The sequence below is a fragment of the Lepidochelys olivacea genome (assembly GCF_965140295.1).
Source record: "Lepidochelys olivacea isolate rLepOli2 genome assembly, chromosome: 6".
Lineage (NCBI taxonomy): Eukaryota > Metazoa > Chordata > Testudines > Cheloniidae > Lepidochelys > Lepidochelys olivacea.
The window spans coordinates 87,355,558-87,643,915 of record NC_140416.1 but is presented as its reverse complement, the minus strand read 5'-3'; the positions used below and the strand labels follow the sequence as shown (position 1 = coordinate 87,643,915).

Below are 288,358 nucleotides of genomic sequence, written 5' to 3'. Positions count from 1 at the left end.
CTGTGTCCAGATTCAGTACTTGGATTGTGCTGTGGCTCTGTGGCCTCTTTAGTGAAAACAAGGGTTTGCCGGCCATTGCAGCTGCCTGGCTCCAGCATTAGGCTTTGACTGTAGTCACTTATGACTATAGGATAGTCTAAAAGGCAAGGCACAAGCATGCCAAAAAAGGTGCACTCAATCAATTGCCATAATCAGAACAATCTGGTTCCATGGAGCTTCTAGGAGAGATTGTGGAAGGCCTCTGACAAAGGCTTCCCCTTTAAGGAAATGGACTAGACAGGTTCCTATCTTGTCCTAAATGCATTGGCACTTTCTCTGATTTGGCCAGCCGTGCGGTAAGGGGAAGAGTTCTCTCTGTTTATGACTAGGAGTACTGACTTGAATAATAGAGAATGGATGGATGTTGTGGGGCACAAGAGTTATTATTCCCCCCACCAGGATGGGATAAAGTCCTGACAGTTATCTGAAGCACAACCTGGCATTTCACACATGAAATATTTGGCTCAGAGCTGTGTATAGTGGCCAAACATGGATGATTACCGGGAAGAAGTAGTAAAGGGATGTCATCAATGTTAAATACACAAGCAGACCTCTGTGCTGGCATGCCTTCATCTCTGGGAGTGGCCAGGACCCACATGGTTCTGTCCATGTATAGACTTTGCAGGACCTAACATGGGAAAAATGGTTCTAATCATAGTGGATGCACATCTGAAATGGTTAGAAGTCCATATGATGACCTCGGTGACCTCCACTGCTACCTGTGAAAAGCTCAGACAGACCGATGTCATACTTGGGCTACCAGGAGTACTTGTCACAGACAATGGACCACATTTTACATGCATGGGATTTAAAGACTTTCCGATCAAGAATGGGATTAAACATATTAAAACATCCCCATATCATCCAGTGGCCTTGCAGAGACAGCTGTAAGGACTTTTAAAGTGGGGTTGGAGAAGAAGATTTATGGGAGCTTGGGGACAAAGCTGTCTCTATTTCTTCTGAAATACAGAACCACTCCTCCACCTACAGGGAGCGTGAACCTGGCCCAGCTGTTGATGGAATGGAAGATAATTGGGACTTCATCCATCCTACCATGGAAGGGGGTGTGTTAAGGAAGCTAGTTTTTCAAAAAGCCATGACAGTCATGCTAAAGACAGGGAGTTGGACACAAAGAATCTGCTCTATACCAAAAGTTTCAATGCTCACCAGCCAACATGGATTCTGGGTACTATCCCAGAGCAAGTTGAACCTTGGTTATTTAAAATCTGTTTAAGTGATGGGCAAGTCGTAAGATGATATCAGGATCATGTCTGCTTGCAGAGTGATGTGCAAGCACCAGAGCCTTTGCCCTTGGGTGATGACCACCTGGAGGAACTGAGGCCAGGAGAGGATGCAGTTTTATCAGGAAATAGCTGAGACGGGGTATTGACAGACTTGCTGGACCAGGGCACTGAGGAAAGGGGGTCTCTGCTCCTGGAGGAGGCTCAGGCTGCTGCATGCAGGTGGTACCCTCTAAGAGAGAGAGAAAAGCCCCTGGTTATTTAAAAGATTTACATTCAGGATATAACATTGAGAGGAGAGGAATGCAGTAAAGTGGTCATCAAGGGGTTAACTGGGTTACTAGATTATTATGGGTTGGAGCTATGCTCCACCCCTCTCTTACTTTTGATAATTAGTGTGCGTTCCCCCACTCTGTTAGGTAGCTCAATAAAGCAGCATGTTCCCCACCTGCAGTATTGTAAGTAAGCGTGTTTCTTGTGCACTTTAAAAATGGTGGTTTGTTTACAGCATGCTTTTAGATGCTCAAAAAATAATTATAGGCAGATCTGGTAGAGCCACCTCTCTTTAAGAATGCCAGACTCTTCCAGCTTAAGACCTTGTTTTCAGTTGCTTATAACTTTGCCAAACTTAAACTGTTCAGGTTGAAATTTTCCATGCCAGGTGTCTGCCTCTGGCTGAAATTTTCTACAAAGGTTTCAGCTAAATAGTTAAGCTGTTTCTGAGAATAAGATCATGGAAAAACACATTGTTTTGCTAGTGTTAAAAAAAAATTCTTATAATGTTTTTGTTGAGAAGCTCTAGTACCTCTATTCATTCCAGCTGGGGTTTGAAATTGGGAGTCCAGGACATCCCTTTGGCCAAATTTGGGTGAATTTTCAAGTTTTAAGGCTCTGAAAAAACCTATTTGCATGTGCTCAATAGCAACTGGTTAGAGTTTGAATAGCTAAGTTCTCTGAAGAGCCTGTGTGCATTGAGAATGCTTCAGCCTCCTACAGCACCTGCCTGCTGACTACACTGCAGGTGTCTTCCTCACAGTGACTTGAGTATGCTCCACCATAGGCCTGCAGATGCTAAGTAGGACTTTCTGCCACCTAATCTCACAGGGATATTGTGAAGATCAATTCATTAATATTTGTGATGTGTTCAGACATTATGGTAGAAACACCCAAGAGGAAATTAATACTTTTTATATTCAGTGTGGGCTTTGGATTGTGTGCCTTTTAAATGAGACCTGGGCTGCACATTAAATGAGGGCAAAAAGAAGTGTTGAATAACTACCCATTCACTAAGTGAAACAGGGGTCCCAGGGAGAAATAGTTTGTGATTATGCAATTTAAAGACTGGTTGCATGGGTAACCTTAATTCTGGCATTTCCTAACTCTTATGAGTTTGCCATCTTAATGCTCTTTTAATGTTGGTTTGGGGTTGTTGTTGTTTTTGTTTTTTAAAGAAATTCAGTGGTGTTTAGTTACAATTAAATGTTGCCCAATGGTCTTAAACAAGTGAGGTTTTTTTCTCTGTTTTTTTTATTCCTGAGCTAAGTTATAAGGAAAGAAACAACAGGGTTTTATATAAACACAGGTTCAGACAGAAAAAGCCAAGATTGGGCTATGATCCAGTAGCTATATGACTGGGTGTGGGCCTCTGCCTCTTGAGGGATTCCTACATTCCAGTAGCTGTTCTAGAATGTCTTTGAGTGCCCTTCAGTCCCCAGCCTGGCTTCATTAGGGTACACTTGTGGGAGATCTGCACAAAGAGTTAACCCTTTGCTTATTGGGGTGTAGTTAAGGATCTGCATCCTATTGCATCTGTTTATCTCCGCCAAGTTGTTCTCTCTGAGACCATCAACATTTCCCATGTAGTCTGCCTCTTTCTAGCATGCACTTAGAATTCGATAGTCCCTCAAAATGTCTTTGACAATCTAGTTACTGTAATTTTCAAGGTACTTGCCTTTTCAGCCTCATTTTCAGTCTGTTTTAGCCTGCCTCGTCCTCCTTGATCCCACAGTAATGATAAGCTTGGCAACAGTCTGTGCACATAATAAACTTGATAGAATTCTATTCATGTTTGTTATACTGTGCCCATCACTGTGGAATCTGAGGACAATCTCAATGGCAGATCAAGGAGGAAAAGAGACGGTCTGGGAAACAGGTGGCACATGCAGTTTTAACAGTGTGTTAATTCCTTTTGTCTTGGGGCACCTGAAAACTACTGCTTCTTGGTCAAAAGTGAAATGAGTTGGGATATCTTAGCCTGATCCCTTGGGGATGTTTTTACACCACACAAGCATTGCATAACTTGACATGACTGCATCTGTGATCAGAAGAGGATCCGGACTGGAACAGTACCAGGTGCTGTAGACATGGTACCAGTGGTAAAGTTCTGTGTGGGAATCTTGCATAACACACATCCATGCTATGCCTGCATTAACCAAACACTATCAGCACCTCACTTTCATCAGCACCAAAATCACTGTGTTTTTTTCAAATGAATGAAGCAGGGATGCTTTTATTCCAACACAGATATTTGACTGAATAGCTGGGAATACGCAAAACTACTGACAAGGTCATTTGCATTTTGTGTAAGTGATGAGCCCCTCTATCAATTCATTCATCCCTCAGTTCAGTGGCAGACATCGCTCGTTGCTTCTATTTCTCAGGGTATCCATCTGAGAAGAGCTTTGGTTAGATGGCACCAGTAGGTGAATTTAATGATCTCGTATAGATTCAGAGTCCTTGGGTAATATTATTTGTCATTATACAGTTACCCTTTTGCTAAAAGCTAGCAGGATTTGGAGCCTTGTGATTCAGTTTCCTATATGGAGAAAAGTTGGTAACATGGAGTCAGGTATTTCTGTAGTGTAATTTGTTTATTTACCAGATGTGCACATTCCCGATTCTTTGAATTGGCGTGATAACAAATGACAACGGAGGCCTCTCCCTCTAGCCCAGAGGTTCTGAACCAGGGGTATGTGTATGTCTGGGGGTACACAGAGGTCTTCCAGGGGGTAAGTCAATTCATGTAGATATTTGTCTAGTTTTACAACAGGCTACATAAAAAGCACTAGATAAGTCATTAGAAACTAAAATTTCATACAATGACTTGTTTATACTGCTGTATATACTCTATTATATGATAATGTGATGTGCATATATGCACTGTATTAGACATGCCTGTTTTATGTCATTTACTGATGCATGCAAGCATGTTAATGAAGCTGAAGTTGTGGTTTAAGTGAGGTGAAACTTGGAGTACGCAAGACAAATCAGACTCCTGAAAGGGGTACAGTAATCTGGTAATGTTCAGAACCACTGCTCTAGCGGAAAGCTCAGTTAAGGCACCTTCAGAAGCAGCTTGTACTCTGTGTCAGTCTGAGAAGGCCTCACACAGGTCTCTCTCTGGTTAACATGCTCTCTGCTCCTCTTCCTACTGCCTGGTCTGCACCTAAAATGTAGGTCGACCTAACAGTGTTGGTTAGGGATTTGAAAAATTCACATCCTTGAGAGACGGAGTTTAGTTGACCTAAGCCCTGCTATACCCACGGCTAGGTTGATGGAAGCATTCCTTCGTCAATCTAACGACCACTGCTCAAGGAGATGGATTAACTACAACGATTGAAAGCCCCCGTCCATCACAGTGGGAGGTGTCTGTGCTACTGCAGCATAGCTGCGTCTGTTCCACTTGTAGTGTAGACGTACCCTGACTCAGCTCCTGCCTTTCAACCTGTGAAAGCCCTAGTAAAAGGCTGCTCAGTGAGACTATGGCTTACGAAGGTGAGCCTGGGCATCTGTCCTCCTTTTGTGCAGATGTTTTGTGACACAAAGGCATCTCAGAGTTTCAACTGGCAGACAAAAAAGAGTGCTTTAATTTGTACAATACCCTTAATGACTATCTGGGGACAGTTACTGCATGGCATCTTTAACTTGTCCTGTAGAATTTCATCCTAGTTACTTGTACATCAATGACTCTGAACATGCAGCCATTGACACCGTTCTATATAATAATATTATTAAGAGGAGAAATACCTGCTACTCCAATTGTATGCAGGCACCGCCACCTTGGGCTATGATCTTGTCACCTTGCTAAGCAGAATCTGGCATGGTCAATACTTGGATAGGGAGACCTTCAAGAAATAGGTTGAGATGGGAAGTCCTATTGGTGGTTTACTGTGGCATTTTCCCAGCCCTAGGAGACACTGAGCTGCTAGAGATGCTGCTTTTGGGTGATGCACAAAACTGAGACCCTGAATGCTTGCATATTTTTATAACTGGCTGTCTCCTAGGTGTATTTTAAAGAGCTCATGTGTTTTGTTTGGGCAATACTGAGTACCATGATGAAGTGCAAGTAACTCAATGGGATTTATATGAGCTTATGAAGCGGAGAATAAACCCCATAGTTTGCAGAGTAAATCAATTTGTAAAGCGCTTTGGGATCTTTCTGGATGAAAGGCTCTATATAAATGTAAGTCGTGACCATTCATCATTATTGAATATGAAATAGAGATATACACTCTATCAAGCAGCAGCAATAGGCTGAGGCTCATGATTGCTCACAAGGCCCAATCAATCATCAGATCACGGAATAAAGCAGCTAGAATAAAAAAGAAAGAGAACCCACAGCAAATCATTCCAAGCAATGCAATTAATGGGTGTCCAATAAAAATAGTGAGCTCAGAACTGGGGAGCATGGGCTTTTCCTGAACAGCAAAGTCCAACAGGGCTGCACAGTGCAGGAGACAGGAGTTAAGACAGACCCCTCCCAGATGGTATACCAGCCATATACACATCTAGTAGGGGCTTGCTAAGAAAACTATGTATATTCTTTTCAGAATTACCTTTTATTCCATCTGGTTCGGTTTTCTGTTGAACTTTTCAGGCTATAAATCTGGGGATTGAGCTGTACCTTCTGCAAGTAATTAAGACACCATTCCAGTTATCACATCACAATGCAGCCACAGGCCAAATGTGCCCTGCCAGTCCCCGCCTTGGTCACTCTTATCTTAGCATGCAGGTGTGGCCTATATAAAACTACAGGTCCCAAAATGCTGTTCTCCATCTTGATCTAACCAGGAGGAGGCTTGGCTCAAATAGAGAACAGGATGCTGAGATCTGTAGTCTCTTTTGGCTGTTAACCCTTATAGAAGATGAGGACTGCTGCAATCTGTTCCATTTTATGCCAGTTGGAAAGGGTAAAGCATGGGAAACTCCTGTACTCGGTGCTATGAGATCCAGTATCAGCTGAAGGCTAACTGTGGACTAGAACAAAAGGTCCTCTGTCTTGTGAGGGAAGGCAGTGTCTAGTATGATTTTTGACTGTGCTGAGAATGCTTTTGTCGTTCAAGCTCTTGAGGTGTTATGAAATATAATATTCTGCTCTCTTTTGTTTGTTCACTATTATAGAAGAGAGATTGAAAATTAATAAAATATAAGGGGGGAATGGCATAAGACAGTAGGCAAGTAAAAGTACATAATGCACGGAGCCACAGCTCAGGAAAGGAATGGCAGGTAACTTCCTGTCTGCTCATAACACGGACCATTCAGTTTCTTAGTGGAGGACTGCTGGCCAGGTATGGTCTGTACTTTCTATGTCTCAGCCTGCAGCCACCTTCATCTTTAATACAGAAGTGCAGCCCACAGATGCTACAGGTCCTGGTGTGTCCCAGTAAGCTAAGTGAGCTGGGACTGAGCTATCTCAGACACTGCTTCTATGATCAAGACTTTGCAAGGCTTTTGCAATCCAGTTTTGAATGAAGGCTAAGGACTTGTAAGACTGGGAGATGGAGAGTTAGCAGCAGCCAGTCCATGGCTGTGGAAATCTTGTGCACATGAGTTCAGGATGAAGTGTGGTTGCCTTCAGGACAGAATGTAAAACCCACCTTTTACCAACACTTCCGCATAACATTGACAATCATTATTGGGGGGGTGGGAGGCGTGTGTGTGGAAATCGACCACTCTGCCTGTTGTCCGAATGGAGAAATGAATAAAATTAGAAGGATTAGATCATTAAAGACCTCCTGAGTCCTAGGCACCATGCCCAATCCTGGGGCGGGGGAGAGAAGAGAAAACTCAGGGTTAGTTGTAAATGTCTTGTATTTTATAATTTAGTAAGATGCTCCATCACTAACTGGTGGGCCTGGTATAAATGCCTGGGTGGATAGCATACCATTCTTCAAGTGATCGGCCTTCAGATCAAGCCGGAGCATAGCCTATGTTGGCCTGCCGATTCCATAATCTACTTCTCAGTGTTAAAGATTGAGTTAAAGTGCCTGCAGTTTATTCCATTTTATGCCAGATGGAATGCAGCCCTTCATCTCCCCTTCTTTTGAGGGGTCTGCTGCAGGCCAGCAAGCAGACGCTGACAAATGCTTCTCAGGTTTAGCTTAGGCACTGCCACAGGGTGAGTAGCATACACCGAACAGGGTATTAACCTCTGTGGGGATGCTGTTAAATGTAGTTGCAAAAATCATCAGTTTTACTTCTCATTCCAGCAGGTCCCAGAGACCCTACAGTAAAGACAGCAGCTGATACTAGGGATGGAGGACTAGATAGATCCTTCGCTCATCTTCACTTCTTTTCTTCTCAGGGTTTGATTACTATATTATCAGAGCACCTAGGAATCCTAGTAATGGATGAGGACCCCATTGTGCTAGGTACTGTACAAGCACAGAACAAAGAGGCAGTCCTGGCCCCAAGGGGCTTTGATGCACTCTGCTTCCTTCACGTCAGGGATTCCTTGCAGTCTCATAGTCATTCACGTTTGATAGTCATCCAGCTTGTTCTGGAGTTGGGGTTGGGGTCTGTTGTGGGGCTTCACAAGTTCAAATAAACATTCACACTTATAGCAGCTAATCCAAACTTCGAATCCTTTCAGATTCCTCATCACGGATTTCTCTGGCACATCTCTAATCCATCCACATTTAACACATGGATAGCTTCAATTTTATTTCCTAGATCCAGAATTCTTTTCTTTCTGCAGCAACATTGTAATTACATTGTTATTTCCAGCTACAATCGATAGCCTCTCAGTCGGGATTTAATAGCTTCGTGATTAATTAATTAGTTAATGTAGCTAATTTTATAACTTCTTGATTAATAGATTAATTAGTGAATGTTTGTACAGCACTTTGAAAATGTAAAGTGCTATGTAAGTGCTAAGTATTATTATTAATTATTAATATTATTATTTATTATTCTGTCTCCGTTGGCCAAATCCTAGTGAATAATTAGTTCAGGCTGAGTGTTTTAATGCCGGACTTGGTTTAGAATTCAGCTGATAGCAAAGCATTTGGTGTTCAGGGCTTTGTTTGCACTAATGGACACTAGTTCAGATCTTTCTTTGCTTTCTTTTACCTACATGCAGGTGTAATATCTTTGGGGAAAAATAAATGGGACAATATTAGCCATTTAAATGATCAACTAAGTAAAATATCTGTCCTGTTCCCTAAGGCCTGTGTGTACTGAATGTGCTTGTGTTGTATTTTTGTCTCTCTTCAGATTGCAAGTTCCTAAAGACAGGGACTGTATCTTTCTAGATTAGAAGGTTGTACAGTTGCAAGCCTGTTTTGGTACTTAACATTAATGTTGTGTTTGTGTAACTATCGGAAATGTCACCTGATGAACCTCCAGTCTCTATGGAAGTTAATACCACTCTTCAGCCAGCTCTACACTTGGAAGGCTTTGCCGGTATAGCTATACCAGTATGCTACACCCGCAAAACAATCCTAGTGTGGTCACATCTTATGCAGCAAAACTCAGCACATTTGCCAGTGTAGCCTACTTCAGCCCCCCCCATCCCCACTGCCCCCATCTCCCTCCTCGCACCCGCCACAAATGAAACAAGTTATACTAGTAAAAGTGCAGTTTTACCCGTATAACTGTATCTACATTTGGAGCTTTTTTTGGTAGAGCTCTGGCGATCAGGGATCACGTCACGGATCACACCTGTTCATGCCTCTGACCAGTATAGCTATGCCAGCAAATGTGTAGTGTAGACCTGGCCATACCGGACTGTACATTGTAAACTGTGCTGGGACAGAGAGGAAGATGGGACAGAAGGGATGGGAACGAGCTATGTGCTTGCAAAGGGATGGCTCAACTTTTCAGGTATGAGCAGTTAAAATTGAGCCAGTTAAAGCTGGTACATTGGGCAGAGTCTTAACAACTGCAAAATCCCCTAGACCAACCACAAAGAAAAGGAAATCCACTGTGAGTTTGGGGTGACGGGAAGGGGAAGAAAAAAGCCAAAGAAAAGAGGGGGAAACTTCAGGTATAAGTCCTGGTGAGTGACAGAGATATTTGTATTTGTTTGTAACCAAATACAGAACTAACTTCAGGATAAACTATAAAGCTGTTGCTTAAGATGTAACACTGGTTTAGGGAGGCCTTCTGGCATAGTGGTCTGAGCATAGGACTGAGAACCAGGAACACTCACATTCCAGGCCCCGCTCTGCTACTGCTGCCTTGTGTGACCTTGGGTAAGTAACGACTCTCTTTTTTGTGCCTCTGTTTCCCCCTTTTTAAAATAGGGATGATACTGACTGACCTCATAGAGGGGTAATGAGGCTTTCATCACTGGGTGTAATACACAGCAGAAGTGCTGAGGCCTTGTCTTTATGAGACAATTGCATTGGCTTAATTCAGTGTTTCCCAAACTTGGGATGCCACTTGTTCAGGGAAAGCCCCTGGCGGGCTGGGCCGGTTTGTTTACCTGCCATGTCCGCAGGTTCAGCCCGCCGCGGTTCGCTGCTGCAGGCCAATGCGGGCTGCAGGAAGCAGCACGGGCTGAGGGACATACTGGCCACCACTTCCCAGACACGGCAGGTAAACAAACCGGCCCAGCCCTCCAGGGGCTTTCCCTGAACAAGCAGCTTCCCAAGTTTGGGAAACACTGGCTTAATTGATGGTGTGATTTTTAAACCAGTTTAGTCAAACTGGTGGTAATCCTTCTGCAGACATTCTTAATTCATATTAAGAGTGGCTTATTTCAGTTTAGCTTAAGTGGTTTAAGCTAAAGCAAAATAAGAGTGCCTTACACTGAAATAAGAGTACCTGTCAAGGGGTTTGCACAGGTTTAATTTAAATCAGTTTCAAAACCTATGTAGAATTTTCTCATGTAGACAATGCCTGTGTATTATTGCTAAGCTTTTCTTGATCAAGACACAATGTGGATGCAGCTGTTTCACCAGCAACTACATGGTTTATCAGGAAGTTATTAATAGAGTGGTCTTCAATGCAGTGTTGTATTCCTGAGTCTGCAGACTATCAGTTTCATTTCTTGTGTTGCTGCACTGAGATTTGGCCAGCAGTAGCCACAGAGTAAAATTAAGAAGACTGATCAGTTTTGCACTACAGTTCAGAATCTGAGGTCAGTTATTACATTGCATTAGTTTTATGGCATTTATTTGCTCTTCAGCTTTGGTGAATTGTTAACCCTAATGACTCTGGAGAAGGTGAGAAAAGAAGAAGAGTGCAGTGGCAGTGTAGAGTTAGCCGGGCCTATCATACTTGCATGGTCAGATTCTTTAGCAAGGAACTGACCTGCTCTTTTGGGTTCAGTCAGAGTAAGTGGAGTTCATTTTCTTGCCAATAAAGAAGAAAGGTGTATTTGCTTGAGGGCTCTTACATAGAGTGGGGTGAGCCCAGAAATGAGGGGTTCAGAGTACAGGAGGAGGCTCCGGGCTGGGGCAGGGTGTTGGGGTGCAGGAGGGCATGAGGGCTCTGGCGGGGGGTGCAGGCTCTGGGGTGGGGCTGGGGATGAGGGGTTTGGGGTGCAGGAGGGGGGGCTCAGGGCCGGGGCAGGGGGTTGGGGTGCGGGAGGGAGCTTGGGTGCGGCTGGGGAAGGGGGGTTGGGGTGTTGGCTCCAGGAGGGAGTTAGGGTGCAGGAGGGGGTTCTGACCTGTGGCAGGAGTTTGGGGTGTGGAAGGGCATTCAGGGTGTGGGCTCTGGCTGGGCGGCGCTTACCTCAGGCGGCTCCTGGTTGGCGGCACACCAGGGCTAAGGCTGGCTCCCTGCCTACCATGGCTCTGTACAGGTTCCGGAAGTTGCGGCATGTCCCTATGGGCCTCTAGTCGGAGGCACGGCCAGGTGGCTCTGCGCACTGCCTGCCTCCGCAGCTCCCCTTGGCTGCGGTTCCCGGTCAAGGGGAGCGGCAGAGCTGGTGCTTGGGGCAGGGGCAGCGCCGGGAGCTCCAGTGGCCGCCTGTGCCACATGCCAGCTGCTTCTGAGAGCCACGCAGAGCCAGGGCAGGCAGGAGCCAGCCTTAGTCCCGCGGTGCCGTTGACCGGACTTTTAGTGGCCTGCTAAGCCACCAGGGTCCTCTTTGTGACTAGGCAACCCTAGTGCAACCCTCTAGTTTGGACACTTCTATTTCAGTTTACAAAAGTGCCTTACATTAATTTAGCTTACATTGATTCCTTACCAGTTTCGGCTAAATTGATATTCCAAGATTTAAAAAAAAAGACATTAAGATGGTGATAAGGTTGAGGGTATACATCAGAAGCTTAAGGTTTAAAAAAAAGGGGGGGGGGCTTTTGCAGTTATCCCTAAATCAAGCAGTATAAGCACAGGATATTCAGATTTAAGGTTACATTTAAAAGAAATCCAAACATTTTATGGTATGGAAGTGCACGCTTAAGGCACCCAAGCAACCATAACTCTGCCTTGTAGTGATTATACAACAACTATATGATTATAACAACAGCATTTTAGTTTCTGTGGGCCCAGATTAGATTAAAGTATTTTTAAAAAACATTCCCCCCCTCCCCCAATGTTTTTTCTTCTCATGGTGTTGCTACAGGGCAGAGTTAATGTTGTGTCTGCAGTTCCTTGTTGTGCTGTTGTTTTTTAATTAAAAAAAATTTCATTTGTGACCACTAAGCAAAAGAAATGGTGAATGCTACCATTTCTAATGATATGAAGATACATAGTATCAACTTTAAATTATGTTTAAAAATTTAACTATTAAGGGCAGACTCACTGTTATGCCAGAGCAGCACAAAGCAGCCAGAATGCACCAACCAGTTAAAATGAGATTACAATTTCTTTACATTGCTAGAGCAGTGCAAAGCCGTCAAAATGAACTGGTGAATCTGGCCCATAATTTTTAGTTGACTTATTGGGTAAGAGCAGGGGTAGTCAATCCTTTTTTTTTTTTTTTTTTTTTTTTTGTCAAGGTCCACATTTCTTGGTCAAGGGGGGAGGGATAGCTCAGTAGTTTGAGCATTGGCCTGCTAAACCCAGGGTTGTGAGTTCAATCCTTGAGGGGGCCATTTGGGATCTGGGGCAAAAATTGGGGATTGGCCCTGCTTTGAGCAGGGGGTTGGACTAGATGACCTCCTGAGGTCCCTTCGAACCCTGATAATTTATGATTCTATGATATGGTCAAGGTCCAGATTCCAAAGAACATAATAAAAAACAACGATGATGATGATTAGCAAATAAACAGATTCCGGGGTCCATTCAAAAGTGTCTGCTGGTCTGCCTATTGACTACCCTTGGGTTAGAGAGTAGGGCTATGTGAGAGGAACCCAGTCTTGAATTCCAATGTGTCTGCACTTTCAGGGTTCCCTGGCACTTATGCCTCAGTGTACAGAGAATAGCTGAGTTACCTCTGATGGCACAGTGACCCTAGTTTAAAACTGACCTGTCTGTAACCTATATAGTAACAATTGGATATAGAATTTGTTAATAACTTGATGTAATTGCAATTTATTTTATTCAAATATGGATTGTGCACAAGATTTCAATGAAATGTAGTGAAAGGGAAAGTTTGAGGAGTCTGTTCTGTTACTGAAATAATTCTGGACAAAAAACCAAAAAAACCACAGTACCAATGTGAAATTTCCTAAAGAACTCATTTTAAGGTAACTTGAACTCATTAAGTAATAACTGTACTTTTTGGTTTTTCATATGTAACAATAGTTGAATCCCTGTTTAAGGGCAAAATGAAACTCCACCTTATTTATGGAGGCACTGGTGGTTTGGCTCCATAATTAATAAAGCACTTAAACCAAAAAGAGTCCCCTCCCCCAAGGGTTTGCATTAATTTAACTAAACCAGTTTCTAAACCACTTTAATTAGGCACACTTTTTTGTGTGTGTAGACAAGGCCTTAGAGACGGGAGAGTTAATACTAGAGCTAGTTGGGATAAAGTTTTCAAGAAATTTTGTTCCTGTGTTTTAACCAACTCTAGTGAAATGTCATTGACTTGTAGTACCCACAACTGCCTTTCCTATTTTCATCAGGCACTTCCCACCTGCAGCTTGACAAGTGAGGTTGCAGGCCCATTGTTGTATGCTACTTTATTTTTGTTTGCTTGCTAAGTTCATATCCTATAGGCCAACTTTCCCTCAAGTGTGGGGTACACCCCCACCCAGGGGATGAGAAGCGATGGGTGCATGGGGTACGGCCTTTAACAACAAATGCTGTGGTTGTAGGGGGGCTGTAGCAGTTTAATTTTCCTGCAGGAAGCTCAGCTCTCAAAAGTTTATGAAATATGATTGCAGGCAGCAGCTGCATACAAGAATATCAGTCAGAGAGAGGCTAAGGCAGCAAACAGACTTCACTGGTGAGATGCACAATTTCTTAAATGAACTGCGCCACAACTGACACAAAGCATTTGTTCAGCATTAACCCTGTCTGTACGGTGAGCTAAGCAGCACTTATAAGGCTATCTGTAATACTGCCATCTGGCTATTCCCAAACCCTACAATGCAGCCCACAACTACCATCATTTTTTTACAGGAGGCATGGCCTATCGAGAGTAGAGGTCTTAGCATGCAGTGAAGACGGTCATTTGGATTGAGGTGAATTGCCAGCTGGAATTTGTAGTCTCTAGGAGTTGCACCACTGTATTGAAAAGGAGGGTGCCTGGGATCTGCTCCATTAATGCAAATTAGGTCCTGTGTGCAGGCTTTTGTCAAGTTGCTGGTTAGGCTCCCAGTTAGGCAAAGTTTGGGTGACCCTGATCTGTTGAGTCACTGAAGCTGCCATTGCCTCTGTTGCTTTTCCTTTTTCCCAGCCCGTGCTTAACACTTGAGATGGTGCTTGCCCCTTATCTTCTTCCCTTTGTCGGGATGGAGGAACCTGTGCTGTGCGTTAGCGTCTCTGTGTGTGCGTGTGTGTCTGGCTGCCTGTCATTACAGCACTAATGGAAATACTGCACGGATCACAACTCTCAATTAGCTCCTTGGGAGATTGCTGTGACAGCCAGTTACTGAACAGCAAGGCCTGAAGGAATGAATTAATTTGTAGTACACGGCAGTTAGACTCACAGTGTTAGTGATGGAATGAGACGGCAATAGACCCTGATTAGGCTCAGGTTGTGTGTTGCAAAGGAGTGTTACCTGCAGGATGGCCTTTCCTTCTCCCTACTGCCCCCCCTCCCCCCCCAGGACTGGGAATAGTCTCAGGCCATAGATGAGATGAATGTGGTGATCTCAGTTTAACTCTTGGAGGCATAGCCTGCCTGAGGCTATCTGGCAGCCAGCAATGGACCTTCATTCTGCACAGACCAGGGCATGATGCAATCCAGCTGGCTTGGAGCCAGGCCAAAGCCACTAAGTGAGTAGTGTTCAGGGAGCGTAACACTATCTTTCTTTCTGTCTTCAAACAAGATCTCTCTTCCTTATTAGTTTAGATAAGTGTAGATCAGAGAGTGTACCCTGGGGTTGCTGCTCCCAGAGATGCTAATGTCTTGGCTTCCTTGTGCAGCACAGGATCTCACTATGATATGGGGAGAGGCAGGAGTGAAAAATCTGCTCAGCATGCACTAGCAGGCAGGGAAGCTTGGAAGCGCATTCCCAGAACATGTAGGAATTGTCACACCTGAATAAACAGACTGAAGTTTCCAGAGCCGCTGCCTGGAGCCAGTTGTGCATCCTTTATTACCCTGAAGTTCCCTAGTACCCAGCCCACTACTACATTATTGCCCATAAGCCTCTGGAGCTGCTGCTGCCCAAAGGCAGCATGACATTCTCTCTGACCTTGAAATCTCCAGATCTGCTGCCCAGAAGTCTTACCCTGAAATCGTCTTATCCTGAAATCCCTGGGATTGCTGCCCAGACCTAGCCTTTCATTTTCTGTTGTATATGATTTTGTTTTTAGCGCTATATAGGGGTGCAGTTATAAACTGGTTTTTAGGTATACGGAATTAGATTTGTTAGGACGGTTTTGTTAGGGAGCTTTTCACCCCCTCGAGGGAGCATCAGTCAACTGGAGAAAAGAACTGTGAAATTGATGAGGTGCTGGGAATTGTCATGATTTGAAAGGAGACAGGCCCTGGGCTCCAGAAGTGCGTGATCTGCAAGCTGGGTACAGGAGCAAGGTTGAAGCATCAGGGGAAGATTAGGTGATTTGCACCTATGTGATTTGCACTGGAACAGTCCTTGCTAAAGACAGGAAGCTGGAAGGGATTTTTTCCTTTGGAGAGTTTTGTTTTTTAATGAATGTTGTGCTGGTGAACAGTACAGCGAGGCAGTCCTGTTGTTTATAGTGATGTGTATTCTAGTAGCACCAAGAATGTGCTGGGTGCCGTACAGAAATGTATGAAAAGACAGTCCCTGTCCCAAATTGCTTACATTTTAAAAAGACAAACACATGAAGGGTGAGGAAAAGAGAAATAACTTGCCAGCAATACAAGCCCTACAGGCTTTTGCCCACTGTTTTTCCACAGCACAGGGCTAGCCCAAGCGGCAGCAGTGGAAGCTTCCTCCTCTTACTTGGAGTGTGAGCTCTTTGGGGACAGGAACGATCTTTTCGTGCTGTGTTTGTTCAGTGCCTAGCACAAGGTTTGGCAGCCTTTCAGAAGTGGTGTGCCCAGTCTTCGTTTATTCACTCCAATTTAAGGTTTTCTGTGCCAGTAATACATTTTCACATTTTTCGAAGGTCTCTTTCTATAAGTCTATAATATATAACTAAACTATTGTTGTATGTAAAATAAATAGGGTTTTTAAAATTTTTAAGAAGCTTCATTTAAAATTAAATTAAAATGCAGATCTTATCGGTTTAGTATGATCCTTCCTCTTGCTTTTCCTTGCTGAGTTTTCCAATGTCTGGCATGTATTTGGATACTTTAAGCTGCACACAGGCTTCTGAGTGATCAGTTGTTAACCAGCTCCGAGAGGGACAGGTTTCATGTGTGAAAATACCTCTCACACAGGTATGTGGATCCAAATGCTGAAAGCATTGCAAACGCAATTTTCTTCAAACAGTTAAATTTCACTGGCAGGGACGTCCAGCAGGTCAGAATAGAGGCCCCATGATCTCTCTCGGTAGCTTCAAGTGCACGCCGCAGATCTCGAAACTTTGATGCCCACAATTCTGAGCTTTTTAACTGAATGAGCTGCATTTTGAAATCTTCAGCACCCATCCACTGAAATACAGACAAATCCAAGTCGCTTTCGTTGAACTTTTCAGGTTTAATTAGAAAAGAAAGCACTGGGCCAAATGGCTGGAAATCTTGAAATCTATCAGAAAATTCTGATTCCAGTTCTTGCATTTACATTCTAATCTCAGCGTCAAACGCAGGGCGCTGTTCCACGTGGTGCCATAGTGATGTAAGCAGCAAATCCGGACTTAAAAATATCCCAGCACAGTGGCGCTGGAACAATTTTTAAGGTGGGGGTGCTGAGCTGTGGCCCCTCTTGCTCCTGTCTGCACCCCTCACTGCCCCAGGCTGGGCGGCAGCAGAGCCCTGGGCCAGCAGCCGGGACCCCAGGCCGGCACTAGAGCCCCCCTGGACCAGTGGCCGGAACCTGGGGCCGGCAGCAGGCTGAGTGGGGCCAGTGGATGGAACCCTGGCTGGCAGGGGGCCAGCGGCCAGAACCCTGGCTGACGGGGCCAGTGGCCAGTACCCCAGGCCAGCAGTGGAGCCTTTGGGACTGGTGTCCAGGACCTGGGCAGTGTGAGTGCCACTGAAAATCAGCTGCAGAATCAAACCAGATTCCATTCAGCTCCTGTGGCTTAATTATTTGGGGGCTACTGGGGATAATGGAACCAACATTTAGGATTATGGCCCTTGCAGCATGGCCTGGCAAATAGTAGTGTAGGTCCCACAGGCAGCATTGTACTAGGTGCCTGTTTATTTTCTTGTAGTTGTGTGTGTAAACAAGGTGAGCAGGCCCATCAGCCAGATTCTTCCTGTACACATCCTGCCTTGCGTAGCCTCCCGTTCTTCATGGGTCTTTGGGTCTGTTGCTTATGTTCATTCTCATGTGGAGCAGGTGCCAATAGTCTCACCCTGGACACTGTAACCGGTGCTCCTGGGCTGCCCAGCCTCCTAGTCATTGTGCAGAACTCAGAAGCACCATTTTGCTTCAGTATCACTGTAACGTTATCTGATTAAAATATGACCACATAGATCATTGTTGCAACCACTATTACATATTTGCAACAAATCTTGTGCAAAATGTGGCATGTAAGATGTCTATGAAAAAGTTATGATTTGCTGAATATAATTATGCTATTTGTATGCATGTATCATTTTTGTATTTGAAGTTATGAGTATTGGCTCTATACCTGTATTTCAAATGTTTGCTCCTGGGGTAACGCCACAAGGTAGTTAGCCAGCACAGCTTGAAGGGACTATTCAAATTAAGTGGCTCATCAAGGAACACTTAACTCACAATGAACCATGGGAGATGCCCATCTACACTGAGTGGACGTTCCATCTGAAATATAGGTAATGGCTTCCTGCAATGACTAAGTGAAATCAGGCATGCACAGGTGACTTGCCCATGTGACTCCGAATGCTCATCTTGTCATTTGTAATTTTCCACTAGCTATGCTGAGGGCTTTGTTTGGAACAATGGGTTTCCCTCCACATGGCAGAAGATGTAAAAGGCCCTGGAGACCCCCTCCATTTTGTCTCTTTTCTGCTCCAGCCTCTGTACTATGAACTTATATTAATGGAAGCATTCTAACCAAGGAACTGAGGACCTTCCAATGATTTGAAAGCAGCCAGACTTGACTTAAGCCAACAGTTTATTCTATCTCTGCTACAAGCCAGAACCAAGAACTTTGCAATTACTCTATGTATTTGATTCCTTTCACCAATTTTAACTCACCTTTTTCTTTCTTTTTATGAATAAACCTTTTAGATACTAAAAGATTCGCATCAGCATGACTTTTGGGTAAGATCTAAGTTATATATTGGCCTGCTTGTGTGGCTTGTCCTTTGGGATCAGAAGAACCTTTTTATTTGAAGAGATTGGTTTAAAGAACCACTCATCTCTATGTCTAATGTTCTCGGGGATAATACGAGGACTGGAATGCCTAAGCAGACTGCTTTTATGACTTCTTGTTAGCCAGTGTGGTGAAACAGAAGTTTACTTTTGTTGCTGGTTTGGTATATCCTATGGGGGCTTACACCCCAAGACTGGTGGCTATCTGCCCTATTTTCCAGCAGTTTGTCCTGAATTTGGCATCCTCAGTTGTGACCCACTGAGGCACAGTTACAATCACTTTCAGATATTTCTGGCCCAGGGTGTTTGGTGTGGATTCTGATGTGATTTAGTGATGTGACTTACCAGCATTTCTGGCGTGGGATGTACTGGTGTCTTCACTGTGATGTTGGCATTGCACGATTGTCCTTTATTATTATTATTGTAGAAGTGTAGCAGTCCGAGGCATGGTCCAGGACCCTATTATGCTAGGCACTGTACATACAAAGAACTAAAAGAGGGTCCCTGCTCCAAGGAGCTTACAATTGAAGTATAAGACAAGAGACAACAAATGGGTACACACAGATTGGGGAATATAAGGAAGCAATGAGACTATTGGTCAGCATGATTGGCTGTGATCTCAGCACACCAGCAGCATAATAGGGATTTTACATCTGCTGGTAAAGCTCCTCATACTGTCCACTGGCAGTGATGGGACACCAGTGCAGCAATTTCTCTGTATTATTCAAAACCCCTTTTTTCATAGTTGTATCTTGGCCAGTTAAGAAATCTCTTTTACTACTGGCACCACTTGCTTTGGGCCTTGGGACTCACTTTCGCCCACTTAGCTAGTTAGGCCAGCACCTTATTTAAATTCCTCTGTGAATTTCTGTGGCTTGCAGCCTGAAGGCTAATCACCTTGTTGGCAGTGATGCCCATTTTCCCCAGGTGTAAAATGCAACTCTTCTGTTTTGGGATCTGCTGGGCACTTGCTTTGTCCAGATCTAAATGAGGACACAAGGAGTGGAGCTGATGAGAATGGGGCCTACTGTGGGGAAGTTCTTGGACCTAAAGTGGCAGACAGCTATCTGAACGTTGAGACAGGGAGCAAAACACAAACGAAGGAATAGGGGAAAACAGCCTCAAAAAGAGGCAGAGAAGAGAATGAGAGGAGAGGAAAATTGATAAATAAAAAAAGGTGACTTAAGTGAGAAGAGAGAGGGTGATTCTCTCCTGATTAGAATTCATGAACTCTGTTCTTACATTAAGTCTATATATGACACCTGGCCTTTAATGTGAAGCTGCCTACAAGCATTAAAAATTAAAAGCAGAAGGTAGGATCCATCCATCTCGGGCAGTGCTGCTCCCCTCCTATCTGAGCTCTGCACAAAGCTATTACACATTGATAAATTATTTTGGGTAATAGCTGAGATATTACATTGTTTCTGAGTGAAGGTAAAATCTCTCCATGACATGGGCATTTATCAGGAGCGCATTTCATCCTATTTATTATGGCCGAGACGAGATCGCGGGCTGCGGGCAGAGCTGGCACGGCGTACTGATCACCTCCCCCATCGCCTCCCTTCCCTCTGTCACTTGGGTGATGGGATATTGATGGAGCTCATGACAAGTTAATTATTAACTAAAGATATGCAGTTCACCCTTGCCAGGGGAGGAGGCATGGAGAGAAGCAATGATAGCTCTTTAAAAAAATATATCCATTGTGTTCCTGGAATTATTTCCCCTCTATCCAGTACATGGTCCCCTCATTCTGCAGCCCCTAAAATTAATGTACAAGTTGTTTGGAGCTCACCTAGGTCCAGGCATTGAGTAGGGATGGATGGAGCTCTGAAGATGTGGTGATTGGGTTCAGTTAAGCTTCCAAAAGCTCAGATACTTATCCTGCTTCCTTGGGTCTGAAATAAGTGCTGTAGAAACCCTATTGGAACAACTACTTCTATGGTACTTGGCATCTCCGGTTCTTGTGCTGGCCAGAAAACTGACTTAGCCAATGGTGTTAGAGCGACGAAGGTTTGTTTGAGTTCTGAAAATGATTTTTTTTCTCTTTGTGGGGAAGGATTGTTCTCATTTGCTCAGAAGCCTTTCAGCCATCCCTGGCAGTGTGGAGTGCTGTGTGAAGGCTGGAGGACAAGGGCAAGAAGGGTATTACCACAGCTAGTGTGGTTATGTGCTTGCTTGGGGACTCTCTCTCAATACTTCCTTGGGTGCTGGAGTAAGTGGGGCAGAGTTGTCCCCCATTACACTAGCATGCCAACTACCATCTTGGCTGCCACCAGGGATAGAACCCGGGACTTGAAGAGCTAAAAGTTTGAGTCTCTACAGCTTGAGCTAAAGTGCCTGGCTATGTAGCTGGGGGGCTGTAACAGATTCACATCCTCTGTGGATCGGGCACGGAGAGGTATACACAGCACACACTGACCAGTGGGTAACATTAGCACATGCATTATCACATTAAAATATTCGAGTGACTGAAGGGATTGGGACCTGCATCTTTTTACCTTTAGTTTGGCAGTTCCTGTAGTAGTAGGTCACTCCCATCTGATGGCAGTTTGGCCTGTGTAAAATGAGTTAAAGTTCCAGTTGAGTTCTTATTGGACCCGGTGCCACATCTGTGGAAAACCACCATGTTGGGGAGAAGTGAATAGAAGTTTGCCTTGCTATTGGCTAGGCTATGCCTGTTCTGGGGAAATACAAGCTTCAGTCTCCTCAGAGGCCAGTTTTGCGCACTGTATTAGTGCTCTAGTCACAACAAAGGAAAATTGTCTATCAAAGAGCATGTTGATTATGTGGTTTTACTAGTATATGAGCAAATGGTATCTCTATATGTTGTAGGCTGCCACAGCAATGATCCCATTTAAAATGCAGTCACAGGTAAAAGGATCATTACTTAGTAACCGAGGACCCCTCTCTCTGTCCCTGTCTGGAGACCTTCTAGAACAGCATTGGCTCTGCAGAGGCTCTCTTGTAAGGTTCATTCCTTAAGTGAACATTGGCAAAATTGGGGGGTTGTTTTGTTTTGCAAAACTAAAGGTGGTTTGGATTCAATTCCCAGTATTTACATCCTCAAAAAGTTAATGATGGTTTGGATAAATCAGCATTTTTCCATCTCTGTTAGGCCTCATCTTCTGGGGGTCAGGCCAGGGTTTTTCCTTATACCCTATACTCCAAGGTTGTGTCCTGTCATACTTGAAATGTCCCAAGAAATGAGGCTTCTGGTTTTGGCCTATGTCTGCCTTCAAGTGTCATATCTTGGATACTAAGTCTGCCAGCTGGTGGTCAGAAACAAAAAACTATTTAGCCAAGCAATGTGGTATTTTCTTGGGACTGAAAATGGGGGCCCTATTCCATCCCTCACCATTTGGGTTTGTTCAGATTTGAACATGGGAAACTGGGTCCTGTTTGATGCCTATGTACAAGAGACCAATCTTTCTCCCCCAGGGATGTCATCATACATTTCATTAGTGCCTCTCACATTGAAGTACCCCAAGGCATGTTATAGACTATGGATAGGCATCTCCCCTACAGTGCAGCCACTTCCTGGGTGGATGGCAGTAGCCAATATGCAGCTGCACTGAACAATGGAAGGGAAAAGAGAGAATTATCTGCTTGATCCCTTTTCGCTTTCTGATACCAGGGTCCCATGTTGGATTATTTGGAACTGAAGTGTCATCTAATTGATTTCCAACCTTTCTGCTCCCTGACCCCATGGTTCCAATGATTCTGAGCGAAAGCCACAGCTCCAAGAGATTGTGTTGAAAATCCTGTTAGCCTGCTGTGTCACTGCCTGAAAGACGCCCAGTTTAGCCTGAGTAGGTTAAAAAAAATAGCCCATTGGACATAAATGTTCAAGCTGGATTCATCAGTGGCCTCCTCAGATTTAGCTCTTCCTTGCTGATACCACCCCATTTGCTCCTGCATTAAAATTGCAGTTTATAAAAGCAAAACTTGCAGAGATTTCACCTGCTTCATCCATCTGGCTTTTATAAATCTTGGTCAAAAAGTTTTTAGTCCCTTGATGATATCAAAGGTTTTGAGAAAGAGAAAAGGGCCTGGCTCCTACCTGCAGATAAGGTGAGCACTATTTGGAGTTTGATGGGTAGATAAGCTGTCTGGAGTCCAGGTAAAAAACTGCCCCACACTGCAGTAAGGCTAATCTCAACTGTCCTTGTCTGGTCATAGTGATTGGTCTGCCCTCTACTTAATATAATAAAATATATAATAAAAATATATTAGCAACCCTAAACCTTCCTCCTCCCTCCACTTTCCTTCAGGATCTTTCAAGGTTACAGGAGTTATGTAACACATACTCACCTAAAAGAAACTGCATGAACTTATTGTCTTCACCCTTATTTCCCGCACCTTATCCTCCCAAAATGCCTTTCTTGTTGTTGTCCTCTCTTGCTGATGTCGTTTTTTTTTTTTAATAGCGGCCAACTCTGTAATCACTTACTACAGAGTATAGTGCTTACTGCTATAATATGTGCGTTGAAGTGAGTAGGGCAATACTCATGGTAGTAAAACACTTGGCCTGATTCATCTCCCATCATCAGTAGGAGTCTTTCCCTGGATTTTAGTGGGAATTAGATCAGACCACATGCCCAGAAATAAGTGTTTGCAGGATGCAGCCCTTAGATTTGTGTAAGATCTCCAGGGAAGAGACTCCATTTCCCTTTGTTTCATAAAACAGCCTGCACAACGACCGGCACCGTCTAGAGGCAAGTCGGACATGATGAGTTGGTCACCCTCCCTGGCTTAGCACCACTCCTGATCTCCTCAGTTGCAGCACCATTCACTGGCACTGGGTTCCAGGCGAGGTTTTCCGACACCATTGGGGCGATGATCACTGGACCAGCATCGGTCCACGGCACTGGTCTTTGGCACCAGACCCTAGGCACCAATCCCTGGCTCAGCACCAGTCCCTGGCGCAATATCCATTGGCGCCGCCATGGTCCTCACAGTTGAGATTGGCCTTGTTGGACTCTGATGCGGACTCCTTCTACTCCAGAAGCAGCCGTCACAGGTCAGGTAGGCACTGACGTGATGCACCAGTGGTCCCCTGACACCTCCAGTGGCAGCTGCCTGCACAGTGGCCCTTTTGGACCCCCTGGGCTTATCACCAGGCCCAGGGCGCTCCTTCCAGGGGCTTCAGGTAGGTGGCCTCCAAAAATTGAGCTCCACCACTGCCTGCAGACCAACCTATGCCTCGGGGCTCTGAGACAATGCCGGCACAAGGACCGTCTCCCACTCAGGCCACTGCCAATGTCTCCAGCACTAGTCAGGAGGATGCAAGAGAGCTGGAGGGTCAGGAAGACCCTGCACCGCCTTTGGCCTCATCATCCTTGTTCCCGGATGAGGTGGTGGCAGGGGCTTCGGCCTTAGGACCACCCCTGATTGGCCACAGAGCCCACCAAGACCTACTCCGCAGGATTGCCCGCAACATGGGGTTGCAGGCAGAGGAGGAGGTCGAACCTGTGGTCCCCATGGTGGATATTTTGGCACCAGAGGGGCTATCTAGAGTTGCTCTGCCATTGATAAAAACTATCTAGAGCAATATCAAGACCCTGTGGCAGACCCCTGCATCCATTCCACCTACTGCAAAAGGGGTTGAGCGGAAATACTTTATACCTTGTAAAGAGCATGAGTGCCTCTTCTCGCACCCACAGCCTGCTCTTTGTTGGTGGTGTCTGCGGTAAACAAGAAAGAGAGTCAGGGTCCGACTCCAGAGCTGAGTTTGTGGCAATAGTCGAGGAAGGGAAGGCAGTGGCATGAACCTCTTTGCGGGCCAGGATGGATGCTGTGGATTCTGCCGCCTGCACCCTTTCCTCCGGGATAGCCATGAGAAAGTCCTCATGGCTGCAGGCATCCGGGTTGCACCTGGAACTGCAGCAGACCTTACAAGACTTGCCCTTTGATGGGGCAGGCCTGTTCTCAGAGCAGATGGACTCCAGGCTGCACAGCCTAAAAGAAGGAGGGGTAGAAATGGCAGGCTCAAGCCTTCCCATCTGCCCAGCCTCCTGCTCCCGGGCAGGGCCTGACCAAGCCATTGTCGAGCTCAAAACAGGCCTTTTGAAGGTGTGCCCAAGGATGGCACACCAGCCATGTCACTGGATCCTTCCCCTTGTTTCTTGAATCATCTGTCCCACTTCTACCATACTGGGTCCCAAATAACATCGGACTGCTGGGTTCTTCACATGGTAGAAGTTGGATATTCTCTCCAATTCTGCTCCTCCCCTCCCTCCCACCCCCATTCCCTGTCCCTTCAAGCAACTCCTTATCCAGGTGGCAACAGAAAGCCCTCAACTAGGGCCACATACCTAGCAAAGTGGAAAAGATTCATTTTCTGCTCAGCATCGCACACCTCCACTCCAGGAGCCCATACCACTCATCCTGGAGTACCTGCTGCAGCTGAAACATCACGGTCTTGCAGCGTCGTCCATCAAGGTGCACCTTGCAGCTATTTCGGCCTTCCACCCAGGAACGGCCAGGCGTTCAATCTTCGCCAACTGTATGGTTGCCGATTTCTTCTTTTTCTGAGCGATTATACCCATAGATTAGACAACTGCTCCCTGCATGGGACCTTAACCTGGTCCTCTCCAGGCTAATGTGGCCCCTCTTCGAACCACTGGTGACTTGCTCCCTTCTCTACTTCTCATGGAAGGTTGCTTTTCTGGTCACTGTTACCTTAACAAGGAGGGTGTCGGAGTTAAATGCCCTCACTTCCGACCCCCACTACACAGTTTTCCATAAGGACAAGGTACAAGTTAAGTTAGACCTCACCTGGCCTTCCTTCCAAAGGTGGTGTCATATTTTCACACCAACCAGGACATTTTTCTGCCTGTCATCTTCCCTAAACCCTCACGCTAATGTCTGAGAACAGAGGCTCCACTCACTGGACATTTGGCGGGTGCTGGCCTTTTACATCAAGCGCACAAAACCTTTCCAGAAGTTGAACTAGCTGTTCGTGGTGATTTGTGAACTGGATGAAAAGCCTCCTGATCTCATCTCAGAGGATCTCATTGTGGATCACGTCCTGCATCTGGATGTGCTACAAGCTGGCCCTTACGGCACACACTATAAAGGGGCAGGTGTCTTCAGCAGCATTCCTGGTCCAGGTCCCAATAGAAGAGATCTTCAAGGCAGCAACATGGTCCTCGGTATATGTGTTCACCTGTCATTACGCCATCGTCCAGCATGCCAGAGAGGATGATGCAGCATTCGGCAGAGTGGTGCTCCTATCAGTATTTCCATAACTCTGACCCCACCGCCTAGGTAGGGCTTGGGAGTCACCTAATTGGAATTGATACAACAATCACTCGAAGAAGGAAAAATGGTTACTCACCTTCTCGTAACTGTTGCTCTTTGAGGTGTGTTGCTCATTTCCATTCCAATACCCACCCTCCTTCCCCTCTGTCGGAATAGCCAGCAAGAAGGAACTGAGGAGGGGCTGGGTCGGCTGTGGTATATATTCAGCACCATAATGGCACCACCGGGAGCTGCTCAGGGAAAAACTTTCTGACGATTGTGCATGCAGCGCACACATACTTAATTGGAATGGATTTGAGCAACACCTCTCGAAGAGCAACGGTTCCGAGAAGGTGAGTGTGACAAAGTTCCTCCTCTACCTCGGTGGGTCTTGCGCTTATTGGCGGATTCGCTCACCTTGGAGCTTCACAACAGCCCTCAGTTTGGACGTTTTTATGAACCCACAATCCAGGTCGACTCCTCCTGTGTCTGACCAGGAGTTGGGAGGGTTTTGGCCCGCCCTCTACTCTGGGTTCCAGCCCAGGGCCCTGTGGAATGCAGCTGTCTAGAGCACCTCCTGGAACAGCTGTGTGACGGCTACAACTCCCTGGGCTACTTCCCCATGGCCTCCTCCCAACACCTTCTTTATCCTCACCACAGGACCTTCCTCCTGGTGTCTGATAATGCTTGTACTCCTCAGTCCTCCAACAGTCCGCGTTCTCACTCTCAGCTCGTAGCGCCTCTTGCTCCTAGCTCCTTACACACGCACCAGAAACTGAAGTGGGCTCCTTTTTAAAACCCAGGTGCCCTGATTAGCCTGCCTTACTTGATTCTAGCAGCTTCTTGATTGGCTGCAGGTGTTCTAATCAGCCTGTCTTAATTGTCTCCAGAAGGTTCCTGATTGTTCTGGAGCTGCCCCTGTTACCTTACCCAGGGAAAAGGGACCTACTTAACCTGGGACTAATATATCTACCTTCTGTTACTCTTCTGTTGCCATCCGGCCCGACCCTGTTACCGTTTTTTTATGTGCATTTTATGTGGATATGCTGACCTATCAGCTATGGATACATTAATTTAGCTCTGACTCGTGGTTGGTGAATCTTTTTCTAGTGGTTAGTGGAAATTCACACAACCACCACAAGATTCAGCATGATTTGACAGAGCTGTGTGTAGGAGTATACCAGGACTGGAATAGCAGAGGATGCTTCAGGGCAGAGCTGAGAGGCACTGACAGAGTGGAATAGGAGGGTTACTACTGGTGAGAAATGAGGTGCATTGGCGTAGCTGTATGTGGGTTGCAGGCACATTCTGCACTGAAATCTTGCTCCTATGATTTGTTCGTCATTCTTATGAGTTCAAAATTCACTCTAATTTTAAATACGATTTTGAAAGTGCTCCCAATAGAAGAGCACCCCAGCAAGGAAAGCTACCTTATTGAGGTCAGAACATGTAGGGACAAAGTGAGAGAGGCTAAAAGTCAAGTAGAGTTGGACCTTGCAAAGGGAATTAAAATCAATAGTAAAAGGTTCTATAGCCATATAAATAAGAAGAAAACAAAGAAAGAAGAAGTGGGACTGCTAAACACTGAGGATGGAGTGGAGGTTAAGGATAATCTAGGCATGGCCCAATATCTAAACAAATACTTTGCCTCCGTCTTTAATAAGGCTAATGAGGATCTTAGGGATAATGGTAGCATGACAAATGGGAATAAGGATATGGAGGCAGATATTACCATATCTGAGGTAGAAGCGAAACTTGAAGAGCTTAAGGGGACTAAATCGAGCGGCCCAGACAATCTTCATCCAAGAATATTAAAGGAATTGGCACATGAAATTGCAAGCCCATTAGCAAGAATTTTTAATGAATCTGTAAACTCAGGGGTTGTGCCGTATGACTGGAGAATTGCTAACATAGTTCCTATTTTTAAGAAAGGGGAAAAGAAGTGATCTGGTAACTACAGGCCTGTTAGTTTTGACATCTGTAGTATGCAACGTCTTGGAAAAAATTTTGAAGGAAGAAGTAGTTAAGGACATTGAGGTCAATGGTAAATGGGACAAAATACAACATGGTTTTACAAAAGGTAGATCGTGCCAAACCAACCAGATCTCCTTCTTTGGGAAAGTAACAGATTTTTTAGACAAAGGAAATGCAGCGGATCTAATTTACCTAGATTTCACTAAGGCTTTTGATACGGTGCCACATGGGGAATTATTAATTAAATTGGAAAATATGGGGATAAATATGAAAATTGAAGGGTAGATAAGGAATTGGTTAAAAGGGAGACTACAGCGGGTCATACTGAAAGGTGAACTGTCAGACTGGAGGGAGGTTACCAGAGGAGTTCCTCAGGGATCGGTTTTGGGACCAATCTTATTTAATCTTTTTTTACTGACCTTGGCACAAAAAGTGGGAGTGTGCTAATAAAGTTTGCGGATGATACAAAGCTGGGAGGTATTGCCAATTTAGAGAAAGACCGGGATATCGTACAGGAGGATCTGGATGTCCTTGTAAACTGGAGTAATAGTAATAGGATGAAATTTAATAGCGAGAAGTGTAAGGTCATGCATTTAGGGATTAAGAACAAGAATTTTAGTTATAAGCTGGGGACGCATCAATTAGAAGTAACGGAGGAGGAGAAGGACCTTGAGTGTATTGGTTGATCGCAGGATGACTATGAGCCACCAATGTGATATGGCCGTGAAAAAAGTTAATACGGTCTTGGGATGCATCAGGCGAGGTACTTCCAGTAGAGATAAGGAGGTGTTAGTACCATTATACAAGGCACTGGTGAGACCTCACCTGGAATACTGTGTGCAGTTCTGGTCTCCCGTGTTTAAGAAGGATGAATTCAAACTGGAACAGGTACAGAGAAGGGCTACTAGGATGATTCGAGGAATGGAAAACCTGTCTTATGAAAGGAGACTCAAGGAGCTTGGCTTGTTTAGCCTAACTAAAAGAACGTTGAGGGGAGATATGATTGCTCTCTATAAATATATCAGAGGGAGATACCGGAGAGGGAGAGGAATTATTTAAGTTCAGTACCAATGTGGACACAAGAACAAATTGATATAAACTGGCCATCGGGAAGTTTAGACTTGAAATTAGATGACCCTCAGAGGAGTGAAGTTCTGGAACAGCCTTCCAAGGGAAGCAGTGGGGACAAAAGACCTATCTGGCTTCAAAATTAAACTCGATAAGTTTATGGAGGAGATGGTATGATGGGATAACATGATTTTGGCAATTAATTGTTCTTTAACTATTCATGGTAAATAGGCCCAATGTCCTGTGATTCGGATGTTAGATGGGGTGGGATCTGAGTTACTACAGAGAATTCTTTCCTGGGTATCTGGCTGGTGAATCTTGCCCACATGCTCAGGGTTCAGCTGATCGCCATATTTGGGGTCGGGAAGGAATTTTCCTCCAGGGCCGATTGGAAGAGGCCCTGGGGGGGGGTTTCGCCTTCCTCCGTAGCATGGGGCATGGGTCACTTGCTGGAGGATTCTCTGCATCTTGACGTCTTTAAACCATGATTTGAGGACTTCAGTAGCTCAGTCATAGGTGAGAGGTTTATTGCAGGAGTGGGTGGGTGAGATTCTGTGGCCTGCACTGCACAGGAGGTCAGACTAGATCATAATGGTCCCTTCTGACCTTGATGTCTATGAGTACCTGCTCCTGGCTTGAATATTCCCAGATGCATGTGGTGTAGGTGAGGACAGACTGTTTAAAATCCCTTAGTCCCTAAAGCTTTTTTCTGTGAAATTTCCATTGAAGAAATGCTTTGTCTGTAAAGGTAAGTCACAGGGTTTTGCCTAGCTCCTGAAAGACTGTGAAGATTTTGCATAAAACAGCCTTGCATTTTCAGTAGTAACTTTCAATTTTGTGCCCACATTTATCTGAGTCAAGACCCTTCTGAAAATAAGGGGCAAGGTTTGCAAACTGCTTAGAAGATGTAAAGGGCTCAATAAATGCTAAGTCCAATAGTAGAGTATCTTTAATTTTTGTGTGTGTAACTGAACATATTGAGACATTGGTAGCAAGTTGTATGAAGAATAGTGTGTGGTTCATAGCTGTTGAATAGAATTTGTGCTTCTGAAGTCATCCTGTGCATTTTTAGGGCTTTAAACTGAGCCCAGTGCTCCTGAGATGAAGAGATGTAACATACATCTTCCCAACCAGTGAGTCCACTAATTCCCATAGTCAGGCAGGCTCACCAGCCCATCAACATTTACCAGACTGCAACTCTTCCACAAGAACACAGTCACTGACGGAGCCACATATGCAGTCTAATAGGCACATGTGACTGACATAATAATGTCTATACGATGCAAGCCCTGCGGGGCAGAGAACCTGTTTGTTTGACACTGTTTTGTAACTACACAGTATCATGTAGGAATATAAGAGCTGCCATACTGGATCAGACTAATGGTCCATCTAGTCTTGTATCCTATCACTGACTGTGACTAGTACCAGATACTTCAGAGGAAGATGCAAGGATTCCTGCAGGAGACAGTTATGAGATAATCTGCTCAGGGGGATAGTTTCCTCCTAACTCCCAATAGTTAGAGGTTGGCCTGTGCCCTATTGCTGCACAGTGGCTATCCTTTCCAAAACTCTTGGTTTTTTTTACTAGTAGTATCTCTAGAGGTACTTGTTATCTATATGTAAAGGTCTGATCCTTTTTAGAATTATGCTAAACTCTTGACTTCAATTAACTTTGTAGCGATGAGTTCCACTGGCTAATTACATGCATTGTGTAGCAAAGGTATTTAATTTAATCAGTTTTGAATTTTTGCTACCTTTCAAAATCATTGAGTACCCCCATGGTCTTGTATGTTACAGAGCTAGACAAATAATAAATCCACCTCCCACTGGCCCATTCTTACATCTTCTCATATTTCCTGCTGTCTTCTCTACTCTGCTAATGATGTCAGCCTTGATTGTGGGAGAAGCTGACAGACAAACACTGTGACGCTGTCTCCCACACTGCCCCTCATTCATGGAACATCCTCCACAAACTTACCTATAGAGCCATTTCCCTCAACTTCTTCAAATGCTTCCTCAAGACAGACCTATACTGTGATGCCTTTGGGACGCTAACTGGCTCTGTGAATGCCAATAAGGAGATTCATTTAGTATTTATTTCTGCCTTATAACTTATTATAAGCCTACTGTTAAATGTCTTTGGCTCTAATCCATCTAGTTGTGCTCACGGGGAGTCTATGTTACTATATGTGCCTATCTCTGTTAACCCCGTCCGCTCTCTTCTTTTTCCTCCAGTTGTTTGTTACTCTTTGTATCTTGTCCAAAACTGCACTGTAAGCTCTTTGGTAAAGGACTTAGGGCTCCTCTACACTACTGCTTAAGTTGATGTAAGTTTTATGTTGCTTAGGGGTGTGAAAAAACCACCCACTTGAGCATCACAACTTACATTGACTTAAAGCGGCATCTACACCACACTATGTCGGTGAGAGAGCATCTCCCGCCATCTTAGCTTCCACCTCTTGTTTAGGTGGATTAATTATGTCAGTGGGAGAGCTTGCTCCTGTCATCATAGCTCGTCTTCACCAGACGCGCTAAATTGACACCGCAAAAGCGCGGTAGTGAAGATAAGCCCTGAGTCTTTGTATGTGTCTATATGGTGCACTGCACAATGAGACCCAGAGCCTGACTGTAGCCTCCGAGTTGTGCCATAAAACAGATCCATAGTAACTGATATGCACTGAAGTGTACACCTTGTTACATTTCAGCACAGCAAATGTAACATTGCATACCATCCCATACCAATAGGCGTTCTACATGTTAACGCAGGCACACATCATCCTACGCACGCTACAAATGGATAGGGAGAAACAACATCACATATGCTCTCAGGTCCACCTTGAGGAAGAGTTTAAGTCGTTCTGTTTCACAGAGATGTTTAAAGAGAGAACCTTATAATAATTGTATGGGGGTGGGGGCGTGTGGTGGCAGGGTGAAGAATTTCCATAAACCCATTGCTTCAGCTCAGAGAACCCGCTAAGGGGCAGTGGTCAGAGAGAAACAGAGGGAGAGAGAGAGAGATATCAAGTGTAGTAATCAGAATGAAAAATGGAGCTCCAGTTACTTTAAACAAGAGCTAATTTATCAAGAGAACGAGTGGATAAGTAGCTGAGTTTCAGGCGTTCAGTAAGTTCCCCGTTCTGCTCCAAAAATTATTCCACCCCTGTCTCCATGCTCCCATAAATCATCCCCTTCTTCACTTCTGCTCCGATTGCCAATTACTCCTTCCTACGACACGCTTTCCCCTGCCCAACACAATCTGATGGGGCCCTGCCTTTTAATTTTACAAGTGCTTTTTTCTTCCTCTCCCACTATCCCCCTTCCCCCCCGCCCCAGGTTCTTTTGTTCTGATTTTTTTATTTTATATTTTTATTTATTTATTTTTAAATAAGAAGGGTAGGGTAGAGATCTCTTTTTGGCACTTCCCAACTGGGAAGCTAGCTGGATTGCAGGAGGCGCATGGGAATTAGTTATTTCTGCCAATGTGGAGTGTCTTTGAATTTTTTGTGTCCTTTTTCTAGGTGCATGGCAGATTCTAGATCCATCAAATCTATACCAGACCTAAATGGCTTATTGGTGAAAGGTTGTTTTTCACCTTATAGAAAACCCTGTATTCTCTATCAGTTTGTGTTTTTCTTTGAACTAGATACTGCATATTGCATGTATAGCTTCAGTTCTCTGTAAAACATGGTTGCTTGAAAGAGTTTCTGTGCTGCACTGATTGCAACTGTGGGAATTGTAAGCTCCGTGGCAATGCATTGCTTCTTCTGCAGGGTCCCAGTACTAGATGCTGTACAAACATATAGGAAGAGCGCATCTGGGCCCTAATACAGGTAACTTAGGATAGGTCTGTACTAGCAACTTTTGCCAGTGGAGCAATGCTCGTTAGGGGTTTGGGTTTTTGAATGACATTTCTATAGTAGCAGAAACCCTAGCATAAACACTGTTATATTGGCAGAAAAGGGGTTTTGCCGGTATAGCTTATTTCATTTGTGGTATAAGCTGTAGTTGCCCTGTTTTGACAGCATAAGCTGCGTCTACTCTAGGAGGGTTTGCTGGTATATCTATACCACAACATTTTTCTAGTGTACAGAAGGACTTAATATAGTGAGAATCCTCATACTATGTAGGCACTGGATGGGTATGATTTCAAATCTGAGAAAAAAATCTCAGCAAATATATTTTAAACACTAGAAGAATAAATGTGTCTTGAAACGTTGTCTTGCCTGTATATTTTGTTTCATAGCATAGACTACTCCATATTTAGTTGAGTCCTATTTGTCTATGTTATAGTCTATATGTTTCACATAACTGCATTTTTTTTGTTCACTAGTTCAGCATGCAAGTAATGTGGTTTTTCGGTAAGGATACCAATAAGGTAAAATCTATGGGAATCCAACAGCTGCTGAGATTCCACTGGGGAAGAGGTTGGGTGGATGCTGTGCTCCAGGAGAGTGGTGCCTAGAAACCACAGCAGTGGGTCCGTTACAAATGCTTGATAGGTAAGACACCATGAAAATTATCTGTCTCTCCATCAACAAGATATGGACAATAACATGGTCTTTGAAGGGTTAATTAGATGATATTGATACAGTGTGTAGAAAACAAGAAGAGTTTACTAAGGGCTCATGTGTACACCCTTATTTACGTTGGTGAGCGCTTACATGAGTTGTCCCGTTGAAATGATTGGGGCTGCTCCGGTGGGTAAGTGCTCACTAATCTGAATAAGGAGTATACAGCCTAGCAGTACGTACCAAGAGTTAGTAATTCCTGTAAGACATTAAATCAAAGTGGATGAAACTTATTGAATCTGAAAAAGGAGATTCCCCTGCCCTACAGAAGAGAGGATAGGCAAAGTGACAGCTCCGACTGCCTTACTGCTGAGAAGGCTGCTGCCCAGAGCTGATTTTCGAGCTGGATAATGGATGGAGGAGATGGATTACCTAGTGATAAATCACATGGAGGAATCGCTGATGCTAGAACTCATGAGCGAGGGGCGCTCCAGCACACACTGCAATGGGTATTGCCATCTCTGTCCTAGGAGCGCTCTTCTCTATGTGCCACTGTGAGATATAATATAATGTGCCACTGTGAGATATAAACAGGAGTTAATTAGAGTCTGCTCGTTGAATAAGGACTTTACATGGGAGCAGATGTGAAAAAGGGAGCATTTTCTTTGTGCTTCTATCTGGGCACATGTTTCCTGTGACCCCTTTAGGTGAGGCAGGCCTCTGGGCTCTTGTTTTCACCCTTTATTCCTATCCTTCAAAGACCCTGTGTCATCACTGCATCCCCTTGTCTGACCAAGGAGGGTGGGAGGCATCTCTCACTGGGTCCTGTCAATGCCAGATTGGCCAGAGGAGCTAGTCACAAGTCCTTCCCTTCCCACGGGGGCTGTGTGCACTTCCTCTACAGTGTCCCCTCCAGCCCAGGGACCTGAGCTTGGGCCTCCTGAATGACAGCATGTTGCAGTAGTAGTAGCCCTCCTTGCTTTTCTGAAGTCACTGATGCTTTAAATAAGAGTTCCATGCATTCTGCTTCACAGGATGCAGACATTCTATAAATTTTACAGGGAAGATTCTTGTGGCTACTGGAAATTAGCCTGTATCCTCCAATTCCTTCCCTCAGCCCTATGGATGATGTTGCACTGAGGAAGTCCGCATGCACCCAAACACCACACAAATGCTTTACATTTTCCAGCTTATCTAAAGGATACAGATAATACCCATGTAGACTTGGGCACGTCCTAAACCTGATACAACTCCAAATGGGGGTGAAATGGACTTGGGACATGGGGGTAGACTGGGAGAAATAGAGCTGGGAAAGACGGTCTGCTAGCTGGTTTTCCTTACTTCATATAAGCTCTTTTCGATCTCTAACTTCTAGGTCTTTTGGCTCATTTCCAGGATAGTGTTGTTCCTTATAGTCTATTCTCCAGGTCAGCATCTAGTTTAATTTTAAATGTTCTAAGAGATGGAGCTTCCCCCCACTTCCCAGGGGAGGGACTATGCTACTGTCTACTAGATCCTTCATTTCATTCTCCCCCTTGGCTCTGCAGCCACAATGTACTAACTGCTCCACGCCACACTGCTGACAGGCTGCAAATGCTGTTGGCTCACAGATCAGGGTGAAGATGAGGCACTCAGTATGTTTGACAACATTTCAGCTTCATTCAAAACACAAGGGAGATTCTTTTTTTAAATCCATATTTGCCAAACAGAATAGGACTAAATGTGGAAGGAAGGATGCCGTGTTTTCAAATGTCCATCCGGGTGTTGATGTGAGAGCAAAAACACACCTCTCTTCCCTTCCCTTTCCTCTCCTCCCCCTCCCCCCGGTTGCCAATTCTGATTGGACTTATTCCTGGAGGCTTCATCACATGACATAATATTTAATTGAATATTAATCTTTAATTCCTGGAGACTCCAGGACAATCCTGGAGGGTTGGCAACACTGCCTCCCCCAGGAAAAACATGTAGGAAGCACAATTTGGCAGTGTCCCCTGTTCAGGTTCATAACAAGAGCTGGAGAACACACATATATTCCCCTCTGGTGGGGCAAAGCTAATCTGCTGCACAAGAACTGGAAAGGTAACCCTATGAATTGCACGGAAGGAGTTTGAAACCCAACATACTTCCCATAGAGTGGAACAGAAATCAGTGCCGAGCAACATTCTTGAAAGCCCACAAGGAGGCAGTCAACAAACATGTCTCGCTGCTTACCTCTCAAACAGGAGGATAATCAATTGCATGGACACCCAAACCTTGCCCACCCTAGAGGCTGCGTTGGCAAATTGATTGGTTTAACGTGTAAAGTCCTGAGTGGCTTGGGACCGCTTCAGTAATTATTAACTTGGCAGTGTTGGTTTACGTAAAGAATCTGACTGGTCTTCACCAAAGTTGGGCAATGCCCAGTCAAAGGTGGGGACGTAGTTCTTACTCTCTGTCTTGAGCATAGGTAATTGAGATCCCTCTGCAGCTATTAGGAATTGGGTTAGTGTGGCCCACATGTTGTTTTCAGAAGTAGGGGAGCCCTGCACATCTCTTTAAGGCAAGGATTTTTGAGGCTTTATTTATTTTTAAACATTTTTCTTCCCCCTCCTCCCAAAAGGGGATTAGGGAATAGGGAATCTTCTGGCTGAGTTCTCCTGAGAACCTGGTACACCTGGAACATTGAAATGACAGGCTCCACTATCCTGCTCTGTTTCATATTTGGAAAATCCTAAATATGTAGTTTAATACTAGAAACTTTCCCCACAATTTCCTGTTATTTCACAGCAACCCTGGGGAGTGCTCAGTGCTCAACCCCCTGCTCTGCCCCAGGCCCTGCCCCCACTCCACCCCTTCCCCTGAGTCTGCCATGCCCTCGTTTTCCCCCCCTCTCTCCCCCAAGCCTCCTGCGCACTGCGTAACAGCTGATCACGGCGGGCAGGAGGTGTGGGGAGGGAGCGGGAGGCACGGATTGGTGGGGCTGCTGGTGGGCAGGAGCACTGCAGGTTGGAGTGGGGGGAGCTGATGGGGTGGGGGGGGGCTGCTGACATATTAGTTTGGCTCTTTGGCAAAGTACATTGGTAAATTCTGGCTCCTTCTCAGGCTGGCTGCCCCTGCTCTAGAGCAGAGCAACATGAAGGCTTGAAGACTTAGGCATCCTAAGTCAGGTGCCTAAAGAGTTTAAGGTTCTTGAACTATTGTTAGCTCAGCCACATCTTAAGGTGTAAGACTTGGCATGTTTGTTGTTAGAGGTGTCAGAACCACAGATTCTGCTGCTTCTTGCAAAGTGACACTGCTCCCCTCAGATGTGCCTCCAGCAGTTATCACTCCACACGCTGGACTGTAGGGGCTCCTTAGTACGCATTACAGGATTCTCTGATGGGGCTGGACTGGCTTATCCTTCAAGTGGCTCATAATTGACCCAGTGTGCCTTCCTTTCACCTCTTTCCTAGCCATTGTGCCTCTGTGCTGGTAGCGTGATACAAATGCAAAAATTCCTCAGGAAACTTCTGATGGGAAGCAGTCCTTGTCCATGCTGACCTGGCAGCCATCCAGAGGAGTGTAGCAGACAATCCTGAGGTGGGACAGGAAGAGAGAGAGTATGGTCAGGTCAGAGTGGTCAGATTAGACTTAAGCACATTGCTCATAGATGTAACTCACCTACTCCTGTTGAATACTGGATGAAATAACTTGCTAAAAATCCACTCAATTTTTTGTGTCTGCGCATAGGTTTGATGCTGGATTTGACTGCTGTGAAGAGGCTGTGCCTGGGGCTTTATCCTCACAGCAGGTACAGCAAGGGCAGTGCCAGCTTTTCCCACTCATGCACACCCATTGCCCCAACAGTGTATGTTGACTCTTTAGGGGAGGGGCTTCCTCTGGAAAGTCAAAAGAGAGTTCTGTTTCCCATGAGTCCCTGGCCTCCCTGCTGAGCCAGTTGAGCCTAATGGGTCAATTGCTGCCAACTGCAATGTGTGACTTAGAGACAAGTGGCTCAGGGGCCAATTCCCAATTTCCTAAGCCAGTCAGTCCCCTAACAAAATACATCCTGATGCTGTTTCTGTCCCAGCCCGACAGCCATTCAGAGGGTGATTTCTCAGGAGACGCTTCTCCCTTTCTCACCCAAACGTTAGTCTGTGTTACTGTGTCTTCCCCTCCTGGCTTTATTGTGAGCCACTAAGCATTGGAATAAAACTAAATTAAAAAAGAAAAATAAAGGATAAGAGGAATAGGCTGGGCCCTGCTGAGGTGACCCAGTGCCAGTGATACCATCATTGCAAGAGAAGAGCCTTCTCCTATCAAGAGATCTCCAGGCAGCACTAATGTTTCCTGCCACATTCATTCTGTCTCTAAAACAAATCTCAGTGGGGAAGGTTATCTCAGAGGCTCTTTAGCCTATGTCCGTCACAGCAGGAAACCAATTAGGCTGCACTGGTTGCTTTCCTAAGCCTTGCTTGGTTGGGGAAAGAGCCAGCAATGTTTGGGATTAACTGGGAAAGGAGGGAGTTGAACTCAATTCAGAATCCCTGCCTGACAATGTTAGGTTGGTTTGTTTTTAAGTGAATTTAGCACTGGTGAAAGGGGCCAGGCTTGGAACTTAAGTTGTTCAAATTATTCTGTTTGTAGGTGAACTCACATTGAATTTTCCAAGTGTCATTTGTTGCATGTTACTTTCTGACAAATAGTTTAGTTCATATGAATGAATTTGACCCACACTGGGAGCAGAGTTAAAGTTGTGTTTGTGTGCTGTAAGGATGTGAGTACTCTTTCTTTAAATTTGTAGCAAGATGGGGAATTGTGGAAGGTTCTGGGCAGAAGCTGTGTAGTGAGGCAGAGAGAGAGAGAGAGAGAGGCTTTACAGATAACCTGGTTTCTTATTTCAATAAAGTTCCTTGTTCAGCATTAGAAGAAAGTAACTTTCTGTGATTCTTTACTGTTGTGACATGACACATGCAGCCTTAATGCTGGCATTTCTTGACTCATGAGAGCTTTGCTTTGTGTTATCAAAGTCAGTTCTGCTCCAAAAAATGACTTTGAATAAGGAAGGCATCTTCTTACTGGGCAGATCTGCCCTTTGTGTGGATCTGCTGTTTTTAGTGACAATGTTTTACTCTTGTTAGTCTGTGTCACAGATCACGGAGCATGCTATGCCTTGTACTCTTCTACAGTCTTTCATGAGTCTTTTCCTGTGATAGGCCTTGAGCCTCCACGTCCCTCAAGGTGGCTTTCCAGGACTTTGCTACTCGTGGGACTGTAGGTCCCTAAGCTTCAGCATCGCTGTTTCATGCTTCAGCAGGGCCAATTTGGCTGGGCTGCCCCTAGGAGTCTTTTCTCTAGGCAGTTGGTAACTGGAAGTAATATGCAATGACATGGGTCAGCCTTTTAAAAAAACAGGTATTTGTCAACGGGAACACACTGTGCAGAGATGTGGATTCAAAAAACAAAGAATGAATGTATCTTGCCTTACATGTTAGCTTCTCCTTGGTTACTTAAGCAGGCCTGCTTAGCCTAGGGAGCCTTCAGCCTTGGGTTGGGGGAGGGAGCCTGCAACTCCCACCTCTGACTTCCTGCCAGCATCTCTCCAAGGCATGTCTACTCTGCAATGTAAGCTCAGAGTTAGTGGGACTCAAGTCAGCAGCCACTGGGTTTGAGAACCCAGGGCTTGAGCATCTACACGGGTTGCCAACCCTAGGCACAGGCACCAACTTTGTCATTTCCCAGGGGGTGCTCGACCCTTACTTCACCCCTTTCCCCAAGGCCCCACCCCACCTCTTCCTACCCCATTTTGCCCCTGAAACCAAGTGCACCCTGCCCTTGCTCCACCCCCTTCTCCCCAGCACCTTCTGCATGCTGCTGAACAGCTGATCATGGCAGGCAGGAGGCAATGGGGGGGAAGGGAGAGGAGCTGATCAGTGGGTCCATCGGTGAGTGCTGAGCACCCACTATTTTTTTCCCATGGGTGCTCTAGTCCCAGAGCACCCATGGAGTCGTCGCCTATGATCCTAGATAAGATTTTTTTTATCCTGGGCCCAAATCCGGGACTGTGGCATCCACACTGCAATATGCAGACCTGAATGTGATTGGGGGAGGGGAGAGGGTCAGTGTTTGGGATGGATGGTGGGGTTGATTGCCATGCAATGTACTTATGAATGACCTGACCGGTTATCAAGTGGGAGGGAGGTAAGGGGGTTGATTCACAGTATGGATTGCTGTACGGAAGTGATTGGTGTATGGATTGATGTAGCTAATTGCATTGATTGAGAAATAGTGTTTGCATACAAATTCCCAGTTGTCCCTGGTCATGTGTTTACCTTTATTAATTGCAATACAGGTTGTATGATGTGATACAGTGATAGCAATAAACTGGCTTAATATGAGCAAGAGCAAACAGTGAAACCATGTACAAGACAGTGCCCTGGCTGCCTGTTCTTTCCTTTCCTTTCCTTCCACATTTTCTGCACACTTGGTGCTAGGGGAAGGGGGTGGAGGCCTCCACAGGGAAAGAGATCAATATGGAGGACGGCATGGGGCAGTTTCCCTGCCCAGTCACTCATAGGGCCTGATTGTACAGGTTCACCCAGCCATGGAGTTGTCCAAGCTGTTCCTGGACTGTATCACGGTACTGTGGAGGGGATGCAGGCCAGGGTGTGAACGCAACAGGAGCTGGCAATCTTGTAGCCATTAGTGATAGCAGCCACTCAAATGGTTCTTTCTGCTGAGCTCTGTCCTCCTTTCTTAGCTGTCATTCCTGTTCCAGGAACTGCAAAGCAAGTACCTGCTTCTGTGCTGCAACTGTGTCCTCAAGCTATGCAGCCAGCCTGAGCCTTTCCTCTGGCTATTAAGTCTCTCTATCTTTGGCCTCTCTGCTTATTGGCCCCGTCCAGAACTTCAACCATAAGTTCATCATGAAATGCTTCCCTGTGAAACAGTGCGTGATGGCACGCTGGGCCAGGCTTCCTGCACTGTGAGCCAAGCTGTGGAGGTACTGCAGCCTGTAGAGATCAAGGGGCCTGGAACAGGACAAGACACAGAGGCCGATGGTCTCAAATAGCTCTGTGCGGAAGCACAGCAAAAATCCAGGTGGAATTTCAAGGACATGAAATGTTACTTTTCCAATCTGAATTTCAATATTTTGTGAGAGGGATGCCTCAGACACGCCCTGGACATAGCCTGGTTAATTGCACTGAAAGAAGTGCAGAGACAATGGTAAGTTAAAAATCAAAGCCTTTCCCACCCTAAAAATTGCAGAATAATTTGGATTTGGGGTAGATAGTTGACAGTTGGTGGCCATACTACGAAAATTTCTCTATTGTTTCAGACCTTCCACATTTTGGAGGACATAACCGTCCTTGTGGTGCTTGACTGACAAAGAGAGGTATTAATAAGCTACCGGTGGGAAACCAGCAGTGTATACCCTTGAAGTATTCAAAATACAGTGACTGAACAGCTCATCTATGAGTGGAGTGTGCTGGTCAGCTACTGAGGGGGCCCTGGAAAATAGTCTCTTTCCTGAAATATGACTGGCCCCAGAATCCAGCATGGGAACTGATGGGAGGCAGCAGCTGGTGCCGAATGAGATCAGCTAGTGACGCTGCTGCTGCTACCAGTCCTAGAGGAGATTTTTCCACAGGAGCCAGTAGGTCACCATCCCGACGGACCAGGTCATCCTGAATTGCTGTAGGCTCTGAGCTTGACACAGTACTCAGTAGCTGGTTAAACTCATAAAACAGGCATGAGGTCAGCGAGTTGCCCAAGATGCAGTTTTGGTTCCTGGTTTTCCAGTATTCAGATTTGAGCTGCCTAATCCACTCCCTGCACTGGTTATTGGTCCAGTAAATTTCCAGTGCTGCCTGTTTCTTTGCTGTTTGAAGATAATTGTGGTCATTCATGGTACTCTTACTAAAATCCACTGTTTTGCGCGCCTCGCACCCGTGATTAATCTGTTCGGCTGTGCTCCTGTCACCATGAAGCAGCACGCCTTTGCAAAGGATGACTTCTGGATGGTGTCCATTGCAAACACAGAAGCTTCTCTGAAGGCATGTTAGCAGCTTGGTGGTCAGAATAAAATGGAAGGGTTAAACGCTGACTTGTTGAGCTGCTGTACTACAACAAAGGAGGTTATTTCTGTTTCCCTGGAGTCAATTGGTGATTATTCGGGGAGAGGACAAAGGAAGTTGGCCCATGGGATTGTGGGAGACTTTTGACAGACTCCCAGGACCTGGGTCTGGGCAGGGTTGCATCTACACTGCAAAGTGATAGGGTTTGGACCCTGGGTCCCAGCTTGACTCGGGCTTGTCCCCGTACGAGATCTTAGATGGAATAGGGGATTGGGCTCAAGCCTGAGTCTGAACCTGGGCTTACGTTGCTGTGTAGACATTCCTCAGAGTCCTCTTCGTCCAGTTTGTCAGGGCTTCTTTTTAACAGAATCAAATCCCTTACTTTCAGCTTTCCTACCTCAATAATTCCCCCTCCTTTATCCCAAGCCAGGGCATCTGCCCACCTGTGTAGAGACAGTACTTTGCAGCCCTGATCACCTGTGTGGTTGATGAAGTATTGAGTGACAGAGTTAGTTCAGATCATTGTCTCTCTCCTGGGAGGACAGCTCCAGGCAGGAATCAGCCTTTGTGTCCCTTTGTAGCCCACAATACAAAAGTAGGTAGGTAAACTGAGTCACACATAATATTACAAAAATAGTGCACAAATCTCCCACAGTGCTGTAGAGTCAACACGGCTATAAAAGAGGATTGTAGGTTCTGTTCTTTCTCAAGCCCTACCAACTGAATGAGTCCAGTCAGGTACTTCTGTGAAAATCCATTGATGGCAGCTGTGAGTGTCATTGGGAGCAAAATTTGGTCTGCAGAATCTTTATGATTAATGATGCGTGAGACGTAAAGAACCCAGTTTGACTCTCAGAGCCCAGAAGAAGTTTGTGTTAGGGGCAGTTAGTAAAAATCTAATTGTATGTATAAACTGAGGACATTTGACCTGGAATCACTGAGATACCCTAAACATAAAACCTCCTGCTGTGCTGGCATTTTATATGTGGTTGTGGGTGTGGTTTTTTGTGTGCATATATAAATAGACAAATGTAAATGCCTTGGAGGACAAGTGTTGTTAGCAGAAACTCTAGAATATGCTTGGCCCAATAGAGCCCAATTTTGTTGACCTTAAGGGAATTCCCCTGGGCTCCTCTCTTCCATCAGACTTTTCCCTGACTAAGGAGTCTTTGGGGGTTGGTATTTCGATTTGATCAAAAGGCATGTTGAGCATCTATAACTCCCATAGAAATAGCTGCTAGTTGCAGGGCTTAGTTTGTTTTTGAGGCAGGCCTGTTCTTTTTATTTATGTGCTTATTATTGTAGACATTCTGGGAGGATTTTCTTTTCTTTTCAGTCTTGTACACATGCCCTGAGTTTTTATAATAAGATGCATTGTATAAATTAAAACATAAATCTTTATTGTAGTCACTTCAAAATCCTCTATACAATACACAGTACAAAGAATTTGTTAGCTTGGTTTAACACCAAGTGTATCTAATTCAGTTTACTTCCTAGACTTTCATTGGCTACTTAGTGGGTTTCGAAGGATGCTTATTGAGCTGTATGTTTATTATTGTTGTCAAGTGCCCCCAATCTCTTTAGGCCCCAAAATGCACCTTCCTTAATTCCATGCTGTATTGTTCCTGGGGATATGCCTTTATAGTTAGTCTTTATAGAAAAAGAGAGGAAGTAAAAAGACCATTGGGCATTTAGGAGAATATACATATTCTAATGACTGGCTAGAGTATAAATGTCACTCTGCTCTCTACTTCATGGAATCAGAATTGTTTAACACTATGTCAGAGGCCATATACAGCTAATGGTGAATTGAGATTCTCCCTTACTCAAGTGGTAGGAGTCTGTGCTTTTGAAGTAGAAGGATCTGAGTTCTTTCCCTGCTGTGACTGTGAAATTCCAAGTGGCCATGGTATGTTGCATAATGATAACTAATTGGAAAGAGTCCAGCGGAGGGAACAAAAATGATTAAGGGACTGGAATGATGAGTTATGAGGAGAGGCTAAGGGAACTGGGGATGTTTAGTCTACGGAAGAGAAGAATGAGAGGGGGATTTGATCGCAGCTTTCAACTACCTGAAAGGGGGTTCCAAAGAGGATGGAGCTAGACTGTTCTCAGTGGTAGCAGATGACAGAACAAGGAGTAATGGTCTCAAGTTACAGTGGGGGAGATTTAGGTTGGATATTAGGAAAAACTTTTTCACTAGGAGCGTGGTGAAACAGTGGAATGCGTTACCTAGGGAGGTGGTGGAATCTCCTTCCTTAGAAGTTTTTAAGGTCAGGCTTGACAAAGCCCTGGCTGGGATGATTTAATTGGGGATCAGTCCCGCTTTTAGCAGGGGGTTGGACTAGATGACCTCCTGAGGTCCCTTCCAACCCTGATATTCTATGATTCTGGGTTGGGTTTCTTCCCACCACTCCAAAGACTGGTAGTGCTCTCTCGGCTGCTGTGGGGATAAAGATATTGACCCATAATGCAGGGTGGTTGTGAGGCTTAATTCACTAGTGTTTCAAAGCACTTTGAGAAGACCCACGAAGATCAAAATATTATTAATTGCGACAGTGGAGAGGGGAGCACAAAGAGGGTACATGGGGAGGCAGAGAATAAAGGAGAGGCAGGGTATTGGGGGGAGAAGGAGGCAGCAGTAGGTTAGACAAGGAGAGAGGACAGGAGTGGAGTACAGTTGTCTCTGCCCATGTCCCTCTCTCTTTCCCTTGCACTCTGAACTCCACCTGCTCCCATTCTGAAAGCAGCTCGGACCCCTTATCAGAATTCAGGATTGCAATAGGTTGTTTTTAATCCTCTCCATATCTCCCTTATTTTTTTTCCCCTTGCCAAGCTTGCTGGGCTGTAATGTTTCCCTCTGTGTAATCCATCACAGACACAATGTCGCTTGTGCAAATTAAAATGCACCTCAGAATAATAAAAAAGGGGGTTTTTTTTTCTTTCTTCCCAGCAGCAGTTCCTCAACACAAACCATTTGTCTCTGGGCAGGAATTCAAGAAAGTTAACCCTGTATGTGCTCCTCTGGGGTGCACATGCACCTACTGTTGAGAGAGCCCAGGAAACTTGGACAGTGGGATAGCAGGTGACAAGGGTGTCTGTGTTGTGCATTAGGCTGCCCTATGTTGTTGAGCTCCCAGATAGTTGGAGCAGTGAGTCAATTGTCTGGCCATTCATGGAGCAGATTGCAGTACTCTTCACTTTCAGGATGGAGGTACAGCCCATGAAGACTACATGTCCCAGCATACAGTGCTCCATGGAGAACCCAGCTGCCAGGATCTATATGAGTATTGCATCTTGGTACCTATAGTTTCCTTGGGTTTCTTCTATATCGAAAGATAAAGGGGGCATCATACAGCTCTGTGGGCTGTGTTTGGCCAGTGGGTCACATGCTGGGCACTTACGAATTGACTACTGTATAATGAGCCCATACTGAGAGAGGAGTATTCCATCCTAGCTGAGACTTTATCTCTAAAAGGTTTCAGAGTAACAGCCGTGTTAGTCTGTATTCGCAAAAAGAAAAGGAGTACTTGTGGCACCTTAGAGACTAACCAATTTATTTGAGCATAAGCTTTCGTGAGCTACAGCTCACTTCATCGGATGCATACTGTGGAAACTGCAGAAGACATTATGTACACAGAGACCATGAAACAATACCTCCTCCCACCCCACTCTCCTGCTGGTAATAGCTTATCCAAAGTGACCACTCTCTTTACAATGTGTATGAAAATCAAGGTGGGCCATTTCCAGCACAAATCCAGGTTTTCTCACCCCCCCCCCCCAAACACACACACACAAACTCACTCTCCTGCTGGTAATAGCTCATCCAAACTGACCACTCTCCTTACAATGTGTATGATAATCAAGGTGGGCCATTTCCAGCATAAATCCAAGTTTAACCAGAACGTCGGGGGGGAGGGGGGGAGGAAAAAACAAGGGGAAATAGGCTACCTTGCATAATGACTTAGCCACTCCCAGTCTCTATTTAAGCCTAAATTAATAGTATCCAATTTGCAAATGAATTCCAATTCAGCAGTTTCTCGCTGGAGTCTGGATTTGAAGGTTTTTTTGTTGTAAGATAGCGACCTTCATGTCTGTAATTGCGTGACCAGAGAGATTGAAGTGTTCTCCGACTGGTTTATGAATGTTATAATTCTTGACATCTGATTTGTGTCCATTTATTCTTTTACATAGAGACTGTCCAGTTTGACCAATGTACATGGCAGAGGGGCATTGCTGGCACATGATGGCATATATCACATTGGTGGATGTGCAGGTGAACGAGCCTCTGATAGTGTGGCTGATGTTATTAGGCCCTGTGATGGTGTCCCCTGAATAGATATGTGGGCACAGTTGGCAACGGGCTTTGTTGCAAGGATAGGTTCCTGGGTTAGTGGTTCTGTTGTGTGGTATGTGGTTGTTGGTGAGTATTTGCTTCAGGTTGGGGGGCTGTCTGTAGGCAAGGACTGGCCTGTCTCCCAAGATTTGTGAGAGTGTTGGGTCATCCTTCAGGATAGGTTGTAGATCCTTAATAATGCGTTGGAGGGGTTTTAGTTGGGGGCTGAAGGTGACGGCTAGTGGCATTCTGTTATTTTCGTTGTTAGGCCTGTCCTGTAGTAGGTGACTTCTGGGAACTCTTCTGGCTCTGTCAATCTGTTTCTTCATTTCCGCAGGTGGGTTTGTGTGTGTGTGTTTCGGGGAGGGGTGGGGGGGAGAAAACCTGGATTTGTGCTGGAAATGGCCCAACTTGATTATCATACACATTGTAAGGAGAGTGATCACTTTAGAAAAGCTATTACCAGCAGGAGAGTGGGGTGGGAGGAGGTATTGTTTCATGGTCTCTGTGTATATAATGTCTTCTGCAGTTTCCACAGTATGCATCCGATGAAGTGAGCTGTAGCTCACGAAAGCTTATGCTCAAATAAATTGGTTAGTCTCTAAGGTGCCACAAGTACTCCTTTTCTTTTTATCTCTAAAAGCTTAGCTCAAGGACAGTATTTTATTTCTTTTTTTAATACAAATTTCTCCTTAGTGACTTGTAAATTCTAGGAAGTTGTATATAAATTCTTAAAATATCTTTTGTAGGGCAAGGAAAGCCCAGAAAACTGATGAAAGGTAGATAGGTGTTGGAAGAGCTGGGTGGGTGGATGTAGGATAGTGGAGTGGAATGAGAAGGGGTGCTGTAGGGCAGGACTGAGGTGCACTAACAGAGTTTTCTGAGGAGACCAGGATTGGAATAGAAGGGGCATCTGTGGTTCAGGATTGAGGGACATAGGCAGAGCAGTATGGTGGAAGTTTACACAACACTTACGTGCCCCATTCCCCTTGCTCAGAACCAGCTATGAGAGCTCTTGCTTTCATGGACTGCTTCACCCCCAGACTTCTCACAAAAACGATGCTTTTGTGCATCAACCTGCTCCTAGAGCTCTCAGTCGAACACCTTTGTCTCCATAGGCGCTGATGTCTAGTTTTCCCCAGGTGTGCTCCACCCGAGGCTCTGCCCCCACTCCGCCCCTTCCCCGAGGCCCTGCCCTCACTCCACCTCTTCCTTTCCCTGCTCCATCCCCTCCCTAAGGTCCCCGCCTGCCCACTGCTCTCTGCCCTCCCTCAAGCCCCTACCCGACCTGCTGATCAGCTTTTTAGCTCATCGGGGGCACCGCCAAACAGCTGTGGCTGTTTTTTTTTTTTTTTTTTTTCCCCCATGGGTGCTCCAGCCCCTGAGCACCGACAAGAGTCGGCACCTATGTTTGTCTCCCTCGTGACTCCCTTCCTAATTAATTCTCCTGGCAAATTTGGGGATTTATTAGGTTAGGGACGGACGTCCTTTTAACTTCCAAGCTGAGGAGACTTTTCCCTAGCCTTTGACATCTGCATGTGCAGGATTCTGTGCTACAGGTTCAAGCTTGTCTGGGATGTGTGGGACATGGGATGACATCTGAAGCTCCTACTTCTCTGCTCTGGGTTAGTAATATCTGGGAGCTATTGTCAGGAGTAAGGTGGAAAGGCCAGGGCCTGAGGGATGCAGGGGAGCTTAGCTGCCATGTGTTGTAAAAGCAGTGAGTGGAGCAAGTAAAGGACCAGGCTCAGAGTGGGCAAAATGAACCCAAAGCTGTAGGTCTGTGGCTAAGGAGACTTCCCCAATGTTCTTAATCATTGCTGAGAATATTGGAATAATATGGTCACTCTGAAAAGTTCTAATCAGGACTAATGATGAGTAATGGGGCTGTGAGTGGGCTTTGTTGTGTCTGGAGAGATGGGTATATATCTGGCTGAGGGGAAATGCACAGCTGGATATATGCCCTAAACATCTAATGGCACTCTGGGAAATCTTTCCTCTGTGTGTGGGCCTGATTTTGCTGTAACTTACAGTAATTCCAATGTCACAATTACAGCAGTGTAAAAGTGGTGTGGGTGGTCAACATTTGCTACCCTCCAGTTCTCCTGTATAATAGCGAATTTTATTTAGATAGTGTGTTTTGTGTTAGCTGCTCAGCTGCTTCATTCTGGATGTCCTTCAGGACTCTTGGGTGAATGACATCCAGTCCTGTGGACGTCTTGCTATTTAATTTATTGATTTGTTCCAGCACCTTCTGCTGTGACACCTACCTTTCTGGCAGTGTCTTGTCTATATTACCTGGAAAGAGTAATTCTGGGGTATGTATCTGCCCAGCTGCTGTTCAGCATCTCTGCAATGTCCTTATCCTCCTTAATTGTTCCCCTTTCCTCTGGTAATCCAGCAGATCCACCAAATCTCTCACAGGTTTCCTGCTTCCAATATACTTGTCTTATATTTTTATGAATGTGGTTAATTGTTTCAGAATCCCCCTGACATTCTATGTCCATCTTACATTTTACTATTTATGGTCCTTTTTACTGGCGCTGCTTAAATTGGATTTCCATTTTCTGGGCCTGAATAATCTCTTTGAGATTTGTTAAATGGCAAAATATATTTATGCCTGAATCCAAAGGCTGTATTCATTTAATATTCATGAGCTCTCCTGTGTCACAGGCATTCCTGCCAGAGCCATGTGAGAAGTGCGTGCTTTCAGTCATGATATTCTGTCCACTTCAGCCTCCCTATGCTCCTGCCCCCGAAGTGCGAGAAGACAGCCAGCAGTGCCAATAGCCTTGGGCCCAGCCCCATTGCTGGTATCTCTGAGCCCTACCACACTTTGGGGCCTGTGGGGAGAGGCTGGGTGTGTGCCTGTCACCAGGAGAGGTAGAGACCTAGCCTGTGGAAAAGCTGGCAGCACATACTATGGGGTATGAGAGGTTATAAACCATTTTGAGAGAGAAAATTGTGAGCAAAATGGAGGACTGGGAACTAGGAAAACCCAGACTCTAACCCCTGCTGTCTATGACCCATGGCAGGTCACTTCCCCACTCTGCCTCAGTTTTCCCATATGCAAAAGGAGGATAATGATAGTCACCCATGTCTCTCCCATGGTGGGTGAAGATGAACTGTTTGTAAGATGAAAAATGCAAAGTTTTATCTTGGTAAGGGAGGTTGGAATTTGAGCCTAAACAACTTCTTTGTGTCCCTCAATTTGAAAAATAGGCAGCCAGCACCAATAACATGTACTAACAGCCCTGCTCACCCTCTCACACCCGCTGAGTTGTGATGGGAATCAGGGGAGGCCCTGGGTTTTATGTTTGTTTGATGTGATCTGTTCAGTTGTGGGGAGAACACATTCTGGTGGGCCAGGTTCCCCTGGGTCTGCCTCTTCCCGGGGGGCTGAACCTATTCTGTGACATTTCTCTCGTGATGGTGTTTCCTCATTGCCCTTGCTGACTGCTGCGAGGGATATAGGGGGTACAAGAGAGGCAGCACACTTAAGTCTCTCATAGAAGCTCCGTGTCTGGAACCTTCAGCACCAGCTCCCAGGACTGACCTGACTCTGCAAAGAGATGATGCGTCCAATATACTGTGGAGAGGCTGTAGCGCTGAACTAACCAAAGAGAAGCATCTCCCCCCACCCTGCCCCTGTTCCATGGGAACCCAGGAAGATGAATTGGTCTGTTGATTCTGAGCAGAAGTAACTTGATAGTTGTGTGCCTCTCTGGAAAGCACTGTGCTGCCCTGTGCCCATGTCTTGTTATGTGCTGGCTTCATTGCTCTGACAGCATGAAGGATGTTTGGTTTTGTTCCTAGTGCTGTTATCATTTATCATCCTCTTGTAAAGCTGGAACTGTCAGCTCACATCCCCCCACCACCCAATCCTGGCTTTCTGCTCCCCCGCCTCCCCAGCATTGAGATGTCTTGTATCCAAGAAGCAAACACTCTCTCCATCAGTAGGGATGAAGAAGTCAGGCCTGGAAGTGCAATGACGCCCTTTCTGCTCTGTCCGTCTCTCAGCTCCCCAGGGCCAAGAGTCATGGTTTGTACAGGTCAGGACTCTGGCTTGGGAGGAATGAGATGGACCTGATTCAAGGAGAAAGACTGCTGGTAAGAGCCAAGTCATGAGGATTTACTCAGGGAATCTCCTACTGAGGCTGATGCCTGAGTAAGGACATCAGTATTCAATTTAAAATGACAGATTGTGAGTAGGGCCTTTCCCAGTCTTCCACCTCCTGGTATATTCGTTGTTTGGTCTATGGTGTAGCACTGGGTTGAATCAAGTATATGCATGGATGGGGGATATGCTGGGGAGGGACATAACTATAAGAAGAGTTTCCTGTCCAACCCCCCTTCTATACCCACCCAAGAAATAATCTACAATCACCCCTTTAATTGCAGACCAACAGCCCATCAATTCCCCAGCATCACTTTAGATAACCTAGAGGGAAACAGGGATATTTCTAGGGCATATGGAGTGGTAGGGAAGGATAACTTAGGGGCTGAATACTATCCCTTGCCCTCATCTGCTCTGGCAATGTTTTAAGTTAAAAATCAGAAGATAGTGCAGGTACATTTTGGAGCTGCAGAATGTGACAGCTCCATAAACTACTGTGGAAACATGGTGCTGGAAGGGTCTACTTTTCCTATCATTCGCCATCCTGCCTGCTCTTGCCATAGTAACATAAGGATCATTGCATTGTGTTACTGGGAGTATTGTGTTCACTCTAGAGGATGGTAGGTATCCCATGCTGTCCTGCTGGTATGCACCCACAATGCCCTGGATACACTGCTTATAGCAGTGAGAAAGATGTTCAGGTTCCATGACCCACTCATTCCTTGATTGGTTCCTGTCAGTTGTGCTGATGGTTCTCTCTAGGAACTGGGTTCAGACCAACAACTCATTTCAGGTAGGACACAGCCACTAGGGGCAGATGGGTCCATATCCCATTCGCAATCCCCAGAACCAGTCTATCCCTGCAAATATGATGTTTTTCAGGAGTTCAGAAGTTGTTCTCCATGTGTCAGGAATCCAGTACAATTCAATATTTTCATTAATGATTTGGATAATGGAGTGGTGAATATGCTTATAAAATTTGCAGACAACACCAAGCTGGGAGGGGTTGCAAGCACTTAGGAGAACAGGATTAGAATTAATTTCAAAATGACCTTGATAATTTGGAGAATTGGTCTGAATTTAACAATGTGAAATTCAATAAAGATAAGTGTAGAGTAATTTACTTAGGGAGGAAAAATCAAATGTACAACTACAAAATGAGGAAATAGCTAGCTAGATGGTAGTACTGCTGAAAAGGATCTGGGGTTTCTGATGGATCACAAATTGAATATGAGTCAACAATGTGATGCAGTTGTGAGAGGCTAATAATATTCTGGGGTGTATTAGCAGGAGTGTTGTATGTAAGACACAAGAGGCAATTGTGCTGCTATACTGGGCACGGATGAGACCTCAGCTGGAGTGTTGTGTCCAGTTCTAGGCACCACACTTTAGTAAAGATATGGACAAACTAGAGAGTATCCAGAGGGGAGAGCAATATAAAAGGTTTAGAAAATGTGACCTATGAGAAAAGGCTAAAAAAGACTCCGGGCATATTTAGTCTTAAGAAAAGAAGTCTAAGGAGGGGGACACACCTGATAACAGTCTTCAGATATGTTAAGGGCTGTTATAAAGAGGTCTGTGATAGATTATTCTCCATGTGGAGAGTTGGACTGGAATGGACTTAATCTGCAGGAAGTGAAATGTAGGTTAGATATTAGGAGAAACTGTCTAACTATAAGGGTACTTAAACTCTGGAACAGGCTTCCAAAGGATGTTGTGGAATCCCCATCACTGGAGGTTTTTCAGAACAGGTTGGACGGACACACCTGTCAGGGATAGTCTAGGTTTATTTGGTCCTGCTCTGAGGCAGGGGCTGGACTTGATGCCTTCTTAAGGTCTCTTCCAGCCCTACATTTCTATGATTCTGTGTGTGATTGGAAGTTACTAGACATTGTTACCTGAGCTCTGTTTCTTTCAATGCACTGCGCAAATGAGAAGTGCAGCAGTACAAATCATTCCATCTGAATCAGCTGCTAATGCTTCCCTAACACAGACTTTGCTTTTATGTCCCAGATGTCAATGGAGTTTTGATGCTCACTGGACTCCGTATAAAGGGCAGCCTTTTGGGCATAAAAAATAAAAAAAATCTTCACAGTAAGCAGAATGATCTCACTGCTCAGTTTTCTCTTCTTCTGGGCCAGGCACCATAATTTCCTTATGCATCTGTTGGAGCTGCCGGCAGCAGACTTCTTATTATCCTTATTTATAGAGTATCATAAATGTTTAGAGCTCTTTATAGACACATAAAAGACAAGATTCCTGCTCTCTGAGGAGCTGACAGGCTGCCAGTGCAACTCAGACATACAGGAGACATGGGACAGTAATTCAGACTTTGAGGAGGGCAGACGAGGCAGAAGAGATAAAGAAGGGAGCCTTTGCAAAAGACGTATGTTTGAAGGAGGGACTCAGTGGAGGAGAGGGAAGACCCTCATGGCACGGAAGCTTGGAGCTGACCCAAGAGTAGGGGCTGGCATGGAAGAAGGTGTGACGCTGAAAGGGGAACAAATTAGTTAGTGAGGGGGTGATAAGGGGGGAGGCCTGAGAGGTGCATGTCGAGTGAAGGTGAACAGAGGAAATGGGAACAAAAGTGTAGGCAACAGTGGAGTTACGAAGGGGAGGATGCAACGATCTTTAGAGCAACCTGGCCAGTCCCGTTACCTTCATCTTTATCCTTCTGCTGCTGCAGAAGGAGCTGAGAACATCTGCACTCCTCCTGCTTTCCCGCTCTTCCCTTTTGTTCTGCCTGATGTGAGCAGGGGGGATGTGATGTTAATGGACATCATTAGCAACGCTTCTGTTCATATCTGCTCGGGAAGTGCAAAGCACCACTGCACTTAACAGAGGAAACCACTTGTAGCTGGAACACTCATGCCGAGTTTATCTGTGTTGGTTAGACAGACTGCCTGCGGCTGACACCAAATTCCAACACCAGGTTCTCTGTCAGTTGAAACCATGCTGAAAATTTGTGTCAGCACCTGGCTGGGCCTTTACTCTAGTGCTTCAAATGTTGCTCATGCCAGTTCAGCTGAGCCAGCGTTAGCAATGGTGGGAATCTTTTCAAAAATATCCCCAGTGTTGGCAGAGCCCATGTGGAATGCAAACCCTTTGCAATGTGCTGGAACAACTGAGGATCTCATTCTCCAGTACTATAAATAGTTCATTATATTCAAGCTCACCTGACATGAACTTCGCTGGCATTCTGTGAGTGTGTCGTGGGCTGGAGGAGTGGCTTGCAAGCTTTGCTTTCCTTCTGCAGGATGAAGCGGTGTAGTTGTGGGTTGTGAGTGCTAGAGTGGAAGAGGCTTCTGTCTCCCTTCAGCTGTGTCCCCAAGCTGGGCCTGATTGCTTCCTGCAGCCTCTTATTAATCTTCTCCTGGGACAGTGCTATCAGCAGCCGATCAGCATTCAGACTGCCCTCAGCCACTAGCATTAACTCGATTAGGGCAGTGAGGAGTGACTTACAGGGGAAGCTCTTCTCCATGGTTGGCATTTACATACAGTGATTGATGTTGATATGTCCTCTAAACACATCCACATTTTGCATTTTAAACAAAGCAATTGCTGTAGAACTGCTCCCTGTCACTCAGGGGAATTTCCAGTGCCAGCAAAGGGCTTGTCTTCCTTTCTTAAAGGTTCTTTTCTCCTCTCCAAGGAGGAATTGGTAGTGGGGTGGGGAGCCTTTCACCTTGAGGTCATTTGTTCCAGTCCAGCCTCAGGCTAATAGAAAGAAACAAACATTGCTGTCTGGTGGCCTATGAAATGAGTTGGTGCGCACAGTCCTGGTTTTGGTGGGTAGTTATCCACACAACCACCACAGTTGGTACCAATTGGTTTCCAAGTCTCAGCAGAGAGGCCAAGGATTGAATTGTTCTTGGGGATTAAACTCCTCTCACGTTCTTTCAGGGGGTCCTTTCAGCTCAGGTTTCCGACTTTTTTTTTTTTCTTCAAAATTTCCTAAATGTTTCCTTCCTTGCACAGCAAAAGCAGTTTTGACTGGAGAGAAACTGCGCGAGAGTAGCAACAAAAAGCCACAAAGGATTAGTCTACAATTTAGATTGCAGCATTCTTGGGGGCAGAAACCAGGGCATCCACTATGTCTGCATAGTGTGGAGATCAATGCCCAGGGTAAATAAATACTAATAATCTGTATTGCACTGTCCACAAACCAACAAAATGACACTGCTCCAATACAGAATGTGTCATGGCAACAGACATTTCATCCTTTGTCCCTGACAGGTGTTCTTCCCTCCTTGATTTGCAGTGATGCAAGAGTTTAATTTTCTCCAAATGAAATTCACAAAGGCCCATTAGGCACCAGTCCCTGGGGAGACCTGAAAAGCTCTGCTAAGGCTCATGGCGAAAGCACCTCTATTTCCACCCTTTTCGCTCACTAATTCTAAGTGTTTGAGGCTGGTATTCTCATGGGATCTCAGAGGCTCTGCCTGTTGTCCATTTTGATTCTAAAAGCTTCATGCCTGTGAAGATCCACGCACCTCATTCCAACTACATTTTATTAATTTTGCAACTGTGACAGGTACAGTTTTGCTAATCACATATTGCCTGTGTTGAGTTATATTTGATGTTGCATTCAAATAGGCATTTGGTAGCCTTCTTAGCAGCTTGGGAGAAGAGGTGGAAAACGGCTCTGCAGACTTTTTTTGGCATTGATCATTTGATTGACAGTTGGCTTCCAAGACCAAGACACTTGCAGGACTATCTCTTGCCTTGGGTCCTGCCCAGGAAACAGATCAGCTAGCTTTACTCTCTATCCTGCCTGGATCAGGCAGTTTATGGGCTCTCTGGGAAGCTTCTTCCTTGAAAATGTTCCTATAATCTCCTCCGTGGCTCTTTTCAGAACTCCTGGCAAAATCCTATTTGGGTCAGTTTCTCCAAGTAACCGCCTACAATTTCCATTTCCCTTCCATTGAGATCGAGCCAGGGGAAGGGTCTGATGCTGGAGTTTTGGTAGCTGTAGGGCACTGAGCATAGTTTGATTTTTCAACTATTGACTTTTTTGGGCAGGGCCCAGGATCCTTTGAGTGACCGTAATTAATATATTATTTGAATAAATAAAGATACACTTTCCATCTACATCTTTTGTTAGTTCAGTGTTAGATTAGTGTAGGATGGAAGTTAAGGAGGACTCAGAGGGAGTTTCATGAGCATGTAGCCAAAGGCATAAAAAGAAACAACAAATTATTAAAATATCACAGAAGCAAGAAGCCTGCAAAAGAATTGGGGGGCGGTCCCCTGGACTAGCGGGGAGTGGAGGAAGGAGGAGAAGGACATTGCAGAAAAGCTAAATGATTTCTTTGCATCAGTCCATTCCTAGGGTCCTAACTTTATTCAACCAATGTACCTTAGTATTGAAGTAAGGCTAAGTGAATGGTAAATATCTCTTTAAAAGTATTGGCATGATCCAGGACGATACAACATTTGCTAATAGTAGCTGACTTTAATAAGAGAGTGTATAGTTTTGTTAGCTCAATTACTTCATTCTCAAGTTCATGCAGATCTCTTGGATTTATACATCTGTGGTGTTGGTGATGTGTTACTATTTATCAATTAGTTCCAGCACCACCTCTTCTGATACCTTGATCTCTGATGATGCCTCATCTTCCCTACCCGAAAAGAGTAATTCTGGAGGCAGTACCTCCCTGACATCCTCTGTGGTGAAGTCTTGTGCAAAGAAACCCTCTGCCTGTTGATTTCGGTGTTGGTTATGGCCTATAAAGCCCTAGGTGGCATGGGAGCTGCCTGCCTGAGAGCCCTTCTCCCTATGTGATACCTGCACAGGGTCAGCCAGCCCTTTGGTACTAGAGAGCTGCTGGGAGAGCATTCTCTGTGAGTGCCTTGATTCTGGAACTTGTTGTCCACCCTGATCAGCATTGATCATTTCAGTTGACCTTCCAGGCATGGCACAAGGCGATGTCCTAATCTGTACCTGACATGTTTCTCTGTAACCCAGGGTGGCAGCAGAAATCATCCAAGTCTTGCTCCAGAAATGGAAGGGGAGAGCAGCTGTGTAGAGGCAAAAGTCAGAGATGGAATCCGTGTAGATGGGAGGTAGCAGTATATTCCCCCAGTGCCAGTGGTTCCTCTTTCTCCCTCCTCTGAGGAGATGGCAGTCTCCCATTTTCTTGCCATATCCTTACTTGTGGCAGCCTTTTTGATGGGGATAGGATAAAAGGCTATAAAAAATCCATGCCATTTACTCTTCTGATTAACTAAGCATGTAGCAAGTGGCAAAACTTGTTGCATCAGCCAACTAACAAGGGAGGGAAGCTGTGTTGTCTTCTCACTGTTGTCATTCTTCTTTCCACTGTTGTGATACTTGGGTCTACAAATTTATCCTAATTGTGAGTTTTTACCTGTGAAAAGTGAATGTAAATTCATAAGATGTCACAATAACCCATAACAAACGTATGGAAAAGGCGCAAAAGTGAGACAAACAGAATTAGTCCAGACAAAAAGACCTACTGATATAACTCAAGGACTGTTTGATCACGCTTAGTAAACAAGAAAATCACTGAACCAGAATTGGTGCTGGAAATTAGGCTTAATTGGTGGACAAAATAATGAGGGGATGGGCTATTCTATCCACCATTCTCTTTTGGGCTCCTGAAAGACAGCAACTTTGGGGAGAAAAATTGACTGCTGGAGCAATCTTCTCCGTCATAGTTACCACCGCTACCATCTTCTGGGACCCTGGACCTTCTTTGTCCTAATCCAGAGAGAGGTTCTGGCCAGGCCAGGCCAGAGAGAGGGACCAAGATAACACCACCACTGGCTCCAGCTAAATCCCAAATACCACCTGGGATGTGAGACTCCCCTCCACTCTCAGGGGGCAGCTGAGCACTTGGATGGTGTTCTGATATTTTTTTGTGCAGGACCTGGCAGCCATTAGCTGGGAACCTAGCTTCCCACACAGGCTGTAGAAGGCACCATGCAAAACGGGGCTGGTGTACATTAATGCAGTAAGGATTCTCCACAGGAAGTGGCTCTGCTGGTGCAGGAAAAAGGTCATCTCTTTCTGGGCAAGCTGGTTGGGTCCATGTTGAACCTGGCTTGATAGGAAATTGCATTATGCCCAGTGTCTACCCACATCTCCTTAAGACGTGGAATTAGTGTGACAATCAGGGTCCAGACACCCCAAAGGGAGAACAGGGGGGCTGGACCCTGAAGAATAAGCCATTGAATCAACTGGTTATATACAATATTATTAAGTATAAAAATGTATCCAGTAAGGTCTTTTATGAAATCTTGTAATGTGAACTTGATGGTCATTAGAAAATAGGTATGTAGGTTATGGGTGTGTGTGTGTGTGTAACATTGTAACAGTAATGGTGGTGCAACTACAGCATCACCTCACAACAGTGTGAGGAAGCAATCAAGCAGGGAGGGGCACCTCCCAGTCTAGTTGTTTACATGAAACCAACTTCAAGTACCCCACCATTGCCCAACCAGAGGAGACAATGGTGGGGCCATTAAAGCCAATGGGAAAACATTGAAACAACTTGAAATTGAAAAGAAAATCCCAGTCTTGAAAAACTAAGGGCAGGTCTACACTACAAATTTACATCAGCACAGCTGCACCTATTCAGCTGAGCTGCTGCGGCACATCTGATGAAGACGCTCTAAGCCAACGGGAGAGAGCTCTCCCATCAGCTTAATGGCTACTGCCTCTTGTGAAGGTGGAGTTATGTTGGCAAGAGAAGCTCTTCCACTGTCCTAACACTGTCTATGGGGGGTGGGGTGTTAAGGTCAGTATAACTACATCATTCAGGGGTGTGGATTTTTCACACCCCTGAGCAACGTAGTTATACCAAAGTAAGTATGTAGTGTAGATCAAGCCTAAGAGAGGAGGGAATTTGCCCCACCATGAACCACCGTAGTCTGAGAGAAAAAAGAAATACTTCAAACCCCCTCTCTTTTTAGTGAGGGATATCCAGAAACTGAGGGCTGACATCTAAGCAGGGTGCTGTCTGTGAAACACTGGCTCCCCTAGCATAGAGGGAATGCTGGGAAACTTTTCAGAGGCAATAGGTTGCCTGTACTAGAAAAGGGAATTTAGCTGATATAGAAGTGTAAAACTTGAGGTTGAATCTTTGTTTTCCTGTGTAACTTGTATGTGTTTGCATTATTACTTCATCTTGGAATCTGTGATTTTTTTTTCTGTTCAACTTTTTGTTTATTTTTACCCCAAATAGGTGTCTGTTGTGCAAACAGTGTGGCATGTGTCCCCCCCCCCCCAAAGTTAACTGACAATTGGGGGCCTATTTCACAATTTTGGGGGTGATGTCCCACACGGGAAAAGTCTAAGTGTCTGGTAGTTAAGAATTCGGTGTAGACAGATTTGGGGAGATTCGGGACTGGAAGGGCTGTTGAGGTCACTCTCCAAAGAGTAACTTGGCTGGTGGAAGCCAGGGTGAGACTTTTATGCTTGTGAATTGGCTCTTGGTGTCAAGGCTTTGAGCGACATCAGCATAGCATTAAGGCACCCGAAGTTACAAGGCAGGTGGTGATAGAACCCGTGACAGGAAACAAAACAGGAAGGTGGGTGAAGGAAGCAGAGCTAGAGAGGTCAATATTCTTTAATCCGCTGTGCATTAATCATTGAGAAATGAAGAGCTAACCTCAAAAAGGGGTTGAATCCTCAGCCAAGTTGAGATGCTGAGATTCTGAGGAACTGCTGAAACCTTCTTTTTTCCCTCATGTGCTATCATTCTATCGTTCTGTCCCCTCTGTCTTTTTTGTTTCTGAGGCACTGTGTGTTCCAGATTTGCTGGGTAGCCAGTTACCTGATGTATATGAGAGAGACTATCTCATTTCTCAATCGCAGCTGGGAGGTCACCAGAACACCTTCCTGAAGGACATTCAGCCAGCACTGCTCATCTCCTACCACAGCACCTTAAACTGGGTCAGCCCCCTCCTCAAGGATATCACATCAGAATCTCATTGAGTCATATAAATGACCAAGACAGATGCTGTTGCAATTCCTTTCCTTTGGTGGTTTGGATTTTTGAAAAGAATACTGCACCATTGCTAGATAAACCATTCATGCCACCAAGACACAGTGGCCAGTCAGTGAAAAAGGCACCTGCCTTAATGACTTATGGGTGGGTGGGTACATGAAGCCAGCCATGTATACATGTGGTACCAAGGAGGCGACAGTGTTCGTACTTGCTGTAGTATTTCATTGGTGACTGAAGCAGGTTGTAGGATAACTTATATTTAACTTAACAACAAGGGATAAGTTAGAAACACAGCATCCCTGTTGCTGTTGTCTAGCCTGGCTGTATTCTCTGTCTCTGTGAGTGTGTCAGAACTGCATAGTGTCTTGTCTGATGTGTGGCATCTTTAAACTCCCTACTAAAGCTTAGACTTCTTATGTTGGACACCTTCCCTTTTAACAAACTGGTTTCTGAACAGTTGGCTTCTAAATCCCAGCGATTTAACATCTTTTATTTTGTATTTGAGAGGTCTTAGTCAGTGTGTTGCAATATTTCAACAGGATTCCAGATCTGCTGTAAAGCAAAAATATATTTAGGCATGTCCATTATTTTATTTTATTCATTCACTTATATTGCAGTAGTGCCTAGGAGCCGCAGTTGTGGACCAGGGCCCCACTGTGCTAGGTGCTGTCCAAACACAAAAAAGGCTGTTCCGGCCTCAAAGAGCTGACAATAGACAACAGAGGGGTACAGGCAGCAGAGCACAAAACAATGAGATGATACTGGGCAGCATGATGGCCAGTGGTATTATCAGACAACTTGGTCTCTTTCACCTAATCCAGAATAGGATCAATCCACGAAGCATTCCTCCAGCGTATCTGTTCTTCCTTCATTCTTCTCTGTTAACTGCTTGTTTTCTTTCATGTTTCCATTTCTGGGCACCTTTAGCAGATGTTTGATTCATTTATAAAATGGTCCTACTTTCTTTGATCAGTGAATGTGAACATGGTGTCACTTCTTCAATCGCTGTAACTTGTTCAGGTCAACAACCATCTTGCCAAATTCTAAACTTTGTTTTTAATCTGTATGAAGGATTTATGCCTCTGTTATATCTTGTTTTGACTTGACTAATGTCTTGGACAAGATAATAGAGTTATTTGTCATGCTTTGGTTTTTAGTCTCATTTCTGGTAATTGAGTGTGTTTTATAAGTCAGTTATATAGCAATTCTACCAGTGATTTTCCACATTGCAGCGGTGTTGCTCTGAACCTGAGTGGTACTAAATATGGATCTCCTCTTGCATCGCTTACTTATTTGACCAAGTGTCTGACTAGATGGACTCTACATTCTGCTAGTCCATTTGCTTATATATAACTTGGGCTAGATATCTCAGGTTGAAATCCATACTTTTTTAGAAAAATCCAGAAATTTGCTGTTCTTGGACCATGGTCCAATGTTTGTTTTTTTCTGGGTGTCTGTTATGTGAAAAGATGGATTTAACGTCTTTGATCACAGCTGTGGTATCTGCAAGTGTCACCGTTCTGGAAGGCTGCTAGAACAGTTCATTATAAGCAGCTGGTCCTGTTTTCCTTGGTAGTTCTAATATGTCCCCTGGAAATGTTGGTTGATCATTGGGTATCATAGGGCATAGGTGCCAACACCCTGGGTGCTCCGGGGCTGGAGCACCCATGGGGAAAAAATGGAGGGTGCTGAGCACCCACTAGCAGCCCCACCCCCCGTGCCTCCCACCCACCAGCGGGCCCTGTGGATCAGCATCTCCCCTTCCCTCCCCACACCTCCTGCCCGTCAAAATCAGCTGTTTTGTGGCATGCAGGAGGCTGGGAGTGGGGGGAGGAGCGAGGACGCAGTGCGCTCAGGGGCGGAATTGGGTGGGAAGAGGCACGGTGGGGGTGGGGTGGGAAGAGACAGGGTGTGGGTGGGGCCTTGGGGAAGAAGTGAAGTGGAGGCGGGACCTGGAGCAGAGCCGGGGATTGAGGGCAACCCCCCTTCCCCCCGGCACTTTGGGAAATCGGCGCTTGTGTCATAGGGTCTCTGTTGGTGTTATGTATCCGTGTACTTCGGGCAGGTCCCACACTAGCTCACCATTTCAGCAATATCACTGTTCCATTGTGGCCAGAATGGGACTTTCCCAGCTCTTCTTTAGGACTTCATCATCCCAAAGTGCTCTTTGTGAATTCTTCCCAATGGTTTCCATCTCCTCACTGTAGGAATTAAGATATTTGTACTTTGATGGGAACTTCTTTAATCAGTGAAAGCTCACTTTTTTATATTGGGAATATACAGGTGGAAAGTAGAGTAGAGCAGAACAATTACCTCCCATGTCTTACATATGACATTTCTGGTAATTCACCCAGAATGACATTTGCCTATTTTGAAACTGCATCAAATTGTTGACTCATTCAATTTGTGATCCACTCCCGGATCTTTTTCAGCAGTACTACTGCCCACCCAGTTATTTCCTGTTTTGGATTTGTGCATTTAATTTTTTCCTTGGTAAGCACTTGTCTTTATTGAATTGCATCATGCTGACTTCAGACCAGTTTTCCAATTTATCAATGTCATTTTGAATTTTAATATTATCCTCCAAAATGCTTGCAATCCCCTCCTAGGTTGGTGTCATCCTCAAATTTTATAAGCATGCTCTCCACTCCATTATCCAAATTTTTAATTAAACTACTGAATTAGTACCAGACCCAGGACAGACCCCTGTGGGACCCTACTAGATATGGCCTCCCAGTTTGATAGTGAATCATTGATAACTGCTCTCTGAGTTTGTTTTTTTCAATCAATTTGCACTCCCGTTATAGTACTTTCATCTAGATGACCTGATTAATTTCAGCTGTGAAGTGAGGATTAAAGAGAAAATTATGACACTCTAAACAGCCAGTGATGATGCCTAGCATCTCTCTTTTAATTTGTACATATGTATTCTCTGCTGCTGTCATGGTTCTCAAACCAAACGTTATAGCCAGCCATTCACTGTCGCATCTCGGTAACACTACAGCTCTCCACCCTCCTTTTGAAGAATCTTGTGGAGGTCTTGAGCCCTTTCAGTAGGGCAAAAAGTAGCAGCACTGTGCTGAGTTCAGTACATCCTTCAGATATTTTTAGGACATGTCTATACTTACAGCTAGATCAGCACTGCTGCAGTTGATGCAATGGTGTCGATTTAGCGCAGGGGGTCTCACAAGAAATTTTTTGGTGGCCTCAGAGTGTGGCCACTAACTCTTGCTGGTGGCCACTTTAAGGAAAAACAAATAGATATGCACATATACAGGTCCAGATCATTGTAATTTATTTATGTAAGTTTTTATTGCGGACTCAATAATAAAAAATAATGTAAGTTGTCTCTGTTCTTTACTGGATCTAAACGGAATAGAAACAAGTAATGTGCTTTGCATGTTCTTGTCTGTTGTTTGTTTGTTTGTTTCTTTTGCTTGTTTGGTTGTTTTTTTTTTTTTAGACTCGTTAGCTAGTAAGTCTGTTTCTGTGAAAAGTGTTGTTTGTATGTTTGTTAACACTGCTTTGCGCTCCCCCGCCTCCCCAGTCACCACCCAGAAGTCTGTGGCCACACAAAAAGCCCCTGGTGGCCACATGTAGCCACAGTGGCCATATTTGAGAAACACTTCTTAGCAGATCTGGTGAAGACCTGCTAAATCAATGGCAGAACGCTCTCCTGTCGACTTCTGTACTGCAGCTCCCCAAGAAGCGTAAGGTAAGTCGGCCGGCGAGTGTCTCCTGTTGACACAGCATGGTGTAAACACCACTGTAAGTCAACCTAAGTTACATCGACTTCAGTTATGTAACTTACCTAACTGAAGTAGTGTAACCGAGGTGGACTTACAGCTGTAGTTTAGACCAGCCCTTAGTATTTCATGCTTTGGCTTCCATGCCCATTCTGAATCTTTATAAACGAATTTTCTTAAGTGACTTGCCCAAGCTGCATAATTGGATGTGAATTCACTAATTCAACATACCATGCTGTCTCTACTTTTTTATCTTTGGGCCGCTGCATATTTTTGTCACTGGAGTCTTAAACTCGTCGAGCATTATACCCTTTTGGTCAGTTTCTCTCCTAAGTAATTTTCAGTTGTGTGAAATTCACTCATAGCCTTGTTCCATTTAAGATAGTTTTTTGCAGTTCCCAGGAATTTTCACACTCGTTCCTAATGTTGAGTAGAAGTGCTATAGTGCTGCACGAGGCTGCTGGGTTATCTACACCCACACTCGCTCCCGGGAGTCCCTAATTCTGGGACGTTGTGTGGTAAAAGGCTTCTGGTGCTGAATGTATTCCAAAAGGCAATCTAAAAAAGCAGTGTCTGCCAAAGAGTGTTTTGAAAGTGCCAATCTTGGAGCATTCTGTGTCCAAGGAAATATGTCAAAACCCTGCCAGTGCAGCTAATCTTCTGAAGAATGTGGCTCCTGCCACCTCAGCAAACATTTTGTTCCTTGTAGGCATGTGGAAATGTTCCTTTTTAGTGTTTGCATTCAGCTCCGGGGGAGGGGGGTGTCAATGCACTACCTCATTCTGCATCCTTTTTTCCCCTCTACAATTTCTAAGGAATTTCTAAGCCATCTGTTGGCTCTTCTAGTCTACAAATGACTCTGCATCTTGTTTGTTGCTGGGAGACATCACTTTCCTGTGGACACATCTTCATGGGACACAGGCACATCTTGGTTCTGGCTCGTTACCAGCATTGCTGTTCTGACTCCTCTCTGTGGCATTCTCTCTCTTGACTAAGCCAAGCACATCACATGTGTGCAAGCCCAACCGATGGCTGTCCTTGGTGTATTATGACAAACTCTTGTCTTGTTTAGCTCTTGTACCTTAATGACAGTTCACTCACTCTCTGGGAGCTGGCATTTGTTCCTCTCGTTGTTTGACTTTGACTTTTAAGTTAAATATTTGCTTTGTGTTGCTCTGCTTCCGTTTATTACATTTGTTGCCGGCACCCAGTGCCGAGAGGCTGAACAACAGCTTGAGTGGTTCGTTACCCGGTGTGCTACACCCAATAATCACAACGGGGTGGAGAAGCAGAAAAGTTTATTTGCAGCTGCAAAAAGGTACAGGGAGAATAAAATCTCAAATCCTGCACAACAGAGCAGGAAGTTACACAGGCTTTTATACATCCTTTTTCCCAGCATACTTATCCAATAGCAAGCTGCTCCAAGTATCCATATAGCCAGCCAATCCAGTTCCCAGCTAGTTTCCTGATTCTCTGTATCATTTGTTAAACTATACATAAAGCTGCTTTATTCAGCATTGTTCTTCCATATCTCCCCTGTTTGGCCTTGCTTAGTTTCAGGCAGTCTGACTCTGCAACATACTGTTGCAGATTCTCAGCATAACTGCTGTGTGTGCCTCCAGGCGGGGGGGCCAAGGACACTTGGGCCTAGCACGCAGAGCTGCTGCGAGTGCCTCCAGGTGGGAGGGGGGGGCCAAGGACACCGGGGCCTAGTGCGAGGGGGCTTCATCGACACTCGTGGTCTTCCATCCCCTCGAGTTACCTAGTGGCCATGCCCCAGTGTTCCCAACAACTCCCCCCTTTGAGAACACTCAACAGCCTTGGCTCTGAGTTTTCTCACTTGGGCTTGCTACATTGGAGATATTAACTGGACGGCAAGTTACATTTCCAAACTCCTCTTTTGTGGTAAGAGTATTTGTAAGAGTTTCCCTAAAAGGGGAGGAACCATTACACCCACATTGTTGGCCTCCCCTGTTGGTTTTTATTTAATACCCATCAGCCCACTGTGTAATAACACAGGAGCTCTTTCCCACAGGATGCCCATAGTGATCAGATTGGTTTCGGGTAAAACATAACACTCCCTTAGTGAGTACTGCAACTGAATACTCCTGGTCCTGATAGGTGGCTTGCTGTAAAGAGGTCTTGTTCCAGAACGGTAAGTCCGTTCTTTTCTGCTCTTTGGTGGTGGCTAATTCTGCTAGGGTCAAGGGCAGCATGTCAAGGGGCATTCCCGTTTTGGGGGACAGTGGAGTTGGAGCACATACCCAGCAATCAGTCTGGTTCGTTAAAGTAGCAACATGGTGCGCAAGCAAAACAAAGGAGTTATGCTCCCGATATGCACAGTTTGGAAATACCAATACAAAGAATAACAATGTTACCCAATTAATTATTACCAGAGTCTTCCCAACCCAGGGTCTCCAGTACCTGGGTGGGCCCATTTTAGCATTAAGGTGCCCGCTATTTGTGTCTTTTAAACAGTAGCTTTAGCCCGAGATCGTCACTAGATGAGGAGTCAGCAGGTTGGATGGTCCACTGTTCTGCTGACGAGGGGGCAGGTACTGCCTTCAGACGAGAGTGATGGATCCAGTTCTTGTGTCCCTTGATTTTTGCCGCTGTATGGGAGATCAGCAGGACGGTATAGGGTCCTTTCCACTTTTCCTGGAGAGGCTCGTCTTTCCAGGTGCGAACAAGCACAGAGTCACCGGGCTGTAAGGAGTGAACGGGAGAGTCCAAGGGGAGAGGCTGGGAATCCTTGGTATACCTGTGAAGAGACAAGAGAACAGCAGACAGGGAACACATATACTGTGACAAAAAAACATTACCCAACTCCCATTCCCCTGACAGAACCGGGGTGCCATTCATGGGTCATGCGCTTCCAAACATAATTTCAAAGGGACTGAGCCCTAATCTACCCTTTGGGAGAACGCGGATACGGAGTAGGACGAGGGGCAAAGCATCAGGCCATCGCAGTGAGGCTTCTTGGCACACTTTTGAGAGATGCCGTTTAAGGGTCTGATTGGTACGCTCCACTACACCACTGGCTTGCGGTCTCCAGGGCGTATGGAGTTTCCAGGGGATCTGTAAGGCATGTGAGATGCTTTGAATGATTTTTGACGTGAAGTGTGTCCCATTGTCAGATTCCATCCACAGGGGGAGTCCAAAGCGAGGAATGAGCTCCTTAACAAACTTGAGGGCCACTGTCCTGGCAGTGCAGTTACGGCATGGGAAGGCTTCTGGCCATCCGCTGAACCGATCCACTATAACAAGGAGATATTTGAACCCTTGGGTCCGGGGAAACTCAGTAAAGTCTATTTGCCACACTTGTCCAGGGCCCGGAGTGGGTTCTAGGGCAGTTGGTGGCACAGGATGTCCCGGTCGGGGGTTATTCTTTTGGCAGACTAAGCAGTCCGCTTGTACCTGGGCAGCCAGGGGTCGGAGTCCGGAAGTGATAAAGTATTTTCCCATTAGTTGGATAAGTGCTTCCCTGCCAGCATGAGTATGCAGCACACCAAAAGCATACTTTGAATCAGTAAAAATGTTGACCCGCTTTCCTTTTGACAGTTCAAGTGCACGGGTCAGGGCTATTAGTTCGGCAAGCTGGGCAGAGGTCCCAGCAGGCAAACCTTCAGCTTCCACAGTGTCATGGAGGGTCACAACAGCATAACCCGCCCTCCTTTGCCCATCTATTACAGTACTGCTACCATCAGTGTACCACTCATAATCTGCATTTGGGAGAGGTACATCCTTTAAATCTGGACGGCTGGAGTACTGGACATCTATGATCTTTAAACAGTTATGTTTCTGTTCCTCTGTTTCTGGCAAGAGAGTGGCTGGGTTAAGGGAGGGGCAAGGCTGTAGGGTGACTTCAGAGTTCTCTAACAGCTTAGCCTGGTACTGAGCAATCCGAGCCTGGGTGAGCCAAAGCCCTCCCTTTGCATCCAGTAAGGCTCGGACCATATGGGGAGTATAGATTTGCATAACCCCTCCCAATGTTAGCTTCTCGGCTTCCTCAAGCAATAGGGCAGTAGCTGCGACCGCCCGTAAACATGCCGGCCAACCCTTTGCAACCTGATCCAATTGCTTAGAAAAATAAGCCACGGGACGTCTCCATGCTCATAACAGCTGTGTAAGCACTCCTAGGGCCACCCCCCTTCGTTCATGTGCATACAACTGAAACGGCTTAGAGAGATCCGGCAGGTCCAGAGCTGGGGCTTCCATCAATTTTCTTTTCAGGATTTTAAATGCCCTGTCAGCCTCTGGGGTCCAATAGAAAGGGTCATGATCTGCTCCTTTTACACAGTCGTACAGGGGTTTAGCCCACAGTCCAAACTCTGGGATCCATATCCTGCAAAAGCCTGCCATACCCAGAAATGCCCTGAGCTGCTTACAATTATTTGGAGAGGAACTTGACAGATTCCTTTCTTTTTTTTCGCTTGAACGCTGACGCTCCCCTTGCCTTAGCTGTAACCTGATCCCTCTCCACCTCAGACAACAAGGTTCTCAGGAGGATATTACAGTCGTCTCAATCGGCTTGTGACTACTGAGGCACCCCTCAAAGACTGAAATAAACCTGCTTGGGTGGAAAACTCTCCTGCCTGTGCTTTGAAAGCAGCCAAATCCACAGGATTAAAGGGCACATGAGTATAAACCTGCATAGTTGTGGCAGGACGCCTGTCTGATCCAGACCGGGCGACTTTAGTTTCAGTGATTAAGGGGTATAGGCCAACCATTGGGGACTTACAAGGTGTGGGTGTAGGGGCCGAAGGGGACACCGGCTCTGCCATTACAGTGGGGGTGGGGGTCTGGGGACTAACATTAGCTGCTACCGAACCAGTCGGAGTCAGATTACAGTGCTGTAAAATATCTGGTCAAGTACATAAAGTCAGAAACAAATGCGCATACATATGTTCATTCCATTTCCTTGTTCTCTGACAGAACAGGAGTAACTGAAGGATCGTGTTGTAATTAATTGACCCTCCTGGTGGCCACCACTCCTGGTCCTCTAGTTGATATTGAGGCCAGTCAACTGTACAGAATCGTTTTAATTGGCTCTTAGTCATCGGATTCGCACCAAATACCTTCCAGTTTGCTAGAATGCACTCTAGGGGCGTACACCGTGCCCTAACCTCTGAGCTCTGTCCCTGTCCCATACCTACAGGGTAACTCTGGGCGTCCCCAGGTTCCAACAGAGCATATAATCCGGATTTTAAAAGGTTCCTACCTTATCCAAGGGACCGGTTCTTCACCGCCGTCCTGCAGCTGCTGCTCCCCCATGTCTAAGGGACCGGTTCTTCACCGCCGTCCACAACAGCTTCTCCACTATATGAGTACGTTGCACCGTTGTGCCCTCTGGGGTCGATCAAATCGCGTCTCCTCCGAGGCCCCCGATGAACTCACCGGTGCGCGCTGGGCGTCGGTTCTCGCCGCAATCCTCGACCTCCAGGAGGGGTCCGGGCAAGGCTAAATTGCAGCCTCGTCGCCCACCCAGGGACGCCAAAAGCTGTTGCCGGCACCCAGTGCCAAGAGGCTGAACAACAGCTTGAGTGGTTCGTTACCCGGTGTGCTACACCCAATAATCACAACGGGGTGGAGAAGCAGAAAAGTTTATTTGCAGCTGCAAAAAGGTACAGGGAGAATAAAATCTCAAATCCTGCACAACAGAGCAGGAAGTTACACAGGCTTTTATACATCCTTTTTCCCAGCATACTTATCCAATAGCAAGCTGCTCCAAGTATCCATATAGCCAGCCAATCCAGTTCCCAGCTAGTTTCCTGATTCTCTGTATCATTTGTTAAACTATACATAAAGCTGCTTTATTCAGCATTGTTCTTCCATATCTCCCCTGTTTGGCCTTGCTTAGTTTCAGGCAGTCTGACTCTGCAACATACTGTTGCAGATTCTCAGCATAACTGCTGTGTGTGCCTCCAGGCGGGGGGGCCAAGGACACTTGGGCCTAGCACGCAGAGCTGCTGCGAGTGCCTCCAGGTGGGAGGGGGGGGCCAAGGACACCGGGGCCTAGTGCGAGGGGGCTTCATCGACACTCGTGGTCTTCCATCCCCTCGAGTTACCTAGTGGCCATGCCCCAGTGTTCCCAACACATTCACTTGCACTTCTGTATATATTTTGTATGTAGACCATTTGTGCATGTCTTTAGTAGCTATTATTTTGATTTGGCAGAATCAGTCTTTTATATTTATGAAGAGCTCATCTTTAGTTGAGGGATTCTCACATTCTTCCTTTAGCCCATCATCCACTTTTCTGCTTTGTCTTCACATTTCTGCAGAAAGGTTGGACTTATTATTATTTCTGCGTTTGCCCAAATGCTTGACATTTGCTGTCCTCCTGACAGTTGCCACATTGCTAATATTGTTCCTTTTTTTGAGTCCTTATCTGGAATATATCTTTCATAAGGAACACTTTTTTTCTAGGGGTACAATTATTCTTAAACCGATCACTGCTTCTTCACAACTTCCTCTCCCTTAAAATGCATTGTGGATATGCCACACTTCAGCATAGCCATTATCAAAAAATGTGCAATACTTATGGCTTATCTTCCATTTTATTAACTCTTCTGGCTTTCAGCTACAATTGAAATTGCTATTTGAATTTTTCGAGATCTCCTCAGCATCCCCTACAAGAGCTGCTATGAGATTTATATGTTGCATTTGCAAAGGGTTTACTGCAGCCATTCTTAGTTCACCGTTCTCATTGTTGAAATTTGTGTCACTTACTTCCATTAAACATTTGCAGTCTAGTTGCAATTTACCAGCATTCCATTCTTTTCACATCTGGTTACATGTGGTATTTCATTGATAACTGAGGCAGATTTTAGGACACCTGATTTATCTAATGATCAACAAGAAATAACTGTTAACTGCATCTGAGCAGCATGTACTTTGTGAGCTAGCCTGGCTGTAGTTTTTGTCTCAGTCCTGCAGCTGGTTCCAGTCTGCATGTGTGTCTGTAAGACTCAACAGCAGTGTAGCCCCATAAAGCGTCCTGCAGGATGAGTGGCAACTTGAAATTTCTTTTCAAGCTTAACCCTTTTGTGCCTGATTAGTATACATCTGCATGTCTCTGTCTCAGTCTGCAAACTCCACTTTGTTTTGTGAACACCATTTTGATTGTAAAACTGTATCGTGCCTTCTCTGTTGTTTTTTACCTTCCATTTTGGACTGGGATTCTAGGAGGTGTTAGCAGTGCTTCCTAGGAGAGGATTAACAATGGAGCACAATCAAGAGTTGTTAACCTGGATGGTCAAATGAAAGAGCTAGCTGCTGCCCAGGGAAGCCAGAAGGGACAGGAGGAGGAAGATGATGATAGGAGGGTCCCGGAACCCTGAAAGGACACTGATCCAATCCTCATCTTCCCTATATGACAAAATCCTTATCACTCCTCACGTGTAGCTGCGAGGAAGCTGAGGCAGGGATTTCCGTGTGGGTTTTGTTGTTTTTCCATAGATCTCTATATCTCTTATGCTTGTCTGTGAGTGAAGTATGATGGGTTTAGAGATTCCTGTGCAAAGTCTGTGTTGCTTTACTTACTTGCTTTAATTGTCAAGTAGCCCTCACGGGTGAAATAGTATTCCAGAGGGTCCACAGCTTCAGGGAAACTCTGATAGAGTGAAGTAGCCACTAGGGAAACATGGGAGAGTTGGTACTAGTTTCAGGCCCTAGACATTTGGACTGCAGAGTCCAATACCTCAGAAGGGGAGCTGGAGAAAGGATATGCACCCTGAGATTGTGTCTGGAGGCCCAGAGCCAGTTCTTAGTCTCTGTCCACCCCCAGCAAGTCTGAGGGCACAGGGGATCCACCCTGGTGAGTATCTGCCTGGGGAAACTCATCCAGGATTCTAACACCTTTATTGCATAATATTATCTCCAGCTGGAAAAACTGAGGCACATAGAGGTAGTGAGAGGGCTGGGGATAGAATTATTCTCACAGTACAATCATGTGAGGTTTTGGTGTGCTTTCCTGGGAGAATGTTTTAAAGCTCTGAAAAAACTAATGGGAGATAAATAATTGCTTGTTAGCCCGGATTACATTTGCTCGGCTTGGTTGGTCATTGGGTTGTGGTGAGATTACATTGTCTTCTAAATCAGATCCAGGGGATCATTGGTTAGCAGTGGCATTAACTGCTGGTAAAATGGTTGTTTATGTTTTGGTTAATGAGTTTGGGTTTGATAATGTAAATGGTATGAGAAAATTATGTGCAAAGTTGACTGATTTCAGTGTTGCAATAGAAATTAATTTTACAACTCTGAAAATGTAATGATCAGAGGTGATCATAATTTTGGCTTCAGATGGATCATTTTCCTTCCAAATATAGTATTTCTCACCCCAATAAATGTATTAATAACCTATGCATTGCACTCAATTTAATTGACAGGTGGTGTAAATTAACCCTCCTCAAAAAGGTGATTTACGTGGTTTGATTCTAACTGATCTATTAAATACAGGGTTGGTTTTTGTGTTGATTTCCGGGCAATTTAGGTAAAGTGGTTTCAGTTTGCTCTATTTTAGCTTCTGCTTATCTGATCGTTGCTCTACCTTTATTATTCTACAATTGCAGCCATGTTGGGAGTGTACGATAAAGCTTACTGAAAATGTGCCAATTCATCAGAGCAGTAAATACATCCCAGGTGTAACTCCATTCATTCCAGTAATGCATTTGGCTCAGACTATTTTGTAAAAGGGTAAATGTTTTCATTGTAAATGTTTTGGAAAAGAGAATTTTGATTATGGAATTTACAAAAAGTGGGATTTCTAATCAGAAAATCAGTTTTAGTAGAGAGACAGCAGCCTCAAGAAATACTTTAAAAACTTGGCTTTTCCTAAACATTTCATTTGTACTGTAATAAAGAGAGATTACCGGGTAAAGGGCAAGGTGAGTTTATAATTCTTTCCGTTTCAGGTGGGAAAGGAATCTATTAGGGCAAGGATTAAATGAATAAAAAAAGGAAGGAGGGTATATTGTTTCTTAAATCAGAAAAAATCACCAGTCTAAGTATGGTATTAATTAGTTCTTGTCTGTAAACTGCTTTGAAGATACACACTAACTGCATACAATACTGTGCATGAAAGAATGACTAAAGATATCTATCTTCTATACTGTTTAAACTGTAATCTCTTCTTAGGCAGGACCTTGCTTTCATACATGTCCATAAAGTATCTAGCTCAGGCAGAGCAAATCATCGGGACAGCTGCCTTAAAGGGCAAATTAGCTTTGCACCACTCATTTTCCTAACACATACTCAGCGTAGAGGGGCCATGAAGGGAGAAAAGTCCTGCATTCTGGCAATCATCAACATCAAAATGGTCTCTAGGGGCCACTATGGGCCAGGTATTCATATGTGCTCATTTCTCAGCACCCTCTGTTGGGGTCAGATTTTCAAGAGCTCAGCTCCCGTTTAGGCACAAACTGAGTGACGAGATTTTCAAAGGAGCTCAGTACATTGGATGCTGAACTCTTCTGGAAATCTGACCAGAAGGGTCACCGCGGGAGCTGCTGAGTGCCCTCGTGCCAAGCTGGTGTTGTAATCTTTTCTCACATCGGTCCTTACTGTCTGTTGCTCATTCTTGATGCTCGTCTTTGAATTTCCTCCGACTTAGCAACATCTGTCTGATACAGAGCCCTGTGGAGAGCGAATATCCCCTCCCTGCTCTATGAGCTGAACTCTGCATATAAAGGCCAAAATCATACTGAGCCTGATTTCAATCTGGTTACAGGTGATGGAAGTCTCTCCACTGGCTGAAAAGGCCTCAGGAGCAGGCCCATTGTGTTTCATTACAGCTACCATACAGGTAAGGTTGTGTTACCTAGTCTTTCTTAGCCACCCCTAGTTTACTTTTTTTAGGTTTCTCCCGCCCATCCTGGCAATTGGGTTTCAGTTTATTCCCCATAGTTAGTTTTCCAGTTTTTTGGCTGGTGTCAGTTACAGGTCAGTGGCAATGAGAGAAAATTTCCTTGGATGATGAAGCATTTGGATGCGGTATGTGGAATGAGTCATAGCTCTGTCATTTACTGGTACAGGAGAACAAAGTTTAACACTTTCGGTGGTGGTGAGGGGATGCAGAGATCACCAGTGTGTTTGGGGGTGGGAGGACAGAGTTTGGAAGAAGGATAGATTTTGGGGGGGTGCAAAGATAGTTATGGGTGGGGGAGCATCTTGGGGCTATGTGTGAGGGGTTTGGGTTTACTCACACTACTCTTCTGATCAACCCTCTTTCAGCCCCTGCTTTCCATACTAATCTTGTTCAGATCCTGCCCCCTTCCTCCTCTAGCCACCACTGGTGTCTTCTCCTCTTCTCTATGGATTACAGGCCAGAGAGGCCTCCTGGAGTATGTCTACACTGCAGCGCAGAGGTAGACAGACTCGCACAAGTGAGGCTTGAGCTAGGACGCTGAGAATAGCAGTGTGGACGTTGCAGCCCCAGCAGAGACTGGAGCTAGCTGCCAGAGCTCAGACATGGGGTTGGGTAGGCTTGAGAGCCTGAGCTGCTGTCCAAGCTGCAAGGTCCACACTGCTATTTCCAGTGCTAGCTCAGGCCTGTCTACCCATGCTGAGGCTTGCTTCCAGCTGCAGTGTCCAACATACCCTTAGTTACCTGACACCAGGTACCACCGTGGTCATGGGTGGCTTGGAGGGGGAACTACAGCTCTGCCCCACAGTGCTGCTGAGTTCATACCATGCACGATGTAAGATGCACTCAGCCTGGAGTGAATAACACAGAGAGGGGAACTGACTGGCCCTGGGTCCCAGTATTGGTGGTAGAAATAGGCTCAGAACCCAGGTTTGATGACTCCCAATTCTCTGCCTCAGCCAGTGAATCACTCTTCCTCCATCTGCTCAATGTGTGAGATTTTCACATCCTGTGAATGCCAAATGAGGGCAAGTTACACCACTTTACTGCTCCCCTTGATTTTCTGAGCAACTTAGAGCTTGCATCATTCTTCATGTCACTGCTGCATTTAGGCCTACTGTGTATTTTATGATTAGCGAGTCACTGTTTCACTGGAACAGCTTCAAGCTTTTTCATCACTTGCTTATTTTTATGCCCTATGAAAGTGCAGCTCAGGCTGCAGGGACAAAAGTGCAATAATAGAGATGGACCTTTCCCAAGCCAGTGCCAAGTACAATGCATACATCACCATAGATTAAAAGTAGAATTGCTGGCCAAACTTTAAACAGCCAGGTTTATTTACCTGCTCACAAGAGAATTTTGACAGAATTACAGAAATGCAGGCCTGGCAGAAACCTCAAGAGGTCATCAAGTTCAGTCCCCTGCACTCAAGGCAGGACTAAGAATTATCTAGACCATTCCTGACAGGTGTTTGTCCTACCTACTCTTAAAAATCCCCAATGATGGAGATTCCACAACCTCCCTAGGCAATATATTCCAGTGCTTAACCACTTGACAGTTAGGAAGTTTTTCCTAATGTCCAACCTAACCTGCCCTTCCTGCAATTTAAGCCCATTGCTTCTTGTCCTATCCTCCGCGGTTAAGAAGAACCATTTTCCCCCTCCTCCTTGTAACAACCTTTCATGTAGTTGAAAACTGTTATCATGTCCCCTCTCAGTCTTCTCTTGTCCAGACTAAACAAACCCAATTTTTTCAATCTTCCGTCATAGGTCATGTTTTCTAGACCTGTAATTATTTTTGTTGCTCTTCTCTGGGCTTTTTCCAATTTGTCCACATCTTTCCTGAAATGTGGCACCCAGAACTGGACACAATAATCCAGTTGAGGCCTACTCAGCGCAGAGTACAGCAGAAAAATTACTTCTCGTGTGTTGCTTAGAACACTCCTGCTAATACATCCCAGAATGATGTTTGGTTTTTTGTTTTTTTTTTTGCAACAGTGTTACACTGTTGACTCTTATTTAGCTTGTGATCCACTATGACCCCCAGATCCCTTTCCACAGTACTCCTTCCTAGGCAGTCATTTCCCATTTTGTATGTGTGCAACTGATCGTTCCTTCCTAAATGGAGTACTTTGCATTTGTCTTATTGAATTTCATCCTATTTACTTCAGACCATTTCTCCAGTTTGTCCAGATTATTTTGAATTTTAATCCTATCCTCCAAAGCACTTGCAACCCCTCCCAGATTTGTATTGTCCACAAACTTTATAAGTGTAGTCTCTATGCCATTATCTAAAACATTGATGAAAATATTGAACAGAACTGGACCCAGAACTGATCACTGCGGGACCCCACTCGTTATGCCCTTCTAGCATGACTGTGAACCACTGATAACTGCTCTCTGGGAATGATTTTTCAGCCAGTTATGCACCCACCTTCTAGTAGCTCCATCTAGGTTGTATTTCCCTATTTTGTTTATGAGAAGGTCATGTGAGACAGTATCAAAAGCCTTACTAAAGTCAAGATATACCACATATACCGCTTCCCCCCATCCACAAGGCTTGTTACCTGTGAAAAAAAGCTATCAGGTTGGTTTGACGCAGATTTGTTCTTGACAAATCCATGCTGACTGTTATTTATCACTTTACTTTCTTCTAGGTGTTTGCAAATTGATTGCTTAATTATTTGCTCCATTATCTTTCTGGGTACAGAAGTTAAGATGACTGGTCTGTAATTCCCCGCGTGGTCCTTATTTCCCTTTTTATGGATGGACACTATATTTGCCTTTTTCCAGTCTTCTGGAATGTCTCCTGGCTTCCATGACTTTTCAAAGATAATGGCTCAGATATCTCCTTAGTCAGCTCCTTGAGTATTCTAGGATGCATTTCATCAGGCCCTGGTGATTTGAAGACATCTAACTTGTCTAAGTATGGTAATTTTTGACTTTCCCTATTTTAGACTCTGATCCTACCTCATTTTCACTGGCATTCACTATGTTAGATGTTCAATGGCCACCAATCTTCTTGGTGAAAACCAAAACGAAGAAGTCACCTCTACCATTTCCACATTTTCTGTTGTTGTCTTTCCCCCCCTCCTTGAGTAATGGGCCTACTCTGTCCTTGGTCTTCCTCTTGCTTCTAACGTATTTGTAGAATGTTTTCATGTTTCTTTTTATGTCCCTAGCTAGTCTGATCTCATTTTGTGCCTTGGCTTTTCTAATTTTGTCCCTATATACTTGTGTTATTTGTTTATATTCATCCTTTGTAATTTGACTGAGTTTCCACTTTTTGTAGGACTCTTATTTTAAGTTTTAGATCATTGAAGATCTCCTGGGTAAGCCAGGGTGGTCTCTTGCCATACTTCCTATCTTTCCTACGCAGTGGGATAGTTTGCTCTTATGCCCTTAATAATGTCTCTTTGAAAAACTGCCAACTGTCTTCAACTGTTTTTCCCCTCAGACTTGCTTCCCAGGGGATCTTGCCTACCAACTTCCTGAGTTTGCTAAAGTCTGTCTTCTTGAAATCCATTGTCTTTATTGTGCTGTTCTCCGTCCTACCATTCCTTATAATCATGAATTCTACCATTTCATGATCACTTTCACCCAAGTTGTCTTCCACTTTCAAATTCTCAACCAGTTCCTCCCTATTTGTCAAAATCAAATCCAGAACAGCCTCCCCCCAGTAGCTTTCTCCACTTTCTGAAATAAAAAATTGTCTCCAATACATTCCAAAAACTTGTTGCATAATCTGTGCCCTGCTGTGTTATAGTTAGAAAGCTTTTCCTAATATCTATCCTAAATCTCCCTTGTTGCAGATTAAGCCCATTACTTCTTGACGTACCTTCAGTGGACATGGATAACAATTGACCACAGTCCATGTATAACCCCCTTTAAACATAGTTAAAGACTTGTTATCAGATCCTCCTTCAGGCATCTTTTCTCAAGATTAAACATGCCCAGTTTTATTTTAATCTTTTCTCATAGTTCAGTCTGTTCTAAACCTTTTATCATAGTGCTCTATACAAAGTGAAATGGGTATAGTTTCCCTATAGTGCACTGCAAAATGCCACCTCCCCTCAGCAAAGGGGGAAGGAGCATTTCAGAAACCCAATAAACATCACCTTGGCTGGCTTAGTTTGTACATGTCTGTGTTTTATTTCTTGTTTTGTTTGAAATGCCCTGTACCACAAGAATACAATTTATTTATTTAACAGTTTTTCAGGAGCAGATAATAGTTGAGTAAAATAGATACTGTTTATTGCACTGTCTGACTACAACTCCCTGCATCATTCGTACAGCCTCACTCTCCCTCCGGCTTCCCCATATAGTGCAGCCACAGAAACAGGGTGGACTTTGACCAGGTGTCTGGTTGCAGCTTGTGGATACACAGTGGAAGCTCTTTCTCAGCTCAACCAGTTACATTTTAGGGTCTTTCTCAGTGACTTTTCCTTTAATCGTTTCCTACATATTTTCTGGTGCAGCATGATTTTATAATATGTTTGTAATAGTTCAAAAATTGATGCAGTCAGGTTAATGAGAGAGAATAATGCCCCCTGTTTGGCATGAACTATACTGCCAGGCTGTGATTCAGTGTTTCTTCCGTAGCGTCATAGTTTCACTGTAAGGTAATGCCCGTGTTTGCCCAGAAACATAGTTCCATGCAGCGTTTCACCATTTATCTGAATTGATCCCTGTGCAATTTGTTTTGCTCTAGAGGCCAGAGACCTCTGTTTCCCAAGAGGAATGTGACTGTCTAAGAGGCGCTGTCCCCTCTTGAGTAGGACTACCTTTTGTAGCAGCTGCCTGCTATTTAGTTTATCTGCCTATGCAAAGCTTTGCTGTGTGTGGTACATAGTGAGTGGGAGCTGTGTGATGCAGCTCCCATTAGTGTGAATGAATGGTGGACTCGGCTTCATGCTTATGCACACTTGTTGAGGCACTTACCTCTGTGTCTTGTTTTAAACTAATCTCAGGTGTTTAGTAACCACATGCATCCCAAGTTTGCATTCCAGCATCTCCTACACCATGTGAAGTTACAGTAGTACAGGACTGGATCAATGACTCTTACACAAGGCATGAATTCCCTACAGGGTTTCTAGGGAATCTGTCCTAGAACCTCTTTCCTATTTAAAGGCTAGATTGTTACATCGCTGACCATGTGTGGGAGATGTTGCTGAGCATACACTAGCCTAAGCAGTAACTGCAGCCCCCCAGGCTCTCTAAGTGTGAGAGGCCTGGAGTGTGACACACCCATAAACCCAAATGCCATTGTCTTGCTCGCCTGGGCATCCATCCCCATAGTTTTAAGTACTGCTATCATATTGGCTGGTTAGAGTAAGCCTGGATGTAGGTTTCCTATGACTACCTCACGTGCTAAAGAGCTGTGGCCTTGTTTCCTAGTTAAAGAAGGTGGGGCGGCTGTTGGGGTTTGTTCCCAGCATGTGTTCCCTTTGCATTTCCAGGGGAGAGATCACAGCCCTTGCTTAGAGGCAAAGCGATTCATTAACACACTGATTGGTTTTTCCAGCCCACTGAGATACTTATATGGCTTGGTCCAGGGTCTGTCATCTTAGAGTGTGAGGGGACGTGATGGGCACAAGGATTATGCAGATAAAATGGAGAAAGAGTCCTGCAGCTCTTCTGAGGGCAGCATGTATCCATCCAGCCTGCTTTAGGCTCTGCTTATCTCCAATGGTAGCACATTAGGGGTGAAGGGTGAGGCGATAACCGCAGAAAGCACTTCAGAAGTTTTACACTCCCCTCTCACTACACAAATTACACCACTAAACTATTCAGGCTGAACTAGCCAGCAGCCTTGGGGAGATGGGACCTCGATTCAGCAGCTCCCTCCTTCCTCTCTTCTCCCTCCTTTGGGGCTCAACTTTCCCTTAGTGACTCAAAAATGGTCCCACCAGTAGCACTGTAGGACAAGCCCTTTTGCAACAAAGAGAAGGCTTTCTTCCAGGGACCTGTGGCTGAGGCCACTGATGTTAACCGCTTCTGAGGGCTTCTACAGCCAGGTCTGTACCAGGGTGCTGTGCACAGAAAAGAGGCATGGCCAGGCTCGCTCAGAACACAGATCAGTGCAGCTGCCTGCAGAGCTCCAGGTGGAAGTGACATTAACAGGACGTGAATCCAGGGTGTTGGCCACAGTGCTGGGTAGAGCCCATCCCAGCTTGTGAGTAAAATTACCTGATGCTACACAGCCAGAACCAGCTGCCAAAATGCAGCATGTACTCAGAGCTGGCTACACGCCAACCATACGTGTTTCCCAGCTCAGGTCACGGAGCATTACATGGATGTTTTATACAACCGAAGTCTGTTTCGAGAGCAGCTGGTGATCAGCACCGGAGTCTGTTCCGAGCACAAGGCTGCTGTCCATTCTTGGCCTTGAGGAAGTGGATGCACATCTCCCAAGTGGCTGCTGGCTCTGCCACCTAAGCCTTGTATTGGGTGGTTCTGTCTGTTCTCTAACGTGGTTGATCCAGAAAGGGAGTGAGTGTAGCAGTGGCAAATGTAGTTTGAATGACAGTCCTGGACAATGATGCCTGCTGCTCTCATGGAGATCAAGCTCCACGATACTGTGTGCTAATGTGCCTCAGCCTTGCCTCAGAGGTGCTACGTCTAGGGGATGACCTGCTCAGTCAGTTCATGGCCTTTCTCCTCAGACTGCCAGCAAGGGCTCACTGAGTGCCAGTCGTGCTGGTAGGTTTAGGATGCATAAATTAAGCAAGACTCTTCGCCCTCCCTCCCCAAATCTGGTGCCAGAAGATAATTTTGAGCCATCACTGTGTCAGGCTGGCTTTGAACAAGTGCCCTAGAAAAGGTAGTCACTGAAACTCCTTCCCCAATTTCTTCAGCCACTGAAGTTCCCCTCTGACGGCTGGAGTTGTGGTAGTTCCCACCTCAAAAGGCATTCTAGAAACCTGGTTAAAGGTGGGGAGTAGGACAGGCACAAACCCTTCCCCATGAAAGTTTCCTGAAAAGAAATATTTTCTTTTGGAGCCAGCCCCATGAGGCTTCACGAGGCCACAGAACATTCTGAGATGGGCTGTTGATTATTTTTGGGGTGGAAGGGAGGCAAGGGACATGGCCAATTGTATGTGGGAGTCAGGGATTAAATGACTCCATTTAAATGTGTTTTCAGTTGGCATCAACTAGCAGCTTCCTAGGCCTGCGGTACATAGTTTTCTCCAAAGGACAGTTCCCTTTGTTCCCAACTAGTGGGTGGAGTAAAGTCCCAGCATCTCTGGGGGCAAACATCCATTCTCTCAAAAATGGATGGGTAATCCTTGGGTAGGAGAGGGGGGTATTTACATTTGGGCCCCATTATTGCAGACAGGTATTTGTGTCACATGAGTGGGGGAAGGACTATTTACTGAGTTGACGCACTGCATGGTGGAAATGGGGGGATTTTAATTAGCACCATGGGTGAGGTTGCAGAGACTATCATGTGAATCCAGCACCGGAGCAAAATGTCAGGCTCCTCCCCGTGAGGGGGGGGGGGATCTCGCATTCTCAGAAACATGTAGCCTCCCACTTGCCAAGCCTGGGGGAATGTGGGATTGCCCCAGGCGTGGAATAGCCAGGCGTGATGACACACTGTACAAGATCGCCAAATATCTTCCATGGGCAGGAACATCTTTCCCCATTGGAAGTGGGGCCTCTATGTACATGTGTTCTATGTGGCTAGAGGCGTGCAGGAGGCAACCGTTTTCGAGTGAAGAGGTCCCATGAGGCTCTTCTCTAAACAAGCACCTGCCCCATGGGCCTGCAAGCTGGCACGAGATGACAAACAGCAGGAGCTGCCCTCTCTGCCTCCTCCCTCACAACACCAGGAGATGAAGTCTATTGCCTCTTTTCTTCCTCATGTCCTGCTTCAACCCACCACATCACCCCTCCAGAGTTGGTGGAGGGAGCTGGGGAACAGGCTGGCCCGGATAGGGCAGAGAGCGTAACTGCTCAGGGGCCCACATTCCCTTCAGCCCCTTCTGCAAGTGCAAGAGCGCGTGCACGCTCTGGTACTTCCTACAGAGAAAATAAACACAGAGAAACAGGTGACTGATTAAAAGAGTTTCCCCCTCTGTACATGAGATTCTGCAGACAGGCAGGCAGGCAGGCAAGCAGGCCGACAACTGGACATTAAATAATTCTTCCATAATAAATGATTGGAGATAAAAGCCGGCCCCTGCTGCTGTTTGGATTGCTTTGTGTCTGCGTCTTTGTTTCTAGTTTGTTCCCCGGCCTCAGCGGGCTGGCACCAGGGCTGTCAGACCTTGGCCTCTAGCATTTCTAGGAAGAGTTTGTGCATGGGGACCTTGCCCTGCAGTTTGATGCTGTAGAAGTGCTGCACGGCTTTGGCGGCCGTCTGCCGCAGGAGGGGCAAGGTCAGCAGCAGCTTGCCCGCCCGCCGCGGCTCCTCGTGGCGCTGACTCAGCTCGTAGTCCTGCAGGGCTTCATGGAGAAGGTCCTGGAGTTTCTGCACCGCCTCCATGTCCTCTATGTGCATGGAATCTGTGAGGGGGCAGACAGATAGCAAAGAGCAACGGTCAAAAAACAGAACTGCATTTTTAATTTGAATCTAAGGCTTTGTCAATGCTGCGGCTTCTGGAAAGTAGCTCCTGGGTAGGAAGCATCAGGGCCCCTGTGAGAAGAGCTAGCAGGGCTGCTGCTGGAAGTGGTGGGTGCGCCCCCCAGTGTGGCTCCCTGTGCCAGGCTTTGCAGCACTCTAGCAGTGGCTGCTCAGGGGCCAGTAGGGCTGCAAAGGGTGGCTGGTGAATTGCATTATAACCAAACCACTTCTACAGGTGGGCTAGAGAGCTGTGCAAGAACGAAACTAGCTTGAAGTTAGGATGGGTACTTGGCTACTCCTGTGCCTACCAGCCCTCTATGTTCCCGAGGGGGAGTGGCATGAACAGTGAGGGGCTGCTGCTGTGCCATCAATCAGGAGTGATCGCAGTAGGTATAATTAACACTTCCATAGAGCTTCATCAGTATGAACTAATTGCTGTGCAGCTGCTCGGGATGGCAGAGAGACGGAAACACTTCCTGGAGTACTGGCAGGGCCATACCCAGCTCAGGACATGGTGGAGCAGAGGGTCACAGAGCGGCATCAGTGTGGCTTTTAACCAGCAAAACTATCCTTTCTCCACAGCTGCTTTGTGGCTCCCCCCTTTTGCTGAGCAGTGTGACTGGAGTGGCTGCACAGTCTATCTGAGGCACATGGGCAGCTGCTAACAACAAGCTTTTGCCCTTGAGGTGAGTGCTTACAATCGTATTTTGCCAGTCTGTGTGCTTTACAGATAAGCCTCAAACCCCAGCTGAGAGGGAGGTGTGTTACAGATGGGGAAACTGAGGCACGGAGCTGCTAAGTGACTTGTCCAAAGATACAACGAGTCAGCTTCAAATGAGAACACCAGATCTGATCCTTATCACTAGCTCTATGCCCCAGCTCACGCTCCCTGTGTTCATTCCCTTAGGGGCAGTGGGATCGGGTGGAAGCATGTACCTTACTGCGCTTTATATACCAGGTACTCTTGGAGTGGGGTTGCTGTTGTGTGATAGGTGAATCAGAGTAACAGCGCTGCTTCTCCTTACCAGCTGATTTCTATAGGCCGAAGAATCCTGCAGCAATGTATTTCCCATTTCCTCCCCTCTGTTTCTTTTATAAAGACCCAGCTGCACCCCAAACCCGCTCTGCCTATTGCCCTTCTCTATGCTGAGAAGAGCTCCAAATCTGCAGCGGCCTGCAAAAACTAAAATAACAGTGCAGGATTAATTTCCCAGCAATCCATCAGCGAGTGAGCGTTGATTGCATTGATAAACTGTTAATTACAAAATCAATGGCTATGAATTTTTACAGCTGCCAGAGCACCAAGGAGGAGGGAGGCTGCCAGGCTGTGGCCCACAGGGGCATACGGCATGGTAATCTAAGGACTCCCTCCTAACGTGTGCATTCAGCAAGAGCCATGCCTGCACTTCTGCAGAGCTCCGTGAATGGGGGGACAGAGTGAACGTGTGATAATGGACAGCCAGTCTGTTGAAGTTGCTGCAGACAGGGCCTATTGCCTCCCCCAACAACAAAAGTTTAGTTTAAGCTGGCACCCTGGCGCCCCATAGGAGCAGGGGTCTCCATGTTCTACCCTCACAGAATTTGTGGCACAGTTCACCCCTTGCTGCAGAACTGTGCTCAAATCACCTCAGCACTATGTCTTCAGGCAGGGCAGCTGCAGGGAATAAAGGGATAAGGTTACGGACAGGATGAGATCCCCCAAACTAACTAGGGCTCAACTGCGGGGAGCCCCTCAGCACTAGAATTCCTCTGAATGCTTAGGCTCTGGGTGGTAATGGCTGACACTGTGGCACACACAGCACAGAATAACAGGGCAACAGGCGATTCAGAACCTGCTCCCTGCCGGGATGTTTCGAATGAAGTATTTGGGAAATGGTGGTCTTCACTGCTCTTTATTTGTTGTTGTTCTCCAAATAAAACCACACTCCTTCTTCTCTCCAGTAGTCCCACACAGCAGCTCCTTGAAGCTTTACACACAAAAAGGGTCAGTGATCTGCCAGGGCTCCAGCAATGGAAGCTGTCTCCCAGCAATCTCCTGTCTGTGCTCAGCTGAATCGCTCAGCTTCTTCACATAGACTTTCAGGCCAGAAGGGACCATTGTGGTCATCTAGTCTGACCTCCTGCACATTGAGGGCCCCAGAACTTCACACACATAGGGGTGTCAACCCTCCAGGATTCTCCTTGAGTATCCAGGAATTAAAGATTAATGTGCTGAAACCTCCAGGACTATGTACAACCAAAACTGGCACTCCTATACACACACACACCCCTCTTTTAATAGACCCATAACCTCTGGCTGAATTATTGAAGTCCTCAAATCATAATTTAAAGAGACTCCACGATTTACTTGAGTTTAAACCAGCAACTGACCCATGCCCATGCTGCAGAGGAAGGTGAAAAAACCCCAGGATCTCTTCCAATCTGACCTGGGGATAATGAGTATGTGGGCAAGACCCACCAAGCAGACACCTGGAAAAGAATTTCTCTGTAGTAACTCAGAGCCCTCCCCAGCTAGTGCCCCATCTCTGGCCACTGTGGATTCTTGCTAGTAGCAGTTGCAGATGGGCCACATGCCATTGTAGGCAATTTCATCATACCAGCCCTTCCGCATTGATCAGGTTCAGTCTTGAAGCTAGTTATGTTTTTGCTCCCACTGCTCCACTTGGAAGGCTATTCCAGAACTTCACTCCTTTGATCATTAGAAACCTTCGTCTAATTTCAAGCCTAAACTTGTTGAGGACCAGTTTATATCCATTTGTTCTTGCGTCAACAATGGTGCTTAACATAAATAACTCCTCTCCATTATTTATAGAGAGCAATCATATTTCCCCTCAGCCTTTGTTTTGTTAGGCTAAACAAGCCAAGCTCCTTGAGTTGCCTCTTGTAGAGTAGGTTTTCCATTACTCTGATCATCCTAGTAGCCCTTCTCTGCACCTGTTCCAGTTTGAATTCATCTTTATTAAACATGGGAGACTAGCACTGCACATAGTATTCCAGATGAGGTCTCACCAGTGCCTTATGTAATGGCAATAACACTTCCCTCTCTCTGCTGGAAATACCTCACCTGATGCATTCTAGGATTGCATTAGCCTTTTTCACGGCTGCATCACATTGGTGGCTCACAGTCATCCTGTGGTCAGCCAATGCACCTAGGATTTCTCCTGCTCTGTTGCTTCCAACTGATGTGTCTCCAGCTTACAGCAAAAATTCTTATTAGTCCCTACATGCATGACATTGCATTTTGCACTATTACATTTTATCCCATTGCTATTACTCCAGTTTTCAACATCCTCTAGATCTTCTTGTATGCTATTCTGATCCTCCTCCGTATTAGCAATACCTCCCAACTTTGTGATAGCCACAGATTTGATTAGCACACTCCCACTTTTTGTGCCAAGATCATTAATGAAAATGTTAAATAAGATTGATCCCAACACCGATCCCTGAGGAACTCCACTAGTAACCTCCCTCCAGGCTGACAGTTCACTTTTCAGTATCACCCATTGTAGTCTCCCTTTTAACCAGTTCTTTAGCCACCTTTCAATTCGCTCATTAATCCCCATCTTTTCCAATTTAACTAATAATTTCCCATGTGGAACTATATCAAATGCCTTACTGGAATCCAGGTAGATTAAATCTACTGCATTTCCTTTTACTAAAAATTCAGTTATCTGCTCAGAGGAGGAGATCAGGTTAATCTGGCATGACCTAACTTTTGTAAAACCATGTTGTATTTTAGCCTAATTACTGTTTATCTCTATATCCTTAATTATTTTCTCTTTCAAAATTTGTTCCAAGACCTTGCCTATAATTGAGGTCAAACTAACAGGCCTGTAGTTTCCCAGATCACTTTTTTCCTCTTTCTTAAAAATAGGTACTGTATTAGCAATTCTCCAGGTAAAGGGTATGACCATCCCCCCAGTTTACAGATTCATTAAAAATCCTTGCTAGTGGGCTTGTAATTTCATGTGGCAGTTCCTTTAGTATTCTTCTTCTGTGGAGATTATCTGGGTCCCCTCATTTGGTCCCATTAAGCTGTTTGAGTTTGACTTCCACCTCGGATGTGGTAATTTCTACTTCCATATCCTCACTCCCATTAGCCACTATTCCCAAAGCTCTTTATTAGCCTTATTAAAAACAGAGGGCCATGCCTAGATTATCTTTCATCTCCTCCCTATCCTCAGTGCTCAGCAACCCCACTTCTTCTTTCCTTATTTTCTTTTTGTTTATATAGCTATATAACCTTTTACTATTGGCTTTAGTTTCCTTTGCGATCATAGAGTCTTAGAAAATCAGGGTTGGAAGGGACCTCAGGAGGTCATCTAGTCCAACCCCCTGCTCAAAGCAGGACCAACACCAACTAAATCATCCTAGCCAGGGCTTTCTTTGTCAAGCCTGACCTTAAAAACCTCAAAGGAAGGAGATTCCACCACCTCCCTAGGTAACGCATTCAGTGCTTTACCACCCTCCTGTGAAAAAGTTTTTCCTAATATCCGACCTAAACCTCCCCCACTACAACTTGAGACCCTTACTCCTTGTTCTGTCATCTGCTACCACTGAGAACAGTCTAGATCCATCCTCTTTGGAAGCCCCTTTCAGGTAGTTGAAAGCAGCAATCAAATTCCCCCTTAGTCTACTCTTCTGCAGACTAAACAATCCCAGTTCCCTCAGCCTCTCCTCATAAATCATGTGTTCCAGTCCCCTAATCATTTTTGTTGCCCTCTGCTGGACGCTTTCCAATATTTCCACTTCCTTCTTGTAGTGTGGGGCCCAAAACTGGACACAGTACTCCAGATGAGGCCTCATCAATGTTGAATAGAGGGGGATGATCATGTCCCTTGATCTGCTGGCAATGCCCCTTCTTATACAGCCCAAAATGCCGTTAGCCTTCTTGGCAACAAGGGCACACTGTTGACTCATATCCAGCTTCTTTGTCCACTGTAACCCCTAGGTCCTTTTCTGCAGAACTGCTACCTAGCCATTCGGTCCCTAGTCTGTAGCGATGCATGGGATTCTTCCGTCCTAAGTGCAGGACTCTGCACTTGTCCTTGTTGAACCTCATCAGATTTCTTTTGGCCCAATCCTCTAATTTGTCTAGGTCCCTCTGTATCCTATCCCTACCCTCCAGCATATCTACCACTCCTCCCAGTTTAGTGTCATCTGCAAACTTGCTGAGGGTGCAGTTCACGCCATCCTCCAGAACGTTAATGAAGATATTGAACAAGACCAGCCCCAGGACTGACCCTTGGGGCACTTCGCTTGATACCGGCTGCCAACTAGACATGGAGCCATTGATCACTACCTGTTGAGTCTGGCTATCTAGCCAGCTTTCTATCCACCTTATAGTCCATTCATCCAGCCCATACTTCTTTAACTTCCCTCAAGAATACTGTGGGAGACCGTATCAAAAGCTTTGCTAAAGTCAAGGAACAACACATCCACTACTTTCCCCTCATCTACAGGTGTCCAACTCTATTTGGCTTTTGGCAGTTGTCACTTTTTCCCTAAACTTTCTGTCCTCAAGGAGGTAGCTTTCCTTGCTGATCTGTCCCATCTTCCATTCCTTGTAGGCTTTCGGCTTTCTCTTAATAACCTCTTGGAGGTGCTTGCTCATCCAGTTTGGTTGAATTTCCTCCCACCCTGTGCTTGGGATGCAGGTTTCAGATAGCTTCTGCAACTTGGCAAAGTAATTCCAAGCCCCCTGTACATTCATATCCTTGAGTTCTTCAGTCCAGTCCACTTCCCTAACTAATTCCCTTAAGTTTGCCCTTTTGAAATCAAAGTCCCTAGTTGCAGACTTATTTTTGTTTATCCTTCCACTTAGTTTAAACTGAATTAGCTCATGATTAGTAGAGTTGGGGACTGGCTCAGAGGTACATCTGTAGGTGCAGGTGTTGGCCATTTGCATGAAGGCATTTATGTGTGTCCCTGCATTTGTGCAAGTGTGCCCCTCGAGATGGAAATTGAGTCCATAGTGACATTACAAGGACATTAAGGTTAAGTCAAGTTCTAAAAAGTTAGAAAATGCCAGCCTAAGGTCAACTGTGCAACCTTAATTCATACTCCTGTGTGTATAGATTGTGATGCAGTTTTTAGTTACATGATCACATCCTATTTTTTCCACAGGAAAAAAACAGAGGCATGCAGGGAGATCTCACACACTGTAACTCACCCCACAGACTGTCTGCTCCAGCATCCTGAGCTGGGCATTGCCCTGCTTATGCCCCAGGCATGAGCATGGTCAAGAGAGAGAGAGCAACACTGAGTACTGAAGCGCCTATTGCAAAAAACCCTGATGGCAGCATCGAGCTCATATGTCCCCACTTAGAGTATAGCCCACAAAACAACCTCCTGTGGTACTCCTTAGCACTTCAGCCCAACTGGGTGGGTGTTAGGGCCTGTAGCTTCCTTCACATCACTGCTCTGGTTTCTGCTCCCAGTGTAATGCAGGGACCTTCCTTTTAGGTTAGAGGCTATTTCTTCATAAAGAGTTTAGTAGATTGCCAAAAAGCCACAATCAAGAAAGAGGTCCACTGTGGCTAAAAGCCCATCCTGGTACAGTGCAAAGTGAAGGCAGCAATTAGAAATATAAAAGCAACTCATAACAAATGGAAAAAGAGGGAAATAGATGGCAATCGATATAAATTAGAAGTGATGAAGTGCAGAAAATTGATAAGGGAAACTAAGGACATCAGGGAAAAATCTATGGCTGTCAGGCTAAGGACAATAATGAAGGTTTATTTAAAAAGTATATTAGGGAACAAAAAATCTAGCAACAGTACTCCATTACTATGTGGAAATTGTGCACTTGTTAATAATGATGCAGAAAAGGCAGAAGTATTCAATAAATATTTCTGTTCTGTATTTGGAAAGAAGCAGAATGATGTAATCTCATTATCTGAGGATGAAGAACTACTTTTCAGTCCCTGAGTAACTGAGGACAACGTTAGACAACATCTAGGCATGAACATTTTTAAAATTTAAAATTTAAATAAGAAGGCCCAGATAACTTGTACCCAACAATCCTAAAATATTTGGCTCAGGAGCTTTCTGGCTCACTGATAATTTTTTAATAAATCTTGTAATACCAGGGAAAGTCCAGAAGACTGGAAGAATGCTAATATGCCAATATTCAAAAAGACCAAGTGTGATGACTCGGAATTACAGGCGAGTTATCCTGCGTTCAATCCCAAGAAAAATAATGGAAAAGCTGATTCAGGATTCCATTAATAAAGAATAGGAATATAACATTTGACAGTCAGCATTATTTTATGGAAAATAAGGCATGTCAGACAAACCTGATTTTGTTCTTTGGTGAAATTGCAAGTTTGGCTGATAAAGGTAACTGCATAGAAAAAATAGACGTAGACTTTTGTAAGGTGTTTGACTTAGTAGTACACAACACTGATTAAAAAATTAGCACTGTAGGATAGCAATAAAGCATGTTAACTGGCTAACTGACAGATCTCAAAAAGTAGTTGTCAATGGGGAATCATCTTCAAATGGGGTTCTGCAGGGATTGGAACTAGGCCTGATGCTGTTCAACATTTTCATCAATGATCTGGCAGTAAATATAAAAACACTGCTGATACAACTTGTGGGTGATACAGATTGTCAGAGTGGTAACTAATGATGAGGACCGTGTGGTCATACAGAGCAACCATTGAAACAAAATGCCTTTTAATACAGCCAAATGTCAAGTTATCCATGTAGGGACAAAGAATGCAGGCAATACTGCTAGAATGGGGGATTGTATCCTGGAGAGCAGTGATTCTGAAAATAATTTAGAGGGTCATAAGCAGTTCAACGTGAGCTGCCACTCCAAAGCTATGGCAAAAAGGGCCAATGTGGTCTTATAAACAGGAGTAGTGAGTAGGGGGAGGACTTTACCTCTGTTACAGCACTGGGGAAACCAACTGGAATAATGCATACAGTTCTGGTGTCCACATTTTAAAAAGAAGGTTGAGAAATTGAAGAGGATGTAGAAAAGAGCCACAAAATTATTCAAGGACTGAAAAAAATGCCTTACAGTGAGAGATTAAACAGCTTGATTGGTTTAGCTTACCAAAATAAGTTTGAGAGATGACTTGATTAAGCTGTATGAGTACCTTCCCGGGGAGAAAATACCAGGCACTAAAGGGCTCTTTAATCTAGTTGAGAAAGGCATAACATGAACCAATAGCTGGAAGCTGAAGCCAGACAAATTCATGTGAGAAAGTAAGGCCAAACTGTTAACAGTGAGGGTGATTAACCATGGAACCAGCTACACAGTGAAGTGGTGGATTCTCCAGTTCTTGATATCTTCAAGACTGGATGCCTTTCTGGAAGCTATGTTTTAGACTATTACAAACACAGCTCATTGAGCTCAAGGCAGAATAACTGGGTAAAGTTAAATGGCCTGTGTTATAGACCAGGGGTTCTCAACCTTTTTCCTTTCTGAGGCTCCTCCCAACAGGCTACAAAAACCCCACAACCCAGCTGTGCCACAACATATTTTTTCTGCATATAAAAGCCAGGGCCGGCATTAGGGGGTAACAAGCAGGGCAACTGCCTGGATCCCCACACTCCAGGGGTCCCCGCAAAGCCCTGCAAAGCTAAGTTGCTCAGGCTTAGGCTTTGGCTTGAGCCCCAGGTGGCAGGCCTCGGGGCATCAGCCCCATGCAGTGGGGCTTTGGGTTTCTGCCCTAGGCCCCAGAAAATCTAATGCTGGCCCTGCTTGATGGGCCCCCTGAAACCTGCTCGTGGCCCCACAGGGGACCTCAGAGCTCTGGTTGAGAACCACTGGACTAGATGATCCAATGGCTCCATCTGGCCTTAAGCTCTATGAATCTCTGAAAGCTTAGGCATGCAGGTCTCATCATGCAGTAGCTTTAGCTCTGATGACTTTCACTGTTCCCTGGTGGACAGATGTGCGAGTAGCAACCTTTTCAGCTGCATGGGCAGTATTAACATAGCACACACTATCTGTTGTGATTTGGGGCAAGCTTTCTCTGCCCTAATCCCAACCAGTGCACCTCACTCTGCTCTGGAGGGCCTCTCCCCATTTTCTGGCTAAAGTGGAGTTTACTCTCTGTGGCCTGTTCAGACCTTGGCTTCTCTGGTGAGGCTGCCAATGAAGGGGGACAGTCAGTGCCGACTGTAGTGGTGGTTTTGGTGTTGTAGCCACTTGTCAACTGGGATTGGAACTCTCAACTAATTTCACACTGGCCAGCATACACCCATACATTTGAGTAGGGTATAAAATCTGATTTTACAGTCTGACTTCTCTCTAGTCACCACTGAGTTGGACCAGATTCAGACAGGGCCTTTGAAACAAAAAGTGCTGAATCCCATTTTCCAAGAGCCATCTGGCTCCCTCTGACCTGGGCTTGAATGGGAACTGGTGACTTCAAGGTAAAGGGTTCCATATCCCATTCCCTTATCCAGCCTGTCCCCCTGACCTAGGTCTGATTGGATCCAGTACACTAGTGGGAAAAAGCTCCATATTCAGTAGTTCTGTCTCCCAAAGCCAGCCAGTCCCTTCTCTCAACAAACTTGAGGTCAGATTGGAGCTGGGGACTCGCAAGTGAAAGGGCTCATATTTCATACCTCAACTCCTGTCCCAGCCAGTCATTCCTCTCCAACCAGGGCCCATATTGGGAGCAGCATTCTAAGAGGGAAAAGGGTCTATACCCTATTTCCAGACCCCCTGGAGATAAGGCCTACATTTCCACCAGGTACTCAATTCTCTTCTAAACTGAAGGAAAAACAGTGTGGGAGAGTGGGTGCTGTGTTAGACCCACTGGAGAGACTCATTGTTACCAGGAGGCAGAGCATTGCCAGGCACTAGTCCTCTGACTCCTCAGGAGCATCTTAGAATGCTAGATCCATGTTGGCCTTGGCTCCCTGAGCCTCACACCAGACCGGGTCATGGCTTTACCTGAGTTGGCAAGGGCCAGGGCCTTGAGTGTGACAAACTCCTCCTTCTCCACCTTCAGCTTCTTGTACCGGCGCACCAGCTGCAGGATGGCCATGTAGAGCTCCAGCAGCCCCGTCAGGCGCGAGTGCTCCTCATCCATTATGTAGTCCTCGGCATAGACCAGCTTGTCCTCGTAGGGCAGTGAGCGGTACACAATGCCCAGGATGAGGATCTCCATCCAGGCGCTCTGCAGGAGGCTCATCTGGTCCCCCAGAGAGAGATTAGAGAAACCTGGCAGGGCAAACGACAAGCAGGGTCAAACTGGGATGGGCTCCAAAGGCTGTATCCCCCACAGCTCCCCAGTTTTTCTGGGAGTCACTCCATCTTCCCAATCCCCTGCTCATTACATGGAATCTCTGAGCACCTCTCCAAAGCCTGTGGTGAGCCTGCCAGCTCTGGTCAACGTCCTTGGGTTTGTGGGGCTCCTGCTAGCACTCAAAAACTGCTGTGGAGACAGTGCTCTGAAGTTGTGGCCTGGGCTGGAGCTCTAATGCCACCTCCTTCCCCCCAGGCTTCAGAGTCTGAGCTGCTATGTCTACAGAGCTATTTTTAGTGTGGTACTGGGAACCCACGTCTCTTGACCTGGGCTGGAAGGCTTGCTGCTGTGGGCCGTGTAGACATGCCCTGTCTAGGTACTTACGTGGCCCTATCATGTAGTGTCTGGCACCTCTGGAATTCACCCATCTCTCTATTTCCCAGTCCACCTGAAGCCCTGCCTGGAATCCATCCTTTGTGTTCCCCATTTTTCCTTGCAGCGCTGTCCTGAATACAGCCAAGTCCTCAGGCCACACCATGGTGGGATGTACCCTGACCCTGTTCCTCCTGCAGTACTGCCTGGTAGGTACTTTTCTTCCCTGTTCCTCATGCTGTATTTTATGTAATGCAACCCATTGTCTCCATACCCCAGCCAGGAACTCTGCTGACTTGACAGGGAAGCACTCCAAAGGGAGAGAGTGGACTCCTGATGGGGTAGGAAGAGAAGACGCTTGCCTGAGTTTCAAGCTCATCATGATCAAAATGCCATCTCAGCCAAGTGGCAAATTCTCTTCCACTGTAGCACACTGGAGGATCAAAAGTTAAATCCATATGAAAACATTATCCACTTCTGACCATCACGACTCCCCGCACTCAGCGACTCCAGCTTTCTAGTGAAAGAGCCCCACCCAATATTGAAAAATGCTCAGGCTGCCAGACCAAACCCTAAAATACCAACAGATGCGTCAGTATGAACAAACCAAGCAGCAAGATGGTACAGATCCCTCCACAGACATAGATCCTGGCCCACATGAATAGAGCTCACTACAGAGACAGGCAGACCTGAGGCAGACCCTCCCCAAATACAGACAAAATAACCATAAACTGGGAGGCACAAAGCACTGCTCACACCAAAAGAAGAGTGAGTTCACAACCCACGTGACAGAGGAGAGTGAGACGAGAGGCTTTCTCTGCTCCAGTGTCTGACATAAAAGGGAGTTTGAGAAAGATTTCTCCAGAAATGATCAGACCTCATCAGAAAAGCAATGAGGAAAAACTCTGCTGGAGCCTCAGATAAAGGAGCGATATGGCAGAGATGACCTCAGGCTCTGTAGCAGCCTGACATTGGATCCTGAATGGACACAGTTGCCCTGCGTCTATTTGTCAGAAATCACGGTATGTAGTGTCCCTGTCCACCCTGACAGAGACCTGAGCGGGGTGTCTGTCTCTGTTTACACTTGGGCAGCACTGGGGCAGCCTGTCCTGGCAATAGAGTTTCACAGCACTGAGTTGAAATGGGAAGGCCTGGGTATTTCTAAGCAGCAGGAACACCTAAGACTTGGTGTAGCATTCTCTCCCCTCTCTCACCTTCAGGCTGCTGCCTCTCTCCCCAACACTGGCTTTTTTTTTTCCCTCCAGTTTTCTCTCATAACTCAGCATCCTCTGCCCCTGGATCACTCTCCTCCTGCAGCCCTGTCTGAGCTCATTAGCCTCTGCCTCTGAGACTCCCTAGCCCGGCAGGCTGCAAACTGTGTGCAGTGAGATGCCCTTTATTCCCACAGCCTTCACCGCTCACGTCGCTGTGTCTGGGCCCAGGTCACCAGCCACTGCAGTGATCATTTGATTTCTCTTGTTATCAAGTCAGCAATTAACAAAAGAGCTGGTGATTGCTGTATTGACCGATTGTGGGTTCTGTTTTTCTATCTGTGCTATCTCAGCCCAAGGAAGTGAGGGCAGAGGGATGGGTTAGTCTTATTTATTTATCACTACGCCATGTTTTGTGTTTGTGTTGCCAGGGGAAGAAAAGGGTGATAATGGCATGGCAGCCCTTGGACATCCAATTTCCCTTATCAGGCCCCTGAATAGAAAAGAGGCCCCAGGCTACATTAATTAACAGATACCAATCAGCTGTCACGTGTTGTGTGAGTGTGTGTGAGAGAGGTCTGGGGGTAGCAGTGCGTGGGAGGGAGGAATCGATAATCCATTGGGGAGGAGTGCCAGAGGGAATAAGGGAACAGCTAAAGACCACCAGGGAGACAAGCTGGAATAGAGAGTGAAATGAGTTAGATTGAATCCCTAGCTGAGAGCTATCTGCCCAACAGCGTCTGGTCTATCATCATTATGCGAGGGATGCTCGCGCAGAATCCCCATTGCCACAGGCTTCTCTCCAGATAACAATCCAGGCCTGTTCCAGGCCTTGGATATATTTGTATAGGAAGGACCTGCTGCGTTCTTGAGTTAGCTGTGCTCCGCCAGAAGTGCGTGGAGGTCCTGGAGGGTTCAGTTTTCACATTAGTAAAGTTTGGTGCCCCCTACTGCAGGCTGTCACAGCCAAGAGAACAGTAACATATGGGTTCCTTCTTTTAAAAAATCTGTTTCTCTTAGATCTGCCTCTTCATTGTCCTCAGCCCCTCCTCGGCAGTTAGTATACAGTCCCCTTTACCCCAGCCCTTGAAGGCAGTATTCTGAGTAAATGGGAGAATGGGCTGAGGTGAAGTGCGTATCAGGCTCCTGATCTCCTGACACCTTGCTGACACTGCCCTCTACTGCATGTGGAGCTGATGCTATCCCCTCTGGGAGAGAGGACGTCTGCTGTGCAGAGTAGTTATAGCTTCGGTTCCCAAAGTTTATAGCCTCTCTCTCTCTCCTATCTGCACTCCCCATTCCTACCCTCAGTCCAACTACTGTGGCATTATCCATTCATTCAGCTACGGAAAGGAAGGCTGGTCCAGTGGTTTGGGCTCTAGCCTTGAGGGCCCTAGATTCAACTCTCACAGCTGTCCTGGGTCAGTTGCTTAGTCTTACTCTGCCTCAGTTCCCAATCTGTAAAATGGGGATGATAGCACTTCTCTCCCTAAAAGAGGTGTTGTGACAATAAATATGGTGAAGATTTTGAGGTGTTCAGCCATCTGGTAATGGGGCCCAGACACACAGAATTTCCTCCTGCTTTTCTTTTTGGATAGCGTCAATCAGTTCTTCCAAGTTATTTCCTTTCTTTGCAGCTGCTGGTGTGCACAGTATGTGGCTTTGCAGGTGCGTGTACAAAGTCCATCCTGCTCTCTATGGATCTTGTGCATTGCTTTGATTCCTTTGGCCTCCCAGAGCAATGCTCAGACGCATCCACCTCTGTAAGTACACCTTATTAATCACCAGTCTTCCCACGATGTCATCCATGACATCTCCAGCTTGACCTACTTGTCCCCAGTCCCAGCAGGCAGTACATCCTTTCCCCACTATGCCAGCACCATCAGAAACAGCCCCCTTTGCTCCTGCACAGAACTGTGTCCTAAACTTTCTCTTCAAAACACACCGTGGAACCCCATCTCCTGCTGGGTTCTGATTCCCCCTGGGCTCAGTCATTCTCGCCAAAGTGTCGCCTCTGCACCCTAACTCCCATTCCACCTGCAGCTGCTGGTCTAAATCCCCCTTTCACACAGGCATGCTCTCCATTGACTGCAACAGGCACCCACGTAAGAGCGAAATGTGGCCTGCTTCCTATACTGCCATTGTATTGTTACATACAGTGCCTCCTTCATGGCCTGTACAAATGGCAAGCACTTGTGGAAAACTGCTAGAAAGTATGCTCGCTGGAAATGAATTGTGTATATTAGATGGACCTATGCAAGTAATTTTCAACCATTCCAGACTACTGTACCCCTTTCAGGAGGCTGATTTATCTTGTGTACCCCAAGTTTCACCTTGCAAAGTCAGACATAAAAATACAAAAGTGTCACCGCACACAATTACTGAAAACCTGCCGACTTTCTCATTTTTACCATATACTTATAAAATAAATTATGATCCTCCCCCCCAGTTGAAAAACTCTGATATAGTACACAGAGCAGTATAAACTGTCAGTGTGAAATTTTGGTTTGTATTGATTGTGCTAGTGCTTTTCATGTAGCCTGTTCTAAACTAGGCAAATATCTAGATGAGTTGACATACCCGCTGGAAGACCTCTGTGTACCCCCGAGGTACATGGACCCTTGGTTAAGAACCACTGACCTATGGCACCTGTGCCTGTCTCTCTTACCCCCCTCAGAGATCAGTCATTACCAGAGAACTGTGATTTAAAGAGCCAGATTCTGATCTCACACTGGTATAAATTAAGTAACTCCATGGACCCCAGGCGAAGTGAACTCTGGATTTACGCTGGTGTCACTGAGATCAGAACGTGGCCCGAGGAGTTTAGGTCGAGATTTGTGGTAAGAACTAGAAGCAGTGAGCAAGCCTGTCCCCAGGAAGAAGGAAGCTTCCTGTTCAATTGGAGCTAGTTAGTAGCAGTGTGAGGTTACAAGTCAGTTTGCATCAGCATGGACTCTACACCCAGCTTCAGCCATCTCCTCTGTTCTTGTCCATTCTCCAGAATCTCTGTTAGTTGGACTAAAATTGGGAGAGTTACTGGCCATAAAGACCTAATCTATATGCACAGCAAACTCACCAGTTGCCTCCTATACCAATGAAGAAACAAGACTAGGGAGGCAGGAATGATAAGAAACAGTACATAGACAAAACCCCACTGAATGCAAAAATAGAGATACAGGGTTAGCTGCTCAGGTCTGCCTGAGCTTTGCTCAACACAGAGCAAAGAAACTGTTTTATGTCACCTTTGTAACCCATGCAGCTGGCTAACGGCTGTTTGGTGCAAGTTAGAGCACTATTTAGGGTTGCTCTAACTTCCACCCAGCCACAATGGCCCCCAACCCAAGGGATAGTTATGGCAGTTGGGGATTGTTGGTCATGCATCCTTTGCCATAGCAATGCTCCCTAGGCCAGGCAAACAAGATTGGTGGTGTAGAGCCAACTACACTAGGCCTATACTGCCTGGAGATCCCCCTCTGACAGGGGAATTCTCAGGAAGCCAACTAAGCAGCTTTGCACCAGCAGACTGGCATAGAAGCACAACAGTGGGGGGCCAGCAACTGGCTTGCAAGCTAGGGCCCCCAGTTCCCCAATTTTATTTATTTGTTTTATAGTAGAAGGATCATGGCTCTGTTGTCCTGGGCACTGCTTGACAATCAGAAAGATAGAGCCCCGAAGATTATACAGCCTAGGGCCCTGATGCTGCAATTGCTGTGTGGAGAGGTATATATTGGTTTCACCTTGACCAGCTCTCTAATATACAGAGCCCAACTGCATTAATGATACAGCATCTAAGAACTTCCAGCAATATGACTGCATTACCTGTGCTGTTTGCCAGCACAGCCTTCAGAAAGACCCAGCAATGAAAGGTAAATCGCCTCCACTAGATTACGACACTGGGGAACCTTCAGCAATGAGACATGATTGTCTCTGTGCTACTATATTAGGGCCTGGTCCTGAAGGGTGCTGAGCACTCAACTTCCTGACACCACTCCTACTGCTTATGCCCTTGTACTGAAGCATTCAGGAATCTACCGTGATGTGCTGCAGCTGCGTTCGCTCTGCTATACCCTAGCACTGTACCTGGTCACCTCTAGCACAGAGCCACACATGCATTTCCTTCCCATGTATTCCAGCTGCAGGTTGCCATATCCCCTGTGGAAAGTTATTTGATTTGCCCTAGCTGATGTAGTGACATTTGGGTTTTTTTATTTCAGTGATTTGGCAGGGTGAGGTCCCAGAATTTTTTTTTAAACCCACACACATAATTTGTGGCAAGTGGAGTTCATAATCTGTTAATTTATTATCATTTCTGTCATCCTGGAGGGCCATTAGCAGAGGTAATAAAGGGAGCTGTAATTATAGGATCTAAGGCCACTCCAGACACAGCTGCTGTCACTCCACTTGCCATATTTCATTCTGTGCTGGTGCTATCAGCTTCCTAGTGAAAACAGCACAACGGCTACCTTGGGACAGCCTCTGTTCTTGTCCCTCAAGAGAAGTCTCCTCGTCCCGCAGAAAAGCACATGTAAAAGGTAGATGAAATACAAATGTGATTGACAGAGGGGCTGGGTGGAAGGAGAAAAAAAAAAGGGAGAGCCTCATCCAAAGGGCAAGGACTCCAAGCTGGCTGGGGAGGACACTGAGCTAATAATGTTTGCTGAACACTTTTAAATCGTGTTTTCATGTTCCTGATTGCAGGAGAGTGGCTTTAAGCTTAATCAGTTTCATTTTGCTGACATTAAAGAATAAGAGTTTGCTCTGGGACCTGGTATCTGAAGTGCAGGCAATCCTGTGCCTTGATTTTAAAAACAGCATTCTAATTTAACACAGGACTGACAGATGTGATCTTTAGTCCTTTCGCCTTGTTCTTAGTGTCTGAGATCCAGGGGCTAGGTTCACGAGGGGGGGCTTAGGCGCTAAACTGCCACTTTAGGTTCCAAAGGCTTTGTCTACACTGGCAAGTGAAAGACAAAACTTTTGTTGTTCAGAGGTGTTTAAAAAAACACACACACACCCAAAAGACAAAAGTTTTGTCAATGACAAGTGCTGGTGTGAACAGCGCTTTGTCAGCAGGAGCGCTCTTGTTGCAGGTGGAAGTTTTTTGTCAGCAGCCGTGTCGCTAAAAGCTGCATAGTGTAGACATAGCCTTTAAGTCCAACATTTAGAGCTGCAAAAATTCCTATTCCCAGCAGCTCCTTAACCCTGCAGGCACCTAAGTTTCCACTGATAAGGTCCCCATGGCATCTAAATTTCTGCCAGGGCCGTGCGCATGTCCCCAGCTGCTCAAGTGTGGGGGGGCAATGACAACTTAAGTAGTCACTGGAGCAGGGATTTGAACTCTCCCACAAGTGCCCACCCACTGAGTCAGTCTCAAACTCTAACCCTCTATGGAATAAAACCCCAAAACAAAAAGCACAGTCACAAATGGGACAGATCACAGCTATGAAAAGAAACCAGCCAACTCCTCCCCATCCCAGTTTTGGTCTGAGAACTAAGAGGTCAATTTGATGTCATAGGCCATCCTGAGGCTGCCATTTTGCCAAATTCATCTGTTTTTTTCCTTAGCCATTGTGAGCAACTGAATGACTGCAAAAATAGTGTGAACTAGAGTTTCAGGTAAGGCATTCTGTGCCTGAAAGCGGGCTGACCTGCAGCTCTGCCAGAGGTAGTATAAAATTACTGCAGTAACAACTGCCATAGGCTCAAAGAAAATACACAGCAAATGGCTGTCCTACCTTATCAAGGTAGATACCAAATCCTTTGGTGTCTGAAAAGGTTCAAAAGCCAACTGGCCATAAGTCTGGCCATGCAACAGTGGAACTCTCCTTTTCAGACCAAAAGATCCCAAGTGTGGCCATTAAAGGAGCAGAATAGTAGGAAGTGTGCCATGGGGTGTATCCACACTGCAGAAAAAGCCATGTGGCAGCCAGTCTCATAAGGCTTGCACTACGAGGCTAAAAATAGCAGTGTAGGTGTTCCCACTCAGGCTGGAGCTTGGGGGGAAGGGTCTCAGAGCCTGGGCTCCAGCCCAAGCAGGAACGTCTGCAGTGCACGGGAACCCACAGTCTCCTCTGTCCTAGGGGAAGCCTTTATCTACTATGTACTTCCCTTGTGAGCTATCTCTGACATACAATTTCTGGTGACATACCTGCCGATGTCTATCCCTGTACTTGAAGAGAACTCTATTATTTCGAATGAACCATGGTGCCCCACTAAGACAGCCTTGCAGACAATTCAAATTTATGGAATGATGTTACGAAAAATATTCCTTCAGGACGCTCTGGTATAGTGCACTCCTAATGTGTGAGCCACGTGCCAGAATGCTGTTGCCTGGATTTGCCAATGGGAGATCAGTTTAACATCATAAACAAGCTGTTTGTAAGAAGGAGTCTGCTGGGCTGTTGCAGGAAAAATACCTGTAGGGGCCTCTTCCCCTTAGCCCCAGGGCGATTTAAGTATTTTTATACAAAGTGGGAAAGCTTCAACAAGAGAATCCCAAGTGGCGGAAGGCATCTCTGGCCAGCCTTGACTTGAGTTAACTACCTCTGAGGGCCTAGCTTAGGCAGCTCCCCCCTTAGCATACTGGCTTCTGTTAATCCCCTTTTTTGCTCCGAACTCTCCCCAGGCCTGGGTGCCTAACTTGAGGCTCTGAATTCTACTGGGTGGCAGGGTGCCTAACGGCTATGCACTGCAAATGCTCAGCCTAAGTGCCCCTTGGGAATCAAGCCTCACATGTCTATGAGCGCAGTTGTGTGGGAACCTGAGCATGCGATCACCCTGATGTGTGAGCTCCTTGGTGTCTGGGGTTCGGGGAGTGCAGACTCAAGGGAACAGACTGCATTGACATGCCCATTTGAGTCAGTCCCCTTCCCCGTGCTCCTGATGTGCTCAGTTTGTTTTAGTCATTTTCTATTTCTGATGGGGGATTAAAATAAAAAGGCTGTATCCTATTTTATATATATTAAAATCTCTTGTATAAAGCTGGACTGAGCCCTCTGACCGACCCAGGAGCTGTGTTGATTGGGTTGCCACACTGGGTTTTTTTGTTTTTTTTTTTTTGCCGGAAAGGGAAATACAGAGAAAACAGAGGAGGTTGCAAGAGTACCCTGTCCTTCTGGAAGAAAAAAACCGCCCCTTTTACAGAGCAGTCGTCACCTTGTGCTTACATCCCCGTTCTAGGAGAGCAGCAGGAGCAGCAGCAAGATGGAAAGTGCATTGGTTCCAAAATGAAATTCAGGGAGGAGTAGCTATTCATCACAGGTGTAAGCAAGAGATCCCTGAGCTACTGTAGGGCATCCCCAGTGCGTAGCAGTGATAATGGCCTGCAACACCTAGGTGTTTGGGAACTAATAGCCACAGTGACAGTAATCTGTGAGTAACTGTGTTTGGGTATGTCTATCTAGCAAAAACAAAAAGACCATGGCAAGGACTCTCAGGAGCTAAATATAGCAGTGTAGACATTTGTGCTGGGGCTGGAGCCCGGGCCCACCTGAGCAGGAACATCTACACTGTTATTTTTAGCCCTGTGGCGTGAGCCTGAATCAGTTCACCTGAGCTCTGAGACTCACTGTTGTAGGGTTTTTAGGCTGTGGAGCCATACCCCTAGCTGCATTGTGATAATGCCCTTTCTGTTAATGGAGTTAACCCTGCTGCTGGGTTAATGGAGCAATCCAGGCTGAGATTCCTCAATCAGCAACATAGCCTTGTTTGTGCTGAATCAGCCTCAGGTGGATTCCACAGCTAGCAAGTGGTGTAATCCCTGATACTGAAGATCTCCTTTAAGAAGGGCACCCATGGCATTAACCTCCGCTCAGAAACACTGCCTGCAGAAAGACCTATTTCTTCAAACTCTATAATCAGGGGTGTGGCTCTATGAAACACCTAACTCGTAGGCATCTAGCAAATCACTGGAAGAACAGTGGGAGCCACAAAGCCTGAGTTAGGCCCCTAAGCTCCCTATACAATGAATGGGGGAGAGGTAGGTGCCTAAGAATGGGATCCATAAAAGCCTGCATGCTAGGCAGAGAGCCATGTAAAGTAGTCAGTGGGTGATGCCAGCAAGAGGGGTGTGTCCTAATCCCCACCACCCACCCACCCACATCATGGAGATAGGCATCTAAATCCAGGCTGCAGGCACCTATTTCTGCTTGCAATCCATAGCCAGGACCCGCTGTCTAGAGTCAGATGGTGTCGCCATCTCAGCCATTTCTTGTGAGGAGGAGGTGACAGTGGTGACCTTCCTTACAACCTTTAGCGCAGTGGTTTGGGTACTCACACGGGACATGGGAGATCCATGTTTAATTCCCCCCTCTCTGCCTGATGGGTAGAAGGGATTAGAACAGCAGTTGCACATCTCTCAGGCGAGTACCCTAACCACTGAACTGGAGAGTGTTCCTCACACTCTAGGGCCAATTAATATATTTTTTTAATGAAAGTAGAATGACTTCAACAAGAGAGACCCACATCAGAATATCCTATATCCCAGTGGTTTGGGCACTCACCTGAGAGATGGGGAAACCCCTGTTCAAAACCGTTCTCATTGGACAGTGCGGGAATTGAACTGGAGTCTCCCACATCCCAGGTGAGTACCCTAACCACTGGATGTAAGGGAGGCCCCCTTGTGATGTTTGGCATGCTCTGAGTACACCTACTGGATTGGGCCCTGGGGGAGATAGGCGGGGGAATGCCTGTCTTCCCCAGTTTGAGGATTTTGCTGGGGTTTAGGCATGAGAGAGGCGTCTGGACCCCTGCCGGATGCAGCAGTGCACATGCCCAGAGGGGCCTAGGGAATTTTTACAGTGGAAACGTAGGTGCCAAGTGAGTTTAGGCGCATATAGAGTTGGGTGATAGCTGAGCGGGGATTTTGTGGATCACAGTGTTATCTAAATCTGCACTTCAGGTGCCTAAATCCTTTTGTGGATCTAGGCCCAAGGTACCCACTTCAAACAGCCCAGGAAGTCTTCTCAAGGGGAGCCTCCAACCTTAGAATCCAATGATGACAAATTTTACAGGGAAACAGTCACTTAGAACAAAGAGGAGCGGCAGTCAAAGAGAGAACAAGGACAAGCTGCAGAAATTAGTCATTGTGTGAGCCAAATGTCTGCTAGGCTAGGACAACTGACCTATAGCAGATATTCCCAAATGATCAGATGGGGTCGAAAATGTTTCATGGAAACATGCTGCATGGCTGAAGCAAGGAACTGATGAACCAAGAAGCGGGATGGGAGAGTGTGAACTTGTACTGAAGCTGGAGTAATATGTGCAAGATTTGGCAGCAGATTAGGTCCAGTAGCTGAGTACAAAATGTTCCTCTGGGCTTGGGGGAAAGAAGGGAGAGGGGATGAGACTGCTGTATCAGATTATTCATGCCGCATGTCTATTTGAAGCAGTCTTCTGCAACGCAGCAAAGTGAGCCCTGGGGACACTTTCTGAAAGCCCTCCCTACTAGCCACTGCACTTTTGCTTTGCAATCAGAACTTCTGTTCAAGGTGCCAGGGCATCTCCCTTTGATACTTTATGTTATGGAGCTTGACATAAGGTCAAGCCGTGGACTCAGAATGCAACTCTTCCAACAGCAGGAATCACATGGGAGCCCCCAATATCTGAATGAGGGAGATGGCCACTCCTTCAGTCCTGGATCTGTTACTGTAGTGCTGATAGTCTACATGGACTGCTGCTGCTGTGCTGAACGAAGAGTATGGAAGTCCTGTGAATGCTCCAGTCAGCTTCCTGTCAGAGGTTGATCACATCACAGTCAAAGTGTTCCCAGCCTCCATCAACACAGGAAACAGGAGCTCCAGAGTGGCGCCTTAATCAGTGTCCTGTATGAGTGGGCCTTGCTCTGTGGCTTCGCTCCTTATGGCTAGGAAAGCTTCCCCTTCAGATGGGCGGTGAGCTCCCTATTCTGTGGTGGTGCAGCAAATGTCATGCAAAATCACCGAAGCCTACCACTGTACCACCTAGTCCCAAAGGTTAATCAGCAGGGGTTATTGCTGTACCACTCGGTCACAGGCACTACTGACTGCTGTACAATATCATCTCTAAGGCTACCACATAATCCCAGGACACTACGTGTATATAATAATTAATTTACACAAATTAATACACACTGTATTGGAACTCAATGTTAATGAGGCTTCACCATGAGCAGCTTTCTCTTGAAGTAGATTCAACCCATCAGAGTGCCAAAATAAAGTGATGCTCACAGAGTAAATAATCACCTCCCCTTGTCTTTCACACTAATGCCCCCATCCGTAACTTCCCCTTCATTACCTGGGATGTGCTTTGCCCATCCAATGATCACCACCAGTTCCCTGTCTGCTAAGTCACAGAGGGTTGTCAGTGCTTTGATGTCACTCTCCGGCATAGTGGGGTCAGGCATGGCATAAATCTTCTCTGGCTCAGCCACCAGCAAGTGGGAGACGATCTTAGTCACTGCAAATGTCAAAGGAGAAGTTACTACTGTACCTTTCAGGAGATGGTGTGTATGTAGCAGCTTTCAGACAACACTTAGCAGGATACACAACTGATAGGAGTTCTCGTACCATACGGCCTGCAATTTGGGATCTCAGAAATGTGTTTTGTTCACAGCAGGAGGGAGACTGCACTGTAGTTAAGAGTAGAGTTTTCAAACTTCTTTGGCTGCATATCCCTTTCCAAATAATATAGTCTACCAGATACCCCCATCTGAGATAGGATAATAATAGACCTATGATTAGATTTCCAAGTCTTCCTAAATAAAATGCGTTGTCCGCCATTACAGGACTTTTCTCATGAATCCCCTGATAGAGCCTGCGTACCCCTATGGGTATGTGTACACCAGTTTGAAAAACACTGGTGTAGAGGTTGGAAACTAGAATCTGTGATTCTTCAGTACTGAGCCAACACCTGTAGAAGTCTGAAAAAAGCAGGAGCCCATTTTAAGTCATGGCTCAGTTATACCAGGTAGATCCCATGGGGATATGACAGGGTGAGAGAAGCCTAAGATGAATGTGATAGACAAACAACTGTTGGGATTTTGAGAAGTTCAGAAAACAACTTGGTGACATGGTAGAGAGAGATCAGGGTGTGAGGCTGATTTAGTGGATCTTGGGTGCAGGGAAGACCAGAACATCACTGAAGTTATACAGTTAGTCTCCCTCTCTGAGAAAGCTCTGACTGATGATCCAAAGAATCCCATCATCAACGGGCCACAACCTCAGATGACACTATTCCACCCACACACTATACTCATTGGAAAAAAAATGAATATCTGACAATGGTGATTTGTAATGGAAACAGAAGGGGACAACAACCACACAACATTATTTGTGCATCCATGGCACCAACAGAAAAAGAAGCTGTGCTGGCCTTAAGGAAAACAATAGGAAGCTTGTACATACATGGCTTTTTGGCTGGAGGAGGGATCTGTAAGCTCAGATAAGTACTGCTCTCAGAGTCCAGTCTTCTCTTGTACTTCTGGCGTCCTCCGCGGACTCGATCCAGACGAACCCCTGTGGGTAAGAGAGGAAAGAAACTCGTGATCCCCTAGCAGTGTTGTAGTGAATCCTGGAATTTCACTGCTACAGCTTTGTAAGAGAGGAGGCCTGGATATTCTTCCTTACCCAGCAGAACTTCCCTGACCAGGCCACCTGGCCTGTCCACTGAATCCAGCACAGCTGTCCCAACAATGCCAGCTGGGCAGCCTCCTGCTCTGACCACATCACTGGGATAGTTACCTCTCTTAAAAACATTAATGAAGACAAAACCCAACCCACCTCAACTCTTGAATCATCATCTGTTTGGTAGATAAATTGAGGGCTTCAGATTTCAGTGCTCTCTGGATGATCATGTTTTTAAAAAGGAAGTCTCAGAAATGTCAATCAAACCTGCGCTTATTAAAAAACCCCTTTAGATTGTTCTTAAAAATGAAAAGTTAAATATTCTGTGACCTTTCACTGTCTATATTTGAGGAAAGCTTCCCATAACAAATAGATTATGAAATATGAATAGAACCAAGATCTGTCGAGCAAGGCAACCCATAACGAAAGTAGAACTAAATATAAACAGAAACAAGACAATGCAACCTCTACCACAGTAAGGCAATAATAAAACTGAACTAGGCAGAAAGCGAAGATTTGTAGCAACAATGCCTCAAATACAATGAGTTAAACAGCAAACAAAGCGTCAAATACAACACCGAAATCACTATACCTATACAAACAGCAACAGCAGGATCAAGCATCGATACAAGAACAGCAGCTGAAATTCTACATCAGTACTAGACTTGAGCAAATGGTGGAAAAATAAGACCATGAATAGTTGTCCAGATTATTAAATAAATTCCTTTCTTGTTGGATCCTTGGTCCTTTGTGTTCAATTTCGATGAAATTGGGGGAATTGAATTTTACATGGACAAACAGCTGTTGAAAGTCAATTGTGAGTATACATGGAAATTGAATTTAAAATTTGCAAATGCAAGTATTCACACCTGTAATATTTGTGTGCTGATTTCATCCAGAGTACAGAAACAACACCATGTGACTTATCTGACCAATCATAATAAGCAACAAATATTTGGTGATCAATCCATACAGTAAAAAATAAAAAAGAGAACGTGATAGATGAATAAATTTTGAACAACACGTACCTTTGAGGAAACTGCAGTCTGCTCACAGATATTTTACAGCAGAAAGAGACTTAATCTGACAAGTAAATTATTCATTTCAGATCAGCACTTTGGTCACTAACCAATACCAACAGCGCGGGAGGAGCTATATGAAAGCCGTGCCAGAAGCAGTGATACCCCTGCCCAATACGAGCCGTCATACCCTGCTGCTAGCCCTACCATCCCTTACCATGCATGTCTGTACGCACCAGCGCCAACACGCTTAGCGGTACAAATACATCGACACCAGCACGCTCCACAACCGTTCTCCTACAGCACCCCGTATAGGGCTACCCAGGGCTGTTGGCAAAGCCCAACGTCAGCGCCCACCTAAGGGCTACAGGGTGGTTTTTAAGCTACAGGCCTGAGTAGTGCGCGAGGGCGAGCCCCGCTGCCGCGCAGTGGCACCTGTGGTACCGATGTAGGAGCACAGTTGTGGGCGAGGCTTCTGCTGACAATGGTGCTGTTCGTGCTGTGTGCCAGGGGTGCCTAGTTCTTGGTATTGCTATTGGTGCTGCTGTTCGTACGCATGTCAAGGCTCTTGGGGCTGCACAAGGAGCTTCCTCTTCACGAAGCACGGCTCTCCAGCGCTGCTTCTTGCACACGAGCCTGGGCGTGGGTAGATAGGTACATTCAATCAGTGCCATCCAATCTGATGGAACAGATTGATTCCCCTGGTATGCCATCCCCACTCCAGGAGCCAGCATTGTAGCGAGAGGAGCCATAGACCCACCTTGCTCCCTTTCAGAGTCCTGCTCCCGTGTGGAGAGAAGCAGAAATGACCAGTCCTTGAAATCCCCAGAGCAAAGGAATTGCTATTGTGAGTTGCCCTTGCATAGCCCAGCATGCAGGAAAGAGAGGGGTAGAGCATGAGATGCGGCTGTCGGGGAGTAGAGGGAACATGGCTGAGTTAGGCTCTGCTACACTTGGTTCTCCACTGGCATCGGACCTTGCCCTAGTGGTATAAGTTAAAGCTGTCTCCCTGCAGATGAGGCTGGGCTGCTAAGAATCAGGATGAGATCAGCTGCATGTCAGCCCCTCTCTGCACCAGGCCCCGCACAGTAGAGAATCAAGCCCTAAAACTATAATTTAAGCCATCAGTCTGGGCCCTGGAACTATTCGTTTTAATTGAGATGTTAGGCCTCTCTCTCCACTGCCTTCCCCTTCATATTGTCATTTACATGAGTGCAGAGGGGCGCAAAGTACGTGTCCCACACAATCACTCTGAGTTGGCAGCATTTTACACCCACTTTGCACAGGTGCAAATGATGACACAAGGGCCCTGATGATGTCTGAGCTGTGCCTGGATATAGCAGGGAATGGTGGCTGCATAGAGCAGGGTAAAAGACTGATCTTCAGCCACCTGGCCCCAGGAGAAGTTAGAACCACACAGGGCTTACTCTAACTTCCACTACTGATGTAAAGCCAATGCCTGTAGATGCACAGATATGGTACGGCTCTACTCCACCACATGCTTGCTGCCCACATCACTCCCCACAAATGCCCCGATACACCCCTTCCCTCCTTGTGCATGGGGTGTGGGAGCTGACTGATGTGAGAGGTGGCAGAGCTTTCAACCAGCAGAGAGTTCACTTATATTGCTTTCTTTTAAGGCCACTCTGTGTCGTTTATATGGTGCAAACTTATTTGGCACGAAGAGGCCTTCGCGGACTGGAGAATCTTACGCAAAGTGCAAGGCAGGAGCCATTCAGCCCCAATGAGTTCAAATAGTTGTTTTTCCTGTGAGTAAAGTCAGGGTATTCAGGGGCTCAGGTACCAGTGCTGAGCAGGGGGAGGGAGGCTAGATGGCTTGACAGAGATATGTCAGAAGAAAGCCCAGGAAGTGAAATGTGTGGAGTCAGAGCATACTGAGCGAGTTTGCTGCAACTGGCACATTTTCTAAGCTCGTCACTGATCCAATGAAGAGACCCACTGAACTCACAGAAAGTCGATAGGACCTGGCTTCCATATTACAGGGGCACCTTGGAAAATTTTAGCGGGTGTTTCTTATTTCCCTGCTCAGCACCAAGGAGCCTGGCTGGACAGCTCCTTCTCTGATGTCCCATCAAGTTCCAGGGAGAGAAGAGAAAAAGAAAACAGCAGAATTTGGAGCCTAGGGAGACCCAGGAAGAATGGTAGACCTGTGTGAGTACAAACCTGGAGTCCTGTATTAGCCAGGAGACCCCAAGACTGGCTTCTCTCCTTTGACTTCTCCATTGAGATAAATCTGTTCAGATTTCAAAAGACAGAAACCCCATGAGGCCTCCACCGCATGCTGTGCTGAATGAGCAGTGCCTCAAGTCAGTCAGTGAGAAAATATGCCTCCCCGGGAAGTGCTGAGTCAGCAACAGAATGGGGAAAAGGCTGTGAAAGTGACAAACATCACGAATATGACTGAATTGCCTGGCCCAAGCAGGGCTTTCTAAATGAAACACAACTTCCCATTCCCTCTCACTAGAGGCTCGCAGCTCCTGTTTCTTCTATGTGCTGATGGGCAGATATGATATTAAAGGGTGGAATCACCTATCCGCTTAGTAGAGGAAGCTGGGAACCAATCTGCAATTCCCCAGAGTGCACTCTCTGCACATTTTGATGAAGCGAAAGGAAAAAAAACCTGGGGAGGGAGTCACTTTACTTTTACCAAAGAGACATGCAGACAGGCGCATCGTCCCCAGCATTTGGCTGGTGGAATGGCTGCACAGGTTGCAGAGGTATTAGGGATCCTCAATCAGATTATAGGGACACAAAGGACTTAAGTGCATTAAAAGAGATAAGAGAGAGAGACAAGGAGATTTACCCTCCATCCCTCCTTCCCTGGCTGAGTGGATATAGGCCTGTTCCTCCAAGGACTTTGGCTTGTTAATTTTGAATGAGACTGTATTTTCCTCCTGTTCCCCATCCAGTGTGACACTCCTTGAGGCAAACGCTTTAAATAAGGTCACAACCATTGTTCTGCCTCAGCAACACAAGCATTAGCCTTAAAGAGACAGTGCGTAGACTGACCCACATGCGAAACATCTCATCCATCTTCCAATCGTTAATCGGAGCAATTTGTAGGCGTGACAAGCAACAAACTGCATGTCAATCCTGGGAACAGTGTGCAAGATAGTGGAGAGACAAGTAACAAGAGAAGTACTCTGCCCTGAAGAGCTTACAGTCTTAACAGTCCCATACAGACACAAAGGCAGCTCAGCTGATAACAAGAGCGCTTACTTTTCTCTTGAACTTTTCACTTCCCTGGGTTTTGTTACTTTTCTGTTTGGTTTGTTTATTGTCTGATTTTGTTATTGCCTCTTACAAGGAAGCGGGGAGGGAAGAAGAAGGGTGTTAAAATGGGGTTCCAAGAGAGATGTGAAGAAGGACTGGACGTGTGGTGGGTGGGGTGAGAAAAGCACAGCCAAGCCCGGAGCAGCATGGGTGCAGTCACAGAGAGGCAGTGTCAAGTCCAAAGCAGGATGGGTGGGGCTAGAGAGGCAGTGCCAGGCCCGGAGCAGTCAGATGAGATAAGAATGGGAGAAAGAAACAAAAAGGGAGACAAATTGTGAGCCTGAGTAGAACAAGGAGGGTAAAGGAAGCAAACAGAGATGAGATGAGAGGCACAGACGAGCCAGGACACCAGGCTGTGCAGGGCCTGGAAACATATGGATGTCAATCCGAAATCACATGGTGGTTAAGCATTCTGCTTAATTCCTTTGAGGTTGAATTGCAGGCTGTGACACCTGGTATGCAGATACTTGTGGGAGGCAGCCAAGCCTTTAGTGGACACACCTACGCATGATTTGCTGCCTTCAACCCATCCCATGATGGGAGCAAGGGAAACTTGTTACCCTCCAGCTGCTCTATGACTTTCCAACTCATTTCACACAGGGGCCACCACAGTCCAGTTCCCAGCAGGACAGATGTACCCATCAGAAAATCACCACCAGGACTTGGCACTCACTGGCCCCCATGTTGGCAGCTTCAGCAGAGAGGCATAGACAGAATGGGCTTCAGAATTCCTTCCTCACACCTAGAGGGAGTCCCTCCGCATCAGGTGTGAGGCACATTGGCATGGGAAAGTTTGGGGGGAAGTCTGCTTTTTCTATTCCAGTTTTAGGGCAGGGGCTCCTTCTGACATGGATGCTTTCTGTGCTGAGAATGTAAACAATCCCACAGATCTACTTGTGCAGTAACAAAGGGAAGGGCACACTCCAGTCCTGTCGCCTCTGAAAGGAACACCTGTGTTAGCCCTGACACGTACACGAGACTCCCTTCTGACCAGCGTCTGCCATGTTTGTCTGGCTTTCTTTGATTAGAGGTGTATGTTATTAGTTCCCCTGCCTGCCCTATCCCAAAGGGGGTCCCAGGATGAAGGAAGGTGGAGGCCCTGGACTTGGGTGTTTGCCTGGTCCTTTTCAACCCATCATTCTGCCCTGGTTAGGGCTGTCAGTTTTCTAACCATCCTGTTGGTGCCACTCGTGTTCCAGGAGCTCACGTGAAAAGGTCTGTACCAGTGCCAAGCCTCTGCAGTGCAAGAGCCAATCTGCTGATCTGTTCAAGCTCCCTGCAATTCTCTGCTGTGCCCCCTCAGAGAGACATCTGCCTGACGAGTTCAAGATCACATGTCCCCTCACTGACTTGATAACATCAGGCTTTGGGGGTTTTTTCTTAATGGGAGTAAAATAATTCCAGCGTTTTTTTTAAAAGCTGGACCCACGCCTAGTCCGTCGGAAGTAAAAATAGCCGAGTGTGCAGAGGCAGCAGCACGGGAAATCAGGTTTAGTTTCTCTTTTATATTCTGGGGGCTAAAAATACTCTTAAAAGCTCTGTGAAGCTCAGCCTTGGCCAGTGGGAAATGCAGCCTAGGCCCAATATCAGCTGTCACATCGAATTACTAGCCTCACATCACTTTCTATAGAGTCCTATCACATGCTCCTGAACTGATAGTAACAGAGCGATCTATCCCAGCCCGAAGGGCTCACAGCAGAATTTTGCCAAGTGGCTTTGATGGGATGATTGGTACCCAGATTGAAAAGAACATAATTAAATGGAGCTCTAAGAGAAATGCATAGGCCAGGGAGTGATGCCCTAGTGTTTGCACCACCGCATGGCTGTGCCCTGGATACAGAGGCCAGAAGCTGCTTTCACAGGCTAACTGGAATCAGGTACAGCTTCTACTCCCGTGCACCACTACCACGGGTATTCATACAATGCCATAGCTGTGAGCCCCCCTCCTGGAGGTAGGTACCTATGCCAAATCAGCAGCTTAGGTACCCCATACCCTAGCAGCCGAAAATATCTCTTGCTTTCTCTCTCTCCTGCTCACACTCAATACCTTTCTCGTGCTCGCCCTGCATTTGCATGTACCCCTGGCCGTCCCACCCCCTATTGGTGGCCTGCCTCTGGCCCTCCTGATGTGGTGGCTGGCAGGTGACAGGTGTTAGGCACGCTCTGCACATGCCCATGGGATCAGACCCTGCTGGCAAGATAGGCATTCCCCTGAGTTTGAGAATCTAGGTACGGGGCTGCTTTGGCTTGAGTTAAGGCTCCAAGTAGCTCACTAGCCACTGGGATGGATTTGGCATTTAGGCAAATGTTGACTGGTGGAAGCTTAGCCGCCTGGGGCCTCAGACGCCTACGGGTTTGGCAGCAGCTTTGAAAAGGTCAGTGGCAGCTAATGGTGAACTTAGGCACTAAAGTACCTTTAAAGATCGGGGCCTTAGACACTTGGAAAATAAATGGGACATAGGCTGCCGAGTGTCTGTCACTTTTGAAAATGAGACCTAGTAGGCACTTCTGAAAATTTTATCCAAGTGCCTTTAACTGGCTCAGAGAAGCAGGTATCTAGCATAATCCCACCCCTGCTTGGAGCTCAGTCTTGCTTTCATAAAACGGTTTTAGTTGGCTAACATGTAGCCATATGGGCCTGGACATCTCTGCAGAGCTGGGACCTTCACCAGGATGTCAGATGTCTCCTTTCCCAATGTCCATTTTGTCGAAGTACTGAATAGAATCCCCCTGATGTGGGAAAAGCAGATGGGGGGGGGGGGGGAGAGAGGGGGGATGGGAGTTAGATCTATTAAGCTCTCCGAAGTCCCCTAAAATAAATGCCACTTGCAGAGTGCCTGGTGCAGACCTGAAGCTCTTTTTCTGAAACAAGAGCTATATACCACTAATGGAAGCGGGACACCAGGTTTGCTGGTGCAATGGTCCAATTCACTCTGGCAGCAGACTAGATACCAAACTAGACAGCTCAATGATACACAGAGTGGGGGAAACCGGACCAGGTAACCTAATAGTCTGTTCAGGTATGCCAGTGGTCTGATCTGTTATGGCAGGAAGCTGACATACCAGACCAGATGGACCAATGATGTGGCTCCAGTATATAAATTCTATATTCCTACAATGGTAGGTACTCAGGGTGTGGGTGACACAGACATCAAAGTGTTACTGGCCCTGGCTCCTGCTCTAAAGGGCATGGAGTTTGTTTGTTTGTTTTTAAGCACAGGGGTATTTTAGAGAAAGAAAAATTGTTTTTCATTCTCTTTCTTCATTTGGATGCTTAGAAAAGTGATATTTCTGGCATGAGCTAGAGGCAGAATACTCTATAAATACAAAACCATTAAATCCCTGCAGCAGCAACCTGATCGGGGCTGCCTTTTAATTTCCTGACATGAGCTGGCCACTAACCCAATTACCCAGAATTCCCAGAGGAGTCCTCATCCTTCCCACGAAGCACCGAGACAGCCCAAGCATATTGCATGGATTCCAGCTGAGCTTTCACTGAAATCAAATATCATTTAGGAAACTCATGGTCTGAAAACAAGGATGGGGGCAGGAGGTGGAGGAGGGAGGTTTCTGGAAACACTTTGCTCTATTGAGAGATTCTGAAACTTAAACAGAAAAGAGACACCCCAGATTCGGTTACTCTGCTGGAAGCAAGCTCTACTGTTTATCCAGCTTTCTGGGGTTTTGTGCAGGGTTATTAAATGGAAGTGGCTTGAGATCACTGATGCCTGCCATTTCCCATTTAGTTACAAGACCACCATATTCTATTCACATCACGAGAGATGTGGGTTGGCCCTGGGTGAGAAGTGAATCTATTTCTGTTACAAACACTGGGTGGCACCTGCCATTCCATGCAGCTGGTTGGGTTGGGAACAGCAAAATGGAGGCTAAACCTGAGTAAAGTGCCATTGTCTACAGGACTTCACAGCTCACAGACTGGGTTCACAGAAAGAAGGTCAAGTAGCAAGGGACAGTTGTTTGGGGTGAGAGATGAGTTTGATTTCCATTCTTCTCATCACTAAAAGTGAACAGTGACTACTTCCCAAATACATGGACATGGAGAGGCTTGGAGAGCAAAAAGATCGAGTTGGTATAAGGTTGGAAGGTCCTAGGATTGAGACCATTCCCATGGCAGTTGGAAATGTGCTGGGAAGGTATACAGTTAACAGAAAGGATAGTTGGGTCAATTCTGTGGTCATTGTTTACTTCCCATTCATATTTTATTTCACTACCTGGCCCCACAATGGTGGTACTCAGGTGATGAGTGCACCAGAAAGAGATTAGATTAGGAAGAGAGGAGTCCAAGAGCTTGTGAGATTGGCAACAGAAAGAATTTGGACACACTGTTGAATTTTAAGGGCTAGTCTACACTGGCAACTCTGCCACAGCAACACTGTGTGGTCACGGCACAGCGCTCTAAAAATACCCATCTCAACGAGGGGCGTAGCTCTCAGAGCTCGGGCACTGTTTACACTGGCGCTTTACAGGGCTGCAACTTGCTGCGCTCAGGGGGGTGTTTTTTCACTGACAGCGTAGACAAGCCAGCATAGACAAGCCCTAACATATTTTCTGTCACGTCCTTTGCAAATTCACGAGTGTGACAAGTAGCAAAAGGTAGCAAAGGAAAGGCTCATTCTGGAATCTCAGTAACTGGGATTCCTGTACCATGGAAGTTCCAGTTCTTGGGAGAATGGAATATGTAGAGAGGAAAATAAATCATATCCCATTTTTGCCAAGTCAGAGTGTCTTCTGGGAGTCTCTTATTGTTGATGAGAGTCCCTCTTCTGCTCCTGGAGACCCAGCCTCTTCTTTCTGCTATGAAAAGAACCTTCTTTGCATTTGTCAGTCTCACCACATCCCATCTCACAAAGAAACACAAGTTGCACAGTCACTGGGGGAGTCCTCAGAATCCTGGTGCAATGCGATTGGTGCAGGAAAGTAAGAAGAACACTTCCCTTCCCAGACACGCTAAGTATGGAGAATCTTCACGGAGCAACAGCTCTTGCCCTAGGATGGAAGTTCCCATTCCTGCCTTTATTACTCTAGTTCTTATAGGTAAAATGCTGGAAATCTGGGAGACTACAGTTGTTGTCTGCTTTATGCAATAGCTGAACACTCCTTTGCCTCAGGGGAAAGCTTCCCTCATACTATACCTGCCAGGTGAGACAGCATACAGGTTCCTGCAGTGGCCATGGAGGCACCAGATCAGAAGGGGCATCTGACAAACCCCATCCTGGTACCAATCTGCAATTCCCCAGAGTACCAGGTTTAGTTTGAACAGATTTCAGATCCTTTTATGGAATCATTTTTCCTGAACTAGCAGCTTCAGAAACTGCCCCTCCTGAGCAACTTACTCTCAGTCCTTTACAAGCAGTATTTTTAGCAAATTTGAGGCTGGTGAAATGTGTGTAATTAACATCTGTGGAGAGCAAAGCACCTCTGTTTATCCACAGAATAATGGGTACAGCATGAGCAGTGGTAGTGTTAATCCCCACCCGTGGTCTTCTGGGACCATCTCTAGAGTGAGAAGGGCTCCTGGCTCCATAGCCCAATCAATATTTGGCTTATTTGCTGAGAGTGCCAGTGTAGGAGCCAGTTAGTACCAACTGTAATGATAGTTTTTACCAGTCCACGAGGAACTGGATGGAGGCCATTAGCCTATTTCAGAGACTTGCTCCCAGTCCTTACAGCGAGTGGGGACTCAAAAGAGATGAGTCTCAGCACACTGCTTGCAGGGAGCAGAAGATGGCTAAGTCTTAGCAACATAAAACAGATTCTTACTGCTTCACTTGAGAAAGAAAACAGCAAGAATGCAGGATGTGCTCTCCATGGCCAGCCAGCCAGCAAAGCATGACAGGATTATTAGAGGGCTATGCACTTTGGTGACCCCTCCTCTTTCCCCCGCCCCACCCATGTGCTTTGTGAAGGGATCTGGCACTCCTGACTTCAGAGCATTTTTCCCTTCAGAGTTTCTCTGACTCCTATTAGATGTGTGAAATGCTGCTGCAGAAGTGCAGTGGAGCTAAAAGCAGCATCGAGGGAGCAGGCACTGAAAGGACGGGGCCTTTGGAAGATTAAACAGTTTCTCTTTCAAAGTGAAAAGTGACTGAGTGGGCTGAGCCTTGGTAGCCTGCCAGGCGTGTGCCAAGCTGCAATGAGAATAAGAGGCACCAACACAGAACTGTGAGCAGTGGCAGCCACCTGCCGTTTACACGGCTTCAGGGACAAGGCAAGCATTCCCTGCGGGGAAAGGTCTCAGTGGGATATCACAAAGGGCTGAATGACCACACAAGGAAGAAGGAAAGGCTTGTGTCAGAGAACTCCTAGGGCCATTCTGCTCAATAAGCTGCCTGTGAGCTCACCTAGTATGGGGCTGGAGGGTATCTTTGTTGTGCCCTCAATACTTCTGGCAACTTCTAGCTCCTCTCCTTCTTCGCTTTGCGCATTTGTCTGTGGTGAGGTTTCCTGTGATCCCAGCAAACAGGCCTCCTCCCACTCCCTTTCCCCTCAACAAGGGATTTTTCCAGGGGGAATTTAACATGCAGCTGCTTCTCACTGGCCATACATCATCCCCCTTCCCATGTCTTGTAGCTGCTCACGCTGTTTATGTTTAAACAAAGGATTGGCACCCTCTTCTCCTGTTGGCTCCTTCAGGGAAAACTGACACCATAGTCATTTCCATAGCAACACCCTATGAGGTAACAAACATAGGATTGTGACCTCAGTGCAGTATCAGAAAGATGGAGAAGTTGGGCTGGGAGACCTTATCCAATCAGCTTCCATCTGGAACCAATCCCCCTTTCTCTGAACCCATTTACATGAACATTGTCTGAAATTACATCCTTCTCCTCCACTTTTAGACAAAGAAACTGTGAGCATGACTGAAAAACTCTTAGAAAAAAGAAACACAACAGCTGACTGAGGGATGAGTAGCAAAGGCTTATTCTCCCCATAGCTGATACGGCACAGACAGGGATTAGAAGAGTCACATCTGCAGCACTCCAGAGATCCACAAATCCATGATCAGGAGGTAGCAAAGTATAAGCACTTCAGGCAAGACTGTGCTGTAAGCACTGCCTGTGTTGGAGTGGGATAAGGAGGAGCTACGTTCCAGCAATTGTGTGTCTGAAACAGACAATGCCGGTGGGGGCGCACAGTCCTGAACATCCCCTCTCTTTTGCAAGCAGCAGCATATGCTCTCCCTTTACAGGCCCAGTTCCACTGTCCTGTGTGTGGGGTACACAGGAATCTGTACCAGTTTGCTCTAGATTCCCCAGTCTTTGCACAGTAGGAACACATGGACCAGGATAGTGCCTGGCCCTGCACAGGAGATGGTGAAAGGTTCTCAACCACTGTCCCCTGATGTCATTCAGGCAGGGACACCAAACAATACAGCACAAGTAGCACAGAGTTCCCAGGTTACATGCCTTTCTCTGGCGGTTAGGTAGAATTTCAGGTCCACACAGCCTTGGCTTCTCTGCTGAGACTGCCAACAAGGGGGCCAATTAGTACTAACTGGGGTAAGCTCTAGATGAAAAGAGAGAGAGATTCACAGGCAAAAAAGCTACAAAAAGCAAATGCTTTAGGAATAGGAGCCAGATGTGCTCTGCAAAAAGAGTTTTCTGCACCATGTTGTATTCTCCCTAGCAAGTCTCCCATGCTCTGCTGCATCACGCTGGAAGAACCTGAGATGTCAAAACTCCGGTGCCTGTGCAACTCCCTGGTTGCAGCCCATTGATCAGGGCTCTCTTAAAGAAAGTGACCTGGGGATATCTGAGAAACCTATTGATCTCTCACTTGGCTCCCTTCCTGCCTGTTTCTCATTCACTTTCCCCCATAACAAACCTGCACTGCTGTGTTCATCCCAGGGATAGTCTTGCTGGGTCTTAAAGGGGCACAGTCATATCAATGCATCCTACTGGATCATTCCATCTTCACCTGATGCAGGGGGGAGCATGTGTATTCCTGCTCATGCCCACACATACCAACTGTGGTCTGAGCCTGCTCCCATGGAAATCATGCCATGGATCCCAACAGGAGCAGGCTCAGAATCATTACCAGCTTTCTTCGTGTCACCTCTACATATTGTCCCCAGACATCCCTCTGGCTTAACTCAAGTGCCGAGCAGGCAGGAAGGTATAAATATGTAATACAATAAATTAAAATTAATACTTTCCCCCTCTGTAGTACCTACTGCTCAAAGATCTCAAAGCAGCTGAACTAAATATTAACCAGTGCAGTCTCCCAACCCTCCTGTGAGGATGGTCAGTGTCTTTACACTGAACCATTACAGAAAATAGTTGCCCAAGGCCACAGGGGCATCAGAGAATAGAACCAGGGTCCTGACTCCCTGATCTTTTGCTTTAACCATTAGACCATCTGTAGTCTCTAGTGCCCACCTCGTTTCCTGGCAGCTGGGGGGAGAAATGTGTTAACAGTCTTTTGAAAGGGGTAAACACCAAGAAGAGAGAGGGGAGTTACTTGGTGTGATATAAGGGAGTGGGGAGAACTAGGAATAATTAGATGAAATTATTAAAATGGAGGAAACTTAGCATGGGTATCCAGATACACTTCTTCACAGTGAGCTCTTCAAGAAATCAGAGCAATCTCTCCAGGGAAACCCTGCCACTTGGGACTTTAAAAACTAGACCGGACAAAGCACTAGAAAATGTACAAAGGGGAACAATCCTGCCCTGGCTGGGAGATGGAGTGGATGATCTAATAGAATCACAGAAATCAGAGATGGGAAAGACCAATGAACCTTTTATAATCGAAATCCTCTGTCAATTCTCCATTTTTGAGCAGAAAGTCAAACAATTATGGATTTCCTCTTTCCAGAAACTCCTGACTCTGTGGAGACCATGTACTATAAAACCATTTTTTCCCCTTTTTGGCTTTGGCTTTTAAAAATGTGTATTGACTGAATTCTATATAATAATATGTTGTATTTCCACAGGACTTTACGTAAGTTAACTAATCAATCCACAGAGTCCACCTGCAAACCAGGTCAGTATGATCTTTATTTTACAATGGGGAAACTGAGGAACTGAGTGGAAAAGCATGCCTTAACTCTCCCAGCAAGTCTGTGTCAAAACCAGGAATCCTGGATACCAGATCTGTTTTCAGATCACTCAACCAATCTCCTCCGCCCTGGCGTAGATTATTATATGCACATATATTATACTACTGTTGAACTACCTTTATATTACGTATCTAAAATATTACAGGTCCAGTCATAGATCCACTGACATCAGTAGCAAAACTCTGATTGATTTTAATGATGCAGTTTCAGTCCCTATAAGAAGAACAGTAAGGAACTCTGCCATTAAGGCTGTTTGGTATCATAAGACACGACAGCAAATAAGTGTCAATAAACATGAAATAGCAAAAGAGACCAGAGGATACTTCATTTTCTGCAGTACTGAATGCAGTGGTATCAAGGGGGTCAACCCCTAACCCAAAAGTAGGTGCATCCCTCTTATAAACAGATTGATGTATCCTTCAGACTCCATCACCTTCTAAGGCAAGGCCATGGAGGGTCAGACAGTACACTGCTCACACCCTCACAAAGTCAGTCACTGGAGAGCTGTGGTAGGAAGATATCTAGCCCCAGACATTACACATCCATCAAAGAACAGGCAAGGGTTTAAAATCTAATCTACATTCCTAACAGCACTGGCTGCCACCAGCCTGTCTCCCAGGAGATAAGTATCAGCACCCCACAGCAAAGCAACACACCCTCCTGGCAAGAGCTTACAATTCATCACTGGCTCATAGGATGGCGTGCCTGGAAGTGAGTAGTGTGAAGTGCTGGCATCCTTGGCTCAAGCGTGCTGGACCTGCACAGACAACTGTCGGCTGCTATTCACTGGGGTTAGGCTGAAGCCGCTGTGCTTTGCCAGGTACAGCAATGCAGAGAATTACAAGCAGTGCCTCTCCTCCCTTCCTCTCCCAGAAGGAACTTGGGGAAATGAAGCTTTAAAGTCAATCCATAAGAATGTGTTTAATTGCCACTGAATTCCCAGTGGTTCACCTTGAATAGACAAGGATGAGGGGAAAGAGCAGCACAAGAAAGGAGCCGAGCGCTGCTCAGAGAACATTGCGCAGATCAATAGGCTCAGAGAGGGGAGAGACAGGCTGAGCATGCAGGGCAGAGGGACCCACCTGCTCAGGGAAAAAGGTCTCTTCCCCATCACTTTCTTAAAGCCTCCCCTCAGAATGGAATAGCTGCCAGACCCTCCTTGCACTCTGTGACATGTCTTCATGCCAACTTCACCCTCCCCTACAAACAACCCAACCTGTTCATTAACAACAATAATTCCCTCTTCCCTCCAGTTGTACAGGTACTAGTACAGTTACTCAGCCAAGTCACTGTGGGAGGGAGGGATGTGCCCCCATCTGGGGTTCCTTTAGAAGGGGAATGTACACTATCATGGGTCAGGCTCTCACTAATTGTCAGATTTGCAGCTCCATACAAAATATAACATAAGGACCCTGCCCTTTGGAGACTGAGGCCTGGTCTACACTGGGGGATGGGGGTGGAAGGGGAGAGATGGGGGGCATCGATCTAAGTTACACAACTTCAGCTACGTGAATAACATAGCTGAAGTCAACGTACTTAGATCTACTTACTGGGGTGTCTTCACTGCAGTAGGTCGACTGCTGATGCTCCCCCATTGACTCCGCCTACACTTCTTGCTCCGGTGGAGTACCAGAGTTGATGGGAGAGCACTCGGCGGTCGATTTATCGCGTCTTCACTAGCCATGATAAATCGACACCCCCCCCCCGGATTGATCGCTCTGGAGGTAAGTGTAGACATACCCTGAAACTAGCCCTCATAGGGCCCATCTTCCCACTTAGCAGAAACAGATTGTTGTCCTTCCTGAGTCCTTTATAAGGGCTGCACCTTGGGAAAGCCAGGGAGGCCCCTGTGCAGTCAGTCTGGAAGCTGGTACGAGGCCTGGCCCAGGCTCAAAGGTAGTGAGTGGTCCCAAGTCCCTAGTACCCTCTATCTTACCTTCTTTCAGCATCCCCACTTTGAGGCATTTCATGAAGCGACAGGCCTGACAGGACTTGCGCCTCCGTTTCGTGATCTCACACTCATTGGTGGCTGGGCAGCTGTATTCAATGTTCCCTGCAATCAAACACAGAGATGGTCACTCAAGAGGCCTTGTTCCCTCTAACAGCAGGAATCACTATCATGGCCAGAGTACAATGCCTCCTGCCTGCACTGGGTAATACCCTTATACCCCCTACACCACCCAGATGCATACTGTCCGTTCCTTCATTCACACACTAGGGGACTGTGATGACGACTCCATCTGTGAAAATGTTTGGGGTTACCACACAGGCTGGGCTTCTTTGTTAGAAAAGCAAAATGAAAACATTAAATAAAAAGCAGTACTTGCAGGTGGAATTAGAGTACAAGCCCAGCTGGGGGTGCTTGGCCTTCAGCCATGTAGTGTCTCTGAGATGCACTGCTTACCAGTCTAATCAATGCACCTGGTGTTATTATTGGCACATATCCCTTACTGTTATAACCGTATCCCCAGGAGCCCAACCCATGGGGATTGTTCCGTTTGCTGCCCTAGTCTCAGCCTTTCCTGTGATGATTGTGTTTCCCGCAGGGCTTTGGGACTCTTGCTGATCTTTTCCACCTTTTGTTTTTGGGGGGCAGGGAGCTGGGGAAGTGACTTTTCTCTTCACTGTGTCACACACTGACTCTAATGATCTTATGCTTATGATCTGGTACAGTACAATGGGATAGCAGGGGCAGGGAAGTGCTCGATCTGGAGTAGGACATTCCTGTGGAATACCCCAGGTTTGGTTACAGGAAGGATAATGCAAACCTTTTTGGTTTCACTTGATGTGCCACTGATGTCCCCTGATCTTGTCTTTGAATTTATTTGGAGTTCAAATGAACCCCCAACACAAAGTCAAATTTATCCAAAAATACTGATTTTTTTCCTGGTTTTGGGTCAAAATCACAAGGACAAACACATTTCCAATGGTTTCCCATGGAAACTAGAAACTGAACGCAGATCTCCTGAAACTTGGCCACTGGACTTGGCAAAAGGTGCATGGGCTTCAGCAAACCTGGCCAGAGACTCTGGTTTCTTAATGAAAACAGAATCTGGTTTTGTTACAAACAGGGACTTCTTCTGAGGACTTTGCTCCAAAGAGGGATGGAGGCTTCCTACTGCATTTGAGGGATATTGATCCTGTCAGTTCCTACCTCTAGTCCCTGAGCTCAGCACACAGAGCCCCCATGTTTCCAGGTGCACCTCTCACTTTCTTCTTTTAGGTCACCTCCCACTCCAGCTGCCAGGGCTCTGGTTCATCCCTTGCAACACCCAAGGGCAAAGAAAGCACCCCAAATTTATTTCCTGCCACATGGCGCACTATCATGAAGCAAGAACACAACCTCAGACACAGGTACAATGACCTGACATGAGGATGTAAGTGCTGTAATGCCCGGTCACAGCATCACAGAACTTTTTTAACCCTACTGTTAAAGACTGTAACAAATGGGGCTGTCTCACCTCCTGCCAATCACTCTTCAGAAGATACTTCTGGACAGGACTGTTCAGTATAAGGGGTGAAGAGAGGGGGTTGGAAATCTAAGCTTGATAGTGATACATCGACAGCAATAATGTATTTAAGAAATGCAGGTCTAGTAGTTAAAGCAGGCAGCTTTGTGTCAGGAGTCCCAGGTTCCATACTCAGTTTTGTGGGGGGAGTTTGTTCTGGTGGGCTAGAGCAGAAATTGAGATTTAGGACTCCTGGATTTTCATTGGTAGCCCTGGGAAGGAGTACTCATTTAGTGTTAGAGCAGAGGGGAGAGGGAGTCAGGACTCTTGGCTTCTATAACCACATCAGGGAGGGAGAGTTTGATTTAGTGGGGTTGGAGCAGAAGTCTGGGAGTTAGGACTCCAGGGTTCTGTTCCTGGTTTTGCAGTGGACTTGTGTGATCTTCAACAAGTCCCCCCTCTGTATAACGAAAAGGAGTACTTGTGGCACCTTAGAGACTAACAAATTTATTTGAGCATAAGCTTTCGTGAGCTACAGCTCACTGTATAATGGGGGTGCTCTAATACCCACCTTTTGCATGGGGATGGGGTGAGAGGTGAAGTTTAGTTAGACCAACCCCATATAAAGCCCATTGAAAATCTGAGTGGAAGAGGGCTAAAGATGGGCAGAGAAGGGAAATTCAAAGTGAAGGATTCACCAGCTGTTTAGCTCACAGTGTTATGTGGGAGAATTTCAGTCCCACACTGGTGGCATGGGGCCAGGAGCACTGTAAGCCCCAAAGGCACAAAGACTTGATGTCTGCATGCAGTATGTAGAGCTTTCACCTTCAGATTCTTGTCTTGTAAGCCCTGCACCCTGACAGTGATCTCCAGCGTCACTGTTAAATTCTCAGCCATCGCTCGTCTGCATGCTCGCAGCACTGCCATCACACAGTTGGATCGGAGACACGGACGCTGTGTGGAAGCGGAGAGAGCTGCACAAGCCACTTCCATTCAGTATATACCTCAGCATTGTACAGCACCTGAATTTCAATAGCCGTCTAAGTATCAAATATCTCTGAAAACTGGAAATTGAGATTCAGGCTTGGTCCCAAGGTAATAAAGGAACTCCCACTTCTGTTCCTGTACATCCAGTGAGCCACAGACTGGAGAGTGCAGCGTCCCTGCCCTCAGGGCTGCACAGCTGCTGTGTCCCACATATGAGGAGTATGCAGTAACACCCTGAAGGAGAAGAACGTGGCAGATTCATTTTGTCAGGGTGGTTCCCGACTTTCTGTTTCCAAGCCTCTCTTTCACAAGCAAAACCCCAGCCCTCCCAAATGAGGCCCCACCTCCTGCTAAGAGGCCTACAGCACCATAATGTTATGGGATTTCAGCAGTCACCTCATGAGGCAGCAACACTGCACTATGCTGCTATGAGGTTTGTGCGTCCTCATATCAAAACTTTGCATCTGTGGATGACAAGGGCTCCTCACATTGCAGCTCAAGGTCATCACAGATGGATTAAGGCAAAGATTTCACCGCTTCACATTACTCCCAATTTGAGGAGCCAATTGTCATGTAAGAAATTGGGACTGTCACATGAAGGTACCCTGAGAAAGCTCTGACACTGTCAGATGGAGTACCAGTCTGTAAATGCTACAGTCTGTATGCAAGAGCCAGTGGCTCCCCACAGTCAGTACAATAGCCATAGCAGAGCAAAAGGAGGGTGCTCATCTCTCAGACCGACCCTTCAGGATGGGAATGCAGTAGTCCCTTGCATAGCGGATCCTTCATTTCCTGGCTTCTCTTTTAATTCTATCCATGCTTCTGTGCCCCTTTCTTCCCTGCCACACACCTTGCGTCATCATTTACATCTGGCAAAGTATTAAGTCAGAACAGCATTTTATATCCACTTGTACAGGTGCAAACATGCAAGCCAGTGGAGAATCAGTCTCAATATGTCCCTTTCATGCCAGTTCACCCCAGTGTAAAACTCCATTTACTTCTGTGCAATTACACCAGATGTCACTTGGCCCAAATCTGTTCTCTGCTGTAAACAGGATGATGTGCAGGGATGAAGTACCTTTGCCTAAAATGGTTCTTCATTTTGCAGGGGGTGAAGCGAGGAGGACACCACAGAGGAGAGAAAGACGCAGTCAGTGTTAGCCAAGCAAAACTCATCCAAGAAAAGCTACTGTCTTCAAAACTTTAGCAAAGTTCTTTGACTTTTTTTTTTCTCCTCTCAATTTCTTTTATGGGTCCTGGGCCGGCTGCCAGCACAGCTGAGCTGCTCACGCTGGCTTGTAATTTCTGTAAGTGCCCTGTGATAAAGTGATGAGATTAACTCATCGGAATTCCGGCAGCCTCCTGCTGGCTGGCGGTCACGCTGCCAGCTCAGTCACCACAGACTGGGTGCTCTGGGGAAGGAAGGCTAAAAGAACTCGATTCTCTGCGACAGCCAGCGGAGGAGGCTGTGCGTGTCAATGAGCAGCTGCAAGGGTGCGTGTTTGTTCCTGCATGTGAGTCTGTATCTGCATGTGTTTGAATTTGTGGTGAGTGTGTGCGCCTCGTGTGTGTTTAATATTATATGAGCCAGAAGGGAAGAGTAGAAGATGGGTTAACCTAAGCTCCCAAGAAACAGTTCTGAATAGTCTCTCATTACAGGGGCTTTCCTCACTTTAGAACAGTATTTACCTCTGATCCAAACAGATCTGCACATTATTTACATCAGAAATTACTTATGAAACTAAAAGACAGGAGAGGCAGTGTTGTTTAGTGATTAGAGCAGGACTCTTTGGTTCAGTTTCTGGCTCTGCCATAGACTTGCTAGGGTGGCATGATGCCACTCTTCGGTCCCATAGAGCATGGGAAGTGGGAAGCAGGATTTCCCATCAGGATTGGTCTCACATCCATTTCAGATCACACCACTTGTTCTTCCTTTATTCCATTTCTCATAACATTAGAGACGTTTCCTCTCATTTTCTTTCTTTAATCAGAAATAGCTTCAAAATGGCCTAAATATAAGAGATTACTTTAGCAGACAAATTATTTTGTTCAATCAAAGAGCAACACGTCACGTGCAGAATACTGCATCTACACTTTAGCAGTTCTGCATGGTCAGGACTGCACAAAGCCATACAGGCTACAGTCCTGGATGTCCCAACATTTGGACAGTTCAATGGGAATAAAACTGGACTATTCAACAAGCAACTAAGTCAGGGGACACAGTCATTCCAGTTTCCATCAGTGTTTTACTTAGTTACTTTTTATCTCGGGTTCCAGTTTGGTTCCTGAACTTGTTCACTTGGATCAATCAAGGTTGTCCACCACAAAAAGAACCTGGAAATGATACAGCGGCACCCTGTACCAGTAAAGTTCAGCAGTGCTCTCTTCCCAGTAACTCACTCAGATTTACGTTAACGCGGATACTATGTGTAAGTGACAGTTTGCAGAATTGATTCCGTGTTAACCCACTGCTTTTACACATGCATCATTTACAGACACATTCCTTGTTTGGGTTGAAACTTCATATTCTGCTCCCTATGAAAATATGAAGGAAATCCCTTCAGCTATATTCAAGTGAGGTGAGTGTGTGTGTTTGTGTCGGGGGGGGGGAAATACACTCTGTGACTATGATTTTCAAAAATAGGAGCCTGAAATTAGGCTCCAAAATTCATATTTTAGTGACCTGATTTTCAAAACTGGTGAGCACCTTTCAGCTCCCGACTGCCATTTATTTAGGTGTCTAAATATGGATTCAGGAGCCTAAAGTTACAGCCTATTTTTGAAAATTTTGGCAAGGACTAGTGTGTGCATGGGTGTAATCTTCGGGACAATGAGATTTTGAGAAAGCAGATTCTGTGCAATAGCACTTTGGTTAACCAAGAATTTCATTTAACCAGGTCTCATGGCAGGGAAGGGTGAGATTCTAAACACTTATAAGGCATGATACCATCAAGGGCGTCTGCTGACAGTAGCCACAAATGCCAAGCTTGAGTCACCAGCATGTCTCTGCTTTGTTTATATTTTAATACTATCACAGGATTTTAACAAGTAAAATACATTTTTACTAAAGTCCCAGGGAAGATATGCTTCTGCATGGAGCCAGTCTGCATGATTCTTCTCCTCAGAGAAAAAGGAAAACCAGGGGTGTCCGAGATGCTGTCTGATTTCAAGGCAGCTGATTTCAAGACATCTTCTCATTATGGGTGGAAGGACTGTGACCACTGTTCCCTCTAAGCTGTGCATGTGTGCGTGCACACACGGATCCTAAACCCCGCGCACACGGCGAAACACCACGCACACAACAATTTGCACTGAAGAAATTTTTTGTGCACACGGCCTGTCAAAAATTTGCACAGAAGAAATTTTTTGCACACACGGCCTGTCAAAAATTAGAGGGAACATTGACTGTGACATAAGATATAACTTAGCCAATCACTACATAGCTGACATTAGTTTATGCAATTTTATTGGTTGTAATGGAAAAGTTGTTCTGAGCTTTCAAAAAAAATCCTATTTCTAAGTTGTGACCTTTCAGCTGAGAAAGAACATATAAATCTCTGAGGATAAGTTTACAAGAGGGCTAGCGTGTGCATATGCATGCATACCACTGCTCTCTACGGGATGGAAGCAGAACTGTTCAATTGTGTGTCTTAAGCCCTATAGGGCCAACCACTAGGGGGAAATTTCCTTTAGCTCAAACACTAGTGGCTTGGAATTTTGGAACAGGAAGATCTGGATTCTATCCTTGCTGCTGCTATGAAGTTCCCAGGGGCCTCTCTGAGCATTGTAGCAACAACCACAGAGCCCTAGAAATCCACGGATTTGTTACAAGCACTTTGTTACCACCCCTATGAGGTGGGTGATTAGCATTATCCACATTTTAAGCCTTAACTGGTGTAAACTCCAGCTATGTTTTTTCCAGAAATTGCACATCCTGCTATGTCCTGCCATAGCAGCTACAGTCAGCTATTTGTCCTGAGGGTGATGCTTACAGGATCCAGGGCATTCATATGAGTGGGCTCTCCACTTTGGAATTCACTTTCAGAGATATGGCTGATCCAGAACCTGGCCAGGTAAAATATGATGTAAAATGTTTCTGTTTGGCTGTGTCTTCACTAGCTGTAGGTTCTGGTATCTCTTGTCATTTAGTACACTGGCTAGATTTGAGGGTCGGAGACCCAGAGCATAGTACAAGCTGATTTTGTGGGGAGGAGAATACAACAATTTACATTTATTTTATTGCCTACCCAGAACCCTAATTTTTTTTAACAATTCAAAAAAAAATCAAATATATCAAAATACCAGCCCAAACGAATAAATTAATAATGACTAGAGCAGAGCAAAATTTGGAATTTCCATTGTGAGAGAAATTCCGACATTTCAACATTTGCTTTTGTCCCAAATCAGGATGAAAAGTCAACATTTTTGCAGAATGGACATTCTGAAAAATTCCAATTGTGAAATATCAAAACAAAATGTTTCAACATTTGCAAAATCAAAATGTTTCATTTCAGTTTATTGAACTCACCCAAAAGACTTTGAATCTGATCAATAACGCACTGCATATTCTAACACTGGCACACTGCCTCACGCAAGCTGTAGTCTGGGAGCCTAACACCCCCATTCGCCCCTTGCGTGCCAGGTTATGTGGCTGGACTACATCTCCCACAGTGCACCCACAGTCATGTTACTCCCATGGTGCACTGCACACTCAGCCAGAGGGAAATCTGCATTGCATTATTGGACACGTGGAGCCCAGCTTTGTGGAAGATGAGAGGATTGGGGCCTAAACTACAACTCCTACATGGCAATACACTGATTGGGAAATTCAGTTTAATATTTTGTTACCCCAAATGAAAGATCTCATTTAGATTTTCCCCAGTGGAAAAAAAATAAAAAATGTCCAGAAAAAACAAAATTTTCCCACAATTTTGTTTTTGGTGGAAAGTGCATTTTCTGTTGGAAAAATCATTCAGCTGGAAAATTCCTGACCAGCTTTCATGATAACTACATAGCAAACAGCTTACCCCTCCAATCCCCCAGCCCATCACCTTCCCGAGCCTGAAAGAAATGGACTTTGCAATGTGTTTAGGAGAGGGAAGCAAGGTCCAAAGCTGATGGGCTTTCACAGAAAACACTCTGCCAGTCCTTTAAATCAAAAGATCTTCAGCTTGGGCATCTTGTTTGATCACAGCTATGGCAGTATCATATCGGGAGAGAGGATATGACGAGTAATTCAGTCCCAAACCAATTAGGGGTCAGCAGCTTTCAACTCCACTATGAAATCAACAGGGAGTCAGTGCGGCTAGGGAGCATCAGTGACGTGCTCTCAGCATGAAACTCTGCTTTGCAATCAGAGGCCACATGCTGCACTCGGTCTCACTGTTCACAGGAATCAGAATTTAGCACCATGCAGAGAACAGTACAGTAGCATGTTACTACTTTAGCTCCCCATGTAACGCCTGTAAAGAAGACAGGTTAGAAATGCATGTAATGAAGTCATTAATTCTGCAGATTGGGAAACTAAGTCACAGAGGAGTGAAGTGATTTGTCCAAGGCCATAAGGGTGTCAGTGTCAGAACTGAGTACAGAATCTATCCGCAGTATCTGTCTATCTAGGTTCTTATAGTATGCACATCACTGTGCTATCTGCATCCCCAGTCCCAATTCTGTGCTTGCACGATCAGACAGCACCTCTCTCTGACATCACAGCCACAAAAAAGATGATCTGTGCTGGCAGGCAATGTAATAGGTTAGACCAAAACACACATCACAAATACATCACACGGGTGCACACAGACACATGCGCACATGTATATTAAGAAGCTTGGATGGTGATTTAAATTCTCTCATTTGTTATCAAATCTAGTGAATGAAATAAACCTGCAGGATGAATAAGGCTTTTGGAAACCTGTTTGCTGTTGCTACTGATATATAGAGAGCCTCTGTCTCTTCCCTCCTACTGCCCCCTACATAGGGCCCTGTCACACTTGAGAGCTCATTCTCCTTTTGCTCAACATGTCCTGCAGCAAAGCCTTTTTTGATCGTGCAATCTGCAGACCGCCCTGGCTCCCAAGCAGGCCCTGCTTCCTCCAATCTGATCACCTTCTCTGCCTCTGCCCCTCATCTCCATGATGGAATAAAAGCCTCAGTCTCAACTGCATTAGACCGAGCTCTGCAGCTCAGATGAATAAGAGCATTTTGGTGCCCTAACTGCTAGACCAGCCGATGGAGAGAGGGATGTGATGCTGCCTGAGATGGGCTGATGACAGGGTGAGAGAAATCCCCACTTATTCCTTCTCCCCATCTGTTACACGTTACAATTAGGGAGCAGCCAGCAAGGCTGCTGCACTCAGCGGGTCTCTCTGTGCTGTAGGATGAAATCAGCTGATAGCTTACATAGGCTAGTGGAGTCTCTGATTACACTGTCTCTTCCCCCTTCGCTTTCTCTCATTCTTTCTGAACTCTACAGCTGCTGGTCTTTCCCCATCTCTCCTGATCTATTGTGGCTGGTAGTTTTCTAGGGTACGGTAAAGACTGCCTTCTCCTCTGCTACAGAGATTCCCCAGTGTTGCTCCCCTAAAGGGTTAACCTTTACTCTCTTTCCATACAAAGATCCCCCGGTGTGTCGTCCCCCTCCCCAAGTCCCTCCTTTAGTGTTGATTGCCCAAATGTTCAGAACTGAAATACCAAGAATGGATCAAGAGAGGGATGACACTCAGCGCTGCTAAGTGAGACTGGATGTAAAAGTTCACATTCAACCCATGAAAACTCTGCAATGACAAGCCACAGAAATATTGCATATGAACAGCTGGGCATTCCATAGTGGTTCATGTTTTCTACATGGTGTGATGAGAGAGGACAAGCCAGGCAGAGGGAGATGGACCATGTCAGTCTGGGGCAATGGAGAGTTAATTTCCAGGGAGTGTAACAGTAAGTAGAGATGCCTGGAATCAGAGAGATCAGAGATAGAAACAGTCTATCCACAGAGACCTATGGAGGATTGTTCCCTGCCCAGCTCTGTCCAGTCCAGATTCCAGCATCCTCAGCAATGAGGTGTGATCAGATATGAGGGAACCACTCACTGAGTACAAATAAAACGTGTGTCCTTCCCGCATACATATTTAATTAATTTAATCAGAGTCAAAGGTGTCTTTGTAGTAAATTCAATTCACTTTCTATTGCAGGCTGAATGATGCTGTCCATCTTTTCAATTGGAGAGGGGGGGAATGTATGTACAGCGTGTCTATGCATGTGTGCTTATACTGGTACATGTATATGAATGGACATACAAGTATCTGTGTATGGCAGCCTGCCTGTAAGTGTGTGTGTATTTGTCTATATTTGCATGGTATATCTGTGTACATGTATACACGTGTGCCTTTGCTGGTATGCATCACTGGTCCTGCAGGTACACCACTACCCCGATATAACGTGAATTTGGATATAATGCGGTAAAGCACCGCTCCGGAGGGGGAGGGGGGAAGGGCGGGGCTGCGTGCTCCGGTGGATCAAAGCAAGTTCGATATAACGCGGTTTCACCTATAACACGGTAAGATTTTTTTGGCTCCTGAGGACAGTGTTATACCGGGGTAGAGGTGTATGTACAATTCTTCTGTGTACCTTTGTGTGTGTGTGGTATGTAATAGGTGTACATATGTGTGCGCATGTAGGTACGCATGCAGGTATATCTGGCTGTATGTTTGTGTCTGTGTCCATGCGTGCACACATTTGGGGACTGTGGTGCATGCGCTGCTGTTTACACTGAAACGCCAAGGTTGAAATTTTCAAAACCACTTAATGACAGGTTTCAGAGTAGCAGCCGGGTTAGTCTGTATCCGCAAAAAGAAAAGGAGGACTTGTGGCACCTTAGAGACTAACCAATTTATTTGAGCATGAGCTTTCGTGAGCTACAGCTCACTTAATCGGATGCATGCAGTGGAAAATACAGTGGGGAGATTTATATACATAGAGAACATGAAACAATGGGTGTTACCATACACACTGTAACAAGAGTGATCAGGTAAGGTGAGCTATTACCAGCAGAAGAGCGGGGTGGGGGGTGGGGGGGTGGGAACCTTTTGTAGTGATAATCAAGGTGGGCCATTTCCAGCAGTTGACAAGAATGTGTGAGGAACATTAAGGAATTTGCAACTCTGACTGAGACTAATCAGAAATTGGGTGTCTAACCCCCCCACCCCCAGCATCTGAAAATCTTCATCTAAATCTTTACAACCATGTGCTGTGCTGCTGAGAAGGGAGAGGTATCAGTGTGTCTCCGTATCTGCGTGCACTATACAGCATCTCCATGAGGCCTATAGTGCTTCAGAACTTAACGGATGCAAAAAGGATTGACAGGTTTGTGTGAAAACCTCTTTTCCTGGAGCACTGTTGTTTTCCCCACAAGATGCATAACATTACTAACAAGGCCCCAGCCCTATCCTGATGCCCTCAGCAGGCAGGGATTCTGCTCTCCAGATGAGCCTGTGCCAAACGAATACCCTCCCAGAGTAAACCCTAACCCCCCTGCCAGCTACAAATCAGTGGGTGACTCCAGGAGTGGGGAGGGGTGCTGCCTCTTCACTGCAAAACTGGAGAACTCCCTGGAATTACATTTCCTGCAGCAACATTTTGAAAACAGCTTTGCCACGTGTGATGATGATGTTGAAAGCTGGGAACCTAGCAAAGCTTCCCAGAGTCACCAAGTATAAAGGCTTTGGGTCACATCCAGGGGTGGGGGAGAGGTGGAGGAGGCTTGGCAGAGCTGTGCTGGGGAGCAGAGGATAGATTATGTGTATTTTTGTTGCTTGTCCTTCTCTCCTTTAAAGTGCCACAGGAGTACAAGAGCTTCTTCAACCACAGGAACCCAGCCCCCCATGGAGTGAACGTGTGAGCTCCCTCTCCCACCACACTGTACCTTGAATTGTTCTTTTGAAGAAGGCTTTGCATGCCTCGCAGGAGGCCACGCCGTAGTGGTAGCCAGACGCAATGTCCCCACACACCAGGCACAGCCTCTTGGGGATGGCATTGAGCATGTACTCGCACTTGGTGGGCGAGTCCTCCATGATGGCGCTGGCACAGTCGTCATAGCGCTTACGGCAGGACCCACCCCCAATCCCCGCACCATTGAACATGGGTGGGGAGTCCAGGCCGTCTGGGTGGCCACCCATGGCGATGCCGTAGCCACCACTAGCATCAGAGGAGCCGCTGGGACTGTGATGGCTGATGGCATCAATGCCAGAAGATGGGCTGGACGGCTCAGTCTTAATGAAGGATCCGCAGCTAGAGGTGAGATGCCGCTCCTCTGTGGACATTCTGCCAAGCAGCCTGTAGGAAGACGGAAACTTATCAGTCCACAGAAATATCAGGCAGGGTGCAGTCACCACAGAGTCCATCCCATTCCCACCTTTGGTCTAGTTCAACCCACTCCCTTTGACTTCCTAATGGACATCAGTCCAATTTGTTACGAGCTGCCTCCCTACTCTCCACTGACCTGAGCAATGGGTAAGTAAGCACCATGATATTTTTTGTAGGTCACCTTTTGAGACAGTCCCAAATTTCAGTGAACAATCTGTTGAAGCGGCTATGTTGTTAGCAGTGCCAGCTGGTTATAATCTATCCAGAGCAGGAGTTCACTACCATGGAGGACAGGTGAAGATCAGGAACTGAGCAGGTCTGTAGTGGTGTCAGATGAGGTGCGGGATCCCTCAATCTGGGATTCCCAGACACTGCTCCAGGCAAACAGAGTTTACTAGCAGATTCCATAGTAGGACATCAACAAGAGAGGACACCTTCCATTTGTAAATTCCCTTGCAGTAAAGTGGGTTATTATGCCCACTGTTTTCTTTTTCACCTTTTTCTTTTTTTCTTAAACATTTGGGAATCCTATAGAAGAGAGGCTTCAGAAGCTGACAGATAACAGTTTGTAAAAGCCTCCCAACTGTTGAGGGTTTTTTAGAAACAAACAAACAAACAAAACCTCATCTATAGTATCTATGAATATTTTAATTAGCCATAGATATGTTTGATCTTTTCTTGAATCCCACTAAACTGTCAGCCTCAATGATATCTTGTGGCAGTGAGTTCCATGAGTTAATTGTGCACTTTGTGAAAAATTATTTCCTTGTATCAGTATTAAAGTTGCTGCCTTTCAATTTCACTAAAAGACCCTTTATACTTGTGTTGTGAGAGGGTGAAGAGGAGTGCCCAATCTACTTTCTCTATGTCATTCATTACTTGGTGTACCTTTGTCATTTTCCCCACTTATTCATTTCCCCACTATCTTTTCAATCTTTCTTAATACAGAAGTCTTTCCAGGCCTTTCATTGGTCTCATCAGCCATCTCTGAACTTCCTCCATTTCTGCTATATTTGTTTTTAGAGAGGGTGACCAGAACTGAATTCAATGATCCCAATCCTCAGCTGATGTAAATCAGCATAACTACATTGAAATCAATTCTCCAGCTGCAGGTGTAGCCCAGTGTTCTAGATCAGGATGAATCTCCAATTCATATAAGGACATTATATATTTTCAGTGTTATTTTTCATCCCATTTATTATACCTTCTACCATTGTTTGGTTTTTTTTAAACCATTGCTACATACTGAGCAGAGACTTTCACTGAGTTGTCCACAATGATGCTTAAGTCTTTTTTCTGAGTTATTACAGTTAATTTAGAACTCATTGCTGGGATTCCATCCGAGACCTTTTCTACACAGCTTATCCAGAACACCTCGTCCAGTTCTGGGAGAACACTTCATCCAGTTCTCTGGGATCCAAAAACTCAGTTCAAGTCCCCTCATCACTTAGGCTTGTACCCTATGCCCACACAGGCCAGGGCCAGACACAGGGATTTAGAAACAGAGTGATACTACAATTCCAAATCATGTCACACACTACACAGTTTATATATATTTTTCCTAACTACTAACATCCATATTTCTTGACCTGATTGGTTTGGCCATCACACAGATCACATAAGGAGAAATTGCTTTATGTCCTTCACCTTATTTACCTTTCAAGCCTATCAGTTCAGCGTGTTCCCACTTATCTCAAATAGCCCGAAAATGCCATCTCCAGCACACAGCCTGTCACACCCTTGTTTACAATTTAACCTTGCACTCAAATCAAGCTATGTGCAAGTTTACTCATGCCCAGCAAGATCTATGCCTACATCCATCAACATGTATGAAAAATTGAATGATTCCTTCTAACGTACATCATCCTACATTTGTCAACAATTAATTTCATATGCCATTGTGCTACCCATTTACCCAGCTTTGTTAGGACCCTCTGGAGTTCATCACAGTCTTTTCTGGTCTTGAATAACCTAAATAACTAACTTTATGTCATCTGCAAATTTTGCCAACTCACTGCTCTCCCCATTAAACAACCCAAGTATGAACCTTGAGGCACCCCACTGTTAACCTTCGTTTGCCATTCTGAAAATTAATCAGTTATTCCTACCCTTTGTCTTCTGCCTCTTAGACACTTTTTAATCCATACTAGTACTTAACTTCTCACCCCAGAACTACTGAGTTTCCCCTCTTGTGAAGGAATTTGTCAAAAGCTTTTTTTAAATCCAAATAAATGATAGCAATTCGTTGTCCTGTGTGCACTAATTTGTTGACATGCCCAAAGAATTCTAACTGATCGGTGACACATAATTTTCCTTCATGGTTGCCATACCCTAATCATCTAGGTATTTTATCATTCTGTTTTTAATTTCAGCCCAGGTACCTGTTAAATGTACCACCATCCAGCCATCAGAAGGTCAAACCCAGAAGAGACAACACGACAGAGCTTCTCTCATGTACCAAAATTAGAGTATGCATGAGTAGGTGAGTACTTATTCCAATGTGTATGTGCTTCATGCCTGTGTATTTATGTACATGCAGCTACACATTGGAGATGCAGCAGCTTTAGGATCCTGTATCTTCATAACCTCATTGTAACCAAGTCTCTCCTAATTTTCCCTCCTCTACTCTCTGTTTAGCCCAATATGTTTGATCTAGATCTGCCAACAACTCTGTTACCTATTGAGACTTCTGACCTCAAGAGTGTGGGCAGGCATCTCCCATCCCTGGCCTGATGGGCTCCTCTGTGCCAGGGTTACTAAAGAGGAGCCCAACTGTTAGTCCCACTCAGAGACAAGATCTGAAGAGTTAAGGCCAACCCAAGCCTCGCCCAGCAGAGGACTACAATGGACTAAGGTCCACCAAAAGTTTGCAAAAATGTAGCTGACTGCAGCTGCATTCATCTTAAGTAGAGAGGGCAGCTACAGCAACCACAGATCTCAGCATGCAAAGCTACCTGTCTGTTTTGGTCAAAATACAGCTTTGCATGCTGAGACCCACCTCTATCCTCCATGGCCACATCTCTGTATTAAAGATGAAAGCTGTTATCACACTGCTGAAAGCTCCCGGCTTCACTCTATCTGACCACCACTGTGAAAGGAGTCCAGATGCAGCTCTGATCTGAAGAGCAGCTGGCACAATATCATCAGGTGAGGGTCACAATGGAAGGCAGAGACACCAAAAAACAATGTTGGTTGCCTTTTATTGCACAAAGGAGCTCACAGGTGAGAACAGGCTGTGTCATAACACCAGATGGAGGGACTGATGCTGTGCATATAGGCAAGGCCCCCACACTATGTTGGGGATTATGAAAAAGATCAGACTGGGATGTGAGCCACATTCCCAAATTCAAACAGGTGAATTAGAATCCCAGCCTCTTCTTTTAAGAAGACTGTAATTCACATGCTTAAGGGGAAGGGGAGACAAAGGAAGGCAAATTTACTGCTGGGGGAATTCTGCACCAAAAAATAAAATTCTGTGCACAATATTTTAAAAGTCTGCAAAATTCTGCATATTTTATTTGTTAAATTAACACCATATAATCACTCTGGTTTCAATTATTTTGGTAATTTATGTAAACTACAATCCAATGGATGAAGAATGGGAGAGGGGAGCATTGGAGGAAATACCACAAATCCCCTCTAATAGTAATGTAGCTAGTATTGACCCTTTACTTCTAATTATTAGTCAACAAATATGCTCAGTGTTACATCATAGGCAACTGAAGAACAAGGGAGGGCTGGGAACTCAAACTCACAATTTATATTGGCTACTGACCATCCCCAGAAAGGTCAGTAGCAAACAGTTCATGGAGCACATTTTGATAGGAAATTTTTTCGGTCCAAAAATTTAGACCAGTTCTAATCACTAAAGCACCATAAGTATTTATGAGGCCACCCTGTCCTTTACAATAAGGCTCCTTTAGACCACTCTGGCAACGTAAAGGAGCCTTAAACTTTTTACACCAGTTTTATACTCCTGGGGGAATTCACTAAGAACAATGGGAACAATTCACTAAGCAGGCAAGCTGCTACATTCTGCTCTGCCTGAGGGGACATGCCTACCTCCCCAGAAACACCCCAAAGCCCTGCCCCTCCATGATGAGTATGCCACAATAGCGAGCGAGAGGGACAGAGTGTTTCTCTCTCTCAAATGCATGACTGCCCAGCCCTCCTGTCCTGCTGGTGATTTATGTCTCTACTGGCTGCTCCAGGCACCCAAACTGACCTGTCTGCACTGCAAGGAGGGGCGCATGACCGCTTTTGCGGCTTCCCTTTGCTTCCCCGTCAGAAGTCATTTTTCTGTGGGGAAGCAAAGAAATCTGCGGGGGCCATGAATTCTGTGCACGCACAGTCATGCAGAATTCCCCCAGGAATACAAATTAGACCCTTCAATGAATTGGGAAAAGGATACTGAAAGCTGATAAATTAAGGGTCTGGGAAAATATAAGCCAAACACAGAAATGAAATACAACCAGGCTAGCGTACCCCATAGTCAGGCACCAAACACCCCTAATGGAAGACAGACAGCATCAGGGGCTAACAAAACAGATGGAGAATACTCTGATATTGTGTCTGAGCTGGTAGCTACCCACATCCTGGGAAGAGCACATTCCACATGAATCATAGGAAACATACTCAGTCTGCTGCAACACAGTCTAATGGTAGCTTTCAAAAATATAAAGCAAACCCCTATTAGAAGGAATAGAGTTGTGACTGTTAGGAGAACAGTACTAGTGAGACTTCCCCCATAATAGTTCAAGAAAATCCAGATATACTCTCTCTGGCTGAGACTCAGGAACATTTAGAAGCATCTTCTACATTATTCCCATACTGAGTCTTCGTTTATTAAAAATAGCTTTTAAGTGAGGTTTCATCTAGGTTTCATGCCCCTGTCTGGGCCAATCGTAACCCAGCCCAGAGATGACTCTAGTTTGCAGCCACTTCTCAAAATCATAATCCCTGATAGTCAAACGTGTATTTAAAGGACTGACAAACCTGGAGACTGAAGGCCTCTGTTTATCTCCAGCATAGGAAGGCCACGAATAGAGGCAGGGTGGGCTTCCCTATATGCTGACCCATCAATGTGCTGCCTTCTTGTGCTGGAGGAATGTGAGGGATGCTCAGTCTCCTTGGCCCAGTTCAGTCCTCTGACTCAGTGCTGAGACCAACACACAGGGGCCAGATAGTGCCACCTGTGATGGTGGTTTTCGAGATATTGACACCAGTCCTCTAGGATCTAGACTGAGTCCTCCCCAAGCCATTTCACGTGGGACACCGACTAGCCAATAGATGGTAATAAGTAATGACTAGTGACTGCTGACTAGGCCAGATTTGCATCAGTGACTTGGAGTAAAAGGCTGCATGTGCCACTGAGGAACAGAACTGGCAATCAGGACATCTTTGTTACTAACTGAGCCTATATTTTTATTTTCTGGTCTATGGCACAATTTGTGCATCCCATCACAGCCCAGGGTTAGCACTGTTCTGGGTCTCCCAAAAAGCTCCATGTGCTGAGCAAAGCCTGACAAATTCTGACCTTCCATAGGTTCCATGAACACTCCTAACAAAAAAATCCCCCCTTTGGACCAGGAATGTTTGTTATTTTTAAGATGACTCAAAGTGATGGCAGCAAAATGCACAAAATGAGGCATTCTGAACAGCAGAAATAACTGCAAAATAGATCCACCTGTCCTGCAAGTTCACAAAGTGAACAGCAGCTATTTGCTTGAGTCTGGTTACCTTACTGGGAATAGGTTTCAGAGTAGCAGCCGTGTTAGTCTGTATTCGCAAAAAGAAAAGGAGGAATTGTGGCACCTTAGAGACTAACAAATTTATTTGAGCATATGCTTTCGTGGGCTACAGCTCACTTCATCAGATGCATAGAATGGAGCATATAGTAAGAAGATATATATACATGCAGAGAACATGAAAAGGTGGAAGTTGCCATACCAACTCTAAAAGGCTAATTAATTAAGATGAGCTATTATCAGCAGGAGAAAAAAAAACTTTTGTAGTGATAATCAAGATGGCCCATTTCAGACACTAGACAAGAAGGTGTGAGGATACTTAACATGGGGAAATAGACTCAATTTGTGTAATGACCCAGCCATTCCCAGTCTCTATTCAAGCCCAAGTTAATGGTATCTAGTTTGCAAATTAATTCCAGTTCAGCAGTTTCTCGTTGGAGTCTGTTTTTGAAGCTTTTCTGGACCCATGGAAAAGAAGCCCTTGAGAAATTCCACCATGATTTCAACAATTTCCATCCCACCATCAACCTCAGCCTGGACCAATCCACACAATCAGTCCATTTCCTGGACACTATTGTGCTAATAAGCAATGGTCACATAAACACCACCCTATACCGGAAATCTACTGACTGCTATACTTACCTACATGCCTCCAGCTTCCATCCAGGACACACCACATGATCCATTGTCTACAGCCAAGCTCTACAATACAACCACATTTGCTCCAACCCCTCAGATAGAGACAAACACCTACAAGATCTTTATCAAGCATTCTTACAACTACAATACCCACCTGATGAAGTGAAAAAACAGATTAACAGAGCCAGAAGAGTACCTAGAAGTCACCTACTACAGGACAGGCCCAACAAAGAAAATAACAGAACACCTCTAGCTGTCACCTTCAGCCCCCACTAAAACCTCTCCAACGCATCATCAGAGATCTACAACCTATCCTGAAAGATGATCCCTCACTTGCACAGATCTTGGGAGACAGACCAGTCCTTGCTTACAGACAGCCCCCCAACCTGAAGCAAATACTCACCAGCAACCACACAACACACAACAAAAACACTAACCCAGGAACCTACTCTTGCAACAAAGCCTGATGCCAACTCTGTCCACATATCTATTCAAGTGACACCATCATAGGACCTAATCACATCAGCCACGCCATCAGGGGCTCATTCACCTGCACATCTACCAATGTGATATATGCCATCATGTGCCAGCAAAGCCCCTTTGCCATGAACATTGGCCAAAACGGACAGTCTCTAAGTAAAAGAATAAATGGACACAAATCTGACATCAGGAATCATAACATTCAAAAACCAGTAGGAGAACACTTCAACCTCTCTGGTCACTCAGCAACAGACTTAAAGGTGGCAATTTTGCAACAGAAAAGCTTCAAAAACAGACTCCAATGAGAAACTGCTGAACTGGAATTAATTTGCAAACTAGATACCATGAACTTGGGCTTGAATAGAGACTGGGAATGGCTGGGTCATTACACAAATTGAATCTATTTCCCCATGTTAAGTATCCTCACACCTTCTTGTAAACTGTCTGAAATGAGCCATCTTGATTATCACTACAAAAGTTTTTTTTCTCCTGCTGATAATAGCTCATCTTAATTAATTAGCCTCTTAGAGTTGGTATGGCAACTTCCACCTTTTCATGTTCTCTGTATGTTGGTTTGTGTGTATAAAAAGATCTTCTGTGCTCTCCACAGTATGCATCCGATGAAGTGAGCTGTAGCTCACGAAAGCTTATGCTCAAATAAATTGGTTAGTCTCTAAGGTGCCACAAGTACTCCTTTTCTTTTTGCGAATACAGACTAACACGGCTTTTACTCTGAAATCTGTATGTATATATATCTTCTTACTATATGTTCCATTCTATGCATCTGATGAAGTGAGCTGTATCCACGAAAGCTTATGCTCAAATAAATTTGTTAGTCTCTAAGGTGCCACAAGTACTCCTGCTCTTATTGGGAATATAAAAGGAGAGAGACTTGATCCAATTCTCCTCCGAGCTGGCACAGGACGCTCCGTTACTATTTCTGTGCCCATGTAACAAGCTTAGAGGTTCTAAGCGTTTCGTTCTTTTCACCTTTCCTAATCATAGGTCATTCCCTCTAATCCTGTTAGCATCTTTGTTGCCCTTCTCTGGATTCTCTCCAATTTGCCAGTCTTTCCTGTAGTGAGGTGTCCAGACCTGCATGCAGAACTTCAAGTGCAATCATGCCAGGGCTCTGTGGAGAGTCTCTTTCCTGGCCGTGCACTACAGTGTTGGCTTTTCTAGCGGTTGGATCACATTATAGGCTGCTATCACTTGGTAACCACTAACCCAGTAGTTCTCAACCAGGGGTCCAGGGCCCGCTAGGAGGCCTTGAGCAGGTTTCAGGGGGTCCGCCAAGCAGGGCCAGCATTAGACTCGCTGGGGCCCAGGGCAAAAAGCTGAAGCCCTACCTCATAGGGCTGAAGTCCAGGTCCCTGAGCCCCGCCACCCGGGGCTGAAGCTGAAGCCTGAGCAATATAGTTCGTGGGGGGCCCTGTGGCATGGGGCCTCAGGTAATTACCCTGCTTGCCACCCCCTAACACCGGCCCTGGCTTTTATATGCAGAACACCAATTATTGTGGCACAGGTGGGACGTAGAGTTTTTATAGTATGTTGGGGGGACCTCAGAAAGAAAAAGGTTGAGAACCTCTGCACTAACCCACCCTGGTCTTTCTGAACGTAACAGCTTTAGCCACCTTGCTTCCATTAGCACAGGGGATTCTGCCATTTTCAGCCTCATGTTTCTAATTTCTATCCATTTTACCAAACCCCTCTAGCACAGCTTCCTCACTTGCTAGGTACTTGTTTCCAGGACCTTCCAGCTTGGGGACTGTCTGTGAATATAACAACTTGTGCCTTTCACATACTCTTTCAGGACCTTTTGAACATTTCATCCCGAGCATGGTAAAGAACTTCCCTCCCTTTACAGTCTGTCAGCCAGTCTGCGATCCATTTCACAGGATTTGCATCCAAACCAATTGGATCTAATTTCCCTAATAAGATCTTGTATGGCTCCATGTCAAATGCCTAAGTAAAGTCAGACAGTCTATCCACAGTATTGCCTTTGCCCACTAATTATCTAATTGTATCAAGAACAGCTATTGTCTGTTGAACTTGTTTCATAAACCCATTGTTGTTTATTGCTCATGATGCTGTTAGCCTCTACACACCCAATCCTGCCGTTAGACACGCGTGCACAAATCCCATTGACTTTGGATGGAGCTGTACAGATTTAGATGAGGGCAGAACTGGGCTCTGGAAGCTTACAGATTCCATCTATTAATATTGGTTGCATTATCTTTCTAGGCAGTGATGTTAGGTTAATGGGAGTTAGGAGTTCTCCCAGTTCTCTACTAGCTTTTCTCCTGCCTTTCATCCTCCCCCTCTTCCCTGAAATGGTTGGATTGCTAATGGCTCAACACACTCTTAAGAGCAATGTTAGGAGCTGGAAAGGCTGCTAGATAGATAGTGCTAGAGAAGGCAAAGTATTCTCACTATAACATTAAGGTAGTGAACACTGCCCTTTAACACACCCTTTCACAGAATTTTCGAATTCAGAAATAATATATAAATGGCAAAAACTCAGGATATGTGCAGTTAAAGCTCCCATACCAATTTTTGGCACGTTATTCATGGTGATGTCTGTAAGAAGTCACCCTTTTCCCCTACCCTCGTCCCCATCCCCACACACATAGCTGTGGAATACCAGACTTCTTCCTGCAAAAGGCCAACATTTTCTAATCTCCAGTAACACACTCTTACTTAGGACAGTGGAGGATCAGTGGAACAAAGACATATCCATACCCCCGGCACAAACTCAATGCCAGTGTGAAATAGCTGGAACAATAGCTGGCTTCATGTTAGAGGGGAGCTCCCATCCACCAGAGGGATTTTCTGTTGGCTACTTTTGGCCAGAATCCAGCTACTCTCTGCTATCTGAGCAGCACAAAAGTGGTGGGAGCAGGACCAAAAATCTGGCCCCAACTCTCCGCCTCCTGCCAACAATACCAAGAAGGCGGGGGGTTGGAGGCTACAGGAAATAATTCTGCTTAACTTCTTCAGTGGCTGAGTCTTCACCACATGGACAAATGAACAGGGAGGAGGCAGTGGCATCTCATCACCCAAGCCTAATACTAGACTCCAACTTCCTGTAAGGGAGCAGGACGTGGTTGTTGGAAGTTCTGACCTATAGGCCAGGTCTGTCATGAGGGTCTTGTGCCCAAGTCATGTATAAACTGACCCAAAGTGGTCGAGATTTCCATGACCAAGATTTAAATCATGGTTAAAAGGGACAAACACTGAACCATTTCCCATAAGAAATTGCAGACATTTCTGGGCATGGGAAAAGTGGTGGAAGGAACATTCTCTTATGTGTTTCTGAAGTGGGGGTGTCAGATTGCTATCTATTTGCAGAGGTTTCTCTGTTCTGGATACTCTGGCAGAGCAAAGAGTCAAAAAGGGGCCTTTTCATTGGTTCCCACTATGGGATCTGGATTCTAAACTGTGTGAAATCTTGATTATTTTAATCCCTAAACTCTGCCATAAAGTTTGTAACCTCTGCAAGCAATATACCAGTAAAGCATCTAACTTCCATGTGCTTATGGCTATGCTGGTGGAATTTACCACTTTTGTAAAGCCTCAAATGGGGGGGGGGGGGAGTTCATAGGGGTGACAGGCTTTTCTGGCGAAGGAGGTCTGTGGGGCCCCCACTATAATTCTGTTCAACTCACATCAGATACCAACTTGTGAGAGCTGAGAAGCACATTTGCAGCAGCATAGAAGTTTTAAGCTCCACCAGCAAAGGCTGCAGAACTTTTAAACCTCATAAACACCACCAACCAAACAGAAACTGCACTGAAGTCAGAAGCAAAGTCTGTCCAGGCATACAAGTAGGAAATAAATTAAATTTTTATTAAGGTTGGAAAAAATAAAGAAATTCTCAGTTCAGGGTGCTGTGGCTGCTTTTTAAAGCTACGTTAACAGAGTCTAACAGATTTATAACCAAAATAATCCCAAACATTTATAAAATTTGCAAATGATGCTAGTCTGAGAGGAGTTGCAAAATACTCATGAGGACAAAGGAACAATCCAAACAGACCTAGAGAGATTTAACATGAGTAAGAAAAAAGAAAATGAGAGTCATCTTAGAAAAGTGTAGTAACTATACTTGAGAAAAAGTAGTCAGAAACCCAGATGCAAGAATATAATTAATGCCAATCCACTTGGATTTATGGAAAATAGATTCTGGCACACTAACTTGATATCTTTTTTTTAATGAGATTACAAGTTTGGTTGATAAAGGTAATAGTGATTACATAATAGACTTCTGTAAGGCGTTTGCTTTGGTACAGCATGACATTTTGATCAAAAGACCAGAACGGTATAAAATTAACATGGTACACATGAAATGGATTAAAAGGTGGCTAACAGGTTTTCAGAACATAATTATAAATGGGGAATCATATCAAGCAGATATGTTTCCAGTGGGACCACACAGGGATCACTTCTTGGCTCTATGCTATTTAACATTTTTATCAATGACCTGAAGGAGAACCTAAAATCACTTCTGATTAAGTTTGCAGACACGAAAATTGGAGTGGTACATTATGAAGAGGAACGGTCACTGATACAGAGTGATCTGGATCACTTGGTAAGCTGGGTGCAAGCAAACAATATGCATTTTAACATGGCTAAATGGGAATGTACACATTTAGGAACCAAGTATGTAGGCCCTACTTACAGGATGGGTACTCTATCCTGGGAAGCTGAGACTCTGAAAAAGTCACTCTCAGTGCAACACTGTGGCCAGAAGGGCTAATACAATCCTTGAATGCATAAACAGACGAATATTGAGTAGGAGTAGAGAGGTTATTTTACCTCTGTATTTGGCACTGCTGTGGACACCAGAACTGGACACAATATTCCAGCAGCAATCACAATTCAAGAAGGATTTTGATAAATTGGAGAGGGTTCAGAGAAAAGCCAAGAGAATGATAGTAAGGAGCTCAATCTCTTTTGTTTAACAAAGAGAATGATAAGGGGTGACTTGATTATAGTCTATAAGTACGTACATGGGAAACAAATATTTAATAATGGGCTTTTCAATCTAGCAGAGAAAGGTATCATATGATCCAATGGCTGGAAGCTGAAGCTAGACAAATTCAGACTGGAAATAAGTGTACATTTTTAACCATGACAGTAATTAACCACTGGAACAACTTACCAAGTGTCATGGTGGATTCTTCATCATTGGCAATTTTAAAATCAAGATTGGATGTTTTTCTAAAAGATCTGCTCTGGGAATTATTTTAGGGAAATTTTATGGCCTGTGTTATACAGGAGGTTAGACTAGATTATCGTAATGGTCCCTTCTGGCCTTGGAATCTATCAGTCTATGAAGAATACTCGAGAGAGACCAAGGGGAGAGCGTTGGCAGCAGATCAGAAAAGAGTTTGCAATGTGATGTGGCTACAACAATGGCCAATGAAATTTTTGGGCTGCATATGCAAAGGGATGATGTCGTGGAGCAAGGGAGGTGAGAGGGAAGCTGCCATGTGTGTAGGCCTGTTTGACAGCTTATCACCTATGGATAGCTCATAATTGCCACATGCTCTCCATTCTTTCAGGTCTGTCAATAAATGACTAATGTCATCTGAAGGGCAGATACTCCTGAAGTCTTCCCGGTTCCTCTGACCACTCATTATGAACCCTGCATGTTACACTGGCAGAAGGCAGAGAATCATCACATGGGCACCGCCTCCTGACAAACTTGGTGGCCCTTTTCAGTGCAAGGTCTGAATCCCAAAAATACCAGGATCTGGTCTGGACACTTTACAGTTATTTAGCAGAGATCCTGCTATAGCTGATGTAGGCTGGAAGGGCTGGTGTGGGTTAACCCGTTCTACAACTAAAGAGCATCCTGTTGGAATTCATGCGCTCAGCAGGGCAAACTTCAGTTTTGTAGGGCAGCAGGGAAGAGTTTCTGGGCTGTAAGTGGACAGGGTTTAGGGCAAAGTTAGAGATGGTATTATAAATTGGATCTTAACGGTGACGTTCTTGAGTTTCTAGCATGTAGGGCTTGGGGATTTTTAAACTCAAGCACTTTGCTTAGGTTGCTTTAAAGGTCAAGAGAGTCTCAACTTTAATTTAATTTATGTGTTTTTGGCCTGGACTACAGATGCTTTTCTAAGAGCTCTTTCAGCTCCCCAGCAGCTCCTCCCTTTGGATTGTCTGGTTTTCTATTTCTCCTGAGTCTCCTGTGCCTCTTCTCTAGAGTAGTGCAAATCCCCACGGTTTTAGGTTGCAGGGGTTTGTGTTCACATGGATTTTTTTGTACACTCACTAATATCAGATTTCTGTTTTGGGCTCATACACAAAGAACAGCTCACAGCAGAAGGCTGCTGAATTTGCCCTGATTTGGGGTAAAAATCCTCAAGTGCTAAATGAGTTAGTTCCAGATTGTAACAAAGCCCAGACTTTTTGAGTTTAACCTGGAGTATTTTTCTATTGCTTCTCTCTTTGCTATTAATCTGGATCTGGTTTCTTTTGTACAAATACATTGCAACCACCTTGCCCCCTTGTCTCTGATTTGTTGTGCAGTGATCTGGTTTTTTGGGTGGGGTTTTTTAAAAAAAAATTTTGGCCTTATATTTTCCTGTAGGGAGGAAAAGCTAATGAGTCCAGAGGTTGAAAGAGATGGATTGAAACTGTAAACGAGTGAGTTTGCCAGTAAACCCAACAGCTCCCCACCCTGAGAAGTCTATCTTGAGGCAGGTCTCCAGGGGGCAGTCTCACTGGTGGCCACAAGAGAACTGGGTTATATTAGGTCTATTGATATGGGCTGTTGGCTGAGACCCAGTTCCTGCAAATGGATCAAAGAAATCGACTCCTGGCATGGGGCCAGGGGGAGGCTTAAATCCACGCTTCCTAGCAAATTGGGGGATGGAGAAATGGATGCTCAAATTCAGAGTCTTGCACAAATAATAATCACTTGCTTAACACCCAGGAAACATTTTATTCCTCTGATCCATTGTATAACTAGATCCCAGCTATACATCAATAGCCCAGGTCTGATCATACTGACAAAAGCTGCCCCACAAGCTGTCTGGATGCCTTTAAAAAAATAAGAGTCTTCTTGAAGTGAGGAGACTTTCTGGTTTTCCTGTTAGCCTTTATCCCCCTCCCCACCTCACCCCCCAGTCCTACTCCTCATTATTTCACCTTTAAGAGTACTCTCTTGTTTGTAAACTGTAAGAAGAATTATACAGATGAATTAAGACAATTAATCTGGAGCTGTGACACATATTATCAGTTCACTCTCTTATTAGCAGGTCAGCTTCCGATGCTACTTTGCCCTCTGGTGCATTGCAAGCATTTCCTCCAAAGTAAATTGCTTTATTATGTGGGCTAATGCTTTTAACGGAGAGCTACTGGTGAAATCCCAACAAAATGAAGACCAAGACTGACTTGCAAATCATTATTTATCCAAAAAGACCCCAATTTCCCCCCTAAAATCCTGTTTTTCATGTCTCTAGCCTGCCTGCTTCTTACTACACTGCGCCTTCTGCAATCATTCCTGTATCTGCAAATCTAACCACACCACCTCCACAATACTGCTCATATAATGCCCAAGGCCACAACTCAGCCCCTGCTGAAATTTTCAGCCAAACCTTCATCTCCTCTTGGAGTCCCCTTCTCTACAGTCTACTTATCTATGGTATTTACAAGATACTTTTCACCTTGGTATCTAAAGTGTCCTTCCCAATGTCCTTCAAACACTATGGTAATACGTGCTATACAAGAACCTAACAGAATAAAATAGAACATTTCATCTCCAGCATGCACAGCATTCTGCGTCCACGCTCTCAAATGTGGAAAGCAAGGCAAACATGCCACCCTCCAACACCTTCCCCGAGATCCCATTCATTTTAGCATTCTGCCCTGCTCCCTTGGCTCATTTAGCACTCCTTCCCTCAGTACCACCTTCGCACTGTCAGTGAGAAGGCCTCCTCCTTTGCAACTTCTTTCAGTCTGGACCAGCCTTCTTGCTCCTCCCTGCCTTATCACCAGTTCTCTATCACATTTTAGATCTCCCTTGATAGCATCTCCCCTTAACTTTGCCTATGCTTCATGTTGAACAATAGCAGAGGGAGGTGGGGGATTATTTAACTCCGTGAAATGTTTGGGTAAGAAGCTGGGAGAAAAGACACTACACAAAATGAAGTGGCACTGAATTGATGGAGAAATCAGGGACACAAAACCAGGAACAAAGGTGAAAAGAGACTAAAGAATTACCTTCTAACTATGTATTTGCTGAAAAGTGGACTCTGGATTTATTTAGACATAGGCAGGCTGGAAACCCCAGCACTCCTGTTCTTCAACTTCACTGTGTTCGGGGATTCTCTGACTTTGGTTTGTTGTTCAATTTCTTTTTCTGTCCTTTCTTAGTCTCCCTCCATTACAACCCCCCCCCCCACAATCCAGAGCAGGAGCAAGACATCGCCTCTCTATCTTCCCTCCCCACCCACCCGAGGAATTGAACCAGTAAGCGGCAGTCTGCTGGGCCTAGACTCCACCCGGAGCTCTTACAGAAATCTATAATTAAGCCTCTCATCATTATAAAGATTAGTCAAAACCAGCCTGAGCTGGACAACTGATTGAAATCTCATTCCACACAAATTATGGCACCGAAAATAACAAGGGGCAATTAGTGTTTTTCAATCAGACCTTTTTCTCTCCGACTTCCCTGGAAGCAGTCATCAGACTGAGAGGGCACAAAAGTAGGGTGAGGGTGTGAACATGGGCATAGGAACTGGCATAGTCTGGCTTCCACAGAACCCCTGGGCTACTGCCAGAATGGTATAGGGAAATTAGGAATGGAACAGCAGGGGTGCTACAGACGTGGCACGTGGCAGAGTCGGGGCGGGGGGGCATGAATACTGCAAATCAGGATTGAAGTACAGCTGTAGGGCTGTGGGATGAGTCCAGGTCTAGAAAAGAAGTGGAGGGTGGGGGTGGCACTACAGATAAGGACTGAGATGCATTGGCAGAGTTGTGTGAAGTACACTTGCATGGCACATACCTACTCTGTGTCTGGCTTTCGCTCTTTCTCTCAGCCTCTCTCAGTATTTCACAAGCAATACTGAAAGCTAGAGAGGGGTTCGCTTAATGTGGAAAATTTGTAACCCAATCCCTTTGCTGGTGTCCCTAAAACACTCAATGTACCTATGTGTACCAGAGGCCACTGTTAATGTACAGCACTGTTTTCAGCCACAAATTTAAGATATCCCAAGGTTTCCAGTGCAATTTTGTTCACCTTTAAAGACCCATCTTTGGTAGCTATTTAGCAGTTCCCTTAAGACACATGTCTTTGCGATAACAAGTAGCCATTTACACTGGACCCAAATTCCAGTCTGGGTTTTAGAGTAGTAGCCGTGTTAGTCTGTATTCGCAAAAAGAAAAGGAGGAATTGTGGCACCTTAGAGACTAACGAATTTATTTGAGCATAAGCTTTCGTGAGCTACAGCTCACTTCATCGGATGCATTCACTGGAAAATACAGTGGGGAGATTTTGTAGACTCCCTCCTCAGGCCCTACGCTACCAGCACTCCCAGCTATCTTCGAGACACAACTGACTTCCTGCGGAAACTGCAATCCGTCGGTGATCTTCCTGAAAACACCATCCTGGCCACGATGGATGTAGAAGCCCTCTACACCAACATTCCACACAAAGATGCACTGCAAGCCATCAAGAACACTATCCCCGATAATGTCACGGCTAACCTGGTGACTGAACTTTGTGACTTTGTCCTTACCCATAACTATTTCACATTTGGGGACAATGTATACCTTCAAATCAGCGGCACTGCTATGGGTACCCGCATGGCCCCACAGTATGCCAACATTTTTATGGCTGACTTAGAACAACGCTTCCTCAGCTCTCGCCCCCTAATGCCCCTACTCTACTTGCGCTACATGGATGACATCGTCATCATCTGGACCATGGAAAAGAAGCCCTTGAGGATTTCCACCATGATTTCAACAATTTCCATCCCACCATCAACCTCAGCCTGGACCCAGTCCACACAAGAGATCCGCTTCCTGGACACTATGGTGCTAATAAGCGATGGTCACATTAACACCATCCTATACCGGAAACCTACTGACCGCTATTCCTACCTACATGCCTCCAGATTTCATCCAGACCACACCAAACGATCCATTGTCTACAGCCAAGCTCTATGATACAACCGCATTTGCTCCAACCTCTCAGACAGAGACAAACACCTACAAGATCTCTATCAAGCATTCTTACAACTACAATACCCACCTGCTGAAGTGAAGAAACAGATTGACAGAGCCAGAAAAATACCCAGAAGTCACCTACTATGGGACAGGCCCAACAAAGAAAATAACAGAACGCCACTAGCCATCACCTTCAGCCCCCAACTAAAACCTCTCCAACGCATCATCAAGGATCTACAACCTATCCTGAAGGACGACCCATCACTCTCACAGATCCTGGGAGACAGGCCAGTCCTTGCTTACAGACAGCCCCCCAACCTGAAGCAAATACTCACCAGCAACCACACAACACACAACAGAACCACTAACCCAGGAACCTATCCTTGCAACAAAGCCCGTTGCCAACTGTGTCCACATATCTATTCAGGGGACACCATCATAGGGCCTAATCACATCAGCCACACTATCAGAGGCTCGTTCACCTGCACATCCACCAATGTGATATATGCCATCATGTGCCAGCAATGCCCCTCTGCCATGTACCTTGGTCAAACTGGACAGCCTCTACGTAAAAGAATAAATGGACACAAATCAGACGTCAAGAATTATAAAATTCAAAAACCAGTTGGAGAACACTTCAATCTCTTTGGTCACTCGATTACAGACCTAAAAGTGGCAATTCTTCAACAAAAAAAACTTCAAAAACAGACTCCAAGGAGAGACTGCTGAATTGAAATTAATTTGCAAACTGGATACAATTAACTTAGGCTTGAATAGAGACTGGGAGTGGATGGGTCATTACACAAAGTAAAACTATTTCCCCATGTTTATTCCCCCTCCCCACCACCACTGTTCCTCAGACGTTCTTGTAAACTGCTGGAAATGGCCCACCTTGATTATCACTACAAAAGGTGTGCCTCCTCTCCCCCCTCTCCCGCTCTCCTGATGGTAATAGCTCACCTTAAGTGATCACTCTCGTTACAGTGTGTATGGTAACACCCATTGTTTCATGTTCTCTGTGTATATAAATCTCCTCACTGTATTTTCCACTGAATGCATCCGATGAAGTGAGCTGTAGCTCACGAAAGCTTATGCTCAGATAAATTGGTTAGTCTCTAAGGTGCCACAAGTACTCCTTTTCAGTCTGGGTTTTGAAATTTTAAATTTCATTTTAAATCCACCTCATCCATCCACCTTCCAGACGGTCTGTCTATTCACTCCTCCCTCGTACTGACAAAGAAGTTTCCATCGCACTCAAGCCCAGTCCGAATTCAGCCACACCATGCGATGCACTCTTGCCTGACTGATCGAAGAGATGAGAAGGAGCCATAGGTCATGATAACTGTTGTTCTATTCGATAATTCCATAATCTGGAATTTTATGGCGCATGCATTCATTCTCTCCTCTGTACACTCATAAATACTGCAAGTGCTTCCAACTGTTCGACAGAGGAATCAGAGAGATGTCACTAGAACTGTGATATGGGACAGTCACCTTGTTACAGAGTGTGAAGTGGCCAATAACAATGAAAAACACAGTCTCTACGGAAACAGTCAGAAAGAATGTAATAAACTTTCAATATTCCAGGCCCCTAAAATATCAATTATCCTAGGACTAAAAGAACAGAAATTCAAAAAGAGTAGAAATATCTTCTGACTACAAAACAGACATACCTTTAATTCCAGCTGCCCAATATAGATGATTAGAAAGCATCACAAAGACAACTGCAGGAGCATTTTACCTTTTTCATTTTTTATGCAATATAATCTGGTACTGAGAATGCCTAGTTATTGACAAAGTTCAAAACCAGTAATAGTCCACTGAGGTTACTGAAAGTTCACCCTCGCAATGAGCAGGTCCTTTTATTATAGTGATAATTTATTACATGTATAGAGAACCTTTCCTCTCAGAGGATTCTGCAGACCTTTACAAATTATACTTGTGTTATATCTAATCTATGTAACTATAACATGGTTCAAAAAAGAACTAGATAAATTCCTGGAGGATAGGTCCATCAATGGCTATTAGCCAGGATAGGCAGGGATGGTGTTCCTAGCCTCTGTTTGCCAGAAGCTGGGAATGGGCGACAGGGGATGAATCACTTGATGATTACCTGTTCTATTCATTCCTTCTGGGGCACCTGGCACTGGCCACTATTGGAAGACAGGATACTGGGCTAGATGGACCCAGTATGGCCGTTCTTATGTTCTTAATGGTTTTACATCTATACATGTCTGTATCCATATATATACAGAATATGGAGTTCAAGACTGTAATGGATCTGCAGATCATGACTGAGGCTCATCAGCGCACCCAGAACTGAAACAGAAAAGGGTTCTGAAGTCAGGTCTCAAGTGCTTTGGGATAGCTGTGTGAAGGAAAAATGCACAGCAAATGCCCACATCATGCCTTAATTTTTAGCCAGTTCTAGGTGCCTTTCACGTCTCTGAGCACCAACACACACAAAAAAACCCAAACCAAACATGAAATTTCTCCCTGTGCCTTCCCAAAGCAGATGACATCACTGGATGGAAAATAAAAATAATCAAATTCAAAAATATCAAAGCAATGATTTAAATTGAGAAGCTGGAATCCTCTCTCCCATCACTGGAATTTGTCACTCTGCCTTGTGTTATTCCTCAGGGAGGAAAGGGAAACGCATCAAACTCACAACTACTTCAATGTCAGTTTCACTTCCTGCTCTCCTTTTTCAATATTTCTACTAACAGACAAACAGAAGCCAAAGAGACAGAATAACACAGATGGAAAACCCAGGGAGGAGGAGATTTGCATCTGCTTATATGGCAGAGACAGACTTCCACTGTGTATCTGCCTAAGGTGAGCATTGTGGGTCAGATGGTCTTCATTGAGTGTATATGGAAGAAGGTGGTTTTCAGCTGGGACTTCAGGCCAGGAGGCGCACAGAAAGATAATGGAGATTTGGCCAGATTTTCCTAACATTTGGCAGCTCCGTTAAGCAAATAAAAACTGACCTGACTTTGGATCAGCCACATAAATGAAAGAGAATGAAACAGATAGAAATTAATCTGTAACAAATCAGTTTCTATACTTATGCATGTATATCTAAATATAACGTACTGAAGTGGTATAAATATTAAATCAATTAGGAATTTGTAATGAATCCACCACCATAGTATCCAGGCCACATTATACAGATGTGCTGAGGGAGAGGTGTATGTGATGTTACGTGTGTGTGCGCATATGTGTATATGTGGTAAATATATACCATGCATGTATAATATAAATTTATGCTACACACACACACTGCTCTCCCTCTCTACATGTGTCTAAATACCATGGTGATGGGTCCCTTGCATTGCCAAACTATGATTTAATATTTATATAGCGACATAATTGTACACAGAGCTTTACAACAGACAAAAACATACTAAGTAAAGAAGAAAATCATTGCCTACCAGCGCCACAATATCTGTGAGCAGCACCCTGCGTCAGAGCCCTGTGTCTACCGGGACATGAAAGGGAGAATGTCTCACATGATTTTCCATATATCTGCACTACACTGAATCTGATATTTTAGAGATAGTCATTCTCTTTCCTGAGAGACAGAAAAGAGGGCGCAGCTCTTAGTGGCTGCTGGTAGGAAAGGGGCTGCCCTCTGCAGGGAAGGGTGAAGGGGAGTCATAGGAGAGCATGTTTCAGAGACACCCTAGCCCACCCTGATGGCGGGTCCTCCCTAGTGCATGCATTCCGTTTGCCCTTGGAATGCTATCACTTATTATCACGCTGACTTCTCCAGATGGGGCATTTTGGCTATTGATCTGATAAATAAACAGCCTGCTCGCTCGATCAAAATGTTATTTTGCATTTCAATTACTGTTCACTAATGCAACCTTCATCCCGCCAAGAGCGCTGCTGGCAATGACACTCGACCTGGCACAGGCGCTGCGAGCAAACTCGGCAGCGCCTGCTGCAAGCACCTAACGGGATTACCACCCTCCATTAGGTGCGTAGAAAGAAAGGGTGATGGACAGACAGTCTTGCGATGAAGGGGAAAAGATGTGCAGAAAGGGAAGTGTGTGGGGGCTGGAGACGGTGCAGGAATAAGCAGGAGCATGAACACATTGACATCAGGAGTTTGCCAGGCATTTGCCAGCTGGAGTTCTCCAGGGGGTAAGTCAGCTCTAGCCTGCAAATGGCTGGTTCTGATGGTCCATCTTCCAGATGGGACTGAGCTCACTAGGTTGGAGACATGCGAGAATTCAGAAATATGAGAACTGGAGATCAATCTGTGATTACGGGCCAGCAGTGTGAACTGAAAACCAATCAGTGGCAGATGGGGTGGCTTCCAAGATTTTATTTTTCTCCTGGCTATTTTGGGGTTTAGCAACACACAGGATGCACACAAGGCATTGCACTCAAGTTTGGGGAAAGAGAATCCGTTTAACTCCTGACTACAGCCTTGAAGAGATGAGGAAACATGGCGAGTTCTGGAGGTGGCGTAGTAACAACATAACACACAAAAGTGCTGGTAAGAGACTGTTCTATAGTTCCTGGCCTAAATCACATGACACGGGTCAGAATTCCAAAAGTTTCATACCCTGTCAAGTGGCAGGTGTCAGTATCCAGCCTCACTAGTACCTTCTTTTATACTGTCCCTTCTTTAAAAAAAAAAAAAATCAAATGCAAAGAAAACATAAAGCCAACTAAAAATACCAATCCCAAACTAACACAGACTATTTGTAAAAACACACAAAGGGAGGTGCACACATATAGGTCAGCCCTAAACTACCACACAGAAGCCTGCTTCTGTCAACAACAACCTTCTCTGGAAGGCAATGACTTTCTGATCGCCTGGCTACCTCTTGTTTTCAAAAAACTTAGTTCCTTCTGCAGATAAAGCTGATAAGGTGGATCTGCCACAGAAAGCTTCTGTCCACTGCCTTGTCGTCCCACTGATGTTGAAAGAGCCTTTCTTCTGGGATCAACTAGATAATATATCCTCCAATGCCACACAGATCTATTCTCAAATGGAGGGACAGAAGATCACTTTGTTAGTGCACAGAACGAGCTCTCGCTGTGGGGTTAAGTAATAAACATGCTCACTGCAATAGGAGCTTTCCTCTGCCACAAGAACATCCCCGACATGCCCCAACTGGCTGACAGACTGCAACTTTTCACACACACACACACACACACACAGAGAGAGAGAGAGAGAGAGACAAGTGCATTATAAAACATGTAACCTCATCTCTTCAGTCAGGATTCTACATTTGGCTATGGAGAGTCAAAATCACAACAAGGCTGATATCCTCACCTTGCTCCTTGTGTAGTCATTTACATCCATTCAGCATGGGTGTATAATACCGCCATTATGATTTGGTAGCATTTTACACTCACTTTGCATAAATGGCAACACAAGGTGCCAGACAATGGAGAATCAGGCCCCAGATATTCTGCTTCTGACTCAGTCCAGAACATTTGAACTTGCCATTTTTGTGGAGGTTATGAATTTTTAAGGGCCAGTTTGCAAAATCTTTATCCAGACCTGAACTCTGCCTCCCAGTCCAGCCACATTGAGTGTCTGTGTGTCTGACAAAGTGGGAAACTGCTGGCCACCTAGGGATTAAAAATAAACAAGTCCATATAAAACATCCACATTACATAAATGAAACTCTCAGTATAATACACTGGAATGAGATCAGTGTGATGTGTAAAGACAGAATCTATAACTCCACACCCTCTGACCTCATCTACAGTGTCTAGCCAACCTCCAGCTATCTTTGACCTGATCTATAGCCCAGCCCTGACTTCTTGAGACTAAGCTTTATCCCAGCCCTATCTCCTTCCAACCTCTTCTAAACTCTTAAGCCCTGTCTCCCCAGAGCCATATACCCTAGTACGTCTTACTCCCTCTGAGTGTCCTCTACTGACTCATCATTCTATTGCAAATACTCTCTGTGTGACTTATTCTGCACCCTAACCTTTTATTTTTCCAGTGAGCACTGTATTCCCTAGCCCCATGCATGCCCTTGAGACCCATTATATAACTCAGTTCCCTCTCTCTTGTTCATCATCACAGTGGGGCAACATGATATAGGGCACTGAGCACTTGGCACAGAATCAATTCTAAGTTCTTATTCCAACTCTGACACTCTCCTCTGTAGACTTGGGCAAGTCATTTCAACACCTTGTTCCTCAGTTTCCCAAATTGACTGACCCACCTCCCAGGAGCATTGTGAGGGTTAATCCGTTAAAGTTTACACAGTGCTTGGAAATATGAAGCATATAGATTTTATGAGAATGAGTGAATTAAACATGATGGCTAGATTTTATCTTAAGTGCTCACATAATAACCTCTACGACAAGCTGTCATTAGGGTTTGAACCCATTCCTTCAGCGCCAAAGCACAGACCTCTGCCATTTCAACTAAAGGAGTAACTCCACTAGCCGGCAGTAGTAGTAAGCAGGTTTCTTCTATGTGGACTAGCCACTAGATGGGAATACAACATATACTTAGGACTTCTTATTTTAGGTTATAACCAATAAAAACATAAAACACCCTGACACAAAAAACAATGAAATCTGGAAATGGTTACTTGTATCCAAGGGCTTGTCTATGCGGAGCAGTAATGTGGACAACAGGGCTGTGATTTTGAAAGTACACTAACACTTTGAGCATTTATCAGTCCATGTAGACCCTGCTGGTGAAAATGCACTTGGGAACCTTTAGTGTTAACACAGTACTTTTTGAAATATACTATGTTAAAATGCACTAAAGACATTACAAAGAGATTACTCATTACAGAATATACAAAGAGAAAGCCCCAAAAAACCCCAGTTTTTAAACACCTATATAAAACTCTAAAATTGCTAAAAATAAACCCTGAAAAATGAAATTAATAAACTTTGACAAACAGAAGCCTTACATATACTTTGTAAACATCTTACAATGAGTATTAGCATCATTCAGACCAACTCGGTTTTCCTTCTACTTGCCTGCACCACTATCTCACTACACCCTAAACTCACTCAAGAACTTCATTCTACCTCTATCTCCCCGGGTCCCATTTCAGATTCCAGCCATCTCCTGACCCCCATCTCCATACAACCCATTCTTCTGTTACATCCCAACTAGAGCTGGGCAAAACTTCTCAGACAAACATTTTTTGGTGAAAAAATGCAGATTTGGTGAAACAAACATTTACTGACTTTTATAGATTCATAGATTCCAAGGCCAGAACGGACCATTGTAATCATCTAGTTTGACTTCCTATATAACACGGGCCATAGAACTTCCCCAAAGTAATTCCTAGAGCAGGTCTTCAAGAAGAACACCCAGTCTTGATTTCAAAACTGGAAGTAATGGAGAATCCACCATGACTCTTGGTAAATTCGTCCAGTTGTTACTTACTCTCCCTTAAAAACTTACACCTTATTTCCAGTCTGAATTTGTTTAGCTTTAACTTTCAGCCATTGGATGATGTTATATTCTTCTCTGGTAGACTGAACATCCCATTATTAAATATTTGTACCTCATGTAAGTACTCCTAGCCTGTAATCAAGTCATCTCCTAACCTTCCCTTTCTTAAGCTAAATAGATTGAGCTCTTTGAGTCTATCACTATAAGGTATGTTTTCTAATCCTTTAATCATTTTTGTGGCTCTTCTCTGAACCCTTTCCAATTTATTTACATCCTTCTTGAACTGCAGACCCCAGAAGTGGACCCAATATTCCAGCAGCGATCACACCAGTGCCAAATAAAGAGGGAAAATAACATCTGCTCCTCAAGATTCCCCTCTTTATGCATCCAAGAATTGCATTAGCCCTTTTAGCCACAGCTTCACGCTGGGAGCTCACATTCAGCTGATTATCCATCACAATACCGAAATCTTTTTCAGAGTTGCCTCCCAGGACAGAGTGCCCAATCCTGTAAGTAAGGCCAACATTCTTTATTGCTAGATGTATACAATTTCAATTTAGATATATTAAAATGCATATTGTTTGCTTGTGCCCAATAACCTGTCCTTTTTATTATTTATCACTCCCCCAATTTTTAGGTCATCTGCAAACTGCATCAGAAGTGATTTTATGTTCTCTTTGAGTTCATTGGTAAAAATGTTAAATAGCATAGGGCCAAGAACCTATCCCTGTGGGCTCCCACTAGAACAGGGGTGGGCAAACTTTTTGGCCCAAAGGCCACATCTGGGTATAGAAATTGTATGGTGGGTCATGAATGATCACGAAATTGGGGTTGGGGGTGAGGGAGGGGTGAGGGCTCTGGCTGGGGCTGCGGGCTCCGGGGTGGGGCCAGAAATGAGGAGTTCAGGGTGCAGGAGGAGGCTCTGGGCTGGGGCAGGGGGAAGTGGGGTGTGTGTGGGGGGTGAGGGCTCTGGCTGGGGCTGCGGGCTCTGGGTGGGGCTGGGGATGAGGAGTTTGGGGTATAGGAAAGTGCTCTGGGCTGGGACAGAGCGTCTGGACGGCGGGAGGGCGATCAGGGCTGGGGCAGGGGGTTGGAGCAGGGGGGTGAAGGCTCTGGCTTAGGGTGCAGGGTCTGGGGTGGGGCGGAGGATGAGGGGTTTGGGGTGCAGGAGGGTGCTCCAGGCTGGGACCGAGAGGTTCGGAGGGTGGGAGGGGGATCAGGGCTGGGGCAGGTGCATGCGGGGGGGCAGGGGGTGTCTCATGGGTGCAGGCTCTGGGTGGCTCTTACCTCAAGCAGCTCCCAGAAGCAGTGGCATGTCCGCCCTCTGGCTCCTACGCAGAGACATGGCCAAGTCGCTCTGCTGCGCACTGCCCCATCCGCAGGCGCCGCCCCTGCAGCTCCCATTGGCTGCGGTTCCCAGCCAGTGGGAGCTGCAGGGGCAGCACTTGGGGTGGGGCAGTGTGTGGAGCGGAACCCCCTGACTGCCCCATGCGTAGGAGCCAGAGTGGGGACATGCTGCTGCTTCCAGGAGCCGTGCGGAACGGTGCCGGACCCTGCTCCCTAGCTGGAGTTCCAGAGCAGGGCAAGCCCCAGATCCCGCTCCCCAGTGGGAGCTTAAAGGTCGGTTTAAAACGGCTGGCAGTCCGGATACGGCCCATGGGCCGTAGTTTGTCCACCCCTGCACTAGAAACACATCCACTGAATGGTTTTTCATTTACAGTCATGTTTTGAAACCTATCAGTTAGCCATCTTTTAATCTATTTCATGTGTGCCAGGTTAACTTTATATCATTCTAGTTATTTTTTTAAAATCAAAATGCCATGCTGTACCAAGTCAAGAGCCTTATAGAAGTCTATTACATCAACATTATTACCTTTACCACCCAAACTTGTAATCTCATCAAAAAAAGATACCAAGTTAGTTTGACAGGCTCTATTTTCCATAAACCCATGTTGATTGGCATTAATTATATTACCCTCCTTTAATTCTTTATTAATCTAGTCCCATATCGGGTACTCCATTATTTTATCTGGGATCGATATCAGACTTACAGACCTAGAATTACCTGGGTCATTCTGTTTACCCTTTTTAAATATTGGTACAACATTAGCTTTCTTCCTGACAATACAGCCTTCTTCCTCGATTGTGGCTTTGGGGGCATCTAGTAAAGTGTTCTTAAACAATTTCCAATAATCATTAACATTTTTTTTAATTAAATTCTTCCTCCGAGCTGAGTTGGCTCACGGCTTTGTGTCAGTTTTGCCAAACTGTTAGTCTAGAAGGGAAAAAAAAATTCCAAAGAAATCAAAATGTTTTGTTTTGACGTGTTCTAACCAAATGTTTTGATTTTTTGGGTCAAAAAGACTTTCCATTTTGGAATTTCTTTCAATTATATTTTTAAATAATTGCTCAGAATTTAAATGAAAATATTCATTTTGGATCAAACAAAACTTTTAGCTTAACCTGAAGTAGTTTTCAGGTCAACTTGAAATTATCCCTCCCCCCAATATTTTGGGACTGCCAGTGAACTGAAAAATCTGTTATTTGAACAGCTCCAGTCCCAACTCCATCTACCTGTGACACATTCTGTATCTGAATCCTGCCTTGTTCTGTCTTATCTACAGTACAGAAGATGCAGCATTTCATGTCCCCCTTTACATATGTATTGTGTATGGAAAGGGCTTCTATTTCAACACTTATCTATATAAATAGGGAGATTAATGGTGAAGAAAGAGGGAGGCTTACAAATTACATTGAAATAACTTTAAAAGTTCTAATGCTAAAAGAGAAACCCTGACAATTCACAAGTACAGTGGATGCTCTGCCCTTAATTCATGTGAAATGGTCACCCTCTATTATGCAGAGCTTTGTAAGGGTAGGGGAATTAGCCACATGTCGTAGGCTTCACACAGCTAAAACCAAACACCCTGTTTTGAAACCTGAGTGCTCATGGAGAAATCCTAGTCTGTTTTTCCATATGGTGCCATTTAAGCTTTACACCGATTCTCCTGCTACAAGATGAACTTGGTGCTCGTATCTGGTAAGAGGTTCAGAAATCCTGACTGCATATTGACTTGCAAAAGTGACCTGAACATTTTATCCCCTTTGAAATGAGCTTGAATGAAACTTCTTCCTCATCCACTTGTGATAGGAGCTACAGAAGCTGTGTGAGCCATTGAACAATAGTGAATTTTACAATCTGTTGAGGAAGAATGGTTGTTAAGCAATATCCTATCTACCACCTAAATCCTACCCAAATCGTTTATAGCTCCACTGGAAGACCATCAGAAATTAGGTAAGAGAAATACCCACATCTGCATTTAGGTCCTGAACCAGCTCCCATTAAAGTTAAATGGTGAGAATCCCACTGACTCCAGTGGGAGTTGGACCTGAGAATACAGGACATATGTACTCTGATGGATATGGTAAAAAGTAGTGCCATCCATTGCCTTTAGTTTGGAGGGTCAGATTTCTGAGGTTCCTGCTGGAGGTCCGTCTGCCTACCATGCCTGAGCTGAATCAGCTCTTCTTGAAATAGGTACTTAGATCAAAGACAAGGCTGTTCCAAGGAAGGAAAGGGCGTGAGCAGACCTGCCACAATGATACAAATTTGTCAGAAGTCACTAGTAATGCTAATAAACATTGCTAACAAACTGTAGTGTCAGTCACGCTGCATGTATTGCTGAGGGTGCTAGATACCCAACTGGTGGCAACTGCAGTATTTGAGTATTACTGGAAGTAATGAGTCAATTAACACATCCCAGTCCTCTGGTGACATCCAGTAGTACAATGACCCCAGGGAGACCATTTCACCACTAGCTGTCAGCAAGTTCACCCACCCTGTGCAGATCACTCTAGAAGAAATCTTCAGCAGCAACAGCTACCCTAAAAGTGTCCCTCTATGAATGACTCCTTTATTTACTTGAGTTCATAACAAGCAAACAACAGCCACCCATCCCAAGCTCCAGGTGCCTTTGACAAGTGGTGTGCCTTCACAGATGCAGAAAATTCAGTCCAAGTCCAAACAACTTTCTCCTCCCAAAAACAGCAATATCCTCACAACAGAAGGAACTCAAGTGAGTCCCCAAGCTCAGACAACAAGAATTAACCAGAACAGAGCACCAGCCACTTGACAAGAGAGCATCCCAGTATGCAGTGACAACTGCTATTCAACAGAAAAACTGCAGATCACACCAGCTACCTAGCAAATCACCTGTTGTAGACTGCTGAGATACCAAGTGCATCATTGCTCATCCCTAGGCACATACAGGGAACTTGTATGAAGGTACTGCCTTTGATACAGTACAGAATGGGTCAGCAAGGGAACTGTGATGATTGAGATGCAATCCTGGGTGTCAGAGTAGCAGCCATGTTAGTCTGTATCCGCAAAAAGAAAAGGAGTACTTGTGGCACCTTAGAGACTAACCAATTTATTTGAGCATAAGCTTTCGTGAGCTACACCTCACTTCATCGGATGCATGCAGTGGAAAATACAGTGGGGAGATTTATATACATAGAGAACATGAAACAATGGGTGTTACCATACACACTGTAACGAGAGTGATCACTTAAGGTGAGCTAATACCTGCAGGAGAGCTGGGGGGGGGGGAGGGAAGGGAGTGGGACCTTTTGTAGTGATAATCAATGTGGGCCATTTCCAGTGGCTGCTCCTGCCCAGCACAAACAGCTAGTCCTATCAGTGTTATTTTTTCTATTTTTGTGTGTGTAATTTAGCTGAGATGTTTAGGTTTCTGGCAAACCTGCAAATGCTTTAAAGTTCCTCTGACGCTCCAGAACTGCTGGATAGAGTTTCAGGCTACAAAGGACTGAAAGAACCCTTCATCTGTCTCTCCCAAATATTAAATATCCCTGTAACCCACTTTCCGCTCCTGCTGCTTGTGCGGTCTCTGTACCTCCAAAGATCAGGGTGGATGGAAGTGAAGGGGAGGGAGTCCCCTTGGATCAGTGTTTATTCTAATCAATCAACTAAAAAAATTACAGAAGAGAGTAATTATTAATAATCAAGTAAAATTGGATTATTTCTCTGCACTGCGGTGCTGACTGGATGGGTAGGTTGGTATAGAACTCAAATTCATTGGAGCAAGCTACTGAACTAAAATAGCTGACCTCAGCAGTTTGTCAGGGAAGGTAGAAACAGGGAAATCATCTAACCATATGGGGATACAATTTGAAGGGCATGGAGTTACTTGGTCAGGCTAAATAATATGGTGGCCATGTATGGATATGTTCAAATCAAGCAGCATATCCAGTTTCAATTCAAGTGACAGTGATAGGCCCACCTGTCAGATCATCCCAGGATATCAAAGAATCTTCCTGATTTTGAGGATCACTTCTGGACTTTCCTTCTTTTTAAATAGTAGATCAGCCTCCCTCCCCACAAAAGGTGATCTACAAGTATCACAGAGCAAAGGGCCTCTGAAAACTATAAGAGCAAGTCACTGAATATGCCATGCCCTCAGGGACAGCTCTGATCTTTGTTTGTTGTTTTAATCAGGGATTCAAGCGCAAAAAAAAAAAATCCCAAAGGAACATTATGATGAAGCTTTTACGTGCACTGAAGTCAGGAAATTCAATATTACACTTTCCAAAACACGTGTGACATGGACACATTGCGTAGAGGGCCATATTTTCGAACAGTCACCTAAATTGCATCCATAAAAAATGCCTGTATGAATATGCATTTTTGCTTCAAAAATGAAAGCAGACTCAACTGCCCACAAGCATGTATCTGCATGTGCAATTATGTGCACACGTCTTTGTGCATACAAATACTTGTGTGTTTGCCTGTGAATATTTTGCAGGCATGATTTAGACACCTATGTTCAAAAATTTGGCACACACGCCACATTAAGGGCCAGACCCTCACCTTGTGTAAATTGGCATAGGTCCCTTGAAGACAATGTAGCAGGGATGATTTACAACAACTAGGCAGCTAGCTCTAAAACACTAAAGTCATCATCACTCATAGTAATACAAAATATTATCTAATTGCAAGGGGACTGCAGTATGGTTACCAAAGAAAGCAGAACTTGGAGTTTCCTGACATCCTGTGTATGTAAAACCTCAGCCATTAAATTAAAATTAATATACCATAGGTTTTATATTTAATAACTCGGTAATTAACTTTTCAAAATAAATATTTACTTTCCTCTATCTTAGGTATCATTATATCACCCTATAGAATCTAACACTTAATTGCTTTCCTACCTTTTGCACACTTATTTTTTTTAAATGAACATGATCTTTTTTTCCCCAAGGGAAGGGGAATAATCAGGCTTACTTCCTGTCCCCAACTTTTTTTTTTTTTAACACTGAAATGTAGGTTTTGAGAGGTATGCAATGTTACACACAATCCCTGGCGCATACAATCAATGAATAATCAATTTAAAAGTGAAAGGCAGCAATAAAGCAGCTATTGTGTGCAACGACTTCCCCGAAGGGCCAAGTCAGTTTCCCTCAAAGTTGGTTATCGCACACTACCTGCTTACTAAACTTAGTGAAATGGGTCTCGGCTACCTTATGGTTTTCACGGTCACTCCCAGCAATGACAGCATGGCTGGGGTTTTTTTGTGATCAGAACAGCCCCAAAAGGTTTTGACGTTGTGGACCGTATGTCACTGCAGCAATGTAGCTTAAATTCTACACCATTTGGCACCTATTTGGGGCATCTTCGCAGATAGGAGAGGAAAGTGTGTGGAAGGAGAAAACAGTGCTGAATGAACAGCTCTTTAGGCCTTTGTTTGCCTGGAGTGGAAAGAGTTAAGCCTGCTTTGAGGTTCACTTTGTTCTCCATGATTTGTGCAAGCCCAGCAATCAATCAATCTTGCTCTCTTTTTTTCCCTAGGAACCATTGCAGGAATATCATGCCCAGGATCTTGGTTAAATCCACTACTCTTTTCCATCAAGTCACTCCACCCCCTCTCCCCACAGCATCCCCTCCCAAAAGGGGCCTTCTGAGCTCGTTTTGCTAATGTATTCTCAAACCAAATTAGAGGCCCTGACTCTCGGTGAAGTTCGTGAGTTAGTTGCTGCGATGCACTGAATTAAAGATACCATCTCGGACTCAAATCAGATTAGAGCCCACACACACACACATGCAAAAGCCCACTTTCTAATCAATTTTATAAAGGGCCTTCAGCAGAGATACACTAATGGTATTGAGCTGAGATCTTTAAACTAAGTCTGCAAGAAGTCTGTGGAGATAAAACACATACTGTATTAAAGAGAGAGCTCTTCGCTGTGCCCTTCCCACTGAGAGCCCAGCGCACATGGGAACAGCAATTCAAAATACAAAAACAGCCCTCCTGACACGGACAAGACGTCCCCCCATCCTCCTCTCTCCTTTTCATCCTTCAGACCTCCATTTGGCTCTCTCTCTCTTTCCTTACTTCCCTTTCAAGCTGCTGCAGGAGGTTCCTGCACACCATATTCTCCTCTTCGTGGGAATTACTGAGCATTAGTACCTGCCGGGAAGGGGGCTAAAAGTAACAAAGTGGGGATCCTTGTAGTTCTGACAGCTAAATTCCAACACTGCTGCATCTCCAGCAGGCAGGGGTCCCAGATAGCAAGCCATCCTGCTTGTGGCTGAAGGGGAGTCTCAGTTTCAAAAGAGCTGTCCAGTGGCTGCTTACAAGATATTAAACCTGATGTGGTGCTGGCTACATCAGGATATCATAACACTGAGTTGTGATGCCACAATACACACATCCTAGAGTAAGGATGTGACTGAGTCTGCCACAGAGGATGGTGTTTAGAAGGTGGCAGCCCTTACACTTCATCTCCCCACCCATCTTCAGCTCTCCCACAGACCAGGAAATCCTCGTATTTTTTTAAATAATATGTTTTTAACAGACATGTAAATAAATATACATGCTCCCTAGAGCAGATTCATTAACAATTCTCTCTGGGAGGAATTTTCATCTTGCAAAATATATAATTTTTATTTTATATTATCAATAAAATGTCTGAGATGAAGGGCAAACCTTTAATAAAATCAGCTTGTCCTATTGTTTTCCACAGAGGTGGTGATTGTAATGTGAATTGGGAAGGATACAAAATGTAAATACGGCATTTTGCAGCAGGGGGAACTCAAACTACACCCAGCCAAGAGCTGTAGCAACAACTTGCCAGAAGCCCGAGGTCTATATCTAACTGGCATAAAATAGAGAAGAATGCAATTGCCTTACCATAAGCACAGAGTTGTGGCTCACAGAGACTACAGATCCCAGCCTGCAATGCTTCTACTGGCCACACATCTGTATTAACCATTCAAGCAGCTGTGGGCTGCATGACAGGATTCTGACTGATGCATAACAAGGGAATATCTTTCACCAGCTCAGAAGCCAATTCTCCCCCACCCCCCACCTCCCCAAAGCAAGATGTACCCTGGCAGAGAAGAGAGGGATGAGAGACAAAGGGTAAGCAGAAGTGAAGAGGAGGATGCGCAGCAGCAGGAGGAATGGAATGGAGACAAGAGAGAAAAACTTGGGGTCTGACTTTTTCTGTTCAGAAGTGCAGTTGGGTGGAGCTGGGTTCATGCTCAGAGCTCAGATGTGCTCCCCCTTCCCTGGGAAGGTTCCAGGCCTTGCACTGCTGTGCAGCTTTATGATGGTCACGCACTGAGGACTATGCCAGTTTTCAATGCAATTAACCTTTCCAGACTAATGAAATGGTTCTATTGGCTGCGATGGTGGTGAGAAGCCCCTTGGCTCCAGCAGGCTCCTGAGAAGGGGTTATCGAGGTCACACAGCATTACCGCTCTAGTTCTATTTGCAGGCTGCAGCTAATCAATGCTAGACCTGAAAGGAGCAGTGATGCCAGCCCCAGCATCACACGCCAACATTGTATTGATCCCAGGAACGAGAGGTGACTTGAGCCTGGGCCCGTCGATCTGCTGTGTCACAGGCAAAGTTCTTCCAGGAATGTACCCCACACGGCAGGAGAGCTCAGGAGGAAACAAGGCATCAATTCCAGGGCTGGGGAAGGGCAAGGATTAGTCTGTGTGTGGTACAAAGGCAAGATGCTGCCCCCCTCCTGCCTCGGAGAGGCAGTTCCTGGACTGACTCCCAGGCTTCCAGCCTTCTCAATCTGCCAGGTGGGAGCAGCCAGGAACCGGGATCTTTTTGAGGACACTGCATGCATCACCTGAATGCTTGGAGCAATACAGAGCCTAACACTGGCAGAGTCACCTCCCGCTTTCTAGTTACGGATCTGCATGGGTTAATGCAGCCAGTGGATTTGGGTCAAAGGGATTCTGGATGAGCACAGATCCCTCCCACAGGGCTTCTCCCACAGCTCAGGCCTGTCCTACAGTACTCATTCCATACGCCACTCTGTTGCTTTAACCCATTACTCCCCAGCTCAGATCTGTCCTACACTGTTCAGCCTTACTACTGGCAACTCAAGCATGCAAAAATCATGAGTCAGGCTCCCCAAAATCACGATATTTTAAATAATAATAAATGTTAGATTCTTTTTATTTGCCTCTATGTTTCTGAGCCTTCTGGGGTTTCTTGAGTCATGCTTTCAAACTTTTCTCTGCATTCCTGAGGGCTAGAGAGTTACTTTTTTAAAATGAAAGTGGAGAAAACTGAGTCCAGGAGCTGATGCTATAAGAAAAAACACCAAATGCTGCAAGACTTTCAATAAACTCAGAAGAGTTGGCAACACATCAGGCTCCACTGAGCTCTGTCACTTTACTCTGTGCTATGAAACGCATACTACCCTTGTACTGTGTGTTCATACCATTGCTACCATCATCCTCCCTCCCCAATTCCCATCTTTTGTCCATTACATACTTTTCTTGGATCTTTTATTATATTAGATTGTAGACTCCAATGGCTTCTTGACACTTAAAAGCTAGAGTGGTGCAGCTGCACCAATGCAACTCCAGGCAGGGATTGACTTTTATGTTTGTGCAGTATCCAGTACTTTAGGGCCTATATCCTGATTAGGACCAGTAGATTGCAACCAAAATACAAATTAATAATAATAGTCAACTGACCAGCAGCTTCCTGACATTAAAAAAAAATGTGATTGCTCCTCTGATCTACAGCTCTGTCCATAACTTTAAGAAACACACAATCCCAAAACGGTTCCAGTCCTAGTCACAGGTGCCTACAGAGGTTAGTCTAGGGCCCTGGTTATTTTTAGTATAGCTACTAGCAGGAAGGGAAAGAATAGATAGGAGCATATTTTTTAAAACTGGAAAATGCACGCACCTCATCACCTGATGTGCTAATCAGGTGCCTCCATATGCAAGTGACTCATTGTATGTTTGTGGGAGGAGGCACGGGAGTACACACACAAATACAGGCCATATTTGCAAAGCCATTTTTAGAGGAGCAAGGTCAGCTTCTGCTTTTTTTGCCTAAAGTTTCTATGACAAGGTAGTGCATGCGCAGGTCTCCAATGTGAAAGCTGTCCCCTTGAATTCAGAAATGCATCTTTGAGGGCACAGGGCCCAGCATTCGTGGCATCCATCTCTGGAAACTCCAGTCCTGACAAAACAGGAATGGAAAACAATCTGATTTATGGGATTATGGATGGAGCAGAAAGGTCTCTTATTAAAAGCATCATCACTATCATTACTAGTATTAATAGAGATGTGCCTAGATGCCCCACTGCACTAGGCACTGTACACACTCCTACTAATTGATTGTACTTATTAGGGCAGGGACAATCTAAGTAGGAAGACAGACAAATAGTAGAGAAAAGAAAACACTATGACCCTCATTTTACACATGGCGAATAGAGGCACAGAGAGATTAAGTCACTTGTCCAACATCACACAGGAAACCTTCAATTTTCTTGAAGGTCAAATTTTTGCCATTTCTTCTCTAAAAATTTTGTCCTCGAGCTAAATTAATGACTCTTGGTGAGAAGGCAGGTAAGAGTTTTGCACAGCAATAACATCAGTGGAAGACTCTTGGGTAGGGGACAGAAATAAGCAATGAAGGGAAAAGGACCCTTCCATTAGGCCAGTGTGAACTCAGTTTCATGAATAATGACTTTATGGATGGAGGTTGGGGCGGTTGCGCTGTTACCTGCTGCGATGCTCTTGCCTCTTAATCAGCTCCCCTTGATGGAGAAAACAAAAGAGAACACTGGTTGGAAGTCCTCAGATTTCTTTCATTCCAAGACTGTGACTGCCTTGCCTCATTAATTTTCATAGAATCATGGAAGTTAGAGCTGGAAAAGCCCAATAAGTTCCATCTAGTCCACCAGCACCCCAAGGGGTCAGTGTAGGACGGCTCCGTAAGTCAGTTCACTGGTGCTTAGCCCAGTCTTGTTTTTCTCTCCTCCTCTAATCTGGACAAAGTTTGAGTGACAGTTGACTGAGCTTCAGAGATCAAATGTTCTAGATAAATGCTAACTAGCCATCACCTTTACAAAGCAATTCCAGAGACAGAAACCCAGACTCTTCCCCAGGGGGCTGCAATAAAATGAAACAGTTTACGGTACGCCCCCCCCAGGGTTCCTGGCAGTCCTGTTTTGTAAGAATTAATAATGTGTAATACTAAAACCCATATAAATATTACTATTCTTCCTCCCACTAAACACCCAACAGACTTGAGATACTATGGAGGTGGAGGCTGTACAGTAGTGCAAGTAGCTTGTAGATAGATGGAATTAGGTCAGAAGATGGAAAAGAGAGAGATCATGACTAAAGCTAAGATTTTGTCACGGAGGTCATGGAATCTGTGACTTCCAGAGACTTCCGTGACATTCTCCACTTCAGCCCCAGGCTTTAAGCCACAGATCCCACCTGCCACGGGCAGCGAGGGAGACCCTGGCCCTCTCAGCCACTGTGGGGACCCCAGAGTCCCAGCAGTGGTGGATGCTGGATCCTCCTCCATCCCCATTTTGTCACAGTTATTTTTAGTAAAAGTCAGGGACAGGTCACAGGCTTCTGTGAATTTTTGTTTATTGCCCATGTCCTGATTAACAGACAGGTCCTTACCTGAAGCCATCACAAATGACTTTTAGTGCCCTCGGTCTGGGCTAAGGGTGTTTGCAGCTCTACCTGTTACAATAGTTAGACTACAGTGAAACTGCTCTGTTCCACATAACTGTGAACTCTGAATTCTTGCCCTTTCTCTGACTCGTACCCTGAACTTCTCAAACCATTTCCCAAGATAGCCACACGACCCTCACTTGAAGCCAATGGGAGAGTCACGGCTCAAACGCTACCTAGCAAAATTTACCCCATTAGTATTGTGCTTTCAGGGTTATGGTAGTTTGTCTGGATCCTAGTTACTATATTGAGATGCATCTCTCTCCACAAATCAAGGCTCTAGTTGTATATTAACCATCCATTCTTCATATCCGTGCACTCTGATTTGCTGCAGTCCTCAGGGCTCACCTTCCATGTGCCCTCAACAAACAGCCACCTCATCATCTTGTTTCATCCAGATGACAGAATAAGAGACAATATTTTTACCCCATTACATCTCAAAACATTTCACTCCTTAGACAGATAAGTATAATCAGTTAATATAAAGGATATCAAGCACTATTGCGAAGTTTTATTAATATATTAACAACTTCTTGTTAACACAAAGTTATTGGCCTTTGATTTTATTTAGCTTTATGGTACAGTTATTACCTCACAAAATGGAAGCACTCATGTTATCCACTCAATAAGAAGGACATTTAAAAAAAATTGACAGAATGTGGTGTTCATATTATTGCAATAACTTTATACGTACTACACAGTGCCATTCAGCCAAAAGGTTTTCAAATCACTCTGCAAATTGATCACACATTAAGGGATCCATTCATCCTCTCCAGAAATGTAGCCACCTCTGAGGCAGAACACAGCAGCTATTTTATAGTACATATCAATGCTGCACGACAGTTTAAGATAGGAGGAAAAGAAGAATCTTGTGTCTGGTTGCAACTCCTGCGGAACACAAGGAGCAAGAATGGAATTACCCCAGTTGAAGTTTAGTCAGGACACTGGAATTAATGCCCCAACTGATTAATACCCCAACATGATGGGATGGTTAAGGACACAGTAGTCAGAACCTTAGCTTCACATCTCATCTGAAAGACGATGGCCTCTTGCACAGCCCCCCAACACCAGTACTCTGCTGTGGTTCAACTCTTCGAGAGTGAAGATCTTGATTCACCAGCATCACCTTTTACACTGCTCTAAAGTTTTCCTTGCAGGCCTCCCACAGCATACTAATCGGGTTTAACTCTGCCTAGCCTGTTAGATCAGCCAAAATCATAACCCAGGCAAGGATAACCGCAAGCATGAGGATGGAGCAAATTATTTGTTTTTAAATGATGTAACCATCAATGAACAGTCCTACAGAATTTAATAGAAAATTATTGCCTTTTCTGTAGGATTTTTTTAAACCACCGTAAAGAATTTAATACAGAACTTACCATGTTGCCCAGCCCACCTTTTCTAGTCCATCAGCTATGCCAGCGCTTTCCACCAATTTGTCAGCCCCTCACATAAATGTCTACAAGCCTTCCTCCATGCTGCTACTTACACTTGGGATGTTCTCTGAGGGAAGAATGGAACTGGCAAGATATGCACCTATCAGGGCCTTGATCACTATCTGTGTTCTAACCTGCTCCCCTTTCCTTTGTCAATTATTTGTCCTTTTAGATTGGAAGCACTGCAGGGCAGGTACCATCTCTGACCATGTGTTTGAACAGCATGCCGCAAAATGGAGCCCCAATCCTGGTAGGAGGCCTCAGGGTGCTACTATAATGCAAATACGTAAGCGGATATTTGCCCACCAACATCAAACTATAAATCTGCACAACTGCAAGTCTGTGCTTTGGAATCTTCATGATTAGATTAATGAAGTACAGGGGTGCTGCAGATCTGGATCAAAGTTCATTGGCAGAGCTGTGGAAATCTGCTGCACACTAGGTTTAAGGTACATAAGTAAAATAAGGGTGTGCTCAGATCTTGAACAGCAGAGGCTGTGGCAGGTCAAGACTGAGGTGCACTGGTGGAGAGGCAGGGGGAAGTGGCTTGCTCACACCGTGCCTTGGTCTGCCCAATGATATGAGTTTCTCACTTTCATGAGCACTAAATTCACACAAAAATGTTTTTTTAAAAAACGACCACAGGCGATTAAGCTGTGATCTAGATTAATTAGCTGCCATATTTCATTTTTAAAATCAGAACTGGCCTGCACTGACATGGAGGAAATGTGTAATATTTTCACTCCTATCTAAAAGACCGATCTTTCACTTTGTCTTGAACTAAACAATCATTCCTGGCCCCGTGCGCCTGTGCCAAGCTGCCAGCTGCACCCACTCCTATAGGAAAGTTCTAGAGCACCCTGGGAAAGGATGTATGCGAGCGTGTGGGGGGGGAGGGGAGGTCTAATGAAAGTTTTGACCTCTGTGTAACCAGAGTGCCCTGAGCAGTATCGCTTCAATGCAGGAAACAAAAAGATTGATGAATTGTATAATGTACTTTTATTGTTGTTAATATTTCTGAGTGCTGCTGGTTGGTGTCTCTTGGAGACTAACTGGCCCTTTCAGTCACAGAACAATATTAACTCCATTCTAGAGACTTGCTGTCAGAGACAGAGGCTGTGTCCTCTCTTTCAGAGTGACGAGTAAATGTCAAAATACTCACCCGACTGACAATACCACGTTTGCAAGGGACTTAGAATCACTTGTGAGTGCATGTTGCCACCTCACCTCCTCACTCCCCATGGAGCAACAGTGCCTTGCTCTTTCATTCGCATGCACAGATATTTGTTGCTTACTCAGAACTCTGCACCTTTAAATCCAGGCACAACAAAACTGTAGAAAAGGTGCTGTAGGGAACAATTCTGCTCTGGTAGCAAGATCTGGATGGAACCCAGTGGGCTTTTCCTTCACTAATTTCTAGACTGCTATTCCCCTTTCCCCCGTCCCTTGTTTGGTCTTTGTCCTTTAAGATTGTAAACTCTGAGGGGCAAACACCTGTCTAATCCTATATTCTTCACAGACATAGGATTAGACAGGCACTACAGAATAAATTCATTTGTAGGCACTACGGAATAAATAATTCCATGATTCTATTCTATCGCCAGCCTTGGGCCAGACACTGGAGTGGAGGCCTCTGGTTCCTGGAGTTCCCCATTTCATGGCTGAGTCCCCAAGTATGAGCATCTGCACAGTACTGCAATTCACACTCCAGTTAGGTCTTCCAGTACCCTCAGGCGCTAGCTTTTCCAGGTGAGCCCAAAGGGAGCCTTCCCTCTGGCCAAGATAATAGGAACTGCATGGAGCTGGGATGGCTGCAAGCACCTTGGCTGCTTGAAATATCTGGGCCACACTGAGTAGGCCTCATTTGTAACTTGCATTTTGTATGTCTTAAAAGAATAATATGTGCACAAGGATCACGCATGAGTGTGCACAAGATGCATGCACAAGCATCAAACAATACACACATGCATCGACACACTGAAATCCATTAATGCTAACAAAGAGACATATACGCCACTACCCACCATATGTACACAAGCATGCATACTCCTACATTCACATTAAACACCAACATAAAGACATTAAACAAAGCATTCAACAAACACATACAGATGAACACTTTCCACAGAACCCCCCATACCCCACATCACCCAAACCTACATACTCTGTGACAAGCACCTTTGCAAATATAAATGGCCAGAACGCAAATCAGCCTGGCCCTTTAATGACCCTTTAAGCAGAGAGGGTCTTTGTCATGTTCTACTCTCACCTCACTCACTCTATTTTCAGTATAAAATATTTCAAATCAGCAGAGAGTGAGGCTGGCTACTGCCATTAACTGCTGTTAAACCGCAATGGAACAACTGGAGGACTCAGTAATTCCACGGAGCAGGACTAAGCACTAGGTTAGAGCACAGAGAGTTAAAGCCACTGCAAGTGTCAGCATGAGCCCACTGAGCAGGTCAAAGAAAACCCTGAGATAAGCTAATCACCTTTCTCTCTCTAGGATTGATTCACTGTAAGTTTTCCTCCCTGTCTGTTCTCTTATGGCTATTTTTATTTTATCCATCACAGAGGCAAAAATGACAAAACGGGATGGTTCTGAGCTTCTGCTCCCTCCAAGTGCCAAGCCAGGACTCAGCAGGCCATGTGCTCCACCTCACCGTGAACACCACCTTTGGATTCCATTTCCATCAGTTTCCATTAAGCCTCATACTGGGACATGGTTCCTGTCTCCTCCCACTCCTTTGGAGCATCCACATAAGATAGAGCTTCTATCAGCTTCCAATTAGTGTGTCTTCTCCAATTTCCAGGACACTAAACATGCTGTAATAAATTATCTCCTGATCTGATGAGGGCAATCCCTATTCCTCAAACTCCATGAAGTCCATCACTATAACTCTTTCCATTATCAATGGCTCCATTTCAAACTCTTCCGCTCTTTGGAATATCCTGCTTCCCAAGTCTCACCATCTCTCTCAGGTACAATTCACCTCTGGCTGCGCATAGTTCCAGATCTCAATGTCACTCATCAAGAAGGCTGCAGGTAGCAGACTCTGCTTTCACAAATGACCTGGCACTATCAGAGACATCGAGCACAAAGGACATTGTATATTTTTATGAAAGCTTAATCGCTGTGGCGAAACCTCTCTGCAGTGCTACACCTTGCACCGATCTGGCTGCCACTTGCTCAGTGTGACATGTTCCTCAAACCTGAAGGAAAGCCCATTTCCAGCAGAGTGGCTCAGAGGCATACTGAGGTGTTGGTTTGAAATTGCTCGTGAGATGGATAGGACAAAGGTTAGTGCTGTTATTATTGTTTGTTGGATTTAATGTTTATTTTTAAGCAAATCCTGACTCAGTTTTTGTGAAAGTCGGTTTTTCTAATATGCATTTTAAAAAATCCTTTCCCCCCAGCTCACTATAGATACAAACTCAAAACCCCGCCTTTCCTTGGAATGAACTGCCCCTGGCCTGGGCATTTGCAGTGTATATTTTATAAAACTTTATCTTAAATGTGGGGAATTTGTCACAGTTTATCAGTTTCAACCTAAAACCAGAAACCCTGGTTACACGAATAAGACAGTCATGAGGACTGGGTTCACTTTCTTTGTTTTTTTCCCCCAATCATTATGTCTAGGTTACATGTCTGATCCGACGCTCCCTGACCTCAGTTCTGCCCTTGCTTGTTCTGCCTCCAGTTTGCATTCCATCTTCAAACACTGTTCCTAGAGTAACTGGTTGTCGGGTGCTGCTCACATGAGAATTGTGTGATGCTAGCCTGTAACTCCAACTCTCCTTCAAACCACCTGTCTGGGGTGGAGGGGCAGAGGTGTGATTATCAGCTGGTATCAGTCATCCAGCCATTGCTGGTTTCCCTTCTGGCCTGAGAGATCTTGTGTAAAGAACTCATCCCTTTTTCAGCAGCAGTGCTGTCATCTCTTCCAAGCTTTGTCTCTGTGGATTTTGTTCACACGTTGCTCATTTCAGATTTTAAGGGGCTAGAGAGTTCTTTTGGAATTCCTCCCCAGTCGGGGCTATCAGGCAGCCTGCCTTGTTTCAGAGCAGAGGTTATCATCTTTCTTTCACTTTTTCTTGATTTCATGTGCTGTTGTGAGGGCTTTACTGTTGCTCAGTTTGGTGGCACTATAGAGTTTCAACAGCATTTGCATGGGTCAACTCCCTCCACATGGATTTCTTCCTCATTCTCTCATCAGAGCACCTTCCTGCCTGGAGTTCTCAGGGATTCTCCACATGACAGAATACTTCATCTGAGCCTTGTTTTATTCCTCTCTGCCATGTTTTTATCCCAATAATATTCTTTGCAACTTCAGTGAGTTCACACTTTGTCTCCTCTCACACTTCATTTGCCTTTTTGTCCTCTGTGCATTTCAGCAATGCATCAAATTCATCCCCAATTACCACTCTGTAGCTTCCTCCAGCATACTCCAAATTATTCCCAAAGGACTGAAGGAATTGTTTCATGCATTAGAAGCATGAAACCTGAACTCTGAAAGAAGCAGCTGGTGATCTGACTCAATAAGAGCACCTGGCAGTTTTGCAGAGCGTAGAATGCTAGTTTCTGTCTTCCCCGTACAGTAGGAGCATTAGTCTGCTTCTCACAGAGATCTCTTTAAACAATTCCAGGTGTATCTTCCCTTATTATGATGTGAAGCTGAAAGGCCTAATATTGATCTCACATCAGTTTTACACTGGGGTAACTACTGATTTCAACTGAGTTACTCCTCATTTACCCCAGTGAAAATAAGAATCCGCCCAAAGCATCTTCAGATGCAGAACTCAAAAGACTTGATGATAGTGTCTTCATTTACTGACCTCTCCTATCTTAGTCTCCTATTTACATTCTTATCAACAATATCCTTCTATACTATACATGCACTGACAGCATCTCATGGTTGTTAGTTACTTTGAGAATGTGCAGTAATTATTACAAATTACTCATTGCTGGATGTAAAATGGAATCAGTTACACATTAGTCACTCCTAGAAGTTGTGAAGTACTGATTAGTTTACTTCTGTGTGGGGAAAAGTGAATCACTGTGAGTTACTGCCATTTAGTATGGTCTTCCATCTCAGAAGGCAACAAAGATTCCTTCTTGAGTTTGTGAGGCTCTTTTGTCTCGTCTGATGGTCCGCCATGAGAAGTATCAAAGTTCTAATGTAGCTGTAACACTGGTGATCATTACATACGGAGATTGCTCATATTGGACAGCATGACTTTCATGGTGTCATTCCCCATGGTAGAAGTACTTGGAGGAAGTAGGACTATTAAAGATTGAATAGGGGGATTAGTTTAGTGGCAAGCCAAAAATGATTGGGTTACTGCTTTTCAACATCTGCCTTTAATGAGAAATAAAAGAGGAACAAACATTTTGGAAGTAAGAAGCACCCTGCTAAACCAGCTATTAATAAAAAGAAAGTAAAAGAATACTTAAGAATATATATATTCATTAGTTGTTCTGAACAAAATGTATTTTATGACAGACAGGGGATTAGCTAACAAACATCTGGCTCCACAGACTGTTATTTTGGAAAAGTCATGGGGAATGTGTATACCACACTTACACAATGAATCTCTCTCTCTCTCCCTCTAGTGTCTGGACTACAAAGAGCCTGTTACAGACACTGAGCAACATACCTGAGTCTTCTAGCTCAGTCATTCAGATCCTGAAGTCTTGTGTGTTAACTCCACTGCCAACCGTCCACTCCAGGGATATTGCCTTACAATGTCATGAAGTATGGAGGTGACAATTCTCCACACAGTTCTGCTGTAATTGTACCTGGAATACTGTGTTAATTTGTGGGCATCATTTTATCAGAATGATACTGACAAACTGGATGCAGCTTTGAGCACCCAAAAGTGATCAGGTGGTTGTCTGGACTCATTAGGAAGAGAGATCAACAGATGTCTAAGGGGATAACAATATACCAATATTTGAAGAGAGAATAAACAGGAAGGATGGACAGAAATTGCTTAGCATGATAGTAGAGGACATAATCAGGAGGAATGGGATGAAATTAAGAAGGAAAACTTTTGCGCTGAATATTAGGAAAAAGTATTTTCTGTTATGAGAACTCCTTAGGCTGTGGAATCATCCCTGGAGGGAAGGGATGGAAGTCTCCTCACTTGTGACACTTACAACTAGACTAGATAGAATACTGGAAAATGTACCATAGAGCAGAATCCTGCATTGCCATAGGAAGATGGGCTGGATGACCCAATAGTTACATCTCTAATATCTGATTCTGTGATTGACACAGGAATTAAAGAACTGCCAAGATAAGTGGCTGAAAGGAATCCATATTTACTTCTCAGACCACAAAGTAATTTGATTATTTCCCAGAATTACATATGTAAAAAGTAATCTGTGATTGTAACCCTTCCCAGTACTTCATCAACTCTGATGTGTCAATGCAGTATCAACCAAGTCCTGCAGGGGGCTGTAGAGTTCTTCTGACTTTTCTCATCTGGTGCATGGATTGGAGTACCGTAATGGTCAGAGCTATTTTAAGGCAGGCTGAGGCAAAGATGATGGGCACTGACTGACTGATCTCCCAGTAAGGTATGCAGTTCCATTCTTGTTTTGGAAAAATGACACTACTTTCTCAGGTCTCTCTCCTATTCCTATTTAACATCAAGTCTCCTTCAGGTTTAAACTAGTGACTGACATATCCTGTAACCTCAGAAAAATTCTGCAATGACAATTTTTCCATACCGAACTGCCAAAGCAGAAGGTGCTGTGGCTATTTGAAGCTGAAGCTGGGGTTAACCTCAAACTCCTGTTAACGGAGCAGTTGTTTTTAACTCAAAGTGCTATATAATCTTGAACAGCTCTTACAGGAGCAGACTTTTTGGAGCTTATACTGGCTCTATCCCTTTACTCTGCCTTACCCAATGCCGCTGTCATGTCTTTCTTCCTCACCCACATAAGCACATCTTCTTAACTGATTGCGGTGAATCGCTTTGTGGTGTGGAAAGACAACGTAGTGCTTCTGTCCTTGGCCTGCCTTATTCACTCTTGTGTTGAGCTCCAACGCTATCTCACGAGACGTGCAATTACCCCATACCCTATTCCACACCACTGCACAGCAAGACTCTGCTCTGAGAGAATAACTGTGCATACATTGCTCTTTATCAGTTATTTTCAACAGCAAAGAAACTCCCCAAAACTGGAGCCCAACCTTTGAAAAATAAAACAACCAAAACATTTTCTTTCTAGTCCTCCTGAAGCAAATAAATTAACTGGATCCAAATCTCCAGCCTGCTGCCCACTCACTTGCACGCTATAGGAAACTGCCAGCTGGGGAGTCTCCACTTTTCAAGAGCAAAGTTTTGAAGGTGGTAGACTATGGAAAGTAACTCTTTCCTCTGGCTCTGCCAGTTTGTCTGTTCTTTCTATGCCTGTCTACTGGACCGTAAGCTCCCTTGGGCAGGGACTACCTTGCCTGCTGTGTATTGTACAGAACCCAGCATATTTGCCACAGTCCCACTGGAGTTGAAGGGGATTTGGATGCCTAAATCCCATAGGCTTTGTTGAATATCCCAGCTTTTACAAATAATGAGTTTAAATTATTTTTAAAACATGTATTTTGTTACATTCCCTTTACCATCCATACATTTTTAATCAAATGAATTATCTGCTAAGCAGTGGATGAGAACTTGTAATAGACACCAGCCACCTGACCTTTCTTAATTAATCCAATTCATACTTTCTCTAGTCCAGCACCTTCAAAACTTTGCTCTTGAAAGACTGACCCTTCCCAGCTGGTGATCTCCATATGGGGCAGGAATGTGTGCAGCAAGCTGGAGATTTGGATCTAGCTAGTCATCAGGATAACAATCCTATTTGCAAATCAAGTACCTTTATCAGATAAACAGCGGAGACCAGAACAATATCTAATAGTTCAACATCAGCACCAAGATATATAACTGCTTCTGTACAAAAACCTTTCTTCTAATCCTTCTTAAACTCAACCAGATTGATTGGTTTTTATTATTCATGAATTAATTTTTAACTCTTGGTCCAACAGGGGAATTGAATCTATAACATTTCCCACAAATTGAGAAAAGAAGCTCTATGTCGACAGAGCAGAACAGCCAAAAGCAGATTTTTTTCCTTTCAACTAACCATTAAAAAATGGTTGTGTCTATTATTTTCCTAAACACCTTAGGTGAAAATTTAAAGGAAAAAATGAATACATTAAAAATATACATAATACTGTAGTGCTGAGCTGGGGGAATTCATTTCCTTTTGCAAATATACACAGAGGGAAAATGAAGGATGATAGGGAAATAAACTGCAGTTTTGGGGCTTAAGAAGGCAATGGTCTTGAGGCAGGGGAGAAATTTGAAGACCGGATCTGTTCTGGAATGGGAGAAACGGGTATAGGCACTGTTTAGGGCATATGGTTCTTTCAGCCTTTTAACTGTAATTTACTGGAACCAAAAGCAAATAGTTCTCATTTTAAATCGCAAGCGGCTCCTAACAGTTATAACAGGATGGTCAGAAATGCTGTTTGCTTTGATAGGGTGTGACTTGAATTATTCCTTATTCAAATTCCTTATTCAAACTCTTTCAAAAGTGATGAACTATACAGTGGGAAGCATGTTACATTTTGTGCCCTCCCATAAGTGCCATGCTTAAAATCTCCCCAAAACAAAATAAAAGTTCCCAAAAGTAAACCAAAGATTAAACCAAAGTGTTGACTTTTCCGGCTTCGGCACAAGTCCCCAGCTTCATCCAAACAGTACTTTGTGGTTTGCTCCATATTTTGCACATTTGTCTTTTCATCCTTTCTCGCATTTTAATAGAAGTAAATATCACTGCATTTCTTTAAAATCAGAAACCCTGATGTGGGGGGGAAATCTATAAACAAAATATCTAACCACATTTAGCTATCCAATGATATCTAATCTTATTATCTACGATCTAATTATATCTGCTCTAATTCAGACTATAAAAATCTATAAATACAGATGTTATGTACACTGTATCTAGATACCATTAAATTTCTTTTTAGTTCTAGAATGCCTTTTATTCAAAGATCTCAAAAGCTTTAGAAATATTAATTAATTAAGCCATAGAACACTTCTATGAGGAAGGAAGTATTTTCATATATACTTTATGTACACACACTGTAGATATACACATTTATAGACAGTATTCACACACACTATATTTAGAGTAAACATATACACATATATTCACATATACAGTATATGTACCTGTTTTATATAGAAATATACACACACACATACACACATGGTATGTGTGCTTGTTTATTTATAATATATTACATGCAATGTTGTTGTAGCCATATTGGTCCTAAGATATTAGAGAGAGAAGAGGCTGAGGTACTATCCTTTAACGGACCAACTTCTGCTGGTGAGAGAGACAAGATTTCGAGCTTACACAAAGCTCTTCTTCAGGTCACACATATATACACACACAGATTATACATATAAACACTTATTCACATGCATGTGAGAATAAAACTGTTTCTTTCTCATCTTTACTCATGTTAAGTCTGTGTAGTGTGTAAGGTGCAACAGCACAATTTTCATCAATTATTCTAAGGGCGACCTGTCTGGTATCATTTGTATAAGGTAGAATGTATGGACACATCAGTACATCTCACCATCATTTTCAAAAGGTCACACTTGCTTCGATCTGTTAAGGCAGAAAAAGCCCACAAGGAGTGAAAGTAAAATATTTTCTAAAGCTGAAGTGCCACTGTTACAGGCCCCCGTATAGGGATTAATTTGGCTTTGAAAGTAAGTTTTGACTCTATCAGACAGCTATGCTTCCTCTCCCTGCCCCTGATCCCAGGTTAGACTGCATTGCAGGCTACACTCAATTGCCTGGAAATCACTGCTTAATAATCCAGTTAAGCATAAAGAGTGCCTTGCTCCCTTCTGATACCTTTGCACTACAGATTAATCTGATAAGCAAACTGGCTGCTAAAAGAGTGTCAGGCAATGGGTATTAAGGTCTTTGGTTTCATAGGAGTAGCTGCCCTGCATCTCACTACAGAGCAGCGCCTCCTCCCCCGCCACCCCACACACACTCCCTCACAATGACCAAAAATGCAAACGGCAGAAAAACAGAAACATTTGAGAGGCTGAATGAAGCAGCAAGTCAGAGGGGTGGAGAGAGGAAGGCAATGCCCAGAGAGGCTGAAAAGGGGCTAGAGAGGGACTGCAATCTGAGTGTTGTAAAGATATTAATCTGACCTTCCCCCCACCTTTTAGACAGCTAAAATATATATCAGGCAGTGTTTGCCTATCATACCCAATTCTGAAACAAGGAACAAATGAAAGACAAAGGTAATTCTCAGAAACAGTCTTTCAATCAAGGATAATTTGTAAAAAAATGAAAAGCAGACGAAGTATGAATACACACACACAAACATTTACAAAATTTTGGGATTAACCCTGGCTACCAGTACTGTGGTAACAGTTATAAAATGAGCCCCTGAACTCAATGTCACAAGCCTATATTTTTAACTGTTGTATTTCTAAGTCTGCGAAAATCCCATAAAGAATTTTTTTTTAAGAATAAGCAAATAAAACAACACTGTTGATGTTTCAAAACATGTCAGATTGAATGAACAAAAAAATGCAAGGAAAACTTTTTAAAAATAAAATCAGGAAAACCAAAATTATTTGCTGTCCTTCTTTTTGTGTGTTTATTTTTTTTTTAACTCTACAAACTGGTATAAAGCGCAGTGGAAGGATGTTTTGTAATTGTTTTTGCTAGCACATTTAAAGACACATTCAAAAAAATCTTTATTTACTGAAGGCAATTGACATAAAATTATATTTATGTCCTTTACTTTTCCCCACATCTTTGTGGAGGAGGAAAAACTAGATGCTCTTAAAATGATCATCTCCATATGCAAAATCATAATGACAGAATTAAACATTTTTAAGGCTATTCTTTTGACCTTTCTCTTGAGTCAAAGGACAGTGAGACAATACGCTCACCGGTATCGTTCACGGTGATGGCTTCATCACCAGCGATTGAGGCTCATTATTACTGAAGGGAACTTTAAAGTGCCAGGAGAAAAACAGAAGGAATTAAAAAATAATGTTTTGTGAAACTATACGCGTGAGAAAGACTGGGAGAATAGGAGAAAAATAGCAACAAGAAATCTCCTAATAAAAACAGCTGTATTAAAAATGCACAATCAGTTCAGAATGAATGGCATTTTGAAAAGAGACTCTCTTTCACAGGCTCCCCAACTGAAAGTATCTGGCTCTCTCTAACCCATCCGATGGCCTAGTTTTCTTATGTTAAAGAAAGTGTTTGAGACTTAAAATGTATGGTGAACTGGACATGATTTCCTAGGACAGAAAAGGAAAGTTGGGACTGTCAGAGAAGGGTTCTCACCAAATGCTCTTAGCCTCCTAAAGAACAAATGTAGAACAGGTTTCCTTTTTCTCCCACCCCTCTCAAATGGGATGTAAAATCAGGGAGATGCCCAAAGAATGAACACCTCACCGGCAGTGCAGCATCGGACAAGACAGGCCGCCTCTCTCTATGCTCAATCCATTCCCTTTCACACTAAAAAACAAAACAAAAACAGTTCTGTCATGGAATGTTACTGCAACTTAAATCCCAAGCGCAGAAAGGAGCAGAAAAGCAACTAAGGAAGGAATTTGCAAGAGAAAGCAAAGGACACTCTTCCCCTCACACACAAGTTAGTGATTTTTTTCTGAAGGGATTCTGGTTCTATTGTCCATAACATTCTCATGGGCCAAGTATATTCTTTGCAAACTGACAAAGTCAGATTAAGGATGACTAGGGTGGGATTTTCTGGGATCCCAAAAAATTGAATTGGATTTCTTGTGCTCCGTTCCCCCTCTCCCAATAGAAAGAAACAGAGCTGAGTAGGCTCCCCCATTTAGAAGAAGGGAGCAAGAAAAATTCAGCTCAGCAGGGACACAAACCCAACACAGGTTGTGTGATAACAGCTTGCCACCTGTTTTTCACAAGTTGCCTTTGCGAAGTGTAAGGGGGCACTGAATGGGAACATTGCCTGCGGTGATCAGAATGCACTGAACAGTGCAATGTGCTAGTATTTATTTGTACACAGTGCTCTTTGTAAAGGGCATCACAGAATGCTTTCCAGAGGGTGTCAGAAGCAGTAGGGAATAGGAAATATTAGTGAAACGACCGTAATCATTTGCAATAAAATAAATTATAAACACACACACCCAATCAAAGCAAGGTCAGACCTATGGAAAAGAAAATTTAGCATTAGTAAACCCTAGGAAGACAGAGAGGAGCGGTGTGCAGGAATGGTGAGGGTTAACAATACACAAGCTCCTGTCCAGCCAGCACAGGGTCAAATGATGTGCAGTGAAAGTTTCAAGTCCTCTATCCCCCAGAGCTTGTTTGCTAATTACATTTGCAATTACAAACATGACAAATATATTATTGTACAGCCCGCTCCACCTTGAGCAAGCATGTTTCTCCTCACGGACAGTCGCTTCCAGCAGCAGAGCTCTTAAAAGCTCTACATGATCAACAAAGTAAAGTGTGTTTCAGCACCAAGGGTCACTTTGTGGGCATCTCTAGTGCTCTGAAGAGGCAGGGCAGAGTTTTAAAGAGAAGCGACATGACAGGTACAGAAATTGATATTGATAGAAGTTACTGAAATTTAGCTCCTCAACAATAAATTCCCCAGAAGTTGGCTAAGATTTCTGCAGGTAATTAGTTATTATTATTTTCAATAAATAATAATTTATCCAGCTCAATATTTATTATTAATAAATAATAAGGCTGTTACATTACATTTCCACTTGCAGATCCCAGAACACATTGCAATTCAGACTAACCCACAAACTACATGGAGCAATCACCTCGCCTGCTGCTGAAATGCAGCCGATCCTGGAGGGCAGAAACAGTGCAAGATTTTTCCTGTTTTCAGCAAAATACACAAATCTGATTGCTGTTGCTGTTTTCATTGTCCACCAGCCTCTTCAGACAAACAGCCAATAGATTCATGGCTACCTATGGAACTTCTGTTTATTATTTATTTGACGGTGGTGCCTAGGAACCTCAATCAAGGTTCCTGGCCTCTTACGCTAGGCACTGTACAAATGCTATACCTACCTACTCATGCAAACTAAAAATAAATGTAAAAAACCTTTTGTATTCCCCAGCTGCCAAATAACTAACTATCTAAGATGCGGAGATGGACTTGCGGAGAAGAATTTGCCCTGTCTCTGAGGTCTACAATAAAGTCTCTCTCTCTCTCTCTCGCACACACACACACAAAATCTGGTTGCTGTTAGCACTTCCCGACTTCTGAACTGTGGGATGCAGAACAGAAAGGACAGAATTTGAGAGTAGGGATTTGGCTTTTATATCCAGCATACACCATCATCATCTTCTTTTGCTATTTCTTTCTCTAACTGTATGCAGCCAAAACATTTTACATGCTTTGAAGAGGTTTCCCAAGAATGTCCACCACCCCCACAGAGACCATGAGGTGCAGTTCGGTTTAGATATATCCATTCCCCCACCCCCTTTCCTTTTTACATTTCTTTGGAGAGATTCCATCCTCCCAAAACATGAAGTCTTTGGTAGAGAGTTGTTGATGTCACACACAAACCTCCTTAATGGACTAAAATTATTCAAAGAGCATAAGAAATTTCGGGAAGCATGAAATTAAAAATAATGGGAATCAAGCATAGGTAATAATGCAGCAGAAATGGGGCTGGGAGTCTCTGAGTCAGGGCAGTTGGTAGTGAGCAATGTAGTCTCTGAGAAGAAGGGTCTGGGATATGAAATCTCTGTCACAGCAACTTTCTTTGAACGCAATCCCTCCAAAGTCTTTTCCCTCTCGGGCTAAATGCAATATTTATTGATTACTTCAAATCAATACAATGAAAGATCTGTTTGGTTGGGTTTTCTTTAATAAATTGATCTTTCCATATCTCTCAATAATTAATATGATTAAAGTTTTTTTTTAAAGTGGAAGTTGGGAGGAGGAGAAGGGGATGTTAATAAAAATCCTATAAAATAATTTCCCAAATTCCAGTGCCAGACAGATTCTTGATAAGCTCAGTAAAGCAGGACCCCATCCTGTGATGCGAACCTGCTCAGGGAACTCAGATACTCAGTCCTTTTCATTACAGACACTTCTCAATTTATGCTGCCAGTAAAATATAACAAAAACCAAAAACAACAACTCCTTGTTCTAGTCCTTCAGAAGTGCTCAAAGTACACAGCTACAGTCAGCATCTGACACCAATTTCCTTCCATTCACAGACTGTGGAGATTTTGGAGGTTACTGGAAACAAAGTGACATTTCCTCAATCTGTAAATAAGAATCAACAAAACAAAACAAAAACAAATGAAAACAAAGTCTTTCTCTGAATTTGCTCTTTGATTGTATCAAAATTCCAGTACAGTATCTCTCTGTGTCTGTGTTTCTATGATCATACAGATACTTTATTCCTTTTAAATTTTGTTTTCTAATTGCACAATAAGATTTCAGAATCATCATCGGACAATGATTTGTGCATCTCTTTTTTACATCAAAGGAAAAACACTGAAAGACATAACCTTTAGTAGGATGCCCTAATTTGGCAATTACACACACACACACGCACACACACACACAGGTAACTTGGTCAGTCTCTCTTTCTTTCTCTTTCCAGGATATTAATTAGAAATGGCAATGATATTTTCCTACAGTCCTATCAACATCTTAGGCAGTAACAAAAACAAAACAGAAAAAGAACCTCTTCTCTCATCTGGGAGTGTGAAATTAATATTAAAGGATAAAATGCCAGATTTCACTCTCTTGTGAAAAAATCTTACGTTTATATACCGCAGAGATACAATAGAGGCATTTTATATATATATGTGTATGCATACTGTATACTTTAAAAACGTGTATGTACATGTACTGTACTTTTGATAGACATCGTAAGCACAGTGTAAGTATGTTCATTCCACCTGCCCTGACCTCCGAGACAAACTGCAGACTCAAATCATTAGCTTTTATAGTTTGCTAATCCTACCCTTGCAAAAGGTTCCTCCTTGGACCTGCTTCACCTGCCACTGACAGAAGAACTTTCCCAAACCCCAGTACATGGAGACAGCAATGAGTCCCTCAAAGCAGTAACTCCAACACATCAACTCTCTCTCTCTCTCTCTCTCACACACACACACACTCAGAGTCAACAATTAGGAACAAGTGTTTTTTTACTGTCACTGCAAGATCCAGCACTGCAGGAAACAATGCATACCAATAACCGGAGTCCTCCCTGACTCCTTGTGTCATTTCTTAGGTCAGGACACACATACAGGCAGAAGAAAAGGGAACTTTTACTACTCAGAGAAGGTGAAATTCAAAGTATAATGGAGTTTGATTAGAAGAGGTAAATTCCTCTGCTCAGTTAGTTCTTGTCTGGACTCATCCTGGATTTGGAACTTGTGTAACTTAGATCTTTCCCTGGACTCCAAAGTGGTGAGGTGACCATTTTCCTCTCTCTCTCTCTCTGTCTCCTATGTAAACTACAACTTCTGGGCATTCCACAATGGATCACCCAAGGTGCTATGCACACTTATCCCCCCATTTTACCACTATTAAAATACATAAATAAAGGAGCAGCTTTCAATATTTTAAAGTTCACATTCAATGTAATGTTCAGTTTGCCAAAAACAATCGTTGCGAACATAATTAAAACAAGAGAGTTTGGACAGAAAATAACATTATTTCAATACCCAGTATTCAGCGTAGTAAGCCACTGTATGTAGGATAGTACACTCATGCAAATAGATACAGATATAAATGTATATATATACACACACACACACACTCTACAATATGCTGTATGTACATATATACTCATGCATACACATTTTACACTTGCTGCAAAGTGTACTTGTACTATTTACACATACTGGATAGATAGGTAAATGTACATATATTGGGCCAAATTCTGCCCTGACTGATACACACACACAATCACACTGAAATCTGATCTTAGTTACACAAGGGTGTAAACCAAAGCAGAACCTGGCCATTGTATAAATTTTTATTTATACACATTATCTGGAAGGCTTCCTACATCTTTCCTCTCCTCTTGACTTTCTTCAGATTCTGAATTAGTCATGGCTTCCATAGCACTTGCCCCATAGCTTGTGCTCCTTTAACTTTTCTTTACTTTAATTTTTTTTAAATGCGTTTATTTGGTTTTTTTAATTCTCCCAATTTAGTTTCTCTCTCTCTCTCTCTCACACACACACATACACATACACACACACACACACCAAAAAAAATTGTAAATGAGCTTAGAAGCCATGCAAGCCCAGGAAAAAGAAGACAGAGATCACACCAAGAGTTTATCATTACCAAAGAATAGCTCCTCCAACCCATTTTGAAGCCATGGATCTCTCACATTTCCTAGTCACTTTCATTTGTCTAAACAGAAGCCAAAGTTAAGGGAGGCACAAGCAGGAATGAAGCACCTTGGATACACGATTGTTGGGGGCTGTCCAGGGAGACCATTAAATAGTAAAAGGTACTAACAATAATCAAATGAGTGATTTACTTTTATTGTTTTGGTACTGTCTGAATTGCTTTTCCGGATTCAACAAGTAGAACGGATGAACAGAAAAAAGTTAACAAGAGCAGACATGACAGTTGGTAATTATCAAGCTACAAACTATTTTTCATGGAGGTAACAGCGCACTTTCAAAACTTTGACTTTGTATTAAAAATACCTAATGGGATGCAATCCACTTTTCCTTTACAAATCTGTTTGTTTATTTTTAATTCAAAGCGGAACAGCCAAAAGCGAAGCACCAGTCACAAAAGCCATAGGGCTTAAACTGGTAATTCCCATTTAAAATAATAAATCTCATGTTAACAGCGCTGTTGGAAGCAAAGGAGTAAGGTAAGGAAAGAAGGAATGAGAGCAAGTCAGGAAAAAGGGAGGGAGAGAAACAGAAAGATGTGAGAGAGATGAAAGAGAGCTGTAATGAGAAGAGCAGAGTAAAAGGCATAATTTTTTAATTCTCTTTTAATTCATGCTAACTAGGATGCAGTTATTAAACAAATAATGAACCAGCCAAAGTGACTATTTCCGTCTCTGGTGACACCATGGAGCCTTTGTAGGTGACACACAGACTAATATGCAAATACACAAAAGGAGACTCGACTTAGAAAGAGATTTGTCGGAGAGGAGAAACGTACTTGAAAAGGAATTGTACCGGTGGACCGGACACAAATTGCAAAAGGAATTCATCCTGTCTCCCAAGTTCCCCAAAAAGGATCAAATCCAACTTACTTGCTGAAGTGATTTTATACAAAGCATTGTCGGGCACGTTCCAATATAACATACAAAGAATGAGAACACCAGCAGGTGCCGAGGAATCTGTCATCAGTCCAGCTTGGGATGCCTGCTCAGTAGCTCTCCTCCACTCTTTCCCCGCGCTGGCTGCCCTGATTGCAAGCCTAGGAAGGCTGGCTTTCCACAGATGAAGCTTTTGCCTTTCTTTTAAATAAGTGAACCCAGTAAAATATCTGTGTTTTCATGTACTGTATCTACTTTGTGTGGACAGTATATATCTATTTACACCCAGGCACTAGTTCATCTAATAGAAATTTTACATAGCCCTGAGCACAAACAGAAAGTAAATCTGTGAAAGCAGAACATGCATTGTAGATTTTCTGTTTCATCAGTCTGTGTTCCCCAGAGATGAAGCATTAAAGGAAGAAGTTGCAAGAAGGAAATTAATAAATTGGCACAAACTAAAGTCAAATCAAACTGAGTTGTGGATTCCTTAGAGAGATTTTCCTTTCACCTAAGCAGGCTTTTTGGTCTGCACCTGTTCTAAAAGGAGATTTGCTTCCCTCCAAGCCTCAGACAGGAACATTGATACCCCCTCACACAATCCCCTGCCCACCTCTACATAATTTGTCCAAAAGATAGGAAATCTGCAGAGGAATTTCTCCTCAGGGGTGGTGCGGGGGGAGAGGGAAGAAACCTCAAGTAAAAATTGCTTTCCCCCCTTCCCAACTCAATGTCAGACAATACTCAGGGTCACACAAGTGCCAGCCTGTCATTTCCAGCACAGGCAAAACCAAACCAAACCAAACAAACAGGGCACCTACTGGTTGTGGTAGCTGAGAGGGTCTGAGATGCAAAGTTCGGAAATGTCCATCAGTCCAGTTTTAGCATTCCCAGTTGGCAGAGAAAAGCAACTAAATTACAGTGAAGAGAGAGTGAAGGGGAAAAAAGGGAGCCACAGAAAGGGGACCAGACTGCAAGAAAAGGGACAAGGAAGGAAAGAAAGGGGGTGGGAGAAAAAGAGGAGACAGTTAAAGAGGGTAGGAGAGAAAGAGAGACAGACATATGCACATCCACACACATACACTCATCCAGACACACTGAAGCAGGCAGAGGGAAGGGAGGCAGCTGAGAAGACACAGGCACAAGAGATTTAGATCCCACTAACTCCACTGTAGCTTTAAGACTGAGAGACTGATGAATATGGCAAAGCTGCTATTGGTTACCACTCAGGGGCTGGACTTGAAGTGACAGAGCAGAACTGGGCAGGGAGGGGGGTGAGAAGGAGGGAGGTGGGGGGCAAGCTAGTGAGACTTCAATAGACTAACATACCTACACATGGGCTAATAGCATCAGAGGAAGAGAATGCTGATCACACAGCCAAAGAGCTTGTGATCCTGCAGTTGGCTAGGCAAAACCAGGGGGACAGGGAGTGACCTTCGGTCCTTTACACAGTCCCCCTTGCCTTCTACAATGTGAATTCCACTGGCAGCAGAACTGAGTGAGACAGGACCTCGTGGCTGATGGGTCTCCTTTGTTTTTTGTTTGTTTCCAGATACATAGCCTGTGCATTCCTCTGAATGCCTGTGACTGTTAAAGTGTCTGCCGGGGGAACACTTTGGGGTCAGCAACAAAACCTCATGCTGCTTGTGCATTCATAGCAATTCCTGATCATTTCCTCAAGTTATCAGGAATCATAAAAGGCTTCTCATCAGAAAGTGTTGAGGAAAAACTGACCCTAACAGAAAGGAGAGACACAGCAGACACAATATAGTGCTAAGTAGCAGCCCAACACCAGCTCCCGAATGGACACTGCTGGATACAGCATAGCTGTATCCGGGGAGGATCCTATCCACCCCTGACAGAAATCTGAGGGTTCTGTCTCTACTCTTTGTCAGTACTTGGATTGTCATGCCAATAAAGTCTCATAAATGAATATGTGTGACTACCAGTTTGAATGCATGTGGGAAACAGAACTTCTTGGATTTATTGGCACTCACCAAAGGGTGATGTCTGTTAGTCAAATGCCACAGTGATGGGTGATTTAGAAATGCAAATGACAACAGTAATATTAACTACCATCACCTGATTCAATCTTAAAATGTAAGTTATTGTGACATGGTGACTCTCCCCGCATGTGCATGCACACCCACACTTACGCGTCAGCCTCTTACCTACCGACTCACTGTACTTAGTGTTCATAAAGCACTCAGACCCTGAAGTGAAAGGTGCTTTATGTATTATTCCAATCTACATGCACATCCACACATGTACTTCAGTGCATGTCCAGAGACACTATCAAATACATTCACACACAGTAGTCCATACGCACACCTAGACATGCATACGTACCAGTTTGCATACATCTATGCACACAGACACATGCACTGTCACATGCAAACACATCACTCCATTTGTATATCTATACAAATACACACACAGCTCAACAGATATACACACACACACTTGTATGGGTGTACGCAATTCAGTGCTGGGCGCACACCAATATACACACACAGTGACTCAGCCCACCCAAAATACACACAGACAGACTAATATATGCAGATCCCCATATATAAACCCTCAAATACACACACAGAATGATTCATTCTGAAATATACATATGCACCCTCTTTCATACAAAGAATAGGGCCTGACTCTGATCTCATACCAATTTAAATCAGAAATAAATTCAATGAAACCCATGGATTTACAGTGGTATAAAACCTGTATAAGCGAGACCAGAATCAGATCTTCAGGGTAAATGCATGCATTCCAGATACAAACCTTTAACTCTCGCCCAGAGGTGCAAAGAAACACCCTGAGAGGTTAACACAGCAGAATACATTGATACATACATTTGCAGAGAAGTGCTCACAAAACTTCTCAATTTCAGACTCAAACTGTCAATCACACACATTCACTCTCTCTCACACACACAGACATTTCCAAGGCTTTGTACACATTTATTGGCTGCCATTAGAGTCAATGGGATCTCCCCCAACTCCCACACCATCATGTTCACACACATATTTTCACCTTCAAACCACAGTTACATTGGCACACTCACCCCCATCCAAACACTCACACTTAACCCCACACATGCAAAGTCAGAGTCTCTCATACATGATCATACTATACAGACACTCACACTGGCAGTCCCTCTCCTACAAAGTTCTATTACTGATCTAGTTGTTTGTTGCTATCTTCCATGTTCTAAACCAGACACATGCAAATCTTATTTTCACTTCTCTCTGCCCTGCTTTCTACTTTTTTTTAATCTTTGGAGTTTTGCTACTCAATAAATTAAAAATTAATTTAATAAATAATTAAGAAAAATAGAGATTTTTAAGCCAAACAAGTCTTTCTATATATCTGTGGACAGCAGAACCCCTTGTTCTCCTATGCCAAGGGGGAAAAAAACCCAAGTTAGGGCAAAGAGGAGATTGCTTCATTATATAACACAGCATTAAACCTGAGTCCATAACTGGAGGCTATGGTGTAATACACCAGGTAAAGCACTAGACAGATTGGAGCTATTCAAATGAGGGGAATTACACAGCACAATGGCAAGTGAAATTTGACTTGGTTCAGTATTCAGCAATGTACATTGGCTAAAGTAGTTTAAATTTCTCATATAAGCCAAGAGGATCCGTATTTGCAGGATATTGAGGAAGGGATAAAATAATGGGCTAGATCCTCAGCTGGTACAAACCATCATAGCTCCACTGAAGTCCACATTAAGTCAGTACAGCTAAATCAATTTACATTAGGTAATAATCTGCCCCAATGTGATCAAAGTACTGTATAAAATAATGGTGTGCCCTGACCTGGAGAACTGTGTTTGATTTTGATCAACTCACCTTCAGATGTAACAGACTAAATAATCAAAGTAAAGTGATAAGAATGGTTAGAGGTACAACATGGTGGAGCTTACAAAGAAAGAGACTGCAAAAGTGAGGATGATTCAGTTTGGAAAAGAGACGGGAGAGGGGACTGGAATGGGATGTTTGAGAGTATGACATACTTACAGCAGAATATAACAGGTGATTTACAGCAGAATATAACAGGTGACATTCAGATTATAGAAGAGCTGTGTAAGCTCAAAAACTTCTCTCTCTTACCAACAGAAGTTGGTCCAATAAAAGATATCACCTTACCCGCCTTATCTCTCTATATCCTGGGACCAACATGGCCACAACACCACTGCATTCAGATTATAGACAGTTCTGAGAAACAGGATTTATATGAACTGAAATAAACATTTACATGCATACATCTTTATGCACAGGAGCATATAAAGATTTAAGCACTTAAATCTTTACCTCTGAATTCTGCAGTTCACTAAGACTTTAGCATGTAAATAAAAACAGAGACCTGGGGAAAGGACTCTGTTTTGAATTATGAGGATTTTCAGATAAGTGAGATTTGGTTAATAAAGGTTCCACTAGTGAAAGCCCATAGTTCCCTGCTTTACCCATTTCCCAGAAGAATAACAGTACATTCAGTAAGTGTAAAACAAAATAAATTAAATACTATTGTATATACTGCAGTATATATTGTTAACTTGTGAAACTCACTGATGCAGGAGGCATCAGGCAAAATATGTGGCTTGATTTTTGGAACTCTGACCATTAATAGCATTTGCAACTCTTAAGACATTTCTACACCAAAACTTAAGTTGACCTATATTAGATCAACTTACAGCCACCGTAGTAATTACTGAGGTGGTGCATGTCCACACTACACTCCTTCGGTCGGTGGTACACCAGAAGCGCTTCCACCGACCTAAGAGGAGCAGTGTGGGGAGCACCTCAGCTCCACTCATAACTCCCCACCAGAAGCCTGGCTGCCCCACAGGCACCCGGCTCACCACTGGCTCTCCCCCGCACCCCATTCTCTGCTGGGAGCCTGGTTGCGCCCCCGCCTTCCCACTCCCTACTGGGAGCCCGGTGGCCCACTTGCCCCACCTTGCCTCCCTTTTCCCTGCCAGGAGCTCATTACCCCCCCCCACCCCACCAGGGATGCCAGGAGCAGCCCAGCTCCAAGCGGCGTGCCCAGGCAGTGGGCAGCAACCTAGCTGGGCATGGGGAGGATGAAGCCGTGAAATTGACAAGAATGACAGTCAGCAGCCAGTGTAAGTAAGTAACAGAGCGTCTATATGGACACTGTCACCCTAACTACACCAACATAAGCCCTATGCCTCTCGTGGATGTGGAGATATTATGTTGGGTGTAGCAGAACACTTAGGCCACGTCTACACTACCCTCCGGATCAGCGGGCAGTGACCGATCTATTGGGGATCGATTTATCGTGTCTAGTGTAGATGCAATAAATTGATCCCCGATCGCTCTGCCATCGACTCCGGAACTCCACCACAGCGAGAGGCGGAAGCGGAGTCGACGGGGGAGTGGTGTTTGTTGATCCCGTGCTGCGAGGACGCAAAGTAAGTGATTCTAAGTTGATCTAAGATACGTCAACTTCAGCTACGCTATTCTCGTAGCTGAAGTTGCATATCTTAGATTGATTCCCCCCCACCTGCAGTGTAGACCAGGCCTTACATCAGTGGGAGCAAAGCTGTAGTGTATACACTGACAGACATAAAGCTGCCTTATGTCGACCTAACTGCGTAGCGTAAATCAGGGCTTAGAGCCTAAAACAATGAGATAAGAGGAAATCATATCTCAAGCTTAATGACACAAGGGGATTGTTTGTGGATTTTATCCTCTTATTCCACATGCATTGATGGCTTTTTGAGCCTCTCTCTGAACTTCAAGTATTGTCACTGTCAGGTGCCTGTCACTGCCAGAGATGGGATAACTGAAGTAGATGGTCCACTATAGCAAACCAACTGCCTGGTCCACTATAGCAAATCTTACAGTATGTTCCTACAGTGCATTAAAGGATGCAGAATAAAGAATAAAATACATTGTATAGTAGCAGAGATCAACTTTCTTTAGCACTACATAAATGAAAAAGTGAAGCGGAGGTTTTATTTCCAAGGCCAGAGGACTGGATCCTGTAAGAATTTTCTATTACATGGTACTTATGTTTTATTAGACCAAATGATTGATGGAAAATTAATCACTTTATCTGATGGTTGCACACAGTACTAATGTCAGTGATAGGTGAATTGCAAAAGGCAGGTTGATTCAGCATGGATATGTTTACACATTTATCCAAACCTTTGTGCTCCCAATCATTCTTCTCTTCAGATTTCTCTCAATCTTCCTCCCTGCAACTGGGTCAGGCTGCCCCCTGCCCTGGTATGCTCTCTATTGTCAAGAGGTGCAATGATCTGCCATCTTCTTTGGTAAGTCTTCTTCTTGTTCTGAGGGTGAATGTTCTCTCCACTGTGGTTCACAGAAGCCCAGGAACACCTCTGGTGGGTCTTGTTTTCAAGCAGTAAAAGCAACCTGGCCAGAGCATGTGACTCAGAGTATACCATGGGATTGTAAAACCCTGGAGTACATTGTGTGAGAGATCCCTTTATACCCATGAGATTAGCAGGTCCTATGGGAAAGGAGAAAGGGATATTACCAAAGAATCTCACAAAACCAAGCATACTGTGGGGTGTTTTTATATTTTGAAGTGGCAGATCAGTGGGATCCAACAGGAGGATTACTGTGGCCCACTACACCAGACTGGAGGGGCAGGCAATCTAGTCAGCCTCAAAGGAGGGAGGGAGGGATAGCTCAGTGGTTTGAGCATTGGCCTGCTAAACCCAGGGTTGTGACTTCAATCCTTGAGGGGGCCATTTAGGGATCTGGGGCAAAAATTGGGGATTGGTCCTGCTTTGAGCAGGGGGTTGGACTAGATGACCTCCTGAGGTCCCTTCCAACCCTGATATTCTATGATTCTGTGAGGAAACCTGATAGGAGGGGTGGGGAGCAAATACCAGGATGCTTCCTGAAGTAGTCCGAGGTCACAGCAGGGAGCAGACTGTTCAGAAACCACTGATGATGAAATAGAAGCAAGAGGCCATCCAGTTGCCCCTTGAAGACGTATTCCCAATGTTGCACAGTTAGTGATGGATGATGGGAGGGGTTGGAGAAAATCCATAGGGGTCCTGTTGGAATATGCCCTGTGATATGGGGTTTGGAGGGACCTTTATCTAATCTGAGAATGGATAGGATTTGGTTCAAGGGTGGTTGAAGCTTCTGATTGGTCTTATTTATCTGAAATCGAGTCTCCCATTGTGGACTATTGCTCACCTGCTGCACCCTGACTGATTTAGTGAGCAGCCATTTTGTGTGCTGCTTCAGGCAATGAGCGGTCAGCTTGGTAACTGGCCTTTCAGGCAGCTGCCACTTTCCCAATAGCTGAAGTTTTCATTTTGTGTCTAAACTTTTATCAGGGCCTAGGGGAGCCAGCCAGGGAGCCATCCAATTGGCTGGCACAGGCTCCATGTGGTCTAATTAACTGACATCAGTAACACAATGGCGCTTTGTGCTCAGATAATGGGCTCCTGCTGACAGGAACTGCCCAGGCAAAGATGAGATGGGAATCTGTGAAGCGGCTGCGCAGACCCATTTTTGGTGCAAAAATTATAATCACTTTAGACCCAGTGTAAATGGACAAATGACACTTTCCATGCCTCTGGAGTAGCTAAAATTTAGCTACTAAAACATAGCTGCTAAGTGGAGCCCTGCTTCCCTCCTCAGGAACCTGAGGGGATGGCCACTATAGGCTTTGCCACATCTGCCATCTTGAAGTCTCTACGGAACAGGGCCACAAACCCAAGACGCTGTCTGTGGAGCGTTAGAGGCTTCATTTTGCTTTCAAAAAGCCGATGTCGACAGTCCTCATAAAGCTTTTCTAGCTTCTAAAACTGCCAGTGGGGCTTCCTCCCCTCCCAGAGGAAAACAACAATGGCAACAGTGAGTAGGTTTGCCAACTGATCTTAACCCTGCCCTTGAATGATCACCTCTAGGAGAGAGATGAATTCAGTTACCCTACCACCCATTCAGTACATAGTCATTCTGCTGGGAATACCAACAAGTGAGCCACTACCCGTGGGGATGGTTTTCATGATGTGGGCATGTGGATTTGATTCTCTCCATTCAATATCACACCTGGCTCACTGAACAGTCTTCTTCTTAGCGTATGCACAATGTGCCTTAGGTAGCATGAGACCAGGATTCATCGCTGAATTTGGTCCGCTTGTTGGATCATTAGCTTCTCCAAACTGGGCCAGGTACTGATAGGAAGTGTGATGTGAACACTGATCCATGACCCCCACCACACAGTTATCAGATAGCAAATACTTTCATTCGCTAATAGGATGGAATGGAATCTGTGTCCTATAGGCAAATTGTTCTATAGTTTGATATCAGTCCTCTAAACCAGACTGTTTCCTGCCCAGAAAGAAAACAGCAAATTCACATCACTACAGATCTTTGGTACTTTTACTGGCTTTCTGAGAGCTGATGAACTGAGATTTTCTTGAGACTTATTTTCTGTTCTTTAATGACTAAGCTATTTTCTGATGGATTAATTTTTACTTTTTTAACTTTTATCATGGAAGAACGGTCAACTTTCCAGCAAGCTGATTGATTGAATGACAGAAATTTCATTTGGTCTAATACAGCAGCAACCTACAAATCATGCCAAGCAAACCTGATTTCACTCTTTGATAAAATTATGTTTTTTTGTAGATAAGGGGAATGCAAACATATGGAACAGACCTAGATTTTTTTTTAAAAAGTCCCCACTATGATCTCCCATGATATTCTTGTGGGAAAGTCAGTAAGGTGGCATCTGCACAGAAAAAAAATTTGATGCAAAACTTAGGAGAGCTGGGCAAGTAACTTGAGTATACATGTCTGTGTCTGACACCATATCACATCAGTATGCTATAAGGTACAGCATATAGCATACTGATGTGATAAACAATTATTTTATGCTGCTTATGAACAAGTTACCTGGAACTTGTTTACCTGGGGATGTTGTGGAATCCCCATCATTGGAGCTTTTCAAGAACAGGTTAGACAAATACCTGTCAGGGATGAGCTACAGGGTATACTTAATCCAGCATCAGTGCAGGGGGATGGACTAGATGACTTCTTGAGGTCCCTTCCACACCTACATTTCTATGATTCTATGGCAATAATATTGTAACAAAACCATTACCCACTAGGGCTTCACAGATGTATCTATGTTGTACACATGATCACTCAACTTCACAGTGGCAGTGTGGGTAAAATCAGATCCTCTTGCCCCTAACGATAGGCCCTAATCTCCTGAGCTAAAGGAGAGCCTCCCTTAAGCTGTTGGCAGAAGTACACCACCTCCCATTCTATCACCTTCCACAGCAATCAGCTATCCCCAACTGGGACAACACATAGGATCCCTCCCCTACTCTGCTCCGCTTTCTCTACAACTGTCCCTGTAAAACTCTTCATGCACAGATCACACAGAACACATATTGCACAGTACGAAATGTTTATCTGCCACTCCAAAGACAATTTTCTAACATGAACCAAGCCCCCCACAGACATTTCCTCAAGCAAAATTATTAACCTTACTTGTTAATTGCATCCATCCGAAATGCACTGCTACCATGCTTGTAGTTAAGGCTGCATATTTACTGTAGAGGCAATAAGTGGCAACGGTGTGTGCTGTGCATTTAGGATGTGGTAGTGGTGATGTGTAAGAGGGTGGATGTGTATGTAGATTAAATATACGCTCCTTGATTTTGAGGGTTTCTGTCAGTGGGATTTGCCTTAACTCTTTATTAATGATTTTTTAACAAGGGAATATGTACAGCAGCCAGTTCATTACCATTATGATGTACTTCTATAGAGCCTTCTGTCTGCAAATCTACTTGTGTCACAAACATTAATTAGCCCTCAGACTCCTGGAAGATAAGTCAGTATTCTCATTCCCATTCTATAGATGGAAAAACCAAAACACTGAGAGGTTAAGTGACTTGCCCAAGTGTCTTGATTTCTGGTCCTCAGCTGTAGTTGCAGAATTCTGTTCCCCAAAAATCTGACCTATTTTAAGATTGGTAGAATTGAGAGGGGGAATAGTCATGAAGTTCTGATTTTTTCCCCCTTTCCCGCTTAGATACAAGAGTATTAAGCAGTCTTGAGATAAGATAAAAATAGCCACTCCTTTGTCATGGAGAAATCAGAAAACAATCTAAACAAGAGTCCCCATTTTTGTAGGTCCCACGCTATTTTTGCCTTTTTATTCCAGCTTTGCAATACTAATAGCAGGACAAGTTCTATTTCCAAAGCAGTGCACGTGCCTGACACCCCTGATGCAAGTGTACACACAAAAAAGCATCCCAAAAAGAGGCACATCAACTGCTGAATTCAAAACAAGAAGTCAGAGCAGGAGGTGAGCAAGACGTATTTTGCCAAATGGAAAAAAATAAAAGGTATCTGGGAGGGAGGTTTTATTTTCCATCTTTGAAAGAGGTTTTAAAATGGAAGGGAGGTGAGGTGGATGTGGGAAGGAAATCTACAAAAAGGATTTGAAAGATCAGCTCCCTCTTGCATCATTGCCTTTGTTGGGGCATTTGATATGGAATTTTTGGTCCAGAAATGTTTAACAAGACTTCACAGTATTTTTGATCATATTTTAGCAGCCTATTGCTGTAACAGATCTTTGCATAAATCCATTCAAACTACAGCAGACAGCAGCCTGCCACCCACAAAGAAAGATGGATAGCTAGAAAGGCAAATAGATGGATCTGTTACACCAGGCAGAGCTACGATGAGAGCTGTGGTCTGGATCTAAACTTTGACCTATTGGTGATCTTCTCCCTTGTGATTCCCTCCATTTACTGTATTACCTTCAGCCCTTGATGAGGCTGCCCTGGTAGGACAGGACACAACTGAGGCATTAAATGGTGAGTGATCTTATTCAGACTGACAGTTACATATTTTCTATTAGTATGCTTCCCCTTCTCCCCATCCTATCTCCAAATCCCTGCAGAGCTGCGACAGAGCCTTCTCCACCTGTGACCTCAGAGACACTGCTCACAGTCCAGACAGCAGCACCAGGGTCCTTTGTTCAGCTGCGGGGCAGGAAAGGAAGAAGATCAAGGGGCCTTGAAATACCTTCACTTGGGATATCACCAAGACTTCCATTACAAAGCACCAAGACATCACAAACACAGCTTCCCCAGGCTGATGGGTCACCCAATCAGATGGCAGAGAGAAGCAGACAGCATCTAGCCACCTGCAGCTCTTTAATTTCAGCACAAAGGTTGAAAGAGCTAGGGGCAGAGGGCCACAATGGAAAGTCAGGGGAGTAGGGAGAAGGTTAGCAGGGTGCTCATTCATTCCCCTGGTTCAGGGGAGTTTTCTGTCTTTAACTCTTTGCACCCTAACTAGTCTAAAAGAAACTGACCTCAGGACCCTAATATTTACAATGATAGGCTCTCGACTAAACTGATCAAAAGAAGTGCCTCCTTGTTATCAAAAGGAATAATAGTTATTTGCTCCTATGCTGCAAGGAAAGAGTTAAAAAGTCATTGCCATGTGTGCTGCAAGGGACATGTTAATGGGTCTGATGTAGAAAGGCAAAGGGGCCTGAGGAAGTGGAATGCTTTGTAGCTGCTACCATCAAGGCAACACACCTTAATTCCCATTGAAGGCTGCATGGGGAAGAGAGAGGGAAAATTTTCAAGTTTCAAAGCTTCTCACTGAAAAAATCTCAAGTTGCTCTGAGCTCCCTTTCTCTGGAACAACAACAAAGGGGGCTGCAGTGTCACAGGCTGTATGATGACTCAGTAAATACTTTGTTTTGTTGTCACAGAGTATGTCTCACTTGTGGCTAGTTTGGGTCCCAGAACCGGTACCACATTCTTGATTGCTTTACGAAAATTACCAGAGAAGACAATTATGAAGAAGTGTCCTGTTTGGAGATCTCTTACAGTCAGCCTGGAGACGAACATAAGGTAGTTCTATAGCTAGTACAATCAGCAGCCCAGCAGGCAAGGATGGGCCACCCGCCAAGAGTAAGGTGTCACTAGGTGCTTCTACAATGCCCTGGGAGGCACCGCAATGTGTAGCCATCACTTCTCTTTGTTAAACCTTCTCTTTCTTGTGAGCTCAGAGAGCTGGGGGATAAGCAGAACAGACTGGAAAAGATTTGTCTAGTCATTTATTACTTCCTCAAATGTAATTAGGATTCTGCAAACTAGTCCCATTGTGGTGACTTGGAGACCCCTGACTGTATATCCAGGGAAAATCCTTGGGCAGGACTCAGAGTGCCCTAATAAAACCCTGCATTTCTATGTCAGTGATAATTGCACAGGAAGGGGCCTCAATCTTATTAGCAAAGCAGAGCAGTTAGAACAAAACTTTTGGTCAGTGGCTACTATAGCACCGGGGCTAATGACCAAGATGCAGAATCTGCTCATTCTGTTTCATGATCAGCAGCATGGTAGCTGCATTCTAACCAGAGGCATTGGATCCATTTGGCAGCACAACATGGGGAATTTCACCAGGCAGGCAGCCCAACACAGCTATTCCCCCGATATTGCAGCACAACACAGGGACATCCTACAGAGCACAGAAAGTGAGCGCTATCTGAACATACCTAGCATATTCAGCAGCACGGTAGGTGTGCTCTTCCTATGCAGACAGAACTAGTACATTCAGAAGCCGAGCACATGCATTCTACTGGGATATACCTAGACCTAGACTGTCTGTATTCCAATGCAGTCACTGAAAATGCTCCTTGGGATTAGACTGTAAATTCTTTGGGGCAGGGACTATTTCTCCCTGTGTACTATATCATATATTTACACACACACACACACACACACACACACAGAGTATGTATCATTAATATAAGATACTACAGTATACCCTTGCTATTGAGAACCCCTGGGGATCCAAGCCATTTGTTCAGTATAGCCAGGGGTTCATGATAGTGAGGATGGGGGAGGCAGCTCCCAGGGCCACAGCCAGGACAGTGCTCCTCCGGCCTTGGGGCTGCAGTGGGGAGAGAAAGAGAGCTCCTCTGGCCCTGGGGCCACTGCAGGTGCTGACAGTGCTCATCCAGCCCCGGGCTTGCCACTGGGATGGAATGCTACTCCAGTCCTGTGGCCAGAGGGGCACTCTGCTGCCAGCCCCGTGGGCAGAGGAGCATTTTGTCCCATCCACGGCATTGGGGCTGGAGGACCTGTCAGCCCCCCACCGCAGCCCCAGACTGGAGAAGCCCCCTCCCCTTTGCAGCCAGAGGAGCTCTCAGCCCCCCACCACAGCAGGCAGGGCTGGAGGTGAGATCCAGGGACCACATTCACTATAGCCCAAGGTTCACTATTGTGAAGGGCATTATATTGAGAGTTTAGTGTAGCAATGACTCCTTTTGGGTCAGTTATCAAATGCTTACTTTGTGTGGCTTAGTGGATAGCGCACTGGATTGACCTGAGGAGACTTGGGTTCTACTCCCAGCAATACCACTGGCCTGCTCGATGACCTCAGGCAAATCACTTCACCTCCCTGTGCTTCAGTTTTCCCATCTGTAAAATGGAGATACGATTCTGACCTCCTTTGTAAAGCACTTTGAGATCTATGGATGCAGAGTGCTGTATAAAAGCTGGGTATTATCATTATTTCAACTGAGCAGGACAACTCTCACAAATATTTTTTGTTCTCTCATCATTAGAGCTGGGAGCTGGACTCCTGGGTTCTATTCCTAAATCTGCCATTAATTTACTGTGTGGCCTGGGACAAGTAATTTAACCTCTCAGTGCCTTACTCTCTCCAACAGTATAGCGAGTATAACATTTCCATCACAGAGCACTGTGGAAGTTAATTAATTAAATATCTGTGAGCTGCCTGAGAGCCTCAGATGTGCCCCGCAAGCTTCTCACACAATGGGTGACAATTAGCTACATGCTGCAATATCCAGGGGAGAGAGATATGGCACCAGAGCTCTGCATCTCCTGGGTGCTACCAGGCTAAGCCAACGTTACTGGAACAATTTCCTTGTGTGATTGGCAAATGCACTCGCTGAGATGCCAACTTCAATGAAACCAAGAGGGGACACTGAACACATACAGACAAGGGGAGCACGCAGTATAGAGGAAAAGGAATTTCGACCACTGGCAGTGGTTAGGACATGGTGGGGGGGTGGCAAGGTACTGTGCACATCAGTACTAAGCAGAACACTGTGTGTGGTCAGCATGAGCACTTGCCAGTCACAACTCTACTGATCAGCTGCCATAGGAAACTGATGGGGGCTGTGAGGCATACACAGGATCCAGTAGTAGTGAAGGGGTTAATTGATTAAATATCCCCCTACTTCACCTAGGTTAACACTGCTGACGAGATCCAAAAAACTCTCCCCAAAGAAGCAATTGCTCTTTTAGGAGGAGGAGCTGGGTCATCAGATAAGGGTGAAATTGCTTTAAAAGCCATTTTAAACAAAGCAATTTGGGCACCCAGGGGCAATCTCAACTTCTTGGGCTGATCAGGAGAGACAGAGGGGATTATTTATTTATCAAGCTCCTTTCCCACAGGGCCAGACATTTCCACTTGGGAAGGTTTAGGAGGGCTGGGGAGCTGCTTGGAATCCTCCAGAGGTTTCCCTAGGCCAGGGTCTCAGGGAAGTTAACACAATTCATGTCCAGAGTGCCCAGGTGATACAGGCTGTGCCAGAGTCTCAGTGAGAAAATAGCAAAGGACACTGAAAGCATCAAACAGGCCTCCTGAGGGATGCAGCACACATGGGCTCTGGGCACCCAGCATACGCAGCAGGCTCTGACTAGCTTTCAATTAAGTCCCTTTAGAGCAACTGTGGTTGAGTACAAGGGCTTTTCTCTTTGCTTTTGGTTAGGCTGCTTCTCTTCAAACACAGAGCAAGTGCCTTCAGGGACTCGACAAGTGTTTAATAGACATGTTTGATGGAGGGAACGCCAATGAGAAGACAAAGACCTGACACTCCTAGCAGACGCACTCAAATCAGTCCACAGCTGGCAAAGCAACTCAGGGAGGGATCAGCTACCAGATCCAGCTGCTTAGAAAGCAGGTCAAGTCGTCACCTAGATCCAACTCATACTTAAATAGCCCAGATTTTGTCATGTGTACCAAGATGTCAGGGCAGGGGTACAAAAATCACTCAGGAGGGAACATTAGGACACACTAGGAAAAAAAATAAAATAAAAACATCAAGAGTTTCTCTTGCCCTGAAAACTCTGAAATTGCTAGTGCAATTTCCTTCCCTTTCACCAAATCAGTGACTGGGGAGGAGTTATTTCCTAAATTCAGAAAGTTCCCGCTTGTATCTGGCACGGCACCTTTCACCAGTGATAAATTCACCTGAAAAAAAAGAGACACAAATCCCCACAGCAACACAGTTCTGATGTCGCTAGCAGAGTCATAGGGACACAGCGTTCCCAAGGTGATCTGACTCTGATGTCATCTGCAGAGTCACTGGGACATGGATATACCATGGCTCTGAGAAGATCAAGCAGCATGGTTTTTTTCCATTGGGAGGTACTAGAGTGGAGCAGAGACTCAAAATAGCCACCAGGCTGGACTTGGCTAGTCCGGAACTTACACTTGAACATAGTAGTAGGTAAGATATACCATGCTGTCCTGCTTTATGGCTGCCTGTAATTCATTAGCAAGGAGGTAATGCATTGAGGAGGAAGGGGAAGGCTGTAAATTACTACTTCAGACACACACCTGGCAAATAAAGGATGATGGGTGGAAAGCTCATCTTGTTCAATCTTGGTGATTCCCTTCTGCCTCCCTGAGTTTTGCCAGCACTTTTCATTGGATACAACATTCTCCTTCACTCCCCATCTTGAACTATTGTATAGCGTTGCTGTGTGCTGTTAAATGCTGCTGCATTCCATCCAGAAGTGGCTTCATTTCAGTGATGGGCAAAATCATCTCAATAGTTTGGATATTTGGGATCCCTTGAAAAGGAAAGCACTACTGGAATGAGATATCATCAAACCTGGTGATCCAAGATGGCCCCAGAGAGTCTGATGGCCTCCAAGAGTCCTAATGTTCTTGGACTCACCCATGCAGACCTCCCCCTCTTCCCAAAGAATAGGGCTTCTCTCCCAATCTTGTTCCATGTAGTGGACTGATTTACAAATGGAAGAAATGAAGTAAAAAGAATCCTGTGCCTGCCACAAGAGGGAATGTGAAGGGAAAGGGGAAGAGAGGACAAACCTTCCCGACCCCCTGAGAGGCAACATCCAATTAGATCTGTTCTATTCGTACTTCCAGAGGCATCTCCTTTGCTACCCATTCATTTCTGAAGGGACCAGCCACATCTGTAGGGTTGGTGTGTCAACATAAACCTTGTTTCTCACTCTGTGCTCATCATGTGATGATAGCCTGCTCAGGCCTGGACAAGAGACAGGCACAGAGACTGTCTCTGCCCTGCTGAGCTTAGAATGCTAAAGAATCAGGGATCACTCTTGGAAATTGCACAGTCTTGCTGCTTTGAATACCAAGACTTGTGGGTTTGGAAATGGCCATGATGCCATAGCAAGCCTATTCCCAGTTCCTAGGTGGCAGGGTTAATAGATTTTGTGGTTTAAAAAACATTGTTAGGGATAGTCAGTTGATCCCTTATGTTTCTTACTAACAGTTTTAGGATATAAAATCCTAAACACATGGGCGGTGGATGAACCACGGGCTTGGGGAGGCTAGCCCCCAGCCCACCCCTTCTGCCTGAGGCCCTGCCCACCCTTCTTCCCTCCCCAAAGCCCAGAGAACCCCCACCCGCTCCCCCCAGCCCCGGAGCACTGGGCGGCGCAGCCCCAGTCCTGGAGCGCTGGGCAGCGCAACCCCTGCCCCACGCCCCCCGCAGCGCTAGGCGGCCCCAGCCACGAGCCACCTCAAGTCCCAGCTCCAGCAGGCTCCCTGGAAGAGAAGCAGCCTGCCTGGGCTGGGACCAAGGGAAAAGGGGGCCACAGAGCGGAACATGGGCGGGGCCCCACAGGGCTGTTGGGGGGGGGCACAGCCTTCCCCAGCCTATTATACCTGCCACACATGCCTAAATCGTTTTTAAAATCCTGTTTCCAATCGAGCAGTTTGTTTACTTCTTGTTTTTCTCCCAGGTTGGACATAGAAACAGACAGCTTTGCTTTTGCTTCTGGCCATTTTCTAGTTAACCTTGCTTTCAGATTCCCATGCACTAGCATCCTGCTGCAATGTTTGCGTTGCAAAAATGGAAGGGAAACATTTGTTTTTTCAAAAAACCCTTGCACTGGAATTTTTAAAAGGTCATGACAACATTCATATTAGACTTACACCTCATTTTAACAGAAATGTAATCAGACCCAAACTGAACACGACATCCATTTAACAACCAGAAGGCTTTACTGTTGTCAGTTCCTCTGAGAGGCCACCCCACTGAGTTTAGTCTCCCCATAACAAGGGCTGAGACTTCTGCCAGAAGGGGCTGAGATACCTACAATGATCAGCAGCAGGTTGGTAGCCTTTCAGTGGGACCTAGTATTAGCCATGCTCCTCTCCCACAACATACTCTCCTTACGCTCAGGCTGGTCTACATGAGAAAGTTGAATGAGTATAGTGTAAGGTACAATTTTAAACTGATTTAGTTAAACTGGTGCAAAAGGCAACTATTATTTCAGTTTAAACCATGATTATCTGAGAAATGGTATAATAAACGAAAATAAACCCCTCAAACTGAGGGGGTTTGAAGAGGGTCCACACAGGGGGTTGAACTGCTTATCTATATTAGATTAAAACCAATTTAAGTTACATTGGTGCAACTTATTCATGCAGATAAGCCCTTAGCTCAAATTGGTAAGGACCTGAAATCAGTTCAGTTGATACAAGGCACTTGTGAACCAAAATAAAAGTGTCCATACAAAAGGGTTGCATCAATTTAACCGTAGCCACAAAGCAGCATTAGCTAGGGGACTAGTGGGGGAGGGCCCGCATAGAGACAGTCACTTGCTTACAGTGGGGTGGGAGTCACCACATTAGAATCGACAGTAGAAACACTTGTTGGAGAAATGGTGCCCAAAAGTAACAGCCTAATAATAAGAGCCGAGAGCACCAGAACAGTCCCATGTTCCTTCCATGTTTGAGAGAAGTTCCCACAGCAAGAAAACCCCCACTAAAAACCAGGAAGATTTCCCTGTTTCCAATGACATCGGTATGTCACTGTGAGCAGTAGGGGCCTAAGTGCCAGATTCACCTAGCAGGCTCTTGTAGAGATTAGTTATTACAGTGAAAATATAATACAAGAAGGGAATGGTTGCAGGGCCCAGCCCTCAAGAAAATCTTCTGAGGGGGACCAATGCCCTTTGCTAGTATGGAGGCTGGGGCCAGAATCTACTCCTATTAAACATAACCACCCAGCTCAGGATGTCACTGCGGCTGGTGAAACGTTAGCTAATGAAGATTGAGTCAGGCAGGCAGAGACTATCCCCTCAGCCTGTTAATCCACTTAGGGGAAGGAGAAGGGAAACCTGATCTGAATTCCTGTGTTCCCTGCAATGGACTATACAGACTCTGGCACTTGGGAGAAGGAAAAGAACCAAACCTGGATTGGTGAGAGCTCTGGAATGGATTTATATGCCCTTGGGGAAAGAGGAGGAAGAGGATAGACTCAGGATGCAGCCCTCCCAGACTGGATTTTGGTGCTCACTAGCAATGGATTCTGGGTACAGCTCCTGGGATAAGCAAAAACTGAACTGGGTTTGTGTGTCCCCTGCGATGGATTATGGGGGCACTGGATAGGCGCAGCTGCCAGACTAAGTGGCATGGATAGTGCACAGCACCTAACATCCATTTCCAGAGGAGCAGAGAGGCTTGAAAAGGGGTTGGCTACAAATTCAGAGGCCCAAAAGTCCGAGAAAGAAGGGGAGAACGTATTCTTCAAACTTCTGTTTCCCTCCTTCATCCCTGACAGATCCTATTCCCTCTTCTCCAGCTGCCGTGGCTTTCACAGTAGCAACAGCAACCTGAAAGCCAGCTGGAATTAACCTGAGCCTCTCTGCAATCTCCATGCAACACAGCCCAAACCCAGCATGCTGGGACTGTGGCTGCCAGACACAGGAGGTGTTGGAATATCCTTGACCACTAGAGGGTGCTGCCCATCTCAAAGACACAGCCAATGTCACAGAGCGCGATCCCATGTCACAGATTCACTGAGACAGTGAAAAGCATCTTTATTTCTAACAGTTGTGCAATCAGAGCAGCCAAAAATTAGAAGCTGAATAATTAATGAATTCAAACCAGTGTATCTCCCCTCCTCCACATCGTACGGTCCCATTTGTCCTCTGCCTCCTGCTCAGTCAGATGATTTCCCTCCTACCAGAGGTTAAAATCACTTTTATTCTTTTCACCTAGGTCCTGGATCCAAAGCAGCAAGCAAACATTTTCTGCTTGACAGATCTGTAAAGAGCGAGACACTCAGCCTCTGAGCACATGCAGTTCCCACAATGCCCAAGGCCCAACCTTATGTCCATGCTGCCACAAGGAGCTGGATGGAGGCAAGGAAATGCTCCGTCCCCCACAGTTACTGCACTGGCTCAGTCTACCCGCTCCATGCAGTTCTCCAGAAGACCAGGTGCCCCACAGTGAGGGATATGCCCATGGGCAATATTTTCAAAACAGATGTGACCAAGTTTGCCAGTGCAGCAAGTATAGCCATGTCTGTAAGACAAGCTATGCCCACTGTGCTGACCCAACTGTGCATTTTGTAACTACATCTTTATGATGTTTTTCCCCTTGCCATCTTTCCCTGATTTGGAGAGTTCTGCCAGTCATTTCCAAAACTGTAGCTCATTAAAGAAGGTAGCAGGTCTAGTGGCTAGAAATAACACTGGAAGTCAGAATGCCTGAACAAGTCAGTCCCCTTTGTGCCTCAGTTTCCCCATCTGTAAAATAATACTGACCTGCTTCATATTGTGAGGAGGCAGGGGAAGGGAAGACAATGATTATGTTTGTAAAATGTTTTGAGAGCTATACATGGAAGGCCACAAAGAATGACAAGAAATTCTGGTCAGGATGCTGAGCCAGTGCGAAGCAGCATTGCTCTTTTAAGTCAATGTAGCTACACTGATTTTTACCAGCTGAGGATCTGGCCGAACACTATTTTAATGAACAGGTTTTATTTCTCCCAGAGGGAAATTGTAGATTTTGTGCTCCCATGTGGATGGTGGCTCCCACCTGAAGGTACTCACTTTTTTTCCTTTCCGTCTGACCAAATGCAGGAGCAGATAGTTTGCTGTTTATTTCCTCTCTTCTTTGTCTGTGAGTGCCATGCCGTGCTTAGCTGTCTGCCTGCCTGCAGGGATGCTCACCAGAGTTCCTGCTCAGCAGCAGCTTTCAATTTACGGAGCATTTTGGCACCACTATTTCTATCCTCCCCTTCACCTCTCACTCTGTCCTGACTAAAGAAGAATTAGATTGATTCTTTTCATTTTTTTCGAGTTTAAATAGTGTGTGGGTGATGAAGGGATGAGAGTGGGGAAAGGTGTTAAAGGAATTTTTAAAGAGAGGGAGTCACAGGTTAAAGGGAGAACGAGGCACAGTGCAGGCAGATATTATACAAGTTTCCCACAACCTTAACTTGGCCTTTAGGCTGCTTATGCCATTCTCAGAAACATACCTGTTAACCTGGAATTTCTTGTGCTCAAGAATTTAATGGATTTTAAAAAAAATATCTATTTAGTCATATTTGATTCATCCACAAAATATGGGAGGGAAGAGAGCATTTGCCACCATTCAATAATAATGAGACACAGCACATGACTTTCACTTTCCAAAAATTAACCAATATTAAAAAACGTCAACAGTTCTAGTTAAGAAAGATGTTTTATATAGTCCTAGAATTGTGCTTAGCTATTATGTGTCAGTAAAGCGCTAACAAGCTCCTATCCTGATTAAACTATGACACAATCTAAGTTAGACGTAAAACAATGAGCAATGGAAGGGGAGGAGAAAGGATATAGGAAGAGTGCATTTTACAGAAGGTGCCTAGAACCTTTAAAATCAACATCACCTACAAGATCAAATGGAAGTAAACACAGTTCAAATATTGATATTTTCTACTTGTAATTGTTGCCAATAGTCAATAAGTGGAACTTTCTCCATCGTAAGTTTAGGAAACTCCACAAACACCACAGTACCATAGAGCAGCAAAGGCTAGGTTCAAATACCACAATGATCAGCACAGTATAAGACACCTACATCAATAGATTTTAATACCACCCATTTTATCATTTATTATTACAGTATACATCCCTGAGACACATATCTCTGAATAAGTACATAACGAGTAAGCAGAGATGCAATTTACACAAATGACAGGTTTCAGAGTAACAGCCGTGTTAGTCTGTATTCGCAAAAAGAAAAGGAGTACTTGTGGCACCTTAGAGACTAACCAATTTATCTGAGCATAAGCTTTCGTGAGCTACAGCTCACTTCATCCGATGAAGTGAGCTGTAGCTCATGAAAGCTTATGCTCAAATAAACTGGTTAGTCTCTAAGGTGCCACAAGTACTCCTTTTCAATTTACACAAAGTTAGGCATTTTGAGTGCTGAACAGTTCTGTATTCTCTCTCTAAGAAAATTAATGTTTGCCAGGCTTTTCTCCACATGACAGTGAAGATTTTCAGGTCATAGCTCCAGGTTTTCATATGCCCCAGTGACATTCTTTGGTCTTGCATTTTGCTGCAAGCAGTAACAACTATTTAAAAAAAAACAGATTGACAAAAGCTCACGAGTATCCCCAATAATTTATTAAGAGTAATTACCCTGTTAAAAGCAGCAATGTGTGGTTCTCAATAATGTTTGCATGTAGCGAAATTATGAGCCTTGTTCTGCCACCCTTACTCACACAGAGGAGTACCTCAATAGTGTGACTTACAGAATCAGATTCCACTCAGTGTGAGTAAGGATATTGGAATTTGTCCATATGTAACTAGCTGATATGCAACTACATGAAACAGCAATACATATTCTAATGGCATAGATTGGGGGCAACATGATTTTTAAGCACATAAGCAGAGCAAGCACCTAACCTATTAAACTCAATGATATAGTATTACACACACAAGTATGTTAAAAGAACATTATTTTATGTTATTAAGGTTGCAAAATCAAGCACTCAAAAGTTACAAAATACCAGAAATAAGGTTGCCTGTGCAGCCTTATGATTATGATTGATCATGTAAAGAAAAATTCTTACTGTGTCTTTGCCCAGACAGTCCTAGTTCTTCCCCTCACCCCACAATGCCCAGTTCCATGTTCTCTGTCCCACCCTCCAGCCCTAATTACTGCCCCCCCCCCAGCTTCTTAACCCAAACTATTCTCTCACACCCTCAAACACTCTGCATTCTTGTCCCCTCTGCATTTAGCAGCTTCCTTCTTCCTGTTGTCTGGTAATAGCAAGGGGGCTCATAGAGGGCACGGGAGAGACAGGTTCAGCCCTGAATGGACAGAGCATTTGTGGGAATTTCGCTGCTGTAAATCTAAGACATCTCTACTGAGCAGGTACTAACTGCATTTTTTCAAGGGCTGGTAACTTGGCCAGATGTGGGCAGATTTCCATGGGGATGGCAGAAGGCACATACCTGACCCAAAGGCCAACTCTGCCAAAATTCAAGTCCCTGGCTCCAAAGCATTAGGGCAACAGTGGTTTTCAAAGAAGAGATCACCACAATTTTTTTTAAAAACACAATTGCAAAACCATGTATTATGACTGAACCATTTTGGTGGAATTTTTTTTCAAAAATATTCAGCCTGATGCAGACACCTGGCATGGAAAATTTCAGTACAAATAGTTTGTTTGGCAAAGTAGTAAGCCACTGAAAATAGGCTCTTATAAAGGTAAGTCCTGGGCAACTTTAACAAAAGGCAGTGCTACCAGCCCAATTTACAAGCGCATACCAAGACAAATAATTTATGGAAGTTCCAACTGAAGGTGCAGTAGTTGGATTGTTTAAACAGGCTGGTCTTAGTTTTTAAGACTTAACAGTGTTTGGCTTGGTCTGTATTTGTGCTGCAGACCTCCAAGGGGAAAAGGAGTGTCTAGAACATGCATTCTTTGTGTACCACATACCATCTTACAAGCTCCAGTATTTGTTTATTTCACATAACTATATCAATTCATCCAATGCCTATCCCAGACTCAGTTACACAGGCAAGTATCTACACATTTTCAGCACAAGATTTCAATTATTTAGTTATTAATTTGCCCAAGAACCACCAAATACTGAGACTACAAGTAGGCCTACTTCAGCTCTCCAAACCTCTGACCACAGCCTTCACAAACAAATGCAATAGGAAAAGGAGTTGTAACCAAGAGGGCCACTACTGAGAGATGAAGCAGACTACCCTGTCGCTCTGTCGGTAGTCCGACTGCTTTTGGATGCACAAGGTCCTCAGCTCAATTTCTGGCTGGATTCCTCATACGCAAGGCTAATCCTGCAGTGGATGTTTACTCATTTACCTCCTTCTTGGTATTCCGTAGTGTCTACAGCAGATCCTGCCATTTTTAATTATTCTTGCCAGGATGCACTACCGATTCTCATTATATAGTCATAGGAGAGATGGAGACACTTCCCAAAACAATTCTCTCTCTTGGGATCAGATTTCTCACATTTGTTTGCAGCCTAGAGTTGAATTGTTGAGAAACTTCCAAGAAAACCCTTTCGGGGAGGGAGGGGGGAAAGGGTCAATATTATTCTCTATTTGCACTGCGGTAGCAGTACCCAAAGATCAGCGTAATGTCTAGTGCCACCCCTGGGCGGAGCCTGGGAGTAGGCCTAAGGTCCTCACTTCCAATACGGTATTTTAGCCACAAGTCCACCTTCCTTTCTGATGAGCAATGAAAACCTTCCAGTTTTCGTAAGAAATGTTGCTTCCAGGGAACTTGAAGTGATATCTAGCCGCATGGCTGGCAAGCGAGGGAATGTCCAGGCACAAAAGGGCAGGGATAAAATGGCTAGAGGAACCTTAACTGAATTCTTTGACTTTCACGCAATTACAATCTAGATCTCAATGCTATTGTGATATCACAGATTTTTCTTTTAACATTATAATACCTGCCCTGGTCAGAGGCAAGTTAGTGCCCATTTCATACAGATGGGAAAAGAAGGAGCTGTTCTCTCTGATGAAGTCTTGTTAGGAAGACAAGGGAGGGAGAGAGAACAGGGGGATTACAACTCAAAGGTGCATCTGACCGCTCTGTACTGTGTGTTTGCACAAGTGCGTGAGTGTATCCCCAGGTGATGTTATTCACAGGCACTAGCTGACAGTAAATAAGACAGTTGAGCTTGATTCATGAAGGATGACAGGAAATCTATAGCATGTGGGCTATATAATCTGCTTGTTACTGCGTAGCAAAATGAAAGAACAACAGTCCAATTACTGAGTCCTTGCTGATCCTGGGCACATCCTTCAGGCTCTGCTCTGTGCAGATCAGCCAGGGTCTGTCTGGGTCAAGGGGAAGCCTGCCCTGGCACTGACTGCAGGGAAAGGCAGCAGCATTTTGATCCCTTGGAATCACTGTGCTGCCTTGTACTGGATCCAAATGGAACAGGGCTGGTGGCACGTTTTTTGAAACAATCAGCTGGCTCCAGATTGGTGTGATTCAGCTGAGCCTCCAGTCAATGAGTGGCTCAAGCAGAAACGGTCACCGTTCTAGATTTAACCTGACACACTGGGATGGTCCCATACATGCTGGCCTCATAGGCTGGGGCTGGATGAGCCAGACAGCAGCACCACCACCATGTACATAGGTGCATCTGGCTCAGCATCAACAAACTGGAAAATGCAGGCCCTGAGACAACACAAAAAAGTCAGGGCATAATTACACAAAGCAAATGAACAGAACAATCCAGGAAACCACAGTGTTATAGAGTTAGATAATAAATACCAGCTGGAGGGAGAGGGGGATTCAGAGACCAGCGAGAAAAGGGACATCTGCAAATGGAATTTAAAAACAGAAGGAGAGGAGATGAGGGAGAGTTGCAGGGAGCCTGTTCTAGGTGTCTTCAGCTGCAGAGGAGAAGGCTCTCAGACCAGCAGTGGAGCGCATCCATGAAGGGACAGAGAAGCGGTTTATGATGGATGAGAAGCAGTAGCAGAGAAAGCAGCAGATAGGCCTGCAAAGTCAACTGGAAGGATTTAAAACCAAGGAAAGTGATTTTGCATCAAATCCTAAAGTGAATGGGGAGCCAGCAGAGTCATCCAAAGGTATGTCTACACGACAAAATTAGGTCAAATTTATAGAAGTCGATTTTTAGGAAGCGATTTTATACAGTCTATTGTGTGTCCCCCCACTAAGTGCATTAAGTCGGCGGAGCGCGTCCACAGTATCATGGCTATCCCAGAGTCTCCGCTGCCCATTGGAATGCTGGGTTGAGCTCCCAATGCCTGATGGGGCAAAAACATTGTCACAGGTGGTTTTGGGTACATGTCGTCAGTCGTCCCTCCTTCCGTGAAAGCAACGGCAGACAATCGTTTTGCACTTTTTTTCCGTGCAGCTGCCATACTGCTGTCAGCAGCCAGTGCAGTAGGGCAACTAAACCATCGTCGTCATCCACCGTTTCCGCTACAACTCTGCAGACAACATACCATGGCAAGCATGGAGCCCGCTCAGCTCACCGCTGCTGTTGTGAGCATTGTAAACACCTCGTGCATTATCCTGCAGTATGTGCAGAACCTGCAGAAACAGGGGAGGAGGCAATGACAGCACGATCACGATAGGGATGAGGACATGGACACAGACTTCTCTCAAAGCACAGGCCCTGGCAATTTGGACATCATGGTGGTAATGGGGCAGGTTCCTGCCATGGAACACCGACTCTGGGCCCAGGAAACAAGCACAGACTGGTGGGACCGCACAATATTGTGGGTCTGGGATGATTCCCAGTGGCTGCGAAACTTTTGCATGAGTAAGGGCACTTTCATGGAACTTTGTGACTTACATTCCCCTGCTCTGAAGTGCAAGAATACCAAGATGAGAGCAGTCCTCATAGTTGAGAAGCAAGTGGCGATAGCCCTCTGGAAGCTTGCAACGCCAGAGAGCTACCGGTTGGTCAGGAATCAATCTGGAGTGGGTAAATCTACTGTGGGGACTGCTGTGATCCAAGTAGCCAACGCAATCACCAAGCTGCTGCTATCAAGGGTAGTAACTCTGGGAAATGTGCAGGTCATAGTGGATGGCTTTGCTGCAATGGGGTTCCCTAACAATGATGCGGCGATAGATGGAACGTATATCCCTATCTTGGGACCGGACCACCTTGGCAGCCAGTACATAAACCGCAAGGGGTACTTTTCAATGGTGCTGCACGCCCTGGTGGATCACAAGAGACGTTTCACCGACATCAACGTGGGATGGCCAGGAAAGGTACATGACGCTCCCATCTTCAGAAACTCTGGTCTGTTTCATCAGCTGCAGGAAGGAACTTACTTCCCAGACCAGAAAATTACTGTTGGGGATGTTGAAATGCCTATAATTATCCTTGGGGACCCAGCCTACCCCTTAATGCCATGGCTCATGAAGCCATACACAGGCAGCCTGGACAGTAGTCAGGAGCAGTTCAACTATAGGCAAAGCAAGTGCAGAATGGTGGTAGAATGTGCATTTGGGCATTTAAAAGCTCGCTGGCGCAGTTTACTGACTTGGTTAGACCTCAGCGAAACCAGTGTTCCCATTGTTATTGCTGCTTGCTGTGTGCTCCACAATATCTGTGAGAGTAAAGGGGAGACGTTTATGGCGGGGTGGGAGGTTGAGGCAAATTGCCTGGCAGCCAATTACGCACAGCCAGACACTATGGCGATTAGAAGAACACAGCTGGGCACGCTGCTCATCAGAGAAGCTTTGAAAACCAGTTTCATGACTGGCTAGGCTACAGTGTGACAGTTCTCTTTGTTTCTCCTTGATGAAAACTCACTCCCTTGGTTGACTCTACTTCCCTGTAAGCCAACCAACCTCCCCCCTTCGATCACCACTTTCAGAGGCAATAAAGTCATTATTGTTTCAAAATCATGCATTCTTTGTTAATTCATCACACAAATAGGGGGAAAACTCACAAGGTAGCCTGGGAGGGGTGGGTGAGGAGGGAAGCATTTGGTGGGGTGGTGGATGAGGGAAGGCAGGAAGGACAAGGCCACACTACGGTTCAAAAAACGTATTGAATGCCAGCTTTCTGTTGCTTGGGCAATCCTCTGGGGTGTAGTGGCTGGGTGCCCATAGCCTCTGCCCCTGCATTCTTGAGCATCTGGGTGAGGAACTTGGAGAGGAGGGCAGGCAGTTATACAGGGGCTGCAGCGGCAGTCTCTGCTCCTGCTGCCTTTCCTGCAGCTCCACAAGATGCCTGAGCATGTCACTTTGCTCCCCCATTAGCCTCAGAATTGCATCCTCCCTCCTCTCATCGCACTCATTTAACGCTTTCCTGGACTCTGCCATTGTTTGTCTCCACGCATTCTGCTGAGCTCTTTCAGTGCGGGAGGACTGCATGAGCTATGAGGACATTTAATCATGAGTGCGTTTTTTTCGCCTTCTAATCTGCGCTAGCCTCTGGGACGGAGATGATAGGGGGAGCATAGAAACATTTGCAGCTGTGGGAGAGAAAAAAAGGGAGAGTAGTATTTAAAAAGATACATTTTAGAGAACAAAGGAAAGACTATTTCACACTGAATCAAGCGATTCACATTACATAGCACATGTGCTTTTGGTACAAGGTCACATTTTGCCACTTATAATTGAGTACCTGCCGGTTTGGTGTGAGACATCACACACGCTTGGCTAGGCAACAGAATTTGGCTTGCAGGCAGCCATGGTAAGGCAAAGGGTTTTGGCTTCTTCAACCTTCATAACATGTGGGAACAGTTTCAAACAGCAGCGCCCTCCTTTCCCATACCAAGAAAAGCCCGTTGGGTCGGCCATTTAAAAGGAGGGGCTACGGTTTTAGGGTGAATGTGCAGCACAGCCCAAACCACCTCGCCACCCAATTCTCTGGGATGATCGCTTCACACACACACCCCCACAGCGTGGCTAGTATCAGGGAAGATCCCTGTCAGCCCCCCACTGCACGGCTAACAGCGGGGATAATTTCTTTTCAGCCAAAGGCAAACAGCCCAGCAGGAATGGGCACCTCTGAATGTCCCCTTAAACAAATTTCCCATATTTCAACCAGGTGACCATGAATGATATCACTCTCCTGATGCTAACACAGAGAGTACCTCCAGGAGAGCTTCATGGAGATGTCCCTGGAGGATTTCTACTCCATCCCCAGACACGTTAGCAGACTTTTCCAGTAGCTACACTGGCCACGAATGCATCCCAAGTCTTCAGGGCAAATTAATCATTAAACACACTTGCTTTTAAACCCTGTATTATATTACAAAGGTACACTCACCAGAGGTGCCTTCTCCGGCTTCATGGTCCGGGAGCCCGCCTTTGGAGGGTATTGGCTCCAGGGTGATGAACAGTTCCTGGCTGCCGGGGAGAAGGGATTTTCCGCTTGCCTGCTGTGCGCTATCCTCAACCTCCTCCTCCGCTTCTTCATCCACAAAATCCTCATCCCTGTTGCGTGAGACTCCCCCCTTGCAGGTGTCCACGGACAGTGGTGAGGAAGTGGTAGGGGCTCCCCCTAAAATTGCATGCAGCTCATCATAGAAGCCGCATGTATGGTGCTCTGACCCAGAGCAACCGTTTGCATCCTTTGTTTTTTGGTAGGCTTGCCTCAGCTCCTTAACTTTCACACGGCACTGCTGTGTGTCCCTGCTGTAGCCTCTGTCCATCATGCCCTTGGAGATTTTGGCAAATATATTGGCATTTTGTCTTTTGGAAGGCAGTTCTGCCTGCACGGATTCTTCTCCCCATACAGCAATCAGATCCAATACCTCCCGTTTGGTTCATGCTGGAGCTCTTTTGCGCTTCATGGTCTTGGGACTCCATGGTCACCTGTGCTGATCAGCTCGTCACGCTAGCCAAACAGGAAATGAAATTCAAAAGTTCCTGGGGCTTTTCCTGTCTACCTGGCCAGTGCATCTGAATTGAGAGTGCTGTCCAGAGCGACCACAATGGAGCACTTTGGGATAGCTCCTGGAGGCCAATACCATCAAATTGCATCCACACTACCCCAAATTCGACCCAATGAGGTCGATTTTAGCGCTACTCCCCTTGCCGGGGAGGAGTACAGAAATCGATTTTAATAGCCCTTTAAGTTGACAAAACAGGCTTGGTCGTGTGGACAGGTGCAGGGTTAAATTGACCTAACGCTGCTAAATTCGACCTAAACTTGTAGTGTAGACCAGGGCCAAGGCAGGGAGGGCACGTAGTCAACCATCAAGTCAGTCAGAACAACAGTGGCAGGGCCCTATTTTAACTGCTATTGTGCAGCAAGCCAGGAAGATTTCTTTATTTCCCTCCAATTTAACTTGTACTTTTCCTTCTGAGTGCCCCGACCCTCCATCATTTATCATCATCCATACCCATTCTGCCAAACCAGACAGCCCTTCAGAATGGAGCCAGACGGCAGCTCCCTCAGCCCAGGTAGCAGACAAGCAGCATGGCAAATGGGGCATGATTTCCCCAGGATTTGTGAAAAAGGCCTTCTCCTTTGCTGAGCAGATACTCTGGGGGTTGCTGTCCTTTTCCTGCCTCCCCCTTCACCTGTGCCCACCCCCGCCTTGTTATCTGTCAGCAAACAGTAATTAAAGATGTGGCCTGCTTGATAAAGCTCCCGCCGCCCTCACACATGCTGCCCTCTCGGACGTGTCTAATTAAAATCCTGATGAGAAGATGAAGAAATCCTAGCAGTCAGGAGTCTGGGACTCGCCCAGTACTTGGCCTCTTCATTACAGACAACGAGGCAGAGAGATATAAAGGACCCCAGGAAATGCTCCGACAGACCAATCGATGCAGCCTTTTGTGGGACATGATGGACCACTCCAGGCTACCTTTTGAACTGCACCGGATAACGAGGATGCCGCAGCATGGCTTACTGTATGGGCCGATGCGAAAGAGCCCTCACTAATCCCGCTAAACAGCACCTGGGGAGTCCCTGCTGACTGGTAGCACTTCAGGGTCAACTCATAAGACCATTTAGTGAATTCAACTTGAGTTATAATAGCTTGTCACCTGCACTCCTCTCACCTACACAAGCCACAAACGTCAGGGTCCACAATGCCAGTGCACTGGAATGTTTTTAACTTCAGTGCACTCAGACAGGAAACCTGTGTTAGTGCATGTGCGAGAAAGCAACATCTATGAGCATACACACGTGGCAGAATGAGGCGGGGGGGGGCATGTGTTTGTATTACTAGTGTGTGAAATGCAGTTTTCATTTTAGGAAGTTCTTTATTTAATATTTTTCCATTTCATTGTATGCATTTGTATTCACCTCTAAAAGCAGCATTTGGGGCATATGAAATTGAAATGAAATGGTGAATTTTTCCATTCAAAATGATTACCATGAATTCTATACCACTGTACTCACACACATTTCAGCAAAATGGCTATCTTCATGTTTATTTTTTAAAGCGAGGCCATTTTTACAAGGAAATGGGCCCATTTTCACTTGAAAATTAGCCTGCTTGCTCAAAACATTTGCACTGCTCAGTAAACTGTGTTGCAAAAAATGGTTCCAGTTTCAAGACCATAAGAAACCATGAATTCAAGTTGTTTTGTATTTTCTTGAAGTTTTAACCGATGTGCCCCTGGGGTGTATGTAGAGATGAACATTTTGAGTGTATGTGTATGTGTGTACTCTTACTGGGATGAGGGAATATTTGCATGCAAGAATGTACGCGTGTATCTATTTGGTTATAAGTGCAAGCGTACTGAGTGTGTGCATATGACGGACAGAGAAAGAGAAATAAAGTGTGTACAACGTGTGGGGCATATGTAGGAATCTGAATTCTTTTAAAAGTTCATATTCACCTCTCCTGTTCTGCCAATCTTTGGCATCCTCAGTGTGGCCAACTCCTGCAATTTCATCATAAGCCTAGCAATACTTTAAGGGTTTCGTAAAATGCTCGCTCCTGGACTCAGGCAATTATCCAAGATTCTCTGCTTTAATACTTTAAATAAACAATTTTTCTAGACTTCCTGGTTGCAGAGAAAAAAATTGAAAATTTGATACCTAATGGCGCAAAAAGGCAGAAGACAATCTCATGATTTTTACACCACTTGTAATATTTCAAGGCCTAACTCTTGGGTTTTGAATGCTAGGGGTTTGCGACATGGTATCCTCTGCTATTCCTGTTCACGCAGCTCTGTTAAAACCCCTCACTCCTGACCTGCAGCGCTCCCTGCTATTCTAGTTCTGGGCTCTGCATTCAGAGCTCTGTCAATGTCTAAAAACTGGACACTACAGCAGGAGTGCAGGAACCTCCCCTTGCTCCACCTCTTCCTGCAAGGCCCCTCTTCCTGCAAGGCCCCTCCCCCCGCTCCCTCCATAGCTCACTGCTCTTCCACCCTCCCCCCCAGCCCATTACTGGATCCGTTCCACATTACTGGATCCCTCCATCCAGCTGTACTCCCTCTGCTCTAGGGCTGGGACAGGAGCTGCAGCCGCTGATGCAGAGCCTGCCTGCCCACGAGATGCAGGTAGAAGGCAGCCCGGGCTGAGCAGGGGCTGGTGTGAGTTGATGAGCCAGCACCTTCCCCACCTATGGTGACCGGACACTAGAACGAGAGTGATGGTAACACCCATTGTTTCATGTTCTGTGTATATAAGATCCCCCTACTGTATTTTCCACTGAATGCATCCGACGAAGTGAGCTGTAGCTCATGAAAGCTTATGCTCAAATAAATTTGTTAGTCTCTAATGTGCCACAAGTACTCCTTTTCTTTTTGAGAAACTATAAAATAAGTGACTAGTGCTGGTCTAACACGGAGTTTAACATGCAGACAAAAACCAAATCCCACAGCCCACATCGCAATTAGAATCAGCAACTGTCAGTGGCAGCAGGAATTGGTCAGTCAGGTGCCAAGTTACCCACTGGCTTCAGAGGGAACAGTGCAGAAGCACTGATTATAATGGAGTTCACAGATACTGCTGGAAGAGGAGAGTAATGGGGGGAGGGGGAAGGGCTGCAGAGAACAGTGCAGCAGACCTGACAGGGAGGAGCTCACAACTACTCCACTTGCAGTTCCCACAATAGGGGGCACTCTAAGATATGAGGCAAGAGCACTGGCAATAGAAGCTCTCAACTACTCCAGGCCCAGCAGAAGGCGCTGCAAGGTCAGAGGCAGGAACATTGGCTGTGGGGAACCCACAGCTACTCTAGGCACAGCAAGAGGCAGTGTAAGGTCGGAAATTGGAGCACAAGTGTGCAAAGCTCACAGCTACTCCAGTCCCTGCTCTTCCAACAGGAGGTGCTGTAAGGTAAAAGGCAGGAGCACTGGCTGTGGGAAGCTCTCAGCACGGTCCCAGCCTGTCCCACTACCTGTACTTGATGGAATGACACATTGCTGCAGCAGCTAATAAATAGAAGTAATTTGATTAGCTTTCCCTAACTAGCGATAAGATCCTGACAAACCCTTTTTAATGCGTTTCTGGAGCAGGATGAAATTGTTTCATTTGGAGAGCAGGGCCCCTCGGGAGTTGCCTCCAAGCTCCTTTAGTGAGAGGTAAAAATATGCCAATCATTAATGAGGGGAGAATTACAGAGACTTTAATGCAATCAGAAAAGAGGAGCCCTGAGGCAGCTGGGGAATAAAACCTGCCCTTAAATCAGAGGCAGGCGGCTAGAGTATGGAAATAGAGGCATACATGAGCATGCACAAACACAGGCATATAGACACACACACACACAGAGCTGCTGTAAATAGTTTTGCCTGGATGACAATTACAAATGCCTGCCTACTCAGCAAGCTGTATCCATCTTGCTTAAAAAGTGATCATAAAAATCACATCTGGCAGCATCTGGCTGGCAGCTACAAGGGCTCAAAACAGTTCATTTCATTCACTCTCTCATCAGATCCACTTGTTAAAGGGGGAAAGATTGTCTTCTCTTAATACCTGCCCCCCATATCACTCTCTCTCATACCCACATACACAAATGAATCTTTGACAATTTAGGTTTTCAACACCTCAACCCAAAAAATATTTTGTGCAGGAGGAAGAATGGCCCCTGGGTATGAAGGGATGCCCCTTTCAGGGCTGGACTCGCTGCGTGAACATAGCATATATAAACCCTCATCTCATCTCAAACCAGAACCCTCAGACCAGCAGCAGTGGCTGCTGTGGGTATATTACAGGGCACCTCCTTGCCCCTGGCCATTTCAGCACATTCACTTTCTGCTCAGGTGGAAGCAGCTCTCCAGTGAATGCTATAACATTTATTCAAAAGCAAAAATTCTGTAAGCTGCTGGTATTTTCCCTGGTACAGTGGCAGGCGCATGTGGTTTTGCCAGGCTCTGCTTTTGCAGATACCAGGGTTCTTTAGGGACCTCCTTTTCCTAAAGAAACAGCTTTTGTGCCGGAAGCAGAGCAGCGTGGGATTCTAGCCCCCAGCCCATAGAAAAGGGATTGACTGGGTCAGCAGGGACCAGACTCACTAACACCATCCATGTTGTGGCTTAGTGGAATGATGACCAGAAGAGCAGCTCTTCACCTCCTGAAATCACCTTCACCTCTTTCCACCTTGTCTCATCTGCTGCTTCCCTGGGATCAACTCACTAATAAGTGGAGGCAGTGGAACATCAAAACCCAACCACCCCTTCCACTTTTCTTGTCCTTGCAACAAACTCAGCAAGGGATGTCACATGAGGGGCACACACAAATCTATTAGCCCTCCTCCCTGCCTTGGATCCACTGGCATGAAGAATTGGCAACAAAGTGGCAGCTTTCAGCATCCAGTGTGATGGGTGATTTAAGGCCTGTTACTACCTGAGGAAGTGTGGGTTGGTGGAAGTGAAGTGGAAGGTTGTTCCCTTTTACAAAAGCCTCTGAACTATAGAAGTGTTTAATGTGTGGGGAAGTGATACCACTGCCCTCTGCTAGGTGGAATGACAGTCACTATTTCAGTGCATCATAAACCCTGCACTGGTAAAGCTAAGGTGATTCCTTTTTCACTGCAGAGGTAGGCCTGTATTTTTGAAACAGAAAGGCCTAAGTTCCATCCCCACTTATGATGGGTGGTCACACAATGACGTAGCCACTGAACTGAAGTCCAAGGTGACCAAGGCTTACCAGCTGTTTAACCCTAGAGACAAAGGGGCTTATGCTCAGTGAGTCCATACAAAAGCATGTAGCGGGGAACCTGGAAACCAACAGAATGGCAGAATGGGAACCCAGTAGGAACAGAAAGTAAAGGGCATGTCAGGAGACCTGGCCTGGCACACAGACCCCAAAACACCAGCAGAAAGAGTGCTTAGCCCTGTGAAGTGCACGGCCAATGTCTCCCAACAGCAACTCCCTCTGGCCACCTTAAGCACATGAAGATGGGCTCCAAAGGAAAGACAGTACAAGTCCTCTGTGGCTTGAAGGAGAGTAATAGTGGTCAGTTACCTGATGGAAGGGGGAGGGAACCTTAAAAGGCTCTCCCACACTCCCTCAGTAGTCTTGCCCCTCTAGGAATGAAAGGGTCAAACAAACTGGTCATGAGACAGATTCCTGCTGGGTAGGCCAGTAAGACTGAAAATTAGTGCGCCCTGAAAACCAGAGAAGCCACTTTCCAGGAATTATGTGGACAAAGCTGAGAAGGCCTGGCGTAACCAACATCAAGGCAGCAAGATGGTCCCTGGTCTGGCAGAGAACTCAGCAAGAGTCTCCAGCAGAGCTCTTCTTGACCTGCTGCTCACAAACCAGGAAGAATTAGTAGGGGAAGCAAAAGTGGATGGGAACCTGGGAGGCAGGGACCATGAGATGGTCGAGTTCAGGATCCTGACACAAGGAAGAAAGGAGAGCAGCAGAATATGGACCCTGGACTTCAGAAAAGCAGACTTTGACTCCTTCAGGGAACTGATGGGCAGGATCCCCTGGGAGAATAATATGAGGGGGAAAAGGAGTCCAGGAGAGCTGACTGTATTTTCAAGAATCCTTATTGAGGTTACAGGAACAAACCATCCTGATGTGTAGAAAGAACAGTAAATATGGCAGGCGGCCAGCTTGGCTTAACAGTGAAATCCTTGCTGATCTTAAACACAAAAAAGAAGCTTACAAGAAGTGGAAGATTGGACAAATGACCAGGGAGGAGTATAAAAATATTGTTCAGGCATGCAGGAGTGAAATCAGGAAGGCCAAATCACACTTGGAGTTGCAGATAGCAAGAGATGTTAAGAGTAACAAGAAGGGTTTCTTCAGGTATGTTAGCAACAAGAAGAAAGTCCAGGAAAGTGTGGGCCCCTTGCTGAATGAGGGAGGCAACCTAGTGACAGAGGATGTGCAAAAAGCTACTGTACTCACTGCTTTTTTTGCCTCTGCCTTCACGAACAAGGTCAGCTCCCAGACTACTGCACTGGGCAGCACAGCATGGGGAGGAGGCAACTAGCCCTCTGTGGAAAAAGAAGTGGTTTGGGACTATTTAGAAAAGCTGGACAAGCACAAATCCATGGGGCCGGATGCGCTGCATCCGGGAGTGCTAAAGGAGTAGGCAGATGTGATTGCAGAGCCATTGCCCATTATCTTTGAAAACTCATGGTGATTGTGGGAGGTCCTGGACAATTGGAAAAAGGCTAATGTAGTGCCCATCTTTAAAAAAGGGAAGGAGGAGGATCCAGGGAACTACAGGCCAGTCAGCCTCACCGCAATCCCTGGAAAAATCATGGAGCAGGTCCTCAAAGAATCAATTCTGAAACACTTAGAGGAGAGAAAAGTGATCAGGAACAGTCAGCATGGATTCACCAAGGGCAAGTCATGCCTGACTAATCTAACTGCCTTCTATGACGAGATAATTGGCTCTGTGGAGGAGGGGAAAGCCGTGGACGTGTTATTCCTTGATTTTAGCAAAGCTTTTGATACGGTCTCCTTTAACTTGCTGGCAAGAATACTGTGGAAGTATGGGCTGGATGAATGGACTATAAGGTGGACAGAAAGCTGGATAGATCATCGGGCTCAACCGGTAGTGATCAATGGCTCCATGTCTAGTTGGCAGCTGGTATCAAGTGGAGTGTCCTAAGGGTCGGTCCTGGGGCTGGTTTTGTTCAATATCTTCATTAACGATCTGGAGGATGGCATGGACTCCACCCTCAGCAAGTTTGCAGATGACACTAAACTGGGAGGAGTGGTAGATATGCTGGAGGGCAGGGATAGGATACAGAGGGACCTAGACAAATGAGAGGATTCGGCGAAAAGAAATCTGATGAGGTTCAACAAAGACAAGTGCAAAGTCCTGCACTAAGGACAGAAGAATCCCATGCACTGCTAAAGACTAGGGACCGAATGGGTAGGCAGCAGTTCTACAGAAAAGGACCTATGGGTTACAGTGGATGAGAAGCTGGATATGAGTCAACAGTCTGCCCTTGTTGCCAAGAAGGCTAATGGCATTTTGGGCTGTATAAGCAGAGGCATTGCCAGCAGATTGAGGGACGTGATCGTTCCCCTCTATTTAACATTGGTGAGGCCTCATCTGGAGTACTGTGTCCATTTTTGTGCCCCACACTGCAAGAAGGATGTGGAAAAATTGGAAAGAGTCCAGCAGAGGGCAACAAAAATGATTAGGGGACTGGAAGGATGACTTATGAGGAGAGGCTGAGAGAACTGGGGTTGTTTAGTCTGCAGAAGAGAAGAAGGAGAGGGGATTTGATCGCAGCTTTCAACTACCTGAAAGGGGGTTCCAAAGAAGATGGATCTAGACTGTTTCTCAGTGGTAGCAGACTATAGAACAAGGAGTAATGGTCTCAAGTTGCAGTGGGGGTGGTTTAGGTTGGATATTAGGAAAATACTTTCACTAGGAGGGTAGGGAAGCACTAGAATGCGTTACCTAGGGAGGTGGTGGAATCTCCTTCCTCTGAGATTTTTAAGGTCAGGCTTGACAAAGCCCTGGCTGGGATGATTTAGTTGGGGATTGGTCCTGCTTTGAGCAGGGGGTTGGACTAGATGACCTTCTGAGGTCCCTTCCAACCCTGATATTCTAGGATTCTATGAAGTAAGGGCTCCTGAAAGACATGGAATTTGGGGGCTGGTTCACTCTGGATTCTGTTTCATTCATTGTTGAGGGAGGACTTATGATTCTTGGTACTGTCTGGTTGTTGAGGGAGGGCTTGTTCTGGTTCATGGTTCTGCACATTTCAGATCAGGTCCAATTTTCAGCCCTGGCCACTCTGTCTGGGGTTCCCCTCTAATTCAAGGGACCCTCTGGTTCTGCCCAGAGGTTCAGTCTGGTTCAAGGTTCTTCCAAGGTTCTTCCCAGGGATCCTTTCCCATTAGAGATCCAGTTTCTATTAGACATATGGTCCAGTTTGGATTGTGGTGTCATTTCTATCATAGGCCTGCCCCGGTGTGGAGCGGTCACGTTCCTGTTGGAAAGTGCTCCATCTCAGATCCTGTACAGCAGCCCCTATGAGCACAGTCTCCTTTATGCAGCAGGCAGAGGTGTGAGATGACATCACACTCTGCAGCTTCAGACACAGGACTGCCTCACTGTAAATGACTCCCTCTCATTCTGGTTTGTTATGATTAAAAATGCACATCGCCTGGCGAGGCCTTGGAGTGGAACCCACCTGGAAATTGGATCATTAATATTCCCTCTCCTGCCCATTGCCATGATTTCCAGCCTCTTCACAAGTGATTGTTTCAATGCAACAGTTTTGGCTTGAAGACTGAAGTGGCAGGGGTGGGGAAGGGGGAGAAGTTTGAGACCCCAAACAGGTTCTGTTCATCACTTTTCAGCCAGTTTTTCCTACATCCTGGCATCCAGTCAGGCTGCACCACTGGGCTCTGTCCAGAATGTCTTCCTGCATCTCACATTGCCTCTAACTCCTCTTCCAAAGGATCCCGAAGAACTTCACGGCCACTGAGCCTCAATCCTCCAGAGAGGTGGGTCAAGATTATCCCCATTTTACAAAGAAAGAAAGGCACAAAGAAGGAATTGACTTGTCCAAGGTCAGACACAGTCAGTGGCAGAACAGAACCCAGAAGCCCGGACTCCCAGTTGTTTGCTCGAACAACAAGAGAATGCTTATCCCACTCATCTGTGTCACCACATATACTTTCAAAGGTTTGGCTGATTGAGAGAGTCAACCTCAGTTAAAGCAACAAGGAGTACTTGTGGCACCTTAGAGACTAACAAATTTAAGGTGCCACAAGTACTCCTTGTTGTTTTTGATGATACAGACTAACACAGCTTCCACTATGAAACCTCAGTTAAAGAAGGGATAGGACACAACAGAAAGCAGGAAGGTCCTGGAGAATCAGGAATGGAGACACTTCTCATTTCTAGCTCATTTGGGACCCACATTGACTTGTCTCATCAACACGTGCTGTTAATCTATCTTCAGCTTCCTGTGGTTCATGAATAATTTAAGTAGTGAGAGCGGTGCAATTTTCCCATCATTGCTTCTGCTCTTTAGGAATGCATCCTTCTTTTTGGGTCCACACTTTAGTCCTGACAGCTCGAGTGTGAGGGGATAAGAAACGAGTAGCTGTAACAATCCCTTAGATGGAGAGGAGTTGCACATTGAATGGTACTGAGCAAGCAGTACTGGGAAGTCTGGAGATGGCACAGCACTCTCAGACCATTGTAAATGCCCACAAGACCTTCAGAACCTCCCACTCCCTGAACAAGGTCATCTATACTATGTTAGGTAGCACCCACCCAGCACAAGGCTGGCAAGACAAGAACACTGGTCACAGGAATCAAAAGGCAGATATTTTCTTCTCAGCCATAAGCATCCTCTCCACCCTGTCCCAATACAGGGTAGAGGGGCTTTGCTCTTTACTTGAGAGCAGCCAGGCTCATCGAGAGGACATTGCTTTGGTTTTAACAGAGGGAACTGCAGGCAAAGCAGCTTCAAAGAGGCTAATTGTACATACTAAAACAGAGAAGTTAGAGATGGTGTAAGCTACAGATCCCATCCAACTGATCCCACCAGAAACATACTTAGCAACTCGTGCAGGACTAGGCTGACTATTGATGCAGGAAAATCTGTTTATTAGGTGGATTGGCCAAATGTTTATTCATTTACTTGCCAGCACCTTTGGCCAATCTACCCAAGGGACACCTTTCCCCAAATCAATAGTTTAGCTACTTAGATTGTACATGCTTTGTGGCAGGGGCTGTCTATTTGTACATTGCCCAGAACAATGGGGCCCCAATCCTGCACTGGGGCCCCCTAGGCACTGCTGTACTATAAACAACAATAGCTGGGAGAAAGTAGGAAGAGGAATCATAAAAGCAATAAAGATTGTGTATTCCTTGCTACTAACACAATTGCTGGGCATTGTCACAGAGGGGCCACCCCACCTACACTGAAGAGGAAGAGTAAACGGGAAGGATCAGAGGGCCTAGGGGGAAGACAGGATTTGCCATACCTGCTCAAGCCACTGACCCATCAACCCCAGTGTCCTGTTTACAGTAGGGGCTACTAATTAAGGCTTCATTAGGAAGTCAAAAACCCAACCCCAACTGACTGTGCAGTGCTGCACGTGAGGAAGAGTCCTTCATGCAACAGAAGGCAGCTCCCCACAGCCACCACTCCCACACCATTGCCTACAGTGCCTCCTGCAGCATGAGGCTGGCTTTAGACCTCCTGGAGTTCTTCATGTGCCTGAAGCTTGCTTTTTGCACACTGAGCCAGACCCTCAGTATCTACTGTAAATTGGCACAGCTCCACTGAAGACAAAGTTGTGGGCCTCAGGAGGCATCACAGACATTATGGTGAAAGACACTTTAGAAAAAACTATAAAAAAAACCCTACTACATCACTGTGTGTAATGCATATCAAGCCAGCGTCCATTAGAGAAGCATGGTGGAGGATTTCCTGACACGAGAAGAAACTTAGTCTCATGATTAGGTTAGTGTCATAGACTGCTGGTGTCGGGCAGGTCAGCCATTCTAGTTCTGTCTCAAACATCTGAGGTTTCTATCAGATCTCAGAGGCATTCCCTCACCCTTTCTCCCATCATAACTGGGTTCCACAGCATCCTGATCCTGCTCACACTGTGTACTTTTTAGGGTGGTGGTCTCTGTGAATGTTACAAAGGACAGAGTATAGGTGTTCTGTTAACATTGTATCTTAGTGAGTACTGGCCATCATGCCACAAATTAATGAATTCCTGAGATTGCTTAAGGAGCTGGAGGACAGAAACCCCATCTGGTATAGTCTCCTCTTCCCAGCCAATTGTTTCCATCCTACCTGAACTCTGGCTGGACTTCCCTTTCCCCCTGTCCTCAGCTAGCACTGCTCACAATAGGCTCACTTCTCTCCACCCTAACCCTCCCTCCCCAAGGACAAGCAAAGTTATTACAATAATGAATTAGCCAGGCTGCTTACCGCTGCCAGTGGCAAAGGCAATTATCCCACTCCACGTCCCCAGCCGCTGCTCAGCTCCCTCATAAAGAGAGGCTTTTGGGGCCGCTTTGTGCTTTGATTGGAAATGAAGAGATTGCTAATTAGGGAACCCCTGCTGGGACCGGGCTGGCAGGAACAATGGTGAAATGGACGGAGCACACGTCCATTTCGAAAGGGAGAGAGAGGAATGTGAGCTCCTCTGCAATGTAGGCATCCTCTACTCACACTATAAACAACAGAGGAGACAATTTTATAGCGCTTTTCACCTTTTAAGCATGCTAATTTGTTTATGGGAGGCTATAATTTGGTGTGTGTTTGCATAGGTCAAAGCCTGTAGTTTCTCTGTACAGTATGTGCATGCCCCCCCCCCGACACACACACACACACACACACACACACACAGTCAGCTCCAGAGATGCATTTTCTTGAAATGTGCATCTATATGGCTCAGTGCGTATTTCTATCACTCACTGGACAGCACACATCAATCCCGTATTAACTGGGAAACACACTTAATGTCCAGACAAGCCTTTCCCATCTCTAACTTCTATACAAATACTTATTAATTCATAGAGTCACTGAAGTTAGAGATGGAAACAACCTATCAGATCATATAGTCCATCCGACACTTACCCAGTATAGCCCTGGGCCCTATAACTAGTTTTCCAATGTTTTGCTGTCCAATTTAATTTTAAATGGACAACAAATTAATTTAATTTTAAATGGACAATGGAGCTTCTACCTGGATATTACTTCACCACTAGTAAGAAATTTTTCCTAGTATTCAGCCTGAATTTTCCTTCTCTTAAAGTTTATCCCAATTCTGTAAATTATAGCTTTTTGGACCATAAACAACTGTTCTGTTGTTAAAGCTAAAAGAATAATGTGACAAATAATTTCTCCTATGTTGTTTTGTGAATTGTCCATGAACAGATTGTGAAGTTGTTCCATTTATTTCACACACACACTCACAGCCCATCTCATAGACCATCTATAGCAATATCATTATACATAGAAAGCGCTTGCTCTAGGTTCTAGTCACTTTGACAGTGGATAAAAGTAAAAAAAAAGTCTATAAAAGTAACAGAGTAACATACAAATCACACTCATTAAAAAACATCCTGTCAGCAACAGAACAGACTATCACTACCTGTTTATTTGTTATGCTAAAGTATTAGTGAATTTCTTCAGTCATTCTTGGTTTTGGGTGGTTTGTGAAAATTTGACTGCAAATATTTGCAACTCACGCTGTGTTGGTCAGTTACATAAGATATTCAACCCTGCAACAAAACCACTACCACAACACATATGCAACTAACCAAGAGCACAATTTTCAAATTGTATATTTAACTATCAGAGCAGTAATTTGTGCTCTATTGTTTCTTTCACCATGTGACTCATGAAACTAACCTAGACCCAGTTAGGTGACTTATGTAACTAAACACAATGCAAACTTTAAAACTGAATCTACATTTAAAAGTTCACTTTTGCACATATTTTTTAGCTCAAATGCTTAATATCTTTTGTGAGAATTCATTCAGTAAAGCTTGAGTGTGAAAATCTTGGCAGAACATAATCATAAAAGGGTTGCAAACACAGTTGAGCTGAAAATCCCTTTCAAATTCACAGACTGTTTCCCCCCACTGTTTGCTCAGCTCCAGCATTAATATCCTTCAAACCGCTATAGGTAGTTTTCACATTTCCCCCTTAGTCATCATTTAGCCAAACTCTACATATTTAATGCTTTTGATCTTTCCCTCATAGAGCAATCCCTCCAGCTCTCTTACAATTTTTGTTCTTTAACTACCCTCCAAGATTCCTCTATCTTTTTGCCATTGCAGTGGAAAGACTGGCAGTCTTATCAGAGCTGTACGGAGAGGGAGTATTCTACCTCACTGGCTCCATGAGGTGCTGCTTCTGTGTGCACAAACAAATCCCATTCAAAGACTAAAATTCTCTCTCTCATTTTTTGGGTGTCATGCCACTGTGCCAACTCAGATCCTATTTGCTGCTCACTATTATTGCCTACCATTAGACCTTTACTGCTTTCCACCTATACATCAGTTATTAGAATGTTTTCCCTACACATATGTATATTCCAAAAGATAGAAAAAAACATTAAACAGTTACAGTTGACACCAATGTAGTTATCTATATCGTGTACAAAACCCAAGCACTTAAAAGCAAGGAAATAAAGGGCCAGATCCTAAATTGCTGTAATTTGGCATAGCTACACTGACATATACCAGCTGAAAATCAGCTTCCATAAGTATTACACAGCACACATCATAAACAGAACCGTGTTATTCAAAGAAAGACCTATTCCATCACAACAGCCATATGTCTGACGCATGCAGGTCATTTACATGTATTATTCTGGCTATTTTCATTTCAGGATCTAAGTATTTTCTTTTAAAGGATGGGTTAAATGGGAAACATCAGTTCAATGTGTTTATCAGCTGACTGATTTTTTTTAGTAGAATATTTACAATTGTTCTTTTAATGAACTGTAATTTAATAAAAAGAGGAGTAAGTGTCAACTTATGATAAAATTATGAATGTAAGTGCACCTGCATTGGAGATTGATCAATAGATGTCATTAATGGATGCGCACACACACACACAGTTGGTTTTTGACTGGCCCTAATACACTACCAAGGGGAGTAATCTCCCCCACCCACCCATATATACTGCTCTTGCATGGCAACAGGACAGTAGCTTGCATCACAGCTGGTATGCAAGGTGGAGGGTACAAGCAGAAGCTGAATGGCCAAAAATCCATTTCTTGTGAGCAAGTGGATGAGGAGGAAGTGGAGCTCTTTCCCCTGCCCCCCACCCCCTGCTGAACTTTCCATACATACACAGGTGTGCTGCAAGAGTTGACCAGGCACAGGAGAAGAAAGCAAGCAAGCTGCACTGTGAGATGGAGCCAAGTAACTTACCTCCCAATTCTCCCTCACTGGTAGAAGGAGGGGAGCACAGTAGTTGTGAAAAAAGAAAAGGAGTACTTGTGGCACCTTAGAGACTAACCAATTTATTTGAGCATAAGCTTTCGTGAGCTACAGCTCACTTCATCACGAAAGCTCATGCTCAAATAAATTGGTTAGTCTCTAAGGTGCCACAAGTACTCCTTTTCTTTTTGCGAATACAGACTAACACGGCTGTTACTCTGAAACCAGTAGTTGTGAGTCACAATTATTCCCCAGGGCTCTTCCTGAGGCTACCCAGCTATGCACTGCCCCTATATCCAGGGCAATGCTTAAAGCTGCAATCTGGCCTGTAATGTGTGTGTTTCTTTTTCCAGAAGGGCTTTGTGTAGGATTTATGTTTTGAGTTTACTGATGAAAGAATCACATTTTCAGGGTCAGAGTTAGGTTGTTCTGTTGTAGTTTAATATGCATTTCTTTTTACTTGGTGTGAATAATGTGCATATGTTATTTATATAGGCAGCGCAAAATGTATAATGTCCTTATCTCTTTACTTCCTTGCTTTTAAGACCTTGGCTTTTATAAAGTATGTGATTTGCCACTGAACTGTTGCCAGTTAGTCACCTCAATTGGTTTCTTAAACAAGGTCTTATTTGGGATATTTCCCTTTTTTAAAACATTTTTTCTTCTTTTGTACAAGTAACTGAAGACACAGTTTAGATGAAAGAGATGGAGGGGTCACTAGATTATTGGATTAAATGGAATGAGTGGCATTTACCACACCAACACTAGCTGGAAACCAACACCGTGCAGTGAGAGATTTAAGAAGCTCAATCAATTGAGCTTAATCAAAGAGCAGTTTAAGAGGTGATTTGATCATAGCCTATAAGTACCTACATGGGGGAAAGATTGCTGATAGTAGAGGGCACTTTAACAGAAAAAGGCACAAGACCCTATAACTTGTAGCTGAAACTAGACAAATCTGAGACTAGAACTAAGGTGCAAATTTTATAGGGAGGGTAATTAACCACTGGAACAATTTCCCCACGGGCATGCTGGAATTTCCATCATTTGAGGCATATCTGCACTTTGATCTGGGGATGTGATTCCTGGCTTAAGGAGACATCACCAAGCTAGCTCTCATTACACTAGCGTGCTAAAAATAGTATATAGCCATGACAGCACAAGTGGCGGGACATGCTAGCTGCCCTGAGTACGTACCATCCAAGACCCAGCATGCCAGCTTAATGAGAGGTAGTAGGAGTATGCCACCTCAAGCTGGGAATCACACCCTCAGCTCAAAGTGTAGGCATACCCATGTAGTCTTCAAATCAAAATGAAACGTCTTTTTAGAAGATATGCTCTAGCACAACCAGAAGTTATACAGGAATTACTGGATGAATTCTATGGCCTGTGTGATGGCAGAGGCCAGCCTGAGTACCACAGTGGTCCCTTCTGGCCTGGGGGGGCGGAGAAAACAAACCCTATGACTTTATATTCATTTTGCCACTTTGAAATTGTTGTAGAAAGCAGTCATCTGAAAGAGTGCGATGTGTACAAGCCACACAGTATCTTTGCTTCGGTCAGTTAAAGGATTCACCTACAACAAGGGCTGTTGGAGAATATATTATCCATCATCTCTTTATTTTTCCATCAGCTAGTTTTCATAGAATGGCAATTTCTTAAATATTTCACTATCTCTGCCCTGGAAAATTGCCTGTTTATGCCAATGAGAATATCTGTCTAATCTATCAGCATTTCTAAAGCACTTGGATATCACAGTGCTAAATGCTGTGCAGCACATGGATTTAAAAAAAAAAAAAAAAACACTGAGACTGGTCAGTAAAATTCATCCATGTTTTGAGTTTTTTGATGTCATTGGGCTGGTGAAACTCTGCAAAATAGATTAAATATTTTAAAAAAAGTTCTGCTCTGTTTACTCAAACTTTTCAGAACATGTACCAGTGGTCAATGAGACTTTACCACTAAAAAATAAAAAAAAAATAAAGACTTTTTCCTTTTAGTTATAAGACTAAAGTCACCTTTATCACAGGACCATAGTTGTAAATCAGTTAATTCCATAACCCTGCCTCTCTGTGCCACAACTTCTCTCATCCGTCCAGGATCACTTCTTTTCCTCTTATTATTATTATTATTATAGTTAATATTTATATTATGGTAGCACCCAAAGGCCTCAAACTGGGATTGGGGCCCCACAGTCCTCAGTATCATGGGCTAGGAATGGGAGCATGGGCTCAGGTTTTGGGCAGGCTTGTACAGCCCAAGGTGAAGTCTGGGCCACCATGTCTTCACTTGTGGGGAAGGGATAGGTACTGAGACTTGGCAGGGGGAGGAGGAGGAAGTTGGGCGGCGGCTCCAGGCTAGGAAGGAGGGCTCCAGGGGTCCCAGTTGCAGGCATGTTCCAGCTCCTCTAGGTTCTCTCGCTGTTCCCCAACCCAGTCCCAGGCCCTGCAGCAGCTACTCCAGCCCCTCTAGGTCTCACTCTCACCTTTGCCCGCACCCACAGACATGCATGTGTTTATGTGGTAGCAGGGTCCCCACCATATTTCCACTGGAAACATGTACAGGCTTCTTTTACTCACTGCTCCTACAATCAATAGCTTCAATGACACCTTGTCAAGGTGGTCAGATGTTTTAAGGGGGCAGGTTATCATCCAGTCTAGTGCCACCTGCTCGTGCCTCAACTTTGCTATTTGGGGGCAGGTTATCCAGCATTAGTACAACACGACAGATACAAGCAAGACAAGAAGGAAGCTGACCTTGTGTTGTAAGTTTCCAGGACAGCTCCTCCACTGGTGAAATACCGCTGCATTCCAGAAATAAGGTCCTACTGACAAATTAGCAGCTTGGCTTCTTTTCTCAGAAACGTGCTTTTAACAGAGATGCAGGGGCTCCCAGATGAGCAGGAAAGCAGCAGCACAAACTCCCACTTGGTTGCATTTTAAGAGATGCCTGTAGAACATCTTCTCTTTTAAAAAATGTGTGTTTGTACAACAGCAAATCAGCATTCACATTTACCTGACATTTCAACTGGGCTCAGAAAAAGGGAGACAGTGCTGTTTGTGGCTTGGCATGGAGTATAAATAGTAGTGTGGCTCCCTACCACTCCTGACCTGCCAGGAGTGTGTCAGGTCTTTGAGGACTCCGAACAGGAGATCACACACCATTAGAGATTCAGCTTTTTATTCCAGTCAGGATCAGGGCCCAGATGTGCTAAGCACTGTACAGACACACAAGGGGAGAGAATGTCCCTGCCCTACAGAACTTGAAATCTAAATTTGAAACAAGATACAAGGTAAGTGTAACAATCAATCAAGGACCACCAAGGGGGGAGGGGGAGTCAAATCATTCTGAAAGTGTTATTTTTCTTTTCTAATGAAATTAGCTGTTCCTGACTGCCGCCCAGCCTAGGCATCAATGGAGAGTTCAGACTCTGGACCCATCCAATCTCCTTTTCTCGCCCCAGGATCTTTTGAGGAAGACCATGTTAAAGTAGGTTTCAGAGTAGCAGCCGTGTTAGTCTGTATTCGCAAAAAGAAAAGGAGGACTTGTGGCACCTTAGAGACTAACCAATTTATTAGAGCATAAGCTTTCGTGAGCTACAGCTCACTTCCTCAGATGCATATCGTGGAAACTGCAGCAGGCTTTATATATACACAGAGAATATGAAACAATACCTATTCCCACCCCACTGTCCTGCTGGTAATAGCTTATCTAAAGTGATTTCCAGCACAAATCCAGGTTAAAGTAGTAGTTCAGGAGGTGCCTTATTCCCACAATGTGCTCTTAAGTTACTTACAGAGCACACAGCACTAAGCACCAAGACACTAAACTCTTCCCAATTACCACTGCATTTTGCATAGAGAGCATTGTGAACGGGTCACCTTTTTACAGGGGCCTCATCTACTTGGTGGAATTTTTAGTTTTTAGCATTACACTTTGTGACAATAAAATTAAATGTATTTATTTTCCATAGTTATTTCAGTGCTTTACAGGGCCCAGTTTTCAAAAAGGCCTTTAAAACTATACCTGTAAAATTCATAAGGGCATCTGTTTGCACAGACAAAAACAGCATTCGTGCTTGCAATTGCACTTGTATGAGACGTGAACAACTATGCATCCACAGTGCGTCACTGGAGAACCTAGTTTGTTTTAAGCATGCACTTCTAATAGGCCCATTTTAAAGCCTGGCCTCACAGTGCTTATAGCTGGATTTGTGGCTTGTCTCAGTAGTCAAGGTCCAGAACAGAACCGGAGGCCTGAGCTTCATAACCCAAACAGAAAAGCCTGGGAGATTGGAGTAGCCCTCATCTAACCTTTCTCTTACCTTGGGCAAATCTAGTCCTACCCAGCTCCTCCTTCAGAAGCCATGCTGCCATTGGCCAAAGTCTACCCTAGAGCTATGCAGTAAGCAACCCTTGGGAAAGCAGCATTAACTCCCAAGCAGAAATATGGAGCATCAACCAGGGAGGACAGCTGGTTTCTAGCCCCTTCTACAAAACAACACAGAGGGAAGACCCAGTGAAGTTCCCCTGGTGTCCCAGGCAGTCAGAGGGGGTACACTATTCTGTTGACACTTACCACCGTCATCCCTCCAGGCAGAGGAGAGAAGGGGGCCATTCAGCCCTTACTGTCTGTAAAGCAATTTGAAGATGAAGAGCTCGGTCAGTGCCTGAGGTTGGGCTATTGATGCACATACTCAGCAGGGGATGAGAGCAAAGAAAGACAAGGGCTGGAGCAGAATTAGGTGCTCAAGTATTTGGGAAAACTCCCCATACCCTGCTACGCAGAGCAGCAGGTCTGTGATGGCCCTCCCAGACGGACCACTTGAAAGTTGGCTCACTGATACCTGATCCACACTGTAGCCTCAGCAATGTCATTTTAGAGGAGTGACACTTTCAGGGGCTGGGAACAGCATGGAAAACACAATCCCGACTGCCCTGCCCTAGAAGGGAGAGGAGAGGGACCTTCACATACATAAAGATGCTCTCGCTAGCCTGGCTGCCCCTCAAAGCCATAGAAGCACCACCAGTCTTCCCCATCCCCCAGAGGGAACAGAACAGGTATCCCGTCCCCATCCTACTCCAACCCCCAAGAGGAGTCTAGAAGTGGTACCTTCTTACCACACAGCTGAATCCTTGGTTGTGAAGGTAAATTTTTTTCAGCTGCCCCAAGACACTCCTGTTTTACAGAATATGTACGGTAAGCAGCAAAAGAGCAGGAGCTCAGCTTCTGAGTTTACACAGGCTAATAGCAATAAGGCAGCTGGCTACACTGGGGAAGAGGAAACCACATGACCCTGAGCTACTATCTACAACACAGACAGTCACTAAATGCTAATGGTGTGGGATGAGAGGTTGCTTCCTGTGAACACTTATTCTGTGAATGTTCATGGCCTTCAAATTCTCTCGTGCTTAGGCTCCCTTTCTTAAGAGTGGAACCTCTTGTGCTCATCTGCCCTCCCTGAACCCCGCTTCCCCTCCATGTTGAAAGGAGCCTTGGGCTGGGCTACAGCTAAAAGGAACATCTTTATGCTTCACCCTCCCTCACCTGCATGCAGGAAACATGCAACAGAAGGTAATGCTTGAAGCTACAGGGAATAAAGATCCTCTCGGGGATAGGTGTTCACTTGGCTGACACAGTGTAGTTCACAGCTAATTCAACATTACTCCACTGATGCGTGATTCAGCAAAGCGATACACCTTGACCACAAGATGAAAACCCATCAAGTGACTGAATCCTCAATTTCAAACCTGCTGTGGGCCTGTGCAATATGGAAGTGGGACTGACTGAATTTTTCACTGACTGAAGCCCATGGCTGCCATGTAATCTGTACATGGGTACAGATAGCAGAAAATGCTATAACATACCATCTTCATGCTTCTGAGCCATTCCTATAAATGGTTAATATTTAACATGGGGCCCCAGGATACATGTGCCCTCCAGACACCTTCGCAACAGCCAATCTAGATTCAGCCCACGCTGTTGTGGGGGAGAAGGGGAAGACAGAGAAAGAACAAGTATACTCAGCTTAAACTCAGTCTGTGCATAACCATCACCCCATTCCCACTCTGGGGCCCTGTACTGTTTATACTGCTGCAGCACATCTATACTAAGAGTTCACTGATGCAGGTACACTGCTTGAACTATACCAGTATTTAAAAAAAAAATCCAGTACAAAGATAAGGCTTTGCCCTAGGATTAATGTGTTGCAACTCTGTGTAACAGCACATCACACATGCATGTAATTCAGCTATTAGCATACGAAGTGATGACCAATGTACTACTCTCCCAGAGATGTTAATAAGGGGAAAGGCAGCACTGTAGCATAGGAAAACAGGGTTGGCACATGTAAGAGCTCAGTACAAGGACACAGAGAACATGGAAAGCACTTTGTTTAGCAGAAAGAGCAGAGGCGCTAAAGGAACTAGAAATAAAATAACTAGGTGATTCTACATAACCATGTCTTCCTTTCACTGTTCCCCTCATCCACCTTCTCTTGTTCCTTCACTTTGTTTATTGTACCCTCTGGTTGTGTCTCCTCTTAAAATCAGAATGTAAGACCCTCAACTCCATCTTTTATTATGGCTTTGTGCAGTCCCCAGGGCAATAGGACCCTGATCCTGATCTAAATGAATAAATAAAAACAGGATGACATCAGTCATTGTGGCTTGTACCAATGGCCTCAGCCACAAGGTGGGAATCTTTACAAATACAAAGGAATGAGCAGGGGCAGAACACAACATGGGATTGAGCAGTGATTTTCATTCATTTCTTAACATGTTATAACCATGGTGCAGTACTGTGTGCTCTAGGAAACGCAGTACTGCCAGCTCCAAACATTCAAATATCATGAGCCGCTGCCCCCCCCCCAAAAGTCACAAGATTGGCAAGAGATTTTTTTAAATAGATGTTAGGTTGTTTTGTTTTGAACCTTAAAGACCCAAAAATCAGAGGGCAACATGTTTTCAAGCTTTTCTCTGCAACAATGATGCTAGCAACTTTTTTTAAAAAACGAAAACAGAGATTTTCCCATAATCACTAGTCTCCAGAAGCTGAGGTTTTAAGTAAAACATCCAATATTGCAATAACATCGAAGAACTGGTAACACTGTACAGCGAAATACAGAGACATAATATATAGGGCAATTACATTGATTTTTTTAAAGTGTATAGTGAGCAACTGGTATGACAGTGTACAAAAACACTTTACTTTAGATTAAAGCACCCTCTGGTTTTGGAGAGGATTCTGCAAGAGTCAGGGTCTTTGCAAATAGCACATACAACCTTCCAATCTAGCTATAGGCAGTTGTGTGAGACCTGAGTGAGAGTTTCTTTATAACCCTAGGAGAACATTCGGAAATAAAGGGGGTACAAGTTGACAGTGCATGTACATGCACAGGAGAGGGAACAGAGGAGAAAGGGGCGCAATGATCAGTGTGCTGGCCTTTCAACTCTGAAGACAAGAATCCAGCTCTTGTGTTAGGTTGCAAATGAAAGTCATTTGGGTGGAGGAGTATCTGGGGTGGCTGCAAGTCAAAACGGGGGCACACCAGCAGTGCCGTGTGCAAGCTAGGACTGAGATGCTTCAGCAAATCTGTGGGAGAGATGCTTTCACAGCCCACCCATTTGCTATGCCCTGCTCTCCGCCCTTCACTTTATAAGCACTCGCATTTCACCTGTGAGCTTCTTCACAAAAAGAGAGACAAGAAACAAAGCGTGTGGCTGCCCAGGATGGCATATATCTAGGGAGAGCCAGTAGAAGAGTAGCACTTTCTCCTCACTGACCTCTGCAAAGAGAAGGATGGTTTTGGTACAGAATCCCCTAAAGTGATAAGAACAGCACTGTCACTTCAGTGCCAACTACTTCCTGAAGGATCAATAAGCCAAAGTAATCAATTCTCTCAGACAGTCCTTATTCCTTAGGAGATGCCTGAGCCCTTATTTGCTATCATTTAACCTCTTCAGAGAAACCAGTTTCAGAGCCTTCCTATGCCTGACTGCTGCTTTGACATCAGGAGGGATGAATACACTCCCAAAGTTCCTGCTGACATTTCATAAAAGGAGACATCAGGAGCAACAGCTGGGGTAGGTGAGCATTACAGCGAGCCACAGCACCAGGGCCACTTCAAAAAGAAAGATCCAAAATTGAGGTTTACTGCCAGGTGGAAAGGGAGGAGGTGGGAAGGGAAAAAAGGTCAGGCAGAGAGGAAAAAGGATGTGTTCTGCATGGCACAAAACGGGATAACGGTTACAATAGGCAAAACACACTGGAGAACTCAGAGTATAACAACAATGCTGAGCATTTCTATGGGGCTTTACACCTCCAAAGCCCTTGTTCATCTTTACAGCCTTCCTGGGAGGCAGAAGAGTATTAATCCCATGTTATAGATGGGCAAACTAAAGCTCAGAAGTGAAAGGACTCGACACAGGCAGTACAGGGAGACAGTATGAGCTGTAGCTCACGAAAGCTCATGCTCAAATAAATTGGTTAGTCTCTAAGGTGCCACAAGTACTCCTTTTCTTTTTGCGAATACAGACTAACACGGCTGTTACTCTGAAACCAGTATTAGAGGTGTGATTAGAATTCAGGAGGTCCTGGTTAAGGGCATTGGACTATAGGAGCACACTCCAACAAGGGAGAAACTGGAAGGAAACTTGGGTACGAATCTAATCTCCAAGAAGGGGAGCAAAAGTGCAACATAAAGCTACACAGAAATGCAACTAGAGTAAAAGGAGTTCAAGAGTCAAGTGGATTCATATCTGGAGAAGGAGAGGGCTGAGGGTTTTTGTTGACAAAGCAGGAAATGAGGATTGCGATCAAACAAAAAGGGGAGGCTGGCTTGCTGAGCTAGGTAATCTGTCCAGGTCCTAATGCTGGTGAAATTCTTCTCACCATGAACATCACTCTCCTGGCTTTGTGAGCATCACATGACTCCTCAGTGAAACACCTAGGCTGTAACTCACAACTGCTGGGCAAATGGTAAAGGGAAGGGAAATGGCAGCAGCTCCTCTAATGAATGAAAATAAAGAGCCAATTAAACTTCCCTCTGATACATGTGAGACTTAGACCCTGGTTAGGCATCTTCTGTTCTGCATCCAGAGGATGATGTTTAACCAAACAGGAGTGGTATCCCACTGAAAGGGGAAATTCCCAGTGGGACACTCAGTGCTTTCGTCTAGATCTTGAGATTTCAGACTGTTCAACTGTGACATTTTCCAATTGTTATGGCTTCCTCTTAATCCTGTACAGTTGGATTCATGGCAATACAGTACTTGGCTTTACAGGCGGAGAGATAAAAACCAGTCCCAATAATTTTTCTTAAAATAGTCTGTAACATATGGCATACGTACCCTGCCACTGTGTGTTCTGTAAAGGTTTCAGTTGAGCTGTGTATGTATTTTGTGAAGCACTTCAGGATGAAAGGCAATACATATTTCTAAATTCTTCACAAAATGTACACATACACAGCTTCACTGAAATGCAGCCACCTCTGGGGTGGAGGGCAGAAAGCCATCCACAGAGTGCTGCACAGCAGTGGAGGGAGAAAGGAAGAGAAATTTTTGGTTAAAGGACACCATGGTAAACCCCTGCATTTACAGAAACTGCCAGGCAGGGATTAAAATAGATTGAATCAGGAGGGGAAGCTCTTCCTGCACCAGCCAAGAAGCAAGGGTTCTGTGATGGGGAGAACAGAAGAAAATTTAAGACTTTACCGGGTGCAGTTTGGCCACAGAAATCAGCCTCAAAGCTGTGAAGGGAATACTTTGCTGTAGATCTGCCCTGGGTGCCACTACTATGGAGGGCACAGGAGAAGGCAAAGAGAATGATTGTTATATATATATTCAGAACATATATTATATATAAAACAATACATGTATCAATGCAGCGTTTGGATGAACTTCAAGATTTATTGTTACTTACGGTAAATACTGACACGGGTTTCACCTTAGTAAATATTTACCTCTTGGATTAATAAAGCTGGAGGTTCATCTTAACAAAAAACAATAGGACAAATTCAGACCTCATGCACAATGCCACTGAGGTCAACAGAGTTATACCAGGGCTGAACGCAGCTCAATATCGATCTGCTTGTCATAGGATGAATGTTTAGATAAAGTTTTTCATCTACCTATCTCAGATTATGGATCAGCATCATTATTCCTATTTTACAGCTAGGGAAACTGAGGCACACGGAGAAGAAGTGATTTGGTAGTCAGAGCCAAGAAGCACACCTGCTACACTAAAAGACCCCTGCCGAAGGGAGCAGAGAGACTTTCACAGCACCAGCTCATTTCTTACACTTCAGTCTTTGCAGGTTTGGTTTTCACACCCAACCTAGGCCAGTGCCCTTCTGTCCTATTTTCCAACACACCAACACTTAGCAAAATAGGGTTGGGTCCTACCCCACGGAAGTCAATCAGAACACCTATTGTCTTCAGAGGGAGGAGGCTCTATCTAAGCATTTGTACTGAACCCATCACCAAAACATTGATTTGTCCCTGTGGCCGCGATTCTGATTTCTTAACTATACTATTTGACCCAAGACTCCTGCTAACCTGAAGAGTCAAATATGGCCCACTAACAAATCTGTCTACAGAGGCAGCACAATTTAGGAGCTTACCAATCCACATTTTTAAAAAACAAAAAGGGTTCTCGATGAGACAAATGGGACCAAAACTAATCCATTAAAACATTAAATCGAGTCTTCTAGAAACGGATAAAAGTTTCCTCTTCTCATAAACATGTGCCCCTCCACCCAACTATACGTTAGTGGAGAATTTATTTGGAGTTTCTATTAGGCCTCTGCATGCATTCCATATATCTTGCCTACCTACAGGAGAGCTGTTCTGAAACATCACTTGACTTTGTTTTAAATAGCTTGCTACAGTTTCCATTTTAGCTTTGTGAGATGATTATTTTTTCTTACAGAACTGAAGTTGTACAGCAGTTGAAAATGCTGATGGCTTAACTGATTTCATTTTTTTTTTTCCATAGCAGCCCTAAGGGGTTTTAACTCTTTCTGTGGCACTGAAATCCTGCTTTGGAGTTCAATGTTTAACTCGCGCTGGGAGACTCATAAATATTCGGAGTCACTCTCTCCCTCTCTGTTTGATTAGGAAATGAGCCTTTAACTCAATGTAATCCCCAAGCCATTAACAAAAAAGCCCTCAACAGCTCCACTATTAGAATTTCACTCCTAACCCACAGAGGATTGAATTAGATTAACATAACTACCCGCAATCTGAGTTTATTTTCTGTGCCAGATAGAAATGTGTTTTCAGGAAAGAAAAAGAGCGAGTGAGAGAGCAAACATGAGCATAATGAAATGTAAAAATAGAGGGATCAGAAACAGCTGGACAGATGTACAGGTGAAGAGAGAAAAGGAGAGAAAGATAGCTCAATAATAATTATTAACTGGCTGCTGACTTTTGGGCAGGGGGTTATTAGGAAGGACCCTAACAGCGTAGAATTGTTTTAGTAAGGACAGTGTTTTCCCCCAGGTGTTTATTCCCAATTTGCAGAGATTTACAGGTATACACCTGGTATGCTGCATTTCAGACACCTGTACAGTTGGTTTAGCACAGGTTTATTCAAAATTCCCAGGAAGTATTTTTTCACAACAACAAAAAAGAGAATGTATGTGTCAATTACTTTGCAGTCAAATGAACAGAAAAGGGTGTAATGAGCAAGATTTTTCATTCCTCAAAAATCACAAACAGGCCCATGACAAATTACATTTAAGGAATCAGTTTGGAGGAGATGAGGTTAATGGGTGCTTAGTCCACATAACATTAATTGTTAGCGAAGCAGAAACTAAATGATAACAGGCTGCATTCTTCCACACAATGCATCAAAGTTTTTTCCAATCATTTATCTAACCATGCATAGAGATAAAAGAGAAAGATGTCCCATAATCTATTGATCTACAAGCTATACAGCAGCAGGCACTTGATAATTTTTCCAAATGCAAGAACAAAACAAAGAATCTGCAGATTGTATAAGAAAAGATCCACTGTAGCGAAAAAGGGAGTCAAGTCCAGCAGTTTCATGGACACAGCCAAGAAATATTCCAAAAATCCTTAAGACTAAAGAGATAGAGGGTTTATTGGGAATACTTGCTCAGGAATGTTGGGATCTCTGCAGAAGTGTTTAATCATGGATATTTGCAGTCATGTCTGAATGTAGGCATGTTGGATTTTTGCTGCGTGCATGGTGGAGAAAGAGGTTGCTTTTTTAATTTTAAAATTTTAAGAGGATCTAAAACTAGTTGTACAGTACCTTCTTTATTTAACTAAAACAACAATTTTGATTTCTTCAATACATTTTAGAATAACCTGCTCTCATTTGAATAATTCAACTATAAAGGGAAATAAACAGAGAAACAATAAATGTAATACTGTGCCAAACAAACATTAAAAAAAATACATTAAAGAGCAACAGAAAGTGAAAAAAATCTTACCAGTCAGAACTAAGCTTTCTATACTGAGCATTGTCAAGTTGAGAATTCTATTTGATTTACTTTTTTGGAGGAAGCTTTGAGTTGCAATTATTTTAAACGTTACTAACCTATGGAAAATCAACATGTTTATCAGTGTTGTCCTGCAAGCTGTGCCTCTACAATTCCAGTTCGTTAGCTTCAGTCATTACATGGACGGTTTAAATCTTTGCAAGTAACAATTTGGAATAAGTTCCAAAAGAAAACAAAAATACACTCGCAAGTCAAAGACTTTGGGAATGGTAAAATTTGCATTGAATAAAAAGCCACAGTTCTATATGATGTATATTTATAGGGCGAGATCTGGCCTGTTTGTCACCTTCCCACACTCAATCCCACCACACCAATCTACTTTATTTCTTAGTACTTGATACTTGAATCAAAAGGCAGCTCTCCCGTTGTTCTGTTCATATTTTCATTAGAAGTTTGTTCAGTCCAAATTATTTCAAACCAAACCATTTTGTGTTCTTTTTGTTGCTTTCAAAATGTTAAAATATCTGTCCTAAAAAAAGTTGCCAGAGTGTACTTTGGGAACAATGTATATAACCGAAAATGTACCACACTGGAAAAACAAAAATAAAAATTGTAATCTTGATTTTTTCCCCCCGTGACACATTATAAACGCAAGAAATTTCAAAGAAGCCACATACATTTGTAATAAAGACTGTTCTATCCTTTAAAAAAAATATTAAAAGTAAACCGTCAAAAATCCCAAATCTTTGAGCCCAAAGTAAGAAACAAGACAAACGATTTCAATTATTTCCGTTTTTTGACCCAAAAAAATGTTTACATAATGAATAAAAACTAGTTTCAGATTCATTTTTAAACCTTTGTAATTAGAGCTTCTCCTACTTTTTCCTTTAACAAAAACCACACCAAAATACACACCAATTGTATGAGTTTTATTTTGCATTTTAGATACCTTAAAGCAAATACCTCACACAATGGAGTCCTCCTTTGATTGTCACTGTGCTGACTTCTCAAAGTCTTGCACCCCTCTATTGCGAAATTAAATTGTTTGGGGACCTTTAAAATTAGACAAACGTCAGCTGCTCAATGCCAAACGCCTTTGGTGAAACAAAATTTCATTTTCATGTGTGTGCTAGAGAAGGTGTGAGCCAAAACTAGGGGTTTTGGGGGGTGGTTGGGAGAATGGTTGTTTTTTTCTTTTAGTAATTGGTTGCTGAAGTTTCCAAGTATGTGGTTTTTATACAAACGGTGGGGAAATATCACCTGTCCTTGGTAAGCCCTTAAAGCAGAGTTACATTATACAGTGGCCTTTTCAGAACACCAGCAAAGCTGACTATTTCCATTCCCAAAACAAATCCCATTCTGCTCAAACTTTCATTTGTTTTAAGAAAAAAACCCAATATCCAAATAGTGAAACTGACTGATTTACATGAAGTTCTGAAATCATCTTGCCTGCTTGTGGATCACTCTGACCTTCCTTTGACAGTGTGAAAACAGAAAAAAAAATTTAAATCACATTGAGATGCTGCCATAATTTTAAGCCCAGATAAAAGGATTAGTACAGGGAGACATTTGGATCCAAAACACAATAAAAGGTAGAAGTTAAGTACTTACATGCTGCAGGTTGAGAGAGAAGCTCTGGGCTGGAACAGAATTTCCCTTGCCCTCAGGTGTTTCTAATTGCGGATTAAATATCTTTTGGTTCTGCCTGCACCAGCCGACAGTCCCCTCTGCGTCTCTGCCTCTTTGTGACTAGGACACAGTACTCCGAGTCCCAACCTATAAATAGATCCCAGCTCTGTGATTGATATAACAGGCAGCTGACAAAAAAAAAAAAAAACACAACAAACCACCACCACACCATAGGTCTTAAGGAAAGCAGCAAAAGCTGGACTTTCACCTGTGCACTGCACCCAGAGAGGAGTCCCCCACAGTCACCATTTCCCCACAGCAGCATTACAGCAACTTTGGGTATGTAAGCAAGTGAACAAAATTCACTGTACCAAAAGAAGGAAAAGGAAAAAAAGTACAGATGCTGGCTTGGATTTGACTCCTTTACACCTTGAAGTTAAAAAAGAAAAGACAAGAAAAAATGTGAGCTGAGTACAGTTCTGAACTGTGTTTTATTCCAAACTCTTTCCATGAAACTTTGCATTCCTGCTGCAGAATAAACTGGGGCTGACACCTGGGTTAGTAACTGCAAGGTTAGACAGCTTCCTGAAGGACTCTGCAAAGAGTTCAGGGCTTGAGAATGAAGTTACTGTTCTCCATGAACCATTTGATCAGGACACTCCCTGACAACTAACATCAGGATATTGACAAAATTCCCACTTTTAAAGGAAGCCCCAGACCAAGGAATTCCCTGTTGGCTTGTGTTAGCTCAGAGTAACAAGTTACTAAACTTTGGGGGATTTGTATAGGAGTTTGGGGTTTGATCAAGTCCTTGAATATTTGGAAAAACCTCCCAGTGATTATGTGTGTAGCTATGGAATTGTCTTTCACGGAACGGGGTGAGCCCCGTTCTTTGGGACACGTATGCATGACTGGATAAAGCCCTTAAGGATGGACGTTAGCAAGCAATCCTGCCTGGCCTGCATTGGTAAGTGTGGGGATGGTCTAGATGGGACTTTACAGGGCTTTTCCCTCTCACACTTCTGATTTCTTCTACTTGCTCCCAAATCAGTCTCAGCAGCAGATCAGTTGAAGTCTCAAGCTTCTGTAGGAAGTGGCTGTTAGCACTATTCTCCAAGCCTTCTCTGACTCCCAGATGTTTAACATCAGTAGTGACCTCCATGGGGGATATGTAGCTCTCCATACCAATTGGACTCAAAGGTATGGCCCGGTGGGTGGTAACTGCAGCTGTGTATTGAGGGATACAGAGGGCAGAAGAAAAAGCTGAGGGAATAATGATCTTCTCAACATTAGACATTTTGGGGGGTCTCACACAGTGTGGTAACAAGGACCAGTTCAGCTCTGGTGGTGAAAACCAGGTACCAGCACTCATCAAAAACTTTTACCACCATGTCATCTAGATTTCCTCTGAGCAGGGTTAGGTAAGATGATGTTCAAAAATTAGTGTCCCACATACACTACTGCTACTATTTCCATAAAGTTGCACCAGTGCTAGTGCAGTGGTGGGAGATTTCCCAAAATAAGCCTAGGAGACACACCAGCATGGCCCAGGTTTCAGGTTACACCAGGTGATTATTCATGTAAATAGCTGAAAGCAGTTTCCCTACTTTAAGGCCAAATCTTTCAGTGCCGACACAGGCAATGCATTCTTTGGAGTCAATGGGCCTTTTCCCTGAGTAAAGAGGGCAGGACTTATAATTCTTATTTCATGAAAAACATATGTCATGTCATTTCCCTAATATTCTAATTCTTGCAGCATGGTCTAGTGGACGAAACAGTGGGCTGGGTGCAGGACACATGGGTTCTGTTCCTAGCTGCGCCTTGTGTGATTTTGAGCTAGTTGAGCTCTGTGCTTCAGTTTTCCCATCCATAAGGCAGCGATAATGATGCTTAACCTCCATTGTAAAGCACTTTGGTATCTACAGATGAAAAGTGCTATACTTAGCATTATGATAAACAGCATGCCAGATTCAGCCCTAGTATAGTGCCATTGACTTCAATGGAGATGCACCCATGCCTTTCAGCTGAATTTGGCCCTTTGATTTTTGCTGAGACGAACACCAAGTCAATATCTAACTGAACGGACAACAAATCTTGAATTTCATCAAAAACACAACCATATTTTCATGAATGTGCTCTAATTTTGGGTGCCTAAAGGGAGAGACTTGGGGTCAGATTTTGAGAGATGTTGAGTACATGGCTCCCCTGACTGTTTCAGAGATGCCACTCCAACCCACCCCATCATGGGTGGAAGTGGTATTGTAGCAGCCTTTCCTCAGTTTCCCCAGAGTCTTCTCTGGCCATAGGAGTGACCTGGCCTCCAGCCAATCCATCTAACAGAGTCCAACCCCTTCCAGGCCCTCGGAGTCCTTCACTTGAAGTCCAACAGAAAATAGCAAAACAACTGAATCTTCAGCCCAGCTGGGCTCAGCTGCCAACCTCCTTCTTTGCAGGCTAATCCCAGCTGCAAACCGTACTAACACTGACCAAGTTTCTGGCTTTCACTCTCACCGCCCCCGGGTTAGCACACACTTTCCCCTCTCAGGGTTTCAGACAGGCTACAGTCTCTCATTGGCTCCTGTCTCCACCGAGGCTCCTTGCCTACCGCAGGATAGTGTGTCTGGTCTGCTTCCCCCACCAATCCCCCTCTTCCAGACTGTCTTCCTCTAAAGTCCAACCCTGCACAGGTATAACAGGGCAGGACTAACTGAACTAGGCTAACTGGTCTCAAGTCTATCCTTAAAGGGGGCAGGCCACCCTATTACAGACTTCAGCTGGAATTTTTAGTGCTGAGTACTTCTGAAAATCAGGCCAAGGTGCGGTACCCAAATCCAGTGGCCATTTTTGAAACGTTTGACCTTAATACAAGTCTAGTTGTTTACATTCTGAACCAAATAAATAAAAATGCAACCAATTCGTTCCTTGCCTTTCCATATCACCTATCTCCAAACCCTTTACAAACATTACCTAATTAAGGCCCCATGCAAGGTAGGCCAGTATTATCATCCCTATATTGTATTGGGGAGAGGGAGTCCGAGGCACAGAGATACCAAGAGATTTGCCCACACTGTCTCAGCAACACAGTGGCACAGCCTTGAACAGAGCCCAGAATTCTTTGAATCTTCATCTCCTCTTTTACTAGAGCACATGAATTTAGTTGTTATACTTTGGGAGAAAGAAGTCAGAGGCCCAGGAAAGACACTCCTGAGCCTGAAGCTGGTTCTTGTCACAGAACTCTCTTGGCCCTGACCCAGTCAACTTCTATGTGGAAGCTCCTCTTCATTCCAGCAGTAAATGATTTGTGTCAGGCAGTCTCACAGAGACATGGACAGACGGGGTAGAAACCCTATAGCAGAGGAAATCCTACATAGACTTTACACCCACTGCAACACACTGTAGAAAGGAGACCAGAAGAGTGCAAAAAAAAAAAATCACCTCAAAATATATTTAAAAACAAGCTACTTGTAGAGTGGATAAAGTTTAATATATTTTTCTTCAAACACCTAGTCTAGAGTATTGCCATCTGGAAAACAGGGACTGTATCTGAGCAGTCTCTCTCACTGGTTATTTGCTGTTGCATTTGTTATTAAAAGGTGCCTGTCATTAGTACCTACTGTAGTTAAAGTTGAAAGCAGCTTCCACTATAAACTCCTGCTTCACAGGCTCATAAAACTATTATTTATGTATATGAAATTTTCAGTGATTGACTTCTGCTCAAGGGTGAGGGGTTTGGGGCAGAGGGCAGGAAAAGTGTAAGTGTGTGGGTGGGTGGCTGGGAGGGAGCAAGGGTCAATTGGGCAAAACCCTTTCAGCCATTTGTAAATTATTATGGAAGAATGAAACATACTACACTTTTCCTCCAATGTTAAAAAAGAAAAGTAATCATACTTTAGACAGGGCTACAGTAAATATATATGAAGCTTGAAAGATGGCTGAGACAGACAGCTGGGATCTTCCTTTGAATTGAGTGTGTGGAAAAAAGCAAGCACCCAAAAAATCACTTCTATGCATGCTAAGCATATCTGCCATGATTTTAGCAGAGCCCAATGTAACCGCACCTGTTTTAATGTCAGGGAAAACATAAGGATGTACAACTACAACAAAAAAAATCAATAAAAATCATTCCATAGTTTTAGGATATTCTATCCACAATCTTTTTTAAAAAATTTTGTAGAATGCAGCAAAAATAGTTTTTTTTAAAAAACTTTCCCATTAGGAAGATTCAGTTGTCATTTTAACAATCTACAAGAGAACTCTCACCAGCCAAAAACTGCAGCATAGGTGGGATATCATCCTATAAGCCTCAGTGGGGTGTGAACTTCAGAGCCTTCAAATTGGGACCATTTAAATACTAGCATTATTATGAAGAAATATAAAGAAAATAAAATAAAAAAACCCATGTCAAGGCTGCCTGGTTAACACCACTAAGCGTGACAGAAATGCAGAAGTAGAGGTTCCAACAGCAACATGATTTTGAGTGCATTGCCTATATGGAGTATTTTCCAGATCTGTTTTTGTGTTTAACTGGATTGTTCAAATATACTCCTCATACACAGGATGCACAAGACAGTGGAGTTGCTGATGCCAGTGGAAGCCTAGCTATTGTGTTTCCTGACCTTTGGAGAATTTTAATGCTGTAACCTTAACATTACATTAATTTGCATTTTTCTGTGTAATCTATATTCTCAACAGGGCTTTTCTTGGTGTTCTCTGAATAAAACTCCATGTCCAGCACTCTCCCAACAAGCTCTAGAATCATGAGATATTCTTGCACCTTGCAATGTCCTCCTTTGTACCACTGGAGAAAATAACACCACTGACTCAATGCAGTTTTGACTTTTATTCCTTCTTTAGTTTCAATATATTTTATTAATTCTCAAATATTTTTAACTGTGGCTGTCCAATCACAGTTTTGCCATTGACTTTAAGAGTATTTGTGCCTGATCATACTCCTATCAATTTATGTACTGTTGAGTTCACCAATATTACACTAGTGATCCACTGTTCGGTACACACAGTATAGTGTACTCATGTTAGATATTAGTACTTAAGTGGAGTGTATTCAAAGACTTCAATGTGTCTGAATTTGTACAGAAATAAAATGTATGAGGCTCTATCTAAAGCTTATTAGCAGCAGGACAATCACACACTGCAATATATTTAAATATCCCTCCTAAACACTTAATTCTGAAGCATTGACTCTGCCTACAAAAGTTAGTGAGTTTATATGATAGTTTAAATGTCCACTTCCTAGATTTGCTCCTTGGGGAAGGCATCTGCCTCAGATGTTATCACCATATATAGAAAACACATATGTACTTCTGTGAAGCACCTACAGCACTTATTTGTTACTTTATAGCACCAACAAGTACACACCTGTGCAGACAGAGCATTAACTAGGCACTTAATAGCCTGCTGGTATGTCTGAGATTTGTATAAGGTCAGCTTGAGACTAGCAATACTGTTTCATGTTCTCAATAACCTTGGGGGCAGGGAGAGGGAAAGAGAGCACGGCTAGTTTTATAGCAAACACCTATTGTAATAATATCCATACTAAAGTTGATAGCAGGAAAAGGGGGAGGAAGACAGAGATTTAAACCAGTTTTAGTGCCAAAGGAAATAGGGAGGAGCTGAATAGCCAGGGACATGGTGGTACCCTTGCCTAGGTTGGTTTGTTTGAGAACAGACTCCCTTAGAGCATCTCTAACAACAAACAACAGTCACCGATGGGCCCAGCCATTACATTTGGCTCCAGATCCAAACTTCCAGAATATATGAAGGCCCTTTGATCTGGAGTTCTGGTTCAGCCCACCACAGAGATTAAAATAAGCTTCCAAATTCAGATTGGGCTTTTATACTGAAATAAAATGATCCTCCCCACACACTCTACAAACACTCTAACAAGTCACAGTCATCCAAAAGCAAAGTCCAGCTTCTATGGGAGCCCTAAAGCAGGGCATTCCTTGGCTACAAACACCATTTCTAGCTAATGAAGGAATAAACAGTTCCAGGAGGAGTCCCCCAGCTCCACAAAGCTTGAAAATCAACAGATAAATGAGACTCAAAATTACTTGCCTGCTTTCTGAGGTCTGCTTGGGAAGAGCCCAATTCCGCAGCCCTTATACACATAAAGAATAAGCTCCCTGATCAACGATAATCAGATGAATCCATGGAAGGAGATAAGTCACCAGCATGAATTGCCTGGGTTTCCAAAAAAGGAAAGGAAAGAATCTAAAGCAAGTCTCTTGTGGGGGGCCATAGGGCACAAAGCTCATCTCTAAAGCAGTGCCAAGAATTTCCTGCCTTGCCCAATCTCTTAGGAAAGTCACTAACTTCTCAACATTCTCCCCTTACTCCAAGGCAGAGCCCTCTCCTGTATCTCTGATCCGGAGCTAAAGCTGCGCTCTCCTAATCAAAATTAAGAAAGCGTCACTCTCGGGGCGTTTCATAAAAGAAAAGGAGAATCCTATATATGTCATACTGTGAGCATTCTTCTGTTCTTGAAGGCTAGTGAGATGGCAAAAACAGCATTCATGCCCAGACTGCCTCAAACCAACATTTTGTCAGATCTCCCGTACCAAGCAGGGTCAAGGCCAGTCCATACTGGGAGACCTCCAAAGAATATCCGGAACAAGGAGTGGTGTTAATGATTCAATAAGGCAGTAGTGAATCCTAGTATCAGCATGGAGTCAGGAACTGCGCTGCTGGAGCTGCTAGTTTATGGATGAGACAAGTCAAACCATCTAATTTTTATTTTGGTATTTAAGATCCCATTTTACAAACAACTGGGGTGTTAGAATCAGGCCAAGACACCGAGGTTATCTCAGGAAATTAAATTCTACCTTCCCAAAATTCACCCTTGCATTTTCAGCTCTATACAGTATTTCCTTTTCCAGATGTTTGTGTAGGGCTGCTGTGCACTGTTAAACAGCTGCTACGTGCCACCCCAGAGGAGGTTGCATTTCAGTTGTGGGTTAAGCAATTTCTATCTCTCTACACAAATTCTGCTAGTGTCTCTCAATCCTTCCCCATAGCACCCTCTGCTTTTCCAGTCCTGATGCTTGAGGTCCACCCGCCAAAACACACACATATTCCAGCTTTGCCAGTTTACCTCAGTTAGCCTTGGATTCCCTCAAACAGCTCTACCAATGCACTCCACTCTAGACCTCTAGCAATCCTTGTTCTTGCAGTCCAGCTCCCAAAGACAGGAAACCTTTCATGTGTTAGAGCATGTCATCCACATTAAACAAAACCCTTGTTTAAATTAGATCATAGTGCATTTGCTATGAGGCAGCTTGTAGGAAATTCCCAGGGGGAGTCCACACTGCTGTTGCTCTGTCTCTGGCAGACAACGAGCACTTCCCATTTCTATCATGTCAGGCATCCACCTGGATACCCAGAAGAGAGCTATTCTGAACAAGCTAATGGGAGCAGCACATGCTGCCTACTGCACACACAGACCATCAGGCAGGTGCATGTGCTGCCCATGCCATTGTCTGGGTTCTATTCACCTTTTATCACCCCTACCTTGGTCCAAAAGGTACTTACAGCCAAGAACAGGTAAAGAAAGTGCCATAGGTATCACAAAACCACAGACACAGCAGCACTGGAGGCTGTCAAGAAAACATGTTTGGTGTGCAGCTGAGGAGATACTGGGACTGCCTCTCTCAGATGGGCTGAACTGAACCTTAATTCCAAAGATGCCAGTGTTTGAGGGCATTGAAGGGAAGACACTAGGACTCTGTAGCAATCCCTGCCTACTAGGTGATGGTAGCTACAGCTGAACTTGAACTAGCCCATAGTCCCACACAAATGAAACACTAATGTGGTAAAAGTGAAGCCTATAAACAGCTGAATCTTTCCCCTTTCAAAAGGCTATAGATCTACTAGCATTAACAGTGCAAAGAAACTGCTAGCCAAGTTCTGCAATCTAAAGTGAATTTACCCGAAGTCCCACGCAAACAGCTCTCCTAGGATTCTTGTTTCTGCAGGATTCTTTCATTTTAGTGGTGTTGCTCTGTCCCTTGTTATCACTTTATCCAGGACTCCTCCTGCTGCAGAGTCTATCCCAGCCTGGAATAACCAGTCCCTTCCATTGCTTCTGCCCACAGCCTTGTTGCTGTTTGAAGGTAAGGTTCAGCTCTTTGCCAGTCCCACCCTCCAGCAGGGTGTCACTGTCATTCTCACAGTGCACACAATTGCACATGTTCCAGCTAGGACTGCCCATAACAGAGGAAGTAAAACTATTGGTTGCAGATCCCAGATCATTAGAATAGCCTCTCCCCTGGCACACTGAACACCAGGCAACTCGCCCAGGAACTTGTACACAACTTTTAAAAGGCATCAATAGAATTAAAAGACATAGCAACCCTTCTCTACCACCTCCTGTATTAGTTTCACACAAAACTAATGATCCAGTTTCCCTCACCCCTGTGAAGTAGGTCCCTTTTTATTATCCCCGTATTACAGACGATGAAACTGAAGCACAGCGAGGGCAAATGAAGAGGGATAGATTAACAGTTAAGAACAGGATCATAAACAACTGGAGAAAATTTTAAAATAAAAATAGAGTCTAGGCATATATATAATTTGTTTGTGATTCAGTGGCATAAAGAATGCTCTCTTCATACAGCTGTTTAATAAAGAATAATGCTATTCCTGTTTCTTCATTAAAGGCCTATATTTCTGCTTCACACATCACTGACAGGGAAAGACAAGAATCTAAGAACAGGTGAAGGTCTCCTTTGGAGGAGAGCCCAGAAGAAGATATTTGTACACTCTAAGGGTAGCATACACTAACACTGTTGCATTATGTCTGGGTTTTTATCATGGGTAGGCCTCTGTTTGTCATGTACAATTTAGAGGGATGCTGCCCAGTCAAGTCTGACAAATTTAATTTATGGATCAAAACAGGTTATTACAACACTTAAGACACATGGGAACTTTTCCATGTCTTTTTCTTAAAAGAAACAGTTTATTTAAAAAAAAAACAAAAAACCTTCCTTACAGTCTCTCACTGGCTGCCAGTCCATTTCTAAGTAAAATGCAAGACATTGGTTCTCATCCACAAAGTTCTAAATGACATAAGCCTAAGTTATCCAAGACCCCTCCTCTCCCTTGCCACACCAGAGATGTCCTTGAGAAATACTTCCTATCTCTTGCCTTTGAGTGAAGCTCAAGCAAATCCTTCTCAGGAGCAAGCCCTGGTCTCTGGAATTTTCTCCTGCTAGAAATACAACTGAGCTCAAATTTGGCCATGTTTAGAAAATGCATCTGTTTCCAGCAATGGTGAGCTCTGGCTTGTTTTCCCTCTCACCAGCCCCAATCGTTGTCCTCAAACATTGTGAAGCTGTGGGGTACCATAATGCATTTCATTATATTGGGTAAAGTTATGTGCTCCCATTTTAAACAGTGATGGACAACCTCACAGTGTTCAATATAATAAAATTTACAAGCAAAATCCATTCAGCCATTTTTCAGTATTATGAGCAAGTAAATAGTAAGGAACTTCCCCGACAAAAAAATAATGTCATTAAAGTCTTGACACAACACACGTGACTATGTAGTTAATGTTTCTCTCCTAGTAATTTGTTAATGTTTACAAGTCCTTTTTAGATTAATATTATTAGTACTACTAATTATAGATGTACTAGGATGACTCTATAGCTACATCTGTAATTCCCTTTCCATTATTATGTAATAGCTACTGTATGGTAACACCCAGAGAATTTATCTACCCTGTAATAAAAAGCTCAGAGCCGAGGTCAGCTGACTTGGCCTCACAGAGCTCAGGTTGCGGGACTAAAAATAGCAGTGTAGACAAGACCCTGCAAGGGAAGGGAAGGTTCCAGTGCCCGAGCTCTACCCCAAGTCTGCACATCTAAAGTGCAATTTTATAGCCCTGCAGCCGGAGCCCAGTGAGCCAGAGTCAGCTGACCTTGGTCAGTCACTATCATACTGTAGGTATTTTATTGCAGTATAGATATATCCCCAGAGGCCTCAATCAGGATCAGGGACCCTTTGTGCTAGGCAGTGTACCTCCACCTACAAAGATATAGTCCCTGCTGCAAAGAGCTCACAATTTAAGGCCTGCACTACACAGTTTTTGTCCCAATGTAATTATTTCAACTAGGGCTGTGATTATATTTTGATATAGTTCAAGCAGTTTAACATCCTAGTATGCATAAACATGCATATAGGGCTACAGCTTAGTCCTGTAAAGAAGCTATATTGGTATAAGCACCTTTATAGGAGGTATAACTGCATCCATACTGGGGGCTGAACCAATCAAACTACATTGGTTTTTAAACCAATAGAGTTAAAGTGGAACAAAAATTGTGTGTAAACTAGTCCTAAAAAGGCAGGAGTCATAACAGGCAGAAGAAGGAGGATACAATCAAGTACAGACTTGCAATTCTAAGCCTAGTTTTCAGTTTTCCTCCAGAAAGAATCCTTTCTACCTGAAGTTTTGTATTTCCAAACTCTAGTTAGATGCTTTAAAAAAAAAAAATAAAGTTTGAGGTTAATCCATCAAGGCATTTCTGACAAACAGGACTTTGGGAAGGGAGGTATAATCCCCTTTTTATAACTCCATTAAAGATTTTTAAAGGCCTGTCCCAAAAAAAGCTTGCCCTGGAATCTCCGCATTTATTTTATTCAATATTTCTTACATTTAACTTTTATTGTACTCATCTTCTCCACTCAGTCTGCCTATCTGCTTCTTCTGGTAACACCAGCTCCTGTTATGTCTGTACTATGCATAACAACAATCTTTTGCATCTCAGGTTACATATGCTATGGTTACAGATTATCTGACGGAACCACAAATGAAAGTGCTTTTGCAGCATTTTGGTAAACTTTGCTTCTTTTATAAGACTGGTTTCAGAGTAACAGCCGTGTTAGTCTGTATTCGCAAAAAGAAAAGGAGTACTTGTGGCACCTTAGAGACTAACCAATTTATTTGAGCATGAGCTTTCGTGAGCTACAGCTCACTTCATCGGATGCATGCCGTGGAAACTGCAGCAGACTTTATTTATGCACAGAGAATATGAAAAAATACCTCCTCCCATCCCACTGTCCTGCTGGTAATAGCTTATATAAAGTGATCATCAGGTGGGCCATTTCCAGCACAAATCCAGGTTTTCTCACCTTCCACCCCCCCACACAAATTCACTCTCCTGCTGGTGATAACCCATCCAAAGTGACAACTCTTTACACAATGTGCATGATAATCAAGTTGGGCCATTTCCTGCACAAATCCACGTTCTCTCACCCCCTCACCCCCCTCCCAAAAACCACACACACAGACTCACTATCCTGCTGGTAATAGCTCATCCAAAGTGACCATTCTCCCTACAATGTGCATAATTAAGGTGGGCCATTTCCAGCACAAATCCAGGTTTTCTCACATCCCCCCACCCCCATACACACACAAACTCACTCTCCTGCTGGTAATAGCTCATCCAAACTGACCACTCTCCAAGTTTAAATCCAAGTTAAACCAGAACATCGGGGGGGGGGGGGGGGGAGGAAAAAACAAGAGGAAATAGGCTACCTTGCATAATGACTTAGCCACTCCCAGTCTCTATTTAAGCCTAAATTAATAGTATCCAATTTGCAAATGAATTCCAATTCAGCAGTTTCTCGCTGGAGTCTGGATTTGAAGTTTTTTTGTTTTAAGATAGCGACCTTCATGTCTGTGATTGCGTGACCAGAGAGATTGAAGTGTTCTCCGACTGGTTTATGAATGTTATAATTCTTGACATCTGATTTGTGTCCATTTATTCTTTTACGTAAAGACTGTCCTGTTTGACCAATGTAAATGGCAGAGGGGCATTGCTGGCACATGATGGCATATATCACATTGGTGGATGTGCAGGTGAACGAGCCTCTGATAGTGTGGCTGATGTTATTAGGCCCTGTGATGGTGTCCCCTGAATAGATATGTGGGCACAGCTGGCAACGGGCTTTGTTGCAAGGATAGGTTCCTGGGCTAGTGGTTCTGTTGTGTGCTATGTGGTTGTTGGTGAGTATTTGCTTCAGGTTGCGGGGCTGTCTGTAGGCAAGGACTGGCCTGTCTCCCAAGATTTGTGAGAGTGTTGGGTCATCCTTTAGGATAGGTTGTAGATCCTTAATAATGCGTTGGAGGGGTTTTAGTTGGGGGCTGAAGGTGACGGCTAGTGGTGTTCTGTTATTTTCTTTGTTAGGCCTGTCCTGTAGTAGGTAACTTCTGGGAACTCTTCTGGCTCTATCAATCTGTTTCTTTACTTCAGCAGGTGGGTATTGTAGTTGTAAGAAAGCTTGACAGAGATCTTGTAGGTGTTTGTCTCTGTCTGAGGGGTTGGAGCAAATGCGGTTGTATCGCAGAGCTTGGCTGTAGACGATGGATCGTGTGGTGTGGTCAGGGTGAAAGCTGGAGGCATGCAGGTAGGAATAGCGGTCAGTAGGTTTCCGGTATAGGGTGGTGTTTATGTGACCATTGTTTATTAGCACTGTAGTGTCCAGGAAGTGGATCTCTTGTGTGGACTGGACCAGGCTGAGGTTGATGGTGGGATGGAAATTGTTGAAATCATGGTGGAATTCCTCAAGGGCTTCTTTTCCATGGGTCCAGATGATGAAGATGTCATCAATATAGCGCAAGTAGAGTAGGGGCTTTAGGGGACGAGAGCTGAGGAAGCGTTGTTCTAAATCAGCCATAAAAATGTTGGCATACTGTGGGGCCATGCGGGTACCCATAGCAGTGCCGCTGATCTGAAGGTATACATTGTCCCCAAATGTGAAATAGTTATGGGTAAGCACAAAGTCACAAAGTTCAGCCACCAGGTTAGCCGTGACATTATCGGGGATAGTGTTCCTGACGGCTTGTAGTCCATCTTTGTGTGGAATGTTGGTGTAGAGGGCTTCTACATCCATAGTGGCCAGGATGGTGTTATCAGGAAGATCACCGATGGATTGAAGTTTCCTTAGGAAGTCAGTGGTGTCTCGAAGGTAGCTGGGAGTTCTGGTAGCGTAGGGCCTGAGGAGGGAGTCTACATAGCCAGACAATCCTGCTGTCAGGGTGCCAATGCCTGAGATGATGGGGCACCCAGGATTTCCAGGTTTATGGATCTTGGGTAGTAGATAGAATATCCCAGGTCGGGGTTCCAGGGGTGTGTCTGTGCGGATTTGATCTTGTGCTTTTTCAGGAAGTTTCTTGAGCAAATGCTGTAGTTGCTTTTGGTAACTCTCAGTGGGATCATAGGGTAATGGCTTGTAGAAACTCGTGTTGGAGAGCTGCCGAGCAGCCTCTTGTTCATATTCCGACCTATTCATGATGACAACAGCACCTCCTTTGTCAGCCTTTTTTATAATGATGTCAGAGTTGTTTCTGAGGCTGTGGATGGCATTGTGTTCTGCACGGCTGAGGTTATGGGGCAAGTGATGCTGCTTTTCCACAATTTCAGCCCGTGCACGTCGGCGGAAGCACTCTATGTAGAAGTCCAGTCTGCTGTTTCGACCTTCAGGAGGAGTCCACCTAGAATCCCTCTTTCTGTAGTGTTGGTTGGGAGGTCTCTGTGGATTAGTATGTTGTTCAGAGGTGTGTTGGAAATATTCCTTGAGTCGGAGATGTCGAAAATAGGATTCTAGGTCACCACAGAACTGTATCATGTTCGTGGGGGTGGAGGGGCAGAAGGAAAGGCCCCGAGATAGGACAGCTGCTTCTGCTGGGCTGAGATTATAGTTGGATAGGTTAACAATATTGCTAGGTGGGTTGAGGGAACCATTGCTGGGGCCCCTTGTAGCATGTAGCATTCTTACAACTACAATACCCACCTGCTGAAGTAAAGAAACAGATTGATAGAGCCAGAAGAATTCCCAGAAGTTACCTACTACAGGACAGGCCTAACAAAGAAAATAACAGAACGCCACTAGCCGTCACCTTCAGCCCCCAACTAAAACCCCTCCAACGCATTATTAAGGATCTACAACCTATCCTAAAGGATGACCCAACACTCTCACAAATCTTGGGAGACAGGCCAGTCCTTGCCTACAGACAGCCCTGCAACCTGAAGCAAATACTCACCAACAACCACATAGCACACAACAGAACCACTAACCCAGGAACTTATCCTTGCAACAAAGCCCGTTGCCAATTGTGCCCACATATCTATTCAGGGGACACCATCACAGGGCCTAATAACATCAGCCACACTATCAGAGGCTCATACCTGCACATCCACCAATGTGATATATGCCATCATGTGCCAGCAATGCCCCTCTGCCATGTACATTGGTCAAACTGGACAGTCTCTACGTAAAAGAATAAATGGACACAAATCAGATGTCAAGAATTATAACATTCATAAACCAGTCGGAGAACACTTCAATCTCTCTGGTCACGCAATCACAGACATGAAGGTCGCTATCTTAAAACAAAAAAACTTCAAATCCAGACTCCAGCGAGAAACTGCTGAATTGGAATTCATTTGCAAATTGGATACTATTAATTTAGGCTTAAATAGAGACTGGGAGTGGCTAAGTCATTATGCAAGGTAGCCTATTTCCTCTTGTTTTTTCCTCCCCCCCCCCCCCCCCCGATGTTCTGGTTTAACTTGGATTTAAACTTGGAGAGTGGTCAGTTTGGATGAGCTATTACCAGCAGGAGAGTGAGTTTGTGTGTGTATGGGGGTGGGGGGGATGTGAGAAAACCTGGATTTGTGCTGGAAATGGCCCACCTTAATTATGCACATTGTAGGGAGAATGGTCACTTTGGATGAGCTATTACCAGCAGGATAGTGAGTCTGTGTGTGTGGTTTTTGGGAGGGGGGTGAGGGGGTGAGAGAACCTGGATTTGTGCAGGAAATGACCCAACTTGATTATCATGCACATTGTGTAAAGAGTTGTCACTTTGGATGGGCTATCACCAGCAGGAGAGTGAATTTGTGTGGGGGGGTGGAGGGTGAGAAAACCTGGATTTGTGCTGGAAATGGCCCACCTGATGATCACTTTATATAAGCTATTACCAGCAGGACAGTGGGATGGGAGGAGGTATTTTTTCATATTCTCTGTGCATAAATAAAGTCTGCTGCAGTTTCCACGGCATGCATCCGATGAAGTGAGCTGTAGCTCACGAAAGCTCATGCTCAAATAAATTGGTTAGTCTCTAAGGTGCCACAAGTACTCCTTTTCTTTTTATAAGACTGTTGCTCACTTAGCAGACTGTCACGGGGCGCAGACTCACTCGGCAGCGCCTCCTGCTTGTTGTCGTCAGGGAATTAGCATCCAGCCTCCGGAGTACCTCCTTCAGGCCAGTGTCTCGCTGCCCTGGGTCTTGCTCACCCTTGTCTTGGGTGCTGCCCCCTGGCAATACCCCCACAGTTCTGGGTCTCCCCCTCCCAGGGGAACCCCCCACGCACTATCCTTACCTCACCTCAGTCATAGACTCCTGCCAGTCACCAGCTAGCCCCTGCACCTTGGGGCAGACTGCAGTATGAGCCACACATGACAGGCAAGGTTGGGTTTGGACCTGCTGCCTCTGCTTACCCATGGCTGCCCCTGCAACCCCCGTACCTAATAGGCCTTCCCAGGCCTGCAGCCTGGGGCCTTCCTAGGCCCGAGCTCCCCAGCTCCCTTGGCCTTCCCCAAGCCTGCTCCCCACCTAGGTACTTTCTCAGCCCTTGCAGCCAGGTCCCTCTCTCTCCAAGCTAGAGAGAGTCTCTCCCAGAGGTTTTGGCTCAAAGCCTGTATGGAGCCAGCTGGGCCCTGATTGCGGTGTGGCCCCCCAGCTGCCGCCACTTCCCCCAGTCAGCCGTGGTTTTACTTCCTTCAGGCTTGGAGCATGTGCTCACCCTGCTACACCCCCCCTCAAAACCCCCAACCCTGGGGTTCAGGGGGAGTCTTGGCCTGGGCTCCCCGAGGTTACCCCTACAGAGTCGCTCTTCCAGGCCTGCCCACTTCTTCTCCGTGGCCTCCCAGCCCCAGGCCATCTCCCAGACTTGGGCTTCGGCCTTCCTGAGGGCCAGCTCAGCGGTCTCTAACAGCGCCCGTAGGTCCTGGTCCTCCAGGCCCTCTTCCCTTAGGGTCTGGTTTCCACAGCCACCTGTTCTACTCAGACCTGGGTCCGGGCCTCCTGCTGGGCCCAGTCCCTCTGGGTTTCGTCCTCGGCGACAGCCCCCTGTGATGGTCTGGGTTCCCTCCATCCTGATCACCGTCTCTTCCAGTCTTGACCCTTCCAGGCACACAGGCACCTCTCCCAGCCTCTCCTCAGTTCTCCTGAGGGGGCAGTGCCTCCTTATGTGGCCCCGTTCCCAACAGCGCCAGCAGGTTCCCTGCCTCCAGGCTGTCTTGGGCTTTTCTTGGTCCCTGTGGCCTGGGCAGGCCCACCACATGTGGCCCGTCTGCCCACAGGCCCAACAGGTTGGCAGCCACCTGTGTTTCCACACTCGGCGGCCTGCCCACGGGACCTCTCCTTGTCCCGGTTGGGGCTGCGGTGCCCTGCCCCTATCCCCATAAGGACAGTCCCGTTTCAAATGCGCCGTTCGTCCGCAGGCATAGCAGGCCTGACGCTCTGCCTCCTGGCCCTGGTGCTCAGCCCCTCACGCCATGTTCTCCGGTTCCTCGCAAACCCCTCTCTGAGGAGTTGTATCAGGGCCTGCTGCTCCCTAGCCAGCTGCCCCATCCTATCGTCTAAGGAATGGGTGGGTCCCTTATGTGCCCAGAATCCATCTTCTCAATCGACAACTTTCCTTGCTTAGGACACTGATGGCAGTTGTGTTCTGTTGAGCCACACCTCAGGATAACATTTTATTGTGTTGGTACTTTATAAGGTATCACTGATGCTATTTCTTTGTATTAAAAACCCCTGAACATACCTTCTGTGAATTGCAACATTTCCCTCAGTCTGTGAGGGAGTCTGCACTGATATTTTTAGGTAACCCACTTGCTCAATTTTCTTTCTCCTCTGTGATTAGATTACTGACTTATTCTAACTCATGTTGCCAGACACATTTTTCATCTCTTCCTCATTCCTGGTCCTCTTTGTGTTTCTTTCCCTACCCCCATCCCCATGTTTAGGTCAGGAGTCACTGTTGTTAGTCTAAATAGGGCTAGTACACTTGTGTAACACTACATTTAGTCAGGTTTCAGAGTAACAGCCGTGTTAGTCTGTATTCGCAAAAAGAAAAGGAGTACTTGTGGCACCTTAGAGACTAACCAATTTATCTGAGCATGAGCTTTCGTGAGCTACAGCTCACGAAAGCTCATGCTCAAATAAATTGGTTAGTCTCTAAGGTGCCACAAGTACTCCTTTTCTTTTTACTACATTTAGTGACTGTGTTCTTCCATTGCTAGAAAGGGAGAGAAAAAGTTGTCGAGGCCCCGCCCTCACTCCCCCTCTCCCCTGAAGCTAGTGGAGGCTCTGCTCCAGCCAGTGGCCAGGGGAGGCTTGGGCTGGCTTGGTGCTCGGGCCAATGGCCTGGGGCAGCTTGGGTCGGCCGGCGGCCTGGTGCTCGGATGGGCCAGCTGGCAGCTCAGGGCAGCTGGGGTGGGTGGATGGGCCAGGGCTCGGGCCGCAAGTGGGGACTTAGGGCCTTGGGTGGAACAAACAGTGCTGGGGGTTAGCCTCCCCAAAGGCGGGCGGGGTTCACCAGCTGCCCATGTCCCCTATCCCCCATTCTCAGTGTAGTGTTGTGATAGGAAGCATAGAGACCATAGACACATTTGACTGCACTTCCACCAAGGATATAGAGAGAACTATGGTGAAAATTTCAGTTAGTATTACTAATCAAAGCAGATTTAGCTCCCATTTAAATGCAGGTGAAGATATTAGAACCAGTCAGCAAAGAAAGGTAGCCTGCCTTACACGTGTGTAGAGTGAGTGTAAAACACCACTATTATGATACTCTGAGCGTTTTGTGCTCACTTTGCACAGGTGTAACTGACTGGACAAGGTGCAAGGTAGGAAACAGTCAGATCCCAAGGAATTAGTGATTCCCTTGAGTAATTGCATTCAATCAATTCTAGTGCTATTTAGGTTTCCTGGGTGTTTTCCTTTTTGACCTAGCTTGCATTTTGTTTCTCATTCTGCTTTTCCCCTGTCCTGGGGCACAAGCAGCCTTTTCTTATTCAGCCCTCTCATTTCAGCCTGCCCTGTCTTCTCCTCCCCTGTGTCCAGTCTCTTTGTCCTATGCTTTCCACGTTCTCCTTCCCCAGCTCCTCTCTTTCCCCCTCCTTTTGTTTTGGCCCACAATCATCCCCCAGCATATCAACAGCAGTGGGAAGTAACCTAATTAAGAGTTACTTGATAGACGAACCACTCCTAATATCCCACTGGCAATTCAACAATCCTTTCTGCAGCTAGGAAAATATTTCCATGCTAATTAACAACAACATAGGGAATTTCCGGGCGGAAGGAACTGGAGATTCCCATCTGGGCCCACGTGTCTCATGCTGAGTTAGCAATTGTACCTCACAACATATTTCCCTACCAAATTCCTGTCTTATTCCATTATTAACTGTTTACACTGCCCCCTGCTCCTAAGGCCTTGTTAGTCTGACTTCTACTTCTTGTAAACAAACCCAGACTAAATTACTTCAGTGCCCATGTGTCGTCATCTGTATTTGACACTTGCTCAAGCAGCCACATAACTTCCCTTTTCTCTCCCTATGAGGGCTCACCTGAGTGGGGTCCCACCCCAAGTTCTCAGTCCTAAAGGATAGAGATGATCCTAGATCCATTTTAAAAAGATTGTTCCAGCAATGTACTTGGTCTCCATTTCAGCCCCAGCCATTTGCTGTCCAAAGAGGACTGGGCACAGTTTCCAGGAGTCTCCCCTTACTCGTCCTTTTGATATAACTAAAATCATTCCCTAGACTCATAGCACTAGCTATGCACTTGGATCTACAGGATCAATGTTTTCAGGTGGGCATGAGGGTGGTGATGGCAATCAGTCATAGTTAGGGTGGCGACGATGGGTTTTGTGAACTGAAAAGCTGTTTATCTGCCAAGAACCAAGCAAAAATCGCTCATCTAAATGGTGACCTGCAAAAAAACAAAAACAAACAAAAAAAACAAACAATAAAACGGGGGTGAGGAGGAGGCCTTTTGCAACTGTTTGTTTCTTTATAATGGATAAAGGAAGTCTGAAAGGTTTCCTTTAAAAAAAAATCTCGACTTCTACCTTTGAAATATCAGGAATGTCAAATCGGTCCTTCCCTGGTTTTGGTAGAGGACTCACTGGAAGTCTTAGATGCCGAATGTGAGCTTTCTTACTCCTTAATGGATGCACTGGGTGTCGAATATTTAGCAAGGATAATTTTTATCCTAATGATTTATAGTGTATTTGAGATAAGTTACTACCCAAAAGCAACCAAAACCCAAAATGTTTTAAGTAGTGTAAATAAAAATCACTTCCCCTCTCTGTTAATCAGGTTTCAGTAGCATGACATTAATGGTAACTTCAATACAAGCGATCATATACAAACAGAATAAAGTCAAGTCCAGTGATACAGACACTTCATGTTTTAAAAGGGCCAATTTCACAAAGCTGAAAACAATTATGAGCCAAATCACCTGGGAGGAAGAATGGGAATGGTGATTGGGAATTGTGGCTTTTTGGGCATTTAGTCAAGTGTTCTTGAACAATACCACATTCAAGGAGAAGATCATATTTGTTTAAAAAAACCAACAACCTGGTTTAGAAGGAAAGTGAAGGCAGCTATTAAAAATAATAAACAACAACAACTGGAAGAAAGGAGAAGTTGATAGCAATGAATATAAATCAGAAGCTAGGAACTGTAGAAAACTGATAAGGGAAGCAAAGGGACACAACAAGAAATCTATGGCCAGTAGAGTTATGGACAATAAGGAGATATTTTTAAGTACATGCGTTAACAAAAAGAATCCTAACAATGGTATTAGTCCATTACTGGATGGAAATGGTAGAATTATCAATAATAATAAAGACATGACAGAAGTGTTCAATAAATATTTCTGTTCTGTATTTGGGGAAAAAACCCAGATGATGTAGTCAGCATATGATACCATTCTTTCCACTTCACTAATATCTCAGGAGGATTGTAATACCATGGCCGCCACCTGCCTCTATTTCCCCTCCACCAGAGCCCCCAAAGAACTCAGTTTCCAGCCACCTTCTCAGACCGAAATCCTTGAATTCACTCTGCACCAGGCTGGCAACAGAATTAATCAGAAACAGGACTCAAAATTCCCCAAATACAAACAAAGTCTTTCATCAGTTCCAGCTCTACACAATCTCCTGTTTCCCAGGGTTCCCTAGCTTACTGCTAGACCTCCTACCTCTGACCGTTGTAGTTACTTCTCTCAACCACACAGAACCCTGCAGCTTCCTTCAGCCTTTTTTATTTGAATCAGCAGATTCCTCTTGGTGTGACTTATTCTCTAATCAGGGCTGGCTTAGCCCCAGCCCAAGGGCAAGCCACCCTATTACAAGGATGTTAAACAGCAATTACTAAAGTTAAACATTTTTAAATCACCATGGCTGGGTAAGTTGCATCCAAGAATTTTAGAAGAGTTGGCTGAGGAGCTTGCTGCACCATTAATGTTAGTCTTAGAACAATGGGAAGTTCCAGAAGACTAGAAGAAAACTAATGTTGTGCCAATGACTTGGGTAATTATAGTCCTGTCAATCTGATATCGATCCCAGGCAAAATAATGAAGTGGCTGATACGGGTCTCAATTAATAAAGAATTAAAGAAGGATAATATAATTAATGCCAATAAAGAGAGGTTTGTGGAAAATAGACCCTACCAAACTAACTTGAAATCTTTTTTTGATGAGATTACAAGTTTGGTCGATAAAAGTAATAGTGTGGACGTAATATACTTAGACTTCTGTAAAGTCTTTGACTTGGTACTGCATGACATTTTAATTAAAAATCTAGGAAGCTATAAAATTAATGCGGCACACATTAAATGGATTAAAAACTGGCTAACTGACGGGTCTCAAAATGTAATTATAAAGGGGGTATCATCATCGAATGGGTGTGTTTCCAGTAGGGGTCTCATCAGAATTGGTTCTTCACCCTACACTATTTAACATTTCTTTCAGTGACCTGGAAGAAAACATGAAATCATCACTGGCAAAGTTTGCAGATGACAAAAATTGGAGAAGTGGTAAGGGGACAAGTCTGAGGACAGGTCACTGATACAGAGTGATCTGGATAACTTGTTAAACTGGGCACAAGCAAACAATATATGTTTGTCTTAGCAGATCTGATTACAACATCAGGGCCAAGGTGTGGCCTTTGGGCTCTAGTAAATTACAGATGCAGCCTTTGGCTTGGTAAAGCTTGATGCCCACAGTTTAAACCGTAACCTCATCCACTGATTCAGAGGCAAGCTAAGAAACCCTCTTCATTCACCTCAGTGAGGTTTCTATTTATCCTGAACTGAAAGGTGGGAGAGGAGGGTGACTGGAAATTATAGTAAAGTCTTTTCAAAAACCCTTCAGTGGCTGTTGTCATCTCTGAATCTCAAGAGCGGAAACAGGCTTTTCTTTTGTGGTGAGGAGAGCTCAGGTCCAGGCTCCGACTGGGCCTCAGAGAACCTGAGTCTAGGCTCTGGCTGACCAATACAGTTTAGGTGCCAGATAGGAAGCAGAGTAGTTTAGTGGCTGAAGCCCAGGAGTGACAGTCACATAATACAAGTTCTAGACTTGGTTTTGCCACTGACTCACTGTGCCACCCTGAGCAAATCCTGTCGCTGATCTATGCCTCAGTGTCCCTGACTATAAACTGGGCAGTAATGATTTTGACCTATCACTGTAAAGCACTTTCAGAGCTAGATTGAAAGCACAACGGAAGTGCCAAAGAATTATTAGCAGAAAGTGTGGGTGAAGGGTAAACAATTCCAGTTCTTGTAGGGACGGTAAGCAGAATCATCACTCTCGGAAATCAATGAAGTTACGTGCAGAATTAATTTGGCCTTCCCTGATCCCTTTCCCTATGAGGGACTTTTGCGGGGCAGGTATACCCCGTCACCCTCAGAGGGGAGGCATTATGGTTCTGCAACCAAGTTCAATGGAGTACTCCTCCCAGGGCAGTATAGTCTAATGGTTAGGGGGCCTGTCCTTAGGTTCAGGGCAGTCTGACCTAGCAGATTGAGTCAATGGGACCACCCTCCTCCTTGCAGGGTGGTGTGAACTAATGGCTAGAGTCAATGGGACCAACCTCCTCTGCACAGGGCGGCGGGCCCTGGCAGCCAGAGTCTATGGGGCCATCCTTCTGCATAGGGCAGTGGGGCCTAGTGGCCAGAGTCAGTAGGGCAGTATGGCCTAGCGGCCAGCCGGAGAGAGGTTGCCACCCAGGGGTGGATTGGCAGCTGGGGTAGGGGTGCCTGGGCCCTCCTTACTTCACCAGGTACCAGCCCAGGGTCCTAACAGTAGCGAGAGTATCTGCCACTGAGTCAGCAGGGATCCCTCCGAAACATGGTGAGACTCTGTTCCCGGTTCCACAACCAGATCAATGTCTGGTTCCCCTGGGCAGCTTCCTACTCCGTCTTCCTGCTCCATAGTCCACGGGTCATCTGGGATAGTCAGCAGGTGAAGTTCCCAACAACTCCTTCTCCTTGTGGGCGTCTGCAGACAGCCGGGTATTTACCTGGGTCTTGGCAGGTCTGGCCTCTGAGGCCTGGGGCTCCGATAGCTCCCAGGCAGGAGCTTGCGATGCACATCCTCTCCCCTCCCTGGTCAGGCAGACTGAGCTTAGCTGCTCCCATTTGTACCATGATTCCAGTTGGAGCATGCTCAGCAGGGGTGAGGAATGGCTCTCTCAACCCACACTATGGGGTTAACCCATTCCTGCCCAGTGCAGGGCAGGTATATCCTGTCACAGGGACTGAGGCCAAGAGAAGTGCGGAGCAGGATGCGCAAGGCTGGAATATGCAAGGAGAGAGCAGCTGAAAAGGAGGCTGCATAAAAATTTAGAAGCTGGGAGCCCTTTCTCCCATTCAGGACACTGGAATTCAGGCAAACCCAAAGCAATAAGTTTTGCAGTTTTATATAATAAAAATAATGAAAAAAATTATTTCACCAAAAATAATGAAAAATTGGGGGGGTTGGGGCACTCGGAAAAAAAACAGGACTTCTTAAAGTTAGACACTCACCTATGGCAGGGGGAAAAGATCCATGCAGAGACTTCAATGACTGTAGCCTCCATGATCACCCCAAAAGCACAGCCACACATGTCCCCAGCAGAAGCTACTTACCAAAACTAATCACAGCACCTGAGGGGTTTGCATGGTGTACCGAGAGCTCTCATAATGTGCCAGCTACGTAGAGAAAGTGCCACTGCACACTAGATCCAGGAGACTAGTTTCCAACATGGCATCACCCATCAGTCACAGAGATACTACTCGTATGTGTCCAACCCTCACAGCTAATTCCTCATAAGCAGCTCAGAAGATTTGCAGAAGGCTGAGTGAGGAGGCACAATGCCCCATGAGGTGATGAGCATCACTGCTGTGAAATAACTTCATGAAGGGATGTCTGAGAATGGATTTATCCATCCCAGACCACAAATTGATTGGCCATTATTTCAATCACATCAGGGAAAACATGCTACTGATAAGACCATAGCACTGGCAAATTTCCCAGGTATTCTAGGCTTTTATGCCCACTACTCTAGGCTTCTCCTTCCTATCTTAAAGATAAGCTGCTGTGCTGAGTCATGCACAGAGGGAAAGAAGGTGCTGTTCTCCAAGCAGACTGCACTATAGCGTATACCACTACAGGCTATACCACCATTTAATAGGAGTCATCACTCCCAGTTTCCATCGGAAGAGGTAAGAAGTACTTTTCTGAAGATTACACAAAATAATGAGATTGAAGAGGAAGAGAGGGACCATATGAAAAATTCAGAGGTCCCATCCTGGATTCACACAGAAGAACAGTCATGTCTCCAAATCTGGTGATGGCCACAGACAAACAGTGCAGGCAAATTACCTCCTTTACATCTCAGTGCAAAAAAGAAAACAAAAGTAAACAAAGCAAAGGTGAGAGAAACACCGTCTGTGAAATTTAGATCCAGTCACTCACTGAGGGTTCCCATTAGTCTTACTCACATGGAAAGGATTTGATCGAGCAACAGAAAACATAGGCATAATAATTTCTGAAAGCCACTTCTAACCAACATGGAATCATACCAGAGGCCACCAGAACAGACCAGAGGCTGCCAGGGCCCAGCACATACACTAGAGGCCACCAGATCCCATTGGCCCTCTCCAGGAACCAGTGGGATCTCAGCAGACTGCACAATGGCCCCAGCACACAGGTTCATTCCAGACAGGAGATTCTCAATCATACACAGTGAGATGGAGAATTATTTTGAGTTAAACACTCAGATCAGAAATCAGGGGATTGGCTCAGCTCAGTGAGCAATAGATACCAAGGTGTGAGGCACCACAGAGACAGAGAGAAAAGACAGCAATAGCAACATAGGGCAGAAGGAGGGGGGAAGATAACACTCATTCCCACCATCCTGGTACTGCCTGTGCAGCTACCCTAACGCCAGCCTGAGTATGGCTCACATAGTCTGGCCTCTCCAACACCCACGTGTCATCTTCCCTTTCTGGCACTGCAATTCCTGCCCACTGAGCCCCAACCCCTGCACCACTCTCGCTGTCTTCCTCCTCTCACTCCAGTGCTTCCCTGCCCACCTTCTCTCTCTGCCCCAAGCTGCACCTGCATTGCATCACAATGCTCAAAAGCATCCTTTTGAAGAGAAGCCTTTAGCCCAGGTGACACATGATGCTCCAGACACGACTGGACAATAGGCCAAGGGAAGGATGGAAGGAGGAAAGAAACGCATTTAGAGGAGGGGGAAGAGAGAAAGATGGAGATAGAGGCATATAGGAGGGAGAGAGAGGGGCCATAAATTCCCTTCTAATTCCAAATAATTCCGATTACATGGATGAGTAGTTTTCAATCAGAAAGATAATCTCAAAGATAGATGGCAGGATAATTGCTCGTCGGCGCGACGTAAATATTGTGTCGTTTCTATTAATCTCAGCGAATCGGGTGTCAGGGCTGTCACTCATTCATCAAAACAAATTAAAAAAAAACATATTAAAAAAGAGAGGGAGAGAGATGCGGGGGGAGGGGGATGTGTATCCAAGGAGCAGCCAAAGGTGCAGGGCTCAGTAATGAATGCTTCTTATGTGCTATTTGTATTTTTTATTTTATAAAAGCCAAAGGTAACCAAGGCTGTAGGTCTTTATTAACCTCCCTGTTTGGGCTGAACAGTTCGACTGTTACTCACATCCAGGTCCTTCTGACCCAGTGATGCCTGGGATAAGGAGTGTTATGCAGCCTCAAAGCCTGTACAAGAAGCAATGTGACCAAGTGGCATGGGCTAAGGAGTGGGGCAGGGGAGAAGTGATAGCAGGCTGGGAGAGGTGGAAGGGCATACAGGACATACACAGGGAGAGAAAAACCACCCTGTAGGTGTGATTTGCCTGTGGGACTAGATCACGCCATCCCTCGGTACCCTGTGGCGAGCATGGGTAAGGGTGAGTCCCCTCTCACCTCACTGGGCATTCTGTTCATTCTACTTATTATTTACTTGTTAGTAAATTTACAAGCTCCCCCCCCCCACACACACACACACACCACCTTCCCTCCTCCCCTCCAAATTCCTCAGGTCTGCTTGTACCCCTGAGCTGCCTTCTCTTCCAGCCCTTCTTAAGGTGGGGAGAGAGTACACTGGAATGTGGCCCTTTCCCAACCACTTTAGCCACTCACCCAGTAAATCGCCTATGTTTGCCCTCTGACCTTGCAGAGATGAGCTGCTGGGGAACACGAAGAGATTCTTAGCAAAGCTCCATTTGCATCACCTCTAAAGTCACTTGTCCTGAGAGTTCGGTGCCTCTTTCCCCAATAAACACATCTCCTCACTGCCCACACTCACACCCCTCTCTACCAGAAAAGGACTGAGGCCACCAACTCATGTCACAACAGCCAACTACATAGCTTTCTGTCACTTCTGGGCCAGGCCAGATTTGAACCCATGACCTAGAAGAGAAGGTTGCCTATGCTGTTCATCATTCCCCAAAGAACTAAAGAATGAATAAGTAATGTAACTTTCTCAGTGCATGTCTACACTTACTGTGGCTTGACACTGTGGTGATGGATCCACCGGGGGTCGATTTAGTGGGTCTAGTGAAGACCCGCTAAATCAACCACAGATTTCTCTCCCGTCGACTCTGGTACTCCACTGGAATGAGAAGCATAAGGTAAGTTGACAGGAGAGCTTCTCCCATTGACCCAGCGCGGTGCAGACACTGCAATAAGTCGACCTAAGCTACGTTGACTCCAGCTACGTGAATAACATAGCTGGTGTCAAGTAACTTAGGTTGACTTAACCCCGTAGTGTAGACCTGCCTTCAGAGTGAAAAATTTTCCTAGACAATGAACTTCCAGCCAAGCCACGCTGTGTTGTAGTCTCCCAAGAGAACATGAACAGAGCTAGACTGGATCAGCTTCAGGATGAGAAACTTCCGAGCAAAACCCAGGCTACATCTACACTTTGAGTCAGGGGTATGATTCCCCTGCTCATGTACACATACTCATACTAGCGCTCGAGCTAGCATGAGTATAAATATCAGTGTTGCAGCAGTAACACAGGTAGCAGCAGTGGAGGCATGGCTTAGCCATGCTGAGTACATACCCAAGTTTGTCCTCGGCACAGCTAAGCAGGGGAATCACACCCCTCGCTCATCACGTAGACATAGTCTCATGGTCCTGCAGAAAGTGTCTCTGAATCAGTACGGAGTTATCTGGTGTTAGTGGTGCCATGCTACAGACAGTCTTTTAGATGAGATGTAACACAGATTTTAATTGCTCACGGTCATTAAAGATCCTGTGGCACTCTTCATAAAAGATAGGGTGCTGATGCTTGTTTACTGTTGTCTAGAGTTTCTGTATGGCTACTAAACAGCTGCCCCTTTTCACTCCAGAGGTGCCAGCATTTCAGTGGTGGCTGAAGTGATCCCTACAGCTTGCACATTAAGTTAAGTTTCTAAAGAGCTGTGGGTTTAAAGATGGAATGGAAATGCAGAACATTATTATTTTAGGCTATTTGTGGGCTAGTCACTTAAAAGAGTTTTGCCGTCCTGAGCTCTGGGAGCCGACTGACAGGTTTTGGCTCTGAGTGAACTTTGTGCGTTGCAAACAGCTTCCTACACAAGGATCTGAACTGGTGCCAGGAGCTCTCTTCACTACCACAGATTTGAAAAATGCTAATATTTCACCTCTGGACTCATCATGGTTTCAATTGATTCATCAGCATTCATTGTTTGCTGTGATTATTTTTTTTTTAACATGTATCTGATAGATCCAAAGAGAAAGCCAGAAACAAACTGTTCTGAGCTGTTCCCACATCAGGCTGTGGCTGAGCTGGACTAAATACTGTTATTTAGGCCAAGATCCAGTTGGATGTATCTCTGTTCTCACTGAGCACCTCTCTGGGAGGGAGGGTGCAGGGAGGAGGAAACTTGTCCCAACTGTACTTTTAACCTGTCAATCCAGCCAGCAACGCAATATCCACTGGGGGATTTCAGCTGCCTTTGTGCTCCTTCCTTATCTCACTACATCCCCCTGCCTGCCCAACTCTCGGTGAAATGTCTTTTCTCTCTCCCCTTCTCCCGAGATGGAAGTGAACTTGTGTGCCTGGCAGGGGGGCTGACAGACAAGAGCTGAAGGACTGTCAAGGAACACTGAAAACTGGCGGGGCCACACTGTGTCAGATTTCGGGGTCTAACACTGCAGCCTTCTGTCTGCTCTGTGGCCAGCTCTAAATGGTGCCTTTGATGGGCAGCCAGGCAGCTGTCATCAAGGGGCTGGCCTCAGAGGCAGGACTCAGAGGATATAAGCACCTGGAAAGCACGTGCCGGAGAGAAGAGAATAGCAGCAGCATTGTAAGGCTGGGTGCTGCAGGGAAACCAGAAACACAAGAACGAGGGGAAAAGACTAAAGTCAGATGATGGGTGACATGAAAGTGCATCAATTCTCAACTCCCAGAGAAACAGGCCCCACAGAGACCTCTCAGGCCCCACAAAACTAGCCCCTGAGAAATCCCTCAGTGCTAAACTCCCCCAACTCTCTGAGAAACTGGCTGGAGGAAAACCCATCAGGACCGAAGAGTGCTCTTGCAGTTACATTTGATAACTTTCCAACCTCAGACAGGCAGGGTACAGAGGTCCCAGCTCTCACGTGTGGTGGCTGTGATGGGCTTTGGGGGCCTAGTTAGCGTCAGGACATGAAAACATCAGCTTGTTTCCTGAGGCAGGGAGGGAGGTCTATACCTCCCCCTTTAGTAGGGTGCTAAAGTTCCAGATGAGCTCTTGGAAGAGTCCTCCTTTGTACGCAGGACTGAGATTCCATATGATAGAGATGTGAGAGAAGTCATCACCAAACAGAAGCCAAGTGAAATCTAGGCAAAACCCCCTAGTCCACACCCTTCCCTTTGCTGCAAAAGAGATTGTGCAGTGCCCTTGTCCCCACACCTCATGTGTGTTTATATCCCCGTGAACTCAATGTCTAAGAGTGAAGATGAGAATGTCACTCTGGAAGCAGTCAGTACTTAGCTTAGAGTCAATGGAATTGTGTAAGCATATCTCCAGACTAGGGGATAAAGGAGAACCAGTTGACATAATTTATTTGTACTTGCAAAAGGCTTTTGACAAAGTCCCTCAGAGACCTTCTAAGGAAACTCAGCAGCCCTGGGGTGAGAGAGAATGTTCCACTGTGGATTAGAAACTGGACAAGACTGAAACAAAGAATAGGAGTAAACGGTTGAACTTCAGCATGGAAAAAAGTTAACAGAGGAGTGAGTGCCACAAGGTGCTGTACTAACACCCATATATTTATCAATGATCTGGAAAAGGAGGTGAACAGTGAGGTAGCAAAATTAACAGCTGACATAAAATAATTTAGGTTAGTCAAGATTAGAGGGGACTGTGAGGAACTTCAGAGGGACCTAACAAAGCTAGTGAATGAGCAGCATGATGGCAGATGGGATTCAATGTTGGCAAAAGCAAAGTAACGCAGTTTGGAAGGAATCATTTTAACTACTCATACATATTACTGGGCATTCTAAATTAACTACAGACACTAGAAAAAAGGAGCTGGGCATCATAGTGGACAGTTCAACAGAACTTCTCAATGTGTAGCAGTGGTAAAAATGTAGAGGGTATTCTCCAGAGGCCATGTCTGCCCCCTCCCGCCATTGCCACCAGAAATGTATAAAGGGACCACAGCTCAGGGGAGAATCAGTTCCAGCATGTTCAGTTTTGGTTACCTTATCTGAAAGAAGATATAGAAGAAACAGGGATCCCGAGATGGGTAGTGATAATGATTGGAGGCCTGCAGAGATTACCTTTTGCCCTCTCTGATAATACAAGAACAAGGAGGCATTCAATGACTCTGAAAGGCAACAAACTTAAAAATAGGAAGTGGAAAAAGCAATTTTACAAAATGCATAATTGACCTTTGGAACTCACTGCCACAAGATAACACTGAGGCCATACATTTAGCGGGATTAAAAAATAAGGGTCACTCATATGCGTAATGGAACATAGGAATTTTCATGCTGAATTAGAAGAGTGCAACATCCAGGCCAGTATCCTGTCTCTGACAGTGGCCAGAACCCAATGCAGCAGAGGAAGGTACAAAAAAAAAATTAAAATAAATAAATAAATAAAAACCCACAGCAGGCAGATGTGCTCCTCCCTGCTGAAAGTCTCATACTACCCCTAATAGCTGGAGATTGAAGCATGAGGTTTTGCATCCCACCCAAAATGTTTGTTTTCAACATTAGCTATTATAATCCTGGCTATTCTTGTATGAGAATGAGAATAACTACAACTACATCAGATAGGCTCAAAACAAATGCTTCAGGGCCCACAAGCCAATCACTAATTGGCAGGGACAAAAGAAACTCCCTTTTTGGACTGATTATTCCATAACTGACCATTCGGAAGCATCTGATACAGGTCGCCATTGGAGACAGGATACTGGAGTAGATGGATTACTGGTGTGAACTGGTCTGACCCTTCCTATGTTCCTAAGTTTATTTTAGACCTTTTGGTTGGGGGGGAGGGGGGAGATGAAATGCAGGGTTGGCCTTTGACTATACCACTTCTGCCCCAGATTGCCTTTAACCTCCCTCCCTCTGCCTCTGTGGATGAGGCGATAGGTGTGGACTCCAGAGGCAGTGGCCGAGCACAGCGAGATAAGCCTGCCTGGTTATTCAGAGGCAGCAGCAGCGAGCTGGCCATGTGAACTCAGCCTGCAGAGGTCATGCAGGAAAGCCCTGTAGGGCACAAAAAGCCATCAAGGAAAAATGATAAAATTCCTTTCCTCATTACGCTCCCCTGACCTCTAGAGATGAGTGCGCCCCACACCATCCTTTGGAAACCCCACTACTGTACTCCAGGGGTTCCCCAAATTAAGTGTCATAGCCCTCCTGAAACATTCCAGCACTAGCCTGCTCCACACTTTGGTGGCTGGACCTCCTGTACACTATCATTAGGATATAATACAGAGCTCATTTTTAAAGCAGTTTTAGGCCAGTACCTCCCAGGGTTGATATTAACTATGTGACACAGCTTTCACGGGTCTTACCTTTAGGTCTTTCTTTGCATAAGCTCTACTTCACTTGGAAGGGGGACAGTTACAGCAGACTGTATCAAGACACCCAAACCCTGCAAAATGCACGGTACAAGTGTGCTCAGAGGGAGCCCATATTTCTACCCTTTCCATCGGTAAACCCACAACTGAGTACACTGAAGACTGTGTGACGACTACATTGATGACCCCAGCAGCCCTGCTGGCATTGCTGACCCACTCCCTGCGAAGCCTCAATGCACAGCAGTGCAGCACTGCATTACTGAACCACCTGCTAACCTTGGGTGGGCAGCAGAGGAAGGAAGACCTATAACTAAGGAATTGATTTTAAAAATGCCCAGGGCCCCCACTCAGATCAGCCTGTTATCATGAGCCACTGGCACCAAAAGGTGAAATTTCCATGCACCCCAGATACTAAAGGAGGAAAAGTCCAGGGATGTAGCGTGGTATGAAAGGGTGTAGCTTACAGTAATGGGATGAAATGAAAAAAAGGAAGAACTCAGGATAAACTCCCTGACAGTGAGATGGTTCAGGTGGTGGAATCATCGCCTAGTGGAAGGGCAAGGAGCCCTGTCACTCAGCTCAGGATATCTAACACTAAACTGGATAAAATACTAGTGAATGTGGAAGACAATGTTTCTAATGGGTAGAGCATGGGACTAGGAATCAGGATCCCAATCCTAGCTCAGTCATATACTAGATCAGTGGCTCTAGCTAAGTCACTTCTCCGCACCTCAGTTTCTTCCATCACAAAACAGGGGTTCATTCCAAGGCAGTTGTGAGGATCATTCCACCCACATTGGTGCAGCAGCTCTTCTGGGATGGAAGGGTGCTGGAGAAGGACATAGCAGTTATTACTTACTATATGCCATAAGGAACAATCCTGCTGCTGATTCAATTCTGCTTTCATCAGCTGTTTCCCAATTGATAGTTTGTTTCTCCCAGGGTTTGGGTTGCCACATTAAATGATAGACCTTTTTTCCTTGTCCCATTCACCATTCCCTTCACTCAGATCTCCTTTCAGACACTACAGGCCCAATCCAACACTCACTGGAGCAGAGAGGAGTCTTTCCACTGTATTAGGCTCATTGTCTCCACTGAGCAAAATGCCAGGTTTCCCAGCCTTGTCACACTGCAGGCTCTTAACTCATTTGCTGTTCACTATCGTCTCTAGGTCTCTTTCTGCCACTATTACTTTTCAGGCTTCTCTCCACATTATAATATCTGTGTTTCAGGTTGTTTTTTTTCCAGCTTGTATTTGTTCAGGTTGAACATAGTTTTATTTCCTGCCTACATTTCTAATCTCTAAATCCCTTTGCATTATTGCTCTCTTCTCACTGGTGTTTGGAACACTCCCAATTTAGTATCATCTGCAGACTTAATTAATGGACTGTTTACCTCCTCTTCCAGATCTCTAAATGAAGAGGATTAATCACACCAGGACTAACGCTAATCCCTGCCCCACCTCACTGGCCCCCTACCTGCTACTCAATATGTTACCATCATAGTCTTTCTATGATAGAGATGGGCTAGATGACCAGGTCTTTTCATCTCTAATTCCTGCGATTCTTCTAGGATCACCATTACCTTTGGCCACTTCAGTCCCCATGCTCCCATCCAACCTCATCCGAATGAGGAGAGCAGGATTTCATGAAACCACAACAAATGTTTCACTAAAATTCAGATGCATCCCCAGCATCAACCCATGCCTCCTTTCAATCAGTAGTCAACAGTAACAAAAAGTGATCCCAGGCTGGCCTGGCTTGGCTTGTTCTTTACAGACATCTAATGTTTATTTCTTATGATGTCATTACCCTCTATAAGCTTGTGAATGCCATGCTCTTGTCTCTCTAACATATTTCCTAATCACTCTTTTCCATCTCAGTTTCCTATGCTATACCTCCACTTCATGAACTCCAAACCCTAATCTAGACATCTCTACCATACACCTCCAATTTGGGAAGAGGAAAAACCACTGCCTTCTGTCACAGACTCCTTGGAGGAGGGAGTGACTCCTACTGCAAAAACTGGAAACGGGGACAGAAAGGTAGAGTTTGAGGAGCTGAGCTTTTCTACTTACAAATATTTAAAGACAATTAAGGTTGAAAATATTTGCTTGGCCTGACAGCCGGAGGGCAGGCATGCCTGTGGAGTAGGGCGATGGATTTACTCTCTTCAAGGATAACCCCTGAAAAGCACCATCCTTCCAAAGTATGCGTTAGAGGGGGCATGCAGTACAAAATCACTCCTGGTCTTGTGAGAAATCAGAGAGGAGGAATGCTACTTTCAGGCAGGGTTGCAGTGCTCACCTGAGGCCCCTGCACTGACAGGTGAGCTGACAAAACAAAGCAACATCCGACACTCAGCTGAAACCTGCCCTCTTGCCCTCAGGACAGCCACCTCTTTTCCTCTCACCCTTATCTCCCCAATCTCTGTGCTGAGGATGGAATTATCTTTCCAAATTTCTTGCAAGAATGAAGCAGCTGCAGAGAGCTCTCAACGTCCAAAGGAACTTTGCAGCTTCGGTTACAATTGCTCCGTTTAAGCACGCTGTCAGTCAATAATCACAATGCCGACAGATATAACTTGAGAAGAATGAGACAGATGCTTCAGGACTCTCTGGCCAAAGATCCACTCAGAGACTTGCAAAAAAAAAAAGACCTATTTGTCTTGGTCTGTATTTATCTCAAGACAGAGCGTAGGATGAATGCATCCATTTGACAGTCATGAAATGTTCTGGGTTGGAATAAAGTTTTGCTTCCTTCTTAAGGAAGGAAAGAGATAGGAGGCAGACAGACAGGACAGATGCCCAGGTGTAAAAGCAGATCTCTAAGTAATGGGCAGCCAGAAATACACAACACAGAGCTGGATGTAAAGGACAGAGGGCTTCAAACAAGCTAAATCAAATGTCAACCCTGCCCTCATCAAAGAGCTTTGTTTCTATTTAATTAACCCCCTCTGCTACAAAGTGAGTACTTCGGTAACTGAGGAACAAGTGGCAAGCCTTGCGTCTCAATGTCCACACGCCTATGACTGAAGGGTGAATCATAGTTAGGGCTTCTGAATTTCAGTTTTAACCAACAAACATCAATAAAATACCCCCATACAAAAAAATGGCATTGGCAGTTATCCAATAAACACTGGAGAACACCTGAAAGGGTTACTTGTATCTAAGGGCTTGTCTAAATGGAACACTAATGTGCATTACTGGGGTGTGATTTTTCAAGCACACTAATGTGTTGTGAATTAATTGGTCTGTGTAGTCCACGGGTGAGCAAACTACGGCACATGGACTGCATCTGGCCCACCAGGCCTTGCCCCACTCCGACTCTCCAGCCGGGGAGTGGGGTCGGGGGCTTGCTGCATGGCTCCCAGAAGCAGCGGCATGTCCCCCCTCCAGCTCCTACGTGTAGGGGCAGCTAGGGGGCTGTCCGCACGCTGCCCCTGCCCCAAGTGCCATCCCCTACAGCTCCCATTGGCTGGGATCCACGGCCAATGGGAGCTGCAGGGGCAGCGCCTGCGGATGGGGCCATGTGCAGAGCCACCTGGCCACGCCTCTGCATAGGAGACGGAGAAGGGACATGCCACTGCTTCCAGGAGCTGCTTGAGGTAAGCGCCGCCTGGAGCCTGCACCCCTGAGCCCACCCCATCCCAACTCCCTGCCTCAGCCCAGAGCCCCCTCCCTCCTTCCTAACCCCTCGGTCCCAGCCCGGAGCACACTCCCACACCCCAAACTACTCACCCCCAGCCAGAGCCCTCACACACACACACACACACCCACCCCAGCCTGGAGTCCCCTCCCACACCCTGAACTTCTCATTTCTGGCCCCACCCCGGAGCCCGCATGCCCAGCCAGAGCCCTCACCCTCTCCGGCACCTCAGCCCCCAATTTCATGAGCATTCATGGCCCGCCATACAATTTTTATACCCAGATGTGCCCTCAGGCCAAAAAGTTTGCCCACCCCTGCTGTAGTCCCTGGTAGTGCACATTAAAGGTTCCTAGTGCACTTTAATGTTGTGCTGTGTGACACAGGGCTGTGTTAAAGTGCACTAGGGAACATTACAAAGAGATTATTCACTACAGTAGATACAAAGAGACAGCTCCAAACCCCCCTGATTTTTGGACATCTACATAAAAAATAAACCCCAAAAAATGAAATAAATAAACCCTGAACAAGTCCTAGGCATAGCAAAACCCACCCTCTGCTCTCCCCAGGCCTTGTTCCCAAGTCCTACCTGTCTATGATGCTTGAAGGTGGACAGTCCCACACCCCAGAGCCCCTCCCCCCAGACTGGAATCCACATGCCTCCCCTCCCCTCATTCTGCCCTTGGTCCCCATTAGCCCCCCACTTCAGACACTCATGTTCTGTGTCTGCACCCTCCAGCCTGCTATCCCACACACCAGTCCAGTCCCTGACCTAGCCTGGCCCCCCACTGGCCTCTCACCTCCCCGGCTAGCAGGGCACAGACTGAAGGAGCCTCTTTCTCCCTTCCCTCTCCATCTTGGAAGTACAAAAACAGGGACATGCAGGATGATCCTGAGCCCATAAAACAGGAGAGCTGACAGTGCATTGGGTACTTGAACAGGCAGCTCAAACAAGAGGCCATCCTGGACAAGTGGTGACCCTGCTGACACCTGCAAGCCAGCAGGGGGAATAGAGAGTAGCTGAAAGGAGGCAGGCAGAGAGACTGCCTGGCTGCCTTCATATCCTGCTCCACAGCAACCCCCGGGGTCCAGGAGTAGTAATGGAAGGTAAAACCCTGCTCAGTCCATGCTTGGTGCATGAGAATCCATCTGGGCTGCAGGGAAGCATGAAGGGGCCCTGCAAGTGTGAGTGCCATGGCCCCCATGTGCCACTTGGCAGGCCCACTAGTGATGAAGAGGGTTTTGAACATGTATCATGCTGTAGAAGTGCTCAGTATTGTTACCCTGTTCCTTAAAGTCATTGGCCCAGTCCAAGGATGTTGGTGTATGTCACTGCCTGGAACTGGGAGACTATCCCACAGCCTCTCTTTAGTTTAATAGAAAGAGGAATAAGAAGAGGGACAGATGTGGGAGCTCTTCATCCTTTACCTTGAAAATGCTCAGGACAGCCTCAGTCCGCCACACCCTGAGCAGCATGTGGAGAAGAGCACACCATGTATGATATGCTTCTGGGGGCATGCACTGTCAAAGTGGCTGACTGTCCACCTTCAATGACTAAATCAAAGCTGGCTACCTGGTGAGGCTGTCAGGGGCACAATGGGAGTGAGTGGAGATCTGGGGATATTATCTGGGACAGCAAGGAGCCAGTACTTCTGCTGTTCCCTATAGCTCTGCTCCTCTGAGTAACTCTTCCATCTTTCCTTCCAAAACTGATCAAGGCTCAAGATAGCCACAGAAACCAAAAAGTTTCACCCCTCCCAGAAAATAGAAGGGAAGCTGCTTTCAAAACAAAGCAATGATCTAAGTTCCCCTACTTTGAGAGCTACTACAAATTCTTCCAAGTGCGCCTCCTACTTGGAAAGATAGGCTAGGAAAGCACGACCAGTGCTATTCCCTAAAGCAACTGGGAGACTGGGATTGAAATAGCTGGGAGCTCCCTAGTGCTACAGTTCTTATCCGGTTTCCTATAGTCCCCTCCTGCTGGGAGCGGTTGGGATGGGATATAATAGGATGGGAATGCTGCATTCAATTCCTGTTGGAAAAGGCTGGTACCAGAGAGACTTTTCTATTTTGAAGGACTGTAGTAAAGTAGAACCTCAGAGTTACGAACACCAGAGTTACAAACTGAGCAGTCAACTACACACCTCATTTGGAACCGGAAGTACACAATCAGGCAGCAGACAGACAGACACACGAATACAGTACAGAACTGTGTTAAACATAAATTACTAAAAAAAGGGAAAGCAGCATTTTTCTTCTGCATAGTGAAGTTTCAAAGTGGTCTTAAGTCAATGTTCAGTTGTAAACTTTTGAAACAACCACCATAACATTTTGTTCAGAGTTACAAACAGCCTCCATTCCTGATGTGTTTGTAACTCTGAGGTTTTACTGTAGTTTGTTTTGTGCCAAGCAGTGTGATTAGCACTGAACCAAAAACACACAACCCTCTGGAACTTTTTTCTCTTCCCACTATCAGACTGTGATTTCATCTCAATGTTCAGAGCTCAGAGACCCAGTGATTAAAAGTCACTGCCTGATCCACTGAGCCACCCAGTCCCCAGATCATGGTGTTAACAAATCACCATTTATCTGTGTTACTGCAGCAAGTGTCCAAGGCATACTGGCACCAAAGATCACATCTGTTGGGATAACCTATTGATTTGTGTCATATTCTGCCCAATCCCTATTTTATTCTTGTTCAAACAGGGGTCAGGACAGGTTAAAAATAACTCTTTCAGACTGAGGTGTCGGACTGAGGAATTTAAAACCCAGCCTGTTCTTCCCCAGGTGGAGGCTACAGAATCCCTGATACATGCAGCAAGAGAAGTAAGATGAAGTCTTGGTACAAATCAACAGCAGGAGTTGGCAGTTGGTTCACCAGGAGTTAGTAAGGACTTTTTGTAGCTTTAACCAAAACTAGATGAGATACACTTGAGAAGATTATTAAAAAGAGTGACTAAATCCCTTTAACAATTTCAGTACTGCCAATTACAAACATTATATATGTATTGTATACCTGCACTTATTTTAAAAGTACCAGTGAAAAATTGATGCCTTTCAAAAAATTTCACCAAAACCCTTGGGGAATTGTGATGAAATCTGGCACTGCAATGACAATATTTTACACAATGCTCCAAGGCTACTACAGAGAAGATAGTACAAAAGCTTTATAATTAAAAGCCTCTAACCATTACAAAATATGGCAATGACAAGTTAAGATAATGTATATATAGATGCAAATCCTCTTATGATATTCACACCCTCAAGTCAAAATGAAGATGTGCCAACATTAAAACTATTCATTGTCCTTATACCATACTTATTACACAAACTTTTGAACAACTGTATTATACAGGAATAAAAAGATGAAAAGGATCAGAATTAAGATTGCTATTGGAGTTTGTAATGCTAATGCTCACGTCATTTTTGTCAAAGAATGCTCTAGGGATATTCAAATAAATTATCTACATTGCCATAGCCTATTTCCATACTTTCTAAAGCTTAGAGTTTTCTTTAGTTGCAACATACTGGGTATATAGTTTGTCTAACATTTATGTTACTTATTGTAGCAAACAATTTTAATTTAAAAAGTTTTTAGATTAAACAGCCCCTTGTTTTCTTCATAAAGAAATGTATAGGATATCAAGATCATAAATTAGATACTTACAACCCATACAACATCTACACTTATTCCTGTAATCTTTGGTTTATGACACATAAAACCTGAAGTTGAAGGCTTTCAGCTTTCCTCTGGCTTCAAGATCTCATTCCTCTCCTCAGATTAGAGTACAGATTACTAGGAAGGTGTCTCGGTTGATTTTTTTTTTCTTAATACCTCCAGTGTCTTTTGATAATAGTACCAAAGCTCTGCAGGTTCTAGGAAGTCCCACAAGTGAACTGCTCAGGGAAGAGTCAAGACTTGAGATTTGTTCCATTTGCCTCTCCCCATAAAAACTTATACCTGAGTGACCCTCACCTAGTGTCCACACCATTCTAAGAGGTCTGATATCAACTCATGGTAGGAGGGAAAGAGATTAAGACAATGTGTCATCAGGAAGGTCAAGTGGGAATAAAAACTCTGAATGAAGGGGAGGCAAAAAAAACCCCTACATCCCTCTCCATTTATTAACTGGACTTTGCCTGCAGAGAGAGGGGTTACTGAGAGCTATGCAGCATAATTATTTGGTTAAATCAGAGGATGTGGGGAATAATCTAAACTCAAGGGTCTACAGGACTCTGCCCTCTCTCTTCCCATGCTAATCAGAGCTGAAGGAGGAAAGGTAAAGAAATAAAGCCTGTACGGAATAGTCCCTTAGTCTGAGCTCAGTACCTCATGCAATGACAAAAGAGCTAAATGGCCTTTGTACAATGAAGGTGGTGTGGCACATCTCTAGTGTGAGGACAGTGGCATGCAATACCCTTAATGTGAGCCAAATGATGTGGAATCTGCTGTCTGCCAGGACAGTGGTGTGAAGTACCCCAGGTGCAGTAACAGAGATGTGGAGTTCTCTTTTGTACAAGGATGAAGATCTGGCTGCAGCATGGACCCTGGCCAGCAACAAAGTCTTGATTCTGTATCTGACACTTCAGCCAGCAAACCCCAAACTAAAGACATCTCAAAGGGAGAGGGTGAATTCAGAAGAGAGACTGAAGGTCTGCTGGTCTTAGAGCACCCACAAGAGAGGTACCCTGGTTTCAGTACCATGGACAACTGCTCAATCCCCCCCAGCATCAGCTACAGCTATAGTGCTATGATGCAGAGGGGTAGTGGATAAGAGAAGGAGGCAGAGAAGAAATGGTGGAATTCGACACTAGCCCAGAACGTTCCTAACTGGAGAAATGGTCTGAAGTAAATAGGATGAAATTCAATAAGGACAAATGCAAAGTACTCTACTAAGGAAGGAACAATCAGTTGCACACATACAAAATGGGAAATGCCTGCCTAGGAAGGAGTGCTGTGAAAAGGGATCTGGGGGTCATAGTGGATCACAAGCTAAATATGAGTCAACAGTGTAACACTGTTGCAAAAAAAAAAAAAGTGAACATCATTCTGGGATGTATTAGCAGGAGTGTAGTAAGCAAGACACAAGTAGTAATTTTTCTGCTCTACTCGGTGCTGATTAGGCCTCAACTGGAGTATTGTATCCAGTTTTGAGTGCCACATTTCAAGAAAGATGTGGATAAATTGGAGAAAGTCCAGAGGAGAGCAACAAAAATGATTAAAGGTCTAAAAAACATGACCTGTGAGGGAAGATTGAAAAAAATTGGGTTTGTTTAGTCTGGAAAAGAGAAGACAGAGAAGACATGATAACAGTCTTCAATTACATAAAAGGTGGTTACAAGGAAGAGGGAGAAATATTGTTCTTCTTAACCTCTGAGGATAGGACAAGAAGCAATGGGCTTAAATTGCAGCAAGGGAGGTTTAGGTTGGACATTAGGAAAAACTTCCTAGCCGTCAGGGTGGTTAAGCACTGGAATAAATTGCCTAGAGAGGCTGTGGAATCTCCATCACTGGAGATTTTTAAGAGCAGATTAGACAAACACCTGTCAGGAATGGTCTAGATAATAAGTAGTCCTGCCACGAGTGCAGGGGACTGGACTAAATGACCTCTCGAGGTCCCTTCCAGTCCTGTGATTCTAGGATTCCTGTTGAAGCTAATGATGAAACACAGAGCATGTTTTCCACATGCCCATCACAAAGCTGACCCACCCATCAATTAACTAGGCTCAGAGCTGAAGAACACGGCTGGCTGTCACAGAAGGATTCCTCTCTGTAAAAGCCAATCAAAAGGGCAATTTAGCCACTACAAGTCTGTCCATGTTAAAAATTTCAAAAATCATCCCCTTGCCCCTTTTGCAGGCAATTCACAGGCAGTGGGATTGGCACGGTCAAGCAGCAGCCAGCCCCAAGCTGTTAAGAGTTAGACACCACAAGAGTTAACTAGAGACAGCTTTCAGAGTAGCAGCCGTGTTAGTCTGGATCCGCAAAAAGAAAAGGAGTACTTGTGGCACCTTAGAGACTAACAAATTTATTTAAGCATAAGCTTTCGTGAGCTACAGCTCACTTCATCGGAGACAGCTGTGGCTTTTTATTTACAGGTTAAAAGAGGCAAAACCCCAGAATAGGAGGGAGCAGGCTGGTGCTGGAGACAGCTGAGACCAAACGAAGCAGGAGCTTGCTCGCTCTCTCTCTCTATCGCGCGGTTCTGCGGGCGATTACTCCAGAGCACCCAGCCATACCAAAATCAATAAACAATTTCAACGCTGCCCAGGGAACTTTGCCACACTTAATAAAAGTCTCCAGGCGCAGTTATGGCTTCATTTCACCTTAACGTCTTCTTTAACTGTCCCTTCTTTTCAAGATCAATTAGGGGCACGTGCAAAGAGAATAAAAAACAAAACACAAGGTCAAATCAAGCAGCTCAGCTCTCCCACTCCCCCAGCCACATACCTGAGGGAAACATGGAAATACGGGAACTGATAGATGACACACCAGGATGTCTTTTGCACATATGCCCATCACAGCCTCTGGTCCTGGGCATTAGGGACAAGTCCAGCCTCATTTGGGAAGGCAGGAGTGCCAGTTAAATCAGAAGTGAACCTGCAAAAAAACTCTTTACTTTTCATGCACATTTTGTGCTGGTGAAAGATTTCAGATTGCAAGTTTTCTGACACCACGGTCGCCCACAGGCTTCAGCCCTGCCCTGGAGTTCAGTCTCCATGGCCTATTCAGATATTGGCCTTTCAAATGAGACTGCCAACAAGGAGGCCAGTCAGGAACCCCTGCAAAACTGACCTCCTCAGTGTACTGGAACACAAGAAAATAAACTCATGGGCGTGGTGCGTGGAATCGTGTCTCCTGCTACTGTCTAGCCACAGTGAGGACAACAATCAGCTATTTATTGACAGCAAAGGGACTTACTCATTTAGCTCAAGGGGCTGGGGCTTGTGCTTTGAGTGTTGAAGGTCCCAGGTTCTATTGTCCCTGGCAACGATGTGTCTGTGCACTGGAGGCCCTACTTTGTTAAAAGAGCAGCCACTTGTACTACTCCCAAAAAACTTACATTGAAAAAAATTATATAAGGCCAGAGTGGCAGTCTAGAGGGCAGAGGTCAGGACTGGAGTCTATCCATGGGGCAGCAGTGAGCTAGGGGAGCCACTGAGGCAGGGTCTTAGCCTGCATGTTGTTGGGGTTACTTTGTGACTACACCCTTTGGTGACTTCTGAAACATCTCTAGTCTTCCTCAGCCAGGAGGACAGATCAGACAAACATGTGGCCTTTAAGAAGTTGTAATAAAAAGATGGGGAGGAAGCTGGGGTGACTCCCATTAATATCAATTGTGGGAAAATAGCTACATTTCTCCCCCTCTCCATTGTGCAAACGTAGGTGCTAGTATTACTTTAAATGTTGTACATTCATTTTTTTAAACATTTTAGGTTTTCTTTATTGGTACTTTGTCTAGGACACTTGCATGGAGGGAATATGCTGCCCCTAACTGGAGCAGATGGCAGCCTCTACATGGAGGCATAGTCCATAAGGACTGCAGGTCCCAGAATGCAGTGCTCCATCTTGTTTTCAGGTGAGGCCACTCAGCTCAAGATGGAGCATTATATTCTGGGACCTGTAGTTTATATGGACCAGCTCAACTGTTACTGCTAGCCACCACCGCTGCATAAGTTAACAACAACACTATGGTTTGCAACATTTTAGATCAAAGTAAAGTAGACTCAACCTAGCTCTAAAGCCCGTGAAACAGGAACCACCATTAGGCCCTTAATTAGGGCAATACCAGCAGGTGCTGCTTTAGAGAGGAAAGAGCGGTCTCTTGGGACTCAAGAAACTTGCATCCTGAGGGTCGGGATTATTTATACAGCCCTGCATGGATACAAAAATTAGGATCTGTATCTGATCCACAGTAATTAAATTGTACCTAACCCATGATCCGCAATCCACCTTTTAAACGTATCTGCATCCACATCCACACCCTCTAGAGCAGTGGTTCTCAACTGGGCATGCATGGCCCCCAGGGGGCCCTCAGGTCAGTTTCAAGGGATCCATGGGCCCTGTGGGGTGGAAGCCCTGAGCCCCAGCAGCCCTTCCTACAGATCGGAAGCCAGGAGCCCCAAGTCCTGAAGGTCCCCGCCTCCCCCCCCGGCTTTAGCCCTGTGCAGGGTGCCAGAGCTCAGGACTTCAGCCTTGTAGAGGCACTGGGTTTCAGCCCCACGAGGGGGTGCTGGGCTCTGGGCTCCAGCCCCCTGGGGGGCTGGGGGTTCCGGGCTTCAGCCCCGCAGGAGGCATTGGGATTCAGGGCTCCAGTGAGTGTCAAGGCTTGGGGCTTCAGCCCCACAGGGGGCACTGGGGCTCCAGAGGTCCATCCCTGTGGAGGGTGCCAGGGCTTGAGGCTCCAGCCCCATGAGGGGCACCGGGACTCAGGGCTTCAGCCCCTCAAGCAGACCCTCTGAAGCCACAGTCTCCCAGCGTGCCATGGACCCCCAATTGAGAACCACGGCTCTAGAGCCCTGCGCAGACAAAAAAAATTGGATCCATCTCCGATCCATGATCCACAAAGATGGTAAACAATACAAACATATCCGCATCCACAGATGCAGATATCTGCGGACATAAAGTAGGTATCTACAGATTTCCAGGGCTCTAGTTATTTTCACGGGAGTCCTGAATTAATCATGGGGCTGTGGGGTGTGTAGCTGTCCAGGTGCAGCGACAGGCATTCTGCTTTGCAGTGCCTTCTCTGCTATCTCCACTCACAGACCATCCCTAAATCACTGTGTCTTCTCCTTTCTTCTCACTGCCATAGGCCACCCTTGTACCCTCCCCACCATCTAGGGAGGGCGAGTGACTAGAGGGAAAGGCGTGGTGGAGAGACTGAGAGGATTTGACACTCTCTAAATGGCCTGGATGGGAGAGGGTTCCTGAATCTGACTCCTGTAGGGAATACCACACTGATCTGCCTCTACCTGATAGCAGTGTCCCATGGAAGCACCATTCAAGTGAGTAACATGCCCGGACATACCCCAGGCTGCACTAGTGGAGCATGTTTCATTTAGTGTATGTCCTGTGTCTTGTAAGAACAGGATCTATATGCAATGTACTCAGAATGATCCCCTGATGTTTCCACCAGTGGTTCTGGAACCTTTTAATTGTGGCTACTCCTAAATTAGGCCTTTTGCTATACAAACAGGAACGTGGTAACAGACCTTTGATATTTCTATTCCCCTCACTTTGGTGCTGAACTGCTGCTGACAGACACATTATCCCACTCAGGGGAACCGTACATGTTACATGATACTTGTCGTTCTGGAAAGACAATGCATAAAAGAGTGGGTGCATCAAGAATAATGACTTCAAAAGATTCCTTCTTAGCCCCTTCTCTGCTCCCCACTTCACATCTGCTGACTTTACTGACACCAACACATTGTTACTCCCGTTGCCCCTGAACAACTATGGCTGCGGGAGCTGGATTCAATTCTGCCCTGCACACAACTGAAAAAAAAATCAGCAGCCAACTTCCTATTACAGAGCCCTTATTCTCTGGGTTAACATAAAAGACAAAGAGCTCAGCTGGATTCTCAAGTCCCAGCGACCGTTTTCAGCATTGGCACCAGGAGAAACCATCTGATGCGTAATTTGAGCATATTATACCCAGTTCTGTCCCAGAGGCTGAGGGGGAATACATATGGAACCCACTTTATTGGTTTTACAGGTCACTTCTGGGGGAAAATATCCCCCTATAAACAGCATGTGTGTTGCCTAGGTGCATTGGAAGCACAAAGCAGGAATCAGGGGCTCGTTCACCTGCACATCCACCAATGTGATATATGCCATCACGTGCCAGCAGTGCCCCTCTGCCATGTAGATTGGCCAAACCGGACAGTCTC

At 44.9% G+C, this 288,358-nt stretch overlaps 1 protein-coding gene and 1 long non-coding RNA gene across 7 annotated transcripts; one reads left to right on the top strand and one right to left on the bottom strand.

Moving 5' to 3' along the window:
• Positions 1 to 76,453: 76,453 nt before the first annotated feature.
• Positions 76,454 to 244,309, bottom strand: ESRRB (estrogen related receptor beta). 6 transcript variants are annotated; one of them, XM_084632615.1, is made up of 8 exons: positions 187,564 to 187,867; positions 180,927 to 180,989; positions 131,040 to 131,449; positions 119,623 to 119,739; positions 104,073 to 104,183; positions 102,964 to 103,125; positions 90,814 to 91,083; positions 76,454 to 80,836 (listed from the first exon to the last, which is right to left on the bottom strand). In XM_084632615.1, exons 1-8 carry the CDS (start codon positions 187,611 to 187,613, stop codon positions 80,592 to 80,594), a joined length of 1,428 nt encoding a protein of 475 aa, XP_084488741.1. In that variant the 5' UTR covers positions 187,614 to 187,867; the 3' UTR covers positions 76,454 to 80,591. The 6 variants fall into 6 exon arrangements, with proteins under 6 accessions (XP_084488741.1, XP_084488743.1, XP_084488744.1 ...); XM_084632617.1 differs by lacking the exon at positions 187,564 to 187,867 and adding an exon at positions 186,737 to 186,785; XM_084632618.1 differs by lacking the exons at positions 180,927 to 180,989; positions 187,564 to 187,867 and adding an exon at positions 244,160 to 244,309.
• On the top strand, positions 131,292 to 144,771 carry LOC311522981. Its single transcript, XR_014712229.1, has 4 exons — positions 131,292 to 131,410; positions 133,852 to 133,961; positions 142,859 to 142,933; positions 143,910 to 144,771. It is a non-coding gene; the product is annotated as an uncharacterized lncRNA (long non-coding RNA).
• Positions 244,310 to 288,358: the final 44,049 nt, after the last annotated feature.

Coding starts and splice junctions, on each gene's coding strand:
- ESRRB (XM_084632615.1), bottom strand. CDS start 187,613: ATGGACATTTCCGAACTTTGCATCTCAGACCCTCTCAGCTACCACAAC. Junction 180,990..187,563: donor CCTCTCAGCTACCACAACCA/GTAGGTGCCCTG, acceptor TTTGTTTTTTAG/TGTGAAAGGGAATGGATTGA. Junction 119,740..131,039: donor CTTCAAAAGAACAATTCAAG/GTACAGTGTGGT, acceptor GTTTGATTGCAG/GGAACATTGAATACAGCTGC.